The 288,358-nt window shown below is 46.7% G+C and overlaps 1 protein-coding gene across 1 annotated transcript; it reads right to left on the bottom strand.

The window, feature by feature from the left end:
- Nucleotides 1-111,384: 111,384 nt before the first annotated feature.
- TSPAN1 (tetraspanin 1) lies at nucleotides 111,385-263,184 on the bottom strand. The gene is made up of 8 exons (XM_086952339.1): nucleotides 263,039-263,184; nucleotides 209,946-210,010; nucleotides 178,008-178,214; nucleotides 177,015-177,089; nucleotides 149,088-149,186; nucleotides 123,216-123,359; nucleotides 121,243-121,326; nucleotides 111,385-114,444 (listed from the first exon to the last, which is right to left on the bottom strand). The coding sequence occupies exons 2-8, from the start codon at nucleotides 210,000-210,002 to the stop codon at nucleotides 114,388-114,390; spliced, it is 723 nt and encodes a 240-aa protein (XP_086808465.1). The 5' UTR covers nucleotides 210,003-210,010; nucleotides 263,039-263,184; the 3' UTR covers nucleotides 111,385-114,387.
- Nucleotides 263,185-288,358: the final 25,174 nt, after the last annotated feature.

Genomic DNA, 288,358 nt, shown 5'->3' with positions numbered 1-288,358 from the left:
TGCACTACACCAATGAGTGGGCATATCTGCATGAGTGGATGTGTCCTTGTGATATCTAAGTACCCCCTTGGATACCACGAGTACACAAGAAAGCCATGACAGGTACATGGGCTGGAAACTTGTGATTACAAGTTCCCCAGCTACATGATGGCTTCACTGTACCTCAAGGTGTTTGGAACCACACAATTTGTCTTGATGAGCCCACACTTATGCCAGTGGCAGATTTATTAAACAATGCCCCCAGAGGGCACCTTAGAGGTGCCACCTGAAAACCTACCAGCTACTAGTGTGTTGACTGACTGGTCTCGACCATCCAGCCACTGTAGAGAGGTTTCTGACCTCCTAAGGTGAGAGCCTTCATTCTCAGAGGCCAGGAACAAAGCCTCATCTGGACTGAGTTGTTCACACATCCTCTACTCAAGATTTGCATTAATTAATTGCGGGTTTCTAACGAGCTTGAATCGACTCCCGAAGGAGTATCTCTGCGCAATAGACCGCTGGGGAACCCGTTCTGGCTTTCCCTGTGAGATGGTCCCTACTGGGTATCTCCAAGGTGAAACCAGGCATCCCCGGCGTATGTGGGGGGCCGTTGTCGAGATGAGGCAAGCTAATGCCCAGAGTTGCAGAGTGTGATCACTGGTTAGAGTAGGCACTGAGGTGAGAATTATCGAGTCCGCTGACCCTGATCCATTCCAGGGCGAGAAGCTTCAAAGCCCTTGTCCCTTTTGTTATGCGACCCAGGCCTCTCCAGATAGTGGAGATGCCAATCCCCCTGTCCTACTCCCAACTTTGGTGGCAAGACAGGCGGTAACATTAGTAAGATTAGGTGTGCCAACATTCAGCTATCACCACCCAAAGGGCAGGCCAATTGATGTGGACTCCACTTTTTTCAGGTTCCTTTATCTTGTTTTGGAAGGAATTAGCATTCTAGGGTCAGGGGCATGCCCACTTCCCACAGGAAGTGGTCATATAGAGGGTGTAGACACCCTAAAGGTAGGCAGCCCATTGACTACTACTTGTCACTCCCCTTAATGCCCATAAATCAAGTATTTAGGTGGCACCCCTAAACCCAAGAACTAAAATTTTAAGGATCAAGTGAAGAAGGGTAAAGAAGAGTTACTGCCTGGCGAGAATTACAGTAGAACTGTGGACTTTTGGCATGAAACCCTGCCCATTCTTAGACCTCGCTCAACAGTCGCAACAGAGTGACTCGTCCTCCGAGCTGGAGAACTACCAAAACCTTGGATAGCCTGATAGCACTTTGAAAATCGCCTACAGTCTCCCTTGGAGTAGAGGAGCTACTCCCCTGCAGTCCGCTGACACTGACAAGCACAGTCCGGTCCACTTCCTTGCAGCTCCCTGGCACTCTGACCAATGCTGCAGACAACAAGGAGAAGGCGCTCATGCTCTGGAAGGACAGATATGTCTCCCCACTAAGTGTGAATACACCAGGACCAACCAGCGCCGTGTAGCATCAACCCCCAGGGTAACGGTCCAGACACTCAGCAACAAACACTAAGGGGCATATTTCTCAAGAATGTGTGATAACCATTGCAAAAGTAACAATGCAACTGTGCGTATCGCAGCCTATTGCGCGAAAATAACACCCTCTTAACGTCCAATTCCCAACCCGGCGGCACCATGCGCTAGGAGCATGATAACGCACCAAAAAACTGCGCAAAAGTCAACACGACTAACAAAAAATGCAAAACACAAACGCCCAAAAAGCTTTGATGCCCCAAAGAGCGATAACAAAATCAACGATAACCAGTGACAGCCCTGCAATACCTACGCATCAAGGCGGTAAAACACACTATAAAAGCGAAAACAAAAAACACATCAAAACCAATTCAAACTGCGTAGCACCATGGATGCACCCGAACCGAGTTCAGAGGAGAAGCCGAACCCCACAAGCCCCACGGAGGACCAACATGGAAACCCATGTTCGGGGAAGGGCAAGGAGAAGAGGAAGAGGAAAACGGGGTTCAGTCTGCAGGAAGACCGGATCATCGTCACGGAGGTGATAGGACACTACCAACAACTGTTCGTCACCTCCACTGCTGCACTGGCAACAAAAAAGGAAATATGACCGACCATTGTCACCAATGTCAATGCAGTCAGAGTGGCGTGGAGGTCAATGGAGGAAGTCATGATGTGAAAAGCCAGACCAAACAGAAACTCGCCGCCAACAGGAAGGCAGCAATGACGACTGGAGGGGGGAGTCCTGCACCACAGGAGGAGCTGCATGAGCTGGAAGAAATGGTGGCCGCAGTCACCAGTGTGGAGACGGTGGCAGGAGTCGGGGGCCTGGACACAGCACCCGGAGAAGTGTGGCTCAATGGTTAGAGTGGCAGACCCTGATGCAGAGGTCTGACCCGGGACCAGGGTTCAATTCCTGCCCTCGGCGGGTCATGGGCTCAATTTCCTCGGACCTGATAATTCTCGCCTCGGTGCCTATTCTAATCATGGGTCCCACTTTGCAACTCTGGGCAATAGCTTGCCTAATCTTCACAATGGCCCCAACAGAGCTGGGTTGCCTGGCTTCACCTTGGGGGTGCCCAGGAGAGGGCATCTCACAGGGAAAAACCAGGAAGGGTTCCACAGCGATATGCGTTACAGCACCAGGACACCCCAGTTGTGGTATTAGTGCGCTTTACAAGTACAAATTACGAGCACGATACGACCTGACCCAACAGCAACAGGGTGAGTGACGACCAGGGTCTGGGGGGACGAGGGGAGATGGGCACAATGGCACACATGCACAATCATGTGTAGTACACCCCACATGCACAATGACATTGGAACGATGTCCATGATACCCTTGGCACACTGCAGCACACATATAAACACCAAGTAGGCCCCTGTCCACCATGTGCACATATGGGCCTCCTCCAAATAACCGACGACACTGCCTATCACATGCACATGTGATAAAACCAGAAAAGCACCGGCTGCGTGAGACACACTGACTAAGCAAGTGACACTGCATGACTGATAGCATGGCAGCAGCCCAAACAAATGACATTGTGCACGAATCAAAATGGAGGTGGCCCAGTATAGATCACATCCCTAAAGGAGCAGGTCACACTCTGACACATCCACGTGCACCTACAACCCATGACGTCCAATACACGCAGCAGACAAACAATGCACAAGTCCACAAAATCTGTGCAAGAGCCCAAATGACCCAAGTCGCAAACATCCCAGACCCCGAAAAGCACACAATTCAAAGGCACACAACCTCAAAGGGACTAGGGTCCAAGAAATCAGAGCTGAAGGCTCAACTCCCCCACAAAGCAGCACACACACATGGCAACCACAGAACATCACCAATGACGGCAATGTGGGACAAAGTGCAACACCTACACCACAGGACAGAGGACACAACAGGTTCTGCTTGTGCATAGTAACTGGCCACTCACATCTGGCATTGCCTGATACTGTGTGATGACAATGTACGGGTACTACACACATCCGTCATGTACTCGTAAATCCCACTGTCTGCCATAAAATAGCCAGCTGCACCAAAAATGTCACAATGTGCATTTTTATGCAGTCTGCATGTAAACATCTGCAAAGTGGCAACATACATGGGAACCTCTGTTAACATGCATCTCCCCATAACCTTGCAGGGGGACAAATAACACTTACTAGAGAGCAGACCACAATTTCCATCAGTGATGATGAAAATCTGGTCAGACACCCTCCAATGGCCTCTGCGCCCCATCTCCAGGAGCAGGGCAGCCCAGCTGCCTCAAGGTGACCCCACAACCCTGCACAGACCACACAGCAGGAAACACACACCACCATGGCTATCTCCCAGGAACCCCACGAACAACACATGAAATTTCAACGCTGTGTGTTGGGTTGCCAGGTGGAGTTGGCTGCGGGTGGGTTTCAAGCTCATGGCAGCCAAACTCGATGCCATACGTGGGTGCCTGAGTCCCATTAGGGACCACTTACATTCCCTAACGGCCACACACTGTCCACACCCTGCTCAATGACAATCCTTGGCTGACATCGCTGGGGCCATATCTCGGATAAAAGAGCTGTCTAGTACGACAGGTACCAGTGATTACAGCTCAGAGTTGGCACAGATGCGCAGGACAATTGAGACCATGGAGCAGATGCAGGTTGGAAGTATGGCTACCACGGCTGCACACCAGCCAGATGTAGCTGGGATGTTCCATGCTTTGCAGTTGATCATCCTGCCTGATGAGACTTTTGCATGCAGCACTGCGCTGGGCTCTCTAACTATCGCGCTATTATTTTAACTTACCTCTTGGATATTTAAGTTTACTTGAGTTGTTTTTCCCCTGCTTTTAATTAGGAAGCATTTCCGCCCCCTTACCTGCACTCTAATCGGTATTCACCGCTGTTTGGCGGGTCCGGTTCTGGGTGGTGGGGAACTTTCAGCGCCATCTTGGAGTGGTGCGGACTCGCAGGGGACGCCAGTTGCGAGCGCTCTAGCGCTCCGGACGACCAGAGGGACGCCTACTTAAGGTGACCAATCCTGTGGAAACCTTGAGACTTTTGCATGCAGCACTGCGCTGGGCGCTCTAACTATCGCGCTGTTATTTTAACTTACCTCTTGGATATTTAAGTTTACTTGAGTTGTTTTTCCCCTGCTTTTAATTAGGAAGCATTTCCGCCCCCTTACCTGCACTCTAATCGGTATTCACCGCTGTTTGGCGGGTCCGGTTCTGGGTGGTGGGGAACTTTCAGCGCCATCTTGGAGTGGTGCGGACTCGCAGGGGACGCCAGTTGCGAGCGCTCTAGCGCTCCGGACGACCAGAGGGACGCCTACTTAAGGTGACCAATCCTGTGGAAACCTTGAGACTTTTGCATGCAGCACTGCGCTGGGCGCTCTAACTATCGCGCTGTTATTTTAACTTACCTCTTGGATATTTAAGTTTTACTTGAATTGTTTTTCCCCTGCTTTTAATTAGGAAGCATTTCCGGCCCCTTACCTGCACTCTAATCGGTATTCACCGCTGTTTGGCGGGTCCGGTTCTGGGTGGTGGGGAACTTTCAGCGCCATCTTGGAGTGGTGCGGACTCGCAGGGGACGCCAGTTGCGAGCGCTCTAGCGCTCCGGACGACCAGAGGGACGCCTACTTAAGGTGACCAATCCTGTGGAAACCTTGAGACTTTTGCATGCAGCACTGCGCTGGGCGCTCTAACTATCGCGCTGTTATTTTAACTTACCTCTTGGATATTTAAGTTGTACTTGAGTTGTTTTTCCCCTGCTTTTAATTAGGAAGCATTTCCGGCCCCTTACCTGCACTCTAATCGGTATTCACCGCTGTTTGGCAGGTCCGGTTCTGGGTGGTGGGGAACTTTCAGCGCCATCTTGGAGTGGTGCGGACTCGCAGGGGACGCCAGTTGCGAGGGCTCTAGCGCTCCGGACGACCAGAGGGACGCCTACTTAAGGCGACCAATCCTGTGGAAACCTTGAGACTTTTGCATGCAGCACTGCGCTGGGCGCTCTAACTATCGCGCTGTTATTTTAACTTACCTCTTGGATATTTAAGTTTTACTTGAGTTGTTTTTCCCCTGCTTTTAATTGGGAAGCATTTCCGGCCCCTTACCTGCACTCTAATCGGTATTCACCACTGTTTGGCGGGTCCGGTTCTGGGTGGTGGGGAACTTTCGGCGCCATCTTGGAGTGGTGCGGACTCGCAGGGGACGCCAGTTGCGAGCGCTCTAGCGCTCTGGACGACCAGAGGGACGCCTACTTAAGGCGACCAATCCTGTGGAAACCTTGATTAGACTTTTGCATGCAGCACTGCGCTGGGCGCTCTAACTATTGCGCTGTTATTTTAACTTACCTCTTGGATATTTAAGTTTTACTTGAGTTGTTTTTCCCCTGCTTTTAATTGGGAAGCATTTCCGGCCCCTTACCTGCACTCTAATCGGTATTCACCGCTGTTTGGCGGGTCCGGTTCTGGGTGGTGGGGAACTTTCGGCGCCATCTTGGAGTGGTGCGGACTCGCAAGGGACGCCAGTTGCGAGCGCTCCAGCGCTCCGGACGACCAGAGGGACGCCTACTTAAAGCTCCCTTGCCCGCGCAGCGGTAACGCGCAGCGGGCGTGCCCTCACTGTGCCTGAGTCGTGCCAGCGTCCTGCCCGTCTGCGCCCGTCAGCGCTAAGGAAGCGCGGGTCGCGGCAGGACTTCTGGACTGGACATCATGACTCTGCCTCTTATTAGTTACCAAAGGGCTGATCTGCTGGCCATTCGTGATCGAGTTATACATTGTGAGCTCCCGCCCGTGGACCCGTTATGTGGCTCTTATCAATGTAGTTGTGGTGCCTGGACATTAGATACCCCTTCCCTTATCCGATCGCTGCAGCGTTCAGCTCCATATAAAAGTAATATTTACAACAAGGGGTGGTGAGGGACAGAGTCTCTGAATTAAGCAGAAAGCTCTCACCCAGTCAAGATATCAGGGCTAGATCCAACACCGTTTTTTAGCTCACTGCACCATCCCAGTTTCAGAACCTGGCTGTATGCAAATTAGTCTGTTCCTGTCCCAGAGCATGATGGGAACAGGGCAAACCAAACTACAAAAGCCAATTCTTACACTGGGAAGGAAACAAGCTCCCGGGGACCGGTTTCTGGCATTACAGCCGTCTTCGGCCCGGTTTGCTTGAATCCTGATGGTGCAATGAGCAAGGGTCTCACATCTGAGAATACCCTTCCACGCTTAGGGTGGACAAAAATATTTACAACAAGGGGTGGTGAGGGACAGAGTCTCTAAATTAAGCAGAAAGCTCTCACCCAGTCAAGAGATCAGGGCTAGATCCAACACCGTTTTTTAGCTCACTGCACCATCCCAGTTTCAGAACCTGGCTGTATGCAAATTAGTCTGTTCCTGTCCCAGAGCATGATGGGAACAGGGCAAACCAAACTACAAAAGCCAATTCTTACACTGGGAAGGAAACAAGCTCCCGGGGACCGGTTTCTGGCATTACAGCCGTCTTCGGCCCGGTTTGCTTGAATCCTGATGGTGCAATGAGCAAGGGTCTCACATCTGAGAATACCCTTCCACGCTTAGGGTGGACAAAAATATTTACAACAAGGGGTGGTGAGGGACAGAGTCTCTGAATTAAGCAGAAAGCTCTCACCCAGTCAAGAGATCAGGGCTAGATCCAACACCGTTTTTTAGCTCACTGCACCATCCCAGTTTCAGAACCTGGCTGTATGCAAATTAGTCTGTTCCTGTCCCAGAGCATGATGGGAACAGGGCAAACCAAACTACAAAAGCCAATTCTTACACTGGGAAGGAAACAAGCTCCCGGGGACCGGTTTCTGGCATTACAGCCGTCTTCGGCCCGGTTTGCTTGAATCCTGATGGTGCAATGAGCAAGGGTCTCACATCTGAGAATACCCTTCCACGCTTAGGGTGGACAAAAATATTTACAACAAGGGGTGGTGAGGGACAGAGTCTCTGAATTAAGCAGAAAGCTCTCACCCAGTCAAGAGATCAGGGCTAGATCCAACACCGTTTTTTAGCTCACTGCACCATCCCAGTTTCAGAACCTGGCTGTATGCAAATTAGTCTGTTCCTGTCCCAGAGCATGATGGGAACAGGGCAAACCAAACTACAAAAGCCAATTCTTACACTGGGAAGGAAACAAGCTCCCGGGGACCGGTTTCTGGCATTACAGCCGTCTTCGGCCCGGTTTGCTTGAATCCTGATGGTGCAATGAGCAAGGGTCTCACATCTGAGAATACCCTTCCACGCTTAGGGTGGACAAAAATATTTACAACAAGGGGTGGTGAGGGAGAGAGTCTCTGAATTAAGCAGAAAGCTCTCACCCAGTCAAGAGATCAGGGCTAGATCCAACACCGTTTTTTAGCTCACTGCACCATCCCAGTTTCAGAACCTGGCTGTATGCAAATTAGTCTGTTCCTGTCCCAGAGCATGATGGGAACAGGGCAAACCAAACTACAAAAGCCAATTCTTACACTGGGAAGGAAACAAGCTCCCGGGGACCGGTTTCTGGCATTACAGCCGTCTTCGGCCCGGTTTGCTTGAATCCTGATGGTGCAATGAGCAAGGGTCTCACATCTGAGAATACCCTTCCACGCTTAGGGTGGACAAAAATATTTACAACAAGGGGTGGTGAGGGACAGAGTCTCTGAATTAAGCAGAAAGCTCTCACCCAGTCAAGAGATCAGGGCTAGATCCAACACCGTTTTTTAGCTCACTGCACCATCCCAGTTTCAGAACCTGGCTGTATGCAAATTAGTCTGTTCCTGTCCCAGAGCATGATGGGAACAGGGCAAACCAAACTACAAAAGCCAATTCTTACACTGGGAAGGAAACAAGCTCCCGGGGACCGGTTTCTGGCATTACAGCCGTCTTCGGCCCGGTTTGCTTGAATCCTGATGGTGCAATGAGCAAGGGTCTCACATCTGAGAATACCCTTCCACGCTTAGGGTGGACAAAAATATTTACAACAAGGGGTGGTGAGGGACAGAGTCTCTGAATTAAGCAGAAAGCTCTCACCCAGTCAAGAGATCAGGGCTAGATCCAACACCGTTTTTTAGCTCACTGCACCATCCCAGTTTCAGAACCTGGCTGTATGCAAATTAGTCTGTTCCTGTCCCAGAGCATGATGGGAACAGGGCAAACCAAACTACAAAAGCCAATTCTTACAAACGGTGATGGATCAAGCCCTGATCTTTGGACTGGGTAAGAGTGGTCTGTTTAACTCAGACACTCTGTTCATCACCACCCCCTTTTTGTAAATCGTTTTTGGCCACTATAGGTGTGGCAGGGTATACTCAGACATGAGTCCCTTTCTCACTGCTCCATCAGGATTCAAGCAAGCCGGGCCGAAGAAGGCTGAAATGCCAGAAACCGGTCCCCGGTAGCTTGTCTCCTTTCTGGTGAAGAATTGGCTTGGTAGTTTAGTCTGCCCTGTTCCCATGATGCACTGGGCCAGGGACAGACTGATTTGCATATAGCCAGGTTCTGAGCTGGGATGGGGCAGTGAGATAAATAACGGTGATGGATCAAGCCCTGATCTTTGGACTGGGTAAGAGTGGTCTGTTTAACTCAGACACGCTGTTCATCACCACCCCCTTTTTGTAAATCGTTTTTGGCCACTATAGGTGTGGCAGGGTATACTCAGACATGAGTCCCTTTCTCACTGCTCCATCAGGATTCAAGCAAGCCGGGCCGAAGAAGGCTGAAATGCCAGAAACCGGTCCCCGGTAGCTTGTCTCCTTTCTGGTGAAGAATTGGCTTGGTAGTTTAGTCTGCCCTGTTCCCATGATGCACTGGGCCAGGGACAGACTGATTTGCATATAGCCAGGTTCTGAGCTGGGATGGGGCAGTGAGATAAATAACGGTGATGGATCAAGCCCTGATCTTTGGACTGGGTAAGAGTGGTCTGTTTAACTCAGACACTCTGTTCATCACCACCCCCTTTTTGTAAACCATATAAAAGTAAGGCAGGACTGCGGGATCTGAATATCTGGAGTTTAAATATCAGATCTTTGGTAAAGCACTATCAGGAGGTATATGATCTTCTCATTGACAACTCCCCTGATGTGCTTTTCCTGACCGAAACCTGGCTGCAGGACTCTGATTCCTCTACAATTAATTTGGCCTTCCCCCCAGAATATTCCATCTTTACCCTAAACCGGGTGACCGGGGGGGGGCATTGCCATGGCCACTAAGCGGTGCTATCCGTGTGAGTGGAAGGCCGTTAAACTTCCAGGGTTTGAAAGTGCTCTATTTAAAATTTCGGTTAGCCACCATTTTACCCTTTCCGGCCTGCTAATTTACCGCCCTCCGGGTTGTGACTCTGCTTTCAGGGCTGCTCTCCCTGATCTCATTAGCTCAGAGGCATTAGGATGTGCTAATTTCAATGTCATCGGAGACCTCCATCTGCATCTTGATTGTAGGTCTTTGCCCTCTATTAGGAGCTTTCTGGCCGATCTTGCCTTACAGCTATCCCAGCTGATCACCACCCCCACACATAGAGATGGTCACATTCTTGACCCTTTTTTTACGAACTTAGAGGGAGTTAGAGCTCTTGTTTCCACCCAGTTGGTCTGGACAGACCATATGCTGGTGAAAATGTTATGCCCTATGTCTGAATCCCCTTTTATACCTCAGGATAGACTCGTTCTTAAACGACATTGGAACAAACTAAGACTGGAGGACTTTTATCATCTGCTTGAGGAGGCTCCTCTAGCTCCTTTTACTGAGGTCGATCGTGGATATGACTCCTTCTGTGAGTGGATCTCTGGGGCCCTCGATTCTTTGATCCCCGTGGGTTGGTCCAAGTGCCGTCGGAAGGAGCCTAGCCCATGGTATGATAGTGCCTTAGAGTCCCTCAAAAGAGCCTGTAGACAGGCCGAGAGATCATGGAGGAAATCGTTCGCTCCTGAATTGAAGGCTTGCTATCTTGCTAAGATTAAAATCTACCATAGGGCGGTATGTAAAACACGAGCAGCCTTTTATGCCTATGAGTTTCAGAATAACTCGAACCCTTCGAAACACATTTTTAAGGTGCTAAAGGATCTGATGGCTAAGAGGGCATCTGCGGCCAATATATGTTCGGACTCCCACTGTGAGGGACTGGCCTCCTTTTTTCGCGAGAAAGTGCAAGCCATTTATCAAACTTTTCCAATGGGCCCTCCAACCCCGGAGCGGGTCAGCCGCACTTTGGGAGACAGTGAGTGTCTTACCATCCTGTCTCCCTTATCTATGGAGGCCTTTGACTCTTTTAGCCTTAAAATCAAGTCAGGATCCCCGGCAGACCCGCTGAAACCGGCCCAACTTAAGAATCTGGCGCCGCTCTGCCGCACTCCGGTGCTTTCCTTGATTAACCTGTCTCTTTCCTCTGGGGTAGTTCCCGTCAGATGAAAGCGGGCTGTAGTCACACCGATTTTGAAGAAGGCGACCCTTGACCCCCTTAAACCTGAAAACGACCGCCCATTCTCCTTACTTCCTTGGGCCACGAAAGTGGCGGAGGCCCATGTGAACGCCATTCTTGCAGACCATCTATCTTGGGCTAACATTCTTGACCCTACACAGAATGGGTTCCGTGCGGGCCACAGCACGGAGACGGCCCTTCTTTCTATGGTTGAACATCTGCGTTCTGTGCTTGATGCGGGTCGGACTGCGGCGCTACTGTTACTAGATCTCAGTGCCGCGTTCGACACGGTCTCGCACAGGATTTTGCTTCAGCGACTTGAGGAAGTGGGTGTCTCGGGCTCCGCCTTATGCTGGTTTCGATCGTTTCTTGTGATAGGTCAATCCAGGTGGCGATCCCGCCCGGTAAATCGAAATCTCATCCGCTAGATCTGGGGGTCCCACAGGGGTCATCGTTGAGTCCCACTCTTTTCAATCTTTACGTGAGACCGCAGGCTGCGGTCGTCAAGCAGTGGGGCCTGACGATGGTCTCATATGCTGACGACACGCAGCTGGCGGTCACACTGAGTGGGGACTCAGACATGGAGGCTCCCAGATTCTGTGACGGTTTACGGGCAGTGGCTAACTGGATGAATTCCAACTGTCTCCAGTTAAACACCAAGAAGACTGAGATTATGGTAGTTGGTAAGCAGGTGGCATTGTGGGGTGACAAGTGGTGGCCTTCTGAATTGGGTGTGACTCCTTCCCCAGCATCAGAGATAAAAAAATCTGGGGGTATGGCTTGACCCGTCCCTCAGTTTTGTCTGTCATACCAAGAAGGTGGCGGCTTCTTGCTATTGCATTATCAGAGGACTTAGACCGATCCTCAAATTCTTTGATGCATCCACTAGACAACTGGTGGTTCAAGCATCAGTGTTGTCTAGGTTGGACTACGCCAGCTCTCTACTGGCTGGGATCAATCAATCAGAACACTCTCGGTTGCAGTGAGTCCAAAATTCTGCAGCCCGAGTGGTGATAGGCCTGCCAAGGCGCTGCTCGGTGTCTAAATCTTTGCGCTCCCTACATTGGCTCCCTGCGCACCAGAGGATTAAATTCAAGGTCCTTTGCCTTGTGTTTAAAATTCTCAAGGGTTTGTCTCCCCAAATCTTGGAGAATTTGCTGACACCATACGCTCCTCCGCGTACCCTTAGATCCCTGGGTCAGAATTTAGCAGTGGTCCCGCGTTTTAGACTGAGAAGAGCTGGTGGCCACTCTTTTCGAGTTCTGGCAGCAAGCTGGTGGAACTCTCTCCCCATGAATATCCGGGTCATCGATGAGCTTCTCCAGTTCAGACGGGCCATCAAGACCTTTTTATTTGTTTAGCTCTTTTGCTGTGGTCTATTCTTCTGAGTTTCTTTAGTGTTGTGTTGTGCTTGCCTTGTCAAAGCGCCAGGACGCCCCTTTGCTGGGGCAGCTGTGCGCGATATAAGTAAAAATAACATAACATAACATAACATAACATAACATTGCTGCCACTGAGCCGGGCCCAGATGACTGCAGCGGGAGCTGCGACACACACCTCTCCGTCCCCTGATGTGTCAGTGGCATACAGTGATGCAGCCCTATCACCATCGCACCCTGATCTGTCAGTGGCACACAGTAATGCAGCCCTATCACCATCACACCCTGATCTGTCAGTGGCACACAGTGATCCAACCCTATCACCATCACACCCTGATCTGTCAGTAGACACAGTGATGCAGCCATTACCCCGCTACACACACCGGACACACCTGACACTGAGGAAGTGCCAGAGGACTAAGATGTGGATGGTAATTACTATATGAGGAAGGAGGCAGTAGCATCAATCACCGCCATTTGACTGTCCCTGCCTGGTTCTGCCCTATGCATCATGCCCTGGGACAACACCTTCCACTGACCCCCCAGAACACTCTGCGACATATACCTGGACCTCAACATGGACTGTCATATCTTCACTGGTTGACAATAACACAGCAATCCTGCAGCGTACTGGACTCTCCCACTCCCAAATCACTTACCAATCCCCATCGGACTCTGCTTGGCCCACCACTGGGCTCCCATGTAATGTGGCTTTGGCATGGCCATGTACAGTTCCAGCTCTGAAATGCACCAGAATGTGAATAAAATATTCGAAATCACACAGATGTGTCATGACTATGTTCACTCAAGTGTGAAAGTATGTATGTATGTATGTATGGACAATGATTCCACAAGTAGGTACACCCTTGTAAATGACATCAATGCGCATGTTGAACCCTGAGCCACATGGCAAATTGGATGTCTGTTGAGGTCAGTACCAGCTGTGGCCTCGTTCCACATTAACGACAATCTCGCTACCCCTCAACGTAGGCACACATCCATGTATTGAATAGGGCTATGTGTAGGAATGACCAAATCGGTAGCAGGCCTGAAGTGGTGTCCTATATCACATGTAACACCAGAAGTTCACTTCACATTCCTACTCACACACATCTGTGTGGACACATTCTTTTGTGATTCATAGCATTGCTCCACATGGTCAGAGGTTAGACAGCATACTCACATTGCTGGAGACAAGTAAGTGCACAGGCCTGCCAGCAACAATCCCAAACACAGTGTTTTGCACACAGGGGTGGAGCTGTCAAAAGGGACCCACCCCATTGTACAGTCATCACTCAGTCCCTCCCTGTGTCGGGACAATGCTCATTGTGGCACATGATTCGTACATCTAATCAACACTCATCACAGTTGGACAGTAGTGAAGTTGCAGAGACTTTATTGGCATGTGCGTGTCAGTATGGACAAGGCAAGGGCCATAACATGCAGGGACATGCTTGAGACACTTACACACAGCATGGGAATATGTTGAGGTGCAAAAATGTACACAAATCATTATGGATGGCAGCGGTCTCAGCCCACCTTGCCTTGCTGGACGAGTCATGTGACGTTTGACGTCTGCCCTTTGCCCCTTGTGAGGGGACACGACTCACAGTGGTCTGCATAGTGCTGTGCCACTGGACAGTGCCGACTTTCTGCTCTGATCAGGTGGAAGGGTCTGACAAGGTCACATGTTGTGCTACATTGCCATGTGTGTACTTCTCCCAGCAGTATGTCCGATTTGGGAACTTTGCCAAACAACGCTGTGCTGCTCTGACCATGGAAGTGCCTCACCTTGCACAGGTGTATTTACACACGCCTAATTCCACGCACATGCAGTCAGAATCCAGACAAAGTCAGACATGTTGACTGTTGTGGTAGGATATGTGAGCATTCCCCACGATGCAACAATGTGTTGGGAACTGTGCTGTAGGTAATAATCCGATGTGGCTTCAGGAACGTAGTTACTCGTTCATGAATGCCAGTGCAGCTTCAGGGGCAATATGTTCCAACAGTACATTGTTGTCGGGTTCATCCACCAGGGTGACACAATCCATTAACTGGTCTGGGCAGATGTGCTCAGTCCATGCCATTTCCCCAATCCGCAGCATAGCCCAATAGGGTAGCGCCTCGATGTGGTCACTGCACACGAGGAGTTGCGCAATTTCCCTTGCACAACTACCAGCACATACGCCAAAGATCAGTGCATCCCATGCACAGCTATCCCGGTGACACTCCTGTTCGTGGGCCAACAGGGGGCGCACTGTCAGGTCATAATCCAGTTCAGCTACCGTTGCCTTGGATAGACAGACCTCCATAGGCCACTCGAATGTGCATGATCGACAGTGGAACCAGGCCTGGACGCAGGTGATGAAGGCAAGATGGAAACTCAGACGGTAACTGATTCTCAGCACTGCCATTGGCACAGATTTCAACAGATGCAGCATTTGTGCACAGTACAGTTTCACGTGACAGGGGTTGTGCATGTGCCCGGGAATGCCTGGCATTGCGTTTGTTGGTCTTGTCGCACCGGCACTCCTCAGACCGGCGGCAGTTCTGTGGACGATATGCCACAGCTCAGGGCAATGAGTCGTATGTGTGCGCAACGGTTGGAAGTATGGGTAGTTTTTGACCAATGTGCCAAGGGCATCCTTTGCAGGTGTAGGTCATGCAGGGACAAGTGTGTGTGGGGTGTGGTCCCGTTGGTTTTTCATTAGCGCTCTTCGTAGTGTGGGAGTCGTCGGAGGCTTGTTTGGTATCTCACGCAGGATGTGCCAGCTGCATTCAGGACCAAGGTCGGAGAGTCGGTTGGCCTTCCGCCTTGTGTGTATGAACAAAGGAGCTTTCATTCCTAATTTTAGTCTGACTTTTGTTGGCATTTCGGAGATGTGATGTGGCCTTCGCACTGACTTTGATGCTAGGCCTGTGATTTCGGGTGCACCAATTTCGGGACACACGCAGCTGTTGGCATGTTTGCATGAGCCAAGGGCACGATTGGCATTGCACTCCTTGTTCAGTCTCTCTCTCTCTCTCTCTCTCTCTCTCTCCCTGTCTTTGATGATTGCCTGACACACCTTCTTATCTTGGATAGTGTCTTGCAGGCTGTGACTCACGGATTGTCCAAGGGATGCCCCGCCATGGCTCTTCACAATAGTTGTTTGGAGATGAATTAGTATGTGACATTTTGTTTGGTCTTTCAATGGTGCATGAATGACTCAGGATTTCTGTACTCACATGGTTGTTGATTGCTGCAGTTGTGCAACATCAGGCGGGTGCTTTTTTCCATTTCTTCGGGCCGTTGATGTGCAGTGTCTTGGTCCATTAATGTTGGTGGTGTTTGCCCGGGGTAGGGTCCGGGGCGGTGGTCCTGGGGGTGGTGGCGGTGGGTGTTGTGGCCCTGTTCTGGCTCCCAGCTGCATGATCAGTGGCTCCATGGCATCTATTGCCCTTCAGGTGTGGCTCTGGCCTTGGCGCCCTTTTCTGGTGCAGGCTGTGGCCCGACTATACACCGGGTCAGAGCAGGTGTTAGTTTCCTCCTTCTAACGCACCCTATTGCATGTTTTGTGGTCTTATTGCCTATCTGGCTGCCCGTTGAGAATGTTGCGGAGTGGTGTTGTCACGGTTTTTGGCACGGGAACGCCTACTCTGCATCTCATTAAGGATAGTTGCCGGAGTTATCTGTGGCAATGTTTTTTGCGGCTGCTATCGCAGGTAAACTGGTGATATGGGTTGTTAGCACCAGCTTGTGAATGGGGTGATACACTTATTGCAACTTTGGCTGTGATAGAGTGCAATTAACTCGGAGATAGCTCCTTGAGAATATGCCCCTAACAGTGATAGTTAAGACCGGGTTCCCACTGCACCAGGACCAAGCAGCCGTCGAGGGGCATCAGCATCACTGAGACCCATTCTGTGAGTGACACACCTGCCTTCATTTTACCCCGCCAGCTGTTTGTCCTTGACCACCAGAAGCATCTTTGCGCACCCAGTCTCGCCGATCTAACCACTCTGCACCCAATCGATCTAACCACTCTGAACCCAAGCCACATTGCCCAGGTCCTGAAGAGCCACTGTGCCCCCTTTCTCCAAGACCCCTTGCAACTTAAGCCCCTTTTGGGAGCTCTTGGACTTGCCTCAAAGTCACCCTGTGCAGCCCATTTCCAGGTGGCCCCCTTCACCATATCGTGTCAGCTACAACCTCACCAGCACACAGTGAAATCAGGACTGCTCCCGAAGAACTGCTGGCAATACTTTGGACCTTGGCCCACCACAACTCCTAAACCTGAAGGTGAACCCCCTGAAACTGACTGTACCGAGCTTTATGCTTCTCTGACTTTTCCTTTCATATGATTGCATTGTGCATAAAGGCGCACAATTTAAAAACCTTTACTTACCTGTACAAATTGCTATTGAAAGCAGTATTTTATCTTTGAGGGAAGTTCTTGGTTTTGAAACACGTATGAAAAGAAGTGTTATTTTTCAAATTTAGTGTTGGATTTATTCTTCGAGTGTGCGTCTCATTTACTGCCTCTGTTAGTACAATACATTCTTAGCACTATGCTCTGATAAGCATTACTGCTTGCCCACACGATCACAAAAGAGAGCTTTAGTATTATCTACTTTAGCCTCTGTAAGCCATCTGGGGATCCAGTGGACACTCTACACAGTATTCCTCTTTTTAGTGCACCATATAGAGAGCCAGCTTCCTGAAACAGCCACTTGCATGCCAGTCTTTTGTGTTGTTTCCCTACTCACACACTATAATTTTGCTCAACAAGGCATAATGGTGTAATTTCTGGAATTTCACTTAACAAGTATACCGCGATATTTCTGAAATTATGCTGTTGTAATTAGAATTTCACTCAGGCCTAAATAAAGGGGGTCATTGCACGGCAATATCACTGATCTGCTGATAAAAAAGGGATAAGCTGTGCTGGCCAGGTAGAGGGGCCCTCAACACAGGACAACTTAGTGCAGTCACCGACGCTGTGCTGGCCAGGTAGAGGGGCCCTCAACACAGGACAACTTAGTGCACTCACCGACACAGAAATGTTGAGTTTTAAATATCATGATACAAAATGATTGTGACCATTATATGAACTATGCTATGCATTAAATGATGGACGGAATGCTGAGTAAATCATACATTCACCCCCAGTCGATCTGGGTTAAATCCATTGTTCTTTTGGTCACCATGCCACCCCAGTTTAGACCCAGCCATATGCAAATCAGTCTTCACCCTGTGCCTCATGGGAAAAGACCAGACCGAACTGCCAAGCCAAGTTCTCCCAGGACCAGGAAAAAGCATCCTGGGACCGGTTTTCGGGTATTACCCTTCATCAACCAGGCTAGCTTGAATCCAGTGGCACAGTGAGGAAGGGACCCACATCTGGGCAAATGCATCCCACTTATGGCGAAAAGTGCTACGCAAACAAATGAGGGATGGAATGCTGAATAAATCATACACTCACCCCCAGTCAAGAGATCTGGGTTAGATCCATTGTTCTTGTGCTCACCATGCCACCCCAGTTTAGACCCACCATATGCAAATCAGTCTTGACCCTGTGTCCTGACTGAACTGCCAAGCCTGTTCCTCCCTGGACTGGAAATAAGTATCCTGGGACCGGTTTCTGGGTATTACCCTTCAACAGCCAGGCTAGCTTGAATCCATTGGCACAGTGAGCAAGGGACCCAGCTCTGGGCATACTGATCCCTCTTAGGACGAAAAGTGCTACGCAAACAAATGAGGGACGGAATGCTGAATAAATCATACATTCACCCCCAGTCAAGAGATCTGGGTTAAATCCATGGTTCTTTTGGTCGCCAGTCCACCCCAGTTTAGACCCAGCCATATGCAAATCAGTCTGGACCCTGTGCCTCATGGGAACAGACCAGACCGAAATGCCAAGCCAGGTTCTCCCTGGACCAGAAACAAGCATCCTGGGACCGGTTTCCGGGTATTACCCTTCATCAGCCAGGCTTGCATGAATCCAGTGGCACAGTGAGCAAGGGACCTACATCTGGGCATACACATCCCACTTATAGCGAAAAGTGCTACACAAACAAATGAGGGATGGAATGCTGAATAAATCATACATTCACCCCCAGTCAAGAGATCTGGGTTAAATCCATCATTCTTTTGCTCACCATGCCACCCCAGTTTAGACCCAGCTATATGCAAATATGTCTTGATTCTGTGCCTCGTGGGAACAGTCCAGACCGAACTGCCAAGCCAGGTCCTCCCTGGACTGGAAACAAGCAACCTGGGACCGGTTTCTGACCAGGCTTGCTTGAATCCAGTGACACAGTGAGCAAGGGACCTACGTCTGGGCATACGCATCCCCCTTCAGGCAAAAATTCTAGGCAAACAAATGATGGGCGGAATGCTCAATAAATCATACACTCACCCCCAGTCAAGATATCTGGGTTAAATCCATCGTTCTTTTGCTCACCATGCCACCCCAGTTTAGACCCAGCCATATGCAAATCAGTCTTGACCCTGTGTCCAGACCGAACTGCCAAGCCAGTTCCTCCCTGGACTGGAAATCAGCCAGGCTAGCTTGAATCCAGTGGCACAGTGAGCAAGGGACCCAGGTCTGGGCATACTGATCCCTCTTAGGACGAAAAGTGCTACGCAAACAAATGAGGGACGGAATGCTGAATAAATCATACATTCACCCCCAGTCAAGAGATCTGGGTTAAATCCATGGTTCTTTTGGTCGCCAGTCCACCCCAGTTTAGACCCAGCCATATGCAAATCAGTCTTGACCCTGTGCCTCATGGGAACAGACCAGACCGAACTGCCAAGCCAGGTTCTCCCTGGACCAGAAACAAGCATCCTGGGACTGGTTTCTGGGTATTACCCTTCATCAGCCAGGCTAAAGCCTGGCTGATGATAGATATTATTGGCCAGGTACTGGCAGCTTGTAGCAGCTCTTGCGCAGCGTGGTGAGCGCGTTCTGCTTTTAACATCCTGTTTCGTATTTTTGTTCGTTTTTATTTTCTTCTACCCTGATTTTAAATCGCAGCATTTTTGGGGCTTCCTCTTACCTGCACCATAATAGGTAGAACACCGCCGCTTGAGCGGGTCCGGTTCCGGGGTGGTTGAGGGTTTCTCTTGCTTCCCTAGCGGGCGCCATCTTGGGAAGGGCTTTGGCGCTCTTCCAGCGCCATCTTGAGTGTACTGGAGGGTCGCTTTGCTCCCCACCTGGAGGGACTACTTAAACCAGTCCTCCGAGCGCAGCGGGATCGCGCAGCGGGTCGGCCTCCGTTTTGCCGGAGTCTTGCCAGAGTCCTTCCCGTCTGCGCCCGTCAGCGTCTCGGCAGCGGACGGGGCTGGACGGCTGGATGTCTTCTTTTTATCAGAACTTCTGTGCTGTTTTGTAGATATGATTAGTTATACCTCGGCAGATTTACTTGCTTTACGCCCCCCCCATGGCCAATGTCATCCTATCTTCCCTGGCGGTCGGGCCTTAAGGAAAGGTTGCTCAACTTGCGGTTGGCGTCTTTCGATGTCTACTAGAACCGCGCTGGACAATATCCCGGCTCCTTTTCAATGTTTTCTTCTCAATACCAGATTTCTGAGTTGTCATTCTCTTGATATCTGGAATCTATTACAGAATTCCAATATATCATGTTTATTTCTTACAGAGACCTGGCTGAGTGATTGCTCCACGCCTGATTTAGCCAACGCCATCCCTCCGGAATACAACATCTTCAGGAGGGATAGAATATCGGGCAGAGGAGGAGGAGTAGCACTCGTAAATAAAAACATTCCTTGCTCAACTTTTCCGGTACAGAATATTCAGGGATGTGAAGCCCTTGGCTTCACCCATCATCTCTCTCCCCTCCAGGCCTGTACCGGGATTCTTCTGTATAGAACCCCGGGACCTGCAGGGCTGTTCTTTGATGAACTACAAGTAGCTCTCTCAGTCCCCTGTCTTAGATCTGAGCACTGTATTCTTCTTGGGGATCTTAATGTCCACATGGATAATATACTTGACCCCGATGCAATGAAACTTAGTGACATCTCAGCCCCATTGGGATTGTCTCTGTTCTTGCAAGAACCGACACACAATAAAGGCCATACTCTGGATCAGGTTTTTTCAACGCAATCTATTACTATAACTTCCATACAACCAGTACTGTGGTCTGATCATTTCTTGATTTCCTTTTCCGTGCCTGCCACCGCTCTTACTCGGGTGAGAGAATCAATGGAGACCACGCGGACTTCGCGCCCTTTCCATCTACTTTCGGTGGATATGTTATCTGAGGCCCTTACCACCTTTCCATGTCCTCTTTTGGGCAATCTGGAAGAGAACCTTATTCTCTTCCACAAATGGCTGACAACTAGACTTGAGACCTTAATCCCCGAAAAAAAGCTTAAATCAGGTGAACGTAGAGCGTCGGCCCCATGGTTCTCTCCCCAGTTAAAGATGCAACGGCAGGGATGTAAAAGGGCCGAGAGAGTTTGGAGACGGGCCTATGATCCAACTGAAAAATTGAAATATCGAGCGATAACTAAAGCCTACCATCAGTCGATCTGGAATGAAAAAAAGGCTTATTTCGAGCGCCGAATTGATGAGGCTGATAATGGTTGCAAAGAAATGTTTAAAGTTGTCCGGGATCTTACTTCTCCAGCCATCTGCACTCCATCTCATACTCACTCAGAAGTATGGATAAAACAGCTTGCAACTTTCTTTGTTAGTAAAATCACAACCATTCAAGCCTCTCTCTCCCACTCCAGCTCACAGTTGGTTTCGAATCCTTCATCCCCCCCTTCATTTATGGAGGGTCAAGGCCCTTTTCTCTCAGAGTTTCCCCATCTATGTCTTCATGGAGAAGTGTGGCTCAGGGGTTAGAGGCGGCAGACCCGGAAGCTGAGATCGGTCCTGGACCAGGGTTCAATTCCCCGCCTCGGCGGGTCTTGGGCTAAAAATTCCACGAACTCGATAATTCTCGCTCCGGTGCCTTCTCGACTCACGGGTTCACACTCTGCGACTCTGGGCAATAGCTTGCTTAATCTCCACAACGGCCCCTCGCGGCGGGATGCCTGACTTTCACCTTGTGGATACCTGCTGGGGCTATCACACAGGGGAATATCAGGACGGGTTCCCTAAGCAAGCGCCGGGACACCCACTGCGGGTAGCTGTGCGCTATATAAGCTCAACTACATTTACATTTACTTCTCTCGAGCTTCTGTCAAGTTTGAAATCAGGCTCTCCACTTGATCCGTGCCCGGCTAAACATCTGGGGAAGGTGGCACCTGCCTTGAATGCCCTGCTGAACCTCCTTCTGAACTCCTCCTTGTTAACTGGTGAGGTTCCGCAGGCATGGAAGCATGCTTTGATCTTGCCATTGATCAAGAAGCCTACCTTGGACCCCCTTATCCATGCCAACTATAGGCCTATTTCCCTTCTCCCTGCTCTGGCGAAAGTGGCCGAGAGATTTGCACACCGGACGATTTCCAATTTCATCGAAGGAAACGATCTGTTGCACGCCACGCAATCTGGGTTCCGTGCAAATTATAGCACGGAGTCGGCTCTTCTCGAGGTAACGGATGCCATCAGGGAAGTACTCGATTCTGGGGGAAGAGCCATGTTGGTAATGCTTGATTTGTCGGCGGCTTTCGACACCATTCCTCACGATCGCCTCCTTGCAAGACTCTGGGAGAGCGGCCTTCGGGGAACGGTGTGGAATTGGCTTAAATCATTTCTGGCCGACCGCCAGCAAACGATCTGGGCGCCCCCTTTCTCCGCTGATATGGCTCCGCTAGAGGTGGGGGTTCCGCAAGGTTCCATTCTCAGCCCCATGCTGTTTAACATCTTTATGGCCCCTCTGGCGGTAGTCGCGGAGTCCTTTGGCGCCCAGATCGTATCCTACGCGGATGACACTCAGCTCCTATTCACTTGTGATAGGGGCGGGTCATTCGACGGCTTACTGATTAGGGATTGCCTTGGTGCGGTCTTTGAGTGGTTCAGGTGTAATGGCTTAAAGTGCAATTCCGATAAGTCGGAACTGCTCTTTTTTGGATGCGCCTGTGAACCAGATTGGAAAGCTTGGTGGCCACAAGATATGTTTCCCCCTGACAATGTGTCTCTCAAGGCTAAAAACTTGGGAGTGATTGTGGACAGTGAACTGTCCTTTGGGCCACATATCTCGTGCCTTTCAGGTAAATGCTTCGGCATTTTACGGATGCTGAGGAAGTTTCTTCCTTTAGTGTCTTTCCAGCATAGGAAGATAATTGTTCAGGCCTTGATTGGATCTCGACTGGACTATGCAAATGTTCTCTTTTTGGGTCTACCAAAATATCTTTTGACCCGTTTGCAAGTAGTCCAGAACTCGGCAGCCCGTGCTATCTACGGGCTCCCGAGAAGAGCAGGTGCCACTGTCTTACTGAACACCTTACACTGGTTACCGATCGCAAAGAGAATTCTTTTCAAGAGCCTGACTTTTGCCTTCAAAGCTTTACAAGGCACTGGCCCCAAGTACATAAGGAAACGTCTCTCCCGATATGTACCTAGCAGGTCTTTGAGATCATCTTGTTTATCCAAGATGACAGTCCCGGCTATCAGGCGTGCAAGGATGGGAGGTCGATCATTCCGCTATCTAGCCCCGAAGGCTTGGAATGAACTACCACTTTCCCTTAAACAGGCTCCCAGTCTCCTTGCTTTTAGAAAAGATCTTAAAACGTGGCTTTTTACCAAATAACTTATTTCCCTCTCTTCTGTCTGCATTTTAGTTGTTATGTTGTTGTCTTACTTGCTGATATTCTTCGCCAAAGCGCCGGGTTGCTCCTCGGAGTAGCCAAGCGCTATAGAAGAAATAAATTAACATAACATAACATATAGCGAAAAGTGCAACGCAAACAAATGAGGGATGGAATGATGAATAAATCATACATTCACCCCCAGTCAAGAGATCTGGGTTAAATCCATCATTCTTTTGCTCACCATGCCACCCCAGTTTAGACCCAGCTATATGCAAATATGTCTTGACCCTGTGCCTCGTGGGAACAGTCCAGACCGAACTGCCAAGCCAGGTCCTCCCTGGACTGGAAACAAGCATCCTGGGACCGGTTTCTGGCCAGGCTTGCTTGAATCCAGTGACACAGTAAGCAAGGGACCTACTTCTGGGAATGCGCATCCCCCTTAAGGAAAAAATTCTAGGCAAACAAATGATGGACGGAATGCTGAATAAATCATAGCCTCACCCCCAGTCAAGAGATCTGGGTTAAATCCACCGTTCTTTTGCTCACCATGCCACCCCAGTTTAGTCCCAGCCATATGCAAATCAGTCTTGACCCTGTGCCTCATGGGAACCATCCAGATCGAACTGCCATTAGATGCAAGGTAACTTTCCTACACGCAATGCTCTGAAAACTGCACTGCACTGGTTGTAGTAAAACAGGAGATCAATAGAACGCGGAAACTTGTACCCGGTCCAGGGAGAAAAAGGGAATAGTCCACAACTTATTGGTCCCCCCGCGTAAAGCGGTAATTAGGGCTGAATGACGAGGTCCTCACTGCCAATAATTTCTTTCTGCGAACTACAAAGACGCCGGAAATGGACCATTTCCTGTGTCTTTGAAGTTTGCCTTTATACCTTTATATACCTTTTATACCTTTATATATTGATTTTAAGACTGAGCCCCAAAGTCCGATTTTATCCTGAATTATTTACCTGGATTATCTATATGATTATAAACTGAAGAAAGTAACTCCTCAAAGAAGTTCTACATATAAATTTGTTTGCCCTCTGACGAAGGAACTTTGGACAGTTGTCTTTTCCGAAACGCGCGTCGGCGCTTTTTGCTTTGCTTGCTTGTGATTATTATTGTATTGTTTTTCTCCCTTTGTTGTATTGTCTTCTCCAATTGTATTGTATATATTTTATTGCATTGTATATGGGTGTTTGAATGACTGTGAGGATGTGTGGGTGTCTCAGGACGCGTGGGGTTGTATTGTGTATTTACATTGACAGTGTATTTTGGAATATTGTGATGATACTTCTATTGTGTACATATAAAAAGAAATAAAATAAGAAATATGTTTTTCAAATAAACTCTGTGGTGTGTTGGGCAATGTTGATATAAATGGATTTATGGATGTATCACCTTTAGACTAATTGTGTTCTAGGAGAGGTTTTGTGTTTTTGTTTATACTCGACTTGCACATGCCAGTGATTCAGCTACCACAGCATACAGCAGACACATGCTAGGTATTCCTGCTCACAGCAATGAGTTCAGTGATCTGGTCATCAACACAGATAGGGGCTGTGGGATCCGTGTGCAATAGTGTAATCCAATCCAAGAACTCCCTGCCCACTCCAGGTCTGTCCAGAACTGTAAACATGAGGTTCCATTCTACTGAGTCAAAGCCTTTCCAGCCTCAAGAACAACTGCCTCAGCACATGCACCAGGATCAATTTGGGAAACTGATCCAGGACGTATTGAATGGCTGTAATTTTACCCTGACTGAAGGCCACCTCGTCAGATAGAATAAGTCCGGGCATGAGAAGGCGATTAACTAAGATTTTGGCAAAGATTTTTGCATCTGTTTCCAATAACGAAAGGGGTCGGTATGAGGAGCATAAGTCTGGTGGCTTTCCTGGCCATCTGGCTTTAAGGGAGCTATTATTTCTCACGAGTATTGGGAGAAAGGTGCCCATTCTCATGTCTATTCACTACCACTGTCTTGAAGAAAGTCCTGATGTGAGGGACCAGTTCCTCTTCAAACTCTTTATAAAAAGTGGTCATCAGGCCATCATTACCCAGGACATGTCCATTCACCATGCCTCTTATAGCAGCTTTGTTATGTTATGTTATGTTATTGTGTGTTTTATATAGTGCTCAGCTACTCCGAAGAGTGTCCCGGCGCTACAAACCCTAGGCGGTACCAGGCAGGTGGGTGATAACCGACACTACTGACCAAAAAGCCAGGACTTAAGCTCTTTCCTAAAGGCTAACAGGTTGACGTTCTTCCTCAGAGAGACCGGCAAGGCATTCCACAATTGTGGCGCCAGGCGTCTGAAAGAACGACCTCCAACACGGGCTCGCCTAATAGCAGGAACCGCGGCCAAGGCCCGCGAATCTGACCTAAGCGCTCTAAATGGCTGGTAGAACACCAACCATTTCCTGATATATTCAGCGCCAATGCCGTGAAGAGCTTCGAAAGCCAGCGTGAGCACCTTGAAAACAATGCGTTTCCGAATAGGAAGCCAATGAAGGGATTTCAAAAGAACCCTTGCACTGGTTCTCCGATGGAAGCCAAAGATAGCTCGTGCGGCAGAATTCTGAACAATTCGCAGACGTGATAAAAGATATTCCGGAAGTCCGAGATAGAGCACGTTAGCGTAGTCGAGACAAGAGCCTAAGCATTTTAAGGAGGCCGAAGCATTTACCGACTAGGCCGAGGATCTGGGGCTTCAAGGTGAGGCTGTTGTCTATCTTCACTCCCAGATTCTTGGCCATAGAGGATGCGGCGGAAGGAGGAAACATGGCCTCGGGTGACCACGACTGCCACCTAGGATCGGGAGGACAGCCGAAAAAGAGCACTTCGGAATTGTCTGAGTTGCACTTAAGGCTGTCAAGCTGGAACCAATCAAACACTGCCCCAAGGCAACTTCTGATGCTCTCTCCTTTTAAGTCTGAATGTTTCTCACAGGAGAAGAGGAGCTGGGTGTCATCAGCGTACGAAACAATCTGGGCACCATACGACTCCGCCAGTGCCGCCAAAGGGGCCATGAAGATGTTAAAAAGAGTAGGGCTCAAAAATTGAGCCCTGAGGGACTCCTACCTCCAATGACGGCACCGCGGCAGAGAACGGGGTGGCCCAGACTGTTTGACGGCGGTCCGCAAGAAAGGACTCGAAACAGCTGAGCACCGCCCCCCGCAGACCAATCTCGGTGAGTCTTGAAAGGAGACCGCTGTGGGGGACGGTGTCAAAGGCCGCCGATAAGTCCAGCATCACCAGCATCGCCCTACCACCCGAATCTAGAACCTCCTTGATTGCCTCAGTTACTTCCAACAGCGCTGTCTCCATGCTCATATTTGTACGGAAGCCAGACTGAGTGCAATGCAGGATATTGTTGGTTTCAAGAAAAGTGGAGAGGGAAGAGTGGACATGCTTCTCCACAATCTTGGCGAAAGCTGGAAGGAGAGAGCTGGGCCTGTAATTGGCATGTACCAAAGGATCCAGATTTGGCTTTTTCAAGAGTGGCAGGATAAGGGCCTGCTTCCATGCCGGGGGCACAACTCCCGTGCTGAGCGATAGATTAAGCACAGGATTAATCGCGTGCGCTGTTTTGGCAAGAAACTTTCCCGGACAGGGATCCAGTGGAGAGCCTGATTTTAATTTGATGAGAAGGTCCAAAGAAGCCGAGAGAGATAGACAAGGGAAACTTGAGAGAGTGGGGCCCACCACACTCAGGGACGAAGAAGAGGGGACAATAGTACAAGAGGCTGCCCCAGCACTGAAGGATGGAAAAGAGTCCTGAATGGACTTAATTTTGTTGGCTTTGGTTCCTTTCAGAGTTCATGGAGGCGTTCAGTAACCTTAGATAGCTCTTGTTTAACTAGTGAGGTATAAAGTCCAATGTACAATTATTTAAATTGTACAGTTATAAAGAATGAGTCATAAGGTGGTGTGCCTGAGGAAGATTGCATTGAAGTAATTATGTTGTTGGACTAGTTCGGTTTCAATAATTGTGCTAGTGTTCTTCCCGGTCATGCTCCTTCTCCATAAATTGCTGTAACTGCATTATTGCCCATGTGTTGAACTTTATGATCTGCAATTTCCAGGAAGTCACAATTTATGTATTTATTTACTGTACTTGTCTTGTATGCAGTATGTGAGGACTATTTGTTTTTTCATGTGTTTTTTCAAGGGAAACTATTTCCTGTTCTACTTTTGTCAGGCTAGTGCGTAGACACCACAACACTCAACCATGTTTAGCTAGACTGACGCCCCTAATATACACTTTAACCCCTTTGATGCTCATGACGGAACGGTTCCGTCATGAGCATCAGTCGCGCTGTGCTCATGACGGAACCGTTCCGTCATGACCACACCCGCGAATGGAATGTTCAGCACCGGGGGAGAATCGGCGCCGCAGGAAAGGTGTTAAAGGCCTCCTAAATAATAAGCCAGCATTTGTAAAGGCGCTCGGGGCCGTCGGTGAGATTAAGTGAGTCACAGGATGCTGAGCTGATATGCTTCTGGCGCTTGGGATCAAACCGTGAGCCCCCCCTCCCCGCACTCCGGAGTCAGCCGTCCTGGCCGCTGCGCCACACCTCTCCCTCCGTTTCATGGCTCTCAATAGTGCCCCTGGCTAAGATTAAACACAATCCCTGGACATCAGGATATGGTCAATGCAAGTGTGCATATCTCGTCCTGAAGAGTAATATTTAAGGGTTGGATTTCTGTGTCTATAAATATCTAAAAACCCATCCCTGCCAATAGTGCTGTTTAATCGTCAGACAGCTTCCGAACGTGTTCTAGGGGGATCTGTGAACATGTCCAATTCTAAACTGAGAATGCAATTTTGATTTCAGAATGCATATTAGTATATAACATTGAAAACGGATGATAACCTGTTGTAAATTGTCAAAGAACTGAGGACTATCATAGTTATGTCTGTATGTGCTGGCAAGGGTTATTCCACTGCCTTCAACATCTCTGAAAGCCACCACATATCTGCCTTCAGGGTCTACAATATTATCTATGATCATTGTACCACATCCTTTTCTGACCCAGAGTAAAACCTCACTGGCATGTGACCTAAATGTGGACTTGTGACATGAACCTCTTAGTCTACAAGTGATCAAACCGCAGACTGTTTGATGAGGTGCGTTTCCTGTATGAATGCAACATTGAATGAATGTAGGCTGAAACCTTATGAACCTTCCTAGGATAATTAGATGTCTAATATTCCAGGCTATTAATTTAAGAAGGGGTTACTGACCTTGTGGAATAATCATATACGTCACATTAGATAATGAAAAGAAGATCCAGATAGTTTGTACTGTGAAGAGTTCTGCCTTTGTATGCATGCAACAAAATAATGACTTATCGTCTTTTTCTCCCAATTCCTCCCACCCCCTTCCTTACCATAATTCACCATGAATAACATCTGTTTGACATGGTCCTTCTTAGGGGGATTTCCCTGAAACTTTTAGCCTTTTGTCCTCCTGGTTTTGCCAACCTTCTTTTTATGACCTCAGGGCTCTGGGAACTTTCCCTCTGTACAGCAGCGGGAAAGTCCGCGTGTCCTTCATACACATGCCAGGATAGGGTGAGTACCCAATTGGTTTAGGTGTCATACCTGCAAGTGCCCTGTAAAAAGGTACACCACATACCCAGCCCGGGTACTGCGGTGGCTAGTAGTGGGATGCCGCACTCATTGTGCCACCCACCGGATTAGCCTGGCAAATATGTCTCATGCTCAGATTGGCTTTCATCACTCAGTAGCCAACCCTGAGCAGGACTTTCATTGCCACCAGAGTGGCCCATGGGTAAATCCTGAGGGGTAGACCTCGGGTTTGGTGTGTTTGCTACCTGGATAGGGAGGAGCCCCCATGTGGGTTTTCCACATCTGGGGTGTCGGCTGTCCCCATGGGACACCTCTCGGGTGTGGCTGATTCTCTTATTATGGCCTGAGGGCTCCGGGCACTCTCCCACTGTAAATGCAGTATGAGAGAATATTTGTGACCTTCCTACTCACGTTAGGAAGTGGTGCTTCCCTGCGGGTTCTAAATATAGGTCAGGTCTGCCATTGTAGGCCTGTGTGTGCGCCCTAGCACCTATGGTGGTTGTAAACCGGTGTCCAGCTTGCCATTGCAGATTGGTGTGTACACTTGCACCTATGAGGGTTAAAACCTGTCACCCACCTGCCCTTGCAGGCTGACTTGCACCTATGGTGCTTAAACATGGGTCCTGCCTACCATTGCGGGATGGTGTACGCACTTGCACATAGGATGCTTTAAAACATGTGATCAGCCTGCCATTGCAGGCTGGTGTGTGCACTTACACCATGGGTGTTTCTAAACATGTGTCGGGCCTGCCATTGCAAGTCTGATTGTGAGTAATTGCGCTTCAACTCAGGCTGGCCTTTTTATCACTAGCCATCCTGACAGAAGCTTTCACTTCCACTAGAGTGCCCCGATGGTACGTCTGAAACGGTGAGCGAGTGGTAGGTGAAAGGCAGTTCAGGTACACAGGTGTGTTCCCAGCCCAGGTATTATGGAATAGCCATGTGTGTTTCCACTACCTATGAGGTTTGCTCTTCCCAAAAGCTAACACGGGGAAGGGTTGAAAGTACTTCAAGCTGCAATAGTGGATTGCAGTGGAGCAGCTTCATAATGTTTCCTATCATTGGAATTGCAGTGACATCCCCTTGCCAGTGGCAAATATGGTTTTGTCATGATTAGCATAGAAATTCCATTAGACAGTGGGCATTTCTCTGCTCTAAAACTCTTTGTGTGCCTTTGTGATTGGCTCCAGTCCCCACTGGAGGCTTGGGGAGTACATCTGGACATTCCCCAGTGACAACTATAAAACATTGGACATGCAACTGGAACAACACTGCCACTTGTGGGCCATGCTGGAGAGTTTTTGACACTTGGCCTCTGGGGTCAGATCATGGCCCCACTAAAGATTAATATATGCATTCCACTGCCTAATGGCAGACAGCACTGAAATTTAGAGGATACATCTTTGGTTCAAAGGGTGACCCTTTGAACCACCTCTAACTTCAAAGGCATACTACAGTATAACTACTGGTGCCATACTTACTCAGAGCAGACATACACTTATTGGGACGTGAGGCCAGAGAACCTGCAACTGTGTGGTGCACACTGCCAGAGGAATCTATTGTGCACAAGGAGGATTACTGACATTGAATGGGACCACGTACCCTTCCTGAATAGTGGCTGGCCTGGGCTGACTACCTTTTCGTATTTACTAAATCGTGTGAAGTCACTTTATATGGCTTTGTGTTGTTTGGTAAGTACAAATTTAAGCAATGCAGTGCATAGTGCTGGGTTCCATAATAATAATAATAATAATCCACATTTGTAAAGCGCGAACCATCACCCGTTAGGGTCTCTAGGCGCTGGGGGCCGTCAGGAAGATTAAGCAAGCTATTGCCCAGAGTCACATTGTGCTGGGCTAATCTGCCGCCGGCCCCGGGGATCAAACCGTAATCTCCAGATTCCGGAGTCAGTTGTACTGGCCGCGGCGCCACACCTCTCCCAATTGGTGGAACAACTATCGGCTTATTGGCCTATTAGATGTGGAGGCCAAATATTTTGCGGGAACCATTTTGGAGGAGTTAACGTCATGGGCATCCGAAAACTCCATTATCCCGATCAACCAAACAGGATTCTGCAGAGGCCAAAGTTCAAGTTCAAGTTCAAGTTTGGCATTTGTATAGCGCCCTATATACCCAGAGGGTCTCAAGGCGCTTGGGGAAGGGGAAGTTCATTTGTCGAATATCCTAGTTCTTTTCTGAAGGTGAGGTGGTTCTGGGTAAGGCGGAGATGGGTGGGGAGAGAGTTCCAAGTTTTGGCCGCTAAGTAGGAGAAGGATCTTCCAGCCATGGTGGATTTATGGATGCGTGGGATTGCGGCGAGGGCTTGTGTGGATGATCGTAGTTGGCGGGGGGGGGTGTAAAAGGACAGGCGTGTGTTGAGGCAGTCGGGTCCTAGGTCGTAGAGAGCTTTGTGTGCGTGGGTAAGGAGGCGGAACGTTATTCTCTTGTTGACGGGAAGCCAGTGGAGGTATTTTAGGTGCTAGGAGATGTGAGCTCGGCGGGGGTGGTCCAGTATAAGTCTGGCTGAGGTGTTTTGGATGCGTTGGAGTTTTTTCTGGAGTTTGGCGGTGGTTCCGGCGTAGAGTGTGTTTCCATAGTCCAGTCGGCTGGTCACCAGTGCGTGGGTGACCGTTTTTCTTGTTTCAGTGGGGATCCAGCGGAAGATTTTTTTAAGCATGCGTAGGATGTTGAAGCAAGATGAGGTGACGGCGTTGACTTGTCTGGTCATTGAGAGGGAGGAGTCTAGGATGAAGCCTAGGTTGCGTGCGTGGTCAGCAGGTGTGGGTGCATTTCCCAGGGCCGGTGGCCACCAAGAATCGTCCCAGGCGGAGGGGGATGAGCCTAAGATGAGGACTTCAGTTTTGTCCGAGTTTAGTTTTAGGCGGCTGTCTTTCATCCATTCGGCTACTTCTTTCATTCCTTCGTGTAAGTTGGTTTTGGCGGAGCTGCGATCGTTGGTGAGGGAGAGGATGAGCTGTGTGTCATCTGCGTAGGAGATGATGTTGAGGTTGTGTTTGCGTGCGATGGATGCGAGGGGACTCATGTATACGTTGAAGAGGGTGGGGCTGAGTGAGGATCCTTGTGGTACACCACAGATGACTTCGGTGGCCTCTGATCTGAAAGGGGGAAGGCGGACTCTCTGAGTTCTTCCGGCGAGGAACGAGATTATCCAGTCTAGTGCTTTACCTTGTATCCCGACGTTGCTAAGGCGTTTGATAAGGGTGGTATGGCAGACTGTGTCGAATGCTGCGGAGAGGTCAAGTAGGATGAGTGCGGTTGTTTCTCCATTGTCCAGTAGTGTTCGAATGTCGTCCGTTGCTGCGATGAGGGCGGTCTCCGTGCTGTGTTTGGCTCGGAAGCCGGATTGTGAAAGGTCGAGGGATTTATTGGATTCGAGGAAGGCGGCGAGCTGATTATTGATGGCTTTCTCGATGACTTTGGCAGGGAAAGGAAGGAGTGAGATGGGTCGGTAATTCTTGAGTTCGGTGGGGTCTGCTGTGGGTTTCTTCAGGAGGGCGCTGAGTTCGGCGTGTTTCCAGCTTTCTGGGAAGGTGGCAGCGTTTAGGGAGCAGTTGATGACATCTCGGAGATGGGGTGCGATAACGAGTCTGCTTTGTTGAAAATGTGGTGGGGACATGGGTCGGTTGGTGATCCCGAGTGGATGGAGTTCATCAGACGGATGGTTTCTTAAGTGGTGATTGGGTTCCAGGCGCAGAGGTTGTTAGAGGGGTGTTTAAGTTCAGGTGAGGGTGGTGGGGCTTGGATTCCGGTCTCATTTGCGAAGCTGTTATGTATGTCTGCGATTTTGTTGTGGAAGAATGAGGCTAAGGAGTCGCAGAGGTCTTGGGAGGGGGTGATGTCGTTCGTGCCGGCGGGGGGGTTGGTGAATTCTTTGACAATGTTGAATAGTTCCTTGCTGTTTTGGGCGTTGTTGTCGAGTCGGTCTTTGAGTGCTGATTTCTTGGTGGAACGGATCAGTTGGTGGTGTTTGCGGATGGCGTTCTTGAAGGCTGCTTGGTTGTCTGAGGTTCGGTCTTTTTTCCAGGCTTTCTCGAGGGTGCGGCAGGTCTTCTTTGAGTTTTTGAGGTCCTCATTAAACCAAGGGGCTTTATTGTTGATTTGTTTGGATTGCTGTTTTTTCAAGGGTGCTAATTCATACGCGCTACGGGTGATCCATTGGGTGAGGTTGGTTGCTGCAAGGTTTGGGTCAGATGATTTTGCAGGGAGGTTTTGTTGCAGTGATGTGAAGAGTTGGTCGGTTGTAATTTTGTTCCAGTTTCTGCACGGAATTGGTTGAGGGAGGTTGTGGGTTGTAGTCTTTTTGTAGCTGAAGTGTACGCAGCTGTGGTCCGTCCATTGGTGGGCTGTGGTGTGGTCGAAGGAGATATGCTTGCTGGAGGTGAAGATTGGGTCGAGCGGGTGCCCTGCGTTGTGAGTGGGGGTGTTGACAAGTTGTTTGAGTCCGAGATTGGCGAGGTTGTCCAGGAGGGTGGTGGTGTTGCTGTCATTGTTCTTTTCTAGGTGGAAGTTGATGTCTCCTAGCAGGATGTAGTCCTCGGAGGGGAGGGCGTGAGGGGTGATGAATTCAGTGATGTCTTCGCAGAATTGTGCGCGGGGTCCTGGTGGTCTGTAGATGAGGGTTCCTCTGATGGTGGACTTCGGGTCGGTGTGGATTTGGAAGTGGAGGTGTTCGGCGGTAGCGAGGTTGTCGTCGGAGCTGGTAGAGATGCGGATGGTGTTCTTGTGGACGATGGCGATGCCTCCTCCTGTTTGTTTGGTGGTGCGATCTTTTCGGATGATCTTGTAGCCGTCCGGAATGGCAATGGCGATGTCGGGTGCTGAGGAAGTGTTCATCCAGGTTTCTGTGAGAAAGGCGATGTCCGGCGCTGTGGTGTCAAGTAGGTTCCATAGTTCGATGGCGTTACTGTGGACCGAGCGAGTGTTGAGCAGGATGCACTTTAGATGGTTGAGGTCGGAGCGCGGTTTGGAATCTGAGGGTGTGGTGGGTTTCTTAATGCAGTTGTACTTGCAGGAGAGGCAGGCGAATGGTCCATGGGTGCGTCTAGGGTCGGCTTGGTAGCAGTTTGGTGAACGGCCGGGATTAAGGGCTGAGAGGGTAGCTGCATTGTATGTGATGCGGGAGGGGTGGGGTTTGCGGGGACCAGGGGGTCTGGCGCTGGGCGCAGTCCAGGCACGGACGGGCATAGACGGGCTTACCTTTGGCGCACTTTCGGCGTGTCCGCTGCGCGTGGACGCTGCGCGTTGGTTCATCTGCTTCAAATGGAGAGTGGGGGGGCGGAGCGTGGGAGGGTCAGCTGGGAGTCGGGATCTAGGTGCAGGGAGGGTCTGGGACGGGCCAAGGGGTCAATGCAAAATGGCTGCAGGGTAAACAAATGCACGAAGGTAAAATATCCAAAGCGCTACACACCTCGAGGAGCACCACAATGAAAGCGCTAGCGGTGATTAATGTGTGCCAAGTAGCGTTATCGAGCGCTGCACCCAGAGCTATTTATTTCCAAAGTCAGTTGTCCAACAACGCGAGCGCTGCACAATGCTAATGAAATGATCCAAGCGCTGCACAATGCTAATGAAATGAAACAAGCGCGTGGGTCACGAGCGCTGCACAAAGCTAATGAAATGATCCAAGCGCTGCACAATGCTAATGAAATGAAACAAGCGCGTGGGTCACGAGCGCTGCACAAAGCTAATTAAATGATCCAAGCGCTGCACAATGCTAATGAAATGAAACAAGCGCGTGGGTCACGAGCGCTGCACGAAGCAGTACAGCAAGTTGATTAGCAGTAGCAGTAAATTGTACAATACCAACAGGAGAGGGAGGTGAGGGGAGCGGCCGTTTCTGCGTGGAGCAGGACGGTCACAACCAACACCATGGCATTGTCCTTGTTGATAGAAGCAGCAAAAGAGACTAAGTCACCTCTACATCTCTCATTTATTGACTACACTGCTGCATTTGATCATGTGGACCGCAACAAACTCTGGCAGAAACTGGACAACTGGGGAATACTGAAACACCTCGTGGATGTGCTAATACTACTCCACTCAAACACCTGGATTAAAATCAAACTTGGAGCAGGCGCACATCTTTCGAAGCCCATTAGGACAACAGAAGGGTTTAAGCAGGGGTGTGTATTAGCACCTACCTTATTCAACCTTTTTCTAGCCGATCTACCTGGGGAACTTGACAAATGCTCTAACCATGCACCCAAACTAGGGACAATCATCCTCTCCAACCTGCTATATGCGGACGACTTGGTGCTGATAAGTCGGACGCCAACGTGCCTACAGCACCTCCTGAATGTAGCTCATACCTTTTTAGTAAAGAAAGCTCTCCAAATAAACTTCAACAAATCAAAGGTCATGGCTGCGAATTATAGGGAAAAAAGGAGACTTTGATGGCACCTGAACAGAGAAAAACTGGAGTTGGCAACCACTTACAAGTACCTGGGAGTAATTCTGGATTAAAAAAATACATCTAAGGCACAACTTGACTCCTTACGAGGGAAGGCTACTATGACCTACTTGGCCATAAAATCATTAAAGGCCAAACTTCCTGATCTCACACTTAAACCTCTTCTGCAAATCTTACGTGCAAAGTTACAGCTGACCCTTACATATGGGAGTGAATCCCTCCACGGGAAGGATGCCGCATTATTGGACATAGTTATAGCCAATTCATACAGGGCTATTTTTAACCTCCCAAAATACGTCTCTCCTGCCCAGATCCAGCTAGAATTCGGCATCCTTAAGCAAACAATAGAAAGGCGGTGTGCATATGTAGCGAGCTGGCATATGATTCGCACTGCAGAGACTGGCTCTTTAAGTGTTAACGTATGGGAAGAGCTACTTCGGCATCATAAATTCTCGCCCACAGAGATTACTTACTTGAATCACTCCAAGTTTTAGGCTTGTCCGACATCTGGGAAACCTCAATAGACCTCTTGTCCTTCAAAAAAGTTGCAAAAAATCAGAACCCATGAGACGCGTTTCGTCTTACTGGAAGCCTTTATCAATCTCAATATATATATATATATATATATATATATATATATATATATATATATATATATATATATATATCACATCACACTTCCTTCGGTTAGAAAGGATATGGGCGCACTCCTACGCATTTCGATGCTCCTGGCATCTTGCTCACAACCGTGAGCAAGATGCCAGGAGCATCGAAACGCGTAGATCGGAATGCTTTCACTTGCCTTACCAATTTGAAATAAACAGAATTGTGGAAAACGAAAAGGAGTGCGCCCATATCCTTTCTAACCGAAGGAAGTGTGATGAGATTGAACGGCGTGGTTCCGCCGTAGGTGAAACGCACCCACTAGGAGCGCTCCAAATCGGGAAGAGTTGAACCAGCGTGTGGAGATATATATATATATATATATTCCAGCCAAACGAGTCGCTGTAGAACCTTACCACTTGACAAAGGCGGGCCTCGGATGGGATAGCGAATCCCAATATCATCCAACCAAAAAAACCCTCTCCAGTCAGGAAAAAGAAATCCGGGCCACTTGAAAGTGCAAAAGCGTGTTTATTCAAGGCTTTCTCGACGCGTTTCGCAGTAGATCTGCTTTTTCACGAGACCGAAACCAACCAGGAAGTGCAAGTTATATACAGTCACATGGTACAGTCACATGGTATTCAAATCATACGCATGGAAGACAGACTACCTGTAAGTACACGGGCTGTGTCCTATGTAAACAAACACTCGTTGTGCATTGGAATGGACATAAATAATAATAATCAAATGGTAACGGTGCACAAAATAAGAGTTACATTGAGTTCTCATAAAGCCCCCAAGGACCTTCTATATTGCAAGGATACAAGGCAACCTGATGGCAAAAGGGGTTAATGGCAAAAGGATTAATTCATACTGTATGAATTAATCCTTTTGCCATTAACCCCTTTTGCCATTGTATGAATTAATCCTTTTGCCATTAACCTTGAATAAACACGCTTTTGCACTTTCAAGTGGCCCGGCTTTCTTTTTCCTGACTGGAGAGGGTTTTTTTGGTTGGATATATATATATATATATATATATATATATATATATATATATATATATATATATATATATATATATATATATATATATATATATATATATATATATATATATATATATATATATATATATATATATTATTTTTTTAACAAAATTACATTTATTTATATTTTTAACTACTTTGAATATTTGCTTTCACTTACCAGTATTTCATATGGGGTTTTAATTCAATTCCCTACCTCAATAATTTTACATGGGAGGGTATTGCAGTACCAGTGGTTGGCCATGTGTGATGCTGGACTTACTACTTTTGTTGTTGCATATGTACACTCAGATTTAGTGAATTAGCAAAAAGTAGTAAACGTACTTAAAAGTGTAAATTACTCAAAAGTGTAAATTGCCTTTGTGAATTAGGCCATAAATGAGGGCTTTGGCAGGCAGTTGCTCAGATAGATTGTAAAAGCAGCACTAGCAGCTTTCAGATGAGTCTTTACAAGTGCTACACTGGAGCAAAATTATGTACTTGCATGGGCTGATGACCTAAATTTCATTTTCCAGTCCCATTTCCAACTGATTCTACAATTGCTCAGACTTAAGTACTGCACCTGCAGGCGCCACTCAGGTGGAGTCAGCACAGGTGCAGCTGCCACAGATACTTGTGCTATCCGGCTGATGCAGTCCCCACTAGGGGCCATATGTATCATAGTTCCGTTTTGCGATTTCTAAATAGCGATTTTTAAGGAATCGCTGTTTAGAAATCGCAAAACGGTATGTATGAAAAAAATCGCAATTTTTTTGCGATTCCTTAATCTTCCTTATTTGCGAATTCGCAACTAAGGAATATTTTCCCATTCATTCCTATGGGCCAGGAGGCCCATAGGAATGAATGTGAAATGCATTTCATTTTGCGATTCGCATTTTGCTAATCGCAAAATGAGATTGATTTCAAGGGTGCAGGGGTGTCTCAAGGACAACCTGCTGCACCCCTGAAATCAGCATGCATGTGCATATGGCGCACATACATGCCCTGTGGGCATGTATGTGCGTCATATGCTACATTAAAAAATGCCAATCAGTGTATTTTGAAAAGAAATCGCAATTTACCAAAGTTGGTGGTAAATTGCTATTTCTTAAGCTAAATTCGCTACAGTAAAATGCTTCATACATAGCATTTAAGGAATCGCAACATTGCGATTCCTTAAATGCTATAGCAAAATAAGGAATCGCAAATATTTGCGATTCCTTAAGATGTGATTTTTTATACATTTCAATTAATGCTAAACAGCCTTTTGCGATTCGCAAAGGCCGAAATTCGGCAAATTCCGGCCTTTGCGAATCAAAAAAGGCTTGATACATATGGCCCTAGATTCCTTGGCCCAGTGCAGTAGCACGCACCTGCGCCCCACACTTTTAGTAGAGATGTCATTAATTCCAATATAATAGCATCAAAGCAATTATTGAGAAACTATTGCACTTTTTCATTTAAAGATATGGACCACTTGGCAGGAAGCAGTTGGGATCCATCATATGTTAGTGAGTCTAGGAGAGAAAGTGAACCACATTTCGCACTGCCATAAATAGAATTATAAATCTTCTCTTATGCATATTTAAGGCCTGTCAGATGGGTACTCCATTACAAATGTAACAAATATCTCTTCTGCATGGTTGCAAGTCCATTAGGATATAGTACATAATAAAATGTTGATTTTAGGCACGTATGGAGAGACGACGCCAGTCAGCTATGTTTAGGAAGACCACCTATAGAACCCAATTAAGCCGGCACTTTTATTGAAACATACATCTTGTCTGGTTGCCCGCACGTGATTCCTAAATTCTTTATTGTGTTTTTTTAGCACGTGAGCAGTGCAGCCACCAGTGCTGTCCAGTACAGACAGATTGGGTTGAAGATCCTTCCGGCCCTGGCAACACTGCCAGACTGAGAGAGGCTCTAGCCACATGTGGAACACTCTGGTTCAGCTGTGCCCTCCACATAGCCAGTAAAATGGTCCTAGTGACTAGTGGTTTGGGTAGAGCCTGTAACATCGTTATGCTGTTCGAGGAATACGGTTATGTTACACTATTGCCCTAATGGCGCACTCACCAGTCTTGTACGTTAGAATCATGATTTAGTTGGTCACACTACCGAGGACTTGTTCCTGTTTTATCGTACTCCACCCGCTTAGCACCCACCTACCCACTACCGGTCCCTTAGACCTTGCTGAAGGTCGATGGGAGACTCCCAATCTCATTTACTTCTAAAAAAAACAATTCCTCCTAGACCCTACTAACAACATAGGACTAACTCAATGACCCCCACACACTGTGCCATACACTCACCACGCCCTTCAATCTGTACACCCAATGTCTAATCCAAAGACGAGGCAATGTCAAAGACTCTGTACCTACAGAGCTGAGACACCATCCTCTGACTGGACCTGCTGGTTTGCATCACAACTAGATTCATGCCCACAGACCCAGTAAAATGGTGGCCGAGGTTATAATGGGATGTGTTGGATTTGAAAAGTCCCTTGCATGCTAGCGGACAGGCACACCTGCCCTAAGTGCCCTAAGTGCCTAGCTCCAACAATATCCGGATTCCTGGTGCTGATTTTATAGTCCTGTTCGAACATGGATTAAGCGTGCTGTAAACCATAACCTAGGCCTGTCTCACAGATTGCGGTCTTGCGTAGACCAGAAATGGTGCCCCAAAGCGTTACCCTCATGTGGTGAAAAACTACTATCTTTCTCTAGGAGTTGCACAAGAGTGGTGGTGAGAGCATACTGTTTTTTAAGTACTAGTGACAATAGAGTGAGGTTTCGCCTGCACAGCGCTTGCAAAATCTCTTGCAACTAAAAAAAAGCATTGCCAAAGCCTCTAGGTTTTGCCTATGTGCAGTCATTTGGCTTTGGCAATGTGTTTTTTAAATGTTCACAGCAGTTGAGCTGCTGTGCAACATTGCTAAAAGAGAAAAAAAACTCTATGATGCAGTCAAAGCTGGCCTCATCATAGCGTATTTCTTGTTTTTACTTAAAGCCGTGTTGCACAGCAGGTCTACCTACTGTGCAACATGTAAAAAAACGTTAACAAAGCCAATAGATTTTGCATAGGCGATACCTATTGACTTTGCCAATACTTGTTTATTTTATTTATTTTCTTGTAATGTATTTAATTTTTAGATCATCAGCTGCCCAGACAGTGTACTTGGTCACTCACTTGCCACTCATTTCATCTGTAGTGCACCACATCCAGCTCTGCCACTGCTTCCATACTGAGTGGCTATCTTGGAAGTAAAAATTGTCAATACTGTACCATTGTTTTACCATTTCAAGATGGCTGCTGTATCAAGACACAACTTCGCCATCTTAGAGCTGTACAAGAATAATATTGTAAGCACAAAAGAATTACAAGATTGCCCCGAAATATATTGTTTACAAAGTGGTTATGTTGGAATGGTATTACACATAGTGTGTCATTGTTGTACCATTGCAGGAATGCCTACAGTGTCCACCTTGCATCGCTACATGGTGGCAATGTTGAATTTAAAATCAATGATACACTGGGCCGATACCATTTCAAGGAGGCCGCCCACCGATTTGTCTAATTGATTACCCCACTTGAAAGGCAGAATTTTTTTCTACCTGTATTCTCTTATCTTCTTGTGTTTGTATTCCTGTGGATAACTGAATGTGTGAATGCATTAATGAGTCAGAGGGTGGTTGAACGGGTGCATGCATTTAAGGTTGAGTGGCAGAGTGCACAGATGTTGAGGTACTGAGGGGCAGATTCACAAGCCCATTGCGCCACCCCTACGTCACTTTTCCCATGTTACAAATGAAGCAAAAGTGGCTCAAGACGCTTGTAAATAATCCCTTGAGTGCCTAAACTAATGAGCGACTGGAGAGGAAATTATAATTGAGACCTATTGGTACCGCCAATGCTGGCAGTCTCAGTTGGTGGGTCTATTCTCTCAGTAAACACAGCTTTGCTTATAAGAGCGGTACTGCCCACACCAGCTGACAGGTTCTGATGTGCAAAAGCACGTCTCCTGGTTTCAGCTTCCATTGTTTTTGTAGCATTGTTTATAGCAACTGGTTTGACGCTTGCCTTACCACACATAGACAATTTGGCTGCGTGGCCAAAACTCTCGCATCCTCTAGGGTTAACAAGCCGTACTCGCCCATAACAGCGTTTCCCATCCCTGCTAGCAAATAATCAAACACTAGATTACAGTTAATGACCCAGATAGAGAACAGAGTAGTGTGGTACACTCATAAAGCCCAGACACCAGCATCTTGTTTCAACAGGGGCAAGTCCCCGGTTCATATTACTAGCTTTCTATTCACAGTCTGTTCTCAGGGTCATGGTGCTATTGTTGTAGACAGTATTCTTTCTCACTGTTTTACACAGTGTGAAAGCTGAACACAAAGGAATCTGGTTGTTACTGGAAATACACAGCATTGAAAAACTCTTTCAGAGTCACAGTAGAAGTCAGGAACCCGCATGGCGGGGGCAGGTTCCCCTCTCTCTTTTATAATATCCAGTTCCATGAGGCCTAACACTTTCAGAGTCACAAGGGACCGTGCAAGTGACACACTGCAGTGGAGCTGACAACTTTCACAGCACTGGCAGGGCACCAGGGAGGGAATGCGAAGATGGAGGGAGGCTGATTGGAAACATGCAGGCTCAGGGTGGACACTGGTATAAAACTAAAACAGAACAGAACTTTTTCTTCAAAGGGAACATTATTAGAAGGTACAAGCTCCAGAGGCAAAGTGCTTAGGGAAAAGTGGGGAGCCTCGCTGAAAACCAGATTTCACTCACAGGGGCGTAGCCTGGTCAGTAAGATGGAGGGGAGTGTGGGGTAGCGAGAGTAAAAGTATCCAACAGGTGCAAAAAAGGGACTTGAAGAGTAGAGTAAAGAGAGTGGAATGAGGTTTGATAGGGTACTAGGTGAGAAAAAGACACAATATTTTGTGAAATATCAAAAGTTTTTGAAGACTTTCAAATCAGAGAGAGGGAGAAAGTGTGTTTGCATTTTTGTCTGAGTGTATGTAAAAATCTGGCAGCCATCTCACGAAACCCAACTGAAATCACCTCTACCCAACTATTTACAACAAAATACATTTAAGGGGAGTGGTACACCTCAAACACCCCCATGAAGCTACACTCCTGCTCATTCACAAAAGAGGAGAGGGAATGTGGTGTTAAGGCCACAGCTGTCTACTTTGGCGCTAGGGAAACAGGTTCAGATCTTGCCGTCGGCTCAATATCCAGTGATTCTGAGCAGATCACTTAGTGGGTAATCACGATGGCGGTCCGACAGCGGATCGGTAAAGGGACCGCGCGACAAGTAGTCGGTGGTCCCAACCTTCAGATTAGGATGCGACCGCCGTCTAGTTTGTTGGATACATCCCTTTTTCTATAGAAGCTTGTGCTGCTGCCCAGAAATGAGCCGCAGCACAAGCCGCAATAGAACAAGCATTTACAATGCAACGGTTTCGCCTTCGGAAAAGTTTGAGCTATTGGCATTGAAAATGACAAACTTTTTATTTATGTGTTGGTTTTGAAAACAGATAAATAAATGGCATTGTCATTTACAATGCCAATAGCTTACGCTATCGCAAATGCAAGACGTATTGCATTTGCACACACACATCCACACAAGAGCCCCACACACACTCAAGAGCCCCCCACACACACCACACAAGAGCCCCCCACACACACACGCAAGAGCCCCCACACACACGCAAGAGCCCCCCACACACACGCAAGAGCCCCCCACACTCGCAAGAGCCCCCCACACGCGCAAGAGCCCCCCCAATCTGTATATAGTTAAACCATTTGAGCATATATAAATGTCTTCTGATAACAAAAGGGCCAGGCCTCCAATCGCAACCTAACAGAACTAATTGTCCATTTAGCCCGAGGAGCTTGTGGCTACTTTTCCGATACAAGTCGCACTCGAACGTTCCTCTAATACCATTATACGCCTAGAACTCTCACCCCTCCCCCGCCCGACTTCGCGCACCTCAACTTCTGTTTTATATTAGAGAGCCAGCCTAAGGTTAGCAAAAAAACCGAAAAGTAGACGCCAAATAAACTATCCCTCACACGGGAAGGTTCGCGAGGCAGCCATGGGTGTTTGACCACTACAGGCGTCAGCTGCTGCTGAGCACAAATAGGAGGAGCCAGCATGCCGGTCTCTCAAGCAGCAACAGAAAGGGCATTTTTGGGGGAGGGGTGGGTTTCATTGGTGACGAAAGGGAAGACCTCCAAGGAGTGGGCAGGAGACTGACGCGATATACAGCAAATAGTGCATGCGCACGTAGCGGCGACTATTAAAAACACACAAGAAATTATAAACATCTTTGTGCTTCAGCAGGAAATGCTCCCCTCTCCCAAGCAGAAGTTTTGTCCTAACAACAGAGTTGAATTGAAAAGGCCCTGTCCGCCCGGATCATAAATCTAAAGTTTCTGGCCCCAAGGTCTCACTTTACGATGCCAAAAGCACAACGGGAGAGAGGGCGCTCTGGGTGGAGTGGGAGGGGTTAAGTGTGCGTTAGTAAGACAAGCATTTACAAGTACATGTAGGAAAATAAAAAAACTTACCTCCGGGAGTCAACTCGTAGTAGGGAGCGGGTCAGGTCTGCGTCCTCACAGGGAGAGCCATCCGGCTGGTGTGAGGAAGGATGCCGAAGAAAGAAAAAATAAATAAACCCGCCCACCGCCGCGATGACGATCAGAAAAGGGTGGAGAGGGAAGAAATCGCGGGAACGCCCATGAATCTGGTCCGGTCATGACAGACAGATCTCTGTTCCAATGGCTAGCCTCCATTTATGGAGCTAGCCAATGGAACAGACACTCTCAGACATGATGCACAGCAGCCGCACTGCTATAGAACATGGCTAAAAGACATTGACTAAGCCAATAGTGCTTACATAGGTGAGGTCTAGTCCTTTGCCAATGCTTGTTTTGTTTATTTCTTTGCCAGTGTGCCATCTGAAGATTTGTCATAACTTGTCTCTTTTTCTGTCTGTGGCAATCTTTTACAGGCTACTCCCATCAGTCAGAAAGTTTGCTCCTTCGTGGTGTAGGTTTTCCTGTCTGTTCATCTTTCTCTCAGGCCCCATCTTTCATGATTATGTGACTCTGGGTATATCACAATATATTTTCTCTGGTTGTAGTATAGTGTCTCTAACGGTCGTCTACGAACCCTCCCATCTGTCAGGCAGTGTGAGAGTGACCGTGCGCGTACTAGTTCTTATAATCTATTTTATCGCGTCCCTTCATCTGTCAGGGAGAAATAAACCTTTTTTTTCCCCGTCCCTTTTTCGCAGACGCGCCTCAATCAGCCTGCCCCATGATCTGCAGATATGCTTCCACCTCTCCTGTTCAGTACACGCCGGAAGACTGCGTTCACTCGCAGCTGGCTTGGCTCACATGCCATCAGCATTTCCTTTACACTGTCAATGTGGCCCACACGGTAGGCGGCTCCTTGGTTCTGCTGGATTCCGCTTGAAGCTCATACTTTGCAGACACCTCCCGCTCAGAGCCAGATGAAAGCGCCTGGGTTCTTGTGAAGACTGCAGGGGTGCTGGGTGCCTCTTTATGTATCTGCGTATTCTGTTGGGCTGCCAAGCGCTTTAGGAAGTCCTTGGAGAGCCGGTCAGTGAGTGAAGAAGCCAGCTATTTACTGTGAGAGCCAATAAGCCCCTGGGGAAGGAGCCCGCAAGTGACCAGCGGTGCCAACACTGACTTGATGGTCTGAGGGTAACTCTACTTGGTGCTTGGGAGAGGAACCCACACCTGCTCTGAATGTTCCATGAGTGAACTCTTTGCAGGAGACAGGGGTGCATAGGTGAGCTCCACGTGTGATCTTGTACTGCAGGTGACTAGGGAGTTAGCGTGTGGCAAAGGGAGCTTGCAGGAGGCTTAAGGATTTCTCAGGTGACTGACGGAGCTGGCAGGCGAATGAGATTACTTGCAGGCGAACCAAGTAGCTCGCATGTGACCTGAGGAGTTTGCATGTGATGTCAGAAACTCGCAGGTGATAGGGAAAGCTCAGTGGTGGCTGGGGTGCTTGAAGGTGCCCGGCATAGTTCTGGAATTAACTTTGAGCTTGTCAGAGAGTGCAGGGATCACCTGTGAACTGGGGTACTCACAAGTGACTAATCGAGGTCTCAGGTGACCGGGAATAGCACAGAGCAGTGCGGAGAATCTCAGGGGACAGTAGTTTGATAGTGACTGCACAAGGCCGCCCCCCCCCGCTGTGCAGAGCCGGCACACGTGCGTCATTTGGTTCCTCATGAGTCATGACCGGCGTGTCATGCAACGCTGCCGATTACGATCTGCTGTGAAAGCGCGCCAGTGTGAAAAAACACATTAAATTAAATGAAAGCAGCTGATTTGAGTGCACCGTGCCCGCACACCATAGGCGTGCATATCTCCAGTCCAGGTGCATACGCTGCCGGTTACGATCTGCTGTGAAGCCGCGAGCTGTACACAAGTTGAATTGAAAAGGCCCTGTCCGCCCGGATCATGAATCTAAACTTTCTGGCCCCAAGGTCTCACTTTACGATGCCAAAAGCGCGACGGGAGAGAGGGCGCTCTGGGTGGAGCGGGAGGGGTTAAGTGTGCGCTAGTAAGACAAGCATTTACAAATATGTGTAGGAAAATAAAAAAACTTACCTCCGGGAGCCGGCTCGTAGTAGGGAGCGGGTCAGGACTGCGTCCTCACAGGGAGAGCCGTCCGGCTGGTGTGAGGAAGGATGCCGAAGAAAGAAAAAATAAATAAACACGCCCACCGCCGCGATGACGATCAGAAAAGGGTGGAGAGGGAAGAAATCGCGGGAACGCCCACGAATCTGGTCCGGCCATGACGGACAGATCTCTGTTCCAATGGCTAGCCTACATTTATGGAGCTAGCCAATGGAACAGACACTCTCAGACATGCTGCACAGCAGCCGCACTGCTATAGAACATGGCTAAAAGACATTGACTAAGCCAATAGTGCTTACATAGGTGAGGTCTAGTCCTTTGCCAATGCTTGTTTTGTTTATTTCTTTGCCAGTGTGCCATCTGAAGATTTGTCATAACTTGTCTCTTTTTCTGTCTGTGGCAATCTTTTACAGGCTACTCCCATCAGTCAGAAAGTTTGCTCCTTCGTGGTGTAGGTTTTCCTGTCTGTTCATCTTTCTCTCAGGCCCCATCTTTCATGATTGTGTGACTCTGGGTATATCACAATATATTTTCTCTGGTTGTACTATAGTGTCTCTGACGGTCGTCTACGAACCCTCCCATCTGTCAGGCAGTGTGAGAGTGACCGTGCGCGTACTAGTTCTTATAATCTATTTTTATCACGTCCCTTCATCTCTCAGGCAGAAATAAACCTTTTTTTCCCCCGTCCCTTTTTCGCAGACGCGCCTCAATCAGCCTGCCCCATGATCTGCAGACATGCTTCCACCTCTCCTGTTCAGTACACGCGGGAAGACTGCGCTCACTCGCAGCTGGCTTGGCTCACATGCCATCAGCATTTCCTTTACACTGTCAATATGGCCCACACGGTAGGCGGCTCCTTGGTTCTGCTGGATTCCGCTTGAAGCTCGTACTTTGCAGACACCTCCTGCTCAGAGCCAGACGAAAGCGCGTGGGTTCTTGTGAAGACTGCAGGGGTGCTGGGTGTCTCTTTATGTATCTGCGTATTCTGTTGGGCTGCCAAGCGCTTTAGGAAGTCCTTGGAGAGCTGGTCAGTGAGTGAAGAAGCCAGCTATTTACTGTGAGAGCCAATAAGCACCTGGGGAAGGAGCCCGCAAGTGACCAGCGGTGCCAACACTGACTTGATGGTTATCTGAGGGTAACTCTACTTGGTGCTTGGGAGAGGAACCCACACCTGCTCTGAATGTTCCATGAGTGAAATCTTTGCAGGAGACAGGGGTGCATAGGTGAGCTCCACGTGTGATCTTGTACTGCAGGTGACTAGGGACTTAGCGTGTGGCAAAGGGAGCATGCAGGAGGCTTAAGGATTTCTCAGGTGACTGACGGAGCTGGCAGGCGAATGAGATTACTTGCAGGCGAACCACATAGCTCGCATGTGATCTGAGGAGTTTGCATGTGATGTCAGAAACTCGCAGGTGATAGGGAAAGCTCAGCGGTGGCTGGGGTGCTTGAAGGTGCCCGGCATAGTTCTGACATTAGCTTTGAGCTTGTCAGAGAGTGCAGGGATCACCTGTGAACTGGGGTACTCACAAGTGACTAATCGAGGTCTCAGGTGACCGGGAATAGCACAGAGCAGTGCGGAGGATCTCAGGGGACAGTAGTTTGATAGTGACTGCACAAGGCCACCCCCCCCCCCGCTGTGCAGAGCCGGCACACGTGCGTCATTTGGTTACTCATGAGTCATGACCTGCGTGTCATGCAACGCTGCCGATTACGATCTGCTGTGAAAGCGCGCCAGTGTGAAAAAACACATTAAACTAAATGAAAGCAGCTGATTTGAGTGCGCCGTGCCCGCACACCATAGGCGTGCACATCTCCTGTCCAGGTGCATACGCTGCCGGTTACGATCTGCTGTGAAGCCGCAAGCTGTACACGAGTTGAATTGAAAAGGCCCTGTCCGCCCGGATCATAAATCTAAACTTTCTGGTCCCAAGGTCTCACTTTACGATGCCAAAAGCGCGACGGGAGAGAGTGTGCTCTGGGTGGAGCGGGAGGGGTTAAGTGTGCGCTAGTAAGACAAGCATTTACAAGTATGTGTAGGAAAATAAAAAAACTTACCTCCGGGAGTCGGCTCGTAGTAGGGAGCGGGTCAGGTCTGCGTCCTCACAGGGAGAGCCGTCCGGCTGGTGTGAGGAAGGATGCCGAAGAAAGAAAAAATAAATAAACACGCCCACCGCCGCGATGACGATCAGAAAAGGGTGGAGAGGGAAGAAATCGCGGGAACGCCCACGAATCTGGTCCGGCCATGACGGACATATCTCTTCCAATGGCTAGCCTCCATTTATGGAGCTAGCCAATGGATTAGAGGGCGGATTCCCAAGCCACATAGTATTCTCATTAGTTTTTCGCCTGCGCAAAAAGCTGCGCAGTGCGCAGCTTTCACTTAGGCGAAACCTAAAAAGGGATGTGCCAGGCATTGTAATCGGACCCCAAATCTCTACAGGCCCAAATAAAATGACCTTCTGTTATGTAAAGCACTCTATACCTTATGGTCGATTTTGTGCTGTAAAAAACTGCAAAAATAAGGATATTGGACTTTTGAATTCAGCGTGACCAAGTGCTAATAACATATTTGAAAGATTTTTGAGGATTCCGACAAGGAGGGAGGATAGAGTTAACAATAGAAAATGCTATGTGGATTAGGAGGGCACAGATCAGACATCACACAAACTCCCCACAGATCTGGCAGTTAAACCCTTTTTAGGCAGGCCAGGTTACAGGGTTGAATGTGGTTTGCAGCTCAGCACTAGAGGGTTTCTGAGGTATAGTCATCAGGATCCCTCCACGGATGGGAAGCCAGAATATCCTTTGCCCTAATGTAGAGAACCTCTATGTTGCATCCTTATTGACGATCCAAGCATCCAATATACACACTCTGGGCAAGTGAAGGACTCAGGGTACAGGGGACTGAACACAACTGAGCATGATGGCTGGTGTATACTTAAATCAATACATGTACTGCTCCTAATCACCAGTCTCCTTATTTACTGGGGAGGGGGTAGAAGTCACTCCCCACTCTGGTTGTGATACACCACCTCCCCATTTTCATCCAGCATAGCCTTGTCCACCATAAGAAGAGCAATCAGAAACAAAATGGAGCAACTCCAGGGAATTCTGGAAAAAAACGTTAATCCCACAGAGAGGACACAGAAGGCCAGTCAGGAAAGTCAGGAAAGTCAAATAGGGACAGGGTGGCAAAGTTGTTTGTGTTGTGCAGGACTCCCTGTGTGACAGACAACAAGCAGACATACAGGGTGGACCACCCCTTCTCTATGCAATGGCCGGGAGAAAAGTTCTAAGGGGCATATCAGCAACATGAAGCGATAAACATCGCTAAGCGTGCTTAGCACGTTACAACTTAACGCCGGCTATTGCTGGATTCTATCACAGAGATAGCGTGCTATCAGCAACGCCTATCTCCAATGCGATAGGAAATCCAGCAATAGCAGCGAAAGTGTGCACTTATCGCTGGAAATCCAGCGATAACATGACGCCAATAATCAAAACCTTGTTGGTAGTGAAGTGCAGACTCATCCCTACAATCCACCTCCCATTGGAAGTAATGGGTAAGTCACTTCTGTAGTAGGCGTAAACAAAGCTGCGATAAGCTCGTTAGCGATATTATTATCGTTCCCGCGCGTGTTTGCGCCCTGCTTGCTGATAGGAGTAGCTTGTGTAAGCAATATTCCTAACGTTATTTTACTGCGGAACGCCTACTATGCATCTCATTAGCGTTGAGATGCTGGGTGTTGAGGAAACAGGCGCTGAGGCAAGGATTCACGTAATAACGTGACCTTGCTGATTATGCGATAAAAATATTGCTGCTTTTCGCCCGAAAACGGATGCTAAAGCAGCGATAATTTTATGATATGCCCCTTGGTAGTTATAGGTATTTAGGAGAGTTTCTAACAACTCTTTAGTTACTCTGGACCAGAATTAAAGGTGACCAAGTACCCTGCTTGCAAAAAAGGCGGTCCGGCCACCTCAATTAGAGACAGGCAGACCTTTAGTATTCTGTTTACGAAGCCCTGTTGGCTACATCCACAGAATACTTCTGCTTGAAGGACATTACACCATCAGTCCCATTCAACCTGGCGGTGAGGGACAGAAAAAAACAATAATGCCCCCCCCCCCCCACACCCCTAGAGAAAACTCCTAGGGTGTGGGGATTATTAGTTTTTGTGTTTCAAAAACAAACTCCCACTGGCGGGAAGTTTTGTTTTCGAAAATAAAAGTCAAAAGTTTGGTGTACCGCTGCCAAAACTGAGGGTACGTACACTAGACCTTTATTACATTGAAAAGAACCTCTGTGATGGCGGCTCCTTTCAATGAACAGCAATCATCTGAAGGCCAGAAGTCATTGAGGGAGAGGTGTGGCGCAGGGGCTCGAGCGGCTGGCTCCGGAGCGCTGGCCTAATTGTCCTATCGCCAGCTGAGCTCAGCATCATGTGACTCTGGGCAATAGCTCATTTAATCTCCCAGATGGCCCCAGCACCTTGAAACCTTAAGGGGTGATCTGTTTGTGCTTTATAAGTAAGGATTATTATTATTATTATTATATTATTATCTCAAGATTTGGCGGGTGGAGTACCCATGGGATGGCAAAAGTAATGCCCTCCGCCATTCTGACGGGCACTACTCCATCTGCCAAATGTAAATTCACCTTCTCTGTGTTTTATTATTTAAATTGAGTCTCCATTGATATTATGACTAGAGGTCTGCATGTACTATTTAATAAAAAGGGGAAAAAAATTACCAAAACAGCCTAATAGCTCATCACACACTCAGTGCGCAGTCTGGCTATTATATGTTACCCTAATACGGTAAAACAGAGTCTGCACAAATTATTCCGCCTTTCAATAGTATTATAAATAGTGACCGGTCACACAGTTGTATTTTTTGGGAAATAGCTGTGATGAGGAATATATCCTTCTTCAGAATATGATGAGGCAACACTCCATGGTCCATTAATCTTTGACCTTGGTATTGGCCTACATTTGAGGGGGATTCTATCATATAGTAATCCGAGTTCCTTTATTGCATTGGACTTTGCTAGCCTGTGGAACTATTTCTATTGGGTGCGCGGTATTTTAGATGTCAGTGCTTGCCTTGCACAGTAACCCTTGCTGCACTTTTTAATCGTAATATTGTGCTGGATGCCCATCACTGGCCCTGCAATCACAGATGTGGTAGGTGTTGCTTGCACTGTGGCTCAATCTTTAAGATGGACTTTAGACTAATAGTGTTACTGTTAGAAAAACATTTTCTCAGTACAATTTTTAAAGGACTGACATCTAAAAGGTTGAGGGCCAGATGATGTAGGTAATCGCAGATTACCGATTCTTAAATTCCGAATCATACCGATTCGGTATTTAAGAACTGGCAATCGGGATGTAGGTAATTTTACCGATTTAATTACCGAATCAGTATGATTCGGTAATTACCGAATCGGTTTTTACCGATTCGGTAATTGCCATTCATTCCTATGGTCCTGGAGGCCCATAGGAATGAATGTCAATTACCGAATCGGTAAATACCGATTCGGTAATTCGGGGAAACATTGAAGGGTGGCAGGGTGTCACTTTGACACCCTGTTGCACCCCTCAATTGTGCAAGGGTGCACATGTTGCAGACTTGTTACTTGACCTCAGTGCCGCGTTTGACACGGTCTCTCACACGATATTGCTGCAACGGTTGGGAGATGCAGGTGTCTCTGGCATAGCACTCGAATGGTTTCGGTCTTTCTTGGCAGATCGCTCATTTAGGGTTGCCACTCTACCCTTCGAGTCTAAACCCTACCCTCTAGAACTGGGAGTGCCCCAGGAATCGGCATTGAGTCCCACATTATTTAATCTGTATGTGTAGCCGCTGGCTGTGGTTGCCAAGCTTTGGGGTATGACTGTAGTCTCCTATGCTGACGACACGCAGCTGGCGGTTGCTCTCAGTGGGAATTCCGACCTTGATGCCGCCAGGTTTCAAAATGGTCTCCTGGCAGTGGCTGACTGGTTGACAGCCAACTGTCTTCAGCTCAATGCCAAGAAAACGGAGGTCCTGATCATGGGCAAGCAGAGCAACCTCTGGGGCGATAACTGGTGGCCTTTGGAGTTGGGTGTCACTCCTATTCCTGTCTCTGAGGTTAAAAACGTAGTTGTCTGGTTGGACCCTGTCCTCAGTTTCTGTGGTCACACTAAAAAGGTGGCAGCTGTCTGTTTCGGGATCTTGCGAGGATTGAGGCCCGTTTTAAAATTCTTTGACGCCCCTACTAGGCAGCTGATCATTCAGGCAACCATCTTATCCCGACTTGATTATGCCAGTTCACTCCTGCTAGGGCCAATCAGGCGGAAATTGCCCGGCTACAGCGTGTACAGAATGCTGCGGCTAGGGCCTTGGTAGGCCTATCGAGGTTCTGCTCTGCAAAAGGAACTATTCGTGCACTTCATTGGTTACCGGTGGCGCAAAGGATTGACTTTAAGACCTTATGTCTCTCCTTTAAGATTCTCAAACTGTCTTCCCCTCAGATTCTGGAGAATCTTCTTACCCCTTATGTTCCTTCTCGATCTTTGAGGTCTTTCGGCCAAAATCTGGCTGTTGTCCCACGGTTTAAGCTCTGCAGAGCTGGTGGGCGTTCCTTTCGTGTTTTGGCTGCTAACCTCTGGAATTCACTTCCATCCCATATTCGTGCTCTTGATGACTTGCTTGATTTTAGGAGGGCTATTAATACTTTCCTGTTCCCTCCTGCATCGTAGTACTTTGTCCTTTTAGGTTTCTCTGATGTTTCTTTAGTGTTGTGTTTCTTCTGCCTATCCTAAGCGCCGGGACGCCCCTTTGCTGGGTTAGCTGTGCGCTATAGAAGTCTTCGGTAACATAACATAACATACATGCCCTTAGGGCATGTATGTCTGCAACATTGCACTGTTTAAAAAGCAAAAGAAATGCTTTTTAAAGGGTTTTCATTATTTACCACCAACTTCTAGTTGGTGGTAAATAACGAATTCTTAAACCCCCGTAGCACTGATTACAGTGCTACCTACATGTCAAAATACAGATTCAGTAATTTTATCGATTCGGTATTTTACCGATTCGGTAAAATTACAGAATCTGTATTTTAACATGCCCCTACATTCCAAACTCCAAATACCGGTCGGTAACGGCCGAAATCAGCCGTTACCGACCGGTATTTGCCTTCCTACATCTGGCCCTGAGTGTCTAAGGGCTTTTTTTCAAAACATTTACTGACAAATTCAGCATTACCATAATACAATTTTGCATCAAATCAGAGCATCCTACGAATTAGGGGCCTCATTTATGTGAAATGACGCATCACTGCGTGACAGCAGCGATGTGTCACTTCTCAGTGCGCATTCCTTGCGACATGATTGATGCGTCATATTTAATGTATGATGCATCATGGCGCAAGGAGTTACAGATACGTCAGTATTTCTGACGTATCTGTATGGCGCAAAAGTGACGCATTGCTAGAGTGTGTCACAAAAGTGACGCAACTCCAGCAATGCGTCCTTTCACATGTGGCAAGTCCCATGTGAAAGGGCCTGCGTCAGTCTTACGCCTGCTGTGAGGCAGGCGCAAGATTTTGACGCAACGGTGTCCTAAAAGGGGCGCAGTGAAATCTCATAGATTTTACTGCGTCACTTCTACGACCCTTTCTTGCGTCAATACGCCCCCCTTGCATACATTATACCTGGTGCAGGTATAATGTGGCGCAGGGGTTTACAAAGTGAAGCATCTACCTAGATGCGTCACTTTGTAAATATGGCGCAACAAGGTGCATTTTTTACGCCACTGGTGCGTCACAAAAAGTGACGCACCGGGGGCATAAAAGTGACGCACAGCCTCATAAATGAGGCCCTAGCTCATTTGCGGAGTACATTATCTTGTACAACACGGCAATAGCACCATTGAAAAATACATATCTGTAGGATGTGGTGACAGCACTGTAGGAGAAGGAGCAGGAGCAGGCCTGGCCGGGAAGAGGTGGGGACAGGGAAGGAAGCGGCTAAAAGCATCCTGACTTTGATCCTGGCCCTTCTTGAGGACCTGGTGCTGGGCACACACACTGCTTCTTTGATTAAGACCGGAATGTCACAGATCCTGGTTAAGAATACAGGGGAAGGCTGCACACACGACAGAATATCCAATAAAAAGGAAGTCTTTCCCCAAACAGATGACACATAATAATAATAATCTACATTTGTAAAGCGCGGGTGATGTCGCTAGGCGCTGGGGGCCGTCGGAAAGATTAAGCAAGCTATTGCCCAAAATCACATGGTGCTGGGCTAATCTGCCGCCGGAGTCGGGGATCGAACCATGATCCCCACATGTTATGTTGTGTTACGAGTTTGTTGAAGCGCGACAGCTGCCCCAGCAACGGGGCGTCCCGGCGCTGAGAAACCATAGCATAACCTACTGAGGGGGGTGGGGGGGAGGGATCATGGTTTAAGGAAGTGGGAACAAGTGAGTTTTTATTGCCTTACGGAAAGCTGGTAGACTGTCAAGGCAGCGGTTGTTCGGGGGAAGGGAATTCCAGAGTTGTGCTCCTATGGCTCTAAAGGAGCGACCCCCGACAGATGTTGACCTAGGGAGCGCAAGTTGCGCTGGGGGGTGTAGGGTGTTAGGAGCGGGCGGAGGAGTTCGGGGCCCTCGGTTTTGAGAATTTTAAAGGCAGTGGTGAGTGCCTTAAATTGGATTCGCCCTGGCCGCAGCGCCACACCTCTCCACATATATACAACTATAAAAACCTACTGCAGCAACAGGGACACGTGTGCTAACTGAGAAAGCTGCTTATAGTAAATGAATAACCCTTTTGCACCAACAAAGGGATGTAACAGGGGAATGCTTGCATCAGCCATGACAGCACCCGAGAAATTGGAGCCTGCCCCAGCCTATCATATAGAGCGGTATTGAACAGTCCTAATAAATAAGTCAAAAAGAACAAGAAACAGAAGAGGATCAAAAAGCCTAAAAGCACTTTTAGTGCAGTTTATTCACTGAGACAAATATTTAAAGAACAAGTCGACACTGGCCTATGGTTGGATACTCCGGGCACATGCTATAGAGACTTTCTAACAACACCAGCTCCTGTGCATTTTGTTGGCACAATAGAAACATCTCCCATAGTCTCCTGCAAAAAGTAAGCAATTATAACTTGGGCAATTATTAACAATAACAAGTAGAAACAAAAACAGTTTTCTCTGCTTGAGCATGAAGTCAAGGAATACCAGAACCCTGAGAGCACCGGTGCACATCAAGCTCCTGTGAATGATTGCCCGTGGCACTGAAGTGTGCAGAGACCCTCGCCGGCTCCTTCGCCCACGCTAACGAAGATGTCCCTGAGGCCTACAGAGATGGCCTGGAATATCTCCTTGCGATCACCGAGAGGGAACTTAATCATGAAACAATTTTAATAGAGTTATTTTCTGATGTATCTGTTAATTTACCACTACACAGACCATGCTTACTTGATTTATGCATTGCCATCTTAGTGTTTGAGTAAAACCAATGGTCTTTGTGAGTCCTCTGAGCCGTGATGATGAATATGGCTCGCCAGGTGTGCAGAATTTACAACTATTAATGCATTAGGAGTGGTTATGGATACTGTCGATGGCTTTTGAATGCTGGACATAGATACAGTCGCCTATAGTCCAGCTGTTAGTGTTGAATGTGGTGTTCCTCGTGTCCATTTCTGATCTGCCCTCGCCTCATGGCGTATCCTACATAATCACAAAAAATAGACTATAAAATAAGGTAATGTTCTTCTGGTCGTGCCCCAAATCCGTTCGGCGTAATGTCCTCAAAATAGAAAAACGTTTTGATCTCGAGGACATAACGCTGAACGGACTTGGGGCTGGGGCACACAAACTCTGGCTTATGAAAATTTATCAGCACGACCAGAAGAACATTACCTTATTAACAAAAATGTGGATCTTTCTATATAGTGACCCACAGCATGAACATAAACAAAGGATTATTATCTAAATAATTATTGAAGACTGTGAATCATATGTACTATGTGCGTTTGAAATGCTAAAAGAAGTGTGCTGAACTTTCAAGAATACTAAGAATAAGGGTACTGAACCATCAACATTTGTTTATGTTTGGCGTACTCTCCACTGAAAGTTGAAAGGGATTGAGCTTCTGGTTCTGTGCACCACTCGAATTGTTGTAAACCTTTACCACTGTGGTGGCAGGTGCGGTAGCATACTGCCTCAACCTCTTCTGTATCTATTTGCTGTAAACATCTAAAAGTTACTTGACCTTGAATTTGCCACGGAGGATCCCCTCTTCCATTAACTCCGGTACATCTAAAATAATTAAGGAGACATATTGACTGTACAAAATGCAAGATATGTGTAATACTTTTAAGAAAGATTCCTTGATATATAGATTTCATTTACATACAGACCAGGTTGACTTTGAGTCTTGCCTAAATAAGATTTATCCTGAAGTAAGACACGTGCTGTATATCAAGTTTCGTCCTGGTACACTACCCTTAAAGACTTAGGGCCCAATTCACAGAATGAATTTAAGACTCAATCCTAAACTTACTACTATTTTGGTATTCACAGAATGAACTTACTACTTTTGGCATTCACAGAATGAACTTACTACTTTTGGTATTCACAGAATGAACTTACTACTTTCGGTATTCACAGAATTAACTTACTACTTTTGGTATTCACAGAAGTTAGGATTTTGTCTTAAGTTTGTCTTAAGACAAACTTAAGACAGACTTAAGACAAACTTAAGACAAAATCCTAACTTAAGTCTGTTTTAAGTCTGTCTTAAGTTTGTCTTAAGTCTGTCTTAAGTTTGTCTTAAGACAAACTTAAGACAAAATCCTAACTTCTGTGAATACCAAAAGTAGTAAGTTCATTCTGTGAATACCAAAAGTAGTAAGTGCATTCTGTGAATACCAAAATAGTAGTAAGTTTAGGATTGAGTCTTAAGTTTATTTTGTGAATCGGGCCCTTAGGGCCTGGTTTAGACCATGGAGCCACTGGTCCTGCTGCCACTTTTTTGGCGGGCTGGCCGCTCGCCTACCTGGCGGTCTGCCTGCTCAATTTAGATGTTGGTTGGCAATGGGGCAAAAGACTGCCGCGGTCCCACCTACTTCATCACAACTTAACCCCCCACACCTATGGCTGAGTGGGTGGCAGGAGGCGGCAGTGGGAGTCCAGCTAGGATTTCCAGCCCTCCTGATTTGGAAGTGGGCTTTTTCGAATGTGAAGAAAAGGGGTGAACACCCATCTTTTTTTGTTGTGCAGGCTGCAATTTCACCCTCTACTCCTGCTGCACCTTGAACATGACCTACCAGCACCCTGTTTTGACAGACCCGAAGGTAGGTGTTTGTGGAGCGTGCAGGTATAGATTGCATGGTGTGTGTATGTTGATGGGGTGCAATGCAGAATGTACAAAATATGCCTACTACACATAACCTACATGAACATGTGTGTTACGTATATAGAAAAAAATACTTATCTCTCTCCCCACCAGCACAGTCAGCCCTTAGGTACTCCACCGACAGAACACCCCCAGCCCAACAGGAACATCCAAATCTGCTTGGTGGGACCCCGCTGTCGAGATTGTGACATCAGGTGGTTTGCCAGCACAGAAGACCACTGAGGTAGCAGTCTTCTGTGTATCACATATACATCTAATTATTGCGGGCGGACGACCATCAGCTTGGCAGAGTACTCAGTCCTGCTGCCGCTGCAAAAAGGCAGCCAAGATCTAAATCAGGCTCTTATACATTTAAATGGAAAAATAATAAAGTTTGTGATGATCGATGTGACTGTATCGTGGGGGTTAGTGAAACCGTAATGTACCTATTTTTCCCCAAGGTAACAACTATTCCTATGAAGTGGGTCGCTCCCTTATCTGATCCTTGTAATGTATTTGTGCATGAATGCTTTATTGTATGATTAATTAAAATCTTTTTTTTATTTTATTTCTTTATTTATTTTTTTGCCATTTAATGCAAGCAGGGTAAGCTCATATCATATGTAACAGAGAAAAGAAAATTCATTACAAAAATAAATCATTGAGAGAGATATACTTCCAAAAACCAGAATAAGAAAACTACAACATTCATTTATCCAAAAACCAAACAATGCCTAAAGAAAAGAACAAGCCAGAGGAAAAAAAATAAAAACCATTACCGCCCTTTAAAACTACGAATTCAAGAACACCGGAGGGCAATCATTAGCAGAGACAAACGCTATCCAGTGAGCTCACACTATGATGATAAACACCCAGGGGACACCTCTTTTTGGTTTCATGGCATTGACCATGTACCACAGGATAAAAGAGGAGGTGACCGTGAACTAGCTGTTAGACAGAGGGAGGCCAAGTGGATTTGCCGCTTGCGAGCAACGCAAAAGGGGCACAATACTGATAAAGAACTTCATTATTTTCTTGGATAAGATAATAATGCTACTGCCCCTGTCATTTTCCCTATTTGCCATTTAAATTGGTAATAAGAATTAAAAACATAAATAGTGGTGAATAAGCGTTTGCTATCTGTATATACCTCTCGGAGTAATTGTGATTCTAAGGATAAATGGAGGGTATAGCCGAAATGGTATTTCATTTTGTATTGCAAATGATTTGGACAGATTTGTCTCAAAATGTAGATGTCCTCTGAGTGTCAAAACTGACTATCTTACAAGTGTCTATACTGCGCTAAATTGCTGATTTCAAAGTGTATGTACTGCACTAAATCGTTGATTTTGTTATGCAATATGGTTTTGTGATTGCATAGGACATATATTCACCATATGGACATCTACTCTACTTGGAGACACTGTCTATCTACCCATATTTCAGTCCGCCCTTTAAAACTACGAATTCAAGAACACCCGAGGGCAATCATTAGCAGAGACAAACGCTATCCAGTGAGCTCACACTATGATGATAAACACCCAGGGGACACCTCTTTTTGGTTTCATGGCATTGACCATGTCATATGGTTACTGCGTTTCTATATATTGTGTTAAGTTAGCATGAGTTTATTAAATGTTTAAACAACATATTTTCCTTCGGCTTCAGTTTGCACACGACACCTAATTGTTATTGTAGCTTTCAACCTAGACGAAAGATGTGATTTATTTGAGAATAATATGTTATTGCTCTGATATCAGTCGTGCTTGGTACAACTGTCTGCACACTGAGAACTGCACCCTCTAAGAATAACCTAACACAAGGTTGCTGAAAGCCTGATCCTCGCACTACATTAGACATAACACAAATAATGTTGCTGCCAACATTGGGCTCTACGCGGGTTTAAGATAGAGTTACAGGGAATGAATCAACACACTTGATGCTTCGCATGCAGAGAGCTGGTAGCTGTTGATGTGATCTACTCCTACTGAGAATTAGAGGTATGGGCCCGCCCTGCTAGAACCCAAACGAGACCTTCTTAGATATAATATAATATGCTAATTAGGGTGCGCGAAATATAGGTGATACAGAATTCTATAGATTTTTGCATCATAACATGCTATCACCTTTTGCTTATTATGGATTAGTGATTATGCTGCTAACTCTGCTCTTTATAATATGTATGTTGGTATTATACAAGATACTGCGTTTGAGAACTTTGCATTGAAAAATAAACATTTCAAACTTGCACGTGTGTTCTTTGCCTCCCAGTTTCGGTTTGTAATGATTATATAACAAAAGAGTGTTCATGTGTTCCACGATACCTGAGGTACCCTAAGTTCATGCTCTGGATTGTCTAAGTCATTGGTAAGTAATTACTACCGATGAGACACTGTAGCTAGCTTGGTAAGGGGATTTCTGAAACAAAGGTGAGTTTTGGGTCACCCTAACTCACCCAGGTTCTAGATCTTTGTGCACAGTTCTGTGGGAGAACGGAAACCCTGCTACATGGCGCCCAACGTTGTTGGCCTTATATCATGACACTCGAGTAGTATATCATTCAAACCTTAACGCCTTCATTCCCGTTTCCGGAAAACGGCAGTGTCGGACAAACCTACCTATTTTTGAAATAGGTCTTTTTTCAAGCTTGAATCTATCTAAAAACGGTTTCATTGAATTACTACCCAGTTGTGCTACAAAGTAATATTTGTTTTTTCACTTTCCTGTGCTGACATGGCACAAGCCGTGGACATCCCGCAGCATAGTCGCATTGCGGTGCATGACCATTTGCGGGCTTATAATGTCCCTATGGAAGGCTTGGCTGTTGTTCTAGTGGTGAGTGCGGAACATGCTTACCCGTACGAACTATTTTATTCGTGGGTGACATTTCCTCACCCTAATCGCGCCACTTGCAACGTGGCTGATCTGCGGCAACTTCATGAAGTCGCAGTGGCAGTGATTAGAGCGCTTGTTCATTACACTAGCCGTAATGTTCAAGACGTAGCCCCTAGGGGTGCACAGCTTCGTGCAGAACAGGCTGGTTTGAAGATCAATCCTGTCATGGTGAATTCCGTGAAGGGCAAAAAGCCGCAGGACAAGGATGATTTTCCGTTCTGGCTTGCAGAGAAATTCGGCCAGCTGGAAGCTGTGTTTCCTAATACGAATCCCGGTGATAAGCACCGGATTCTTACACTAAGTTTACCGAAAGATTTGGCACCTGAGCTTGTTGACTGTGAGACCTGGGGTAAGACTTTTGCAGCGGTCTATTCGAGGTGCTACGGCACCCCGTCTGTGACCAATCTGGGTGCGGTCCTTAAACGTGTTCAGGATGAACACGGACCGGAGTCGGCGGTCGAATTGGGTATGCGCCTGTGTGGCTCCTTTGATGTAGTTTGCGATCTGATCCTTGCAAATGTCAAGGGAGATGCAGTGAACTTTCAGGTTGCTAACGCTTTAGCGTTAATTCCCGAGGCCGAGAGACCCCGTCAGTTGGCAAGGATCATTGTGGCTGCTTATAAAACGGTTGGCCGCAATGCGAAGGGGCTTAAAGCTTTTCCTGATAAAGAGAAAAAGCAGCCCCAGAGTCAAACATCGGAAACTAGTGGTCAACAAAAGTCCAAGAAACAAAATTGGCCTAAAAAGCTGAATCAGGGTAAGCAACAACAACAACAAACACAGGTTTCTGCTCCTGCGTCTCCGTTGCCTGCGCAGTCGGACCGTGTTTATGATTTGCGCGACCGCGCGATGATTAAATCGCCTGAGAGGTTTCAGGCTTCTGAACAACGCTCTCCTCGTTCCTTTCAGGACTCATCGGCTCCGTCAACCGGTGGTGGAGGGGGCGGCAGGGGCCGGGGTGGCCAGCAAGGACGAGGTCAGCCCCGCCCGCGTAACAGTGGAGATCAGCAGGAAGGCTCTACGCCCAAGAGACCACAGTTTGCCACGAAGAAAGTCGCCGCCCTGACAGCGCATCGTTATGCCCCAGATAGTGAGAACGCGGCTTCGTAATCTGACGTGGGCTCTGACCTTGCTGGACAGCGCGGCGGAGATTACCATAGTGAGAGAGGCCCTCCGTCCACTGATGAAGGTGACAGCGACTGAAACTTATGTTGTGATTTAGACTGCTGATACGCATGTTGCTCCCCCTGAACGTCTTTTTGAAATTGTCCTGTTAATTGAAGGTGACATGCAGCGAACTGTAAAAGGGGTATTTTGGGAAAATCTTTCGTCTACGTATGACATTTTGCTTTCGGAGGCTGACTGGCCCCCACCTTTTGTTCTCGCAGCTCCGCGAGGGGAGGAGGTAATCCTGCCCAGTTTCGCGCACACTGTACCGAGAGTAGAAGCACTGCATTTTGCAGAAGAGTGGGCTCTGGCGCTTGAGCCGGCTGTGTACCGCAATCAGTGTGGCTGGGATAAATTGTCACCAAGCCACGAGATTCCTTTGCGGTCTCAGCCTCAGCCTCAACCTCAATATCCCATACGGCGTGAAGCCAAAGCTTCAGTCGCGGCTATCCTTGAACAATTGGAATATCAAGGTGTAATTGAAACGTGTGTGTCACCGATGAATAACCCCCTTTTTACTGTAAACAAGCCGGATGGCTCATATCGTTTGTTTTTGGATTATAGGCATTTAAACTTGCATTGCCGTAACTGCGCAGTACAGAATACTCATGGCTCTGCTTTAGTGAATAGTCTTGAGCGTAAACGGTTCAAAACCACGCTCGACATTTCCAATGGTTTTTATGCACATAGATTAGACGGTCTAAGTTCCCAATGGACCAGTTTTACATGCGGCGGTGTGCAAAAAATGTTTCGGCGTCTCCCAATGGGCTATAAGAACAGTCCTGGAGTATTTTCCGCCCGCATTGTCTCTCTTCTGGAGGGCATCGACCCGGTTGCTTGTTCGTATGTGGATGACATTTATCTCACAGACGACGATCTTTGGGAGCATCTGTGTCGAGTAAATAGCATAATTTGTAACTTTGCTGACATTGGTTACAAGTTTAACTTTGCAAAGTCGAACATTGCAGAGTACACAGTGTTGTTTCTCGGTTACAAGCTTAACAACGAGGGAAAGGGGTTAGCCCCTCACTTCCTGGAGAAATGCGCACAATTGCGCTCTCCGACAACACTGAAAAAATTACAATCTTTGCTGGGTTTTTTGAATTTCGGGAGAACTTACATTCCGGAATATGCCCAGCGTATCAAGCCTTTGTATGCTTTGATACAACCATCTTTCTCCAAATCATGCTGGCTGCCTGAGCATTCAGCCATTCTACGATCTTTGCAGGCTGATTTGCTCGCTTCGGAATACTTACAGACTCGTGATAACCAGACCAACCTGGTGATAAGAATTATCCCTGGGGCGGTGGGTTTCACTTACCTGACTTTTAATGAAGGAGAAACGGTACCAATTGCTTACAAGTCACACTTGTACACTTCGGCTGAATTGCGTTTTTCCACTGTGGAGAAGGTTTTAACTGCAGTACAGATGGCAATTCTTAAGGAACGTGCCCTGTCACAAGGAAAACGCATGTTGGTTGTTACCCCGTGTCCTGCCTTAGAGGCGGTTACGAAAGCCAGTGTACCTAATTCCAAAGCTTTGCACCCTCGGTGGATTCAATGGGCTGCATCCTTGACGTCACAAGATGTCACGTTTATTTTTGACGCCACTTTACGGTCGCAGGAGTATTTACAGTATGAATTTGTTCATCCTGCTCCTTTAGCAATGCGGCCGTTGGAGGATTTCCATTGCATCATTTACACTGATGGTTCGGCGCAGGTTGCGCATGGCTCTAAACATGCCTACGTTTCCGCTTGCGCCATTGTGGTCGGTGCCATGGTGAACGAGGAGTTCAAGTCCAGTGTAGGGCACACGCAGACGCTTGGGGACTGTACCGCACAATTAGCTGAGCTTCGTGCGCTGATGCTTGCATTGGAGTACGCAGATCCTAGTGTGACGACTTTGATCGTAAGTGACTCTTACTACTGTGTCCAGTCTTACAATGAAAACTTGTTCTTTTGGATTCAGAATGAGTTTCGTGATTCCAAAGGTAGCACAATAAAACATAAAATGATCTGGGTCCGTGTGGCGGAACTTAAAGAGAAGTTGCCACTCGTGTTTGTGATTCATACTCTCCGTCATCAGCGCGTAGGGGTCCACGCTGTTGGCAATTCGCTTGTTGATGAAGCAGCGAAGTCAGCAGTATCAAAATACTTAGTTGCAGCAGTCACGAGGTCCAAAAGCAAAATAGATGATGACATCTTGGCAGCTGTTGCTGCAACAGAGAAGGGAAGTAAATATCCTGCTGGGTTCCCTTCTAAATACACATACCACTTAAGTCCCGATAAGGTTCCTTATGTGAAAATCCCTGATGTTGGCGAACGTTTAGTTCCCAACTCGGATCGCAGGGCTGCTAGGATTGCAGCGGCTCATGAAGGTGTGGCGTCTGCGCATGCGGGCGTCTCAGCCACTGTAACTCAGCTACAACAAAGGTTCTGGTGGCGGGGACTGTACAAACAGATGCGCGATTATGTCCTTCAATGTGACATTTGCCAGCAGATTAAGCCTTCAACTGCTGCGCGTCCGCCTCAGACACAGTTGTACATCTCGAATAAACCGCTTGGATGCGTTTATTTGGATCACTGCGGTCCATTTTCTTCTGATACTGCATACAAGTACATCTTAGTAGCAGTTGATTCATGCACACGCTTTGTGTGGGTATGGCCACATCGGAGCGCTGATTCACGAACTGTCATTAAGGATTTGCGAGTCTTTGTGGGAATTTTTGCCTGTGGTACCTTCCATTCGGATCAGGGTCCGGCTTTCGCCTCTAAGGCGTATAAGGATGCTATGGTTTCGTTGGGGGTCCAAGTCAAGTTTTCGAGTCCCTACAGGCCCGAGGGCAATAGTGTAGTTGAACGAATGAACCGCGACTTAAAGCAATCTTTGACAGCTCGAGTTATAGGCACTGGCAGAAACTGGTTAGCCCACCTCATAGGCGTGCAGCGTGCGCTTAATAATCTCCCTAGAAGGTCTCTGGGTGGGCGGACCCCGTAGGAAATGCTCTTTGGTATCAAGATGTATGTCCTTGACCTCGATGGGCTAGACTGCAAGGCCCAGGCCACGGCCTTTGACGTAGATGAACATTGCAATGTTTTACAGAATCTACAAAAGACCAGAGACAGTCTTGCAAAGGAACATTTGCCCTCCACATCGGATGATGCGCTGCAGATCCCGGTAGTTGGCTGGCTACCCCAAGTTGGAGAACTGGTTCGAGAGAAGATCGATAACAAGAAAGAGTTTGGTCCCTCATATCGTGCACCGGTTCGAGTTCTTGGAGTGAAGGGCACAAGAACAGTCATTTTACCACCACTTCCAGGTCGTAAGGAAAACAGATTTATTTCTATTGACAATGTCAAGACACACAGGGTGGCCGATTCTTCATAGCATGACACCGGCTGTATCCTGTCCTTCCATGGTGAGGCACTCTGTGCTGGCTATTACATCTGGTGCAGAACAGGAGGTGTCCCTCGAGATGCCTGCCATATCCAGTCCTTTATTAAATACTATTCCTGTTACTAACATTGATGAGCTGACCTACACCTATCCTGCTGATTTGTCAATGCCTGATTTACAGACTCGTTTGGCCGACCAGTCCAGATTCTCTTTTGACTCTGTTTCGGAACCTTCAAAGAAACCCTCAACTATTGCAAGATATGCCACTTTGTTTAAAAAACATTTTTTTATTCCCCCTTGGACATACATTTGGTTGATCCTATTTTCATTTTATCTTTTTATGTCAATTGGTTTTGTGTTTTATTTTTTCCGCCTGATCGATGGTCACTACGTTAAAGAAAGAACAGGAATTCGGTACCTTAATGGAACATTGGCCCCTCTTTCCTCTTCACATTCAGCGCACAGACTGAAACGAAACTTAAATACAGTTAACATTACTGCTTGGCCTGTCCTTGATGGGATTGTGTGGGATGCGGTTAGGTTTCAGATACATGGGCCCACTGAAGTGATTAATGTTCCAAATGTGCTTAGAGTAAACATGGGAGATGTGATTAAACAAAATATACGTTCTGATGATTGGGATATTCAGGCCGTAGAAGCATTATTCTCTGATTTAAAATACTATGCTGCCTTCGATGCTGAGGATCTGTATTTAGATTCTATTAATTATGGTGATTTGTTTTGTTTTCAACATTATGGTAATCATTTTTTGCATAAGACAAATTCAAGGAGGGTTGCTGTAAATTATACACAATGGGAACATTGCCCTGCTCCATTAGGTGGCAGCTCCAATACGTTTCTGAAAAAATACACTTATTTCACAGACTTTAATCAATCGAATCCTGAGTCATTTTATTTCAAAATTACACAAAAGTCCATGTCCAAAGTTAGACTTACCAATACAAAATTGCTGTATTCGAAGTCCTTTCTAGACAGGTTGGCTGTAGATGGCTACGAGTTTTGGAATGGAACAATTGACCTTAAATCGGTTTGGGGTACCAAAGATTGGCAGGTACAAGGCACTGAGGCTTTGCACCATGCATGTCTCATCCCGAATCACATGTTGTTTTTAAATTCATCCATTTTCCAAACAACATGCTTTGGATTGGCTACTTCTAAAAAATTAAATACACCGACCATCCCAGATTTAGAGGAATATTCAGGTTGGGGTAATTTTACTGAATTGTCCATTCATGAGTTGCAAGCTCTATTGCACAATTCATCCTTTAACGTTTCCAGTTTGGATTCCAAGGGTTGGCTGATGTGGCATAGGAGTGCTGATTCTTGCCAACGTCGTTTTCTGGGTTTGGCTGAAGGGTTCACAGAAGTCAGACCTGATCCCCGTTTTGAAGAAGATTATACTGTCACAACTTATTCTGTGGGGAAGCTGTGTCAGAATTGGTTGCAACATTCCACATTAGCTGCAGTTAAACTACATCTGTCTCAATTAACTGATAATGTGGATTTGAACGATTTTATAAAAGGCCCAGCTAAAGGTAGATCTAAACGGTGGCTTTATGCGATTTACAATGAAATTTGGAAAGTTTCTCAAATTGAGGCTGCTAAGCGCCTGAGAGCTATTGATCAAGCAAATTTAGAAAAAGTGCTTGCAGTTGTCGATAACAGTATTAACACGCTTTCTTCCCGAATTTACACGTTGAACAATATTGTGTCTTCTGTTGTTGACATTGTACATGATGAAGTGTCCGTGTTATATCATGGTCAAAATGAATTGCGTTCTGTAATGCAGTTTGCTTGGACACTACAGACTCTGAAGTCTGGTCGAGTGCCTTGGAATTATATGAACGTCTCATCACTATTTGCCCCATTTGATTTGACTGAAAAACAGTGCATGCTTTCAATGAGAGATGCATCATTTTCTATGTTACACATTGAAAAATTAGAATCCTTGCCCTTTTCTGTGGCTGAGGTGACTGCTGCTACATGGCTTATCCATGGTATTATTACCTTACCTTTTGCTCTGTATAAATTTACAAATTGTATGAAATATATAGCTATAGGGCGATATGAACCATTAGGCAGTGCTTTCCTCCATGAGACATGGTCTTTACCATACACATACAGATGCCTAAAGGAGGGGAATGAAGTGAATCTGAATGGTGAAGAATGTACACAGTCGCCTGACCGCTCACTAATATGCAGACACATCCAGTTGCATGGTTCTTGTAATCAGGACAAGCCTAATTTGGCCTGTGTTTTGAAGGGGACACCGGTTCCTGCAATAGTTCCCACATTCACTTTATTATCCAACTGTAGTTATTTACTTTTAAATAACGAAATGTGTTGTGGGTTAATGGTCGGTATCGCATATGTGGTTACTGTATCAGAACGGGTGGTTTGTTGCAAGAATGTGTTATATCCGCCCACGCATGGGAATTCAGATGTTTCAATTTGGTCACGAATACCAACCTTAAGAACGGAGTTCAATGGTTTGAGCCGTATAAGAGCCCTATTGTCTCAGAAGCAAGTGGCCCTGAGCTCTGCCCGCGAAACTTATGTCCTTCCCATAGCTAACACACGCACAGAGGTGCAGGCACTTTTAAATACTGATTTGCCGTTTCATTTCTCCGAGCTGGTTCATCAAATTTTCAATGCCTCCTCCACAACCGGCCTAGCACATTTTTTTAAATTGGTTAGCAGTGGTCTCGTGACTACATTTGAAAAAGTATTTGGTATTATCCCTGCGTTTTTTCATTCTATATTCGCAAGCCTGTTTGGCGGATTTCCTGTTTTGCTGGCTTTGGCTGCAGGCGTTCTGGTGATATTTTGCTTTCTAAAACATGGATGCCCATCCTGCGCAAGGAAACGCTCAGCCCCTACTGATGCAGTTTCGCAACCGGATGCTTGATTACTATGGCTCCTTGCCGCTTGCGACTTTAAGCACGGCTTTTGGATTATCGCTCCGATTTTCCTATTTCACATGTGTCCAGCCTGTGTTTCATTGCCTGAGCTGTGATTTCGACTGGGCCATTGATTTGTGTTTCTGCTTACCGACTTCTCCTGACGTCGATTTTGATCAGCTAATGAGCCCCGTAGTTGCTCACGAGTTGGTTTGTTCTGGCGAAAGAGTTATGGCCATGGCAGCGATGCATGGACTAATGGGTCAGTGGGACATATCCGCAGCAGCGCATGACTTTCTGGCACATAGCATTCTCGAGAACCCACTGAGTTGTCCTCTGATGTTGCTAGAGGATTCAGTGCTGGAGGAGCACGTATGTTCTTTCCCATTGCTTAATTGGATGGCTGAACTGTTTTCGGATGATGACAGTGATTTCATGTTGGAAGCTGTCGCTACCTATTTACATATTCATTCAACCCATGAGTGACTTTGAAGACTTTCATTATTATGGCACGTGACTTTTTAGTAATTCTGAATGGTGCCTTTTTTATTACGAACATTCGACTTTCATTTGTTCTAGGCCTGTGGACTTGTAGTTGGCCTTAGGTTCGTATTTTTATATTTTGTGTGGCCACTATAGGCATTCATACATTTTTTCATTATTAAATACATATACCATTTACATACATTTAGCTTGGCTCAATACTGTTGAACTCTGCTTTCATATTTTGCCTCTCATATAGTATTGGCTTATATTTTCTTCCTTTTTTAACCGTCCTCGGATCATTGGGGGGGGGTGTCATATGGTTACTGCGTTTCTATATATTGTGTTAAGTTAGCATGAGTTTATTAAATGTTTAAACAACATATTTTCCTTCGGCTTCAGTTTGCACACGACACCTAATTGTTATTGTAGCTTTCAACCTAGACGAAAGATGTGATTTATTTGAGAATCATATGTTATTGCTCTGATATCAGTTGTGCTTGGTACAACTGTCTGCACACTGAGAACTGCACCCTCTAAGAATAACCTAACACAAGGTTGCTGAAAGCCTGATCCTCGCACTACATTAGACATAACACAAATAATGTTGCTGCCAACATTGGGCTCTACGCGGGTTTAAGATAGAGTTACAGGGAATGAATCAACACACTTGATGCTTCGCATGCAGAGAGCTGGTAGCTGTTGATGTGATCTACTCCTACTGAGAATTAGAGGTATGGGCCCGCCCTGCTAGAACCCAAACGAGACCTTCTTAGATATAATATAATATGCTAATTAGGGTGCGCGAAATATAGGTGATACAGAATTCTATAGATTTTTGCATCATAACATGCTATCACCTTTTGCTTATTATGGATTAGTGATTATGCTGCTAACTCTGCTCTTTATAATATGTATGTTGGTATTATACAAGATACTGCGTTTGAGAACTTTGCATTGAAAAATAAACATTTCAAACTTGCACGTGTGTTCTTTGCCTCCCAGTTTCGGTTTGTAATGATTATATAACGAAAGAGTGTTCATGTGTTCCACGATACCTGAGGTACCCTAAGTTCATGTTCTGGATTGTCTAAGTCATTGGTAAGTAATTACTACCGATGAGACACTGTAGCTAGCTTGGTAAGGGGATTTCTGAAACAAAGGTGAGTTTTGGGTCACCCTAACTCACCCAGGTTCTAGATCTCTGTGCACAGTTCTGTGGGAGAACGGAAACCCTGCTACAACCATGTACCACAGGATAAAAGAGGAGGTGACCGTGAACTAGCTGTTAGACAGAGGGAGGCCAAGTGGATTTGCCGCTTGCGAGCAACGCAAAAGGGGCACAATACTGATAAAGTACTTCATTATTTTCTTGGATAAGATAATAATGCTACTGCCCCTGTCATTTTCTTTATTTGCCATTTAAATTGTTAATAAGAATTAAAAACATAAATAGCGTTTGCTATCTGTATATACCTCTCCGAGTAATTGTGATTCTAAGGATAAATGGAGGGTATAGCCGAAATGGTATTTCATTTTGTATTGCAAATGATTTGGACAGATTTGTCTCAAAATGTAGATGTCCTCTGAGTGTCAAAACTGACTATCTTACAAGTGTCTATACTGCGCTAAATTGCTGATTTCAAAGTGTATGTACTGCACTAAATCGTTGATTTTGTTATGCAATATGGTTTTGTGATTGGATAGGACATATATTCACCATATGGACATCTACTCTACTTGGAGACACTGTCTATCTACCCATATTTCTATCTTACTTTCCCACCAACACTTGCTTCTATACTGGTATTTTGTTTATCAAGTCACATTTTCCGACAATATCAGTGCAACTTGTGACGTACAGATACTGGGTTCTTTTCTTTATTCACGACTGCTTTGAGTCTATTATGGGTAAAAAAAAATAAACTCTATCTACAATGCACTCTCCAAACCCCCTGGGCAAGGATTTCACCCTTTTAAGATGGCCGCCATGGCATCTCGAGAGCCCCTATATATTGGACTCATTTGCCCGAGACCTAGCTGGAGTAATACACCATGAGCAACACCTTTTGAGCACCATACCATACATTTTATTATTTTGGTTGCACTACCTGTTTAAATGGCCTCATGGAAATGCCGTTATGTAAATACATAGACACGGCCGATTTTTTCTGGTACTAAGGCCAATCACTAATATCCCGTTACACAGACGGAAAAATCAACTAATAATTGCCGAAACACATTGGTACTGACTTGCTGGATTCTAAGTTTTAACGTATCTGTGCTGTACTGCATTAACTCAGTACGCTCCAACATGGCCGCCATTGTCGACACGGGCTCACATTGAGCTGGTCCCGACTCTGTTTCACTTTTGAGGGAACCACGTGATCGCTTCCCGGGACCGGCTTATTTTCTTTTAAATATGGCGAAGTACCGGCAAACTCTTGCTTCCACTAATCCATGGGGAGGAGCAGGGGACTGCCGTGAGCATATTATAGGTATGTGAACCGCCGTGGACCAGAACCCACCCCTTCCCCTAAAACACTGTGATTTTTAATGATACTGGACTTTCTTATCGCTAGGTCTCGCACCCAACGAACTTTCTTGTGATCCGTCTGGACGCCACTCGCCATCCAGCACATACCGCCCCTCGACCGCGACGCTAATTTATTAAGGTACTACAGACTCACAAGTCTGGTTTGGTTGTTTAGCCTTGCGGGGGATTTAGAATACAGTTAATTGATATGCTTGCCCCTAACAAGGGGGGGATTCTATGCCTGGTGAAATTAATGTTCACCTTACTAATGGGAGGAGGGAAACAGCACGCATATTGTGTCCTAGTGATCTAAGTTTCTTCTTTTCCCCTTTTATTTGACATTGTATTTTCAATTACCAATGAATTTCTTCGATACATGTACAAATACCTAGAGCTATCATTCAATGTCTACTATAATATAGGAGGGCCCGTTATATATATACACAACATCTGTGAAACACGTATTTCTTTCTAATATGCCTTGCTCTGTTCAAATGAGTCAGATGCCATATGACTCTAAATATCATGAGCTAGTACTCAGGATCTACTGTGATATAAGAAGGTTTGCTATATTTAGAACACCTCTGCAATTATGTATGTCCTGTTAAATATGCCTTGCTGTACCCAAATGAGTGAAACACAACATGGTACATGCATATGTTGCACTAACATGGGGCCAGGACATAAGTCTACTGCTTTTTTGGATGCAGGACATATTTTGACATCTGTGCATGTTTCTTATACAGGGGGCCAGGATACATACTCGGTGACTTTCTTTATCCTACATTTTGACAAACGTGGGACATCACAGAAAATACTCTACCTGGAATTTAACGTCAACTTGACCCAGGTACCTATTGACTTATGACCTTTTTTGTCTTGTCATCAACAAACGTCTTGCGAGGGAACAATTCACCCTCATTAGTGACATCTTTTCAGTTCCACTGGGTTCAGCTAGGATTCTGGAGTTATCCCAAATTATCTTGCACTATAGTGATGCACAGCGAATCACAGTGCGACATGGAGTTGAAACGTACCCTACACAATTTGTAGCATAATTATTTTGCCTAATATCGGCTTTAGAAACATGCACTTACTATGGTGAAAGTGTGGCCAATAATATCATATTATTATGAATTAATTTCAGGAATAACAAGAATTGTACTGCGACTATCTACATCTGAGTACCAGTTTCATTAGTGCAACCTTGTTAAGGATTGTCGAACTCGAGTGACCGTTCACTGCATGGTGAGCTCAAAAATATCTCTTTGTAAATATATCGTGATGCCTATGTGGGATTTTTATGATTATAGTCTATCCCCCATGCCTTTCGAGGCGTCCTTAGTGACGGTATTGTTACTCTGCCACTCCACTTTCACATCTTGATCACGGTCAATCTGACCATACCTTCTGTGACACCTATCCCTTTGATCTTCAATTACACAATAACTTTTCGGGTGCCTTTTTTTCCCCAACTGGCACGGGTCGGTGATTGTAGTTTATACCAGATTGCATGGTGGAAATTTGCATTGTGGTAGCAATGTACCGGTGAGGGTGTACTTGTCTCCACAATGAACTGGCAAGCATGCCATTTGATAGGTAATCTTAATGTAACTAGGTCTATTGGTATAGCCTTTTATATGGTCTTAATTAGAATTTTGTATACTATTTAGATTAATATCTTTTTAAAATGTTTAGTTAAACACAAGGCAAACAAAATGCTTATGCATGTTAAAATCTTTTTGCAGCCCTGACGAAATTCCCAAAGGCACGAAAGGGAATGAAACGCGTTGGCTGTGCCTGTGTATTTTAAGGAAAATAAAGAATACATTAAAGAAAGAACAGAAGACTCACTTAATCAATGAACTTTTTGCGTTGCTGACTTTATCGAGTGCACCTCTCTATTCTTTTGTAAAACTTTTCATCTGATAACGGACGCTAAAGCGGCGATAATTTTATCGCCGGCCTTTGCTGATATGCCCCTTAGTTGGGTTTCAATTAATACCAACGTGGACAATACTTTAATAAGAAAGCAATTGAGACATTCCCCCAGCGTCCCTCCCTCGCTTATATTCATTATGGTATGAGATTAAGCAAGCAATAAAAACAGCCACAAAACTGAAGATTATGCAAATAGCCCCCTATCCAAGTGTTTATTTGACAGAAAATAACAGTAAAATATATCATAGCACCCCCTCTATTGCTTCACAGAAGTCAACAGCTTAGAACCAAACACATCCTTCAGAGAGCTCATATGGCCAATATGGTCGTGATTAACAAAAGTCAATGGCAAAACTCAAATCGACGCTCTGCATATTTCAATTATAAAAGTCCCTGCAACTCAAACACAGATATCGACATGCTTCGAGTTGATCTGCTTTGAATCCCCACAGGAGGAACCAGCCCTGTTGCCTTACACGACAATGATATCCAATTGGTCAGAGAAGCTGTGGAGGGTTTACCTCCTCTTTTAACAGGTACAGCATTGACAACAACAGATTCAGACTGTCTAATAGAAGCTACCCCATGCAAATAAACTAAGAGAGCCCTCCTAACATTTTAACAGTGAAGCCTTCTCTCTTGAAACGAAGACAGATTCAGAAAGAACATGGCGAGATTAACTCCTGATCCCTATTAAAAGTAGAGTTGATTTTTGAAGTAAAAGAAGGCAGCAAACTCAAAACCAGTGTTTCCTGAAAGATCTTATAAGAAGAGGATTTCTGTGACAAACCTCCCAATTCTCTGAACCTTCTTGTCGATAAAATGGGCATCAAAAAGAAGGTTTTAGAAATCAGCAGCTTGAGATCCACCTGCTTTGGAGGTTTAAAAGGAGAGTTAGACATTACTATCAGCACTAACCCCAAACCCCACGGTGGAAAATGCTTTTGAGAAAGATATTGGCTTAGCTTTTAAAGAGACTAGAATCTCGTTGTCCCCAAGGTAGCCCCAAGAACTTTTAAATGCATAGGTTGTAGCCCAGTGGACCTTTAAGGTAGCTAATTTTAACCCTATTGAAGCCCCTTCTCTGAGAAACTGCAAACAGTGACCTAGACCTGCCAGTGTAGGATCTTAGGGCCCGATGTAGGTAAATCTACATTTACCACTTCATAAATACCGAATCATACCGAATCGGTATTTATGAAGTGGTAAATTAGAGGGGGGGAGATGTAGGTATTTCAGATTCGGTAAATACCGAATCTGTAAGATTCGGTATTTACCGATTCTGTAAATACCGATTCGGTATCCCCCATTGCTTCCTATGGGCCTTGAAGCCCATAGGAATCAATGGGCATTACCGATTCGGTAATTACCGATTCGGTAATTACCGATTTGTGCAAGGGTGCAGGGGGTGTCACTTTGACACCCTCCAGCACCCCAAAAAAAGGCATGTGAGCCATGTGGCACACAGACATGCCCTAAGGGCATGTCTGTCTGTCACATGGCATAGGTGTGCATGCACACATGTGCATGCACACCTGGATTCAGTATTTTAACACCCAATTGGATTGGGTGTTAAAATATCGAATCTGAAGGGCCTGCTGGACTGAAAGTAGTCCCACCTACATCCCAAATTTAAAAAATCGGTAAAATTACCGATTCGGTATTTTTGCGATTCGGTAATTTTACCGAATCGGTAAAATACCGAATCGGACAAAAAAGGTCCCCTACATCTCAGTAGGCCAAATACCGGTCGGAAACGGCCGAAGTCGGCCGTTTCCGACCGGTATTTGGTACCTACATCGGGCCCTAAATCCCTTGTACTGCACTACCTGCTAAGGGATCTCCAATGCCTTCATAGGGTCTGAGGGCAGACCCTTTGCAAGAAGCCTGCAAAGTCACAGCCAGATCGTTAGAAAGACCCACTCTCTTTACCCGCATCCTTTCAGCCTCCAAACCATCATATTTGGTTTCCTCAGGTCGATTTGGATCAACACTGGAAAGGGGAGAGGGATTGATTGGGATGCTCAATTTCTCAGACATCTCTGCAGAGTAAACTAAGTGGAGCATGGCCATGCCGGAGCTATCATAATGACTGGAGCGCCCTCTTTCTTCAAATTCACTAGAAAGGCTCGGATCAGGGGGAAAGATATAGAGGAGACCTGAGAGAGCATCCACAGCCCATGTCTCCTCCTCTGCCCTTCTGGAACAAAATCACTGAACTTTTCCACTGGTCTCCAAATCAAACAGATCCAGATTCCCATTCACCCATGTGTCCACCAGCTGACTAAAAATGTATGGGTGAGAACATAAATGTACAGAGGCTGGAATCCCTTGATTGAAGGCACCTGCTTGAACATTATCAGTCCCCAGAGTTTGCATGGCTGACAGAGAGAATGGATACTTGAATCCATCAGAATATCTTGTCCAATATCCTATCCAATGTCGGAGACTCCCCCCATGTCTTGTCCAGGACATATTTGTTCTGAATTAAGGGACAAACTGATTAAGGGTATCCTAATTGCCTTCGGCTCGCTCTAGTTGCAAGATCTCTGACTGAGCCAGAGACCTGGAGCCTTTGATCTGTCGAGGACCAAACCATGCCCGCCAAACCTGACAGGCTTGCATCCATAGCGATTATCGAGGGTGAAGGAGGAGAAAGAGGCATACCCTTGCACTGATAGCTGCTGACCAACCACTATACAAGTCCTGGCTTCATCCTGCCATTCAAACCATCTGTTGAGATCCAGATTAGAAGAGCTCATGTGGTGTAAAATGAACCTCATGAGAGGTTGCAAGTGGAACCTTGCTGAGGGCACTATAAGTACTACAGCTGCCAAATGTCCCTTCATCCACAGTGCCATTAAGGTGCTGTTAATCATGTCAATTGTTGTTTGAGAAAGAATCTTTTGAATACTCCTTTCTGATTATAAAACACTATCCGAGGTGGTTTAAAATCTTGCCTCAATAAAATAGATGTCTTATGAAGTGGATAAGTTAGGCTTCCCCCCAATTCACCAGATAGCCATGTTCCTGCAAAGATCTGGCGACAAAATACTGATGCGGTATTTCCAAATAGTGAATCGGAATGGTATGGTTCAATGTTTTGCCACCGAATTTCGGTTTCAAATTAGTGCACTTTACCACCAAATGAATATTGGTGGTAACCCATACGCAAATGACAAGGAGTCCGTTGGGACGCCTTCCACTTTGAGATTTTAAAGAAAATATTTTTTAAGAGTATACAGTGGCCGCACGAACCACTGTCTGCTCTTAAAATACGAAACTTAAACGTTTCATTTTCTTTTTTGAAACACATCCCTTTTTCCTTTAAGGAAAACGGGCTGCATTTAAAAAATGTTTACAAAAAGTATTACTTTATTAAAAGCAACCGCAGAAATGGTTGCCTACTGAGCCCAGAAAGCCACCATCGCTGTGATGAAGCGATACCAAAGGGGATGATGGACGGAACGTTGGAACAAATTAAACACTCACCCCAGTCAATTGATCTGGGTTTAATCCATCATCATTCTTTAGCTCACTCCACCACCCCAGTTCAGACAGGGCCATATGTAAATCAGTCTGACCCTGTGCCTCATGGGAACAGCCCAGCCGGAACTGCCAAGCCATGTTTTCCCTGGACCGGAAACAAGCATCCTGGGACCGGTTTCTGGCTAATCAGCCGTCATAAGCCAGGCTAGCTTGAATCTAGTGGCAAGGTGAGCAAGGGACCCACGTCTGGGCATACCCTGCCAACTTACGGCCAACAAAGCGATACCAAAGGGGATGATGGACGGAGCATTGGAACAAATCAAACACTCACCTCTGTCAACTGATCTGGGTTTAATCCATCATCATTCTTTAGCCCACTCTACCACCCCAGTTCAGACATGGCCATATGCAAATCAGTCTGACCCTGTGCCTCATGGAAACAGTCCAGCCCGAACTGCCAATAGGGCAGGGTCAAGACTGATTTGCATCTGGCTGGGTCCAAACTGGAATGGCATGGTGAGCAAAAAAACGATGTAAATGTTGACATTGTTCTGCATTCTGTCCATCAACAGTTCTTTTTGCATTTGTCACCTCGAATGGGACGGGTATGCTCAGACGTGAGTCCTGTGCTCTCCATGCCAAGCTCCAAGCTATCCTGGCAGAAGAGGGGCAAAACCCCGAAACCGGTCCTAGGATGCTTGTTTCCAGTCCAGGGAGGACCTGGCCTGGCAGTTCGGGATGGACTGTTCCTATTGGGCGCAGGGTCAAGACTGATTTGCATATGGCTGGGTCCACACTGGAATGGCATGGTGGGCAAAAAAGCGATGGATTTAGGCCCAGATCTCTGTACTGGGGTGAATGTATGACACTGTTCTGCATTCTGTCCATCAACAGTTCTTTTTGCAATCATCCCTGTGATGGCTGCGATTCCTTGAGGGTCTCAAATTGCAGCCTTCCTCATTAATATTCTTGAGGTTGGCCAATTTGAGACCCACTAGAAATTACTATTTTGAAAATAAAACTGTCATACATTAGAAAGAACGATTTCCAAATTGCAATTGAGCAAAAACCGCAATGTGGATATCTGAATTCTTAATGTTGATAATCTGGACCCAAGTCCCTAATACTGACGTGAAAAGACATTGCAAGAGAGGGAGTCCAAAGATATTGAGGGAACAAATCTGCATTATTCCCCTCAGCCTGAAAAGGGGGAAACCCCAATTTTTTTCTCACATGTGCCATGATCTCGGTCATTTCTTCTCTTTTAATATATTTCCCAGAAAACGTTGATGGGACCTTTGCCTCCGAGAGGCCTGGCAAAGACTTTGGCGAAAGAGATCTTGGTCTTTTGGTCTTGGACTTGCTCTCCTGAGAATTGCTCGACAAAGCTTTGAAACTACCTCCTCAATCGTTCGCTGGACCTCGTCAGGAGTCACAAGAGGAGAATCCACAGGCTGAGGAGAGTGAGATCTTGGTCTCCTCGCAGGTATCCGGGCCTCATCCTCCAATGATGGAGTTAGGAGATGCTTCCTCTTAGCGCATCTTTTACCCTCCATTGTGATACATTAGAAAAAGAACACCAAAAGCGAACATATATAGCAAGTAGAGAATTTGAAGGTTAGGAATGAATACCCTCTGTCTGTTGCACAAACACCAATATGGGACACACATTAACCAAACCAATTTGCCCCCAAATAAGCCTTGTAACGTATATAAATATATGCACAATGGCCCCACTTGAAGCGGACACTTGTTCGAAGAGAGCAGCCCGCTGATCTCTACAGGCCAAGCCAGATTCAGAGCTGGTGTTCAGTTTGAACTGGAAACGCAGCCCCATTAAGATGTCTTTCTGTAGCCTGCCCAAATGTCGTGCTGACCTCCATAGCACAAGCCAGCATGGCACCATCAGGTATGGTTATAAGCGAGACAACAAGAAATAGGGAGATTGTTGGGAGGGAACCAGGTTTTATGCTAACATTTGGGGGTGTGGTGTCTACGAAGGCAATGTTGCCTCATACAGTTATGAATTTAGGTGATGGAGGGAAGGACCCTGGAGTAATGTAGACTCTCCTAGATTAAGTGAAGGAAAGCCTGGTGATATTAAAGGCTCGGATGCAAATATCATGCTCTCTCTGTATACAATTCAGAACTTGCATAAGAAGCGACCGCCCATTGTTTTATTCCTCTCTTATTGGACTGGAATTGTCACTTTGTTTTACTATGTGACCTCCTCTTTCTTCAGTGCATTAATCTGCTTAAAGTTCCACTGGAAGAAAGTTCCTAAATTGCACTTATCTTTTTTATTTAAAATGTACCAGTTTTTTTTCCTGAAATATGCTTTTCTTAAGAGAATTTAATGATGGAACCCAGCAAGACCAAGGGCTAGCTGATATTAATTGGACTATTTATAAACTTTGCTTTATTCTGATTGGATGTCCCATTGTTCCTGTATTGGAAGTGTTTTGCAAGGATATTTAATTTTCTTTCAGCTGTGTTAACTTAAAAAGCACACTATCAAATAACAGAAAAGGAATGCTGCCCGCCTCGTGTTTACTAAAATTGCCAGAGGCAACACATACAAAGTAGAGCTGCCCAGTTTCATACAATCAACAGTCTTGGCATGGTTCCTGGGCTTGTTAGCTCAGTGTTGAAACTGTAAGTCTTCTGATTTGGCTGCAAATCCCTTTTCCTTCTCTGCGGTTTTCTGATTGTTGTGCAAGGACCCACATACAGAAGATATTTTCCTCTTCAATTGGTTCATTGACTTCAGTTAATGTGATTACCTTTGTGAAGTCATGTTCATAGGCATTTGTTTAGAAGGATCAGGGTGAGTGGATTGGTTATGGCCAGCTTTCAGCAAACAATCTGTGGTTCAAAACAAACCTGGCAACCACTGTACCATAATTAACTTGTACTTTCAGCTACTGAACTGTTTATGCATTCTGTGTGAACGAGATAACGGTATTATGCACCTGGGGTTGTCTAACTAGAGGTAAATATCTCTGTGCAATATAATGGATGATGTCACCAGTGATGTCATTGAGAAAGTGGATTTATCTCGATCTGTCCCTTAACACCATTACGTGTATTGTGAAAACGCCCGCACTCACGTGTACCTTAACATATACTGCTACAATTTATTACTAAATTGCTTTGTCAATGTTATACCAAGCTATAGCACACTAACATACTGGTATGCTTGCTCAGCTGCAAATATTTCTGATGCACCTTAACCATGTTCTTTCATTCTGTACAAATGCACATTTTCTGCACTCTGTAGGAAGCGTAGCCACCTTCTGAGGATTGGTACAACAAAGTGAGAATTTTAGAAAATTGTGGAGTCAGCAGCTGCCTGTGCCACCAATATTAGTTTGCCACAGTCTTCTCACAAGGTGGTCTTGGCACAAGCTCATTGTTGAACACCAGTTAATTTCACTCCCAGTCACATGTTCCCATTTCTATTCGCTTGTATTGTAAATATGGCATTATTGACAAACTTATGAATGTATTTTAGCATTACATGCTCCAAAAGATTTTGGGCGGGAGCTCTGGTCTGTTGATGTGGCAATTGCCTTGCATTATTTTTGCTTGCATATCGGCTATTATGTATTAAACATACTTTAGTCTTTATAGTCTATCCCGAGTGCTGTGCTATTCAATTGGATCAGCAATTATGTTATCTCTTATATTATCAGTGAGGTCACATAGAAGCATTGCACGACAGAGCCACTCAATTCCGAACCATAACTAACACATTTCAGTGGGCTTTGAGTTTCATTCGTATCCATAACTTCACTTTAATTGTATTATTTTCAGTGAATTTCTGATTTATTTTTTTAACTAGATTAAAGTGTTATGACAAAAAACAATTTTTAAAAACTTCACTTTAACCTTCTTTTTGGTGGCTTTTTTGGGTTGCACACTGGGGATCCATGCACCCAAATATGGGGTCTGCAAACCCCACAGCATTTTTTAAAAATGTTGACTAAAGGAGGGGTTGTTTCCCCCGCTGTCCGACCTGAGTGCCAGGATCAGATAAAGCTACCCTTTTCCCATTATGCCTCTTTTCATTCTTCATTCGTGGACAGAGCCCTGTAATGGCTGGTGCAGCATTTTTCTCAAGTTTCAGCCAGCCAATCTGAAAGCTTTCGGTCCACGGATCCGAAAGAGATAATGGGAGAAAAAGCTCCCTCATCCAATCAGATTTGAATACTTTATTAATTTGGTTGAGTGCAGGGGTTGCAAACCTGGATTTGTGCATCTACATCATCTAAGTAGATCTATCTTTTAACCCATGAATGCTCAAAGAAAACACATTTGTAAACACTATTTTTTTTTTGTAAATATTGAAAACATTTACACCAAGCTTCATTAAATAAGGTTGTATTTTCCGGCAAAGTTTGGGATAATTCTGTTCAGTCTATATTTCTGTATCAGAGAGAAAAGATTCCTACGAGAATTAAAATGGGAAACACCATTTTTGTGACCATCCCATTAAATATTCCCCCATTGATAGATTTGCATGAAACTAAAAACATCAAGAGTAAGCTAAACATGGTTGGTATCTGCCAAGTATTTCTCAGATCTGTAAAACTGCATCAAAGTTATCAACTAATAAATTGTTTTTTGAGCTCCCATTTAACTTTATTTCCATTTACTTCTGGGTCAGCAGACTTTGGGTTTGTGGACCTAGCATGAATGACGAGAGAAGAATATCCCTTGTCCGATCAAATTTATATTTTTTTTAACTTAGGTCCACAGGAGGTCGTTGAACCTGGATTTGTGCATCTCCACAGATTAAAGGCCCAGATATATCTATCTGTGTGGAACTTTCAAGCCCAGTAAAAACACATTTTTAGATGCTCATTTCTTTAACACTGAAAACCAATTTAACCCAAACCAATAAAAGGCGTTTCCTTGAGTAAATGTCTACTGTCATGTTTGGTGTTATTCTGTTCCGTCACCTTTTCTGTATCAGACTACAAGGAATTCTATGCAAATTAAAAAGGCAAATGTCACATTTTGACCTCCCCCATCCCCCTTGAAGGATCTGTGTGAAATTTGCCATGTAAAATGGCAAGTCAAAATTGAACACACTTTTTGTTGGAAAGTTTCATGCAGGCTGAAAAGAAAGAAAAACATTTTTAATGGAAACTCTGACTTAACCATAACTACACAGGTGCTTAAGTTGCCTATGTATGTAAGTGTCTGTTACATGTGTTTTTATTGCACAAAATACAGTGGTATAAACCCCATACTTCCCAGGAATCCATGAAATACCGGGGCTGTCACAATTCCCTATAAAATACTGGAATCAATTGCACAATACCAACCTCCAGACATGTTGCATAGCTCGGACATTGTTACGTCCATTAAGAATATTACGACGTTTATCTACATTTTGCAACAATTAACCAATATTAAGCCTAGACAGCATAATTCACAGTAACTTCTAGGTATTGCCTCTCAGAAAATGTTTGTCTCACATTCCTTCCCATTTGTATTGGTAGATGTTGTAGTCCCGGACATTTTTAGTGGTGAAAATTAACTTTCACAAGTCATCTGTTGACTTTTTCTCAATCAATCAGGGGTTTATATAGCACGCTACTCACCCGTGAGGGTCTCAAGGTGCTGGGCGAGGGGGGGTGGGACGGACGGCTCTGGATCAGTCGAAGAGCTAGGCCAGGACTTTACTCAGCTCTGAAATGGTTATATATTAAAAGATGCACCAACAAAACACCCTCGTTTGGTTCTTCCAAAAGTTAGTACACACGATATGTAACTGCTACCTTGTCCTGCGCATAGCTTTAACTATGTATCACCATGAGTGGTTAGATGCTTGCAAGATCTCATAGGGCACATCCAAACCATGGAACTCTGCCAGTGCGGGACTGGTCCAATAGGCAATCCTGTACGGCCAGACGGACCGGCTTTAAAGGACTAGTGTGCGGAATGGTTCTGTTGGAAGTGTATGACATATCTTGACACAACAAAAACACAGCCCACACACAGGTCCTTTCAAGCTGGTCCATCTGGCAGTGCAAGAGAGCCCAACAAGCCAGGCTAACACTGAACTCTACGCACAAAAGCAAGTGATCAACTCTGCAAAATGCAAACTCTAAACCTTATGTATGGAAAATAGTGGAGAGACGTATCTTTGGAACTCGCCCTATTAGCTATGCTAATTAGAAAGAAGCAGTTAATTAAGGTAGAATGTTTTCTTAAACTGGTTTGTGGTTTTGGGGAAATGGCATTCTCTACACCAAGCCATCAAGAGCGGTTAATAAAAAGTAACAAAAACCTTGATCAGCACACTGAGTATGGTCAATAGCTTACAAATGGTTGGGATATTAGGGATACTTTTTAAATGTGGGTTTTGACAGCACATCTTTCTAAATGACCCTTTGCTAACAATCTACATAGCATGGGATTTGGCTCTGACCTTTTCATCCATTGGCTTTCTTCAATCAGCCTTTTTCAGCCACTGGCTTGAGACTGCCAATTAAGTCTTGACGCCGCCCGGTGGAGTAGGCGACTCCCACCTCAAGCTACTGGCTATTTGGGTATAAACTTCCCCTCCACTTTATTGCTGCCCTTTTACTGTATGAGGAACTAATTTCAGTAATCAGAACAAATGACCTTAGGTGATGTAAGAGAATTAACAGTTGTAAGAAAATTGGTACAAGGAAGAAATTACCTAGAGACATCTAGAAACCCTTTCCATTTACAAATTGCAAACTCCACTTTAAAGTACACACACACAACGCATTTAACCACAGTAACTGTTGAAAGGGTCACTGGGATAATTTGATTTATCTTAAGAGTAATGTGGGACAGAACCACGAAAACACAGAACAGCAAAGAACATTTTTCACATTGACTACAAAAAAGTTTGGATACCATGAAATGACTCTCTGGAAGATGCCTTTCCTACAATGCACTGCACACAGCTGTGCTGGATATAGGATCCACTGCATTGCAATATTTTTACCGTCGGGTTTGCACAACTTACCTTCCGCAATTCCCTTCCTGACCTTTTAAGTGACCAGACTGTATTGCCAGTAGCTAGTGGGCATGACAAGCAGCCACCTAAACAAGAGGACACAACAAAATGCCCATCATGGATTCAGGAAAGAGGCAAAGCAGTGGAGCAGTAAATCAACGTAGCACAACATGTGAGTCTTCTGAACAAGCGGTGCCTCGAAGAGAATGCGAAAAACGTGCTGTGCGTCTATTCACATGATGCTCTGCGCTTCTTTACTCCTGCCCAGCGTAAACCCGAAGCCAGCAGAGGTTTTACCTGCTGTCTATTGTAAAGGCCTGCTGTAGGCCAACTCTGTGCCTCTTCAGACTATCTCTGAAGAAGAAAGTACCAGTTTCAGAGTAAAAGGATGCGCGCCTCTATTCTCTGCCTAACCATGGGTAGTTGAACCCACCATCCTGTGAAGGTTCAACACACTTGTACTTGACAGGCATCTCTATATTAACTACTTCAGTTCTTTTTGAAAGAGTAGGCAACTTTACCTGCACTATTGTAGCCTAGAGATATAGGCGAGCCATCCTACTGCTCTGCAGACTCAGAGGGCCTGATTACGAGTTATCCGTAATATTCTGACCCGTGCCTAAACTCTTATTTACGGTACAAAAGGGGGTGATGATGGACGGAGCATCTGAATCAATCAAACACTCTCACCCAGTCAAAAGATCTGGGTTTAATCCATCACCTTCTTTAGCCCACTCTGCCACCCCAGTTCAGACATGGCTATATGCAAATCAGTCTGACCCTGTGCCTCATGGGAACAGTCCAGCCCGAACTGCCAAGCCATGTCTTCCCTGGACCGGAAACAAGCTTCCGAGGACCGGTTTCTGGCATTCCAGCCGTCTTCAGCCCGGCTTGCTTGAAACCAGTGGCAAAGTGAGCAAGGGACTCACGTCTGAGCATACCCTGCCACACTTATGGCGGCCAAAAGCGGTACAAAAGGGGGTGGTTATGGACGGAGCATCTGAATCAATCAAACACTCACACCCAGTCAAAAGATCTGGGTTTAATCCATCACCGTTCTTTAGCCCACTCTGCCACCCCAGTTCAGACATGGCTATATGCAAATCAGTCTGACCCTGTGCCTCATGGGAACAGTCCAGCCCTTATTTACACACGAGTTAGAATTACGAATTTGATGGTATTTAACATATTCGATAAGCATCAGATGTGTTATATAACTCAACCTTCATTAATTTTCGGTAGGACAAACCTGCCGAAATTTAACAGCAAAAACATCCAGCATTTACCGTATCATGCCACTATTGTCGTGCTAACACCTATTACGAGTTAATGGGGAATAACATGCAGATTTTGGTGTTCATTTATCACATCCAATAAAAATTGTACCCGGTTGTATCGTTATTCATCAGGGGTCGATAAATAATGCACTAGCTTGAAATTGGTACCCGAGCATGTTAAGAGGTTAAAGCCTCAGCAGAAAAATTACCAAAACCTCTGGAGTGGGTCAGTCACTGGAAATACTGCCTTTCAGCAGCTGCTAGTTACTCGCCGTAAAATTGCACGACTCATGTATGTTTGTCGATAAAGTCAGGTGCCAATGAAGTTAAGGCTCAATACACAAAGGTCACTCATATGTAATTTAGGTCTCATTATGTCACCTGACTAGAAGTAAAAAAGCAATACGTTCTCAGCATCAACTGCCACAGGGTGTGATTTCCTGTCACGTGATTACAAAGCCAAGCATAACTTTTGGTGGTATATGATCAGAGGGCAGGCAGCACAAAGCAACTTTTTTATTAGGTCGAGTCTGGGCAGTGTGTGAGCTGCTCTGCGAAACATGCTTTGAGTATAGACTTGAAGCTCCGCCCACTCTCGGCCTATATTTTTTATTGGCTTGTGTAATTGTACTCTGTAAATGCTGGCTTCCGATTGGTTAATAAGCTTGTTAATCCCTCCTTAGCATCACCTTGTCTTCATATGTAACCTCCCACGAGGACTGGCCCTTTTATTTCTGTTGTTACACAGTATGTCTTAATTAGTCTGTAGGCACAAGTTTCTTTAATACATTTCTCCTACTGCAGACAAAACATGCTTTCCTGCAACATTCAGCACACAATGCACTCTTTCACTTTCCAAGCAGCAAGGGACAATGGCTGCTGCTTCTTTGAAATGAAATAGGTTTAACATTTACAAGAGTTTGAGCTATTGGCATTGTACATGATAAAGCCTTTTATTTATGTGTTAATTATCGAAACAGATAAATAAAAGGCGTTGTCATTTACAATGCCAATAGCTTATACTCTCACAAATGCAAGACCTTTTGCGCTGAAAACGATTGTTTCGCCTTCTTAGAAGAGGGCAACACGTTCAACAACAATAAGGAAGAGGATGAAGAGGCTTTTACGCCAAAAAGCATTGGCAACCTATAGTGACGCAAATAAACATTGGAAAAACTGGCCCATAGTCGGAGTGCAGTTCCATCTTTTTGGTTTTACATATGCTGCCACACTACTACTTTACGACTACAAAATGCAGTTTGGGAATCGGAAATTAAATGTATGATACTCCACTCAATTGGGCATTATGGAACTATGAAGGTGTGCAAATCATGCAGAACACATTGATTATGCTGGCCACATTTACACACTACAACACTGATGTGATGTTTTAAACTAGTACAAGTAGAACTGATTATTAGAAGAAACGTCATATAGACTTTTGAATACTTAAATGAATAACTACACTCCAAGATGGCTCAGAGTATACATCCACTTGTATGGCACTAGTCTGATATCTATGTTTAGTATAATCACAAGTATCCGCAGTAAACAAGTACTAGTCAAGTCAAGTCAAAACCTAGTTTATTCGGCAACTGAAAGCCATAAAAGCTAACATATTAAAAAGGCAACCATTTCATCAACATAGATTAACATTTTAAAAACCTTGGTCACTTAATAAGTATTAAGATAAAAACATCCATTGTGTCAATAATAAATACATGTTTCAAGTTTTTAAAATAACACAGAAATGCATTTTATAAAGTGCAGAGTACTAAAGACCAAGTATAAGGGCAAAATATCAAAAAATGCATATGCAGACATAGTGTAGGCAGTAAGGCCCAGCTGGCTATTATAAAACAACTTTTTCCTATGCCTTGTGACTCCTGTTAAAAAACTCACAACCCCAAGACAGACCATGGGACATTTGCAGACATTTGCAGATACAATAGGCAGGGGCGGTGGGTGACATTTGAAAGTGGTGGGGCGCAAAGTGATTTGCATACAGCACCGTAGCGAGCGAGCGCAGCGAGCGAGCCCGAACCCCAAAAGGGGGGTTTGGGGGGATAACCCCCCCCAAGAAAATTTTGAAAAAAAAGAAGAAAAATCGTGCATTTTCAAGCAAATTTGAGAAAGCAGGAAGGTTAATAAAGCAATTGTGAAAGTGCAGTTATTACATTAATAGATGGCATAACATAGGTACCTGCTTATTCAGTATAACCACAGAGCTTCATACATTCCGTCCTATTACGCTCAGGTGCTGAATTCAGACTATAAGACTTTCATGGAAATCTCAGCTCTAAGAGTAGAATAAGTTGCACAGCAGTTGGGAAACAGCCTTCACAAAGCATTGGGAACCACAGCCCACACAGCTCTCACAGCCCACACAGCTCTCACAGCCCACACAGCTCTCACAGCCCACACAGCTCTCTCAGCCCACACAGCTCTCTCAGCCCACACAGCTCTCTCAGCCCACACAGCTCTCTCAGCCCACACAGCTCTCACAGCCCACACTGCTCTCACAGCCCACACTGCTCTCACAGCCCACACTGCTCTCTCAGTCCACACAGCTCTCACAGCCCTCACAGCCCACACTGCCCACACTGCTCTCACAGCCCACACTGCTCTCACAGCCCACACTGCTCTCACAGCCCACACTGCTCTCACAGCCCACACAGCTCTCACAGCTCTCACAGCCCACACATCCCACATAGCCCACACAGCCCACACAGCCCACACAGCCCACACAGCCCACACAGCTCTCAGCCCACACAGCCCACACAGCTCTCAGCCCACATAGCTCACAGCCCACACAGCTCTCAGCCCACACAGCCCACACAGCCCTCACAGCCCACACTGCTCTCTCAGCCCACACAGCCCACACAGCTCTCACAGCCCACACAGCTCTCACAGCCCACACAGCTCTCACAGCCCACACAGCTCTCACAGCCCACACAGCTCTCTCAGCCCACACAGCTCTCTCAGCCCACACAGCTCTCTCAGCCCACACAGCTCTCACAGCCCACACTGCTCTCACAGCCCACACTGCTCTCACAGCCCACACTGCTCTCTCAGTCCACACAGCTCTCACAGCCCTCACAGCCCACACTGCCCACACTGCTCTCACAGCCCACACTGCTCTCACAGCCCACACTGCTCTCACAGCCCACACAGCTCTCACAGCTCTCACAGCCCACACATCCCACATAGCCCACACAGCCCACACAGCCCACACAGCCCACACAGCTCTCAGCCCACACAGCCCACACAGCTCTCAGCCCACATAGCTCACAGCCCACACAGCTCTCAGCCCACACAGCCCACACAGCCCTCACAGCCCACACTGCTCTCTCAGCCCACACAGCCCACACAGCTCTCACAGCCCACACAGCTCTCACAGCCCACACAGCTCTCACAGCCCACACAGCTCTCACAGCCCACACAGCTCTCACAGCCCACACAGCTCTCACAGCCCACATTGCTCTCACAGCCCACACTGCTCTCACAGCCCACACTGCTCTCACAGCCCACACTGCTCTCACAGCCCACACTGCTCTCACAGCCCACACTGCTCTCACAGCTCTCACAGCCCACACAGCCCACATAGCCCACATAGCCCACACAGCCCACACAGCTCTCACAGCCCACACAGCTCTCAGCCCACACAGCCCACACAGCTCTCAGCCCACATAGCTCACAGCCCACACAGCTCTCAGCCCACACAGCCCACACAGCCCACACAGCTCTCAGCCCGCACAGCCCACACAGCTCTCAGCCCGCACAGCCCACACAGCTCTCAGCCCACACAGCTCTCACAGCCCACACAGCTCTCACAGCTCACACTGCTCTCACAGCTCACACTGCTCTCACAGCTCACACTGCTCTCACAGCTCACACTGCTCGCACAGCCCACACTGCTGTCACAGCCCACACTGCTGTCACAGCCCACAGCTCTCTCAGCCCACACAGCTCTCTCAGCCCACACAGCTCTCTCAGCCCACACAGCTCTCTCAGCCCACACAGCTCTCTCAGCCCACACAGCTCTCTCAGCCCACACAGCTCTCTCAGCCCACACAGCTCTCTCAGCCCACAGAGCTCTCTCAGCCCACACAGCTCTCGGCCCACACAGCTCTCAGCCCACACAGCCCACACAGCTCTCAGCCCAAACAGCTCTCACAGCCCACACAGCTCTCACAGCCCACTGCTCTCACATCCCACATTGCTCTCACAGCCCACACTGCTCTCACAGCCCACACACACAGCTCTCACAGCCCACACTGCTCTCACAGCCCACACAGCTCTCACAGCCCACACAGCTCTCACAGCTCTCACAGCCCACACAGCTCTCAGAGCCCACACAGCCCTCACAGCCCACACAGCCCTCACAGCTCTCACAGCTCTCTCAGCCCACACAGCCCTCACAGCTGTCTCGATTTTGAATAGAAGTGATTACAGATTACACAGAAAATCACGATGGGGTGCGTTTAAGAGGCGTCTTTTCTCTCATGCCTTTTATGACACCTAACTAAATTAAGGTATTTTAACTGCATTATATCTGATTTGTCACACTCAATGTGTGTATTTTAATACAGAAAGGTATTCATGTATCTATAGTTTTAAATAGCGCGCAACCAGCATATCGACGTGGTTATAAAACAGTTGCAAAATAGAAATTATGCATAGATAAAATACTATATAAATATATCAAAATGACATTGACTCCACATTATCAGGCTCGAACACGTTGAATCATTAATTGCCCATGATATACTTTTATGTTTCGTGGCGGAATTTGGCGAAAGCAATGACAATTTTTTCAAAAAACGAGAAACATGACAAAAGTATCGCTAACGCCCCACAAGCTCAATCAACTACACACCTGAAAAACACAGAAACTAAATAATGGGTTCATCTACATAGCGCATTCCAAAAATTCTAAATACTTCTGCGTGCAACAATTACATTGGCCTAAAACATTAATTAAAATGCACGGACCTAGCAAAATTCCCACGTAGTACCTAGCCGTACTATTAATGTAACATTCACTGCTTGAACTTCACAAACCTTACAATGAATTACATAAAAGTGACATCGTATCCGTTTGACAGATTCTGCCGGGATTTACCGAGTGAATCTGACCCGGAAGGAAACCCGTCCCCGCCGCCGTTGAAAGTCACTGAGCAGAGCGGCTTTTTTTTTTACAAAACACACAAACAACACAGTAAAATAAAGTTAAGTAGGCAGAAAGTGAGTACTTCCCGGAGTGTCTGCACTTACCCTGGGATGTAGTGCGGGTCTGGGGTCATCAGCGTGGGGCTGATCTTGGGGGCAAACTCGGTGGCCATGCTGCTGGATGTGGAACACACATCCACCCCCCCCCACCCAAACACACATCAACCCCCCCACCCAAACACACATCCACCCCTCCACCCCATCCAAACATATATCCACCCCCCCAAACACATATCCACCCCCCCACATACATCCACCCCCCCTCCCAAACACACATCCACCCCCACCCCCCACATTGCATTTTATTTTCCTTAGGCATGACAGAGTCAATATATTTCGACACTGGAGTACCTCCTTCACACACTTTCCAGTTATAGTTGACACATATCTGTAAATCAGCAGCGACTAAGAGAAGCAGCCCTTGGTGTCAGCTGGAGATTTCAAAGCTGACTTGTCCAATGCTATTCTGAACTAACCCTTACTAACTTGCACCCCAAGGGCAGTGTCAGTGGGCTGAAAATACCGCTTTCATTTGATCTTAAAATGATTTAGGAGTTTGACTTCTAAGGAGTGAAAGCCAGAATTGTGTAGAATATTAGAGCATGCCTGCGCCTTACACAAAAGTGTCTTTAAGACCGGGTTCTCGCCTTGCACGCCTGTTAAACCACAGTTCCTCGAGGATGCGGCCACAGCTCCAGTGTGCCCCCTGATGTCGAGGCATGCCCTGGACCAACAGATGGCCATATCAAACACGGCAGATGAGGACATCCGACTGCCTGAGCGAACCTGTGAGGCTAGTACAGGCTGTGAAGACAGCTCAGACTTTTTAACAGCGTTTCAAAAACCCATCGGCTCCAGACATTAATCACACCTCCGGGTTGTGAAGCGCCAGCGTTGAGGCTGCGCTGAAACTCACCAACCCTAAACAGCAGCCACCACTTAAAGGCGCCTATTTGCAGCGTTTAACACGAGTGACCCTGCTAGCCTTAGAAATATCTTCAGTACAGACAGTGTAAAAATATGTTGTTTTTTAGGCCGTGTTTATCGAGCACTCATCCCCCAATTACCAATGCCTTTTTCTGAGGCAATTTTGAAGGAACAGCACTCTCGCTCTCCTTGTCTATTCAAAGGATGCACATTGAGCCATTCGGCCAAATAAGGCTTTACTCCTGAGATGTAAGATCATGGCCCTTTTTCCTTTCTTCCTGCACCTCAACTGCCTCGAAATATAACTTCACTCTTTCCAACAAGTTTCTTTACTTGGGCACTTGCACAGAGGGAGCTCCCTTTGCGTCCAGGGCTTGCTTAGTGGGGCTACGCCCTTACGCCCCAATGGACGCACCGCTGCTGCCTTGCGCTCTCCAGAACGACCCTACCCATCTCTTTGACAGCAGAGTTTATCAAGGAGATGGGCCTGTAGCAGCTGGGTGATCTCTCGAGCCCTTCTTACATACAAGGAAAATGATTGACCACGAATCTGGAGGGCCCATTCTAATAGCCAGGTTAACCGTGCAGGTTAAGATTGCCCACAGTTCTGGTGTACCCTAAACAGGCATAAAGGAAACCCATCGAGATCAGGAGAGTTGTGTGAAGTCATTTGATGTATGGCTGATTGAACCTTATCAACAGTAAAGGTTAGATTACATTGATAGGTGGATGGCAAGGTGGACTCACATTGACCCTCAATGAGCAAGAGGTTATAAATGCTCTAGAAATGGTCTATCCATTTCCCACGTAGAATATGTGATGGTATGATCCCTTTATCATTAAGTAATGGTCTATTAGGCACCTCACAATATGTACAGCTGTCAGCCCTAGAAGAAGCCTCGATCAGCTCTTCCCAAGCTTCCTCCATGAGTGCACTATTTCTCATATTTAGCACCTTCTTGAATGTAATTCATCTGCTAGCTATTAGGCTACAATCTTTAGGTGCTGCATTAGGGGTATTTAGTAACAAATTGTAGACTCGAGCAATCCTTATTAAACCACTGTGGATTATTGCTCTTTATTGGTTTAGGAGGGAGTGAGAATATTGACTCAATTGCCTTCCTGATTTCTAAATATGCATTTAGCCAAGTCAATATCTGGGCAAGAACCGTCCAATTCGAGAGCCATTCTTTTTAACCTGGGATGTGTGCACATTTTTTCAGTGGTGTTTGCAGTGGTAATGCGTTCTATTTTTTTGTACTGCATTATTACCATATGATGTTGTGTTATACTTTTGTGTCGAAGTTGTCCTTTCATTTTTTAAGCTGAGATTGGGTTTTAGTTTTTAATTTGTTTGGTGATTTTTCCAGTGTAGGACTTGAGTTCTACATCTTGAGTTTTGATGGTCCTTGCTGGACCGCCTATCGCTGCGTTCTCCACCAGCCCCCCACATACCACTGAACAGACTGAGTGGGTTAGGCTGTGAGGGATCGAGCACGGCTGTTTCCTGCGTTATTCTTTCCTTTCCTTTCGACATTGAGGTCAAGGCCACATGAATTAGCAATTGAAACCTCTTTGTATAGTGGAGTTTTTTTGCAGTTAATATTAAGCCATTTAGGTTGTGAAGTTCACATTGTTAACTGTTTGAGGATAAGTCCCGTGATCGAGCTGGAAACGAGACAGTCACTCATAGCGCAGTCCTTCTCTATGAGGGACAGCCTGCTTCGTCGTATAACTAACCACCTCCGCAGCGGCTGTGATCCTGGTCAGGCTTGCGTCCTCTTTGATTCCTAGGCTGACAGTCCCTAGGGTTCAGTCAGGGTGCAGCAGAGCACAAGAGAGCACACCAGGGCAAGCCAGTGGAGGGGAGGGCGCAGGATGAATGCAGTAACACCGGTGTTGGCGTGTAGTGCTGTGTGTGAGGGAGCTCACCCAACTGCAAGCCGCACCTGGACCAGGTTGGGCCGTTTCTGTGGATTCAGAGCTCAGCTGGAACAGCGGCTCCTGAAGCTTCTCTACCCCTCTGGCAACCATCTGTCCATGTCAGCCCCAGGTCCTTAACTTGCCCAGGTTCTGGTCTGGCTGCTGCTCCCAGCAACTAGTTTTTAAATACAACATGTAGGTGGCCAAGTGGTCAGGGGGCTGAAAACTGAGCCGAGCTGAAGTGTCAGGAGTAATGTCAATTGTGCACGCACGCCAACCACCCCTTGCTATCAGAAGCTGATGGACACTGACTGATGAGTGCTTATGGTGAGTTCAGGGGGATGGCCAGCCAGGCAAGCAGCAGACAGCCAGGCCGGATGCTGTGCACACAAGCGCAAGGGCATCCTACCTCCACGGTGGACCGCCTCCAATCATTCCTGAGGCACCTCGTCGCTTTGGCTCTAGGTTAGGGTTAGGATTGAAGATTTAGGGGCAGATTTACAAGCCTCTTGCGCCACTTTTGCGTCACTTTTACCATGTTAAAAGTGTCGCAAAAGTGTCGCAAGGGGTTTGAAAATCTGCCCCTTAGAGTCCTCTTGGGCCGTCTGCGGCACCACTGTTCCACACCGCCCAGCACTGATGCTACTTCAAAGCCACCTATAGCAGTTCTGAGCGCTCTAAACACACTAATGCTCTCCATGGCCCTCCTTGGCCCTGGCTCCTGCTCTGCGGCAGCTGCTGCAAGCTTCTCACCCAACTCTCTCAGATTCCGCTTCCTGTGTCAGAGTTCAGCATGTCATCCACATGGATTTTCCATTTTTTTAATTATTCTTTGATGCCAGGGTTTTTCTCTTGTTTTTAATTGCTCAATTCTACATCAGCCTTGACTTCTACTCGATATACAGGAAGAGTAGAAGGATGAAGATCACAAGATAAGTATTTTGTTCAATAATGAAAACTGATGTGGCACCTGAGTTGTGTGCAAGTCGTGAATTAACGTTTACTTAAAATACATCGATAAGTTTGACTAGAAATAGTAAACTGGGTCTACTAAAACTTTGGCTTTGGCTGGTTGTTGTAGCACTGAAAGGTATGACTGATGGGTGCACACAACATGTCACGAAACAAGATAAATGGAGTTTCTCGTTTCCACATCCTGGTTTGAACACATAGCTGAAGCTCTCTGTGTTCTCATTTTTGCTTAGGCAGCAAACCCATCGCTGGCAGAATGGCTCTGTGAGTTAAATGCTTGTCACTGAGATATGCTACGGTCCGCATGTAACTGGTTTTAAATCCAAGCAAGCTGACTCTCTTTCATCATTCTGAGATAAACAAACTACATACTGTTAAACTGGGTAATGGTAGCACGGAGTCATATTCCCTTTTATTTATGGCAGAGGCCGCCTAACGTCCATCTCTGTGGTGTGCTGTCACGCCACCCTGTCGCTGCCTTGTTTACGCTGCTGCACTCATTCAAGCTAATTTATTCCGGTAGCAGGACAGCGCCATGATTTGCACGATCGCCGCCGAGACGTGCAGTGGTCTGCATGTCACAAGTTTCAGTACCGTCATAGACGGCCCAGTCTTTCTACACTCAGAGGTGGCTAAATCGTGTACCTTTACATTGACTAATAGTAGCGCCTGTCTTTTACAATGCTTAGAAATGGCAGGAATGCGATATAAAGTGCTACATAAAAACCAAGATATTAATGCACGAATCATATCTACAAATCATTGCACTGACTCCGTCTACCATGGTATGCATTACTATTCTCAATCTCTGCTACACACAGAACGCAAAGGGCTACTTGCAAAGGAAGCTGAGTGTAAATATCGCTTTATACCACATTCTTCCAGACGGTGTCACCCTGGGGATACTTCAAGAGTACTTGTAATAAAGGCAGGAACGGGAAGCGTAATAGGAAAAAAAACAGTCACGCTTGTTGCCTCAGCCTTTATATATGACATTTAAATACAAGCACCGCGCGCCAGCCACTGCTTATTAATTATTATTAACTTACCAGCTCGAGTGACGGTCCGTCTGACAACGCCGAACTTAGTGTATGACTCTAGTGCGCAACTACTGGAAACGTCACCGCGCACGTCCTTGACGGAGGGGGGGCACAAAGACTACTCGCCCTGGCGCCATTTGAAAGGACAGGGCCCAGCAGACACACCCCCTGGTCCCTCTCAGTCAACTTGACTAAGTTGACGCTAAGGCGCATGCGCAGGCAAGTTTCCGCCCGTAATTAAATTGCGCAGCAGAGTCAGTCGACTTGTAACCTAACCCAGCCCCACCCCCTGCGCATTCCCTATTCCATCGGGGCTGTCCCGGTCGGAACCCCCGAAGCGCTGCATTTTATTTAAGTGCTCCGTGCTCTCTCTGTTGCAGCCGCAGGTGCGTCCACCAGGCTTAGTGGGGCTACGCCCCTACGCCCCAATGGACGCACCGCGGCTGACAATAGGGCAGGCCTAACCGGAGTAAAATGGTAACCTCTGAGCAGCGGGTGTATGAACCTTTTACGAAGAGAGTGATAAAAATCATAAAAGAAAATAAAGTGCAAGGTATCTTGCTCTGAATAGTTGTCACAGAGGCAGGGTTTTAGGGTACGAGGTTTTGCAAAACCTTGGGGAACAGCCAAAAACCAAGGGACCAAAAGCAGTCGAAATCTAGTCAATAAAAAGCGGTGAAAGGCATTGTTAACAATAAGTAGATATGGTTGGACTTGCTTGCTCAGGGAGAGAGTAACATACCTTCTCACAGTAGGTTTTGCCAACTCGATTTCTTCCTTCAGCCCTTGGCGTTTAACCAAGAACTGTAGTTTAATGAGTCTAACTGTGGGTTTACCCAAGGGTTTGGGGCTTAGGAACAAGTCAGGGCAGCCGAGCCATTTTGTCAAATCCATACATATTTTAGCCAGGGGATGTGCTTTGCTCCCTCCAATGCTACACAATCAGTAATTATAAGCTGGTTTAAGTTAGTGGTGGGACAAGCCCATATTCTCAGCCAGCGCAGAAAAGGGGCTACCGATATCCGGTCTGAAATGTACCCCACACCTACTTCTTTGTGTAATATAAAAGCCAGGATAGTGGGTGTGACAGCCAGAAGCTTACACAAGAACTTGTTCTCTGTCCCCTGAATCTCCTTTCCAACCTTATAGCACCAGACATGGCATCCATAGGTTGCCATGGGGATGCACTTTTCATTATAAATCTTCAGCAGGGCAGGAAAGGGTTTTGACCATAGTCTTTTGGCAAAGTTCAAGGTGGTTAGGGTGTTCATTTTTTGGGTTGTTTTGGCACACAAAGATCCATGCTCATCAAATAGTACTCCTAAATAAGGCAAGGTCGGGACTTCGGTTAATTCAACCCCCTTCCAGTAAAATTTGGCAAGCAAAACCGCATCGCCTGCGTAAAGGAGTGCAGGTATCATCTTGGCACCAAACCTGGGGATGTCGATACAATTTGAGATTAAAAACTCCCCTAGCTTATTAATATACAGCGTGAACAACAGGGGGGCCAAGATGCAACCCTGCTGGACCCCTCTCTTCATATCCCAGGTATCCGTCAAACTACCATCCCTATTGCATCTTACTGCAGCCAAGGTGTTCGTGGGCAGTACATAAAAAAGCCACCAGCTCCGCGTCCAGGCCCATATTTCTTAAAGTCAGCCATAAGAACAATACTTACCTGTAATCTGTGGTTGTCCAGTATTGGTGTCTTTAATAGATTCACATGCCTGAATCATTCCCGACGTCGGAGTGGGAGTCCCACGGTACATAAAAAGCAATAATATGCCTATAATAAACAAAAAGCCTTGGTAATACACAGCCAGGAAATAAAGTAGCCCCAAGCTACAAGAGAAAGAACTTCCACACTCATGACTATCACAGTCATTTTGTATAGCCCAAACTGCAGCCAATCAGGTGACAGCACCCACCAGAATGTTCTCCCCAGATTTTCTCGCACAGGAGTGAAGCTAAACATCATAGCCTAAAGAGCCTCTGAGGGGAGGTGGGCGGTTGCATGTGAATCTATGAAAGACACCAATACTAGAGAACCATAGATTACAGGTAAGTAACTATTGTTCTTCTCCAGTATTAGGGGTGTCTTTCATAGATTCACATGCCTGGATCAGAGTAGAAAGCAGTACATAACATAATGCTTGTTAGACGCTCCTTGTATCGCAGTATACTTATAATAAAAAGCATAAGGAATATCATAAACATACACAAATGCATTAGTGGTAGCATATGCATACTAAATTAGAATACATACCAGCATGTAAATAAGCGTCTAAAAAGAGCAAGTGGAGGAGGGAGAACAGAGGCTCACCTTATTTAAACAGATTGCGGAGAACAGCTCGTCCAACTGATGTATCTGCATCACTTGAAGCGTCCAAACAGTAATGTTTGGTAAAAGTGCGTCTGCTGGACCAGGATGCCGCTCTGCAGATCTGATGAAGAGGCACACCAGCAAAGAGCGTGGTAAATGAGGAGATTGCTCTCGTAGAACACACCCTCAGGATTGTCTCTAAAGGCCTTCCCGCCTGCTGATGACATAGGCTAATCGTTGCAGACATCCAACGTGCTATGGTCTGCTTGGATACAGAATAGCCTTGAGGTAGTCTTCTATACGCTATAAAAAGCTGATCTGATTTCCGAATTGTCGCAGTTCGTTGAAGGTAGAAACTGAGACACCTCCTGACATTCAGGGAATGCAAGGCTCTTTCAGCCACTGTTTGAGGATTTGGAAAGAACGTCTTCAAAATTATCGGTTCATTGAGGTGAAAATCCGTAGGTACTTTTCATAAAGTTGGGATTGGTACGAAGCACCACCGAAACTGTAGAAAAGGTGATTTCACCGTAAAAGCTTGAATGTCGCTGACCCTCCTAGCTGAAGTCATAGCTAAAAGGAGCTCCACCTCATGAATAGGTTCAAAGGGGTGACGCATGAGTTGAGCGAGCACCACATTCAAATGCCAAGATGGAGGCAGACGTCAGACAGGAGGAAACATTCGAAATAGTCCCTTAAAAAATTGCTGGATAACTCTAGTAGAGTAGAGAGAGTTAGCCAAGCTGCTAATCTCAAGGAGGTTGGGTCTGGGTGACAGACTTGACCCTCCTGGATGGCAAGAAGGTTCGGTATTGGTGGAAACTGAATGGGATCGCACTGAAAAAAGGAGAGGTTCGGTGAACCAGTATTGGCGCGGCCATCTGGGAGTAATGAGAATGAGACGACAAGGCTGCTTCTTCATCTTGCGGATGAATCTGGGAACCAACGGAATCGGAGGAAAGGCGTATGCATATATCTGTGACCAGTTTATCGAAAGTGCATTCCCACACGAGTCCTGGTGGGGAAGCCAGCTTGCGAAGTGTGGGCATTTGCGGTTCTGACTTGTTGCAAACAGGTCCAGATCGGGCCGGTCCCATTCCCGAAAGACCTGGTCCAACGTTGGCTGATGGATTTCCCATTCGCGATTGGAAATTGCAGATCTGCTGAGGGAATCTGCTAGAACATTGGAGATCCCCGGAACATGGACAGGCGAGATGCTGATCTCCTGACTCAATGCCCAGTCCCAGATCTCCTGGGCTTGTTGAGAGAGCAGGGCTGACTTTGTACCACCCTGTTTGTTTAAGTATTGCATACTTGTTGTATTGTCTGTCCGAATTAGTACCGGGGCCCCTTGGATGACTGTTCAAAAGGATTTCTTGGCCAAGAAAATGGCTCGCAGCTCCAGGAGATTGATGTGCCACTTCTTTTGTTCCACATTCCACTTTCCGTTGACAGTCATTCCCTGAAGGTGTGCTCCCCATCCCTCGAGAGAAGCGTCTGTGTTGATGGTGAAGTTTGGCGCTTCCACTAGGAATGCACATCCCTCTTGTAAATTCTTTATCTGAGTCCACCAGAGAAAGGATTCTCACATCCGAGGAGTTATGTGAATGATGTTGTTGAATGACCCCGAAACCTGTAACCATTGGAGGTTGAGTTCTTCTTGCAAAGGTCTCATTCTGAGACGACAGTTGAGTATCAGATGGAGGCACGAAGAAATCATCCCTAGGAAAGATTTGAACATCCGAACTGAAACGTACTCTTTTTCTTGCAACAGGCGAGCTAACTTGCAGATATATTGTTGTCTTTCTTTTGAGACGAAAGCCTGAGTGAGTTGGGTGTCCAGTGTGGCTCCCAAGAAGGACTTTCTTTGTGATGGAATGAGATGGGATTTCTCGAAGTTGATGGAAAGACCCAGCGACTGGAATAGTGATAGGCATCTTTGAACGTGAGAGCTCGCTTTTGCAAGAGAACTCGCCTTGATAAGGCACTCGTCCAAGTATGGGAAGATGTGAATGTCTGAGGAGGATCGGCACATGAAAATAAGTGTCTTGAAGGTCGAGGGTGGCCATGTGATCCCCCATTGAGCGAAGCGGGAGGATTTCTTGAAGCGTTAACATCCTGAAGGACAACTTTTTCCAAGTATTTGTTGAGGGCACGTAGGTCGAAGATAGGCCGCCATTTTCCCAAATTTTTCCGAATGAGGAAAAACCTTGAGTAAAAACCTGTTCCTTTTTGAAAATTAGGGACCTTTTCGATCGTTCCCTTCTGTATCATCAAATTTATCCGGGTGAACAACTCCTTGATATGAGCTGGATGTGGGCCTTTGGGAGGAGAATTTGGAGGGATCTTGAGGAATTCTAAATTGTGGCCCCCGGCCACTATATCCAGGACCCAATTGTCTATAGAAATTGTGGACCAGTTTGAGTAGAAACGGGATAATTTTCCTTCAACTTTTGACTGGGGGGAGGGGAGAGATGGTGGCAGGTTGAGGGTTGTTAGACCTGGCATCTTTGGCGTGGTTTCCCCTATCGTTTTGCCTCTGCTTCCTGTATTTTTTACGCTTTGCTGGATTTCGTTTTTGCTGGTATAGAAGCTTTGGGCACTTTGACACTGCTGATCAGTGTCAAAGTGCAAGTGCTCCCTGTGTAAATTATGATTGTAATTGGTTATCCGTGATTGGCATATTTATCTCACCAAGAAGTCCCTAGTAAAGTGCACTAAGAGTGCCAGGGATGGTGATACAATTGCTACTAGTGGGCCTGCAGTACTCATTGTGCCACCCACATGAGTAGCCCTAAAATGGTGTCTCAGGCCTGCCACCGCAGGGCCTGTGTGCAGTCTGTGAACTGCCATGTCCTCCTGGTCAGTGTCCCCACTGACCGGGCCTACACCCTTCCCTTTCTGTACAAATTGGACACTGATATGGAAGACCCAATGTACCCCCTTGGGCAGGGTGCAGTGTATGTTAAAGGTAGAGCATGTACTCGTGCAGGTGGCATGCTCTGGTAGTGAATTACAGCCATTTTCGTTTTTCACTATTGTAAGGCTACCTTGCCCATAGGCTATCATGGGGAACACTGGCTACAGTGGCTACGAGCATATCTTCCCATAGGAGCAAGGTAGGACATAAAAGTCTGGTATCCCTGAACTCAGAATTTAATAACACATTTTTTTAGGAAAGGTTGTTTTTAAATCCTGTGTTTCAGAACACCACTTTTACAAAGTTTCTGTTCTCTTGTCTGACCTTCCTGTGTGTCTTGGCCTGTTCGTGAATTGACTGTCTGGTTTGAGAGTGACCGGGGCTGGGGAGCCCCCAGGAAGTTGGCTGAGTCAGCCCTAGGCTGAATGACTGCATCGGCATCTTGAGTGGTGGGAGGGGATAGCACTTGGGCCTGAATAGGGCTGTGTCTGCCTTCCACAGAGCTGGCTCCATCTCCAGCTGGGCGGCTGACCACCTTGCCCCTCTCTCTGAAAGGAAAGGAGAAAGACAGAAAAATAAAGTGCTCAAGGAACACCCAGAGCTGGTTCAGACCGGGCTCAGAGCCCTCCTGCACAAAGGAATCAAAGACTTTTAGGGGTATAAGTATAGGACCTCAGACTACAGAAAATGAGATCATCCTGGAATCAAGAAGGAACCTCTGCCGAGGAGAAAGCTGAAACTGAAGAAGGAAGACTGTCCTGCTGTTGCTCTGCTGAACTGACCTGCTGTTGCTTTGCTGCCAAGGAGAGGGGAAGGACTTTGCTTTGTACTGTGTCTTCTTGCTTTTGGAATCTCCAAGAGCCTGAAGAAGAGCTGGCTCTCTGTTAAGAAGTCCCAGGAACAAAAGAACTTCACCCCCAGCTTTCCTGAACTCAGCTGAGAGAGTTCTGTCCTTCCTGGAGTGCTTGGCCCACGTGTGGTACCTCAGGAAGTTGTACCTGTGTTGGGAAGCTGGAAACCAAGATTTAAAGAACTTTCTGCAAAGTTTATCGCATCACTTGCTTGCGGACTGCATCACGTCGCTGCGAAAGTCGTTGCAGAGCCATTGCATTGAGGGGCCGCAAGAGTAGAAGATCGAGGCTGAGCAGCGCTTCGTTGACGCACCGAAGATCGGTGCATCGTACCTTTTGTGAGCCGCTTCCACGGAAACCTGTGCACCGGAATCCACTCAAGGTATTACATCCCTTCCCGTACAGACAGGAGTCACCGCAACACGCCCGCTACATCGAGCGGGGTTATCGCATCGCCTCCCCAGGGTCTCAGGAGTGACGCATTGCTTGCTTTTCATCGCTACAGCTTTTCTCTTGGAACTTTGTCACATTTAAAGGTACTGTTGGCTGAAACGTGGCGCACCTGTGAACAATTCTAACACAACCTTAAGAACTCATTTGAAACCATATTCTTGAACTGTGTATGTTGGATTTATGTTGTTTTGGTCTGTGTAGTTTAGATTAAAGATACATTTATTTTTCTAAACTGAAGTGGAGTCAGTTTGGGGTGTTTTCACTGTGTTACTGTGAGAGTTGGTACAAATACTTTACACATTGCCTTTGATAAGCCTTGCCTGCTCGTGCCAAGCTACCCAGGGGATGAGCAGAGGTTATCTAAAGAGTGTTTCCTTCTTACCCTGACGAGAAGCAAGGGTCCCTATTTGGACAGTGGCACCTACCTCTGCCAACTAGAGACCCCCAGTTCTAACAAGGGTCTTCTGAGGGAAGGCCCTGCAGATCTTATAATTTCTCACCTCATGATCAAGATACAGGCAGTAGATGCACTTTTTGTGGGGATCTTCTTTAAAAAGCCAGAGCTTTCCACAAGATTCATAAGGCCTGAAGAGAGATTATTTAGTAGATGACATCCTAAGGATAGTAATCCAGTCAGAAAAGAGAAGTCCTGAGCAGAGCTCAAGGAGACTCCTTTTACACGACGTGCAGTAGAAAATCTGAGAGCCTGAGCCTCTGGGGAGAACATTCTGGTGGGTGCTGTCGCCTGATTGGCTGCAGTTTGGGCTATACAAAGTCACGAGTGTGGAAGTTTTTTCTCTTGTAGCTTGGGGCTACTTTACTTCCTGGTTGTGTATTACCAAGGTTTTTTGTTTATTACAGGCATATTATTGCTGTTCTATGTACCGTGGGACTCCCACTCCGACGACGGGTAATGATTCAGGCATGTGAATCTATGAAAGACACCCCTAACACTGGAGAACTTGGACCTGTTTACACAATCAAAAGGTTTGATTCAGATCCATAAAAGCCATGTGTAAAGTCCAGCACTTAGCAAGAGTATATTTCCAGATCACTACGTGTAAATTAAGACATTGATCCAAGGTTCCTTTTCCCTTCCTGAAACTGTACTGTAAATCAGAAAAAACATTGGAATGATCTAGCCATGCCGGTACACGTTCCAGAATCACTTTGCCCATAATCTTAGCAGCAGAATCTAAAAGCGAAATCGTTCTTTAACATGCCGGATCATCCCTTGCTCTTTTTTTGAAAATAGAGATAATGACTGCCATTTCCCATGAAGCTGGGAAACCACATCAGCACGCTGCATTAAAAACATGAGTTAAAATCATAGCCCAAACCTCGGGATCAGACTTGTAAAGATCTGCCGAAACCCCGTTGGGATGGGAGCCTTACCTCTTGATGTAGAGGTGATTGCCTTATGAATCTCATCTATACTGAAGTGGAGGGGAACACTGGGTAACCAGCCGTCTGTATGAGCCCCAGATTCTCTTGTGTTAGTGCTGCTAAAAATATGTCCTAAGTGCTGTACCCACTGGTCAGCCGGGATTATGCACTCTACTTTGGAATTTGGCATATCAGAAAATAAGGCCAGTTAACCATCAACCAAAATTTTGAGCCATCTGCCATAACATTTGCTTGGGCTAAAGCCTCCCAGGCTTGCTCTCGTATCTTCTTCCTCCTCTCCCGTACAGCAAGTTTATATACCTTTCTCCTGCTCCTGACCAGCACCTCATCCCTTGGGTTAAGCTTAACCCCTTCGATGCTCATGACGGAACGGTTCCCTAATGAGCGTCGGTTGACCTGTGCTCATGACGGAACCGTTCTGTCATGAGCCCGTTGGCTCATTGAAACGTTCAGCACAGCGCAGGAATCTGCGCCGCGCCAATGTGGTTAAGGGCCTGCAAAGGTTCCCTATGGGTTGCAGGGCAGGTCCCATCAAACCATCTCTTTGCCTTGTTGCCACTTACTCTGCTGGCGGCAGTTAGGTTGGATGATATCTGCTTGATGATTTTTTCAAAGGCCTGTAAGGTGACTCTACCATGCGTGGTGGGGTCCATACATGCTTAACTTCTGTGGCACAAACAACATATAGATTGTCTAGAAGCCTGCAAGCTTGATCTTTATTGCCAATGCTTATATGTGTAACGCAGGTGTTCATCTGCCCTGTTAAGATGGCAGCGAGGGATAACACGAGTGTGAGGGATTTATGTTCACCAAGGCCAGACCAGGAACCAATTAAGTGCTCTATAGGCACGGCTAGTGGTGCCGACAGCAATATGTAGTCAATGATACTGGGCCTTCCATTGCCTACATAGATGGGGACCGGAGCCAGTGTGTTGGTTTGCTGTAGGCAGTGCAGATTATAGAAGTGTGTCTGATGGTGTGTGGGGATGTACATAAACATTCGAGAAACCTGCAACCTGTGTGAGTGTAATTTCATCACTGTGACAAGCTGGTTGTTTGTTACTTATGAAGTTCAGGCACCTTATGCCTGGTGTTGCACTGTCCCCAGGATGCCTAAAGGAGGCTCGACTGTGAGAATATGTGCCATGAATATATATTATGGTAAATGTATAGAAAAGGTCCCCGTGAGGAGAACGTGTAAACACACAATAACACAATTACAAATTTAAATAAAAATAAAGAATTGATTCTGATGAAAATGTTGTCATTTATTCAACAACACTACTTTATGATTTAGTGAAGCATTATTACAATCACTTTGAGGAGAGTAGGAAATTAGAAAATGAAATAGCCCCAATAAGGGAGGGGAGGGAAGGAGGAAGTGGTGCTCAAGGGCTGTGAAAAAGGTTAGGGAAAGTACACAGACTTAAACAGGATATAAATAAATACAAAAATCAGAGGAATTGGGAATTATTCCAAAAACCAAAACAGCCTATGTGAATTAAGGCAATTATTGAAAACACAATACAGCTAAGGACATTCTACGGTCACATATGCAGTTCAATATGATCCAGGGGATGTGCCGGACGTCCAAAAATGAAGAGGCGTCGACGTTTCGACCCCTATTTATAGGCTAACTTAAGTCCTTTTCCGGGGTCTTCATCAGGACCGTTACAGTGGGGGAAGGGACGAAGTGGGGCCGTCCTGTTTGGAATGGAGGAGAAACAGTGCAGTGGACCATCCAAATGGTGTACTGCTTCCGAAGGGGAAGAGACTGTCTCCCAAAAGACTGTCAACTTTAGTTAAATCAAACACACTCCATCAGGATATACATCAGCGGGAATAATTGCTGCCAAGACTGGTGGGCGGCGTGCTGGTTTGTTGTAGATCTAGCTGTCAAATCTTTAGTTAAATCAAACACACTCCATCAGGATATACAACAGCGGAAATAATTGCTGCCAAGACTGGTGGGCGGCGTGCTGGTTTGTTGTAGATCTAGCTGTCAATTCTTGTATAGGTCCACGCAGCATTTAGGTGGACAGGAGACCACGGGTACACGCGGCGGCCGCCATGATAAATCGGCCGACTGGGTGCCGTCACGGTTGATTCTTAATGCAAGGGGAACGAGGCACAAGCCTTCAGTCCGATGGCAATCCACAGAACTCCGTCAGCCGCTACGCGGAGTTTAGGGGCGGAGCCTATAACCTAACATTGTTGATGGATATCCACAATATATATCCATCAACAATGTTAGGTTATAGGCTCCGCCCCTAAACTCCGCGTAGTTCTGTGGATTGCCATCGGACTGAAGGCTTGTGCCTCGTTCCCCTTGCATTAAGAATCCACCGTGACGGCACCCAGTCGGCCGATTTATCATGGCGACCGCCGCGTGTACCCGTGGTCTCCTGTCCACCTAAATGCTGCGTGGACCTATACAAGAATTGACAGCTAGATCTACAACAAACCAGCACGCCGCCCACCAGTCTTGGCAGCAATTATTCCCGCTGATGTATATCCTGATGGAGTGTGTTTGATTTAACTAAAGTTGACAGTCTTTTGGGAGACAGTCTCTTCCCCTTCGGAAGCAGTACACCATTTGGATGGTCCACTGCACTGTTTCTCCTCCATTCCAAACAGGACGGCCCCACTTCGTCCCTTCCCCCACTGTAACGGTCCTGATGAAGACCCCGGAAAAGGACTTAAGTTAGCCTATAAATAGGGGTCGAAACGTCGACGCCTCTTCATTTTTGGACGTCCGGCACATCCCCTGGATCATATTGAACTGCATATGTGACCGTAGAATGTCCTTAGCTGTATTGTGTTTTCAATAATTGCCTTAATTCACATAGGCTGTTTTGGTTTTTAGAATAATTCCCAATTCCTCTGATTTTTGTATTTATTTACATCCTGTTTAAGTCTGTGTACTTTCCCTAACCTTTTTCACAGCCCTTGAGCACCACTTCCTCCTTCCCTCCCCTCCCTTATTGGGGCTATTTCATTTTCTAATTTCCTACTCTCCTCAAAGTGATTGTAATAATGCTTCACTAAATCATAAAGTAGTGTTGTTGAATAAATGACAACATTTTCATCAGAATCAATTCTTTATTTTTATTTAAATTTGTAATTGTGTTATTGTGTGTTTACACGTTCTCACGGGGACCCTTTCTATACATTTACCACACAACGCCCAGGTCCCCGTGACTGCATGGGTTCAACCCCCTTCTGTAATGAATATATATTAGTGATGAAGATTATATGTAATATAGACTTCTAGCCCACCATAGAGGCTATACCTGCTATTGAAAGCTTGGTCCTCATATTCGTTATAGGACAGAGCCAGATGGGAGGGCCCACAAGAAGGGAGTGGTGTTTACTGGCAAGTATAGCCTGCCAAGGCAGGGGTTTTAGGCGAAAAATAACATTCTGCCCCATGGGAGAGGAATATCCTAATAAAACAAGCATTGACAATTCATCGGTTTCGCCTAAGGAATGAATGAAGAGCTGTTTTCATCAATCATCGTCCGGAAGAAAGAGCTCCTTGACAGAGGACAGTGGGAGTGGTGCAGTGGGCTGCTGATGCGACAGCTGCTGGTCCCAGTTTGAGTCTCAGCAGCGCCGTGCAACATCTTGTGACTCTATACAAATCACTTCATCTCTCCGGGTGATCAATTGATATGTAATTATGCTGCAAGAGAAAAAGCCAAAACTTTATAAAAATATAGTTCCACCAAAGCAGATGTTAACAGTATTTCAGCAGCGGGAAACTGATAAGAGAAGCAGACAAGAAATACGCATTGGTAAATGCAGGAAAATATGCTACAACCAATAGAAATGGAGGGAAGAGAAGTGACATGCACAGGAAGCAATGAGAAGCAAGGAACAAGAGGAGGCGGGATGTCGATGTAAAGTCCCTTTTAAGTTTATATTAAAAACAATAGATTTCTCAAGTACAGTGAAAGCGTTATACAGACGAAACCTAAAAACAGCCTACAGGGAGATGCACAGTGTTTTACAGCCTAACACCTCCAAAGCGGAGAACCTTTCACAGCTCTTGCTGTGTGTCTGATAGCTGTTTGTGCATGCACATAGCAGGAGCTGTGAAAGGAGGCTGAAGTCAGCCAGTGATTCTTAGTTCCTTCAGTGCTGTTCTTTGTGCAGCAGTGCTGAGGAAGACACAGGAGCTGAGGAAAAAAACCTTCCTTCCACAGCTTCAGTGACACTGAGCGATGGGGGTGGAAAGCTTGTTGTGCGCCCTTGTCCACAGCCTATGCTTCTTTCATTCCCCTGCATAATCCACATAGCCTGTGAGAGGGAGAGTCAGAGGATGTAGATTAGGACATTAGAAAGTTGACAGCAGCACGCCTATACAACTGCTGCTCCACTCTTCAATGGGGCTCTCAAAATTACAATAATCTAATTATTGATTATTTTATTATGTTGAAATTTAAAACCTGAATGTAAAAATAAATTAAACTTTTAAACAATTTAATAAGAAATTAAACATTACATTAAATGTATACTTTTTAAAAAACACCTACAAAATATTAATGAAAAATAAAAATGTTAACGAGGGTATTTTTACACATTGTTTAAAATATAAAATAAATCAATTTTAAATTAGTGAATTATTTAATACACATCCACTTTGATGTGTTAATGTGCATTAACGTTTTATTTTATTAGTTCTAGGTTACAAATAAATATTCTAAAATATTTTACATTTGTATTATAGATACAATCATTGAAATATTTTTTATAAGAATAATAAACTCACTAATTCTGTGGTAGGAGTCTCCTTGATTGGAGGGGGTTGAGAGATGCATTTAAAACTACATCTAAGTGTAAATCTCCAATTAAAAAGGGTGAATAGCAAAAAAACAAAAAAAAAGACAGGGTTACATCCAGTCATAGGAATTCAATATACACAAGTAAATGTACCTTTGTGAATAGGGCCCAATTTCTTAATGTATTCTCTTCTGTGGAAGATTTTAAACAGTCACGGTAATGGTCAGTTTGTCCCGGCAGCTGCACTCTTACGACTGAAATGTTTATTTATTTTTTTTGTTTTGCCACCAGCCCATGTGTGACTTTTTTTTAGCTCTTAAGCTTCTTTAAGAAGAGAAACTTTAGTAATAGGTCTTTGAAAGCATTGACCGTGGACCACGAACTGCAGAGCTCACTAGGTTGCACCATTTTCTGTGACCCACCATTGGAAGTCCACGAGTTATGGCACATAGACCTAGCAGGCTAAAGGAAGTAAAAATTTAAGAAGGAGGGGGTGTACCCTAAGGGCGTGGCCCTACTGAGGGGCCCTGAGCTGAAATCATAGCAGGGGTGTCTCGGCCTCGGTCATTTATTGCTCTTTTTATTTTACAAAAAATAGATTATAACGATTAGGCTAAAAATAGCAATTACACGAGCAATAGAGGGGACCTCGGACAGCTGCAAGGTGTCTCCTTTACTGTCTGAAGGGCGGTAGGGGTCGGTCTGTATTAATTGGGGCTTGTAACCATTCACACTGAATAATGTAGAAGAAGGCAACATTCCACATAATCACGAGAAAAAAAAACACACCGAGAAGCAGCCAATTAACCTACCATCACAGTCAAAAAAGTAAAAACAAATTACTAGACAAACTACATTAAAAACTTGGACAGTTAACCAGGCACTCTATTGAAAATAATTAACCGTATGAGAACCCCCATGTTGTTCGCTCGAATATGGCTCTTAACCTTGTAATGACAGCCCCGTCCCCCTTTTTTCAGGCAAAATTGGTAACTTTAAGACTCATAACTGCCAAGTACTGAGCTGTCAAATGAGGCATCCTTATCAGATCATACCGGCTACTTATGGTTTTTTTTATATGCTCAAGACTGAGCGAGCAAGTTTATAAGATCTGTTTTTCCAACACAAACTTTCAAAGTCAATATTGAAGACTGACACAGGCTACTTAAAAGATCACATCTCAACGGGTGCTGCCCCTCTTAATCTCTCACTTATGCGGGGGGCTTTGCTCCTGAAGCCTGGCCACATTAGCACAGAAATCGAACATGGCTACCAATAATCCCAGCAGCTTCTGCCCTATCACCACCTTGCCTGATATGGTAAAACATCCCCCAAACCCTGCTGTGATTTGCCAGTAGGCAAACATCCTGCTTCTTAGTAGCCTTCCTCCTATGCATACTTGGCTCAGGACATGGCATGGGACTCCAGTGGGCTTCTGCAACAAGGTTTTAAAAATATGGTAGGTAGTCATGCTGGACTATTGGTTAAACTTGATCTTGTGGAAGCATGGCAGTGGGCAAATTGTAATCAGGCATCCAATTAAACTATAACATTTCCAAAACAGCAATGCCAATGAAGTTAGAAACAGTTGGGGTGACAGCATGAGATGGTTGAAGGCAGTTTTAACCAAGTGCTACAGTCAAAATGATGATAAAAGCAGAACTATAATAATAGGCTAAAGACATGAACAATCTACAGATTTATGCATGACGAATAGGCCCATTGGGACGGCAGATGATAGAACCTCAGCCAGCCAGACGGTAATCCATTGGCCAAATGTATTATTGCCAGCAAAGCAGTAATCTTTATACATTGAATGGAACCGTCATTGAGTTGTTCCTTTCAAAGTGATAAAAGTTTAGTGGGCGGCTGCCATCACTTTTGAGGGCCGTCCACCAATCTTTTTGAATATAAAAAAAGAATTTTAAACAAGCTCCCAGAGCTTGGGGTTGGTTACTGAAAAACAAAAAGCTAATGACCCCCAACACTCCAAGAGATTTCTTCTAGGGTGTCGGGGTTCTTATTGTTTTGTTCCTGGCTATCACTACCAGATTTGCCTGGCAATGTTGGATCCAAACTTCCCTGTTCCCAAAAAACATTATACCTCCACCTTGAACAGGGCGGTTGGTATAATTTCCTTCTTAAGGCAGCCACTATTCCGTAAGGCTGTCAGAGGAAGTGTTCCATCAACAAAGCCAATGGGTGCTACGATGAAGAAATACTGAAGGTCCTCCCATCTCTACATGAGGCAGGCAGTCTGTGGATTGTGCAGGCAGAGTACTTCTTCACTCCTTACCTCCCATTCTGGTCCTTAATGTTTTTAAATTGTCAGCAGAGGAGCATCTCAAATACCAAATCCACCAACGTGCAAAAGAGAGATCATGAAACGATGATTCACAGTTGATCCAGGCAGCAGAGGTCTGTGTATCAATTGTACTCAGTGCTTGAAATGGAAAAATAGAAGTGCAGGTACTCTGTATCAGAGTACCTGCTTGTTTCTGAGAAGTGCCGGTACTCTCCAATTATAAGTATTACATTTCTCTTGAAGTGTTGGTACTCTCCCTCCCAGAACTAAAAAGTGCCTGTACTCAATACCAGACAATTTAAAGCACTAATTGTATTTGAACTGAATAAGTGTACAATATTGGTCTCAGTGGTGTAGCCGTGTCTCCCACAGCATAAAGTATGACAGTTGCTGTAGTCAAAAGATATTATGAGCAGATCAAAATATGTAGGTCCTAAAATATTGATAAAAAAATGGCAGTAAGACCAGATAACCAGATATTGCCACGATGAGGTCTTGAAACAGGGAGTGGTATATTTCAGACGTTTCAGAATTAGCTTAGGAAGCACAAAGGACACACAGACTTATATTGCCCTGAAGAAGTCCCCAAGGGGATGAAACATGTGTTGACTCACAGCTTATTTGACAATGTCTGCAGGAACAACTGTAAATATTATCAAAGGATATGTATAATTGCACAGTAGTTCCAGGACAGATTGGTGGTACCTACAGAGTCACCATTGCTGCCCAGTGGTGGATTTTGCGATGGTACAAAAACATTGGGGTAAAGATCATAGCTTCTGACCTGTACTGGGTAATAAGATGCTTACATACAATAAAATTCCTTAGCAAGATGGCTCACAAATTTTACAATGAAAACATTACGCAATGAGAGAGCTGATGATTTAGGTGTCCCCCCTAACCAAGGGGGAGGACCAAGCAGATGCCTTGAACACAAAGAGCATAAACAAAAAGCACATTTTGTTGAACTTAAGTGGTGGTCCCATCCTCTTAGGACCACCCCAAGCACAGTTATTGGCAAAACAACAATCCCAACCAAAGGCCCTGCAAAGCATTATGGGACGAGATTAGCAGTGGGCAGTGAATAATATAGTATCCAATATCAAAATAATTCTACAAAGAGCTGCAGTTCACCTAGTCGTTACTAGATATCCCTCACTAGTCAAATGCAAAGCATTGAAATTATTTTTACATCAAGCTGCAGTTCCACTAGTCGTTACTAGATGTCCCTCACAAGTCAAATGCAAAACCATTGAAACCCTTTCATCAAGCATTTGCATTTGACTCATGAGGGACATCTAGTAACCACCAGTTGCACTGCAGCTCTTTGTAGAATTATTCTAATATTGCATACATAATAATATTCACTGCCCACTGCTAATCTCATTATTATTATTACATTTCTTATATAGCGCCAGAATCGACCCCCGAAGGGGTAACTCCGTGCTTGCCTTGGAAACCCGTCCTGGTTTTTCCCTGTGAGATAGCCCCTACAGGGCATCCCCAAGGTGAAAACCAGGCATCCCGCCGCGGGGGGCTGTTGTGGAGATTAAGCAAGCTAATGCCCAGAGTTGCAGAGTGTGAACCCATGATTAGGACAGGCACCGAAGCGAGAATTATCGAGTCCGTGGACATATGAGCTCAACACCCTGCCGCGTCGGGTATCGAACCCTGGTCTCGGGTCTGACCTCTGCTTCAGGGTCTGCCCGCTCTAACCAGTGAGCCACACTTCTCCACCCATAATGCTTTGCAGGGCCTTTGGTTGGGAATGTTTTTTTGCCAATACCTGTGTTTGGGGTGGTCTTAAGAGGATGGGACCACCACCAAATCGTTCAATAAGATGTGCTTTTTTGTTTTCAAGGCATCTGTTTGGTACTCCCCCTGGGTTAGGGAGGATACCAAAATCATCAACTCTCTCACTGCTTGCTAATTTTTCAGTTTCACTTTTGTGAAAGTACTATATACACTTTAGCATATAAAGATAGAGATACTTATTTTATCATAACGGTCACTGTGCAGGATGCCATTTGCAATTATTTTGCAATTTTTACAGTGTCATCAGCTGCTGTTGTGTAGTGCTGCTACGACCACCACGATGGTGAATGCCATATGTTTTCACTTGTGGAGGCAAATTAAGAAAAAACTGAACTGTGTGAGAAAGACACACCTAACAAGGTTGAGTTTGTGCTACACAGTGTTGATTTAAGTCACTGGCGAACACAGGCACCAACTAAAGTGCTCTCATCAGAAAGGTATAATTACATTATGATGGAACTCAATGTTCTCTTTCCTAGTACATAGCCATTTATTTCTATTAAATATCAGATTGCCTTCAATTGCTACTTTTCAAATTTACATGTTTTGCTTGCCTTTTTAAACAAGAAAAACTAAGTCAAAACATGACGGTCAAACATATAGTTTTTAATATTCTAAATTACAAAAAAGTGGTCTTTTTTTCTACAATAGAAAATAATTTACGGTAAAGTAAGATAAAGTTACTATTTCACAAGCAGATGTAAAAACAATGTACAGGACTACCTGATTTACAATCATGTTTCAAATCATTCAGGAGGAACAAAACATCCTGGTATTATATGAACTTAGAACAGTACAATGTCCTTTAGAGGATTTGAGCCCTTCATGTAATCCCCAGAGATAGGGGTGTGGCAGGACAAAAACTCCTTCATTCAAGGCTTCCAAGAAATTAAAAACTGGAACAACAGCACATAATAGTCTGAAATAACAAAGGATTTGTGAGAAGTAAAAAGGGAGTGAAAAATAGGGTATCTGCTTTGCCAACATCTCTAGATCGTAGACCAGAACAATTGTCTGAGACACACTCTTGCTTTTGCTCACTTCATCGCTCTGTTAAGAAGGTAGGGATAAAACAAGCAGAATGTTACTAGATTCTACATTTTGGACGTCATAGTGTCTTTCTTACAGACTGTAGAGTAAGGTTTGAATTCGGTCTCCAAGTATGGCGGCATTGGAAAGAGATTCCTTCATAAAATGCATTGCTGATAGAATGGGCATCCTTGGACAAGATCCTAGATCCATACGAACCACCTTGAGCAGCAACAATGCCACACCACAGATCAAAACTCCACCGAGAACTTACCAAGCTTAGAGTATACTACCACCTTTCTCTTTTCGGTTTACTTCAATTTCCTACTTCCTCCCACTTTCACACCCTCCACCCAAATCACTGGGGATAGTGGATAGGGGGGCAGCCAAGCGCAGATGTTGCGAACCTGTACCACCTGTAAAATAGCCAAGCTGGGCTGCTACCATGTACCGACATAACTCTAATGACTATATGTTATATGTTTTTATTTTCTTTTTTTTTTAATGTTGTATGTATAAAAGAAAAAAACTCCAATAAAAAGGTGTTAAAAAAAAAAGAATGGTGCAGATTTGGAAATTGGTTCATGAAATAATATGATGAATTGCCAGAGTGAATCATCACTAGACGAGGCCTTTCAACTGATTAACCCTGGAATTTAAAATGAAACGCAAGATCTGAAGACTGGAAGGTCTGCAATAGTCCAGACAGTCCAGAAGTGAGGTGGTGATGCTTGTCACAAAATTTACTGCTGACCGCTTTCAAGGAATGCCTCCCATCATAAGTACAATCAGAATCAATAGAACGAATACAGGGAATATGCAAGATGTATTCACTCTGCTTAAAGTGAGAGATGTGAACATTACCCTCTATAGTTATCGCTAATATTCTGGGTTCCAGCTGAAGGCTGATGCATTGTCTGTTAGGGTGATTGGCACAATATAAGGCAAACAGTATATGGCCATGTAGATTTGTTGTAAAAGGGCAGGCATTTATAATTAGGCACTTGCAACAAATTCCTTCCTATATCAAAGTGTAAATGTGAATTCTGTATGTTAAATCACCAGAAGCTGGATCATCATAACAGGACAGGAAAATAACTAATCTTTGGAAAGTACATTAATTAGGGAGTCAGGACAAGTTGATGGTCAGGCCTGCTGATTGTGCCACTTCATTACATTTTCCACCTAAAGGCTAGACTAGCAGCTCCTTTTGTGAGGCACAGTCTTCGTTTGGCAAAATTGGTGGATTTCAGATTTGGGCATCATAGCAACAAGACAAAATCCACACACTCATTACTGCAGACTAGTCTCATTCAATGAAAAGCTAAATTTATCATTGAGATGGTGTTTGAGACTCAGAAAATTGTCATTTGTATTTTTTTCACAGATAAAGGGTATGTGTAGTTCTAAGGGGCAGACAACCCTCTTCTTCACAAACACAACTTATAAACTCAAGAAGATAATGGAAACGGTACTTGGTCCAATGGGGCTTCAGAATATTCAAAAGGAAATTTCCACTGTAACTGCAAGTACTTTGGATTGAATTAGACATCCACTGCCAGCAGTGGATGATGTTGGGGGTCACCCACCTGCAGAATCTTTCAAAACCAGGTGGGCTCCTTGCCTGGAAATGGTGAAAGTTGAGACCACAGTAAGACTTGACTATCTGGAAAGTAAATCGTGAGAGGTGTGCACAAAGAACGAGGAAAACAATCTAGGTGCTGCATTCTTTTAGCAATGAAGGCTTGCAAGGACGCAGGGTAGAGGAGCAGTCTATTAAACCAGAGGACGCACACGTCTCCAGAGTTGAAGTGCAAGACATACAGATGGAATGGAGTGCGGGATTCTGGTTACACCATGGACTTACGAGCGCATCTGTGGCTTGTCGATGTACAGCCGTTGCTAATAAACTACAGAACCTGCTCCTTATGTGCCCAAATTTAAATGCCACACTCAGCACATAGAGGTAAAGAGTTACAAGGAGAAGCTGGCCAGAGATGAGTCAACAAGTTACAAGGAGAAGCTGGCCAGAGATGAGTCAACAAAGCCAGTTCAAGTTACTGCAAGCCTCCATTTAGGGAAGGTGAACAAAACATGTTAGAGCTTTATGTACAGCATAAAGGCATCAAACTCAAAGACAGGAAGGTATGAAACTGGACACACATACAATATTTGCACATTTGGTAAACAAGCACAGATTGGCAACGGGCCTGACAAGAACACAGCCTGCAGCAAGTCTTTCTTGGATGGGGAAAGACTTTAGACCACAATTTTTTCTCAATATGCCGTAAGTCTTTAGTACCGTAGCAGCAACTGGGAAGCAGTGGGCACGAAGATGGAGGAAAATGAAGTATAGCGGAGTGACAATTATTTGTAAAGTGCTATGTAGTCCCCCAGGTTGGTCTCTCATGAAGTCAAATTCTCGAGTTTCTTGGTCTTGGCAACAGGTCTGCGTCAGGAAATCAGTTCATTACAAAAGCCAGATCATCAAATCCTCCCCAACCCTCCATAGACGTTCCAGTCCGGTCAGTAGTGTCTTTCCAGGTCTCCTTCGTGAATCTATGCCTTATTATCGATATGGCAATACAGGTACATGGCCACCACCATTGCTGCGATCTGTCAAAAAGCAGAGACAAAGGTTACTATGCATTAATACATCCACGTTATCACCCAAATCCTGAGGTAGAAAATTGGGTCAATGTATCATCACTGAAATATATCAGAAAATAACTGAGCCAATAGGTCATTAATCACTGATACGGCAATCGAGAAGTAAGCATATTATTGGTGGACGATATATAGCAGAAGAAATCTCAGACATGTGATCAATCATTCAAATGTAGCAGAATAAAATCACGACAATAAGCCACCAATCCCGGAAATATCACAGAAAACTGAGCCAATAGGTCACCTATTACGGAAATACAACAGTTAAAAACTAAGTCAATAAGCATAAATGACTGAAATACAGGAGAACAAAACGTGGCCACTCACTGAAATATTGTAGAAGAAAACCAAGTCAATATACCATCAATCACTAAAATATAGCAGAAGAAATATCTGCCAATGAGTCAATCCATGAAATATTAAAGAAGAAAACCAAACCAGCAGGTTATCAAGAACTGAAATAGCACAGAAAAAAACAATAATCTGACTAAACAGCAGAAAACAGAGGCAGCAGGTCATCAATCACTGAAATGTAGCAGAAGGAAACCGCCTATCTACAGCTTCTTTAAATAAGATCATTGCATCACTGCTATCCGACAGACTGTGTTACTTCAAATGCGGATGCATTAAACTAGCTTTGCCTTTTTATTTACATTTAGTCCAATAAATGTTACTGAAACCTGGCACAATATGGATGTTACGCTGCACTAGAGCATTTAACTTTTGCGCACTTTGCATAGTAGAAAGAGTATCCAAAACAAAGGATCACTGGGCAGTCAGTGTCATACCCTCATGCTGCCATTTTAAAACCGGGGTAAGCCAGGAATTGACAATTACAAGTGCCATGAATGTCACTAGTTTGTTTTGGGTCACCAGGGGCCGTATTAGCCGCGGTGGCGCAACAGGCGTTTGCGCCCACTTTTCATGCCCCGGGGAACTTTTCTATTATAGAAGGGGACGCAGACGCTGGTGCATCCACTTCTATAATACTTATAGCGCTGGCGCACTCAAAGCGCCAGCGCTATCAACAGAGGGCATTCTCTCATTTGCAAAGGGGAGTGCCCTATGCAAATGAGGGAATTCCTTTGACTCTGCGGCTCGCCATATTACAGATGCGGGCTCAGAGTCAAAGAGACTCTCAGAAGGCGCACCGACAGTGCGCCATTTAAAAGGTGGCGCACTGTCAGTGCGCCTCCTGACAGCAGCCCTCTGCAGGGTGTAAAGGAGGTCCCGTGGACTGCACCCGCCTGCCCTGTGAAAAACAGAGCGGCTGCTCTGTGTTTTCACATGAATGCGCTGCCACCATTGCAGTGCGAGTTTGCGGCTGCCCCGAGGGCAGAGCATTCACCATAATGGGGAGAATTGGCATTGTTTGCAGCTGGCGCACCTTTTCAAAGGTGAGTCAGGCGCAAACAATGCAAATACGTAATACGGCCCCAGATGTCTTATTTTATGTGCATTTTGTCACTATGTCTTTGTGCTCAGTGCATAGGCTCTTGAAGGCCTCGTGGTTCTTGACTGGGAGTTTTTGTAAGTCCTTAAGTAGAAGCTTCATTAGTCATCACAGACAAAGCCTAACATATCCAGCATGGCAGCCTTACTGTGAACCAGTCAAAGCCACCTTTAGCAGGAAAGGGTCTGCACAGTCCAGCAGAATAAGTAGGATCACTGCATTCCATAATTAGTGCACTTTAATATACTCCGCACAATTTGAATTTTAATTTCAGAGAAAATCCACTTCTGTGTGCCCATGCAAAGCATTAGACAAATATGTTATTACATATTTTGTTATTTAGCAATTTTGAGCTGCTGGTAAAATAAAGCACACATTCTGAGTGAATTCAGCAGTAAATGACATGAGTGATTTAATGAAATTAAATGTATTATTAGGTCATACATTATGTGAAAGATGAGCTGAGAGGCTTTATAAATATCCCATTTTATGAAATAACCTCGAGGATGTGAGACTATACCCATTAAAGGAGTGTCTTTTGCCCATGAAATCTCCTCAAATTCGGATCAACATTTTGGAGCAGAACCGCTTTAAAAATACACACGGTTTCCTGGTGGACAGGTAAGTTTGTTAAAGACTCATAGTCTGAAGCAGAAGGTCTTTAAAACCTAGCTGCTCTGATCCTTGAAGGAAAGTCTACATTCCCCAATTACCAGAGATATTGGCCATATATGACTGAAATCAAGAGGATTATGGTGTTGTCAGAAGGAGGATATGAAAACCAGGGTATTCGTCATCCCCACCACTGATTTTGTTCTATATATTGAAAGCTAGTAAGCCTGCAACTATGCATGCTGATCAGCAAGACACTTATAGAGATAGGTAGAAGGCTTTCCCCTACACATTTGATCCCATTCTTGATGGCCTTGCCCCACTAAAACTAAAAAGATCCCAAATCAAAGATAAACCCTTGGTTCAATGGGTCCCTCAACAGCGAGAGGAGATCCCTCCGGCAGTCGTAAAGAACCTGGAGACAGCGCCCCTCAGCCGCACATCTAAAACTCCTCCGCCAGGCCAGAAATGCCTACAACAGAAACATCCTCAACTCAAAAAAAAAAAAAAAAAAAAAAAAAAAAAAAAGAATTCTTAAGATCCGAACTGGGGAACGCCAAGAACAGACCCCGCAAACTTTTCAAACTGGTCAAACACCAATCAAACAAACTGGCCAAAACATCGAAAGAAACCTTCAAGTCATTTGTTTCATCGGAGGAATTCTCCTCTTTTTTCTCTGACAAAATCACAGCCTTAAGAAACAAACTTACATCTGCTGCTTATTCGCAACCCCTTTCAGATCTGCCTCCTCCCTCCATGCCACCTCCACAGGCTTCACCCACAAACCAAGCACACTGGACAGACTTCAAAATCTATGACGAACACTCAGTTTCGAAAATCCTTTCCACCTTATACCGGAACAACCACTTTAATGACCCACTGCCTAGCTGCCGCCGCCATTATATAATTCCTAGCTGGACTGCAATAATTAACGCCTCCCTTCTTCAGGGATCCATACCCAACTCTCTGAAAGCCAGCCAAGTCCTCCCCATTCTAAAAAAAACATGGCTGGATCCTGCCTCCCCCGACAACTTTAGACCTATTTCTAACATCCCACTCTTAGCTAAAGTTCTGGAGAAGTGTGTGCAACAGCAGCTGAGCCAGCGCATCAACAATTTCCACTTACCAGATGACTTCCAAACCTGGTTTCAGGCCTGGGCACAGCACGGAAACCACCATTCTCCACATCGTGGATGATGCCCTCCAAGCCCTTGACCAAGGCAAAACCTGTCTCCTTATCCTCCTAGATCTTTCCTTGGCCTTTGACATGGTCAACCATGAGAAACTACTCAAACGCCTTAAATTCAGGATGGGAATGGATGGCTCTGTTCCTCAATGGTTTAGGTAGTTCCTCCACCACCGATCACAGAGATTCCTAATTAACGGTAACCTGTCTGCTCCCTCCCCAGTCACGGTTGGAGTACCCCAAGGATCTACCCTGTCTCTCACCCTCTTCAACCTTTACCTAGAACCGCTTGCCGAAGTACTACACACCGCAAATATTTCTTACCACATGTATGCTGACGACATCCAGATCTACATCAAGATCTCCTCTCTTGAGGAGATTCTTTCCATGAATGAAGCCGTGAAATTGACTGTCCAATGGCTCTCCTCCAATCAACTCAACCTCAATGCAAGGAAGACAGAATTTCTTCTAATTTCCCCACCCATAACCAACCCTGAGACTCGGGTATGGATTAAGGCCATCACAGCCTTAAACTGCCCTCCGACCATCGTGGACTCGGCCAAATCCCTTTGAATAACCCTGGACTGCAACTTGAAGATGCGGGACCACATCAACTAGATGGCCAAATCAGCCAGATTCCACCTGAGCTATCTAAGGAAACTGAAACCCTTCCTGGATACTCCCGACCTAAAAATGGCAGTCCAGGCACTAGTCATCTCTAGACTGGAATATGGCTGCTCCACCCTCTCGGGTTTACCCAAGATCTCCCTGGCACCTTTAAAAGCCTGCCTCAACACGGCCGCCAGGCTATTAACAGTTTCAAGGAAGTTTGACCACATATGAAAGCTCTGAACTGGCTTCCTCTACAGGCCAGAATCCAACTCAAAATGGCATGCATCACGCTCAAGGCATTATACTCAAACTCCCCTGCACATCTTGCCCAGAAACTCATGATATCCGGAGGAACCAGAAACTTGCGGTCCACCAGAGACCTCTTGCTCCAATCTGCACATTTTAGGAAAAAAGAAAACTTACAATCTGGCTTTCTCTGGGGCCGCACCAAGAATATGGAACTCACTCCCGCCCGCCATCAGAAGAATCCCTACACTGGCTCAATTAAAAAAGGATGCTAAAACCTTCCTGGTGGGAAAATCCCTCGCCTAAATTGTTGCCTTCTATTTCACCCAGAGACCTAGCTCTATTTCCTCTCTAATGCATCCCCTGGAGCACACTGACACCATCTTAACTGGAGCACACTGACACTATCTTCCCTGCACCTCCGGGCATCCCCCATGGACCTTGGGACCTTTGTTTCTAGCAAAATGTAAATGTAAATTGTACTTTGTCCCTTTTATATCTTTGTATCCAGCGCCTCCCCCCTCCAAGTCTTTTGTATACTACTGCGGATTCCTGTAAAGTGCTCTAATAGCCTATCAGGTCAAGTTTGCGCTCTATAAAACTAATAAAAAAAATAAATAAAATGTCCTCCTCCTGCTCAGGCGCCCCCACTCAAACCGGTTATTCAACACTGATATGAAAGGTAACCTCAATGAGTGGGGTCATGATGATGTTGAACAATGAGGGGATCTGCAGAAAGAAGAGAACTGCGTTATTCCACACCCGTGGCAGTGCCAGTGGATTAGGAATCCACCAGATGCTCGCCATAAGTACGATCACCTTTAGAAACAGGTTATTCACAGCAGCATCACTAAAGGATTGTCAATATAACCTTGGACACACTTTTCCTGCAGCAAGCTGCTGTGGTCAGGTCAACTTAGAAGAGGGGGCTTTGTTTTAAGATGCTACCATCCACTGCCATGTGCTGGATATGATGAAACCGACACTTCAGTAAACTGTCATTGTACATTTTCATGCTGGTTTTCTGGTTGCGTATGTGTACAACAGCAGTCTGCAGAACCGGTTTCACTGTGCGTTTCCTTTGATCAAAGCAAACAAACCCAGAGGGCAAAACTAAGAGGCGATTACAATGTCGTTAGGAAGGGCTCCAGATGGGATTCGGCATTGTCGAATCTGATTCGGCACCCTTGTTTCCTACTGAATCGGTCACCTTTACGGACGACCGAGAGCAATGAAAGGAGGCTTTATGGGTTCTGACTAGGATTCTGGTAGCCAGAGTCATTCGCAGCCGAATCGTACAGCCCAATGGAGAGTTTCTGTATGAGCGAGTATGATGATCGATTCGGACAGCCATTCCGAATCGGTTTGACCGAGACAAAATGGTTTTTCAAACGACTTTGGGGGCCAATTGGGGTCCCTCCTTTGCCCGCAGGCGTCAGAATGTGGCCCGTGGGTGTACCAAAGGGACCCTCTTCCCAACCATGCATAATGTTAGGTGCCCCTCCAGGGTGCAAGGTTTTCCCCACCCACCCCTTTTTCCAATGGAAGCCTGTGTTCTCGTTCTGGGCACAGGCTCCCATTGAAGTCAATGTGAGTCCGACCGAACCGAGTCTGTAAGCATCAGGACACTTTGTAATAGGTCGGTAGGACTCCCTAAATACAAATAGTTCGGAAAGCATTCCTAACCTGATTCAGTGGGAATGATTTCCTAACGACATCTTAATTGGCCCCTAAATGTGTGCAACCACCAACTTGTATCTACTAACTCCAGGAGCACAGCCTTGAAGGAAGGTCATCAGTGTGCCAGAACTGTACATCTGAACTATAGCCATCAGTAAAAGCTCAGTGTCACAGGAGCTCAAATCTACAGACAGCTTATTGAAGAGGAGTGTCTTCTCTTCAGAGATGAAGGTGCCATGAGATGAGGCTTTTGCGACTGTCCAGGTAAATGCCCTCTTCCTAGAGATAGCCCAGGAAAAATAGTCTGGAATGTATTAAGAAGTGTGAAGATATGCAGCAAAATCCCTATGCCACACTGTGAATATGCGCGGTAGTACTGGGCATGAAGCACTAATGCTCCTGTGCTCATGAAATATGACTAGGGTCAACCCTACAGTTTCCACCAACACCAAAGTGGAGAGCCTGAAAAGGCACTTCATTTCCAACATGTATGTCGCTAATCTGGACTCTGTGAAAAAATCTCAAAGGAAAAAGCTATTGGGGATACAATGGCAAATATGTTGCTTAACACAACTCACAAACAACCAAAGGAACCTTCATAAAATGTACACCGCCCATCCTAGAAGCATGACAACTTTGTCCCCAACAAACAATTAGCACACAAGGTAATCTTCCATAGAAGAGAAGACTACAACACAGCACCAACCAAATATACTGGAGCTCTGACCACCTGGTTCACAGCCTGAAAAGGGCAGGGCAAGAGAAGACACATTTCCCCAACTCAGCCCAGACCAGAGGCTTAAATCTTCTGTGCCACACTTTAGCACTACTAACACCCTTCAACCCTCAGACAGCATATCGATAAAAGTAAATAAATAAACTAAAGCTCACTCGCACAGCCAATCTCGTTTGCATAAAACATAGCTGGACGAGCAACACACCCAGAAAGACTACATACCTCTAATGCAGCAATTCCTGCAGCTACTCCACCAACGACAGCAGCGTTCTTCTTGATAGTGCTCAATAATTCCTCAAAGCATCCCTGAACAAATGGAAAGGATTGGTTAAGAAAACACAGCATAAAGTATAACATCAGCCAATGAGTTTATAGATAAAGATCCCTGCTGGTTCCAGTGGATCAGTAAACTACAACGGTGTATACAAGAAGGTGCAAGGCAAGGCGCTCATCCGGGCCCTGATTCATGAAAGAGGTAGTAAATAGGTACCTGAGACTTAATTCAGTGTGCAACTGCAGGTTTCCTCTTACCAGAAGTATGAATAGAAAACTGCTCACGGTCAGGTATTCAGGAGTACTTCTGGGACAAGTCCATGGAGGGGTTGACATTCCTTGTGGTGGTGGGGAGGGGGTGGAATAGTATTTTACTCTATTGAGGAAGCCGTTCCCCTTCACATCCACTAAGTGTGGAGGGGTGAACCTTCTTTTTTGCACACTGAAAGGGACGTTTCTCTGCCCTTGTAAATAGATGTATGTGTGAAGGAATCCCTGTGAATTCCTGGCAGGCATTTAAAAAATATGTAAATGTGTCTGTAAACTTACTCTTTTGATTAAATTACTTTTGTGAACAGGGCCAATAGTGTCTTAGTGGTTCTGTTTAGGGGTGAGTGCTAAATTCCACACCGCTGGTCGAGTAGACCGAGTTTTGGCCACGCTGTTCCAGCCAAATTCCGCCAACTGCCGTGTGGTGGAGTTATTTTTTCACTTGCGGCTCATCAATGAGCAAGATTTGGTGAGCCCTAGCATGATTTGTGGTCGTTAAGATGGCACATGGGGAGACCTCCCTAATGCGGGTACTCCAGGAGAAAATCTACTCCAGCGGCAGCAGAATCAACTCAAGAAGCAGTGCCCTCTGCGTGCTGATGTTCATGTTGATTTTTCAGCAGGACACAGGCTCCTGGTGCTACAATTTAGTGGGAGCAGCGCAATGTACCTAATTCAGCCCATCCGCGGAATCTTGGGGAGTTTTCATGTTATTCTGCAGAGTGAGTTCCGCCCACCCCTAGTTCTAATCTGCAACCAAAGTGAACAAATCTAAAAAGTACAGTTTTACTGCAGGCCCATTGCTACACATTAGTGTGCTTGTGGATCTCAGATTTTTCAGCTCTTACTGTGATCAAGTAAGGGTCCTCGGGGCCCCCAGGAAGTGGTGCACAACGACCATTAATGTGACTGCAATGTACTTATTTATGCCAGGTGGGCTTGGAATTGTGGGTGCTAGGGATTCCTAGGTGCACTAAAAAAAGAACTGTTGGGAGATGACAAACCAGGAATCAATTTAAAGGGTAAAAAAGGCTATGTAGAAGAGATACCAATGGTGTAGCACAACAGTATCCCCTCACCCACTCGAAAAATATGTTGAGGGGCTAAGAGATTCCCACCAACAACGGCACAGTTAACTCAAAGTGTGGAACATCCTGTCCCCCACCCACTCAGCATAGTCTAGTAGTAACAAAAGATAGACCTGGCTTGCTGCTAGCATCCGTGGCCATGGGTTATAATGACTGGGATTTTGACATGCTGCCAGTTTCTGGCAAAGGGTTAGAGCGGTGTTGCCCCTCCCCTCGCACCACAATGGTGCAGCCCTTTTACAGATTAAGTCAACGGCAATGTTGCTGGAGAAGGTCATAGTGGAGAAAGGCAAAGCATAATGGAATCTATTCTTTAAAACAAAACAACATTGTAAACCTAACAAATGAGCGGGGGCAGACTTTTGAGCGGTCTGTGTCACAACACCGTATTATTACACCAAAAATGCAGACAACCTGTGAAACATTCAGCATAGTTGGCGTGCAAACATGAAAACCGCAATGCTGGTCGCCGGAGTGGAGAGAATGCAACAACCACAACAGGAAAATCACACAATCATTCGCAGCAAGGATTCCGAGGGGTAAAATAAATATTTAAACACTTACTTTCATCTTTGAAGCTGCTGCCAGTTCAAATGTACAAGCCGTCGCGGTGGAGTTGCAGCACTGGGGCGGGTAGGAGTTGGAATAATGTTGCAGGTAATAAGAGGCATTAAAGTCAGTGTAGTTGCTAAATCCACAACATTTCAGCTGAAAAAGATTGCAAAGTAATTATCAATATTGGTGAGATTTTGCAAGACCACTACCTTCTTGTACAGCCACAATACTTAAGAAGTGCACATAAAATCACAAGGACTAGTGGGCGGGAGGGGAAAAAGGATCCATCAATGCGTAGAACAAAATAATCTAAGGGCACACACCTCTGACAAGCATTACCTTAGAAGTGAACTGAAATCACTTTACTAAATGGTTATATCTGAGGGCACTATATCACCTCCCACAATTTAGCGGGTACACGTACCAGAGAAAGGCATGGGTGAGCTCTTGCTGGTGAAAAGAAGGAATGTCCATCAGAACAGTGACTGAAGGCAAAGGTAACATCCATGCTCATCCACCAGCAGCAAGCGGTAGTTAAATTTAAGGAAATGCCTCTTTTTGTAAATCACCCTAAAGTCTTTGGACTGATGCTGCTGGTTTTTTGGCTCTGACAGTGAAATGTGACCTGCTAACTAGACCTCAGTGCCTGCACCCTTACTCTGAAACAGGTAAGTCAAATTGGCTCATATTCAATTTGCTAAGCTAACTTACCTGCAGGTCCTATTAAGTCAGACTTGATTCTTAGGACAAAATTAATGAAACAAGTTGCAGTGTGCAACTTTTGCAAAGTAGTCACTTTGTTGCCCATACCGGTTGGAGATGGGGTCCTGTTGCAGACCGGTTTGCTTCCCTTCTGAGGAGTCGTGCTCACTACTCATACTAAAGGATACATAGGGACCAGCTCTAGAAGGAGGTGTCCCCTCCCTTCTGCAGGAAGCCACCCGCGTGTTGGCCTAAAAGGAGCACTTCAAAGGAGAAGTCGACGTTGATGAGCAAATGGGTAAAACTTGGGAGAGGTGGTGCTCCATTGTTCAGGCAGACACACTGGCACTAGGGACAGAAGAGGGAAAACCAGTTGCCAAACCGGTTTTCCAGGAACGTGTAGCCCTCTTGGTAGCCACACCTCTGTGTTGGGCTAGAGAGCTTCACACGCAGAAAGAGGGGTCCTGCCATCATGGAAGTGGGCACAATTTTCCATCCTGAGATACCCAAATGCCACACTTTGCAGACAGTGGTCATCAGATGGGAGGGAACCAGGTAGCAACCTAACTTGAGTGGATGAACCTCTCAACCTCTGCGCACTGTTGCTACTAGTGCTTCACACTAGATATTTCAACCTAATGATTTTTATTTCACCACTTTCAAATATGAATTACTCATAGAACCAAATTCACCTTCTTCTTTGAAAGTATGATATTTAATTATCAGTTCATTTTCAATAAACTCAAACATATGTTCACAAAACAAAACATTTCATAATTTCAATATATCAACATAATCATTCTTGACAGCGCGTGGTCGGTGTAGCCCGATGCATTTCGAGTCCTTGTTGGACTCTTCCTCAGGGGCCTGCAAATATGAATGTCTCATATCAACAATTACATTATAATATTCTCTTAATTCTCATCAGATTCAAGTTAATAAAAACCTCCGAATGCTCAAACCAACAAACGATCATGCACATTTCATGTACTGACAATAATGGTTGCATCATGCACTTTTGAACCTTGTAAATATAGAGACCACCACCATTTCACCTCAAAAGTGAATGTCTTCAAATGTATTAAAAATTCAATGTACTCACAACCAAAACGCAAGGTCGTAATCCCTGTAAGCAGAAAAAAAACTCTAACTATAAATGCACGCTAAAATCATCTGCCAATGTCCTGAAACCAAAGACCAAAGAGCCGCCTCGTATGGCTTCCTCTTACCTCGAGTATTTTAAATAGGAAACCGTCACGTTTCCGTATCACTTGAAAAATGCCACCTACAACAAAAGAATAACAATCCTTAGCTCCATGCTCGAATTGTCAAATGTAGCCTTCGCTTTCCCCCACAAACACCCGTTCTCACCTCTACACTTAGCACCAGCTCCTAACTCCACTGCCTGCCGGTTTCGATCCCTGCTCCGGGCTCGCCTGGTTTGAAACCACATAGTGTTTCAGAAACAGTGAAAACGGACTACTATCGAACTATCGGGCGCGCCATTTTGGCGCAGTCTAACTAAACGAAGCTGTAAGCACTCGAGAATGTAAACTCAACAGACAAGAAACCAAACGGGATAAATAAATACCACCCTGATTGACCATGAGCTTCCTCTAGCTACCAATAGTACTCAACATGGAACATATTATGAAATCATAAAGTGCTCAAAAAAAATTATAAATAAATAAAAAACATAGAAAACGGGAACCAGGTAGCCCATTGGCTAACAACAGCATCCTGTCCTGGGGGTATTTTCTGAACATAAGTAGTGCACCCCGAACTCCAATATCGACTGGACTGGAAAATGGACTGAGGACTGACTGCCCTGCTGCACTGTGTAACTGGCAAAGGGAGGCTGCACTGTGATGGACTACTCCTTCTGCACCTGGTGGCTAGTATAGAAGAGGCACTGCACCTGCCGTGTCCTGTTCAAGAAGTAATTTCGAGAGCCCAGCCAAAGTCAAGTCACTCCAAGTGCCAGCTGACTGGTTTCCTGTTTGCAGCACAGGGACACAACAGCTGAAGAAAACAAGTTACTTACCTGTAACTTTGGTTCCCCAGTATTGGTAACTTTCAAAGATTCCCATGCTTTGTATCATTCCCCGTCATCGGAATGGGAGCCTCTGTAACTAGAAAATACCTTAGTAGTAAGCACAAAGAGAAAAAATAGGCCTAGGCCTCATCTCATTTTGTAGCTTATCTACCTCTTTTTGTAAAAGAGACCAAATTCTTGCAGTAGCCAATCAGAGCAGCCTCACCCCATAGAACCTTCCTGAGAGAGCCTCAGAGCCTCAGATTTTCATAGCCTTTGTGAACAGCAACATCATTGGATAATAAGGCTGAGCTTTCCCAGGGGAGGAGGGTGGGCGCATGGGAATCTATGAAAGTTACCAATACTGGGGAACCAAAGTTACAGGTAAGTAACTTTTTTTCTTGCCCCAGTATTGGAACTTTCATAGATTCCCATGCTTTGTATCAGAATAGCTAGCAGTAAAGAGAAAAGCATATTTTGTAATATGTGTACCTATAAATATCATACATAACCCTGATAAGAAAACCAGATACACATTAGCATCACAAAGCAAAATAATAACAAGTAATACAAAATATGCAAACAGGAAGGCGGGATAGTAAGGAAAGCTCACCGACTTATTGGAAAAGGTTCCTCAAAACCACCTGACCCACTGCCGCATCCACTTTCACAGAAAAATCCAAGCAGTAGTGGCGAGTGAAGGTGTGGACACTGCTCCATGTCGCCGCTCTACATATGTCCTTGATCGGGACACCTGAGGATAGAGCCACCGATGAAGCCATTGATCTCGTTGAATGAGCACGAACTGCTCGCTGAAGTGGGTTCCCCGCTTCTTGATGGCAAAAGTGTATTGCACTGGATATCCAGCGGGAAATGCAGGGTTTAGAAATTGGACACCCCTTTCGTGGATCACTGAATGAAACAAAAAGCTGGGAAGATTTTCTTAACAGTCTTGTGCGCTCCAAGTAGAACTTGAGACATCTGTGAATGTCCAAAGAGTGCAAAGCCCTCTCTGCTGGCGTGGAGGGCCGCGAAAAGAAGGATTTTAAGACCACCGGCTCATTCAGATGAAATTCCGAGGGTACCTTCGGAATAAATTTTGGATTTGTTCGTAGGATGAGAACATCATTTTTGAATTGTAGAAAACGTTCCTCAATTGTGAAAGCCTGGAGCTCACTAACTCTCCTAGCCAATGTCAAGGCCAAGAGAAGAGCCAGTTTCCAGGAGACAAATTTCAGGTCAGCCCTATGAATAGGTTCAAATGGGGCCCTCATTAGATGTGACAGGACCAAATTAAGATGCCAGGCTGGTGGTGGAGGCTGGACTGGTGAAAAAACCCTGAACAAACCCTTCAGGAATTGTTTAATGATCCTTGCAGACCAAAGGGAAGGACCTGAAGATGATCTTCTAAATCTAGAAATGGCCGCTAGATGTACTTTTACAGAAGAAGGAGCCAGTCCAGATTTCGCAAGAGAAAGAATATAAGGCAAGAGTTGGTGCGGTGCAGAAGTATATGGATGTAGACCTTCTCTCCGACACCAAAGGCAGAATCTCTTCCACTTAGCTCGATAGGTTTTATTCGTACTAGGCGCTCGGGCCTGGGCCAAAATGTCTTTACATTCTCCTGAAAGATTTAAACCCTGGAACTCTCTGAACTCAGGAGCCACGCTGTCAATTGTAGTGACTTCAGGTCTGGATGCAGAACCTGTCCGTGAGCCATTGTTAACAGTGATGGAACAGGACACAGGAGAATCGGTTGATCTTGGGAGAGGAGAAGTTCTGTGTACCAAAACTGCCTGGGCCATGCTGGTGCAATCAGAATCATTCTGCACGGTTCCACCTTGAGCTTGCGGATCAGTCTCGGGATCAGTGGAATGGGAGGAAAGGCGTAAACAAAGGCGCCGTACCAGTTAATCAAAAGCGCATTCCCCAAGGATCCCCGATGGTGAACCCTGCTTGCGTAGGACTGGCATTTGGCGTTCTGGGGAGTTGCAAACAGATCAATGGTTGGGGTCCCCCAACGTGCAAACAGATCGTTCAGAATGGTCTGATCCAGTTCCCATTCGTGACTGACAGTCCTTTGGAGACTCAAAGCGCCCGCTGTGGCATTGAGTGTGCCCGCCAGATGTTCTGCTGAAAGGGTGATATTGTGTTGGATCACCCAATTCCAAAGCCTCTGTGCTTCCTTCGAAAGGGTGCAAGATCTCATTCCGCCCTGCGTGTTTATGTAGTGCATGGCTGTGGTGTTGTCCGTACGAACCAGCACCGAACGGTTGCGGATCCTTGGAAGGAAAGCCTGCAAGGCTAGACGAATGGCCATAAGTTCCAGTAGATTGATGTGGAACTCGACTTGGACTGAGCTCCAGTGACCACTGACTTAGTTTTTGGAGGACCGCTCCCCATCCCTCCATGGAAGCATCTGTTGTCAATACCATGGGAGATGGTGGAAGTTGGAATGGCAAACCCACTGAAAGATTGTCTTTTAGCAGCCACCAGCTGCCTGCCTTCCGAATTTCCGGAGTGATTACAATCCTGTCGTCGAAGGAGCCCGACACCTGACGCCATTGTTTGTCCAACTGTTCCTGCAATGGACGCATTCGCAGCCTGCAGTGTCGTACCAATGGTATGCAGGATGATATCGATCCGAGAAGCGATTTGTATTTGCGAACTGACAGAAACTTCCGTGTCTGTAGAAGGCGAGCTGAGAGAATCAGCTTGGTTTGGCGCTCTTCTGATGGAAAAGCCAGGCAGCACTCCGTGTCTAGGGTCGCACCCAAAAACTTCGCTGTTTGAGGGGCGCAAAATCGATTTTTCTCTGTTGAGCCGAAGGCCCAGCTGCTCGAACAGCTGTCTGCAGCTCGTGACTGCCCTGGACGCCTCTTGGAACGAAGAAGCCTTTAGCAGCCAATCGTCCAGATATGGGAAGACTTCGAAAGACTGCTTTCTGAGAAAGGCTGCCATAGGAGCCAGTACCTTTGTAAAGATCCGCAGAGCGGACCAGAGACCAAAAGGCAGTACTTTGAATTGAAAATGGCTCTTGCCTACTGTAAATCGAAGATATTGCCTGTGAGCTGCATGGATGGGTACATGGAATTAAGCATCTTCCAAATCTAGGGTCGCCATGTAGTCCCCTGGATTGAGAAGGCGGAGGATGTCCTGAAGAGTGACCATCCTGAAGGACAACTTGATGAGATAAGTGTTGAGCTGTCGTAGATCTAAGATCGGACGCCACTTGTCCTTCGTTTTCCGAACCAGGAAGAACCTGGAATAGAACCCTTTCTCCTTCTGGGAGAGAGGTATAGGTTCTATTGCCTCCTTGGTGAAGAGTTGGTGGGCCTCGAGATGAAGGAGTTTCAGATGTTTGGGTGTAAAGGCATCTGGAGCTCTCGTTGGAGGAAGATCTTGGAACTCCAACGTGTGTCCTTTCTTGATGATGTTTAGGACCCACTGGTCTGTTGTTATGACCATCCAGTTGTTGAGGCAATGGGCAACCCTGCCCCCCACTGGTGTTAACGAGGGTACAGCAACAGTAGAAAGAGCCACCTGGCTGCTATTGTCTCTTGGTATTATCTCTCCTCTGCTGCCCTTGTCATCCCCTCGGCGGCTGGCGAGAGAAAGAACCCCTCTGTGAATACTGGGGTTTGTATGTTTGGCCAGGTTGGGAATTGGAAGAGTAGCGGTGCTGATTGCCGCCTCTATAGGAGGAGAATCCTCTTCCTCTTGCTCCTTTAAAGGGCACTTTGCGGTATTGTAAAGTTCCTAAGGTCTTGGCCGTATCCGTATCTTTCTTTATGCCCTGTAGGGCGTCATCCACGTGTTTGCCAAATAACATCTCCCCATCGTAAGGCAGATCCAGAATCTTATTTTGTACCTCCTGTCTAAACCACGTGGCTCGCAACCAACCTTGGCGTCTCAGAACCGCCGAGCCCGCTAGCGCTCGGAAGGCCGTAGTTGCTATATCCATAGCGCAGCCCATTACCTCAGAAGAGGCTCGCTCTCCTTCCAATAAGATCTTTTTTACCTCGTCCTTAGATGCATCCTGAAGTTCTTCCACAAACGGGGAGAGGTCACACCACATCTGGCGATCGTATCTTGCCAGAATCGCCAAAGCATTAGCCGACCTAACGAGGAGGCTGGCCATTGTGGAGAATCTTTTTCCAACATTGTCCAAACGCCTGCCCTCTTTATCCGGTGGCATCGTTAGCGGAGTGGATGGGTTCTTAGATTTGCTCTGTGCGGCCTGGGAAATAACGGAGTCCGGCTTTGGTTGACCTAGTAGACATGCCGGGTTACTCTCTGGCGCATTATATTTTTTCTCCAGTCTGGGGAGCACCGGGAGGACCGTTGACGGATTCTGCATAGCTTTTAGGCCTTCTGACCAAACATGTTCAATGATGGGGATTGAACGTACGGATTTCCGGAATGGTTCTTTGAAATCATACAAAAACATTCGAACTGAACTGTAGTAACTGGAAGACCAAATCTCTTGGAAGCTCGTTCCATCAAGTTGTGAAAACCTCCGATATCTGCTGGAGGAGAGATTGCGGTATCAGGCCCTGTGACGTCTGGATCTCGAAGGTCATCCTGATTCCAGTCTACATTCTGGTCCTGGTCAGGGTCCACTTGTTGATCTACATCAGATGATTCAGAAAAAGGGGGTGGTGAGTCCCTTGCTCATTGCACCATCAGGATTCAAGCAAGCCGGGCTGAAGACGGCTGAAATGCCAGAAACCGGTCCCCGGAAGCTTGTTTCCTTCCCAGTATAAGAATTGGCTTGGTAGTTTGGTCTGCCCTGTTCCCATGATGCACTGGGCCAGGGTCAGACTAATTTGCATATAGCCAAGTTCTGAGCTGGGATGGTGCAGTGAGCTAAAAAACAGTGATGGATCAATCCCTGATCTTTGGACTGGGTAAGAGTGGTCTGCTTAATTCAGACACTCTGTTCATCACCACCCCCCTTTTCTGAATCATTTTTGTCCACCATAAGCGTGGAAGGGTATACTCAGATGTGAGTCCCTTGCTCATTGCACCATCAGGATTCAAGCAAGCCGGGCTGAAGACGGCTGAAATGCCAGAAACCGGTCCCCGGAAGCTTGTTTCCTTCCCAGTATAAGAATTGGCTTGGTAGTTTGGTCTGCCCTGTTCCCATGATGCACTGGGCCAGGGTCAGACTAATTTGCATATAGCCAAGTTTTGAGCTGGGATGGTGCAGTGAGCTAAAAAACGGTGATGGATCAAGCCCTGATCTTTGGACTGGGTAAGAGTGGTCTGCTTAATTCAGACACTCTGTTCATCACCACCCCCTTTTCTACATCAGATGAGGCATTATCATCATCATCTGTATCATCCCGAATGGGCACCACCTCTTGTGGATGTTCTACGGGCTCTGGGTCACGCCCTCTTGAAGGCAAAGAGTGTTCTGCCACTGGTTGAGCTAACTGAGGCGGAGGTGTAGGCGGGCGTACCTGTTGAACCTCCTGAGGAGTAGGAAATCGCCTCCGATAGTCCTGCAACATTAATTGTAGATCAGAGATGAGAGTGGATGGCATCGCCACCATCTCCTGCTGAGACTGACGTGGAGGTTTCTGCAAAGGAACCTGCATGCTTGGCCTCTCCTGTTGGACATAATAATCTTGAGGAACATAGTGTTGTTGCTCCATTTCACCTTCCTCAGAACTGACGTCTTGTAATTTCACCTGTAAGTCAGAAGGGCTATAAGCTGGCCCGAAATCGCTATATGCCTCTTCTTCAGAGTCCTCATCCAGCAATAGGGTAGGAGGAAACTTTTGAACTTGCCGTGGAGATGTCATTTCCGGCGTTATTTGTCTTTTTCTGTGTGAAAAAACAAGTTTTCCAGTCGTCGACGGAATCGTCGTCGACGGTTGATTCTTCAGAGACTGCTTCGTCAACGGAGGCGCTGATGAAGAAACTGCGCTCGTCGTCGAGGATTGAGTCGTCGACGGGGAGATGGTCATCGTCGACGATGGCTGGATCGTCGACGGAACCGTCGACGAACTCGTCGTCCGTAGCAAGGTCACAGGCGTCGTCGACGTTGTCCTCGTCGTCGCGACTTTAGTCGCCATCGACGTGGAGAAAGTCATTTTCGTCGACAATGAACAGGCATCAGGCGTCAAACATCGTCGGCGGCGCAGATGCAGTGGTCGTAGCGATCGTCGACGAGCCCGTCGACGAGGCCAATTTTAAAGACAAGTCCTTCTTGACAGAACTCGTCGACGTACCTGTGGTTTTCACCATCGACGAACGCTGTTTCTTGTCTGAGACAATCTCCTGAATCGCAGTAGAAGGCTTTTTCACCCCTCTGGGTGTGGCTCACTGGTTAGAGGCGGCAGACCCGAGTGCAGAGAACGGCCCGGGACCAGGGTTCGATTCCCGACGCGGCAGGGTCTTGGACCAGGATCAGCGGACTGATAATTCTCGCATCGGCGCCTACTCCGACCAGGGAGCACACTCGGCAACTCTGGGCATTAGCTTGCCTCATCTCCACAACGGCCCCACACAAACGCCGGGGATGCCTGGTTTCACCTTGGAGACCCCCAGGAGGGACTATCTCACAGGGAAAGCCAGGACGGGTTCCCCAGCGGTCTATAGCGCTACGAGGCCTCCGGGTAGCAGTGCGCTTTACAAGACACAACAACAATTTACAATCCTTGTCAGAGGGTGGTGAAGTCACAGGGACGGTCTTTTTAGCCTTTTTTGAAGGCTGCGACTCCTCAAGCTGTCCCTGCCTCTCCTTTTCACCGTGGTGAGGAGATTTTTGGGAAGCAGGCCTATCAGACCTATCAGAGGTCCCAGGCAAGGCCTTGACATGGGGCTTATCAGATGTAGTAGGGGGAGACCTACCCCACTTCTTCGATTTTCTTGAGGACACCATCGAAGAGGAGCCCTCACTGTCAGAAGATATAACTTCCTTGCGTTCCTTCATTTTTTGTAGCCAAGTTAGGAGACGTCCCTCAAGGTCTTGGTGGAGAAGGTTCTGCAAATCTTGCAGTCCGTGGCCTTATGATCCGGATATAAGCAGTATATGCAGTCTTGATGTTTGTCCTCAACAAACAACCTCTTTTTTGAGCAAGTAGCACAGGCTCTAAAAAGTGCTTTCTTCTCTTTGTCAGACATGACGAAAAAATAGGCAAATGTTGAAGAAAAATACTCAGAAGTGAAGAAAATTGAGCAGAGCTCAATGGAGACTCCCTTGCACAACGTGCGGTAGAAAATCTGAGGCTCTCTCAGAAAGGTTCTATGGGGTGAGGCTGCTCTGATTGGCTACTGCAAGAATCTGGTCTCCTTTACAAAAAGAGGTAGATAAGCTACAAAATGAGATGAGGCCTAGGCCTATTTTTTCACTTTGTGCTTACTACTAAGGTATTTTCTAGTTACTGAGGCTCCCATTCCGACGACGGGGAATGATACAAAGCATGGGAATCTATGAAAGTTCCAATACTGGGGCAAGTAGCCTGCTAGGGAAATTGGTAGACCAAAGTATTCAACCAGCTGTCAAACATGCCACACAGCACCAGGGAGCAGGACCCTACACAGAAAGTTGCACCTGAGTTCTGAGACCGGTAGTGCTGCTGGAGTACAGCTGGGACCCCCAGGAAACGAGTTATTGACCCAGGAAGGATTGACTGGTGACTGCTACTGTTGCAACTGGTCATCTGCCAGGACCTACAGGACCGTCAATGGACCTGTGACAAGGATCACCTCACCTCCTTCGTGGACCGAGGAGTAGTCGCAGCAAGACCCCGTTAACTGCATCACATCCGGCAGCATCTTCAGCCTGTTTTATTCCTTGCATGAGGTTCACTTCTAAAGAAAAGCCCTGCAAGGGATAAAAGTACCTGGAAGAAAACAAGTTACTTACCTGTAACTTTGGTTCCCCAGTATTGGTAACTTTCATAGATTCCCATGCTTTGTATAATTCCCCGTCGTCGGAATGGGAGCCTCGGTAGTATCACAACCATAGAAACAAAAGAGAAAAATAGGCCTATGCCTCATCTCATTTTGTATCCTATCACCCTCTTTGTGTAAAAGAGACCAAACTTTTGTCAGGACCAATCAGAGCAGCCTCACCCCATAGAACCTTCCTGAGAGTGCTCAGAGCCTCAGATTTTCATAGCCGTTTTGTAAACCGCCACTATCTCCGTACTATCTCCGTAAAAAGACGGAGCTTTCCCAGGGGAGGAGGGTGGGCGCATAGGAATCTATGAAAGTTACCAATACTGGGGAACAAAAGTTACAGGTAAGTAACTTGTTTTCTTGCCCCAGTATTGGAACTTTCATAGATTCCCATGCTTTGTATCAGAGTAGCTAGCAGTAAAACACCAAGACACATTTTGTAGATAAATGGCATCACATAACCATATAGCAATACTTATAGCATAGCAAAACAAGAAACAAAATGTGCTCACCAGGAAGGAGGGATTGTAGGGAAAGCTCACCTCTCAATGAAAAAGATTCCGCAGGACTGCTTTACCAACAGCCGCGTCGTTACGTCCTGCAGACTCCAGGCAGTAGTGTTTCGTGAAGGTATGAGTACTGCTCCACGTTGCTGCCCTGCTCATGTCCTTGATGGCGACTCCAGAGAAAAGAGCCACAGACGATGCCACTGACCTTGTGGAATGTGCCCGGACTTTTCTGTCCAGTGGCTTGCCCGCCTCCTGATGGCAGAAATGAATCGCACTGGAGATCCAGCGGGAAATACCACTCTTTGCCAAAGGAAACCCCTTCCGTGGTGCGCTGTAGGACACAAACAATTGGAATGATTTTTGAAAGGGTCGTGTGCGTTCTAAGTAGAATTTCAAGCATCTTTGAACGTCCAAAGAATGTAATGTGCGTTCCACAGGCGTAGAAGGGCGCGGAAAGAAAGACTTTAAAATCAAAGGCTCATTCAAGTGGAACTCAGACAGCACCTTCGGAATAAATTTCGGATTGGTGCGAAGGATAAGCACATCTTTTTTGAATTGAAGGAATGGATGCACTATGGAGAGAGCTTGAAGCTCACTAACTCTTCTAGCTGATGTTCGCGCCAAGAGGAGGGCAAGTTTCTAAGACAGGAATTTCAAGTCCGTCTTGTGAACCGGCTCAAACTGAGCTTTCATGAGTTGAGCCAGGACAAGGCTGAGCTGCCAAACAGGCGGAGGAGGACGAACTGGAGGAAACATCCGAAACAAGCCTTTTAAGAATTGTTTAACAATCCTAGAGGACCATAAGGACGGGCCTGAAGAACTGCGCCAAAACCTCGATATGGCTGCAAGATGTACCATCACAGATGAATGCGCCAACCCAGATTTAGCCAATGATCGTATATATGGCAAAAGTTGGTGAGGCAGAGATTTGTAAGGATCGAGACCTTGGCTTTGACACCACAGGCAGAACCTCTTCCATTTCGCCTTGTAAGTTTTATTAGTGCTTGGTGCTCGAGCTTGGGACAAAACTTCTCTACACTCCTTGGAGAGATTCAGATGACGGAACTCTCTGTGTTCAGGAGCCACGCTGTCAAGTGCAGCGATTTCGGATCCGGATGGAACACCTGCCCCTGATTCCTTGATAATAGGGACGGAATCGGTCGCAAGCGGATAGGATGATCCTGGGAGAGTAAAAGGAGTTCTGTGTACCAGAATTGCCGGGGCCACGCCGGTGCAATGAGAATCATCTTGCATGGTTCCGCCTTCATCTTCCTGAGTACTCGTGGAATGAGGGGAATTGGCGGAAAAGCGTAAAAGAATGCGCCGTACCAGGCAATCGAAAGGGCGTTCCCCAGAGATCTCTGATGGTGAACTTTGCTTGCGTAAAACCGGCATTTGGCGTTCACCGGGGATGCAAAGAGGTCGATGGTCGGTGTCCCCCAGACCGAGAACACACTCTCCAGAACGGACTGGTTCAATTCCCATTCGTGATTCACCTCTGCCTGGCGACTCGGGGCATCCGCAGTGACATTGAGAGAACCTGCCAGGTGTTCGGCCTGCAAAGTCATCCTGTGAAGAATCGCATAATCCCAGATTCTCTGAGCTTCTTTGGACAGTTTGCGATTTTGCTCCTCCTTGCTGGTTGATGTAGTGCATGGCCGTCGTATTGTCCGTCCGGACCAGCACTGTTTGATTCTGAACTCTGGGAAGGAAAGCCTGCAAAGCCAACCGAATGGCCGTCAGCTCCCAAAAATTTATATGACACTGGCGCTGCTCTACACTCCAGTGTCCGCTGACTTGAAGCTCTCGGAGCACTGCTCCCCAGCCTTCCAAAGAGGCATCTGTAGTCATGATCAGGGGGGATGGAGCAATCCTGAATGTCAGACCTTCTGCGATATTGTCTTTTACTAGCTACCACTCGCATGCCTTTCTCATCTGTGGCGTCACCAACACCTTGTCGTTGAATGATCCCTCTGCTTGCCACCATAGTTTGTCTAGTTCTTCCTGCAGAGGACGCATTCACAGCCTGCAATGCGGTATTAATGGTATGCAGGATGACATCGACCCGAGCAGGGACTTGTATTGTCGGACTGTAAGGCATTTCTTTTTGAGCACCTGGCGAGCCGAGACGATCAACTTTTGTTGACGTTCCTCCGAAGGACGAGCTGTGCATTGCTTTGTGTCTAAAATGACCCCAAGGAATCTTGTGGATCTGGAGGGTTGCAGAACGGACTTGTGTTTGTTTAGCTGAAGGCCCAGGTGACTGAACAACTGGATGCAAGTTGAAACGGCTTGAGAAGTTTCCTTGAAAGATGGAGCCTTGACGAGCCAGTCGTCCAAGTAAGGGAAAACTTCCAGGCATTGTTTTCGTAGAAAAGCTTCTACTGGTGCTAACACTTTGGTGAATACCCGTGGTGCAGACCGAAGGCCAAACGGAAGCACCTTGAACTGGAAATGGCTCTTGCCTACTGTGAAGCGTAGATATTGTCTGTGAGCTGAGTGTATCGGTATGTGGAAATACGCATCTTCTAAATCCAGAGACGCCAAATAGTCGCCTGGGTTCAAAAGAGGAAGAATATCTTGGAGAGTGACCATTCTGAAAGATAGTTTGATGAGATAAGTGTTGAGATCTCGTAGGTCTAGTATGGGGCGCCAAGTCTCTGCAGTCTTCCGAACCAGGAAGAACCTGGAATAAAAACCTCTGCCCCTCTGAGAGAGAGGTACTGGTTCTATTGCCCCTTGATAAACAATTGGTGGGCTACGAGATGGAGCAGTCCCAGATGTTTTGTGCGGTTGGCGCCAGGAGCTCTTGTTGGAGGAAGATCTTGGAATTCCAACGTATGGCCACTCTGAACAATATTCAGGACCCACTGGTCCGATGTTATGCTCTTCCAGCTGTTCAGACAATAGGATATCCTGCCCCCCACTGATGTGACTGGGAGGGGAGGAACAGTAGTAAGAGCCAGGAGGCCGCTATTGCCTCTTGGCAATGTCGCGTCCCTGGCGGTTCCGACGCCCTAGCTGAGTTTGGCGAGAGAAAGACGCAGATTGTCCCTGGCGTTGATTCGAATATTGAGTCTTATAAGACTGCGACGACTGCGAGGAATATCTCTGCTGGGTGTTGCCTCTATAAGAAGAGAAACCTCTGCCTCGTGCACCTCTAAATGGAACCTTTCGATAGTTCAGTGATCCCAATGACTTCGCCGTGTCCGTATCCTTTTTATATACTATACTTTGCAGGGCATCATCAACATGCTTACCAAAAAGCATCTCCCCATCAAATGGGAGGTCCAGGATTTTATTTTGGACCTCCTGACGAAACCAGGTGGCTCTCAACCAGCCCTGACGGCGTAGCACTGCTGACCCTGCTAAAGCACGAAAAGCCGTTGAAGCTATATCCATAGCACAATCGATTACTTCGGAGGATGATTTTTCTCCCTCCATCAGGACTCTCCTGGCCTCCTCCCTCGCGGAGTCTGGCAGTTGTTCCATAAATGGCTCCATGTCACACCACATTTGGCGATCATATCTGCCTAGAATTGCTAGAGCATTTGCTGCTCGAACAAGCAAGCTGGCCATGAAAGAAAACCTCTTTCCCACGTTATCCAGGCGCCTACCGTCCTTGTTCGGAGGCGTAGTCAAAGGCGTTGATGGGTTTTTGGATTTGCTTTGAGCGGCCTGTGAGATAACAGAATCAGGCTTCGGCTGCCCAAGAAGACAAGCTGGACTGCCCTCCGGAGCCTTATATTTCTTTTCCAGCCTGGGAAGAACCGGGATAACAGTGGCTGGATTCTGCATGATTTTGATCCCTTCCTCCCACACATGTTCAATTATGGGAATGGATTTGACAGATTTTCTGTATTGTTCTTTGAAGTCATACAGGAAACATTCAGACTGCTCCCTTGTAATTGGCAGTCCAAACCTCTTTGACGCTCTTTCCATGAGGTTATGGAACCCTCCTATATCGACTGGAGGTGAAACAGAAGTATCACAACCAGTGGCGTCCGGATCCTGTAGTCCACTGTCACCGGGATCCAAGTCTGGGTCCTGCAATGGATCAGTCAAGGGATCCACCTGTACTTCATCAGAAGAGGTATCCTGTAGAACGGTATTGGCGGGCTCGGGATCCGATGTCTGGGAGAGGACCGCTGGTATGACCACTGGTGGCGTGAGGCACCACCTGCGAAGGAGGTAGTACGACAACTGGTTGCGCTTGCGGCAACACCCGAGGTGGAGGTTGTGCAGGCTGTAGTGAAGGGTCTGAAGGAAACCTGGTTCTGTAGTCTTGCAGCATCATCTGTAGATCAGAGACTAGGGAGGCCGGCATGGCCACCATGTCCTGTCCCAGACCTGGTGGACGTCGGTCCTGAGGAACATAGTGATGCACCTGTTGGTCATATGCATTCTCATAATATTCCTCCATGTCAGTCTCTTGCAATTTCACATTTAAATTTGAGGGACTGTAGGCATCCCCATAATGGCCTTCATCTTCCTCCTCCTCATCCAACTCGTCATCCAGAAGCATTGTCGGTGGAAGCTTTGAAACCCGTCTTGGAGACGTCATTTCAGGCGTAATTTTCAGCTTCTGTATTGAAAATTGCAGTTTTTGACCCGTCGACGGCCTCGTCGACGGAGCCATCCGGTGCGGCAGTCGGCGGGCTCGTCGATGGATTCGTCGACGGCACACCGGACCTAGTCGACGAAGTCTTGACCGTCGTCGACGGTATTATCGCCGACGGTTTCGAACTCGTCGTCATCACCATCAATGTCGTCGAAGTCGTTGTTGTCGTCGACAACGAGGCCATCGACAGAACCTTCCCTGAGACCATCATCGTCGACGAGGAAGAAGTTATAGTCGACGAACCAGGTACCTTAAACGACGACGGAGTCGTCGACGTCGCTACCGACGACGACGATCCCGTCGACGGAGCCAAAGAAACAGCGGAAACTTTAATAGAAGCAATCGTCGTCGACGCCCCTGATGTTTTTGCCGTCGACGGACGCTGTTTTCTCTCAGACACGGTCCCTGGATTGACTGTAGAGTATTTTTCACCAGTCTTTTCCTTTTTGGACGGAGGAGAAGTGATAGAAACCTCTTTTTTGTCCTTCGTGGCTGTCACCAATCCAGCAGCCTGTACCAGCCTCTCCTTTTCATTTCCGTGAGGAGATTTAATGGGACTAGCCCTCTCAGACCTGTCAGAGATCTTATGAGGGGTCTTGATAGGGGGCTCGGCCGAAGAAGAAGAAGGAGGAGACCTACCCCTCTTCTTGGATCTGCGAGAGGAAGCCAGAGATGTTGAATCCTCTTCAACTGATGAGAGCACCTCCTTCCGAGTCTTCATCTTTTGAAGCCAGGTCAATAGCCGGCCCTCTCTGTCCCGAAGTGTTTTTGTAGAGAAGGTTCTACAAATCTTGCAGTCAGTGGCCTTGTGGTCCGGGTATAAGCAATAGATACAGCTTTCATGCTTATCTTCTACAAAAAGTTGCTTTTTCCCACAAGACGCACAGGCCCTGAATAAGGCCTTCTTCTCCTTGTCAGACATGTTTAGATTGTAGATGAAAAGTTGAAGAAATAACTAGTAAGAATGAGAAAACTGAGCAGAGCTCAGTGGAGACTCCCTAGCACAACGTGCGGTAGAAAAATCTGAGGCTCTGAGCTCTCTCAGGAAGGTTCTATGGGGTGAGGCTGCTCTGATTGGTCCTGACAAAAGTTTGGTCTCTTTTACACAAAGAGGGTGATAGGATACAAAATGAGATGAGGCCTAGGCCTATTTTTCTTTTTTGTTTCTATGGTTGTGATACTACCGAGGCTCCCATTCCGACGACGGGGAATGATACAAAGCATGGGAATCTATGAAAGTTCCAATACTGGGACAACTGCTGAGGTAACTATTTCAGTGGACCTTGCTGGTCCCACTGACTCGCTCCCTCCTTGCCCTGGTCACCCAAAAGGACTCAAAAGTGACCGCATTGCAGCTAGTCCAAACTTTTTAGTGAAAACGTTTTCAAGTGTCAACTTTGGCGAATTTGCCAATGCTGGTTTGCAGTTGAATGAAGCACTTTGATTTACTTTACCTTGTAAATTCTATCTCTCCTGAACCCTTCAGTGGATCTTGTTGTAGAGTCTACAAATAGTCTATTTTTATAAACTGGTGTCGGATTTTATTTTTTGTCTCGTCGAGTTCAATTGTTTTGGTGCTGTTCAGATGCTTTACACTTGTTCCTTGGTGTAAGCATTGCTGATGAGAGCCACAGCTACACGAGGTTGCGCTGAAGGTTTAACAAATTAAACCTAAGGGCCCTAAAGGTGCTGGCCAGTGTGTTACACGGTGAGGTCGCACAACCACACCATTTAATACTCTCCATTTCTGCACACTAACGAAGGCCCACGCCTTCGGAGTGCATACCCGGTACGACAGATATAGACTGGGGACAGTCGAGGGCTGACTGACCAAGAGAAGACTGGTTCAAGTGACTGTAATGACAAACTCAGGCATGTACACTTGCACACACCGTAGGGAAGTCGATAAACGAGTCATTCACATCTCTAGAGGGCTGGAATACAAGATGCAGGAGAGATGAGGCTTGAAATGTGGAGAAACAGGCTCAAGGAAATATGTAACTAGGATGACAGTGAACGTTAGCAGCTGTGCTAGAGAAACAAACATTGAACTAATTTAAAACCGAGCTGCTACAGGAGATACACACAGAAGAGTATTGATTGGGTAACAGCGAAGGTAATAGATTGCAAGGTCTGCAAGAAGCTGGCAAAAGGACGTCTGGGTAGATGACCCAGGCAACCTTGGTAAGTTATTACATTCTAGGTTACCCTGAAGGAATTTCCCATTAACAATTGTAACTCAGGCAGCACTGAAATCTTTCTCGCGATCTTTTTTTATTTATTATTATTTTTTAACAAAGGAGAGGTTAAAACACGTTTGCTGCTCATATTCTTATACATATTTGAATCACAACACATACACGCACCCACCCACCACCTTCACCTGCTTCCGTTTTACACCCCCACGGTCTCCGATCTCGCCCTTGAAGCAGGCCAGTTATTCCCAAGAACTCTATAAAGGATCAAGCAAATGCCTGAAAGTGATAAAGTTCTACAGGCAAACTGCGGGTCCTTATATCAAAATGGAAGTGGGTGGAAAACATAAATTACTGTTTCAAATGGGGTTACCTGACTTGTATACGTAAGTGGAAGTTCCAGTTTCTTTTAAATAAACCCCTTATGGCCAGCTGGTACGCCATTTTGAAGTATTTCAGTTTTTGGGTAGACACAAAGTAAAGAACAAGAATGTAAACACTGGGGGAGGAGCTTCGCGGGCAACCAAGATGGCCGCGTAAGCTCGGAGCTCCGAAGACCCTCCGATCCTCCGTATCGATCCTGTTAACTATCCTGTCCCACGATGGTGGGAATCAGTTGTGGTGCTGATGCTGAGGCGGCGCCCGTTCTCCGCTTGAAGATCCGAGCTTCCTGAACCGAGTTACACCGTTGTGCAGCTTGATGACGACAACGCCATAACGGCCTGGCGTTGTTGGGGTGACGGCGGCGCTCCTGTGCGGTGGCACTTCGAGAAGGGACGAGCTGCTTCGCTAAGGGCTGGTGACTGTATTGCTCCGATTCGAGGCTTGAAGTTCCCTGGGGACGGTGGAGGTGATTACCGACCTCGATCGTCTGGAGGTGACAGTGGTCGTCTCGGGTCGCACGATTCCCGTCGCCCAACATGGCGGGCAGAGGAGACCCGGACAAAGGGAAGCCTCCAAGAGTCAGCAGGAAACCTTCCCTCTCGCAGCCCACCATTCCTGAACGCTTTTCCCTCTCCAAAGGTTCGCCTGGCGCATCGGGCCATACCAAAGACTCGCATCAGGATAGATCCCCTGAAGATGCTGAATCCACCCTCCGGGACGTGATGGGAGCCACTGCGGGCGTGAAGGCCGAAATGCACAAACAGCATGAAGTGATGTCCCACAAGGTTGACACCCTCACGATCGAACTCCACCTCACCAGAGCCGACCTCGGGAAAACGAATGACAGGGTCAAGTCACTCGACATTAAGACGTCGAGTCTGACTACTGACGTGTCTGATGTACAGACGGAGGTTCGGGACTTGAAGGCCGCTAATTCGATGCTTGCCCGCCGGCTTGATGATTTTGAGGGACGGACACGGCGCCAGAACGTCCGCATTACAGGTGTACCGGAGGGTGCGGAGGAGGACGCAGCTGATTTGTTTGTGGAGGACCTGGTGGTGAAGCACTTAGCTCCCGGGGGCCTGAGTAAGTTCTTCTCGGTGGAGAGAGCTCATAGACTGCCTGGTGGCCAACCGAAATCGGGTGCGTCCCCGCGCCCCATCATCGCCAGACTTTTTAATTACAGAGACCGGGATGCGATCCTACAGGCATCGAGAAGTGGCGGTCCGCTGAAATTCCAGAATACTGATGTGAATTTCTTCCCCGACTTCACTCAGGCTGTACAGAAGCGCCGACAGAGTTTCATGGGCGTCAAACGGAGACTGAGAGAGATGGGGCTGAGATACTCCATGCTCTATCCAGCGAAGCTCCGAATAGAGCATGGCGCTCGAACGCTGTTTTTTGACTTGCCAGATGCAGCTGGGGACTGGCTGGACACTTTGCCTCAGCGTTGGACTGCCCCTGAGGACTTATCGGAAGAGGCGTCAGGCGGTCATGGTTCCCAGGAATAACCGGTGTCACGTTGGACTTCTTTCGGTGGAGGGCTCTGCGGATGCCATCACTCACTGACTTTTGTTTTCTTTTTCTAATTCTCCTGTTTCTTAACTTTGGAGGGTGACGGGGGGTGATAGGATGTCTCCTTTCTCCTCTGGGGGCTTTTTGTAGGTTAGTTATACGGGGCGACAGGCACACTGCTAGTTGGTGTGGCTGTTAGTCTAATGCAGGGGTGCAGGGTGGTTGGTTTGTGTGTTCTTCTTTTGCTTTTCCTCTCTCTCCTTTCTCATGGCGAGGCTTTTATTGTTTCTACTATACCGCTGCGGGGGCTGCATTCCGGGGGGGGGGGTGGTTGGGACGGGGCATCTTTGACGATGGGGGGTAAGACTTTAAATGTGCTAAGTTGGAACGTGAATGGGCTGGGGGATCGTATTAAACGTGGTGTTGTGTTGCAAATGTTTAAACGTTGTGTGCCCGATGTTATCCTTCTGCAGGAGACTCATCTCGTTGGCAATACTTGCCAGGCTCTAAACAGAAAGGGGTTCAAAATGGTGGCCCATTCCGGGTTCTCTTCGGGATCCCGGGGGGTTGGGATCATGGTGCGCATGTCTCTTCCCCTGGAGGTGGAGTCCAAAGTGATTGACGATAGGGGCCGCTATGTTGCTGTGGTGAGCAGATGGGAGGGGCACACCCTGGTATTGGTTTCTATTTATATCCCCCCGGACCTGCAGACGGCTACCTTTCAAGATCTCGGAGGCGCCATTTTGGGCCTCCCGGAGGGCTTGCTAATATTGGGTGGGGATTCTAACTCCGTGGTTTCGGGCACCCTTGATCGTTTTCCGTCCAGAGATCTGCGCAGTGCACAATCATGGCTCCCGGACTTCATGAATACTATGGGCTTTATCGATTGCTGGCGGCTTTAACGTCCTGTCCAGCGGCAGTACACTTTTCATTCGGGCGCACACGGTAGCCTCTCCAGAATTGATTACATTCTGACTCCGGCGGCTCAGGCATCGACCGTTTCTGGGGCTCGCCTTATGGCCAGTGGAATATCGGATCACTCCCCAGTTTGGGTATCCTTTGACTTTGGTATTGCGGCGGCGACTAGGGTGGCGCCGGTCAATCCTTGGTATTTCCGCAACACCAGGACTCGGGACCTCCTTGCTAAAGCCATTGACCTGTATTTTACTGAAAATACAGGTACAGTGACGTCGGCCCTTTCCCTTTGGAAGGCTTTTAAGACTGTCCTGAGAGGGGAGGCTTTGTCCTTGATAGCCGAGGTGCGCAGACGAAGGGATGAGGACATGGTACGGTTGGAGTCGGATATTGCAAGATTGGACTCCCAGTTGGCGCTGGGACCGACACCCGAACTGCTGCATGCTCTCTCCCTGAAGCAGTCGGAATATAAGGCCACTGCTACTGACGCTGCCAAGGCGATGGGCAGGGAACAGCAAGGGAGGATATACGACGCCGGTGACAAGGCGGGAAAGCTCCTTGCCTGGTTAGATAAGAAAGAGTTGGCTTCCCGTGTAGTACCTGAGATTTTGGGCGATGACGGAGTGGTCGTAACTGACCCCAATGCTATCGCCTCGGCATTTGCCGATTACTTTGAGACGGTTTATACCTCAGTCTCCGCCCTGACTGAATCAGACTCGGCCTCCTTTTTGGAGAGGGTCGAGCTCCCTTGCCTGTCGGACACTGAGCGTGACGACATGGACCGGGGCATTACGGCGGACGAGGTGGCGCTAGCAATACGGTCCCTGCGATCCGGGAAGGCTCCCGGTCCCAATGGTCTCCCGGTGGAGCTTTATAAGATCAAGGCGGATACCATCGCAGTGCCCCTGAGGAGTATGTTTTTGGAAGCCCGGGAAGCTGGCGAACTCCCACCAGACCAGCGCATGGCCACCATTGTGGTGATACATAAGGAAGGGAAGCCTAGAGATCTTTGTAGATCATATAGCCCCATCTCCCTGCTTAATGCCGAACCTAAAATCCTGGCTAAGTTGCTGGCCAATCGGCTCGTGGGGGTGATTGCAGACTTGGTCCATCCAGACCAGTCGGGCTTCATACCTCACCGCAATACGGCCCTTAATCTTAGGAGGCTTCATGCTGTCATGGCGCGGGCGCACATGCTCTCCGAGCCAACAGTCCTGGTTTCACTGGACGCGACGATGGCGTTTGATTCTCTTGAATGGAACTACCTCTGGGCTGTGCTGTCCAAGTTTGGGTTTGGTCCTGACTTCATCAGTTGGGTCCGGCTTCTCTACTCCTCTCCGTTGGCCAATATAACGGTCACCGGTCGCATGTCTGCTTCCTTTGCCTTGCGCAGGGGTACTAGACAGGGCTGTCCATTGTCACCGCTCCTCTTTGCCCTTGCGCTTGAGCCGCTTGCTGCCTGGATTCGCACTCATCCTGATGTTAGTGGAATCAAGTGGTCACCGGGATTTGAGGACCGTGTCTCGCTGTACGCGGACGACATTCTGCTCTACCTTACCTCCCCTTGTCGATCTTTGATTGTGGTGTTTGATGCACTGGGTACCTTTGGTAGATACTCGGGCCTGGTCATTAATTGGTCCAAGTCCTACTTATATGTGCTTCGCGGAGACACTCCTCGTCTCCCCAGAGGCTGTGCGATACAGATCTCGCAGCAGGGCTTCAAATACCTGGGTATCTATATTTCAACGGATGCCCGGGCACGCTACGCTAACAACTTGCTACCTCCACTCGTGCGCCTCTGGCGTGGTGTGGAGGGTTGGAAAAGATTTCCGCTATCCCTGCTGGGCCGAGCGGCGTTGTTCAAAATGATGTCCCTGCCGAGATTCTTATACGCGCTTCAAAACACGCAGGACCCAGTCCCTTCCAAATATTTCCGGGAGATCGAAGGTTTGCAGCGAACTCTTTTGTGGGAAGGTAGACCGCGTATTGCTGTAGTTAAGTTGACCATTCCGTGGTACGACGGCGGTATCGCCTTGCCCGATATCCGCCGGTACTACTGGGCCTCCTAATTGGCGGCTCTTAATCATGGCTTTTACGGACCGGCGATAAGTCCAGGGTACGCCATGGATCGCTGGCTCATGAATGATGGGATGTACTACCGAGCACTGTACTCTAGATCTCTGGACCGGAAATTGACTGGCCCCACCAGGACTGCAGTGCATCTGTGGAGGGCTGTTACGAAGGCACTGGGGTGGAGGGATAGGCTCACCATGGCAACTCCGCTTTACGATTCTGACTTGCTTGGTAGGTTATGGCACTCCAAAGGGTTTGATCGGTGGGATCTCATTGGCATTTCCAAGGTGGCTGATGTGATGGCCAGGGGGGAAATTAAATCGTTTGATGCGCTGCAGACTGAGTTCCAACTGGGCGCCACGGAACACTTCAGATATGCGCAGTTGAGGCACGCCCTTACATCCACCCTGCCTGTTGGTGAAAAAGTTCCCGAGTCATCCCCGCTGGAGGACAGGGTGCTGGACGGCCATATGCCGGACGGCCATATGCCGGACAGCGCCATCTCCCTGACTTACAAAAAACTAATTAATGTTCGGACAGACCTGTTGATGAAAGTGCGAGATCAGTGGATGAATGATGGGATTGAGATGGATGATGAGGACTGGCAGTGTGCGGTATCCTCCCCCAAGGAGGTAGCAATTTCGGCCAGGCTGCGCTTGGTTCAGCTGAAGGTGCTACACAGGGTCTACATCACTGGCCCCAGGCTGATTCATATGGGCCTTTCTCGGGATGGCCTTTGCAGGAGAGGATGTGGTGCTCTAGCCACCTTTATGCATACCATTTGGGAGTGCCAGGTCATTGCCTCATTTTGGGAACGAGTGCATGCGGTCATGCGTGATGTGACTGGTGTTGATTTGCCTGCGGAAGCTAGACGTTGCTTGTTGAATGTGTGGGGTCCGACTGATTATAACAATGCTCAAACCCGCTGGGTCACACTGGGGAACATGGTGGCCAAGAGGGATATTGCTCAGAAATGGGGTGCTCCGACCCCCCCCACTGTGAGTCTTTGGAAAACCAACATGGACTGGTGCATGCTTCGTGAGAAAACTGTAAACTGTCTACTTAGCCCGAGGTAAGCCCAAGATGTGGGGGCTGGTCTGGGGGGCATGGAATGCGTATAGAGGCGATATTTGTGTACCCCCTGAGGTAGTCTGGCCGGAGGTTCGTCTCTCACCTTAGTTATTCCCTCCGCCCAAGTTTTCACGTGGGATACTCCTGTTTCTTTCTCCCCCCCACAATTGTGTGCTTTACCGTTTTTTCATTCTCTTTTGCCTTGCCATCTTTCTCTGTTTTCCTCCCCTTCCTCTCTTCCTTTCTTCCCCTTGTTCCTTTCCGATTTCTACCTTGTTCTTAGGTTCACGTTAATAATATAAAATTAAACCTGACTGCTCCTTTTACTGTTTTTGTGCACACCTTTCGTTGCTTTCATAATGCTGCCTAGCCTCCGGGATGTACGGCTGAATAGCGGTGTACTTTGAATCACCAATAAAGGTTTTCCAAAAAAAAAAAAGAGAATGTAAAGACTCACATGTCCATGATCAAGGAATTTGAAGTGGAAAAACCTGGATTAAAACTCCAGGAACACAGTCCAAAGGCCCTAATTTGAAACTGAGCATACCACAGTTGGGCCCTTTTCTTCTGTTTTTCCGTGTTAACTCAGATTCATTTCTTTAACCTGATCTTCCTTTCAGGAAACATGCCACGATTTCATGTTCTCCTTTCCTTCATTTAAAAACACAATAAAAGGACTGATGCATGACTCCTATACCCAAGTAAACATCTTTAACTATAAAACACTCACATACTTAAAAGATTCTTGGTGCGATCTGACTTAAAAAATATTAACCTGAGGAAAAGGCTGGGTGGAAATGTAGCCCCTGAGACTGAAGAGCGAAGTCCTCAGAAACCTACCGACTGCTAGTTGACCATTTCGTATCTGAAGGTGCAGAACAACAGTGCAGCTCCTTCAGGGCGTAAAGCCGCAGTAGGTTGTGCTACAGTATAGGTAATGAGGGATAAGGAGGGAAGCCACTTCAGAGGCCTCCTCAGAAAGATATTATCCCAGCATGCTTGCAAAGTCACATGAAGCCCTAACTTTTCGTTCTTTGCCCCCAAATGCCCCATTCAACAGGCAGATTTACTTTTTAACACAGCTATAAAGACTGACATTTGTTTGTCAAATAGAGAAACGAACAAAAAGTGCTGCCCCTTTAAAGCTTCATACTAGAGGCTGTAGAGAAAAACAGCTGTAGCGGTTGCCAAAGAAGAAGACTTCCCAAGGTCTGGTCATCCAGTTGGCAATGTCAAGGAAACTTCATGCTCTGTTCTAGGAACACAATACTTCTCATCCTTTCTCGAGGCGATGTTACCACGAATGAGAGCACCACACCAAATTTTCCAAACTACAATATCTCGCTACTTGCTGAGAACTCCCGGCCACTCTTCTACAAGACCTTTTCAAAGTACCCTTTTGCATGTGCAGCTGCAGACTCCAAAGCTACAGCCCCTTCTCCACCTGGTGCTATCAGACTGGCTTAAAGGTGCTTACTCCTGCCACACTTCAGGAAAGAATCCACAGGATATCACCATTCATTAAAAAAAGTCCATTGCTAACCCTGGAAGCTTGAACAGGCCAGAATTACTGAGGAGGTGGGATTTCCATAAGCTGAAATTTCAGTACATTCGTAGGTGAAAGCCACCTCCCCGCCACTACCAGATAATTAGTTAGAAATGGCAGCACACATAAAGCGAACCTGCGAGCCGCAGCAATTGCCAAATCAAATGGGGGAACTTGTGAGGAAGAGTGCTCATCACTACACTGGGCACCTGGTGTGGCCATGGGTATGGCCAGCCAACATGTCCAAATGATGGCCATTCCAAATGTCTTCCTATTCCTGGGCTATAAACAGATGGCACAGATTTCAGTACAAATGTCTAAAGTGAACCATCCTAATAAAAAACAGATCCAAAAACAAAGGTTTTCTGAGCATCCCACCAGTCATATCCCAGATGCCTTACCTCAGTCATGGTCGAGTTCCAGACTTGAGTGGTGGACGGTTCTCTGCCATAGTCCCTCTGCAACACTTGCCTTAACAAAGGCTCCATAATGTTTTGAGCCTGCAGATAGATATAAATGTTTAAAATCAAGGCCAATCTATGTGCATTAATCAGCTTTACGTTTACCCAGTAAAAGCCATATCACACTAAAGAACACATGAAAGTGTACTGTTTTTCCCACATATATGATGTGAATTGATCGCTTTCTACACAATACTCGCACCTACGTAGGTTCCCAGTTTCCATTTAACAAGTATTGGCAAAGTCAATAGGTTTTGCTTTTGTATGGTTTATTCAAAGCCATGCAAGTACTACAGGCTTATAGCACACACAAATAAGCATTTTCACAAATTACTACATACTTCCTTGCTCACAAACCGAAAATACAAGAATCAGTGCACAGTCATCCATGAGCCCATGGAACTCAATGCAGATGGTGATGGCACCTGGTCCAGGGCAGGGAAGCACTGGGAGACAACCAGTTAAGGGGTAAAGGTATTGTGTTCTGTTACTTACAATCTGCGTCCACCCTCCACAGCACGCATCACCCCATTTCAGCCACTGGTTCTCCTGCAGTGCAAAGGGCAGTATTTTTCGATCAAAGATGTGCCCTTCCGGGTCAGGGTTGGTGGGGCCTTACTTGCAATGTTGCTTTCATACACTTCTTTGTGGGGTTTACTTTAGTCATCCTCAAGCGTTTAAACATTTTTTAAGTTACATCAATTTAAATTCAATAGTAACATTTCACTGTACCAATAAGAAACATACTTTTATGTGATATGCATCACAATTTATAATGGATTATAAGGGTCTTCCAATACCCCTGCCTGCTATAAAACACCTGGACAGGTGTATTCAAATTATATAATTAAAATATTTATTGCAATCATACCGTTGCTGCGTTTTGAAGGTGCCATGTTTTCTTTGTTTTTTCTTTTTTGTGGGATATAATTGCAGTACGAAATAAAAAGGAAAAAATCGCACCAATTTGACAAGGCCAGACTCATTGGCTTTGCAAGTATATATATTCTTGGCTTCCACCCACTTGCAGTATAAGTTTCATTCCAAAAAAAGCACACTACAAGTATAAAGCACACTACAAGTATAAAAAAAAAGGAAAACAATATACATTTTAAATATAAACCAAAAAAAAGGAGTGTATAATTTTAATAGAACAGTGCTGCAGGTTCCCAACAGGCAGCTGAACTTAAATCAGGCATAAAAGCCTTTTTTGTTTTCAAGTGTTTTGCAGGTTGCGAGGAGAGGAGGGGGAAATTAGCGGCCGGAAGCTAACGGCCGCGGTGGAGCTCCCTCGATGTGTGGCGTCTGACCCGCCGCGATAGCGGCCAGAGGCTTGCAAAGTTTCGTTTTTTTCCCCTTATAATGTCTAATGACTATTGGGAATAGTTAAAATCCTTACGCCTGGTGCTTGTTTTACTTTTGATTAAACCTTTCTGGAGGGTCTTGGAAGGCGCTGTTTTGATGGTGCGCGACGCTGTGGGCGGAGCGGTTCTGGTGCCTCCATAGTTCCGCATTGTCGGCGCGGCAAGAGAGTGGAGGCGGAGGACTTTTGGTCTCCAGCTCCGGCTGTCCTCCTTCGTTGGGTCCGTTCTCTATTACGTCGAGGGCAGCGGCGGTGTGCCAGCATTCGGTCTGGAGAACAACGTGGAGAGAGCTAAGGCGCGGAATTGGAGGCTCATCTGTGGGACGATAATCTTGGAGTCTTTCGTCACGGAGAACAAGGTGAGGTCTTGAAGCCCCCTGTGCGGATCAGGTTGGGCTCGGCTGCGGCTCTGTTTCCTCCCTCCTTGGTGGTCTGTGGGGGGGATGTAGTGGTCCATAACCGGGGCAAAGTTGCAGAGGGCGGAGTCTCTTTGAAGTTACATGCCGACATAGTCGAGACTGCATACTCGCGTCAAGGATCAAATTGCATGGAGAAGCGAGTGTGCAGTGCCCCTAGCAGTGATTTGAATTGCGTCAACGCAATATTATCATCTGAGCCTGCTGCCTACCGATACACCTTGCGTAATAGGGTCCCTAACACTATCCCAGTCCTGGCTAGACCCCAGGTAATTTCACCCCCCATCATAGAAGTGAAGGCTGCTACCAGACGGGAAAGGTACCCACATTGCTGAAGGAACACCTCCCTGCAAGGGAAGAGGCAGAAAAAAAACAAGGGGGGGGGGGACATCTACTAAATAAAAAAATACGCCATCATTGAAATCCTATTACAAGGTTCTCTCTAACACTACCTCAGACTGGGGCAAGATAAAAATACCAATATGGCTGCCACTTCTACTGCTTCCACTTCTGCCGCCTTGGCCGGCCCTGTTGCAGGAGAAAAAAGTCATCAGCCTCCTTCTAGTGACTTTGTTAAAACAGGGGAGGGGTGTGCACTGCAAGATCAGCAGACAATAGTGCACCCGTCAGTGGAATTATCAAATAGTTTTTCAGCACTAGATATTCAGAGCCTTGACCAGGGAAATGAACTTGGCACTGTACCAGAGAAGGGGAAAGAGGTTCTCTTATCCACTGTATCGGAGTCTCAATTGACTGGACCTTTCGCCACCCTCTTGTCCCTGACCGCGCCCGGGACACTGGCCGATATTCTGTTAAATCTGAGGGACAATATCAGCAGGAGGTTTACTATTTCAGAGGCCAATCAAGTCGCTATCCAGGCCTCTTGTGATCTACTGGCGCAGAAAGTGGAAGAGGTCTCAGAGAACAGACGCTCGAGGCAGAGATCCCCAAGATTAAAGAGGCTCTATGTTCTTCTTCCGTCACGATGGACAAGTTGGCCCAGCAAAACCGAGAACTGAAGGACGACATCGAGCGCCTTGAAAACCATTCCAGGAAAAATAATATGAAAATGTTATATGTCCCTGAAGACCTGGAAGGGGGTGATATTAAGAACTTTGTGGTCTCTCTCTTGAAGGTAACCATCTTAAAAGATTCTCCAGACGTGGTTTTGGATTTGATCGCCGAGATCCAAAGGGTCCACCGTGACCCATATAAGAGAAATCCTGGAAAAGAGCGCCCCAGGAAAATCTTGGTGACTTTTCTCACTTACACTATCAAGGAGAGAATCTTGTCTCTAGCCCTGAAAGCTGGTCATCTTAAGTGTACTCCTTCTCTAGCCCATTCTCATTCTCCATTCGCTCTGACGTTTCTCGTATTACTGCCACAAAGCAGTGGAAAATGGGCAAAAGGATGGCAATCCTCAATTAATTAGGGGCCCAAGACCCAGTTAAGATTCCCTGCATCCCTTCGGATGATGTGGAATAACCACATGTACAATGTGCGCCAAATAGCGGAAGTCGACACCTTAATAGATCAGATCAGAAATGGAAGTGGAGGTGGAAGTGGAGGTGTTAGCAAGGCATAATTACTAAGTGTGTGCATGGTATTTAAATGAACTCAATAAATTAAGGTTATAATAAGGAAATAATAATAAAAAAACAATAGCGGGAAAATGTATAGCATAGTGAAACGCCGTTGCCGCTCGGGTGGGGTCAGCCTACTGTTTCTATTAATTGTGTAATTATTTTTTTTAGTCACACATAGGGGGGTTCCTGACCAAGGGCATATGCTCAGAAGAGAAGGGAGGGTTCCCCAGGTTGTGGGGGGCTGATGGGGTCACTAGGGTGGGGGGGGGGGGGGGGGAGAGAGGGGGAGCACTGGTGGGTTTGCAGTGGGAGAAAATATAAAAAATGTCCTCTTTCTATATTTTTTTGGGAGGAGGAAGTTGTTCTTAGGATGTCCAGCTAAGGGGACGGAGGTAGGAAGAACCTGTTAAGAATGACGTCTATAAGGATAAGGTTTATTTCGTGGAATGTCACTGGGCTCCGATGTGCCCGAAGACAAAGGCTGATCATGAAATTTTTAAAACAATCTTCAGCCCAGGTCTGCCTCTTACAAGAGACTCACTTAAGTTATTTTGATTGCAAAACTGTTTTTGGAAAATATAGATGGGTTGAACATTTTTGTTGCTCCGAGCAGACTGTATACAATAAGGGGGTAGTGGTTTTAATTAGATCTGGTGCTGGTGGTACTATCAAGTCCTCGTCAACCGATCAATCTGGTAGATGTATTTTGGTACAGGTGGCCATAGGGGGGATTGAACTTGCCATGGTGTCTTACTACTGACCCAATATTGATGAGCCTGCCTGCCTTCTCAGAGTACAGACCAAATTAGTAGATGTCACCACCTCGGTAATAATTGGTGGGGACTTTAATGTTCTTCTTAATCCTATCCAAGACAGGTCAAATAACAGCCGCACGTGGCCGCACCCGTTAGGCAATGATTAACATGATTCACAAGCTTGGACTGGTAGATGCCTGGAGGGCCAAAAAGGACGTAGAACCAGGTTTCACGTTTTTTTGTAAAAAACACGGCCACTCCTCTAGAATAGATTATATTCTTACGGATGGTCTGGAGAATCTAATGGATATTTCCACTCTTCCAAGTATCTTATCTGATCACGGTCCTATAACCTTTTCATATTTAGGGAATAAGTCTAACCCCACCCCCAGGTGGACACTAAAAAAGGCAATGTTATCCAATCAAGAAATAATCAGTGTTATCAAAACATCAACCATTGAGTATTTTCCAGAAAACATAGGTTCAACATCACTAGATTATGTCTGGGACGCATTCAATGCCCATATTCGTGGCTTGTTACGCAGCTTCATATGCTCTAAGGACAAGGAAGAGGCGTTAGAATTCCAAAAAGTGGAAAGTGAGATATTCAGGTTGGAAAGAGTCAGGTTGAGTTGTCAACCCGACGACTTGACACAAGTCCTTAGGGACTTGAGCGCCTGCGACTAGATTATAGGAGAAAGCCAGACCAAAAAGTAAGAGTTCAATGGGCAGCCCATAATATGGAAAACTATGAATATGGGGAAAAAGCAGGAGCCACTTTGGCTTGGAAGGTAAAGGCGGACCGAGTAAAGAATAACATCAATAAACTGATCATAGACGAGACTGGTGCGACCGCTTTTAATCAGGAGGATATGCAGAGGCGCCTTCTTTATTTGTTTTCTAAGCTGTACGAAGAGGAGATAACTTCAAGCACCGATTCAATCCAAGAATCGCTAAAAAATAAAGCCCTATCAACATTGACAGGAGATGATCGGGACATGCTTGATGGCCCCATTTAAGAAGAGGAAATCAAGCTCCATATAAAAAAGATTAAGAACAACAAAGCCGCAGGGATGGATGCTCTCCCGGGTGAAGTTTATAAGACCCTCGAAGATGTGATAGTCCCTAGACTATGTGAACTCTTTAATTCTATTTACAGGTAGGGTCCCCCGGTCATGGAAAGAAGCAGCAATAGTGCTTATCTTGAAGCCTGGAAAAGATCAGCTGAAAGCAGATTCCTATAGACCAATCTCACTGCTAAATGCGGATTATAAGTTCTTTACCAGCATTTTGCCAGGGAGGTTAGTCAAGATAGTTCCGCAGTTGATCAATGTTGATCAAAAGGGCGTCATTCCGGGAGGGTTTATCCAGGAACAAACTTTACAGCTAATTGGTTGCATCAACCTGGCATTGGCACGGTAGGAACCCTTGGCAGTGGCTGCATATGATGCAGCCAAGGCGTTAGATCGTGTCAACTGGGCCTACCTTTGGGAGTCTTTAAAAATGATGGGTTTTGATTTAACATTCATACAAACCCTCATCAGATGTTACGAGGGCGCCTCTGCAGTTATCCTCTTGAATGGATCATTGACATCAAGTTTTAGTATATAAAAGGGAACACGACAGGGGTGTCCTATTTCGCCCTTGATGTTCGATATTTATATCGAACCTCTTGCCCAAGCTCTGAGACTTGACGTACAAATTACTCCTTTCCAAGTCTCAGATTATAGCTGCAAGTTGGCCTTATACGCAAACAGCCTGCTGGTTTATACCAACATTCCTGCAGAAGTGCTCACTAGTGTAGAAACTACCCTGAAGGAATTTGGTCTGTACTCTGGGTATTTAGTCAACTCCTCCAAGACTGAGGTAATGTGCTGGAGCATTGATAGTTGGTCTGGAAGATGCTGCAGGGAGTTTAGGTATTTGGGAATCACTATAGCACAGGATCTAGCTGATATTCCCCTGATCAATTTGAGGAAAATGTCTAAGGAAATTAACCATCTTTTTTCCAGGTGTGGCAGAATCACCACTTACCATCTATGGCCGGGTAAATCTCGTCAAAATGGTTCTCTTACCTAAATTGACGTAATTATTTAGTACTATTCCCCTCGACTTCCCTGGCAAACTCCTGGGTAAAATTCAAAGCAATATAGGTAGCTTCATCTGGGCTCATAAAAACTCTAGGTTATCCTGGAAGAAGCTAAAACGTACACTATTAAAGGGTGGCCTAGCCCTTCCAGACGTGTTCTGATATTCTCTTGCCTTCCAGTTCAAAAATATTTGTTGTTTACTTTCTTGCCCTGTCAAAACTTACTGGGGGGAGGATCCTGAGAGTCATGAGTGTCATGGCCAACTTGAAGGGAGGGGGTATTGGATTCCTTTATAAGTTCGGGGCGCCTAGGTATTTTAAGAAGGTTCGCCTAAAAGTATTAAAATCTGCACTTAATGTGTGGCATAATGTTAAGGCGAGATGGGGGATAGGATACTATTCAGACTGTGCCCCAATCCGGGATTCCCCGGGTCTCCTTGCCTGAAGGCAGGAATTTCGATCTGGTCCGATTTAATATCTTCGGACGGTGTCCACCCGTGGGAGGTTTTAAGAGCTGAAATTGGTGACTCTTTCTCTAGATTTTAATATTTGCAATTATGCTCCCGTTTTTTTTGCAGAGAAGGAGCACACAGGCGGAAACTGGGAGATCGAGTATAGACTTCAGAATGTAAATTCAAGAAAAAAGGAGGTTGGATTTTGGTATAGGAGTCTACTAGATGTTGAGGACGCAGTGTTTCCCCCCTCCCATTTAGTATGGAATTCGTCTGTTTTGGGAGATACATCTGTTAATCTATAAGCTCTTGTCTCTCCAAACCTTATATAAGTTCGTCAAACCGGCTTCTTTAAAAAAGAACCACTTTTATGTTATTAATAGGTTGTACTATACGCCTAAGAAAATAGCAAAATTTGCTCCATGCCCACCTCCCAAGTGTTCTAGATGTGGTTTGGTTGAGGCGGACGATATACATATATTCTTTGAATGTGCCCATTAAAGGGACTTTAGGCATAATGTGGAGCGCGTCCTGGAAGGCATTTTTAAACTCAAGTTGAATCTCAACCTTGCCCATGTCATCTTTGATCTGGATGATGACCTTATGTCAGCTTTCTACTGTGCAAATGGGCTTATTTCTTTGCCTGATCCTAATTGCCCGCAGGGAGCTCTGTAAACTGTGGAAAGACTCTAGATCTCCGCTTTATGAGAACTAGTTGGGAGCGGCATTCGGCATGGCGCGATTGGACCAGGGCCTGGTATATGATAGTGATAACATCTGGCCACCACTGATATCTTGGGGTACGGAAATGAGGCTGGTCTAAGGTCTCAACGGTCCAATGATTACACCAAGCTTGCACAAAAGAAGCTGGTCTGGTCGGCCTAAAGCGAAAGCAAGAACATAGGCCCAGGGCGCCCAGGACGGAAGGGGTTTTTATTGTGAAATTTGCAGATGCTAATGGTGAAATGAGGACAAAAAATAAATAAAAATCAAGTGCTTTGCAGGAAAACGAAATCTTGTTGATGAAAAACGAAAATGTACTACTGGCTTTCAATTACTGTAACCTTAAGACACAAAGTTTTAATTACATTCTGGTGCAGGACATCAGCCAAAATTAATTTTAACATAGTATAGTTAATGTTTTTCCTTATTTCTTTGAATTCATCCATATAAGTATTGACCCACCAGCATTGGCACTGAAGTGCCCTTGTTTTTAGGCAGATGTGGAAATGAAATGAGGTGAAATGCTGTCTCACACGGTGCAAGAGAGTCCAAAACTGGCGTGAGCTTACCCACTGCCACTGTCTACTACAGGGAGCAGAAGCAAACAAAATGTGAATGACAGATGAAGATACCAATCGATGGAGAGGCTAGCACAAAGCCAGTCTACATATTGTTATATGGTTTGTGAATTATTTTTATTACACACGGCTGGTGTAACAGCTAAAGCTATGTAGGCAACAGCTAAAGCTATGTAGGCTACACCTAAAAATAGTTAGATGGGATGAGATACTTATGTAATCCCTGCTCCCCAACATCTGTGCTATTGTGTAGTTCGTTTACATTTTGCAAATAAAGGCAGAGCACCATTCTGTCTTGTATTGATTTTCAGAACATGAGGCCGAACGTATGTCAATTCTGTAGTTTATTCATCCGCAAGTACCAATGCAAAGGCCGCCTGCGGGGAGAACCATCGAATATAATATGAAGCCTGATTCGCGAGATGCCTCAATCGGGGATCCTTCATTTTCTTGGCTGCCCTTTCCAACCTTACTCCTTTTAATGCTCATTAAACAAGAAGGTGTAAAGTGTCTGAGGGAGAAACGGTGTTTCAAAACTCTTCAAAGACAGAGTGAAGTAGAGAGTTTAAATCTAGCGTTTGGCATTTATAATGAGGAGCAACCCGTAGGATGGTAGAATTGAATCAACCCAGCCTTGTTTTCCGTTTCCAGACATCACATGATTTTAAAGATGTTTTGTTATGTTTTTATTGCTTTCTGTCTTTAGAACCTGTTTTGTAGGAAATTTTTACTTCCTCGTCCTTTTGTTATAGTTCATTGGCTTTTGTGCTATTGTCTGAGGATGGGTGACGCTCGAAGGTCACAGATTATATTTCTGTTGTACAGAGTTTGATGTCTCTACTAACACATGATCATTGTTCAGATTTAGTTTTGCAGTCGCGTCTTTGAATGTCTCGGAAGTTGGTTAGCAGGTCATTCTTCCCAAACAGTTCATTTTGTTACTTTAAATTGTGGTTAAAAGGAACCACGTGAAACTACCAGAGAAGTGGCTGAAGCCTCTGTCGCAGTGTTGTTCAAAGTTGTCGCAATTACCATATCGAGGTTTCTTAGTAAATGCTCTCATGTCGAATGCTAACATGACGCCGGCTCTCTTGGCCCCTCTTCTTAAAATGATTACCAAAAGTAAAAGGACCAGTGTGGATTTTTTAGTGACAGAATGGAAATAAGGTATATTTCTGAATGACTGAGGCATTTCTATAACAGTCCACCGGACTGGGTTTCTTGGCATTGGGTCTCCTAAACCATATGTAACCTGATCAATTTCAGAAGAGCACAGATCCACATTAGAGGACCCACAAAAGGTGCACAAGACTCCACAGGTACCGATGCAGTCCACTGGATCCTGTGTGGCAAAAAGCAGCTAGAACCCTGCAAAGATCCAACAGATTGGATGACAAACGGCGTGTGTGGATGTGTTTCGGTATTTGGAGAGCGCAGGTTCTAACCGTAGACTTGTCATTCTGTTGCCACAGTTTAACTAACAGAAAGCTAAATACAAGAATAAGCGAGTTGATGTAAAATGGCACAGGTCCCTCTGGTTCTCATCGTGTCATGAAGGAACCAGGGTAGATATTAGAAGTTTGGATCAGACTTCTAGGATTATGGATCATATCCCGTAGGAACTCCATTCTATATGGTTTAGGCTGCGAGAGGGGCCTCTGAGAGAGAGTGTGCACATACTCGTATTCTGGCCCACTATATAGAAGGTAAACAGCATGTGGCAGCTTTAGAACATATGTTAAACCTATGTCCTCGCAGTTAAACAAGCTATTCAGCGAGCTTCCTCCCTAGATACACCCTTAAATTGTGGCAGCGTGCTGTGCTTGTATTGATAGGACTGAGGAAATAGAAATTTTATGTGGCCAATGTGTCCCCTGCATGTACCCACGTTCACCCATGCACTTTCCCTCTCATGCCTGTAATAATAATGCCTCTGCATTTCCGTCCAGTATTAGAATGTCAGTTACCAAGCCTTCCGTGAAAGAAACGTTAATTCTGCACTGAGGCCTATGTTGCCAATGCATTTGCATGGTGCACGTTTAAAAGTCGAGATGAACCCGTTTTGTGGCTCAGCCGAGCCAGGACCCGAATTCAGGCTCCATGCCTCCAGACACTCTGAAAGCTGCAGTTTAGCTATGTATCCCTATCCTCTCGCATACTTCCTGCTCAGCCAAGAGGTGCCCAGCCCGGCCTGCCAAGACAGTATTTTGCTTACAGTTATCTGCTCCACAGAAACACATTCCTGCTTAGTGAAGAAGGTAAACATAATCCGCCTGCAGAAGATAGGGCCTAGCCTTTCTGTCTCTGTTTAAGTGATTTACAGAGCTCACATCCATAGAAGGCCCATGGCCCCCACGCAATGCACGAAGAAATATATGCACACACTGGCTCCCAGTGATGAGCAACCTTTGCTCGAGCGACCTTTACTTCAGACCATACATCCTCCAAACTCAAGATATTAGATAATACCAGACGTGCAGGTCGTCCTGACACTCAAGGCTTCTCTACTAGAACGAAAGTCAGCCCCCCCCAGTTACACGTCAATTCCACGTCATGACCAAGTGGCGCACACAAGTAGGGTAAAGGTTCCAGCTGACCACGCAGACCCCCTCCGTGTTTCCACCCACCTATGACACACCTATGACTCCTCAAGTGAACGCCCACGTGCACGCCTTCTTACACGCCCATGTGCTCTTATCTCTCTTTCGCTTGCTCCGCCTTCTCTATGCAATGTAATGTATGTTTAACGTATAAATAATGTACTCTGTGAATAAAGTTCAGATGACGATCCTTCCTGAACCTTAGTGGTGATGGAACCCGATTCTCCCTTAACTCGAGTTACTGAAATAAAGCCCTTTTGAATCGGACACCACGGACTCTGCCTCTCATTATATGCATGACCTTTTGTTTAAGTATAGAAATTCCGACAGGGTAATAATTTTATTTACCACATAATCTGGCGCCCGAATAGGGACTAGTCCCCTTCCCCACGCGCCAGCGATGTAGGTCCAGCCCCTGCCCCCTTCTACAGCCGTGACGGACTTCAAAGTGTACACGACAGCGGGTCTTCCTGCCTACTCCCTCAGGCCCACGGAGGAGACAGACTGCGATCAGGCATCCACACGAGGCGGTGAGGATTGCGGATCATCCCAACCAGAGCCCAAGCCGTGAGAGAGCAAGGTCCGAGGTATCCCGAGGCCCACCTGTTCCGAGGCGCATGCGCAGCAGCAGTAGCAGCACCGCAGTCACGCAGTATAGAGTTTCCGAGGCCTTCAAGTTCTGCTTCCCGGTGAGTACCGTTATTGGGAACGCATAAAGACGGGTTCATTTATTTGAGCTCGGTAAAGACGTGTCTGGTCACACAGGCACGGTAAAGACGTGTCCATTTCGGTGGGCACGGTAAAGACGCGTCTCTTTATGAGACCGGTATGGTTGTACTGTATTTCAGTGCATAAAGTTAATGATTTTCAAGTTCATGTTTTCCCCATGTATCAGTCAACTGTATCTGTTTTAATGTTTTAGTGTTGTAGTGTGAATGGTTGTTTCAGTCAGTCTATTTTAGTGTATTGTGTTTTCATTACGTTAGTTCAAACATGCCACTGTTTTCGAAATTACGTCAGATAGGGACCAGGAAAGGGATACTAGAAGAGGCAGTTCCCGTTCCGCCTAGAGACACACCTGGTCATTTTATGTACCAGAAACATGGGCTAGATGCCATATTGTTTTTAGACTTGTGGGTAGATTACACAAAGGATCTAGAGGAGAAGTATAGATGGCCTGCCTCAGGAACATGGGATGCTGAATGCATTATGAAAGTAGAGGAAGCGCTATGGAAAAGGAAAGTAAGACCGTCCCAGAAAGATGCCATTGAGTTATGGCGTAAAGAAGCGCATAGGAGAGCAGAAAAAGAATTCCACCAAGCAGAGAGAAGTAAACAAGCAGCGGAAAAAGCCAGAGAAAAAGAATTGCGGGAGGAGGGGGAACGGGTCAAAGCAGAACAGGCCGATAGAGAAAGAAATGCCCTCGTTGCAGGTATTTATCCCGTCCTCACAGAAGAACTAGCTAAAGTGACCCCTTCAGATAAATCCCGTAGACCGCATACGCCACCACCAGTACCCTTTAGAGTACGTAGACAGAAGCCGACAGCCTCTGAGGCTTTTATTTCCTCCTATCTAGAAGAGCCCGCACCGGACTATGTAAATGCAGAATTCCCTCCGCCCCCATCACAGGATCAGCTTCTACAGCTCCAGCTTCCGCAGGCTTCTCTTCCGCAGGTTTCTGCTCCGCAGCCGTGGTCGTGAAAGACGACGTAGGTCAAGGGGCAGTGGGAGGGGGGCCACCGCCGACGCCACGAACACCGCCAATGACACGAACACCGATAGGGCTAGGGCTAACACGAACGCCACAAATGACATCAACACCATTTAAGTATGTAGGTGTAACGATCCCACGTTGTATACATGATCCAGTGCCAGGAGAGGGTGCAATGCTCGTGTTTTCACTAAGATTAAGACATGCCGTCGACTATTTTATCACATTACTAGGCATGAAAGAACACCTAGATAAAATATACGAGTTCATTAGAACTGGTAAGGGACCCGAGAGTATAGAAGATGCCATGGAACAAAGAAAGGTGGATGTTAAGAACATGATTTTACGTTTTTTGATTAACTGTCTGATCAGGGAACAAGATCAACCAAACAGGGAGGTAAAGAAAGTTTTGACGGATTGGAGTGACAACATATCTGCCGGTCGGCATGACAAACAGGGACAGACAGAATGTATGTACAAGAAAATACGAAAGGCGATTATAGAAATACACAAGGAAGATTCTGATGGGCAGTATGAGTCATCAACGGAAGAGGTTGAGCCAGACACGGAGGAAAAGGATCAAATAAATTACGTAGGCAAAGCGCAACAGTTTGACAGGCCTAAGTGTCTCGACTACCGCAAACAGGGACATTCTATAAAAGAAAGATATTCCTTTGAGAATCTATTCCAAGCTACTGAAAAAGCACTGAAACGACGGGTAGAGTGCGAGAGACCCCACACCCCACATGAACAGGAATTAGTCCGGTCAGCCGTCCAATGGGTGTCTAATTCTAACATATATAACAGTGATGTAGTGGCCCAGACCTTTTTGAGCCTTCCGCCGAACGAACAGCGTTTGGCTGGTATTTACATGGTTCAACATCTGATAACGTTGTATGAGAGTCAATATTCTGATCCCGGTCCCTTATATAAATTACTGGACGATATACTTCTAGAAAGGTGGACAGACCTAGGTACTGAATTAATTAATGTCATTCTGGACCAACGACATAAGTACTTGACTTCTCTGACCACATACATGATTCCCGCCCCACACCACGACAGAAAGAACTTACACATAGACAGACAGAACCCCCTACGAGAGGTACATCCCGTTAAAAATACAGCGGGCGAACTTCAACGAGTATATGTTTACACACCCTTGACGAAACTAGAAATACTGGAAATGAAAAAGATGTTGCCCTGCCATGACAAAGACCCGGGGGGGTTTCACCGTGAATTAAAAGACATTACATAGGGGATTACACGTACGCTGACATTATAAAATTATTGAAAGTACTGTTGCCTGCTGGTATTTACGAAAAGCTTAAAGAAAAAGACTGGGAGGTGGGAGAGAAAAAGTTAAGTTGGACAGAATTGGAAGCAGAGGATAAAGACCAGCACCCTGGTGTTGGTCTTGGGGACAAAGCTAAAGCACTACCTGAACTCCTGATACAGGTTTTGCCGAGATTATTGATTACTAAAAAGGAAGATTGGGATGCTATTTCAGCCTGTAAACAGAAACTAGACGAGGACACAAGTGATTTTTATTCCAGATTCGAGAAATGTTTTTCTATTAATAGTGGCCTTAAGCCAAGTAGCGAATCATATCCACATCTTTTTGTGAGCAAATTAGTAGAGAATTCCTTGCCCCCGATCAAGATTAGAGTACTGAAGGTTGAAAGTACCTGGCAAACAAATAGCCCTTCCCAAATGTTGCAAATGTTACAATATCATCAGAACAGAATTAGAGAGGAACAGGATCATGAAAAGAGGCGTATGAAAGATACAAAAATGAAAGTGCTGGTTGCACAATCGGTACCAGCAAATTCGAACAAAAAGGGCACAACACCTGTTAAAGGAAACTGTAATTATTGCAAGCAACCAGGTCACTATGTAAATGAATTTGCTGTCCTGAAACATAATATAGCTACAGGCAAGACAAAGGAACAACTGCATTCTCCTAGACAGAATAGCATCCCACAGAACACGCAACAGACAGTAGCGAATTTTCCACCCCCACCACCAGCTGCCACACAACAAGCCACACAACAAATGTATCAGTACACACAGTCGGATTATCCAGAATACCAACAGTTCTCATGAAACAGCCTAGAGAGGGAAGTTGGCTTGCCCCTTATTGAGGTTCCTGTAGACCAAGAGGGTCCCTATGTACATAGTCGTGTATTGGGAAAAGACAGAAAATTTCTGATTGACACAGGGGCGAGCAGAACTACCATCAGCCATGACGAGGTTCCAGGGGCACCCCTCTCAGGCTCACAGAATGTTTCCCTGGGATTTTCAGGAAAGCCTATTGTTAACGAAGTGTCGAAACCAGTTTCCCTAGGGGTCGGTCCATTGTCACGTACCACAGACTTACTACTTACTAAGTCATGTCCCGAAAATTTGCTTGGTATAAAGACATTGAAAGAACTAGGAGCAGTTATATGTTGTTCTCCGGAAGGAGTACGATTGTTCTTACGTGATTTTAAGGGACATTATGTGTTGAAAGATTTTGACCACAGACTCCAGAATGTACCACAGCACTTCTGGGCAAAGGGTCCGACTGACGTAGGTTACATGCACATTACACCACACCGTGTCACTCTCAAAACAGGAGTAGTACTGCCACGTATCCGACAATACAAGTTACCACCTGATGCCGTAGTAGCCTTACTGAAAATTGTTGACGAACTCATTGCACAAGGAGTGGTAGTAGAGACTGATTCGAATGTATGTAATTCACCTGTCATCCCTATTCTTAAACGAACAGACCCCAATGCACCACCAGTCTACAGACTAGTGGTTGACCTTCGAGAACTGAACAAATGTATAGTCCCTCAATACCCAGTGGTCCCAGACATTTCTTCATTACTGACTGCAATTGATTCTGAGGCAACGTTCTTTACTGTAATTGACCTGAAGAACGCCTTTTTCAGTGTCCCAATTCATCCAGAGAGCCAATATCTCTTCGGATTCAGTTTAAATGGACGCAGCTTTAAATTTACGAGAGCTCCTCAAGGTTTCACAGAGAGTCCTAGCATTTACAGCCAAGCATTAAAGAGACAACTGGACAGTATTCACATGCCTGCCAACACTGCACTGCTCCAGTATGTAGACGATATCCTGATCACAGCACGATCAGAACCAGACTGTGAACATGCATCACTGACAGTTTTACACTTCTTGGCAGAAAAGGGGCACAAAGTGTCCCCTTCGAAGTTACAATTCTGTGCACAGCAAGTGGTGTACCTTGGACACTTGCTGTCCAAGAGGGGTAGACAGCTGACACAAGAACGTATTCAGTTAATTGCTAACCTTTCACAGCCCAAGACACAAAAGGAAGTACGGGCCTTCATTGGCCTCACTTCATACTGCAGACAATGGATTCCCCAATATGCCTATCTAGCCAAACCACTCATACAGTTGACAACACAGGAGGCAGCGTCTTCGACTGTCCTCCCTTGGACACAAGAACATACCCTTGCATTTGAAGAATTGAAAAGAGCCTTATGTCAAGCACCAGTTTTAGCGACTCCTTGTTACAGCAAACCTTTCACGCTTTTTGTCACTGAACGAGACGGAACAGCATTATCTGTCCTCACACAAGATCAAGCAGGAAAACACAAGCCTTGTGCTTATTTTTCTAGTACATTGGATCCAGTGGCCCAGGCTCTGCCTGCATGCCTGAAATCAGTTGCAGCAACAGCCCTAGCTATAAGACAGAGTGATTCCATAGTGTTAGGACACCCCCTGACAGTACAGGTTCCACATGCAGTGGAAGTTCTCTTGAACAGGACACAGACACAGCACCTGACTGTAGCGAGACTGACAGGATATGAACTGACGTTATGTCAGCCACATATAGAGATCAGACGATGCAATATTCTCAACCCTGCTACACTCTTGCCCTCAAGCATAGTAGACACTGCACCACATGACTGTGTGGAAGTAATTAATACAGTGACGAAACCAAGACAAGACCTGACAGACATTGCACTGCCAGACCCTGACCTGACACTTTATGTAGATGGCTCATGCATGAGAACAAGCACAGGAGAGTTAGTGGCCGCATATGCCGTGACCACTGATACTGAAGTCATAGAGACACAAAGAATAGACACGCTGTCAGCACAAGCAGCAGAGCTCATCGCTCTGACACAAGCCTGCATAAGAGCCAAGAACTTGAAAGTGAACATATATACAGATTCACAGTATGCCTTCGGGGTTGTTCATGACTTCGGAGTGTTATGGAGGGAGAGAGGTTTCCTGACCTCATGGGGCCAAAATTCAGCATGGTCCCCTTATTCAGGCTCTGTTAGAAGCAATACATTTGCCTACGGCCATAGCCATCCTGAAATGCAAAGCACACACGAAAGTTACAGACACCATTTCCCAGGGTAACGACCTGGCAGACCGAACAGCTAAACTTACAGCCCAGACACCAACAGACACGACAAAGACGACAGAAGTATCATCACTGACAAGGAGCATGACAGCCAGGGATCCCTCACAAGATGTACTCGACATACAGACACATGCCACTCCAGACGAAATAAAGAAATGGACTGAACTAGGAGGGGTCCAGACTGATTAGGGTTGGATGACTAAAGGCAAAGCTACATGGTTTCTCCCAGACTATGGTACAAGTCATCATAAACACCGCACATAGTCCAGCACACTTAGGAGAAAAGGCAATGCTAGACAGCTTACAGAATATCTGGTTTAACAAGCACCTGCGTGCAGCAGCAAAACAGAAAGTACGTACCTGTATGATTTGTTGCCAGTTCAATCCAGGCAAAGGCATTCCGGTGGAACAAGGTGGATTTCATCCCCCTGACCATCCGTTTGAAGTCCTCCAGATGGATTATATCCAGATGGACAGATGTAGAGGTTACAAGTATGTCCTAGTAGTTGTATGTGCACTATCTAGATGGACAGAAGCGTACCCAGTCCCAGATTATACTGCTGTGACCACCGCCAGGCAACTGGTACGAGAGTTTTTCCCACGGTACGGATTGCTCCGTGTCGTGTATTCAGATAATGGTCAGCCATTCTCCTCTGAATTAATGAAACAAGTGTCCCTTCTGTTAGGATACCAATGGAAATTTCATTGTGTGCGACACCCAGAAGCAGCTGGACTCGTCGAGCGACATAACCAGACACTTAAGACGAAATTAGCGAAAGTCTGTGCAGAAAAAGGCGTGGATTGGATAGTAGCCTTGCCGATTGCCCTCTTTTACATGCGTATGGTAGCTCATTCCAGAACAGGCCTATCCCCTTACGAAGTGGTTTTTGGTAGACCACCGAATATGTGGGGTACGCCTATGCCTAAGAAAATTACTGATGTTAACAGTAATATGCTGACAGATTACCTGGCTTCCTTGATGTCTGCACTACTCTCTTGTCGTTCACAGGTTGCCGCCGCCTTCCCCGACAACACCCAAGTCAAAGAGCATACCATCGTCCCAGGTGATCTGGTCCAGGTTCGGAACTTTGATCGTTCAAGCCCCCTTGAGCCGCGCTGGAGAACACCGAAGTTAGTTCTGCTTACCACGAGGACTGCTGTCAAGGTCGAGGGACGCAAAGGCTGGATTCACGCCCAGCATTGTAAAAAATTCTTCGGAGATTCCAGAACTTTGATCAAGCCTAAAGACTGTCCCGACAATACTGACTCAAAGCCCCCTTTGCTAGAAAAGACTCCGCAACAGGAGTATAGGCCTAAGTTACGGTCTAGTAAGTCAGACAGCGTTTAATTGTTTAAGTCCACTAGGTGGTGAATCGGTTAGACAGGTTCCTGACATGTATAAGATCGTAGACCAGAATAGTAGAAAGAGAGAAATGAAAGAAAAGTACTGCAAGATATTACGCAGTAGATGTATAGTAACTCTGATTTTTATGTTTCTTCTGAGCATCACTATAATATGTATCAGCTTGGCACTACATGTTTTCTTTCCTCCTATTGCCTCACGTATACACCCTTCCTTCAATGACACTGTAGAGCACACATTCAGTGATCTGCCACCCCATGAACTGTCATATCGACTAGCCCTGCGCAACAATACTTTTATTCGAATGTTACACCATTCTCATCAGACCAGCAATGTAACAAATTGCTGGGTATGTGGCCGACTCCCACCTTATCAGAAAACGAAGGGAGTTCTACCCCTTTTTCCTTTTCCGTTCTCACACAATGGTTCATGCGGAGCATGGTTTGCTTTAATGTCATCATTAGACAGAAAGTCTGCAGTTTCTCTGGGTGTCTGGATATGGGGAAACTTGAATACCGTTATGAGCGAGGCATGTTTTCCAGACGAAGATGGTTTTCCCCAAAGGAAAGGGACCGATCTAGAAAATGAAGTGTACGAACAAGGAAATGCTTCCCTTAACTTTATGATTCTGAATGTCCAGTCCGAGAAAAATGCAGGTCCACCGTTCATATCAGTCCTACCAGTAAAAGGTGAATTGTGCGTTAGAAAGAAAGGATCAGTGCATTTAGGACACAGTGATTGTAATACTGTAGTCGAGTTCAATGATAAAGGAAAGTCTACTTTCAAAGCTTCCCGCCATTCATATTTCATTTGCGGTCAGACAGCCTATGTACGTCTGCCCTTAGACTGGGGTGGGACATGTTATATAGCGTTCCTGCTGCCACCCGTTTTTCTAGCCCCATCCCATTATCATCGAGATTCACGACTAGTACATGTTAGACACAGGAGGGAGACCGATTCCCCAGTTGTTGATCTGACTGAGACAGCTTGGGAGCAATATACAGATTTCATTAAAGGATACTTCTGGTTCATAGGTCCCGTCCAAAACAGTAAACTCATACGCAGGTTTACAAGAACTTTAGAAGCAGTAGTGAATGAGACTACTTTTGCCCTGGCGAACTTGACCGAGGAGCAGTCTGCCATGAGACTTGTTGTTCTTCAGAATCGCCTTGTTCTTGACGTCCTCCTGGCAGATAGGGGCGGGGCTTGTAGAGTGATCGGCTCCAGTTGTTGCGTGTTTATTCCTAATAACGCGCCTTCCGTGTATGCAGCAATAACAAGACTCCACAAGATAGCTCATGAGATGCATCAAGACCCATGGACCTGGTCCGGTTGGCTCTGGAGTGTAATATCAGGATGGGGTTGGACAGTGTTGTCGTTCCTAGGAATGATTCTGCTTATTATATTCGGTTGCTGTCTCTGTCTGCAATGTGGCCCGGCGATTTGCGGCCTGTGTGCCACTGCCTGTATTCCCCATCCACGTATACAAAAGAAAAAAGACGAACAAATGATGCTGTATGATCAGATATACGGTATCATGAATATAGATGTGTCCTGAAGGGCACAGTAGGGGACAAGGAGGGAATGAGGAAATAGAAATTTTATGTGGCCAATGTGTCCCCTGCATGTACCCACGTTCACCCATGCACCCATGCACTTTCCCTCTCATGCCTGTAATAATAATGCCTCTGCATTTCCGTCCAATATTAGAATGTCAGTTACCAAGCCTTCCGTGAAAGAAACGTTAATTCTGCACTGAGGCCTATGTTGCCAATGCATTTGCATGGTGCACGTTTAAAAGTCGAGATGAACCCGTTTTGTGGCTCAGCCGAGCCAGGACCCGAATTCAGGCTCCATGCCTCCAGACACTCTGAAAGCTGCAGTTTAGCTATGTATCCCTGACCTCTTCCATACTTCCTGCTCAGCCAAGAGGTGCCCAGCCCGGCCTGCCAAGACAGTATTTTGCTTACAGTTATCTGCTCTACTCCACAGAAACACATTCCTGCTTAGTGAAGAAGGTAAACATAATCCGCCTGCAGAAGATAGGGCCTAGCCTTTCTGTCTCCGTTTAAGTGATTTACCGAGCTCACATCCATAGAAGGCCCATGGCCCCCACGCAATGCACGAAGAAATATATGCACACACTGGCTCCCAGTGATGAGCAACCTTTGCTCGAGCGACCTTTACTTCAGACCATACATCCTCCAAACTCAAGATATTAGATAATACCAGACGTGCAGGTCGTCCTGACACTCAAGGCTTCTCTACTAGAACGAAAGTCAGCTCCCCCAGCTCCCCCCAGTTACACGTCAATTCCACGTCATGACCAAGTGGCGCACACAAGTAGGGTAAAGGTTCCAGCTGACCACGCAGACGCCGTGACTCGCTCCTCTCCCTAGAGCTGAGTGGTCGCTCCCCAGTGTCCCTCTGAGATCGCTGGTATCGTTTTTGGCGCTTTGCTTTACTTGATTGCAACTGTATTTGTGCCTGTGCCTGCTGATCGCCACTGAGCTAACTTGCACTTTAATTATTTACTCAAGCCTGTCTGCGCACTGTGCCGCTTTGCTCCCACAACTGCATCATTATTTGTGCCTGCTGCCTGCCTGATCGCCGCTGAGCTTACCTGCATTTTACTTAAGTATTTAAAGTGTATTTCCACTCGGTTTGCGCGTTTGCTGTGCTCCCCCTCCGCCTCCATTTTGTTTGTTGTTGTGCTCGTCTTTGGCCCGCCCCGCCTCCCAGCTGAGACGCCCTCGCCCCTCCCCCTCCACCATCCATATATGACAGGTGTTTTCGCGCGCAGCGTTTACGCGCAGCGACCGCGCCCAATCCGCGCCGAAGGTGCGCCAAAGGTAAGCCCGTCTACGCCCGTCCGCGCCTGGACCGCGCCCAGCGCCAGACCCCCTGCTCCTCGCGCTGCCCAGCCCTCCCGCATCACCTACGATGCCGCCACCCTCCTAGCCCTCAACCCTGGTCGCGCCCCCACCTGCGTCCAAGCGGCTCCTGGACACACCCATGGACCTTTCTCCTGCTACTCCTGCAAATTCATCGGCACCGACAACATCTCCGCTACGACCACACCACTGATTCCCGACCCCAACCACCTACAATGCATCCTTCTCAACACCCGCTAGGTCCACAGACACGCCATTGACCTATGGAATCTATTAGACACCATCTCTCCAGACGTCGCCTTCCTAACGGAAACATGGATGAACGCTTCTTCCGCCCTAGACATAACCATTGCCATCCCTGAAGACTATAAGATCACTCGCAAAGACCGTACCGGCCATACAGGAGGAGGAATCGCTATTGTCCATAAGAAAACAATCCGCATCTCAACCAGCTCTGACGCCAACCTCGCCAACTCCGAACACCTTCACTTCCAGATCCACATCGACCCCAAGACCACACTCAGAGGCACCCTCCTCTACAGACCACCAGGACCCCGCGCAAAATTCAGTGAAGACATCACGGACTTCATCACTCCACACGCGCTCCCCTCCAAAGAATACATCCTTCTGGGAGACCTCAACTTTCACCTTGAAAAGATCAACGACCGCAACACCACCACCCTCTTGGACAACCTCGCCAACCTCGGACTTAAACAACTGGTCACTTCCCCCACCCACATCGCAGGTCACACTCTCGACCCCATCTTCACCTCCAGCAATCATATCTCCTTCAGCCACACTACGGATCTCCTCTGGACTGACCACAGCTGCGTTCACTTCACCTACAACAAGCCAAAACCCATCAACCACCTCCAAACAACTCTGCAAAGAAACTGGAACAAAATCACCACCGACCAGATCTCCTCATCGCTCCTTCTAAACACCCCAGCCCACTCCTCTAACCCAAACCAAGCCGCCGCCAACTTCACCCTATGGTTATCCAACACCGCCGACACCTTAGCACCACTGAAAAAACGTCAAAGCAAACATGGCAACAAGAAGGCCTCATGGTTCAACGATGATCTCAAGAAGTCCAAGAAACTCTGCCGCTCCCTTGAAAAGGCCTGGAAAAAAGACCCAACCACCAGCACCAAGGACGCCTTCAAAAACGCCACCCGCACTCACCACCAACTTATCCGAAAGGCCAAGAAAACAGCATTCAAAGATCGTCTTGACAACAACGCCCACAACAGCAAGGAACTTTTCAACATCGTCAAGGAATTTTCCAATCCCTCGGCCAACTCCAACGACATCACCCCCTCTCAAGCCCTCTGTGACTCCCTAGCCTCATTCTTCCACAACAAGATTGCAGACATCCACAACAGCTTCGACAACCAACCCGGAGACCAACCCACCCAACCATATGTTGAACATCCTCCCCCCTCGAACACCCTTAACGACTGGAACCCAATCTCCACTGAGGACACCATCCGCCTGATGAACTCCATCCACTCAGGATCCCCCACAGACCCATGTCCTCACCACATCTTCAACAAAGCAGATTCCGTCATAGCACCGCACCTCCGAGACGTCATCAACTGCTCCTTCAACTCCGCCACCTTCCCGGAAAACTGGAAACACGCTGAACTCACCGCCCTTGTGAAAAAACCCACAGCGGACCCCACCGAACTCAAAAATTACCGCCCCATTTCGCTCCTTCCATTCCCGGCCAAAGTAATCGAGAAAGCTGTCAACAACCAGCTCGCCGCTTTCCTCGAAGACAACAAATCCCTCGACTCCTCACAATCTGGCTTCCGAGCAAAACACAGCACTGAAACCGCCCTCATTGCAGCAACAGACGACATTCGAACTCTACTGGACAATGGAGACACAGTCGCCCTCATCCTCCTCGACCTCTCTGCAGCATTCGACACAGTCTGCCACAGCACCCTTTTACAACGCCTCAGTAACATCGGAATACAAGGAAAAGCACTTGAATGGATCACCTCGTTCCTCACCGGAAGAACACAGAGTCCGCCTTCCACCATTCAAGTCCGAGGCCACTGAAGTCATCTGCGGCGTACCACAAGGATCCTCACTCAGCCCCACCCTCTTCAACGTATACATGAGCCCCCTCGCGGCCATCGCCCGCCAACACAACCTCAACATCATCTCTTACGCAGATGACACCCAACTAATCCTTTCTCTCACCAAGGACCCCAGCACCGCCAAAACTAACCTACACGAAGGAATGAAAGAAGTTGCTGAATGGATGAAACACAGCCGTCTGAAACTGAACTCAGATAAAACAGAAGTCCTCATTCTAGGTACATCCCCCTCTGCATGGGACGACTCTTGGTGGCCGGAAGCCCTTGGAAAAGCACCCATCCCGACAGACCACGCTCGGAACCTAGGCGTTATCCTGGATTCTTCACTTTCAATGAACAGACAAGTCAGCGCCGTCTCCTCATCCTGCTTCAACATTCTTCGCATGCTCAAAAAAACATTCCGCTGGATCCCCACCGAAACCAGGAAAACAGTCACCCATGCTCTGGTCACGAGCCGACTGGACTACGGAAACACCCTCTACGCAGGTACTACCGCTAAACTCCAGAAGAAACTCCAACGAATCCAAAACGCCTCAGCCAGGATCATATTAGACATCCCGCGCAACGAACACATCTCTGGTCACCTGAAAGACCTCCACTGGCTACCCGTCAATAAGAGAATCACTTTCCGACTGCTAACCCACGCACACAAATCACTCTACGACATCGGACCAGAATGCCTCAACTCACGACTGTCCTTCTACACCCCCTCCCGCCAACTACGTTCTCCCAGCCAAGCCCTCGCCACTGTTCCTCGCATCAACAAGACCACCATGGGAGGCAGATCCTTCTCATACCTGGCTGCGAAAACATGGAACTCACTCCCCACTTACCTTCGCCTTACCCAGAACCACCTAGCTTTCAGAAAGCAACTTAAAACGTGGATATTTGACAAGTAATCCTCCTCCCCCCCTAAGCGCCTTGAGACCCTCTGGGTATGTAGTGCGCTATATAAATTCTCTGACTTGACTTGACTTGACCCACCTATGACACACCTATGACTCCTCAAGTGAACGCCCACGTGCACGCCTTCTTACACGCCCATGTGCTCTTATCTCTTTCGCTTGCTCCGCCTGGAGCGCTCCGCCTTCTCTATGCAATGTAATGTATGTTTAACGTATAAATAATGTACTCTGTGAATAAAGTTCAGATGACGATCCTTCCTGAACCTTAGTGGTGATGGAACCCGATTCTCCCTTAACTCGAGTTACTGAAATAAAGCCCTTTTGAATCGGACTCCACGGACTCTGCCTCTCATTATATGCATGACCTTTTGTTTAAGTATAGAAATTCCGACAGGGTAATAATTTTATTTACAACAGGACCCTGGAAATGAAACTTTGTTTTCTTTACCAAAAGTCCATCATAGCACCTGTAATGATCTCCTTTGGTTATTTTATGATGTATCTTGAAATTTAAAAGCTGCACTCAACTTAGTGCCTTTGACTATCTAAATGAACTGGTCTCTCTTGTTAATGAAATAAATGATTCTCCGTATTTGATTTGTTTTCGTTTTCTCAAATCATAGTGTCAATTGACTCTATTCTTTCCTATTCTGTTTCATGTAATGTCTGCCATAGTATGCAAAAAGTACACGCGAGATACTTTGACCTCTATTGCGGTTTTGCCAAGAGTATGGAGTCTATAGAAGCATAATGGCTCGAATAGCCTTCTGGTTCTTTGGCTTTGAATCATATGTCATTTCAACGAGCACTGTTAGAAATCTGTCCTCAGGTGTTTTGGAATTAGAGACACAAATACCCTTCTTGGCTTCCAAAATGCCAGATATTAGTATCTTTCCCTTCTGACAATTTTTAGGTGTAGCCTAGATACAGCTTTAGCTGTCACACCAGCCTTGTGTAATAAAAACTATTCACAAACCACACTAGACTGGCTTTGTGCTAGACTCCACAAGGAGATGATGTACGGAGCGCTGAAACTTTTCAGACACTCACCCCAAGTCACCATCTAGGTTGAATCCATCATGGTTCCTTAGCTCACTTCGCCACCCCAGTTCAGACCTTGCTATATGCAACTCAGTCTTGACCATGTGCCTCATAGGAACAGTCCAGCCCAAACTGCCAAGCCAGGTGTTCCCTGGACCGGAAACAAGCATGCCGGGACCAGTTTCGTGGTAACACTCCTCATCAGCCAGGCTGGCTTGAATTCAGTGGCAAACTGAGCAAGGGATCGACGTCTGGGCATACCATGCCAACTCAGGGCGAATACAGCAAACAGAAGGAGATGATGGACGGAGTGCTGAAACTTTTCAGACACTCACCCCCAGTCACAGATCTGGGTTGAATCCATAATCGTTCTTTAGCTCACTTTGTCACCCCAGTTCAAAGGAGAGACTCAAATACCCTTCTTGGTATCCAAAATGTCAGGTATGCATTAGTTTCTGCAAATCTGAAGGAGTTCACAAAGTGATCTGACAACATATACATTGATCCACAGTAGAAGAATCCTCAGTGAGGCTAGCTTTAGATTTAATTTATATTGTTCTCGTTGAATACCATTCGTCCACCTCATTGGCCAGCGCTTGTTTAGGGATGAAGCTCCAAGCTTCGTCAAGGACTGGATGGTACTCATGGGTCACTTTTGAGATACATACTTGTTTCTGTTTCACACTGGATCCAGTGTGAAGCTGGTTAGGAATGATGGCGGCAATGGTCCTGCGTCCTTTACAGGGTATTTTTTGTGGTTGGTCATATCCTATGTTTGTAATGGGTTCTAAATGGAGCTTCACTGCCGGGTACCTTGCTAGCAAACTGCGATCTCCTTCCACTTTGCAGAGAATAGTGCTAGAAATCTGGAGAAGGGGTTACTTTCTTTTTACCAGGGAAGCTGCACACCTGACGCCACCACAATCCTAGAACCCACCATGTTGAAAAAAAGATGTCAAACAAGAAGATAAAAATACTAAGGACCCACAGTGACCACCACAGCTGTCTCTGAACCCCAACAATATACCCGACCAATATTTTATTATTTTTTGCAGTTTCGTAGAGCACAAAGAGAGAGAAACAATCAGAGTTAAGAATACTCCTACGGGTCACAGAACTAATCCGGTCACTGAGAGTGATTATTTTACATCCAGGACACTACACTTCGCAATGTCCCTAGGATACGTATGCCATGCGGGGACATGCACAGCAAGTCAAAGGCTCACATAGGCTTCCAGTTTCCTAGATGATCTCTTGAATAATCTTTTATTTTTATAACTCTGTTTATTAAGAAGAAATATATAAAAAAAATATAACAATACTGGTGCAGTCTCAAAACAACATACAATTTCTGAGGACAACAGGAAAACCAAATGAAACAAAATAATACATTGGGTCAAAGGAAAATCCAATTATATCATTAACTTGCGAAAGCCAGCTAATGGTGTTACGTTGTCAACAGCATCTAACACACTAAATGCGGTGCAGATAAAACCTCTACTCTCATTCAAGGGGCCCCATACCTTGGTCCATTTACCTGGGCAACTCTTGCTTTCATACACCGCCCTCTCCACTTGCATGCACCAGTCCATGTCCGATGTCCAATCAACGTATCTGAGTGCAATCCCACTCATCCAGGTTCTAGCAAAAATGCGTTTGACAATCATACATCCCAGCGTGACCTGGTCAGGTCTGTAGCTTCCCAAACATTTAATAAACAAAGACGAGGGGATACATCAATTGTTTTATGACATATTTGGTACATGGCTGAAACCACTCTTCCCCCAGTATCTCTGAAGGTTGGGGCAATCTCATCATTGGTGTAAGAAAGTTCCTGGCCATCTGCAGCCCCGGGCACAATCCATAGAGGATACAAGACCCATCTTAACTGGTGTTTAACTGGTATAGTATGCCCTATGAATTACTTTAAGTTGTATCAACTTAAAAGGAGAACGGATCGCACCTCCCTAGGGGATGCCAAGGCCTCCCTCCACTCTTCGACGTCAAGCTCTCCCACCCCATCATTACATTTTACCCGCAATTTACCCATAGCGTCAGGCGTGTTGTTGAGAATCTCACGGTACGTTAGGGAAATCGCACGTTCTGGGAGATAATCATCCAATAATATATCCTTTAGCGGTGAGGAAACCGGCAAGTCAGAGCCTCTAGGCAAATCCTTTTGTAATACACTACGTACCTGAAGGTACCGGAAAGTTTTCCCTGCCTGAAGATGGTATTGTTGTTGTAACTCAAATGGGGCAACCCCCCCAGCCCAGAGGTTACCCACCGTCGAAAGGCCGAATAAATCCCATTTGTTAAACCCTGGGAACCACAAGAACATACCTACTTGAAAAGACTCAAGCAGCGGGGTGGCCTTAGTAATCTTACCTTCCCATTCCAACCCCGCAGTTGCCGAGTACCATAAAGAAACCATAGTAGAGGTTGGGGTGTATTTACGTGCATATTGTTTCCCGTCGTACAGAGCCCTGAGGTAATTACCTGAAGACATATTGTATCTATCCATTGTGTATTTCGTATCCGCGAGGGGCCGATGCATCCAGTGATTGAGTACCACCAGTTGCGAGGACCAATAATATTTAATGGTTCGCAAGGCTATACCCACATCATGCCAGCTTTTAGTGAGATTAACGAGGGAGATTCTGGGTATACCGTTATTCCATAGTAAGGAGCGGACCTTGGAATCAATAGAGAGAAAATACTGGGAAGACGCCAAGAAAGGCGCATTCTGCAAAACATAAAGAAAGCAGGGAAGTGCCATAATTTTATAAAGAGCAGCCTTTTTGAATAATCTTAGCTATCAATACCATCATAAGCGATCAAGGCAACAGTTGTTGAACACAGTCCAAGTCCTTACCATAGAAGAGTAGACAAACGCAACAACTGCACCAGCAACTTCAGCGATGAAGATCAGGAGGATGAGCGTGAAGAACTGAGAGAGGCAAAACACTGAATTAATACGGGCATTTATGGGACAGAATGGAGATACTATCTTCATTTTGCCAACAGTAATACTGATTCATTAGCATTTTTAGACCATCTGCGACAACCAGAGGGCTTAGAGTGCATGCATTAGCCTCTGTAGGACATTATTCAAAGGTTGGTAAGTGTGAAGCATGGACCGTAAGGATGAGACAAGAGAAGTCATTGGCAACAGCGCTTTTGTCAACATGCTGTCAGGCTTTAACTACTTTTATTTTTTTTGAATCATCATGTACTTTTGTTTTCAGATCCAGGTTAGAAGTGTATGGTAGACAATTAATAGTGGTTAAAGCCATGAGGAGAGGACATTAACAGTTGATAATATCCTGAACAGAAGAAACATCACTTAGGTGTGTTCTGCACAGAGTGTGTTCTCGGTTAGCGCAGTTAATCTACAGAATGATGTGACAGAAGGTATTTAAAATACACCTTTTACCAACAGACCGCTGTCCATTAGAGGGCCTTTCTACAATCCTGGAGGAAAGAACGCATAGGTCATGAGGCACTCTTCCATTTGAACAGTTCAAACTTCTACACAAATGAAGCTCATGGGGATGGGGCTTAATTCCCCAAACTTCTAATGTTATGACGGTCTCTAAGACACAAACGCTTCTCCAGAGGAAAACCTCAGATAATTGGCTTGGAAGGGGTTGGTGAACTGTCAGGAGGATCTTATTTCCTCCTCTATATTAGTGAATTGCAGGCCATTGGAGTGATGCATTATGGGATGGACAATGTATGTAAATGAGGATTTTTTAGGTTTGTTTGGGTTTTTCTGCAGCATTACTAGTCAGTATTTGGCTGTGGTGTCAACGAAATACATCAGATGTTCTCAAAGCCTCACAACAAACAGCAGAACAGAGTTTACCGTAATGAGGAGGCACTTGCTCTCCTTCTGGGCTCCGCAGCATCCCAGGAAGCCGAGCAGAACCAGGACGGCACCAATGGCGATGAGGAAGTAGCCCACGTTTACAAACTGGTTCAAGTCACTGGCATAAGCGCCAAATATATTGAGGAAGGATTTGGAGTCCACTGTGACCCAGATGCCAACTCCAAGCAGGGCTCCTCCACCCAGCTAGACAAATAAAAAAGGAAGACCTGTTAGGGCGAGGATTAGATTCTGCACATTTTATTTCCGCAGCATTCAGATCTTGGGCGTGGTGGAACAAAACCCTTTGCAGGGTCAGCACATTTCAGACTTGGCAATATCAATGTAGAAAGACCATAACTTTAAAAGAACACATCTCTTCAGAATGCAGAAATTAGAGTTGAAAATCATATGCTCGCCCAGCCGTCCTAGAGACATGACATCTACTTTATCAAGGATATCTTGGAGAAGTGAAACTTTACTGCAAACAGAGCTGCCCTGAAACCATGGTCCTCTGCCCAGCCTCGGCAGTATCAATACATAGGACATTTGCTATTTTGTAACGTTTGGGATGACATCTTCAGAAACACAGATACTTATGCAAATAAACTCGGTAGACAGACGTCACGAGGATCCCTGTATTTCATGAACACAGAACGGAGGTAACCATAGGAGAGGGCGGGAGTACAAGAAAGAGGTGATAAACATGAGGCCGGTGTTGTAGGAGTGGGGAAACAGTGCGATCCAAGAGGACTGAAGAAGGGAGACAGTTAAATGTTAGTAACAAAAGATCAAAGGCCCAGCACAGTACGATTAACCCCCTGCTTACAAGGAACCAATGGGGCATCAGCTACTGTGGGGACAACAACAAAAAGGAGATGGATGGAGCGCTTGAATTTATCTCCATCTATGTGCAAAGCAGCTCGCCCTGCTCTCCAAGGGACAGAGATGCCTGAAGGTCTGGGCCAGCAAAGGAGGAAGATGAGGGGGGGGGGGGGGGGAGGGAGGGGGGTTGGCGAGGGGGGTGGCATAGGCAACCTTACTCCATGTCATCACGGATCCACCTTTCTCCTACAAATTATTAATTTCAGGAGTTTCAATCTAGTTGACTGCAAGCACAACACTGCAACAGTCAAAATGCACCAGGCTATCACACAAAAACTGGAGCCAGCTTCTGCTGTGACCTGGAGGAAGGGGTCACCTTTAGTCTCCTCGAGACAAGAGCAGAAGAAAAGCTCCATCGGTCTTAGCCTTGCTGGTCCTCCTCAGTCTGGGCCAGATTCAGTCATTTGGCATGTGTTGAAATACAACAGAAAGTAGCTCAGAGTAATTACCACTGGTTGAAATTATTAACTCTACCATTTCTGTTTTGATAAGTAAGACTCACTTGCTACAGAGAGAACACATCCGTAACTCTGCTGCAGAGCCGTTAAATAAGAAATCTGCTAATTATCACTCACTCACAGCGCCCCAGCGTATTAAAGTTCTAAAGGGAGTACCGTGGTCACTCATTGCCGCCGAGGCCCCTACAGGGTCACTTTTTAAGGGGAGTTTAGTCTCACAACCCAAGGGAGTAGCCAGAAAATTAAAGTATCCCTCACTTTGAAATAAAAGCTCTGATGACACAAAGCAAGCGAAGCAAGTGAGCCAACCCCTGCCTAGAACAGCTCCATCGGTCTCTTCCATTCAAGCATCTATCTATTCATCCATGCAACCTTCCATCCACCCTCTTATGTCACCTTTCCATCTTAAATGAATTCATATTTTTATCCATCATTCAATCTTTTTCCATTCCATATCAATTATCCATTATGTCATCCATCCATCCATCCCTTTACTCTGTCATACTTTCACCTGCCCATCCACTGATCCATTCAGTCACTCAATCTATCCATCTACTCTGCCATCCTTTCACCTGTCCGTCCACCTATCCATTCACTCCTGCATCCGTCCATTAGCCCATTCACTCATTCTTTCACCTATCCATCCACTCTGCCACCCTGTCAATTGTCTGTCCACCTATGCATTCACTTATCCTTTCACCCATTCATATATATATATGTCCATCCTTTTACTTCGCCCTCCTTTCACCTGTCTGTCCATCAATCCATTTACTCATTCTTTCACCCATTTATCGATCCAGCCATCCCTTTACTCTGCCATCCTTCCACCTGTCTATACATTCACTAATTTTCCCCCATTCATCCATCCGCCAAAAAATTCATCCTCTCACTCACCCATCCATCCACCAACTCATCTTTCCCTCCTTCCATTCAGTATTCCTTCCTTCTTTTTCTTTATCCATCTTTCGTTCTTCCTGGCTCATGCTGGCTCTTATACTGATGATTTAGTCCTTCATAGTGTTAATTATGAGTTTTTTGCTGCAGACAGAAGAGGTTCATAAAGAGCCAGACCCCCGCTGTAGCTGCCAAAGAGGGGGTTTCACGACGGCCCAACCCCTGAATTTGCAGTTCCTTAGTGGAGTTCTGTGGTCACTTGTTAAACCAGTGCCCACCATATTCAAGTTCTTAAGGAAGAACTATTGTCACACAATGATCCTGATCACCCAGCATATTGCGTTCCTTTGAGGAGTACTGTGGTCACTCATTGCCCCAGAGCCCCTGCATATTCAGGTCCTAAAAGAAGTAAAGTGGTCACTCATTGCCCCCAGAGCTCCTGCATATTCAGCTACTTATATAGGGATTTTGGTCACTCATTGCCCCCAGAGCCCCTGCATATTCAGCTACATATATAAGTATTGTGGTCACTCATTGCCCCCAGAGCTCCTGCATATTCAGCTACTTATATAAGGATTGTGGTCACTCATTGCCGCAACACATCCATGTTCTTAGAGAAGGACTGGGGTCCCTCTTTTTAGCAGCACATGCGCATATGCAGCTCTTAAGGGGGGTGCTCTGCATCATTCTTTGCCCCGGCGCGCCCGTATATTCAAATTCTAAGAGAAGTATACTGTGGTGACTCATTGCCCCAGCACCCCTGCAAGTTCATGTCCTAACCTCTTAAGTGCTTCGAACGTTCAGCGGCCGACGGCACCACTACCTCAGGAGTGCTGCCGTCGGCCGTTGAACGTTCGAACCTCATAGCTGCAATGGAACGTCCAGCATTGGAGCTGGACGTTCCATAGCCGTTATGAGGCTAAGGGAGTAGTGAGGTCACTAATTACCCTATGGCGCACTGCATTGTCAGGTCCTAAGGGAAGTACTTGGGCCACTTATTGCCTCAGTGCCTACTCTTTTCCTTTTTAAAGTACCTTAAACACTCATTGCCCCAGCACCTCTGCAAGTTCAGGTCCTGAGGAAGTAATCGGGTCACTCATTGCCCTCTAGGGCCCATTCAGGTCCTTGGAGAAGTACTGTGGTTACTCACTGCCACAACACCCCTATATGTTCAGGTCATAAGGGAATACTCGGGTCACTCACTGCACTAGGGCCTATTCAGATCCTTAGTTAAGTACTGTGGTTACTCACTATCTCACCACCCATACATATGAAGTTCCGACGTGAGTACTCAGATCACTCATTCTCCCAGGGCCTATTCAGGTCCTTAGTTAAGTACTGTAGTTAATCACTGCCCCAGCTCCCCTGTATGTTCAGGTCCTTGTTGAAGTACTATAGTCACTCGGTGACCCGGTGTTCCTGCATATTGAAGTCGTTACTGAAGTACTGGGTCACGCATGGCCCTAGCAAGCCCACATATTCAGGTTTTAAGGAGAGTAATCTGGTCACTCACTGCACTAGGGCCTATTCAATCAATCAACTAAGCTTTATTTCGATATTTGATATCATAAAAGCACATTTACAAGTTAAAACACAATTCATAATAAATACATTAAAAAGAGAATTTCATCTAAAAAACTTTTTTTTACAATGGATAGATAAAAAATGTATTAAACTTTAGCAGCTTTGTGGATGTTTAAAAACAATTAATTCTACAGATTCTTCATAAAGCCTTTAGTCTAATCAACCATGCCCAGCTTAAAAATGTAGCCACCCCACAGGCTAGGGTTGTACTAGCATCAGCCTTAAGTATTTTAAGTGCAACAGAGTAGTCCCTAGTTTCAAGCTGCAGGCACACAGGTTTAAGCCATTTCAATCTAGGTTTTGTATAGGCTGGGCATACGAAGAAAAGGTAAGGGATATTTTCAACGACACCTGCACAATTTGGACAATCCACAGGCGTTTGGTGCGGGGGCTTCCATTTGCTGGTACGCTCGCGAGGAGGAAGGGTGCCCATCCTAAACTGGATAAAGAGAGTCCTATCTCTCGGCTTTGTAATAAAGTTCTGATAGGGCTCCAGGCGAGGTATATGCTTGTGTTGACGAGCTACATCAGTCAGCCTGCCTTGGTTTGGGTGCCTCTTCTCTTGATTGTCAACCCATGCCCAAAAGGCTCTCTTGGTTTCTACCTTTGATAACACTGCCCCAGACTCCCAAGCAGTTAAAAGGCCAGTTGGCAGAAGAAGCTTCCTTATATTAGCTAACCATCCGATCTTATGGGATCCTTGGAGATTCATTACCTCTCTTAGGCCCTCGGCATACCTGGAAAGCTCTGGAGTGCGCCATAACCGGGCCCAATATAAGAGAGGACGCAGAGTAACTAGGTCCTTAATTGCACGGCCACCCAAATCACTCAAAGTGGCTTGGTTGGGGTGCCCCTCTGGAGTGAGACAAGCTCCCTAAAGAACTTGTTTTCTGTAGTAACTAGCACGTCTACACATCCAAAGCCCCAGAGTTCTGCTCCATATGAGGCACAGCCTACAGCTTTTGCAGCATAGATTTCCAGAGCAGGAGCAATGGGCTTAGAGGTGGACGTGCGATGTTCCCTCCCTATTCAGGTCCTTAGTTAAGTACTGTGGGTGCTCACTGCCCCAGCTCCCCTGTGTGTTCAGGTCCTAAGGGAGTACTCGCATCACTCAGTGCACTAGGGCCTATTCAGATCCTTAGTTAAGTACTGTAGGTACTCACTGCCCCAGCTCCCCTGCGTGTTCAGGTCCTAAGGGAGTACTCGGGTCACTCACTGCACTAGGGGCTATCAAGTCCTTAATTTAGTACTGTGGGTACTCACTGCCCCAGCTCCCCTGTGTGTTCAGGTCCTAAGGGAGTACTCGGGTCACTCACTGCACTAGGGGCTATCAAGTCCTTAATTTAGTACTGTGGGTACTCACTGCCCCAGCTCCCCTGTGTGTTCAGGTCCTAAGGGAGTACTCGGGTCACTCACTGCACTAGGGGCTATCAAGTCCTTAATTTAGTACTGTGGGTACTCACTGCCCCAGCTCCCCTGTGTGTTCAGGTCCTAAGGGAGTACTCAGGTCACTCACTGCACTAGGGGCTATTCAGGTCCTTAATTAAGTACTGTGGGTACTCACTGCCCCAGCTCCGCTGCGTGTTCAGGTCCTAAGGGAGTACTCGGGTCACTCACTGCACTAGGGCCTATTCAAGTCTTTAATTTAGTACTGTGGGAACTCACTGCCCCAGCTCCCCTGCGTGTTCAGGTCCTAAGGGAGTACTCGGGTCACTCACTGCACTAGGGGCTATTCAGGTCCGTAGTTAAGTACTGTGGGTACTCACTGCCCCAGCTCCCCTGTGTGTTCAGGTCCTAAGGGAGTACTCGGGTCACTCACTGCACTAGGGGCTATTCAGGTCCTTAGTTAAGTACTGTGGGTACTCACTGCCCCAGCTCCCTGCGTGTTCAGGTCCTATGGGAGTACTCGGGTCACTCACTGCACTAGGGACTATTCAAGTCTTTAATTTAGTACTGTGGGTACTCATTGCCCCAGCTCCCCTGTGTGTTCAGGTCCTAAGGGAGTACTCGGGTCCCTCACTGCACTAGGGCCTATTCGGGTCCTTAGTTAAGTACTGTGGGTACTCACTGCCCCAGCTCCCCTGTGTGTTCAGGTCCTAAGGGAGTACTCAGGTCACTCACTGCAATAGGGGCTATTCAGGTCCTTAATTAGGTACTGTGGTTAATCACTGCCCCAGCTCCCCTGCGTGTTCAGGTCCTAAGGGAGTACTCGGGTCACTCACTGCACTAGGGGCTATTCAGGTCCTTAATTAGGTACTGTGGTTAATCACTGCCCCAGCTCCCTGTGTGTTCAGGTCCTAAGGGAGTACTCAGGTCACTCACTGCACTAGGGCCTATTCAGGTCCTTAATTAAGTACTGTGGTTAATCACAGCCCCAGCTCCCCTGTGTGTTCAGGTCCTAAGGGAGTACTCGGGTCACTCACTGCACTAGGGCCTATTCAGGTCCTTAGTTAAGTACTGTCAAGTCAAGTCAAGTCATAGAATTTATATAGCGCACTACATACCCAGAGGGTTTCAAGGCGCTTAGGAAGGGGAGGAGGATTATTTGTCAAATATCCACGTTTTAAGTTGCTTTCTGAATGCTAGGTGGTTCTGGGTAAGGCGAAGGTAAGCGGGGAGTGAGTTCCATGTTTTAGCAGCCAGGTAAGAAAAGGATCTGCCTCCCATGGTGGTCTTGTTGATGCGAGGTACAGTGGCGAGGGCTTGGCTGGAGGATCGTAGTTGGCGGGAGGGGGTGTAGAAGGACAGTCGTGAGTTGAGGCAATCTGGTCCGATGTCGTAGAGTGATTTGTGTGCGTGGGTAAGCAGTCGGAAAGTGATCCTCTTATTGACGGGTAGCCAGTGGAGGTCTTTAAGGTGACCAGAGATGTGTTCGTTGCGTGGGATGTCTGATATGAGCCTGGCTGAGGCGTTTTGGATTCGTTGGAGTTTCTTCTGGAGTTTTGCGGTAGTACCTGCGTAGAGGGTGTTTCCGTAGTCCAGTCGGCTCGTGACCAGAGCGTGGGTGACTGTTTTCCTTGTATCGGAGGGGATCCAGCGAAATGTTTTTTTGAGCATGCGAAGAATGTTGAAGCAGGAAGAGGATACGGCGTTGACTTGTCTGTTCATTGAGAGTGAAGAATCCAGGATGACGCCTAGGTTCCGTGCGTGGTCTGTCGGGGTGGGTGCTTTTCCGAGGGCTTCCGGCCACCATGAGTCGTCCCATGCAGAGGGGGATGTACCTAAGATGAGGACTTCTGTTTTGTCTGAGTTCAGTTTCAAACGGCTTTGTTTCATCCATTCGGCAACTTCTTTCATTCCTTCGTGTAGGTTAGTTTTGGCGGTGCTGGGGTCATTGGTGAGAGAAAGGATCAGTTGAGTGTCATCCGCGTAAGAGATGATGTTGAGGTTGTGTTGGCGTGCGATGGCCGCGAGGGGGCTCATGTATACGTTGAAGAGGGTGGGACTGAGTGAGGATCCTTGTGGTACGCCGCAGATGACTCCAGAGGCCTCGGACTTGAATGGTGGAAGGCGGACTCTCTGGGTTCTTCCGGTGAGGAACGAGGTGATCCATTCAAGTGCTTTTCCTTGGATTCCGATGTTATTGAGGCGTTGTAAAAGGGTGCTGTGGCAGACTGTGTCGAAAGCTGCAGAGAGGTCAAGGAGGATGAGGGCGACTGTGTCTCCTTTGTCCAGTAGAGTTTGAATGTCGTCTGTTGCTGCGATGAGGGCGGTCTCAGTGCTGTGTTTTGCTCGGAAGCCAGATTGTGAGGGGTCGAGGGATTTGTTGGCTTCGAGGAAGGCGGCGAGCTGGTTGTTGACAGCTTTCTCGATGACTTTGGCCGGGAATGGAAGAAGTGAGATGGGGCGGTAATTTTTGAGTTCGGTTGGGTCCGCTGTTGGTTTTTTCAGAAGGGCGGTGAGTTCAGCGTGTTTCTAGTCTTCCGGGAAGGTGGCGGAGTCGAAGGAGCAGTTGATGACGTCTTGGAGGTGCGGTGCTATGACGGAGTCTGCTTTGTTGAAGATGTGGTGAGGACATGGGTCTGTGGGGGATCCTGAGTGGATGGAATTCATCAGGCGGATGGTGTCCTCAGTGGAGATTGGGTTCCAGTCGTTAAGGGTGTTCACGGGAGGAAGATGATCAGCAAATGGTAGGGTGGGTTGGTTTCCGGATTGGTTGTCAAAGCTGTTGTGGATGTCTGCAATCTTGTTGTGGAAAAATGAGGCTAGGGAGTCGCAGAGGGTTTGAGAGGGGGTGATGTCTTTGGAGTTGGCCGAGGGATTGGAAAATTCCTTGACGATGTTGAAAAGTTCCTTGCTGTTGTGGGCGTTGTTGTCAAGTCGATCCTTGAATGCTGTTTTCTTGGCTTTTCGGATCAGTTGGTGGTGAGTGCGGGTGGCGCTTTTGAAGGCGTCCTTGGTGCTGGTGGTTGGGTCTTTTTTCCAGGCCTTTTCAAGGGAGCGGCAGAGTTTCTTGGACTTCTTGAGATCATCGTTGAACCATGAGGCCTTCTTGCTGCCAGGTTTGCTTTGACGTTTTTTCAGTGGTGCTAAGGTGTCGGCGGTGTTGGATAACCATAGGGTGAGGTTGGCGGCGGCTTCGTTAGCGTTAGAAGAGAGGGCTGGGGTGTTTAGAAGGAGCGATGAGGAGATCTGGTCGGTGGTAATTTTGTTCCAGTTTCTTTGCAGAGTTGGTTGGGGGTGGTTGATGGGTTTCGGCTTGTTGTAGGTGAAGTGAACGCAGCTGTGGTCAGTCCAGAGGAGATCCGTAGTGTGGCTGAAGGAGATATGATTGCTGGAGGTGAAGATGGGGTCGAGTGTGTGACCTGCGATGTGGGTGGGGGAAGTGACTAGTTGTTTAAGTCCGAGGTTGGCGAGGTTGTCCACGAGGGTGGCGGTGTTGCGGTCGTTGATCTTTTCAAGGTGAAAGTTGAGGTCTCCCAGAAGGATGTAGTCTTTGGAGGGGAGCGCGTGAGGAGTGATGAAGTCCGTGATGTCTTCACTGAATTTTGCGCGGGGTCCTGGTGGTCTGTAGAGGAGGGTGCCTCTGAGTGTGGTCTTGGGGTCGATGTGGATCTGGAAGTGAAGGTGTTCGGAGTTGGCGAGGTTGGCGTCAGAGCTGGTTGAGATGCGCATTGATTTCTTATGGACGATAGCGATTCCTCCTCCTGTGTGGCTGGTACGGTCTTTGCGAGTGATCTTATAGTCTTCAGGGATGGCAATGGTGATGTCTGGTGCGGAGGAAGCATTCATCCATGTTTCCGTAAGGAAGGCGATGTCCGGAGAAATGGTGTCTAGTAGATTCCATAGGTCAATGGCGTGCCTGTGGACTGATCGGGTGTTGAGAAGGATGCATTGTAGGTGATTGGGGTCGGGAGTCTGTGGTGTGGTCGTAGCGGAGATGTTGTCGGTGCCGCTGAATTTGCAGGAGTAGCAAGAGAAAGGGCCATGGGTGTGTCCAGGTGCGGCTTGGACGCAGTTGGGGGCGCGACCGGGGTTAAGGGCTAGGAGGGTGGCGGCATCGTAGGTAATGCGGGGGGGCTGGGAGGGACGGGGGCCAGGGGGTCTGGCGCTGGGCGCGGTCCAGGCGCGGACGGGCGTAGACGGGCTTACCTTTGGCGCGGATTGGGCGCGATCGCTGCGCGTAAACGCTGCGCGCGGGAACTACTGTCATATGTGAAGAGTGGAGGGGGAGGGGCGAGGGCGTCTCAGCTGGGAGGCGGGGCGGGCTTCTGACGACGACAAACAACAAACAAAATGGAGGCGGAAGGGGGAGCACAGCAAACACGCAAAGCAGAGTCAAATAAACCCTAAATGCAGAATTACAATGCAGGTAAGCGTAGCGACGATCAGGCAGGTAGTAGGCACAAACAATAATGCAAGTGTGAGTCAAAGCGGCACAGCGCGCAAACAGTCTCGATTCAGCAAAATAAAACAATTCAAAGTGCAAGTGAGCTTAGCGGCGATCAGGCAGGCAGCAGGCACAAATAGGTAGCAGTTCTGTGAAGCAAAGCGCTGTAACAATACCAGGTATCACAGGGGACACTGGGGAGCGACCACTCAGCTCGAGGGAGGGGAGCGAGTACTCACAGCCCCAGCCCCCCTGTGTGTTCAGGTCCTAAGGGAGTACTCGGGTCACTCACTGCACTAGGGCCTATTCAGGTCCTTAATTAAGTACTGTGGTTAATCACTGCCCCAGCTCCCCTGTGTGTTCAGGTCCTAAGGGAGTACTCGGGTCACTCACTGCACTAGGGGCTATTCAGGTCCTTAATTAAGTACTGTGGGTACTCACAGCCCCAGCTCCCCTGTGTGTTCAGGTCCTAAGGGAGTACTCGGGTCACTCACTGCACTAGGGCCTATTCAGGTCCTTAATTAAGTACTGTGGTTAATCACTGCCCCAGCTCCCCTGTGTGTTCAGGTCCTAAGGGAGTACTCGGGTCACTCACTGCACTAGGGCCTATTCAGGTCCTTAATTAAGTACTGTGGTTAATCACTGCCCCAGCTCCCCTGTGTGTTCAGGTCCTAAGGGAGTACTCGGGTCACTCACTGCACTAGGGCCTATTCAGGTCCTTAATTAAGTACTGTGGTTAATCACTGCCCCAGCTCCCCTGTGTGTTCAGGTCCTAAGGGAGTACTCGGGTCACTCACTGCACTAGGGGCTATTCAGGTCCTTAGTTAAGTACTGTGGTTAATCACTGCCCCAGCTCCCCTGTGTGTTCAGGTCCTAAGGGAGTACTCGGGTCACTCACTGCACTAGGGCCTATTCAGGTCCTTAGTTAAGTACTGTGGGTACTCACAGCCCCAGCTCCCCTGTGTGTTCAGGTCCTAAGGGAGTACTCGGGTCACTCACTGCACTAGGGCCTATTCAGGTCCTTAGTTAAGTACTGTGGGTACTCACAGCCCCAGCTCCCCTGTGTGTTCAGGTCCTAAGGGAGTACTCGGGTCACTCACTGCACTAGGGCCTATTCAGGTCCTTAGTTAAGTACTGTGGGTACTCACTGCCCCAGCTCCCCTGTGTGTTCAGGTCCTAATGGAGTACTCGGGTCACTCACTGCACTAGGGGCTATCAAGTCCTTAATTAAGTACTGTGGTTCACTCATTACCGCCTATTTAGGTCTTCAGTGAATAACTGTGGTCACACATTACCCCAGTGCTTCCTACATATCCAGGCCCATAGGGGACTATTGTGGCGGTTCATTCCGCCAGCGCACCCTACATAGTCAGGTCTTAAGTGAAGTACTGGGGCACCTTGTACATAATTAGGTTCTAAATGAAATATTGGGGTCACTCACTGCCTCCGCGCACGCTGCATATGAGGCCTTCTATCAGGGATCGCCCTCCCACATCCCCACCATTCGCAAACGATTGAAAAAATAATATTCTATAATAACGCACGTTCCAAATATTTGGAATGAAAGCGTTTTCAAGACAAGATCCAACACTTAAAAGTTCTGTCACAAAAACTACAAAACAATTGAAGGATGTCTGTGGGGTGTTCAGTGTGACAAGACAACCCTTCCTGTATGAGAGCATGTAATGCTATTGTGGAAAAGACGCTAGTACAGAGAGTGCGCCGTGTGCGAGTGAGTGAGAGGTCCAGGCCTTCAAGCCCCTCTGAGCAATGAGGGCCCCAGTACGTCACTTAGGACTACTCAGTGTGAAATGCTGCATTGAGTGGCCACAATACTCTATGAAGGAACAAAATAAAATTATCTTCCAAGGTTTTGATTGGTCACATGTTTCTCCCGTCTGTGCCTGTTGGTTTCCTACAATTGTGGGTCCCTGACGTCAGCGACGCAGACGAATAGTGTGGTTTGGTTGCCCGGAACAGCGGCACGGACTGCTCCTTTAAGTAAGGTGTGGTAGAGGATGCAAACAGGACGACAAAACCAACAGGTGCGGCCTTCCGGCGGCTACACACATCAGCGCCCAAACACATGCACGCACGCACACACACGAGACAAACAGACGAGCCGAGCTCGTGATCCTCAGAGGTCGGTTGTAAGGAGAAATGTTTTATCAACACAGGTGGCAGGGGAGCGGGATAAACCAGTACATACACATGGGGGATGAATGGCTTCACTCAGTGCTTGCTGGTTTAATATAACTCGGTATTAATTAAGTCAAATAATATAATCAGGGCTGGTTACCGACCCAGGAGTTTGGAAAACAAAAGAACACCAAACACTTCTCCATTAAAAGCCTGGGCTGGCCAGCTCGTCATGCGGCCATTAACTAGAAAGTGTAAAGTCCACACATTGTGTGGGCAGCTGCATCAACTGGGAGTCTCTGGAGGTGGCTTCGTGTGTTTGCAGCTGCACCCCAGGTGTCCCCTTACTCATAGCAGAGGGCGGATGCTGCCCATCAGCATGAGCTGGGGGGTGTTGGCAGCTGAGATTATAGTGGGAAAGGGGTCTATGTACTTTCCCTGGATGCAATCATAACAAGGTTCGTTGTCAGTGCATGGTATGCAGGACTTGCACGTGCACGCTGTGTGCACGGAGAGTGTGCACATTGAACAGTGACTTCTGCAAGGTTGTACTTCATGCTACACAGGAGGATGGTGGTTTCCAGACCAGGCAAAGGCCATTCTAGCCTCCCAGTTTATGACATTGCCCCGTGCGCACTAACCCAGTAGAAGCTCTACCGCGTTAAATACACCCAGTTTGCTTCTATTTGCCATCGAAGATGTCTGAGGATCCTCCGATCAGCTGTTTTGAGAGGGGGGGGGGGGGGGGGGGGAGGCCTGATCCCCTATCTTGCGGCCTCTGTTTTGTGATCTTGGATGAGCCATCTCTAAATCACAGAGACCCAATGAAAGTAATTTGCATTGTTTCACCCTTCAATAAACATTGTGTTATATAGAGCACACAGTTACTAAGTGCACTTTCTAGGGTTTGCTGTGAGCATATGGCCTAAAACAGGCTACTGATGGCGTGAGATCAAAGTCGGTCGGGCCACTGAAAACAGACATGATCTATAGAGTCCATATAATACATAATTGTTGGATTGAACTCATAAACTCAGACATAGAATTCCATGGGGAATTAGTTATAAGTGCAAATGTCTACTGCCCAGTCTCACCCCAAACCACAGTCGCTGTATTGTTGTGCTTAGGCCATGGCACCCACCGCTAACTAATCTCAGAAGCCACAGGGAGGCGTATAAAGAGCGGTTACCTTAAATGAAAGTAGGCTGCAGTAAGAACACACACACACTCAATCAGTTTCACTCAATGACTCACCTTCTCACTCATTTTCTAGCTTACTCAGTAACACTCCCTTTCAATTGTACTCATTCTTCTTATCACTTATTGTCCTCACTCCTTCACTGGGGGGACACACACACACACACACACACACACACACAGCATTTTGTACTCATCTTGTTGCCTGTGAATGTCCCGGACACCTGCTGCTTCTTTCAGCTTCGTACACTAGAAATTAAAACTTCACATCAGCGCAGTTACAGATTCGAGCTTTTAACTTCTTCTTGACCCCAGCCTCTCCCAACTCCCTGATGAGTTGGGAGAGCGCGGGGTGACAGGCTGATTGACATGCAGCCTCAGGCACCGCAGGGCCTAAGCCTGCAACATCCGTGGCTAACTTAAGCTGTGATGTGTCAAGGCGTCACAGCTTCTGAGGCATTGACCAATACCAGGGACACGAGGCAAGGAGTGCCAGGGGCCCAAGGCGAAGATTGCCAGACGGCCGAGGCCAAGAATGCCAGGGGCCCAGACTGCCAGGGGCCCCGAGGCCCAGACTGCCGGGGGGCCCAGAGGCCCAGACTGCCGGGGGGGCCAGAGGCCCAGACTGCCGGGGGGGGCCAGAGGCCCAGGCCACTGGTCTACCACGAGTCGCTGCCCAAAGTACCCAAGGAACAATACTGACCTCAAGTGACATACTGATTGGGAGCCAGGAAAGTCCACACATGTACCTCCAACTCTCAGTGTCCCTGTCTGGACTGCTTTCCTGCCAGGTTGTACATTGATGGGAATGCAGATCGGACAGGCCAAGCATCACTATAACAAGCGCGCCTGCCATGCACTGCTGATGACGTCAGATATCACATCACTCATGACATCGTCAGTGACATCACTCATGACATCACTGATGACACCAGCCAGTGAATGTGTGTCTTTCTTTAAAATTAATATGTTTAATATTTGTAAAGGTTGATGGAAGAATAAATGGTTAAATAAGTGTGTAAATGGATGTTTTTAAAAAAAAAAAATGATTGGTTAACTGCCTTAAGTGTATTTTATTGAATACATATATTAGCGAGTAACTTTTAAATATTGAAATATATGTATCAGTGTTTCACTTTGTGTAAAAGTAGCTGCATGGGTTGGTGACTGACTCACTGTTTGTATGTGTTTTAAAGACAGCATATGTGCAGGACTGTATGGGTGGATGAGTGTGTATATGTGTGTGTTAGTGAATGAATGACTGTCCCACTATTGTGTTTTTTAGTAACAACATATATTTTAATCTAGTGTATGTGAGTTTTGATGTATATAAGGGAGTATATGTCAGAGTAAGAGATTGTAAGAGTTCCTGTTTAAATAAGTATATGTTTATATAAGTGATTGTTTAAGAGAGTAAGTATGTGTAAGTTTCCTTAGAAGTAAAGAGGTAGTGTGTGTATAGTTTTATATGCAAATAAATGGATGTTCAATAATTTATTTGCATGTGTGAGTATGTGTGTGAGTAACTTTTGGATGACTGTCGGTGTATAACAGGATGTATAGATGTATCACTACATATGATGAGTGAGTATATGTATGAGTGACTATATAGAACGGTTTGTAAATGAGTGGATGTGTATATAGATGGTGGAATTACTGAATTGGTTGTTGTAACTGGTATGGGTATCTCCATTTTTTTGAAAATGGAAGTTTCTATTTTTGAATATGTGTTTCAAGGGTTACATTACACTAAAAGGAGGTCGGTCACAAGGATGGTGTCATAAGTGATGTCATGAGAGGTCACTGACGTCATGAGTGATGTAATATGAGACGTCATCAGCATTGCATTGCAGGCGCGCTTGTTATAGCGAGTCCAACTAACTATAACGTTGGAATTTCTATAGTTTTATGTCAGTAAAATTTCCAGCTAACTATAACTGGTGTGAAACCTATGGTTTTTTCAGTGAATTTCATAGGTTTTTTTAAATGCCAATTCCTAACTATATATAGGGCCTCAAACTTATGAAATGTAATATTTTTTATTATGAATCCTATATTGTATATTTATATGATAAATTTTTTTTTTTTTGCCCTGGTGCGCTCCCGGTGCGCGCCCCGGTGTGCGCACTGGAAAGCGCATTTTTTTTCGAAGCGCCCCGGGTTGCGCACCGGTGAGCGTCCTGTTAGCGCTATTGCCGCGAACGAAAACATCATGACGTATCGCGTAGCCGCGTGATACGCACGGCGTAAACGCACCCGGAAATACTTGAGCGAATACGATCGCGCAACGTAATCATCGGACGCGCTTACGCGACGCGCCCCGTGGCGCGCCCCGGGCGCGTCGCGTAAGCGCGTCGAGTCATGTGACCCTAAAATAACACTTTTTATTGGTGCAGAACAGTTTTGGTTTCTAAATGATGAAAGCCCGGGTCATGCGACCTGAAAATAACACTTTTCATTGGTTCAGGACAGTTTTTTTTTCCAAATGATGAAAGATCCCACCTTTTTTCCTTATTCTAACTTTGTCCTTTGACTTTGTCCTGTTTGGAAATCTATCAGAAATATTTTGTACTTTAAAATGGCTACAGTAGCAGCAGCAGCTGGAGCAGCTGGAGCATCTGCACCATCACCACCACCACCACCACCACCAAGAGGACCACCACAACATTACATTGGTGGTCAAGAAGAGGAGGAGGAGGGGAGAAGGTGGCTGCCAGAAGACAATACCCCATACAAGCCAAGGCAGCACATTGTATGGGAGTTTTTTTCTATCCCGGAGGGCAAGAAGAAAGTCAATGCGCCCAAGGTGACTTGCTAATCTGTGGCATGGAACTTTCAAGGGGGAACCCTAACAAAAAATATTCTTTTGGTAATAATACCATGATTAGACACATGCAGCGCAAGCATCCAAACAACTATGCTGCCGCAGAGGTGGGAGAACTAGCCAGTAACCCTCCCTAATCTTCAACCACCACCTCCAAAAGAAAGCCACCCACTCCATCGGGACCAGAGACAAGGGAGACGATCCCTTGCATACAACCACGGTTTGGGGAATTCAGAATTACATGCATTTTTTGTGGTAAGACCATCTCCTATGGTGAACAGAGCATAAAGCTCATCCTCCTTGCTGGTGACAACCACAATTGCCCCAAAAAACCCTAATTTTTTCCTGATTTTTTTTTGCTCCAGTTGAGCCATTTTCAATTCCCTGTTTTTTGTTTCTCCCCATAAAAATAACAAAAAAAAATATAAAATAGTTTATAAAAGCCAAAAAAGAACAAAATGTTCAAAAAACATTAAAAAAATATAAAACAACAAAAAGAAGAAAAAAAGTTCTTTTTAGAACTACCTCCAATTTTTAAAAAAAGGCTACATTTTAAAAAAACTATCATTCTTTTTTTCCATGGAACGCTTCCCGGTACGCTCCGCGGTGCGCGTACCGGGCGCTCCCCCCGCTCAAATAAAAAAAACAAATTTTTTTTTTTGCCCCGCGGGGCTCTTTTATAGCCCCCACATCAAACCTAGGGGGTCAGGGGGGGGTCTACTCTGCCCCCTTATGGTCATTTCCCCCTTTGTTTTTACCACCTCTTGTGTCTCGATCCTACCGAGACACAAGATGGCGGCCGCTCCGGACTGTTTGGAATGTTGACAGACACCCGAGAGCCAATCAGCTTTCCGCGCGCGAACTCGCGTAGCGGCTGGTTAGCGCCCCGGTGCACGTACCGGAGCGCGGCCATAGATATATATATTTTTTTTAACCTAAATTACTCAAAATCCACTGAAGCACATATCTTGAGACATAGCAAAGGCACATCGGGCTACCAGTCCCTACAATTTTGCCAAGTTTGGTGGAAATCCATTCAGCCGTTCGGGTTAAAAGTGAGGTTGACCGCACTATGGAAATGAACATGGGAGAACTTGTTTTGGGACCCCCCTTTTATCTCGGCCCCAGCTTGACAAATCCCCCCCAAACTTTCAGGGAAGGACCGGGGCGCCGCGAGGCAAATTTGAGGAAATTTTCAGGCAGATTCCTCAACCGGCGCCAAAGTTATTCACAATAGGATAATTTTCAATACAAAATCTCAACATTCTAACTATAACTACCTACTGGCGACCGCCAGTAGGTAATTAATATATATATATATGTAATTTGTGCGGTGTCCTAAAATGTATTACATTTTTTTAGGGGGCGGGGTTTATATAGCGCAAACTCGACCTAAAGGTATCAGAGCATTTTACATGAGCACCGTTGCGTTACAGACTGATTTATATATATATATATATATATATATATATATATATATATATATATACACACACACACACACACACACACACGCACGCACATTAATCCAAAACAGGCTCCAGCACGCTTGAGTAAACAAATAAGCAAGTTTATTTTCGGCTCTGGTAATGCGTTTCGACCATCTTATAGTCGAGTCAGACTTTCTATAGGAAAGGCATTTTAGGTTGCTTAATAACTTTGGTGCTGCTCGAAGAATCAGCACAAAACTTTCCAAAAAGAGTTCATCCACTTTAGCTCCTACATGAAAAGTTTTACACAGAGTCAAAAAACAATACTTAATACATTTGGCAGAAACTCTGAACTTTACTCAGAAAGCATGTTTTGTATTACTTGGTGTAAATCAGTTTAGTAGTTAGTGAAAATAGCATTTAAAAAGTATATCGGGTGAGAAAGGTTTTTGGACGGAAAATCGTTTCCAAAATATTGTCTGGAAAATATTTTGTGCCCAAAAAATCGGGAGCAAAAATATTGTGAGGGTAAGTTTCTATGGTTAAGCAAAGTTTTACCATACTTAACTCTACACATATGCACCGTGACAATATGGATCTTCAAGGTACCTAGATGTGGAATAAAAAATAGTAAATCTAAACTTACCTATTTTCACTTACCTTCGATACTCTAGTCCTTGATATTTTTGACACTATATTAGCTTGTCAGTTAGTTCACCAGTGTTCTACGGCAGCTTCACTAGTGTTCTAATGAACGGCTAGAGCGCTAACATTCTATATTTATGACAAAAGTATGGCACACTTGGCATCCAACTTAAAACTTTTCTTACAGAGGATACTGCAGTAAATGAATAAAATAAGGGTTTCTTTGTCATAAAAATTGTGGTTAGTGCTCTAGAAACCTAAAATGAGAAAGTTAGACTGACTTTTGCCATAAATACAGAATGTTAGAACTGCAGTTGTTCATTAGAAGACCGTGGAAAGCTGCAATAGAACACTGGGGAATTAACTGCCAGGCTTCTGTTGCTGTGGGAAGTATGTTTTACTCTGAGAATATCAGAATGTATTCCCACACGACTGATGGAAATAGTGTGAATTTACAAAAATATGCTTCCATTTTAGGTTTTGGCACACACTTCATAACCTCTTTGAGAAAATCACGAGAAAAAAAAGTTCTCAAACATAGTTTATCAAATTCCAGAGTATGTTCAGCATTTTTCACAGGGTAAAATAACCAGAGAACTCACCAGAATTCCATTCCTAAAATGAGTAGAACTACAACAATTGATTTATATTGTAACTATTGTTTGTTATCACACTTTATAAGTGTTCCTTTATGTGATCCCAAAAACCTGGCATTCACTACAATGCATTTCAATAGAGACCATGTCCCAGAGTCCTGTAATGGCTGCCATATAAGTATATTGTGGTTATCTATTCAGGCAGAGGAGTGCAAACCATGCCAGAAGGAAATGGACTGCTGTAAACGGGTTATAGGGGATGTAGCTTGTTTGCGGACAGTCAATACACTGTGATTATGGGTCTATTCATATGGTGTTTTTATAGAGTGAACCTAGCCAAAAGGCTTTGAATACAGTATCACCAATAAAGCATCAAACCATCCGGAGCCGCTGGAGCAAAGGTACAATAAAACACATAGCTCAAGGCTTCTGGTGAAAACTATTGGAAACAATCCTAAGGTGAAAAACCTTCTTGGGTGGATGATAATCTGTCACGTTCTCTGAAGTACTTACAGGGGGGCAGGGGAATTACACATGTTGGTTCAGTATCTCTCACACCATTATTGGGTCTTTGAAGACCCAAGTAAGGCAGGTCATACTCTAGTACTGCTACCACCACCTCTCCTGCCTTGTGCAGACCCCAAATAATAGGGATTTCACTGCATAGAGCCATCACCAGCCCAGCATCGTCTCTTCACTCTTTAATTAAAGGAGAGTGTGGAGGGAAGGGACAGCTCATGGGTCTATATTTGTAATTGTGACTCTTCTTATGCATAGATGTGTCATTATCTATTTAATATTTTTAAGCCGCTGATATAGTGGCACATCAAATATATGAATATTATTCGGCCTCTGTGACACAATGACCAGAGCACATCAAAGTCCATCCTAAACCAATAGTCAATCCAAATGTCATTAAAACTACATTTGGAACTTTACATAGATGCCATGTGGGTCTTACAATGTTCTCCAGACACGTAGATCACACCGATGCTTTCATCATAGGGCTATTCAACGTTAAGGGTGCAGACACACATTATACAATTTAATGTGTTGGTGATGAGTACTCTGAAGGATTGTCCGTGATGAAATGAACAAAAAGCTTCAAATTCTTAAAACCCATGTAGGCCAGAACACCTCTTCCCCACAATCTCCTTGACAAACCATCACAATTAACATCTTTCCGTTTCCAAGCCCCTACCAGTTCTCACAATGTGCCCCTACCCCTGGCTTCAGTAAGTGACACATCTAGAATTACCAATTCTTTGGCATTACCTATAACCACTGACCCCTTATCGGCTTTCCACTCTGCCTCCTAGTTATAGTAGTGCCATTAATTCATTATAATTATATTCTTTCTGGAACCACTATACAACATTTGTATTAGAAACCTCCAAGGATAATTCCCTTGAAACGAAGCTTCTTCAATGGGACAAGGTAGTGGGCTACAGCTGGACATCTCAGAGAAAGGCGGAGGCCGGTATCGCCCCCAGCTGTTATGGCGGGGCATCAGCCCCCTCCCCCTGGCCTACAATCCATGGTGGAGCGCGCCCCGCCGTGTCATCGTGACGCGGTGAACACGCCTCACCACTGATTAGTGAAAAGGCTCCCAGGTGGCCCGGAAGCGATTGGATCGCTTCCGGGTCAAGGGGGAGCTGGGGGTCAGGCCAGTTAGAACTGGTCTGGCCTCACTGGGGGTTAAAAAGGCCGGGGAGCACGGGAGGAGTTCTCTGGTTCCCGCACTCCCAGGCCTGACCTACCTCAGCCTTTTAGGAGGCTGTCATCTTTTTATTTTCTTTGTTTTCCAGGTGCGGAGAGTGCAGAGAATTGCGTGGAGATTTCGTTTTTGGTCTTTCTGCAGGTTGGTTCAGCGGTCTATTGAGCGTGCGGCAAGAGAAGAGTGACGGCGCCCGGAGGCGGAATCCTTGGCTCCGGTACGCTGCGAGGGAGTTTTTGTGTCCCACCGTGCAGCGTGAGTGGAGCAGTGCACCCCTGGGGCCACCGGTAACAGGCGCAACAAAAAGGTATGGAAAGGAGCGCTTGTACGGCAGCGCCGCTGTGGTGCTCCCTTGGGGGTAGACTGGTTTGGATTTAAGCGCCTCGAGCAGCGTCCTGCCGAGGTAAGCGCTACCTCTCACATGCTCAGATTGTGGCTGCACGGGTTCAGTTCCAGGTTGGCTGAGCTAGCGAGAGACGAGACAGCCTTTAACCACTGGTAATCGAGAGCAGTAGTCGTGTCGGTGTCTTTGGTTTACCGGCGTAGTGCGGTTTGTGGCGCATGTGGGCTCATATACCGGACATAGAAGTTGTACTAAAAGCAGGCCTTCCGTAGCGCTAGACACCTGCTGGAGCTGGCTCGGGGGATTGATTTAATTTTGCGAATCTGGGAGTAGGAGGGCACACGGTCTGGGGGATTTTTTGGGGGCACATCAGGGCAACATCCCAATAGGATAATAGTTTGTGTATACAAAGGAAGGTCACCTCCAAATCCTGTATTTCTGGGCAAAATCACTTAATCTCCCTGTGCCTTGAATGCTTGTGTAATGTTACTGATGCTCATGTAAAGTGCTTTGATACCCTTGGGTCGGGTTTGCGCCATATAAATATGCATACTTTCTAGCTTTAAAATTGCAGTGGTGTTAAGCGGGATTACTTAGCAAGGTATAGGTGTTTGGTGCCCAGGAATTGATTCGGTGAATACCACAACTGAAGGATTTGGATAATGTTATATTGCTTGTGTGTCCACAACATATGCTAATCTTGTTTTATACATCGTATGAGTACATAAGGGGTGCTCTGCATACTATGACAACAAGGAGAGAGGCAGTGGACAACGCTTGAAGGGGACACAGGCAGGCCTGCACTTCACTGCTTTTGAGGGCCGCCGGGCTAGAGTTCGCTCGCTCAACACCCAGGCTAGCTGGTGTGGCGCGGTCCCAGTTGCGTGGTGCTTACGGCCAGTCTGTGTACCCCCAACTTGCGCAGGTAAGGGCCTGGATAGGTCCCCTTGTAGGTGGTAAATAACATTGTGCTTGCGGTAGTATTGCGGATCAGGGTGCGAGTTACCTGGTAATTGTTGGCTTACAAAAGATGAGCAGTAAACGTAGCGCAAAGGAATGATGCGTAGTATGGCGACAATGAATAGGAGATGGGGAAAGGTAGAACAAATAGGGAAGAGCGTTGTGGAGCTCAGGCAGAGGTTGGATGAACAGACTGGGCCAGCAGGCAGGCCAAGCAAACGATAGTGTCCCCACAACCCAGGGGGGAATTGGGCCCACTCCCCAAGCAGGCAAGAGCTACGAAGGGGAAGGCTCAAGATCCAAAGCAAACTTTGGGGGAGGATCCTTCAGGGGAGGGTCCCTCAGGGAGCCTAGTGCCACCAGTGATCCCTATACCTATTCATCAGACTCTGGCAAGTATACCTGTGATCCCAGCGCCTGCCACGCCGGTGCCGACACCAATTTCAGTGCCTTCAACCACAATCCCGCTGGTCCTAGGTCTAATCCCGGTGGTGCCCACACCTAGCCCCATACCATCCCCGGGGGTTTCTGTCCCAAACACAGTGGTCCCCATCCCGGGGTTAGCGCCAGCGCCAGTAATCAGGTTCCACCGGAGCTGGCAGCGCAGATAGCGGCAGTTCTCCCTTGATTAGGAAAGGGGGGAATGTTACCGTCTTCAGTGGGCGCAAAGGAAGTAGGAGAGGACCCATTAGCAGAGGTGCAGAAGATGGTGGCGAAGATTGTAGCTGCCCCAAGCGCGGTGACAGGCCCAGGGCCAAGTACTCCTATTGAACCTCAATCAGCGCAGCAGGAGAGTGGAGCTGATAAAGACAAGATGGCAGTGCCAGCGGGAGCTGGGGAAATAGGTAAGGAGGTGCCACTACCATTGCTTGGAACGGGTGTATTACCCTCTAGGAGGGAGCATTTAGCAAGGCTCCTAACACAGGAGGGGAAAGAATTGATATGGTTAGGTGCTTATGTCAATTTGTTTTCTCTGCTAGTAGACAATAGGGAAATGGAGTATGCCAGGAAGCAGAAGGATTGAATGCTTCCTAGCGAATGGCCGGTTAAAATGTCCAGATTCAGGGTGGAAGAGACCCTGAACAATTGGATTGGGGCATTTTCGGTATTTATGGCCATATTAGCTGAACGTTCACCTAATTTGCAAGCAGAAATGGCGTGTTATCAGAGCAGGGTCACTATGACTCATGATAAATATGGGGGTGAAGGGTGGAAAGACTGACATGAATTTCAGGAAGGCCAAGGAATTTGACCCTTCACTCAACTGGGATCGGGTGGACTCAATCTCATGGTTTGATCAGTTTGGCCCAGGGCAGCCAGGCAAGGCAGTCCAAAATTGGAACAAGGGTCACACTCCCCAAGCACCTCAGCCCTTTCGGCCACCACAAGCGGGGGGCACGACCACGGGTTCAGGGAACAGGGGTGGGCAAAAAGGAGTGTGCTGGGATTTTAATAGACTGACATGCACCAGGGCCCAAGGCACGTGTAAATTCAGACACAGATGTTCCATTTGTAATCACCCCTCTCATTCAGAAAAAGAATGCCTTAAGAAAGGGAACTCATTTTCAGGAAATAGAGGGAGGAAGAAACAGGAATAAAGAGAAGGAAAGAACGGTAACACATTCCCCCATTGACGTTCTGGCGAGGACTCCTTGGTGAAATAGGTACTCAGACCATGCCACTGCTAGGATGTTACAGGAAGGTTTTTTGTATGGCTTCAGGATTCTGGCAGGGGACTACGCAGGGACTCCAGAATGTAAAAACCAACTGTCAGTCAGGAACAATCCAGGGGTGGCAGCAGTAAAAATTGCAAAAGAACTGCGCCTGGGTAGAATAGCAGGTCCCTTTGATCACATCCCTGTGCCCAATTTTGTTTGCTCACCCTTGGGAGTGGTCCCAAAGAAGGAGAAAGGGGAATTCAGGTTAATTCATAAACTGTCAGCCCCTAGAGGCAATTCATTAAATGACGCCATTAATGAAGACCTATTTAGCGTGAAATATACCCCTTTTGATCAAGCAGTGGATATGCTAAGAGTACTGGGACCAGGGGCTTTGATGGCCAAGTCAGATGTTGAATCCGCATTCCGGTTGCTGCCTGTCCACCCTCTAGATCACCATCTTTTGGGTTTTTCATTTCAGGGCAAATTCTATATGGATATGTGCATGCCCATGGGTTGTTCTGCGTCCTGTGTTTACTTTGAGAAATTTAGTTCATTTATGGAATGGGCTCTGAGACAGGCGACAGGATACTAGTAGGTCATGCATTATCTGGATGACTTTCTCTTTCTGGGGTCGGCAGGTTCCCGGGAATGCGCTTGGGCATTGCAGGAATTTTGTGTGCTCATGCTGACTTTTGGGGTCCCTCTGGCACCAGGGAAGACGGTTGGTCCAGCAACCACAATAGAATTCTTAGGCATTGAGTTGGACTCGGTACAGGGATGTTTTAGGTTACCTGAAGAAAAAATACAGAAATTTAGGGCAGCACTCCAGCAATGTTTGGAAAAGGATAAAGTAACCTTACACCAGTTACAACAGATTGTTGGCCAGTGAATTTTGCACTAAGGGTAATGCCTATGGCACGTCCATTCTCCCGTTCGATCTCACAGGCCATGACGGGACTAAAGGAAAAACACCACCACACCAGACGGTTGTCTGAGGTTCGCCAGGACATGCAGATTTGGAGAGCATTTCTGGAGGGTTTCAATGCCAGGGTAGTGTGGCCCGGTCCACCCACTATGTCAGCGGAGTTAGGTTTATGAACTGACGCCGCAGGCATTGTGGGATTTGGTGCCAAACGCGGGAGCGCATGGGTGGCTCAGCATTGGCCGAATCAGTAGAGTGAGAGTGGTCTGACAGCCAATATAAGGTTCCTGGAACTCTTTCCCATGTGGGTGGCTCTGACCGTTTGGCCTCATCAGCTGCGTAACCAATCTGTGATTTTCTGGTCAGACAATATGACAGTGGTAGAATGTATCAATCAACAAGCTGCTCGGAGTAAAATGATCCTCCGCTTGTTGAAAGAGCTAGTGCTGTTGTGCATGAAACCGAACATACAGTTTAAGGCTAAACATGTCCCGGGTGTGCTAAATAATGCAGCTGACGCACTCTCTCACTTCAAGATGCAGGTTTTCAGGGAACACTTACCATCTGCAGAGGTGACACCAACACACTTCCCGCAAGCACTCTGGCAGATTGGTGCCCCCAACTACAGAACCTCGTGGCAGCTAGTCTAGCGCCCAGGACCAGGAAAGCTTACGAAGGGGAGTTCTGTTCGTACTGCACTTTTTTAGGACAGGATTGGGCGGATAGCTGGCATAAGTCAGGGGCATTCCTCCAGTATCTAGATGCTTTGAATAAAGAGGGGCTCTCTGCGGCGACAGCTAGGCGTCATGTAGCAGCAGTTTCTTTCTTTACACAGATCAAGGACACCAGGGAACCCACGAATAGTTTCATTGTGAGGAAGGCTCTAAAAGGATTACGGCGCCTTCAGGGGACCGCCCCAGACACAGGGCAACCAATAGGTTTAGAGCGGCTGGCATCACTGTTAACTGCCCTGGGTGGCATTTGCAGCTCACCAGGAGAGCCATTATTATTAAGAGCTGCCTTTACACTAGCTTTCTATGGGGCATTTAGAGTAGGGGAACTAGTGGCGCGCAACAAACAGGATGTGCTAGGTGGGCTTCAGCTGGAGCACACAAAGATGCAGGGCAGCACACTGCTAAAACTGACCAAGAAGCCCATGGTGGAGGGTTCGTGCTTAATCGGGCGCAGGGCAACCCATGCTGCCTAGTGATGCACCTAGAGGCCTTCCTCCAACAGAGGAATAGGACAGCAGGGGGGACACTACTAATGCATGCTGACGGTACCCCGCTCACCAAGTTCCAATTTAAAAGGGTATTGGCCATGGCTATCGGCAGGACTGGTTTGGATCCAAAAGACTTTGGAACACATTCATTCCGGATAGGGGCTGCAACGGAGGCAACAGCTAGAGGTATGCACAAAACACAGTTGATGGACAGAATGCAGAACAATGTCTTACATTCACCCCAGTACAAAGATCTGGGCCTACATCCATCGAGGTTTGCACAGCAACAGTGTAAAAAAAATTGGAAGATGGTCTTCTTATGGTTACAAGCGCTATGTGCGGCTGCACATGTTGTGAGAGTGTCAAGACAACTGTAGACTGATGCTTGTCCTCTTTGTTTCCTTATATTTCAGTTTCTCGAACCTGTCACGCAGGAGGGAAACTGCCGTCAGCACATCAACAGCAAGATTCTTCGCAATGGCGGCCACATCCACAGGACAAAGGAGCACAAGTTGTATGGGTTATTGGTCATTCGTATCTACGGCGCATGAAATCTGTTTTTCTTGCAGGTAACTACAGACAGAGGGCTGAGCAGGATGGTTTCAAGTTATCTTTCCATGGTAAAGGGGGTCTCTGCCTCAGTCAGTTTAGGGGATTTGTTACAGATCTGTTGAACAGACACAGTCCGTCGCCCACAGTCGTGATCTTGCATTTGGGCGGGAACAATCTGGTAAATTTCATGAGAAGGCTCTTGATGGAGGAGATAATATCTGAGGTAGGCTGGTTAGCTAAGACATGCCAGGGCTGCACCATAGTTTGGTCCCAGATGATACCCAGATTCAAATGGAGGGGAGGAGATTCTGTAAAAGCGTTGAATCACTCAGTAAAGAGGATCAACTATAAAATTGAGAAATTGTTTAGGTCACCTAAGCTGCAAAACATAGCGCATGGGTGTATCAGGGGAAACCGTGCTTCTTAAAAGACGGGGTCCATCTGACTAGAGGAGGCAATGAGATCTTATTGGAGAACATTATGGCTTGGTTAGGGGGTGTTAAGGCAGGGCATGACCTTTCAGTGTAGGAGGATAGGTGGGGGGGCCAGATAGTCTGGCAACTACCCTGGCCTGTGGCGGTTAGGTCATGATTGGTGAGCAGTCAATTTAAGGTCCTTAAGGGGCGGTGCTATTCTTGAATGGTGTCACCCAGGGGGATGGACAAGTGGTCTCTCCTAGAACTCCAAGGGCGGTACATCCGGTTGGCTGGATGGATGCGGGGGAGGGGGGAGTAACGCTTTCTTTAGGCTGGTTAGCCACCCCGCACGGGCACCATGACGTCACTAAACGGCGCCGAGTGCAAGGGCCCCCCCAAGTATGTTAAGGTTAGCCATCTAATATCTGTGTAAATGAATTGTAATCTAATGTCAAGTACGTTTTTCTGCGTAATATAATTGTGTAAATATTGTTTGTTTCAATTTTATTTGATTTGTATGTTTTTAATAAATACAGCCGGGGGGTTGACCCCCCGCTTCCAAAGAAATCCCCTTCTTATGTCCAATTTTAATAAATGTTGGTTTACACAAGGCGGGGGAGGGGGATGTTTGGTAGTACCTGGCCATACTGACTCTACACATAGTCTAGCAGTCTCTCAGAGGCACAGGCACAATGGCAAATCATCACAGTCTGTAACATGTAAGCCCGCCTCCGCGAGCTCTTAGTGTCTCAGTAGAGACTCTTGCACTTGGCAGAGGTCCAACCTGCGACGGTTCAGTTTAATGGCCATTACACTAGATTCGATAAAGGTGTAATAGGATAAGATGTTTATTTTTATGTGTGGTGCCACCAGCGCCCAATGTGATCAAAACGGGATCAGAAATTGTTTTTAGGGAGACACCAGAACCTCTCAAAGGGGGGATCAAACACAAATAAACTGCCTGATGTTCCTTCTGGCTGGCAGAAACAGGATATACGAGTGGTAGACCTAATGGAAGTCTTGGCAGCGGAAAGATCTTATGACCTCAGATAACAATAGCTGCTTGTGCACATGTTTATTTGTTGTACGTGAAAGATTAGATCTTATAGTTACTGAAGCTTAAAGCAAGGGTTGTGCAAGTTAGTTAAAGGAAGAGCGTGTGCACAGGCATAAAGATGCAACCAATATCTACCAGTTTGCGCATATGGTACTAAAAAAAATCCCTATTCTAGAAGAGGTGCCAGTCGAGTGCTTTCAGCAAAGAGGGAAAATATTTTTGACACTTAGGATCGGATTCACAAAGGTAAACTTATGTGTAAGTTAACTCTAGCTGTACTACCTTTACTACTTTTTGGTATTTACAAACTACAAGCGTACTAGTCATTTTACCAGCAGTAAAATTACACTCTTGCTTTGTGAAATGTGCCCCAGATCTCTTTTCACAAGGCTAAAGCGCCACAAGAGTGGTAAATTACTACAATACATTACCAGTTGGCCTTCCTCAATACTCATTCCTACAGCTGGACAGAGTTATAAACTCTGCTACAAGAAAGCTAACAAGCTTCCCAGGAAACCCACAAACCCTACTAATAGCACCAAACTGGCGGGTTATCTGCAAACATCAGGGATTCCTACAAGCGGCTTGTTACTGGATTCAAAGCTTTAAATGAGTTATCTCCCTACTACCTATCATGAATGCGGACTAGATCTGAACCCGCAAGTAACTGTCGCTCAACTAACTAAAACATCCCTTTCTCCTCTAAAACTCCCTGACCTGCCTCACAAGTCGCTCATTCCAGTTACTCTGGATTGTACTCTCAGCTGAATTACACAACATCTCCTCTCTCACCACCTTCAAAATAGCCTTAAAGTCTCATCTCTGAAATCTGCAAATTAATTAATGATGAAAACAAAACCCTTCGCTTCACCTATGCCCTGACACGCCTCCCTAAAATCAATATACCGATATCCACATATTGAACCATTTGCCTGCTATGTTTAGTATTTGTGTACCTAGACTGGTGAACATCAAAAGTCAAAATTCAGCTTACCTAAAAAAAAAAAAATTCTGCCTATCTCCCAAAGTATTTACATGTAGTTCTGATGTTATGTACAGATTTGTTTTATTTAAATAATCATGTTTATAGCACAATAAATATGAATACACAAAGTTCAACAGCCATGCAAATTGGGCTCCAGTACTAGAACTTAATATTTTCCTGTAGACTAGATAAGGTCATGTTTTGTAATTGAGATCATTAAACAGGCCGATCAAACACCTACAGATTTGCATTGCTAGCCACCCCTTGACAAACACTGCCAGTGACCTATTCCTACTTCTTTTAGGAGTTCTTGCTGGCTATTAGAGAATAATGACTAGATCCGTACCCTCAAGTAAATGTCGCTCGACTAACCAACCATGGTCCCATGACCCTACTACGTATGTGCACATTGCTTATCTCTTCCGAAGATCTGTGCTAATGCTCATGTATGTTTGTGTGTGGTTGACGGTGCTTCACATACTTCATGATCTGTGGTAGTGCCCATGCAGTGATAAACTTTCCAGACCAGTGCTTCCTAAACTTTAGAACCCTGACCCAATTTTTGCAACAACAAACTTTTGCTCCCCCCCCCTTAAGGGACATGAAGCGGGATGATTTTTTTTTAATGTAAATATTTTTTAATACTGCTTTTTAGGTCGAGGACCGTAGGCTGCACTTGCGCAGTCTTGGTCAGAGATTTAATGTTACTTAGTATGGGGGCATCAACCCGCCCCTCTTCTCCATTGGCTGGCCTCGTAAATGCTGGCCTGCCATTGGAGGAGAGGGGCGTCACTCCCTTTAAGCCCCGTCTTTTTCCGATTCGGGGGCGTTTTTTTCTCTTCTTCCTCTCCCTGATGTCGGGAGAGAGCTCGCCCCTCATTACTCTGCCTGCACGCTCAAGCCAGCTCTGATTGGTGGTCCTTATTAACCAATCAGAGGGCCGACTGGCGCGTGCAGGCAGCGTGAGCAGCCTCTGCTCCCAGACCCTTGGCTCGGCTCGTCGCTCGTCCACGTCTACTTTTGATGAGGAGGCTTGACTGCAGCAGGGCAAAGCAGAAACCCATACGGTAAGAAGCGCCTGTTGTGCAGTTGTGACTCTCGGACATGCTGCACGAGGCACTGATTGCATGTTTCCCGCACATCTTCGTGTCTTTCAGCCTTTTAAAACATCCGCCGCTCGCTGGACATCAAACGGTACAATCGTCTAGCAAACCTTCATTGCCTCATGCTGGCTACAGTTGTAAACACTTTTCCCGTTCCAAATTTACCATCTCTTATTTTCAAGCCTTCAATAGCTTTCATGTTAAATTGGACGGAAGCCCCTCACCCACTTTTCTAACTGTCAGATCAAGTCCATGTTCGAAATAAAAATGCACCATGTGTCATGCCCCCTCGTTGCTCGTGCTTGCTCCCCTGCCCCCCCCCTCGTTGCTTGTGCTTGCTGTCCTGCCCCCACCTCGTTGCTTGTGCTTGCTGTCCTGCCCCCTCGTTGCTTGTGCTTGCTGTCCTGCCCTGCAATTGGCATTGTAAATGGCACTGGCATTTATTTATGTTTTAAAAAAAAAACTAATAAAAATAATGTCATGAGCAATGCCAATAGCTCTAACTTTAAAAATGCCGAGACCATTGCATTGTAAATGCTAGTTTACATTTAATAATGAAAACCATTATCAAAAATCAGATTACTTACATTTAAAATGGCTTTCGCTAACTACTTAAAATTAGCTTGCAACCAACAGCGGCTGGCAGAGAATGAGGGTGGAGGGGGTGGGAGGCAGCGGACAAAATAAAAAAACACCACTTATGTTGTTTGCCAGCCATATCTCTCTTTCGCTTCTCCAGAACCAGGAAGCATCGAGGCTGCTTGTAGCTCCCCTAAGCCAATCACAACACTGCTATCTATGCAGCGTTGTGGGACTGTGGGCCTGGGCATGCTCCCCACCAGGCTCTGTAATGCAGCCTGGTGGGGAACATGCAAAGTGGTGATGACTCTTTGGCCGGGCCAGGACGGCCAGCCAAGCAGTCGTGCTCACATGGAGTGTTCAAACCACTCCCCCCCCCCCTGTACCTCCAGCCCCACCACAACCTAACCCAGCCCCGAACCTGCCAAAAATAAAATGATAACTACGTTATTATCATTTTATTTTTCCTGCTCAATGAGCAGTGGGGAAACGCTCCTCTCCTTAGATGAGGAGCTGCCCCTGATTGCAACCCACCATTAGGTCGTGACCCAACAGTTCAGGAAATGCTAAAGCCCATATGAGGTGAATCCTGTTTATTGCTTCCGAAGACCTGTGCTAGTGCCTAGTGTGTGATGCACACTTCCTTGCACTTCTGAGGATCTGTGCTAGAGCCTGTGTGTAGTAAAAACTGATTATTCCTTCAGAGGATCTGTGCTGGTGCCTGTACATGTACATACTTCTAAGACCTGTTGAGGATATGTACTAAAGATTAGTTGAATTAAAGTTGAATGAGGATTATGGCTTTGAAGGATCCGTGCTGGTACTTGTGCACGTTTGTATGTGTGGGGCACACTCCCCTCACACACTTGAGGACCTGGATTAGACCAGATGTGTGTGGTGATCAATGCTTATACCTCTTGGGGTTCCACACTAATGCCTATTTGTGAGGTCAATGAATGCCGTGCACGCCTTTTACCTGTACTAGTGACCGCATCCGGACACATCACCCATCCTCATACAAGCAGGTGACTGGATGTTTTTTTTTTTAATACCTAAATATTGGAGAACATGCATGAGTGTGCATAGAACAATTTTTTTTTTTAAAACACAGATAAATCGTTGTGTGCACACACTTTTCCCCCTTCATTAGAGAATGTTAATGTCACGGCGATTCAATAAAAGTAATGCATATATGGACACATACTGAAACTTTTTTTCAGGGAGAGGTTGGCGTGTATGTGTTGAGAAGCCCAAACTCTCAATGTAGACTGTACACCAGTAACCGCCGGTGTGGCTGCACCTCCACTCAGTCATACTCACCTGCTCAGACCACAACCTGAATGAACCCAAAGACTGCCACATTAATACTTCAAGGGGACATGTCCACATTCACTATTTGTGGTCTGGGAGATATTGAAGAACAGGTCATGCCTCTTGTGGAATCGGACATGAACAAGTAAAATCAAGCTAACCAAACACAATGCAAGAGAAACTGACGTGAGATGTACACTGTTGGTGTTCCAGTGACATTACCCTATTGACTTGGCAGATAAAAAGAGTAGGATAGAGTAACATACTCTGGTACCTATACACGGTTATATACACTATAAGATAATTCAATTTTACAAAGAGTATTTTAAAGTATGCCAACTTAGACTATCTCGAAACAGCAACATCAAGGCCTGGGCAGTGGTCTTTGAAGGAGCCCGCTAAAGTATCTGCCCCGGTGACCAACTTTTTGTTCATGTTATTAGGACACAGGCTATCCTGCTAGATTCTCAACAGGATCCTACAACAGCCAATCGCAAGTGTGCCAATGTGACAGGAGTGCTGGTGCAGGTAATCGCGGCAGAGTAAACAGACTGAACACAGAGTACACAAGAAGGAACAAGCATTCCCCTCCCTCCCTGCCATAAAGAAAAAAGTGTGCAATACTCACAAAAATGATGAGGTTGAATAAGATCATCAAGACCTTGATAAATGTAAAGCAACTCATTTTGGCACCTGGAATGGAAAATACAAACAACAACATTTGAATTTTACACCATCATCATCTCTATTTTGCAAACACCACTTCCCTGGAAAACAAAAACACTAGGCAACATTATTCATCAAGGAAGCATGATTGGCAGGTCAAGGGTAGTGCAAGCACATATGGAAGAGCCAACCAGCAAATCATATATCATAAACCAGCAAACTACTAGCAAACGGCGAGGGAAGACATTGTTCAACAGGCTATATACCCGCGGCCAGCTGACTAACGTATAGTAATGTTAAATGTACCTAAGAAAATCTTGGAAACGTTCTGCACAAAGTGAAATCTGTTGTGATCACAACACCAGGCAGAAGAGGTTTGCAACAGACTGCAATCTTTATAAACTTGTATTAAAAGAGAAGTTATAAGTAGGCTATTCTGTCCTTAGCCACTCTAATTTACAGTAAAATACTTCCCCAGGAAGAAATAGTAGTAGACAAAAGTCCGGTATAGACATTTAACCCATATGCAAACAGTTTCATTTGGCTATGTAAGAGGTTCCATGAGAAAATGTGGACATTTCAAATATGGCATTAACAACGTTTCTAAATTTCCTTCCATCACTGTCTTTCATTGTGCTCTGTATTCTTGGGATTCTGAAGTAGCAGTGGGCTGCCGTGCATGCACAGGTGTGTGTGGAAGTAGTGGCTTACGGGGTTGGGGAGAACCATGTACAGTGTACTACATCTGTCACACACACCTTAGAGTAGAGTTATTCAAACTGTGGGGCGCGCCCCACCGCAAGGGGGGGGGGGGGTTACACTGAATCAGTGTGTACCCGCGCTGAGGTAACAGCTAAGAGAAAAGCAGCATCCACAGTAACCTAGTAACAGAACAAATTAAACCACAGGAAAAAGATAGGTCTTCAGCCCTTTCCGAAAGATGAATTCAGAGCACTCCAGCTGGAGACTCTGAGGAAGAGTATTCCACATCTAGACCGCCAAGTACCGAAAAGAGCGGCCACCCATCCTGGATCTTGTGTTTTTGGGGATATGCACCTTTCCTTTCCCACTTGATCTAAGCAGTCTGGTCGGTACATAGGGAGTAGAAGGTCATGCAAATACAACGCCCCTTCTTCTGTAGAATCCGATGGCTCACACACATGGACTTAAACTTCACTCTCTTCCTGATGGGAAGCCAGTGCAGGGAGGCCAGCGCTCTTTTTGCTGAGGCTCTATTTGGTAGCATACGTTCTAGTCTAACCGCTGCGTTCTTAATACACTGCAACCTCTGTATGCATTTGGCTGTTGCACCCAAATACAAGAGATTGCAGTAATCCAGGCGAGAAGTCACCAAGGCATGCACCATGACCTTCCTAGATTCCATGGGAAGGGTGTCAAGGGTCTTCCATAACCCCCGGAAGATACCAAAACAGGCGCCTGCCACCCGCCTGGTATGGTAATCAAAAGACAACTTATTGTCCACCCATACCCCAATATTCTTCGCCTGTTCGCACGGTGTAGGGGTAGAGCCCAGAGTCTGGGGCCACCATGCCGATTACCATATTGATGGAGCCTTCACTATCACTAGTTTCTCAGTTTTGCCGAGGTGCTGGTGATAGGGAAGTGGACAGCACCAGAGATAGCAGGAAGTGCCACGAAATTTGCATGCACAAAGCTCCTGCATACTACTACCTTTTGGTAGTGTGGCGCTTCTTCACTCCTGCTGTTTGCCCATGCGTGCTGTTTTTTCTTTTTAGGTAGCTGTCCTTTGTGTGCTGCCTCACTGTGAAGTATTTCGCCACGGAGCATTTTAAAATCACCAACAGGTAAGTCAGATCTGAAGAGAAAGCGAACAGACAGTCCTTCCCAGGGCATCTGCTTGCCTGAAAGTAGTATGTTCACTTTCGGTTTCACAGTATAGTTAATACTCGCTGTATCCTATTTTTGACTGTCTCACTTAATGTCTGCCCCTTTCTTTAGTTCTATTGTTTATTTATTTATTTGGGAGTTTTATTACCCCTTGCTAGTAAAAGTTCAGTTACTTCACTGGGCAGATAAGATTTATGCCTGGAACCCTCAGGCATAAAACACCCTAATTAAAGCCCCCTACAACATCCATTGCACGATAGGCACTGGCTTTGCATCTTCAGGTTTAGCACCCTACTCTAACCTCAGCATCCTAGTCCCTCACCTAAATATGGTGCAGGCTTGTCCTTTTCAGAGAGGCACCTCCAAATAAAGCCCCTTTCTCCAATCTTGACACACCTGGGAGCTCCTATAGACATGAGAAAGACTTGGCATCTTGCCCCAGAGCACCCTTCTACATGTGGCATACACCTGACATTTTTAGGCACGGCAGCTGGGACATTAACCTCCTAGGTCACATCCCAGACACTGGGTATCCTTTGGCCTAGTGTTATATTTTTAAACTTGTACCCTTCAGAAGCAAATCACTAGCATTATGATAAAAATGCAGGGTTTAGAGCACTAAAGTAGGAAGTTCCTTTTCATCGGCTGTGAAGGAGAAAGCCTTCAGCCTGAAAGTCTATCCCAGAGATGAGCTCGTCACAATCACTACCCCAGAGGAGCGACCTGCTTCACCCGATCCCAGAAACCCTGGCCACTACCATTGTCCCAAAAAAGACACCTGCCCCACTCCCAGGTCCTCGGAACAGGGACATGTTAAGGATTTTGGGGGCCCTGGGCCAAACGAATTGGGGTGGGGTCTCAAAAAGACAAGATAAAAGGCCTCATAAAACTCAGCCAAAAAGTGACTGTGGGTACTTGCTGTTCCCGGATCTGCGCTTGCTGGCGCAGAAAAAGAAAGGACTGACGCCAGCGCGTCTAAGTAGCTCCGACATCATCCCGGCGCCAAAGACGCATGCGGAGCCGCAAGAGGACGCCTACCGACGCGCAGGGGTTCTGCTGATGAAAAAACTTCCTGGATCCAGTCTGATGCCTGGGGTAATTCTTAGGTAAGGAACCTATCACTACGTGTTTCAGATAGGGCAAACATGAATCTCGCATAGAGAAGGTAGATAGCAATTTGCATACCCACCCGCTACTGCGGCACCCCAGGTGATTATGGACAGAAGCAAAGGAGGACAGGAGGTTAGTGAAGCACTGACTGGACTAGCTGTGGTGTGGGGATGTAGCTCCAATCGTTTTGTGGGAGGCTTGAGTGGAAAAACACTTGTGCCATTCCAAGTGGTGTTCACCACTCCTTACCCCAGGGTATCTTTGCATAAGGTGGCCCACAATGGCCATGTAAGGCATCATAGCACCCCTCAATGAAGTATTGCGATTATTCAAAACATACATGGTGGCTCGGCCAGTAAAAGAATTCACTGACGACAACTGGTCTACTGTCAGGGCACAAGTTTGAATCCCAGTAAAGCCCACTCAGTCTTTTCTTACTGTACTGCTTAGAATGAAAACACTGGAAAACTGCTACAGTTAAGAAGTGCTATGGGGACTGAGCCATAAAGGGTCTTTTTTTGGAACACTGAAGATATTCTACGCATTACAAGAGGTCTTGGCATTTGGCGGCCCTCTTGAATATATTACTGGCATTCTAACTAATAAATGGAGCCAATATTAAATGGCTTTCCTGTGTATACTATGTTTGCCCTGGCATAAGATGGCTTTCCTCAGCATATTTTGAACATTCTATTCCTATAACATAAGTAGCTCTCAGTACAGAAAAGGTTTTAAAAGAAAAATATTTTGTATTAATGAACGGTCACATATCACAGTGCAATTATCATATCACATAAGGTCCGTATTCCCTGTATCCAGAACACACAGGGAAGACAATCTTGTTAGCAGTTAACACCGGTCAGCACCGGTAATAAACAATATATATGCGAGTGCTACAAATTCTCAATTTTCAATGACCATCACTGCTACTTTAATTGCAGGGTGCAAAAAGTCTCCAGTACACTTTGTTCTGAATTAGGTGGCTATTCTATTCATCTGCTTGCTCAGATCTGTATGAACGGGTCCCAAAAGTCTTTAAGGCGAGATGCTTCAGGTAGCGCCTCTATATAAACCTCTAACTGCTCTCTACAATAAGTCATGTCCATAATGCAAATTTTAAATTGTGGTGCCTGCTTACTTCCCCACATCATGGCAACTTGTCTTTTAGCCAATAGTAGAGCCACAGCTAGAAATGTATGCCTCCGGACCGGTTTCACTTTGTATAGCCCCAATAAGCAAACCTGTGGTGTATTGGGTGTTTGTTCTACCAGCATTATTCCCAAGGTATTTGTAACTTGCTGCTAGTATGCTTGAATTTCAGGGCATGCCCAGGCGACATGTATAAAGTCTCCTTGTGTAGCGCTGCAACGTGTGCATTTTTCATCCACACGGATAACATATTTATGTAGTTGTGTTGGTGTACAATATACTTGCTGCAGAAGTTTAAAATCAATGATCCTAAGATTACATTTGGGCAGAAGTACCTGTGTAAGTGCGCAACAGTATCCCCAATCTTCTTTAGATAGCGTCTGTCTAGTGTGTTTCCCCATCTTTGCAAAGCCCGCTCTTCTTCTCGAAATTGCTCCTGTTGGGCTGAGTTGTATAATTTAGTTCTGAGACGTTGACATGTTGGTGATGTGAATAATATTTATAGAGCATTATGTGTTGGCGACTCATTAGGGAAGGTAGGATAGCTATCTCTTAGTGCTGCACGCAGTTTGAGATAAGCAAATAGCATCAGTGGTGTGCGATGTGCTGCTGACATAGCGTCTGTTTGTGATATAAATTGACCATTGGGGAATATATCGCCGATTGTATGCATGCCCATATCCCTCAGGAGTAGTTGCATGTTATTCTCTTGCGTTACCGTTATTTGAGGGAGTTGTAGCTGCAAGGCCAGAGCATATACTGGGAATTTATTGGCTCGTTTTGTCAGTGTGTACCATGCGGCTATTGTGTTGCGTACCGGGTTAGTTGCGACACGTGGAGTGTATAGCTTCAGCTATGACAAGAGAACAGCCAGGGGAGTAGGATGAGTACTATCACTCTCCATCGCAACATGAGGCAGATATGCATGCGAGTGTATCCAATAGTGCGCATGCTGTGCTCGAGTGCAATATTAATAGAGCTGTAAGCCCGGAGCCCAAAGCACAGTTGTGTATATGGCCTGGTTAGTCCCTTCCACCCCACCCTGGGCTGCTTGCCAGGCCATGTAAGTGTAGTCATGCATGCACGTAGCCTTATGAAAAACTGATGTGAGAGTACAACCGGTATGTTTGTGAATAGATGAAGAAAGCAGGGTAAAATCACCATTTTCTGTATAGCTATTGAAAGAGGCAGCCTAATACATCTGGCCACCAGACCTAATTTTGTGAGGGCAATGCCATAGTTATTACTAATTCAGAGTCTCGATTTAACGATTCCCCTAAGTATTTAACCGGTTCTATTCACCACTGTAGAGGGTATTCTAATGGGGGTTGTGCTGTAGCAGGTATCAGGGGAATCACCAAGAATTTGGTCCAGATAATGCTCAGCCCCGCATAGTGTTCAAACCGTGTACATACGTATGAGTGGGCGTGAATTCAAAGCCCACTCATTCTCTTCCGAATGGCGCACTTATAAAACTATATCATCTGTATAAAGTGATATGCTTACTGGCTGTTATTGGAACTGTGATGCTGTAGTTGCGTGCTTTGCCGGATTTTGCATGCTGGTGGTTCAAGTGCCAGGGTAAATAATAGTGGTGAAAGTGGGCACCCTTGTCATGTTCCTCTATAAATGCGTATAAGAGCGGCTGTGATGCCATTAATCCCGACTCTAGCACATGGGTCTGTATAAAACAACAAGATCAAGGTTTGCAAAACAGAAAACATAAATAGCCATTCTACTGAATTAAATGCTTTAGCTGCGTCCAGTAGGGCGGCAGCTGTGGGTATGTCTGGTTGTACTTAGTGGAACAACGCAAAAATGGTTCGCAGGTTCTGTTTCGTTGAGTGTGTTGAGATAGACCCAGATTGATCCGAATGGACTTATTGCTGCATTAAGGGTTGTAATCATAGAGATATTATTTTTGCTAATATTTTGGCATCTAAATTATTACGGGACCGTGGACGGTAAGAGTCACACTGAGTCTAGTCTTTGTCCGGTTTGAGTAGGGTAATTAGTATCACCTCCCTTAATGATGGTGGTAGAGCCCCTCCTCATATGCTTCCGAGTACATTGCTGTTAGAGCAAGTCACTATATTCTTTCTAAAATTTTCCCGGGAGTCCATCTGTTCCTGGGGCTTTATTATTTGGGAGAACCCGAATGGCTTCTTTTAGCTCATCTTCGGTTATAGAGTGGCTGAAATATTCCTGATGTTCATCAGAGAGCCAGGCTAAAGCTGTGTCATTTAGAAACTCATTGATATCCTCCTCAAAGGTGGACAATTGTGTGGAGTACATTCTCATGTAATAGTGCGAGAAACGGTTTGTGATAGTGGGTGTGTCTTAATGGATGTGCCCTGCGCATCTGCGATTTGTGTGATGTGTGAGGGAGAGCATGATGTTTGGATTCTACCCGCTAGCATACGGCCTGGACTACCACCCTCTCCATATCGGCGTGTTGTGTGTCTGCATGAGATATATTTTACGTCCCTATCAACAAATTCGTGGTAAGTGTTCAACTTGTTTCTAATTTCAGCAAGTATTGCAGGGTTCAGAGTTTGTGCATATTAATTTTCTAAAGCGTTGACACCTGTCTCTACTTTGAGGGCTCGATAAATCAAAAAAATGGTACTAGTCCTGCAGGACTAGTACCTTAAAAAATGTCCTCGACCTAACTGCAACCTACTTGACATCCGTCTCTGAAAGGGGAGCAAATGTGACGAAATAACAAGATTTAACCCCTCCCCTGCTGATGACGGAACCGCTCCGTCATCAGCTACAGTTGAGCTGTGCTGATGACGGAGCGGTTCCGTCATGGCCCGGCCGCCGCGCCTGCGCGGTGCTGATTTCGCGCCTGCGCGGCAGGTTTAATGAGCGGGGCAGGTCATGACGGAACCGCTCCGTCACCAGCATAGCTCAACTGTAGCTGGTGACGGAGCGGTTCTGTCACCAGCATGCGGCGGCCGCCCCGCCCCTTTAGCGCTGCGGCGGAATAGCCGCCGCAGCGAAAGGGTTAAAGGCATCTTTATTGCTAATTAACTTTGTGAGCAAAAAAAATGCTTTTAAATCTTGTTATCTTGTCACATTTGCTCCGTTTTGACAGACAGAGGACAAAAGTTGGTTTGCTTTCCTACTCGCCAGAAAGGGCGAGTAGGACCTAAAAACAGCTCGACCTTGTTAAATTTAGCTCGACTATGCGAGCGGTCGAGTGGAATTTTCGAACCCGGTTTGTGTAATTGTTGTTTTGTATATTTTAGTATCCCTGCATGTTTGCCTATGCAAAACCTCCGGATTGTCACCTTGAAGGCCTCCCAGAGTACCCAGGCACTGTCAACTGTTCCTGCATTATGCGCGAAGTACTCTGTTATGGCCTGTCTCGGCTCCATTTTAAACACCTGATGTAACATTGCAGATGTCTGTAGGCGCCACGTAAACTGTCTTGGAGTGTGGGTGGGGAGAACCAGCACCAGACGAACAGGTGCATGATTTGATAGTGTTCTGGACATGTGATCCACGGACTTCGTCCAGGTGTTAATTGCTGCTATCCATTAATCTACTCTAGACCATGTGTTATACGTTGTGAAGATGCAGGTTCCCTTTTTGCGTCCGTTAATCAACAACACCATAGGTACACCATCCCCCATACCTTCTCTGAGCATCTTGGCTGTTTGTTTGCCATATTTGTCACGTGGATCTATCCACAACTGGGTCTAAGCAGGTGTTAAAGTCTCCACCCCCAAAGTATTTCTGCTGGCTCCAGTGTCTGTAATTTGGCCCAAACTAGTGCAAAGAAGTCTGGATCATCAGTCTTCGGGCCATATGTATTAACTAGGGTTAATATAGTGCCTCTAAAGTGCCCTTGGACTATAATGTAGCGTCCTTGACTATCTGTGAGGGTGTGTAGCAATGTGAATGGGATGCAGATTCTGACTAGTATTATTACCCCTCTAGCATTCGTGGAATCGGAGGAAGCTATCCGGGTGGATGCCCAACTCCCACTCCTAATTCCGAAGATTTAATGAGATGAGTTTCCTGGAGACAGGCCACCTTTACCCCATGTCGGTCAAGGTAGGCTATTACTTTTTGAGTCTTCTGAGGATTGTTTAGGCCTTGCACAGTCCATGTCAAGAGCGTCAAGGGTCTAACCATATGCGTCATGATGTCAGCCACTTGTAATGGTGACGGCGTGTGCATCCTCTTGTTAAGATGACCTGGTTGTGCCAGTTATTATGTTGCCTGTGTACGTGTGACTGATCGTAATATTTCCCTTTTTCTCCCCTATCTCCCCTGACACACTCCGTTGCCCCAATTGCAGCGGAGACAGTCCCTGAAAACTGGTTCCCCTTCCCCATCACCCCCAACTTGCCCCATTGAACTACATGAACTTGGTGTGGTGTACACATTAGGGCAGGAACGGCAAGCTGGTGACCCAGAAGTTGGGATTCCGGATTCCGGGGGGGGGGAAGAGGGCGCATATTTTTAATGTGTGCTTGTGTCTACATAGTAGCAAACATAACTAGATAACATCAATAACATTGTGACTTTCCCATTTTCTCTCTGATCTCTTGCACGCACCTGAAGTCCTTATCTTAATAATCATGTACATATATCTATCTTCTATAATATCACTCATCTATGGTTTCAAGTTCACTTATCTGATATCACCATAATTTAGCATGGCGCCGGAGTTTCAGATCAGGCCATTATTCTGTGTCCTCAAGCCCTGATGGCTGTTCATGATCTTCTGCTCTCCCTCTTGGTCATTTCCTCTGTGTGCCCCTTTGTCCTTGCCACTGCAGATATTGTTGCAGAGCTGAGGAGTCATTAAAAATGTTGTTTTTACCGTCATCTGTGATCCTGAGGCGGGCTGGATATAGCATTGCGTATGGTATTTTTTAGGTCTTGGAGCATTTTTTTCACCATCATGTATTTATTTCTTGCCTCCTGGACCTGGACTGTAAAATCTAGGTATATTGAAACTTCTGCACCTTTGTGTCGCAAAGTCTGCAGTTCACTGGCGCGGCACGTAACCTTCCAATGATGGGCCGTGGTCTTGCTCCCGATGGCGGAGGGGGTGGGGGAGGGTGAGGGGAGGCCTTTGCCAAGGACCTATGCACCTGTTCTATTACAAACATTTCCGAGAAGGTGTCTCTGCCCATTGGGTCCACAAGATGTTTTTCTATATATCTTTCCATGTTGCCAGTGTTTGTCATCTCTGCAATCCCCATTATTCTAAGGTTATTCCGGTAGGATCGTGCCTCTAGATCCTCTGTCTTAGCCTGTTGAGTGTTAAGAGCTTTCTCCAATTTCCCAGGTTTTGCACTGACCTGCTGCTCGGAATCTTCCATTTCTGACACTCTGCATTCTACTATAGCTATGCGTTCTGCATGTTTATCCAGGCACTCTGACGTGGTCTACTCGGTGTGTTAACAAGTCTATCTTGCCATCTATGTTGGTCAGGGTGGTTTGCATGGCCGTTAAAATCTGCTTTAGTTCGCCACTCATCTGCGTGTCTTGGGAGGGTGTGGCAGTGCTCACAGCTTCCTGGTCCTCAGAGCGCTGTCCCAGCGTTTTTACGTTGGTTGAATTGCAGCTTGGACTGCACTTTATCAGTTTCCCCCATGGTAATATAGGGCAGCGGGAGGTGTCAGAGGATCGGGTTTTGAAGTGTAGGGGTATCTTTATTAACGGTACAGAGGCGATGGGGTTCCGAGCCACACATTCCGTTCTGTTTTCCTTCTTCGCAGTGACTTCTAAGTGGTGTTGTAGCCCCAGTACAATGTCTTTTAAACACCCGGTCAGCCCACTTGCAGCTCTTACTCCTCGTTTTGCCTTCCCAATGTGCCTTCTCCCGGCAAGTCAGGTCAAAAGCCAGTATCCTTGCAAGGGGGCGGGGGTGAGTCCTCCATTCACTGGAGTGCAAGCAGGCGGAGGCCACGCCCGCCCCCTCAACTCTCCAAGGCAGCGTCTCTTATGTGCCCCCGCAGCCCTTATGTAATGTAATGGCACATTTGTAGAGGGCAAACGGTCACTCCGGGGATCATCATGTCGCTAGACGGAACTTAGGGATGGAAAACCAAAGCCTGGTTGACTTTTACCAGTATGAAAAGGGAATCAGATCAAAGTTTTGCAAAGAGTATGCGATGCACTGAAAATCCAGGTTTTTAGGACCTTCCTGAACTGGGACTCGGATGTGATCTGGCGAAGCTGTGGAGGAAGTTTGTTCCATGCCTTTGAACCTATCACAGTGAGTGATTTTCCTCCCTTTGATGCCAATCTGAAAGCTGGTATTTTAACAGATTGGCATTTGCTGATCTTAGACTTCGGGAAGGAATGTAAAGCTTGAAACGTGTGCGAAGATATTGAGGGCCCAAAGAGTGGATGGCCCTAAAAGTGATGATGAGAGCCTTGAACAGGACGCACTTATGGATTGGCAGCCACCGATGCAGATGACCTCCTGGGCCACTTCAGTACTAGTCGTGCTGGAGCATGCTCGACCATTTGTAGCCTATGTAGGACTGACTTATTAGTCCTTACGTGGAGGCTATTGCAATAATATAGCGTAGATGTAATAAGGGCTACGGCCACTGTTTACCTTGCTGAAAAGGGAATCGGATGGAAGAATTCCTTTAGACTTTTTATAATGTGAAAGCAGGTTCCAGCAACTGCCAAAGATTGCTGTTTAAATGACTTAGTGTTGTCAAATTGTATTCCCAAATTACTGACCACATTAACTGTGTTTGGAGGACGGGTCGTGTTTGCTGGCCACCAGAGTTTGGGCGAGAAAATGTTTTCTTGGCCTAAAGGTAGAATTTCTGTTTTTTCGGAATTACACTTCAGGTGGTTTGTATTCATCCAGCTGAAAGTAACAGTAAGGCATTTGAGGAGATTTTCTTCTGCCTGTGTGGTCTTATTCTCCAGTACCAGGATAAGCTGCGTATCGTCCGCATATGAGATGGTATCTATATTAAAGGACAATATCATCTTGATCAGTGGGGCCATATAAAGCATTAAAGAGGGTCGGACTAAGACTCGAACCCTGGGGTACCCCTGAGAGAAGTGCCTTTTCTTGTGACTAGTATTGGCCTAGTGTGATCACTTGCTTGCGTTCCTGCAGGAAGTTCTTTTTCCACGCCGGAATAATACCAGAGATACCAAAGGATACAAGGCGGTCTAAAAGGACGGCATGTGAGACTGTATCGAAAGCAGCTGATAGGTCTAACAATACCAGTACTGCTATTTTTCCCTCATCCATGGCTGCTTTTAAGGTTTAAGCTGTATACAATAATGCTGATTCTGTGGAGTGTTGGGCTCCGAAGCCAGATTGATTGGAGTGAAGCAGATTTACTTTCTCCAAATACGTTGTAAGTTGATTAGACACATTTTTCTGTCATCTTACACAGACTTGGTAGGAGAGAGATGGGGCGCAGATTGGAAAGAGTAGGAGGATCCGCAAGTTATTTCTTTTGGAAAGCCCTTACAGCTATAAGTTTCCAGCCTGTCGGAACCTTGGCTGTAGAAAGAGAGAAATGTATTATATTATTTATATTGGGGTTCATAATATCAATGAGAGCGTGTAAGAATATTGGGGGACAGGGATCAAAAAGGAGGCGTGTAAGAATATTGGGGGACAGGGATCAAAAGGAGAGGCAGATGTATTAGTCTGAATGTCTCTTCACAGCGATCTAGCTCACCAGGGTCGGGTTCTTGGGCTGTGGCCCGCACCAATTCTGTGCTCCAGGGTGTCTCCCTGGCATAGGGAAAGCGCCCCCGCTTCAGCAATCTGGGTGCCTCTGGGGGACATGGTGTCTACTTCTCTGCCGCCGATTGTGTGTTCACGCTGACCTCCACTATCACGGTCGGCAATTAGTATTCTACTCTCCTGATTTTTTCCTTACTAGAAAGAAACGGGAGTAAAACCCCCTGCCACGTTGACCTTGCGGTACCAATTCTATGGCTCCTTTCCTGATCATAAGCTGCACCTGGGCCAATAGTTCCTTGAAATGGGGAGAAGGTGGACCCGAAGGTGGACGAGTGGGGGGAAATTTCGTGAATTCCAGGGTATGTCCTTTTAAAACAACATCCAAGACCCATTGGTCGTTGGTAATGTGCGACCAATTGCAGAAGAACTTCGAGATTCGACCTCCAAGATTCACAGTCGTCTCACTGTTTTTTGTTGGCGTTCGCACCACCTCTGTAATTGGACTTACGCTGATAAGGTCTGGAGGTGGATGAACGACCTTGGGACTGATAGGAGCCCCTTTGTCTGTTATCATTGTAATTGTATGCTCGATATTGGCCTGTTCCACGAAAAGTAGAGGTTCCTCCTCCTCTACCGCGTGCCCCACGAAATGGTCTTTTCCGATATTGTAGAGTAGTCAAGGACTTTGCTGTATCTGTGTCCTTCTTTATAAGTTCCAAAGCATCATCAACATGCTTACCGAATAAAGATTCACTGTCGTAAGGTAAATCTAAAACTCTGGACTGGACCTCTGGACGGAAGGTGGTTGATTTTAGCCAGCCTTGACGGCGCAAGACTGCAGCACCCGCTAGTTGCCGGAAACCAGTGGAGGATATATCGACGGCACAGTCTATTATTTCTGCTGAAATCTTTTCTCCTTCGAGGATGATGGCCTGCGCTTCATCCCGGATGGAGTCAGGCATTTGAGTAATCAGACCAGCGATCTCAGACCACATTTGACGGTCGTAGCGACCTAGAATGGCTAAGGCGTTGGATGCTCTCACAGTTGTCGCTGCCATAGTGGTACATTTTTTGCCAATTGAGTCTAACTTACGGCCATCTTGATCAGGCGGAGATGTCAGAGGTATGGCCGGATTTCGAGATCTTTTTTGTGCCGCCTGAGTAATAACAGAATCTGCCTTAGGTTGCGAAACCAAACAGGCCGGAGAAGTAGGTGGCGCTTTATATTTTTTGTCCAATCTGGGCAGAACGGCTGGTATGGAATTAGGACGTTCCATCAACTTTAGACCTTCTTCCCATATGTGGTCTATGATAGGAATGGTATGCGTTTGCCGTTGAGGTAAGTCCTTAAAATCATACAAAAAGCATTCCGTTTGTTGCGCCTCGATTGTTATGTGGAACCTTTTCGCAGCACGAACCATAAGGTTATGGAAACTCGCGATATCCACTGGCGGCGAAGCTCTTGGTGATTCCGGTGGAGTAGAGGGTGTCAGTGCCCTATAATTGTCCCAATCCTGCATGTCATCATCAGTGTCGTTATCCCCAGTGTTATGAGGAGTTTGATTCTCATTATCAGTATCAGGGCAAGCACCCGAAGGAGACGTAGGCGCGACAGGCGCCGGAGCTTGAGGCCGAGGTGCTGGAGACTGAGGTAGAGGTGCTGGAGACGGAGGTCGAGGAGCTGGAGACTGAGGTCGAGGAGCTGGAGACTGAGGTCGAGGAGCTGGAGACTGAGACTGGTGCACTTGAGGTGCCGGAGAAGGAGGCAACGACGGTGGAAACCTACGATTGTAGTCGTCCAGCATATGTTGCATGTTTTGCACCAATGACAGAGGAATTTGCGTAACCTGTTCGTAAGTAGTTGGTTGTGCTCTATCGATTGGAAAAAGTACATTCCCATATGCGACGTTATTATCCACATCCTCATCCTCGTCACTGTACTCTTGACACTTAATGTGTAATTCAGAAGGACTGGATGCTGGTTCATAAGTTTGATCCATTTCATAATCATTTCCGGATTCCTCTTCTCCAGATTGAAACAATTTTTCCGGAGGCTGAGATCCACTCCTTACTGGACTTAACTGAATGAGTGGTACAGTCTTGAGAGACGAGGCAGTAACCACTTTGAAGGTGGTAGTAGTCTGTAGGGGTTGGTGCGTCGTCAACGAGCCTGTCGACGAGATTTCCAAAGTCTTAGCACCCCCCGGTTGTTCTTGCGTCGTCGCCGCAGAAACCGGCGTATGAATTAGCAGCTTACTCTTGGTCAACGAAGATTTTTTGGTAGTCGACGAGGTTGCATTCTTCGCCGTCGACGATGAGAAAGTAGCGGTCGACGGACCAGTCGTCGACGGGGTGGTCACCGTCGACGAAGATGTTATCGTCGACGAGGCAGTCGTCGACGAGGGAGATCCGGTCGTCGGAGCAGGCGTCGACGACGATGGCTTGTTCTTCGTCGACGGAGGAATCGTCGACGGGAGGCGCGTCGACAATGATTTCTTCGTCGACGAGATCTTAATAATAGACGAGATGGGTCTCACCTCTTGGCTGCTCGTCATGAGATGGTCGTCGTCGTTGCAGAGCTGGTTGACAGGGAAGAAGTGGTCGTCGACGTTGAAACTGCCAAAACTGACTTTGTAGTCGCTGAAGACGTCGACGGATGCGTCGACAAGCCCGTCGACGCGCCAGTGCCCGTTTTTGAAGAGGAGGGCATAGTCTTGGGTCTAGACGCCAGAGAGCCAGGTCCCGTAGGCGCGCCCTGAAGCAAGTCTTGTGGGGAGACATCCTTGAAAGAACCCAACATTTTACTCTTTTTAAGAAAAGGAGAGGAACTTCAGTCTCAGACCCACGCTTCTGAGAGGATTTTGAAAATCCAGATGACATACTCTCAGCATCAGAAACCACATTCTCAGATGTTTTCAACTTCTGTAGCCACAGAAGGAGACGGGCCTCTCTATCCCTCAATGTTTTAGGGGGAAAAGTGCGACAGAACTTGCAGGTAGAGGCAATATGGTCCGGGTAAAGACAGTAAATACACTTACTGTGAGGGTCCTCATGAAAAAGGCGCAATTTACCACAGGATGGACAAGCCTTGAACAATGTTTTCTTAGTAGAAGACATTTCTGAAGAAAAAACAGCTAGAAACTGGAAAAAACTGAGCAGAGCTCAGGGAGACTCCCTTCACACGACGTGCGGTAGAAAATCTGAGGACTTGGGCTTCTGAGGAGAAGGTTCTAGAGGAGGCTACAGCCTGATTGGCTGGAATGTGGACCAACACATAATGACTCTAATATGTTACTAAAGTGAATTCTCCCTTGGGCTTTTCAATGGGCCTATTCTGTTCTATGGTACTTTTTACATTTCTATTGCATTATATGTATGTATATTTTATTTATGATATTTCTCATGTATACATGCATATATATTACTGCTATTTATGTACCGTGGGACTCCCACTTCGACGACGGGGAATATTCAAGCATGTGAATCTATGAAAGACACCCCTAATACTGGAGAACTAGCTCACCAGGGTCGGGTTCTTGGGCTGTGGCCCGCACCAATTCTGTTCTCCAGGATGTCTCCCTGGCATAGGGAAAGCGCCCCCGCTTCAGCAATCTGGGTGCCTCTGGGGGACATGGTGTCTACTTCTCTGCCGCCGATTGTGTGTTCACGCTGACCTCACTATCACGGTCGGCAATTAGTATTCTGGCATGGGCATGGTGACACAGAGCCCTCCTGTGGCTTCAATTTTCAGTGGCAGCAGAGAGTTCGGTTCTGCGGGTCAGGCGCTGGTCCGTCCCCAGCCCAATTGCCACTCACTCCTCTGTGCTGTATCGTCCGGACACTTCAGGGATGGCAGCCCGCAGTTCGCATGCCTCTTCGGCAGCCCACCATGGTCTCCACATCGGGATCAGCTCTCCCCAAGAATCACCCGCCATCGATACTCTGCGAAAGACCCCGCCTCCACCATCCGCAAGGCCTCACCTCTTCGTCACCGCCAAAGGCAGCTCAAACAGCACACAGAGTCCCATTTTCCAGGCTCACAGCACCTCCCCGGTCACACCGTCTTGCAGTTACACTACACAGGCAAGTGGCATGGTTATTTGAGCAATGTGATACAGGATATTGCAGGATATTGTGATGCGGCCGAAGGAGCTTGAGCAGTGAGCGGCCATCTTCAGGTTAGGCACGCTCCGCCCCCAGTAAAGAAAAGGTTGAAGACCGAATGATTTGCATCCTTGCACACAAATAGAATAAATTTACATGCAAATCACATTCTGTCCAACTGGAGCATCAGCACATGCAAGTTCATGAAAATTACATGCTGGTGTTTGTTAATGAAAGTTGTGGATCTAGTAAATGATAAGCTGGTCAAGAGAAGTGGACTAAAAAGGTGCTTAAAAATGACAACGTTTTATTTTGAGGAACATAATTAATTCTGATACGGAAAGACAATTCATGTTGAATTGCTGACTCCTAATGCCTCTATTATTTCCTTAGTACAAAAGGGCACTTCCTGTTATTTCATGGTTCATGAATCATCTACATGGTTACAGCTATTATAGCATTAGCCTCACCACTGTAGTCAGTGAGGAGAACCTGTAAGGTTGTTGTAACCCACATACAATATCAATCATCAATTTCGAAACTTCAGTCTTTTAACTGTGTTCTTAACTCTATGCTACATAGGATGAAAGAAACGGCAAAATGGTACATATAGATGGGTTGGTTTAATATGTGTGTTTACTCATTCATCTTGTGCAGGCTACAAAATAGGCGATAATTTTACTTCTGCATATGATCATAACACACAAATTTACCACAAGCATGAAAGATCGTTGAGGCATAGAGGGCTGGAAAGGTGACCCAGCACTTTGAGAAACCCTTTCGCTGGATTACATTTTCTCATGTCATATTGGAACAAGTATTGACCAGAGCAAACTGTTTTACGTTTAATAAGAAGTTGCAGAGCTACTGGATTTGCCAATCATTTTTGCTTTGCAATCGTTCAAAGTTTAAAAAATAAAATTACAAGATGGTTGTTGGCACCTCAGTACATGCGGGCGGCCCTCTTGGTATGGTGGTACATGTGTGTCATCAATGTTTGCTCACGCACTGGTGGCCAGCTCATTTTTTTTTAATATTCTTCATTATTAATGCACCATCCCAAGATGGCAAACTGACATTTCAAATGGTAAATTAATAAATCAAATATGCATGGGATGTTGCGCAATTAAAAAAAAAAGCTATCAGCCCAGTAGCAGTGTGCAGCTTTTATCGACCTCGCAAAAGCAATTAAAAATAAGCATTGAAAAAGCCAATGGGTCTGTTATCGAACAACAGGTTATTGGGTTTACCAATGCACTTATTAGATTTTTATAAAACATTTTTATATAGATACTGTGTATGCACGCATAGTGGTGCTCATCTTTCAATGTTTTTGTAACAAAGTTTTTTTTTTTTTAAACCTGAAAGGTGGAAGCCCATGCATTCATACTGTAAGCTGCAGTCGGGGAGGAGTGTCTGGGGAGCTGCAGGGCTTTTACAATTATATAAATATACTGGCCAATGAAGGGAACTTTTTGGTGGCAGTGCACTAGGTTCACAAGTACCATTTTGTCACTCAACCAGAAGGAAACCAAGAGAGGTGTCCCATGCCTCCATAGGATATATTACAATAGCCTGTGGTGGGAGAAGCAAAATATGAATATGACAGAAACAGGCCAATGGATGAAGAGGGTGGCAGAAAGCCCAAACAAGTATATACATACTACATCTCACCTTTTATTAAAATGAAAAGTTATTGGCCAATTACAGACCTAAAAACCCATGAAAGAAATGAAGCAAGCAGACATGAGGAGAAGGTGGAGGGGGAAAAAGAGCAGGGGTTAGAAAAAGCAAGTAAACCGATGCACCGCCACAAAGTGATACATGTAAAATACAAAATGAATTCTTCCATGTCGTAAGTGGAAGGGTATACTCACCCAAATAGAAACTACAATAAAGAAAAACTACTCCAGGGGTGGGACAAACCTCAATAGGGAGGAAAACTTTTGAATAAGGTGCAGGGAGCTGACCAGTCTATGCCTAAATCAGACGCAACTGTTTTTTGGGCGCAATATGCCACGGCAACTAAATTGCAATGCTTTGTATTAAGGCAGCCAATATTGGACTTATGGAATCCACAGAAAAGATGTGGAGCTGCCTGATAATTCACACTCCTAAATCCTGTCTCACAGAAAACCGGATGTTCAATTTCCTGAGCACGACTTATCAATAAGTTACCGGAGTAATAAGGAGGATGTAAATTGCGTGGAAATAGGCATCAATAAGTTTTACGTTCGGTGTCTGCTCTGCAGTGGGGGATTTGTAGGGGTCTGGATGCAAAGGGGCAAACAATCTCCCTTCCACTGTCCTAATGTGGGTTGTCTGGGTCTACTAAGGAACGATGTTTGGAGGAAGGAACAGAAACAGTGCCTACAGGAGAGTCTGTGCGGGGTTTAATGGTCACCACCTTGGTGTCCTACGTGTGTGGACACAATACTCTTGCTTCCGAAAGAAGGACCATGAGTACTAAATCTGTCAAGGTAAGCGACAAACTGGCAAATTATCCTTCTGAGGAAGAATCCAACAGAGGGTGATACGTAGGAAAACTGAAATAGAGAAAGCATGTCTGACACAAGCAGGATTTATTGTCTCCACCTACTGGGAAGCAAATGTTAGTGCAATGGGGTGATGAACCCTGTAAAAGCGTACAAAGTGATTACAAGTAATGGAGTCCATCCCCAATCACACATCTTGTTTTTCATTGTTGGGTCATTTTAGTGATCGCTGTTGGGATCACAGTGGATATGTATAGCATCCATTAGATGAGAGATAACTCGGGGTGGGTGGGAGTGTTTGTGTTAGGGTCTTTCAGAATTCTGACCTTTCAGGAATGGTCACCTGATCAGAGACTTAGTGAAAGGGAAATAGTTTTTAAACTCTAAAGCAATGCCTGAATGTCTCTGGAAAACCACTTAGGAACAGATGAGGGGCCAATTCCACTAAGCAAGAGTACAGTTTTTGTTAGATATCCCAGGGCGTTCTCTGTCACAGGGTGAGAGAGAGACCATGCCAGCACTGGTCTTGTATACCCTCACTTTAATTAGGGGTAAATCAGCAGGACAGAATGTGGCAGGGGCTTTATTGTAAACTCCCTCATTTTTCCAGAAATTTACAGTGTATCCAATAGACTAACTCAAAATGTGGTGATCCTCTTTTGTCGTCAGAGAATTTCCCTGCAGTCACTGACTCCAGCAGCCAATCAAAAGCAAGGCCCCAGTCATCCTTCTTGGTCAATGCAAGCTCCATGTGATGCCCAGCAGTTTCTAGGTTCTCAAACTAAGGGTTTTCCTACAGCTTTCCCCATCCTTCAGCTGATGCTAAAACTAAGAGGGTCTCCGACGGATAAACTTCTGATTTCATTTGAGGCCGCCAGTGACGGGGATGGTGGAATTAGGAGCCACAATCCCTACCCCACAAGAAGCCTATCTGTTACTCACGGAGAGAAAGGGTCAATAAACCAGAGATAAAATAGATCACTCCCTTACATGAGGGCCCTATATGCCACAGCACGGTTAGTGCTATTGGCTGTAAATCCAGTTCTAAGTGTATCCTCGTCCTGATGGCATGAGACAGACAACTTTGAAAGAACTAAAAAAATGTGGCCTCTGAGGATTGACACCTTTGGCTTTTACTGTATTACTGCATGGTTAGAGGAAGAACAATTTGGATTCTGTCCTGGCCATGGAACTGAGACTGCTCTGATCGGCGCTACAGATGAAATACGGGGCATAACAGACAATCTGTTGTACTGGTCCTCCTAGATTTGTCAGCTGTGTTTGACACGGTGGACCACCACACTCTTCTGTCCAGACTCACGGCAGTAGGTGTGAGCGGCCCAATGCTAAACTGGCTAAAATCCTATCTGTTCCGCCACTGTCAGGCGGTATCACTCACCCAATTTCCAAATTTAGAATCACAACAAATGGTGGGTCCCCCTGGGCTCTTCCCTTAGCCCTATTTCATTCAATGTCTATATCAAACCCCTTATTTCTCTTATTAAGTCCCACAAGATCAAGCTGATTGATTATGAAGATGATACTCAGCTAATCCTGTCACTTAACAAAGATCAGGAGGACACTCCGTGTAACTTTCAGGCATGCATCCTTGACATTTTTGACTGGAGTGCAAATTCACTCAAGATGAATGGAAGCAAAACTGAGCTCCTCTGTTGTTCGTCCAATAAAATCCCGGCATCTCTATCCCCCAACTTCTGGCCTATACCCACGGAATTGCCATTGGCACCCCAGAGGCGATCGAAACTTAGGTGTAATTATAGATAAAGGTCTATCTATGGAAAAACAAGTAAACGGACATACCGGGACTTGCTTCGCACTGATCTGGGCCCTTAGGAAGTTTTATCCTCTGCTCGACCTGCCAGCCAGAACACTGATCTCTAGAGGTGAAATACTAAGTAGGCTGGACCACTGCAATGCCCTTTTACTAGGAGCTCCCAGCTATTTATTAAAGAAGCTAGAACGCATCCAGATAATTACAGCAAAGTTAACATTGAACAGACCTCGATACTCTTCTGCCACAAGAGCTCTGAAAGTTCCCCACTGGCTGCCCATCAAACAGAGTATTAATTTTAAATCTCTCTGTATTGTACATAAGGTAATACATAAAAAAGGACCAAAACCCCTACAAGCCAAACTAATAAAATATACTCCCGGCAGAAACCTCCGATCGGCCACAGGCAACTATGTCCAAGAACTCAGATTTAGAAATGTCAGACAAGGAGGAAATACTTTTACAGTGAATGCAGCTCGGTTATGGAACAAATTACCAGCTCCATTAGATCTCACTCCGACTTTTTAAAATTCAGAAAATCACTGAAAACCTGTCTGTTTCCTCATTAATAACCGGTTTTAGCTTTAGATCTCCATCAGTATTTTTTTTTCTTACATAGTGGTAATAACTAGTGCCAGGATACCATGTTTGGACATAACTAGTGCCAGGATACCATGTTTGGACACAGTGTGCTTTACAAGTTCTACATACAATACAATACAATACGGTCCTTAAGGCAATAGATGCCATTAACATTCTGGAGCACTGAATCTGATCTGTAACTAGTGGTTAACTGACACATCGATGTAAAAAATTTCGAGTAAAAAATAAACAAAAATATTGACTCCTATATTTACACAGGAAAGTAGAAAAAAATATTGAATTGAAAATATTGATGTAAAAAATATCGATTTAAATATATATAAAAGATATATTAAATATTATTAATTTTAACAAAATAAATTAAATATAATACATTTTTACAGATTACAAATAAACTTAATAAAAAAATAAACATAATAATTTATACATTTATATTTACTTTAAAACAAATAAAGTATCTTTAATTTATTTTAAGACTTTAAAATTATATAAAAATAATATATATATATATATATATATATATATATATATATAAAATTTTAAATATAAAAAAATCATTCTAGAATAAATTAAAACATTAAACTATAAATAAATATTTAAACTTGTCCAATACAATCAATGAAATAGTAGAAAAAGTGTTGGATAGAAAAATAATTACATTTACTATTCCAACTCCTGTGAGTGCAACAGTAGGGAAAGTGTTGGATAGCGGAGGGGTAAAAATTACTATTTCCACTCCAGTGAGTGCAACAGTATGGAAAGTGCTGGATAGCAGAGGGGTAAAAATTACTATTCCAACTCCAGTAAGAGCAACAGTAGGGAAAATGTTGGATAGCAGAGGGGCAACATTTACTAATATCATTCCAGTGAGAGCAACAGAAGGGAAAATGTTGGATAGTGGAGGGGTAAAAATTAGTATTCCCACTCCACAAAACGCAACAGTAGGATAAGTGTTGGATAGCAGAGGGGTAAAAAAATGTATTCCCACTCCAGTGAGTGCAACAGTAGGGAAAATGTTGGATAGCAGAGAGGTCAAAATTACAATTTCAAATTCAGTGAGTGCAACAGTAGGGGAAGTGCAGGATAGCGGAGGGGTAAAAATTACTATTCCAACTCCAGTGAGTGCAGCAGTAGGGAAAGTGTTGGATAGCGGCAGGGTAAAAATTACTATTCCCACTCCATTGAATGCAACAGTACAGAAAGTGTTGGATAACAGAGAAAAAAAAGTTACTATTCAGACAAACACTTAAAAAAAAAAAATATATATATATATATATATATATATATACATATATATATATATATATTTTACAGAATCTGCTCAGGAAACGCTGACGGCGGCCCCTCGGGAAGTGGCACCAATGCCGGCCGAGCACGCCGGTACTATGAAAGTTTCCGAAAATTCCAAAATCACAGTGCTCTCAGTCCGCCAAATAACACCAAACCACAGAAGTCTCCAAGGGTGTTTATTTAGACTAACGACATGTTTCGGCTGCGGACAGCCTTGATCACGTTAGTTTGGAAAAGGCAATTTCCTGTTAATATCGTCAAAATGCATGGACAAAGAAACAGGACTTCTAAGTTGTCAACATCAATGTGTAGTTACATGAAAATCATATGTATATATACAAAATGCAACAGCACAAACTGAGTACATGAATTACCCACAGTCATTTTTGTAAAGAAAGGAAATAAATAAATACATTAATTTCAATTTTACACAACATGTTTGTTATTATGTAAATATCACGGTTGGTTGCTGCCCGTGAAAACCCTTCTCCTGTTAATAGCACAGAAGAGGTATCCTGATATACGTCTGTATGCCCCACTGTATACAAATTACGAAAACACGGTAACCACCGCCATGCTTGTAGTCCGGAGTCGACTAGCGGACTACCTGTTGCTATGGCAACCCAGCTCAAACCATTCACGAGCTTCGAGTCCGAGTCTAACAGCCCAAAGCCGGAAAGCTAATACGGAAAGCACAATTGAATGCGCTAGGAGGTGGAAGCGAATATCAAAGCATGTGCAAAAAGAGCCAAATCACTTAATGTGAACGCAATGTGAGTGTGCTGCAAAACGCGGGCAAAATGCCATCGCATATCGGGTGCCTGCTTGTCATTTACTAGCGGGCAACAAGTGCAGTGCAAAGAAACAGAGTGTGCACTCAGACTAACGTGCCTGTATATGGGACGTTAAATTGCAACTGGAAAACAGTACAAGTGTAAGCCGACTTGCAGCAGAAATGAGCTACAAAACAAAACAAAACAAACCGAATTAGAGTGCGCACAAATGCGTGAAACACTCACAACTGTAATGGTTAAATGCGTGGGAGAGGTTTGCAGATGTCGGACAGCACGTAACAGAGTGTTTTACACAAATTGCGTACACATCATATGTCTATGTTGGTTAAATACAGCGCACATCTATCTGTGTCAAATACATAGGGGCTAGGGTGAAAAACATCACTGATGTTGCTACAGGTGAAATACCACACAACACAAGAAAAAGTCCCAAGTCCAATGTACCAAGTCCATGGAATTCAAGTTGCCCCCATCTAGGGGCCTACCTTAAGGATACTGCCTAGATGTTGAGTGAAGAAATAAAGTGCTCCCAAAAGTGAATGTCCACATTACTTTTTGCTGGACGATTGAAAAAGAGTTAATTCCTGAAGTTCATAGGTAGACACAAATCTGTGAAAAGAAAACATGAAATACCAAAATTCAGTGCTCTACTATTCAAGATCTCACTAAAACATCTTAAATAAATAAACAGTGCAAGCTGTTCGATGGAGAAAGTAAATACGTTGCAGAATTTACAGAGAGGGATTGACATAATATAAGCTGTTATACTTTAAGGTGAACTGCTAGCTCTTCATCCTGGTTAAGGCCCCCCGGTATTTTAGTCTGAAATAGAATAATGTATTTGGACTCCTTCTGTCTCAATTTGAGGGTTCTGTCTCCCCCCCGGGGACTTCTCTCAATTTGTTCCAATATGTGGAAGCTCATTTGAGCTGGATTGGAAAAGTGTGTCTCAGCAAAGTGTCTTGCCACAGGGTATTTTTCGTTTTTATTGACAATAGCCCGATAATGTTCAAGCACGCGATGTTTAGCTTGTTTCGTGCTGCTGCCGATATACCAGAGCCCGCACGGGCAGATGATGACATATATTACAAAATCTGTACTGCAAGTTAAGAATTGAGTCAGCATTCTGGTGATACCATTGTAAGTGACTGATTTTTTGTGGATACTGTGCCTACAGGCCTTACAGTGGCCACAAGGAAAAAAGCCAAGTAATCCCAGATTTTGGGTTTTGGGATAAACAGTTATGTCGCTTTTCACCAACATATCACGTAGAGACCTGCCCTTTCTATACGTGATACGGGGTACATTGGACAGATCCTTGCCAATTACATTATCAGCAGTTAGGATATTCCAATTTTGAGACACTATCTTGCGAATTTGTTTAGATTCAGTGCTGTAAGTGAGAATAAGGCGTGTCTGATCCTCCTCACTAGTGTTATCAATTTCTTTGTCTTTTTCTAGTAATATATCTGCTCTGGGGATGCCATCAGCACGTGTTTTGGCTTTTTTTATAACCCATGTAGGGTAACCCCTGTCTCTAAATCTTGCTTTCATTTCATGGCTGGTCTGTTCATATCCCTGGTCAGTGCTACAGTTTCTTTTGGCCCTGAGTAGTTCACCAAAGGGGATACTCCATTTTAGAGTTTCAGGGTGACTACTCAGGGCATGCAACACACTGTTACCTGCAGTAGATTTTCTGAAAAGACAAGTCTGTAATTTGCCATTAACTGCCTCTACTTTAACATCCAGATACTCTGCGGTACTACTACTGATATTGCTAGTAAGTACAATGTTAAGATCATTATCATTGAGTTTATTAATAAACTCATTAGCCATTTCAAAGGACCCACTCCAAATGACAAAGAGATCGTCGATATATCTCCACCAGGTATCCACAAATGGCCAAAAGGGAATTAGGTTGGGGTCTGAGTTGATGCTTTGCTCCCAGTTGCCCAAAAAGAGGTTCGCAAAACTGGGAGCAAAGCATGAACCCATCGCCGTCCCAGTGGTTTGTCTGTATAGGACACCATCAAAGACAAAAAAGTTGTTATTTAAGCAGTACGACATCATATCCACTAACATTTTACTATGTTCTCTAAAACGTAGTGGGCGCTTGGACAGAAAACTGGCACAGGCATGTAGACCTTGTTCATGGTCAATAATCGTGTATATATAAAGAATTACAAAAAAATATTAAAAATTAATTACATTTTTTGATATAAAATAAAATAAATACATTTACAAAAACATTATTCTTTTAAACTCGAAAATATTTACAAACAAAATTTTTTTATTAAAACAAATGCATTTATTTTATTTCCTACCCTATAACACCACACCGATAACAAAACACGTCAACATTTTTAAATACATGTATTTACATAATTAACATAATTAATAATGAATTAAAAATTATTAATAAAAAAATAATATTAAACATTGACTACACACACTTTAACACTATATTAACCACAACACACACCTAAATCAAACTATAAAATACACAATTAAAACTTTTTAAAATTAAAAACTATTATTAACTAATAATTAAATAATTAACATTTATTTAGTACCCACCCGTTACCCCTTCAAAAGTTAAAACACACGGAAAAAAACACAATAAAAAATAGCAAATAATTAACAATAACTAAATATTAATTAAACACAAATTACTTCCCTTTCTTTACTCCTATAAACACCACAACGCACACCTAAAATTAATTAAACAATTACCATAACTAATTACCAATTAATTTATTAAAATTTACCAATTATTTCAATTAAATATAAATTACTTCTCACCCTTCCCCCTATAAACACCACAACACATACCTAAAATTACACAACAAAATGAATTACAAATTCACAACCAGTTATCAATTCATAATTTGAAAATAAATTACTTCCTACCCTTTACACCTATAAACACCACAGTACACACCTAAAATTAATGACAAAATTCCCAAAATGAATAACCAATTAATTAGTCAATTTTTTTAACAACCAATCATTAATTCATAAAATAAAAACAAAGTACTTTTCACTCTTTACACCTATAAACACCACAACACACCTAAAATTAATTACACAATTACCTATTAATAAAAATGAACAACCAATTATTTATTTATAATAAATTACTTCACAGATTTAACACTATAACATCAATTAAACAAATATTAATAAATAAAAAATAATCAATACATTCAAAATAATTAACTTCCCACCCTATTCCCCTATAAACCCACAACCTGCTACGGAACTAAAAAGTCAAAATTCAAATTATAAATTTTGTAATCCTTTTAATGTAATAAAATTACTCTCCAACCTATTCCACTATAAACCCACAATCCTCTACAGAACTAAAAGTGCAAAATAAAAATAATAAAAACTACTACAAATGTAACATAATAAAAGTACAAACAATCCTTATACAAATAAGCATACATCACATACGTATAAAATGTAAAATACTAAAGTATATAACGATAAAAAACAATATTTTTAACTATATATTTGCAAACGTTATTAAAATCTATATTACTTACCTTAAAGCGATATTCTTGACCATGATATTCTTGCTGTCGATATTTCTGACCGACAATATTAACAACTCAATATTTGTGCAACTTGATATTTCGTGCACTATATTTTGTCTCTGCACCGTACCTAGGGGTCAATTAGGATGGGACTAGACCGCCCGCCACAGGTGCGGAGGTCCAGTGCCTCGAATTAGGATGCACCCACCACAGTGGCGGGTGCATCCCGCATTTTTAACATTGCGGCGGGCGGTGCTGAAAGCACCGCCCGCCGCAATGCTAAAAATGCATGTTGTGCGTTTCAAAGCACAATATGACAGGCACCACGCGATGCCTGCCATGTTGTATTTTGAAACGCAAGGGGTTACCATAGGTACCCCCCATGTGCCCCCCCCCTTCACCATGGGGGCCCGCAACGGGCCCCCAAAGCAAAGACCGTATGCCGTGGCATTGCCCACAGCACATCCTAATATGGCTGGCGGTGTCTGATAGAAAGGGGTGTGGCCTATCTGAGTAGGGGCGTGGTCTAAATAAAGATAATTGGCATTGTGTGCTTAAGTAAATCATTAAGTCGCATCCAGTCACAGAATCACCCAAAGTAGCATTTTCCCATATATCACAACTGTAAAACACCTTCTTATTACACTACAATGGATTAGTTGGGGCAACTAATGAGTAACTAGAGATGGGGTCAGCAGAATGTACTTAGGTCTCAGAGAGGTATAGCTTGGTTCCTATGACAATTGAACGTGGCACCCACAACTGGGCGTAGCCGCTGCATTTAGGGAGTAAGCCACAACAACCAACAAGGTGATGGGAATAATTCTAACATGAATTGCTGTCAAGTTTCGGACTCATGAATCCACTGAAAGCCTGTGCCATCCCTCAATCTCTGCACTAATGCACAGGATGGAAAGTGTCAACAGGTGCACAGGATGGAAAGTGCCAACAGGCCCAGAAATCAGGTGAGAACGAGAATCCCTCTGTCTTTAGAGAACCATGGAATGGCAGCAGAAGATCAATGGCGAACTGGAGCCCACCTCCTTTGCACAGCTCTGTTTCAAGAGACAGCATCCCCTGTCTTGGTGTTACAAGGAGAGGAAAGCTGACTTGCTGTAGGACTGAGGGCATGTGCTGTACAGATAATACTGCGGTACAAAAGGGGGTGGTGATGGACGGAGCATCTGAATCAATCAAACAGTCACACCCAGTCAAAAGATCTGGGTTTAATCCATCACCGTTCTTTAGCCCACTCTGCCACCCCAGTTCAGACATGGCTATATGCAAATCAGTCTGACCCTGTGCCTCATGGGAACAGTCCAGCCCGAACTGCCAAGCCATGTCTTCCCTGGACCGGAAACAAGCTTCCGAGGACCGGTTTCTGGCATTCCAGCCGTCCATAACCACCCCCTTTTGTACCGTACAGATAATCCTGGGCATATAACAATGAATAGATTCCTTAATGAAACAAGCTGTACTGGTTTCAGCAGTGAGTGTTACAACAGTGACCCGGGGTGCCAGGAATCTGACTGAAGGACTTGGTGCACTGCTACAAACACACTTGTAAGACCCACCAAACAAAGAAGGCAAGAAGCAGCACTACAAAGGGACATGGCAGGAGAGGTGCTAACGGTGACCCAAGAAATAGAGAGGGTGACAATGAGCAACTGCGAGGGCTGCCAACCAGATGTGAACTGAATTATAAACTGGAAAGCGAAGGCAGCTATTGGGCTAAAGTCCAGAAGTCTTGAATATGAATCCCCCCCAGTGGTGTAACATAGGCCCCCCAGCAGCCCCCACGATGCGGGGCTCCCCAAGCTCCTGAGTGTGGTCAGAGGGGGCCCCCTCCAGGTACTTTGCAGGGGGGCCCCATCAAGTTTCGTTACACCACTGATACGTAAGTAGCAACAGGGCGACCTGTAAAGAGAAGGCATGCCCACCGGTAGCGCGTGTGATCATAATCTCCCTCCCCCCCTGTGCAAACTCCGGTTACTGGTTACCTTAGGATGTGAAGGGGGCTCTGCGGTCCGCGCTGATCTCCGGAGAAGCCGCTTTCGCCAGTGGGATGCGCCTCGGCCTCAGGTAGCTCCTTTCCTCGATGACGAACGTGAGGGAACCCAAGTTGCTAGGGGACGCCTCGCGCCTCTCCAGGCGCAACGTAGCTCCGCCTGACGAACCTCCACGTTGCTGGGGGAAATCCTTGTTGCTGTGACCAATCCTAGCGCGGCTTGGAAATGACGATCCCGGGCCGGTGGTGGTGAATACTGGCAGGGTGTTTTCAAGGCTCCTTCTCAGAGCGGCGAACCCGGTCTCGGACACACAACACAGCTCGAGGGGCGGCGCACACAGCACTCGGGGGCAAAGCAGGCGCTACAAAGTTACTCAGCGGTGCCTTAATCCGCAAACACAGAGCGCGAGGGACTCGATCCTGGGGCAGATCACGTTTGAGGCAGAGCAGGCCTCATGACCTTACGCCCCAGCTTAGCGGGTTAAGGAACCAATGGCCATCATGTTATATTCATTATAACAGGACATCGAGGTAATATTCTGCTCCCACTCGCCATAAATTCACGGGCACACTCACCTGCTCAAGCCCTGAGACTCATTTTATCCCTTCTCATTTAGGCACCAACCTCCACCCCATAGTCTCTCCCAGCATCATAGGAGACTCGTGAGGATCGTCTGCAGAGGTGCGCAACTCGCCTGTATTATATTTTTTATATCATGAGGCATATAGAAACCTCTGTCACGCCCGCCCACACAATGCATGAAATTGACACGTATAAGATTTATTGTCTTGACCACAGCCCTCAATGTCCGGACTCGCTCATTAGGCACCCCTACCGGCATGTCCCGAAATTGCTATAAATTCCACATGAATCTTCACCACGGCACGACTGGCCCGATGCAACAACGGTAGTCACAACCACATTAGCGCCTAAATACACACGGTGCCATAAACCGAACCGACTCAGGCCAAACTGCTCTCACCATTCTGTACAGCATGAGATTGGCACATTGGAATATAGGTTGTCTGAAATCAACGTCACAATGGCATGAGATCAATGTATGGTTTGTGCATTTTACCTGTAAAGAACAACTTTAATTAGTGCCATATTTAAACATATTCTTTTTTCCCTCTTCTCTCCCATTCTTGTTCAATGTCACTTTTATCAGAAAAAGCACATACAGGCAAAACATTGTTTATGCCTGATGATGATCCCAGTTCACTAGGAGCCGGGGATCGAAACGTCGTCGACACTTTGTCAAATTCTGTAACCTTACCATCGTGTTGAAATTGTTACATGAATTTGTTGTCTGAACTTGCCATGCAAATATGCCACTGATGCAAGGGACAATTGGCTCCCATGTTCTTTTTGCCTGATATTCTTTACCCTCTTTTCCTTGCTTTCTTGCCTATTTTCTTTCAATCCTTTTGGAGTGTACTTTTGGATAGGTACAGGCTTGTACCCTATCAACGTTCGCATTAGACCTCTCTGATGGTCTTTTAAACTTGTTTATATTTTGAAATAAAACTTCAGGCCCGGCTGGGTACTGAAAACAAAATATAGTACTGATTGGAGTCTATATTTGCATCTGTCCTCTTGATAACTTAATCCTACGGACCTCTGTTTTTCGTAATAAACCAGCTGTGTCACACAGCATCCCCCATGTTATCCTATGGGTAAGATAGCCTTTCAATAGTGAAAAACAAAATTGGCAGTATTTCACTATAAAGACATGTTTCCAACACTAGTAACACCAAACAAAAACCGGGACGTCTGTTCACCCTTGCTTGAATAAAGCCTCTTAGAGCCCCCTTTCGAGGCCCCCCAAAAAACTGGGGGGGGGGAGGGGGCTCAGCCCCCCACAACCCTCCCCCCCCACTTAAAGCCCTGTCTACGCCTTTAGACAGAAGATTTGAAAAACATTTTGAGAAAAATAAACACTTGAAAATAGTTTAAATCGAATCCATTGTTCGGTAGAGTGCAATAGTTCTTTAATAATCCACAAAGCCATTACCAAAGCAAGTACAGTTACTAACCATCCACTATGAATAGGCACTACATAGCAAGTCCATCCTTAACTAGCTGGAACATAAAAAAGAGACTACACAAATCACCACTTTCAGCGTCCAGAAAAACACTTCATTTTTTTTTTTTTTTTTTTTTAAATATATTTTTATTGCAGGAATCAGTAGATCATTACAGTAGCGACCAGCATTGTATCAGAAGCAATATTAACAGTATAAAGCCCTCTGGCCCCCCACCGCACAGTTCGAACACAACTAACGGCCCACTACCCTCGGGTCGGGCGACGAAATGCAATGGGGGTCAGTTGGATGTTGGAGCTGCTCCGGATAATGCACTGTCCGTCATCTGCTTTTCCAAACAAGTCTAAAACCCCCCAAAATAAATCCCTCCCTCCAAAATGTCTACTAACTAAGAACCCCCCCCCCCCCCCCCCCCCCCACCACCAGCGCCAGGGAGATAACAACCAAGGATTCTGCTGTTGGACCCACGGGGAAGACAATAGGACTGTCAATGCTAACGTTCATCGGGACTCGGCGTGAGTCGCTTCTTCGCTTTCAGAGTCGCTGGGGGCACAATAATCCCTAAGGGCCTGCACTAACATTTCCCATTCCAACGCTGCCTCCTGCGCCTTCTCATTGCCCTGTCTCCAAGCCAGCTGATATCTCAACGCGCTCTCTCCCGCTGCCCACTTCAAAAGCTCACTGTGCCATCTGCCGCCTGCCGGACCAGCCCGTGCCTTCCAGTTCCTGGTCACCTCTCGCTTAGCAAGGAGGAGCCCTAGGTCGATAAATTTACTAGAGATTTTATTTCTGGGGGTATGGGGAAACCAGTGCAGGAGCCCCACCGCTGCATCCATCGACAAGAGTCTCCCTGTCACCTCTTCCAGGGTCGTCGCTACCTCCTGCCAGTAGGACGTCAGTCCTGGACAGGCCCACAACATGTGTAGGAGATCCGCCTCCTGAGCCGGGCATCTGGGGCATTCCGCCGAAGCCGTGGCAAAATAACGCCTGATTTTCATCGGGGTCAGGTACGCTCTATGGAGAACATAATAGTGGACCAGTTGGAAACGGGCGTTACGTGTGCCCTTCCAGGCTCGCCTCACCAACTGGGACCAGGTCGTCTCCGGTATCTCCCTACCAATGTCCTCCTCCCAGCGAGCCTTCAAAGTGGTGAGAGGAGCCAATCCCTCGGTAATCAACCTGCCGTAAAGGCAAGTGACCGCCTTCACCGTGCCCGCCGACATCATTACGTACTGGCACACCTGCGATAAATGGGGTTCCTCCTGCCCGGTCTTCCAGTATGCCTGGATCGCTCGAGCAATGGCCGAGTGCAGCAGAAAGTCACCCCGGGAGATCCCGAAGCGGTCAATGAGATCTTGAAAGGACAAGAGCGCCCCGTCCTCATATAGATCACCAACGAGCTGTAAACCGGAATCCTCCCAGGCCGCCAAACGTGACCAATCCCCTCCGTGGGGGAGGGCCGTCAGCATCCCCAACGGTATTTCAGGAGCGTATGGCGTTCGCAGGTGGCCTCGGGCGTGAGCCCGATTCCAACACAGGCGGACAGTCCGCTCCTCCATCGACAAGTCCCGCAGGACTAAACGTTGTCGCAGCGCTATAAAGGAGAGAACATGCCTGGCCATTCCCGTCCCCCTTCTGTCTTCCGGGCCCCGGAACTCCCTGGCAATCTCCTGGGTGAAGGTTTGGAGCTGCGCCGCCAGATAATATTTCTCAAAGTCCGGCACAGCGAGCCCCCCCTCGTCCTTCGGCCTCATCAAGGTGTTAAGGGCCACCCGCCTTCGGCCCGTACCCCAGAGGAATCCGACCACCATGGAGCGTAACCGTCGAAACGTGGCTGGTGGGACCCAGATCGGTAAAGTCCGGAAGTAATATAATAACCGGGGAAGTGCCACCATTTTGAGCAGAGCGATACGTCCCGCCACCGAGAGCGGCAGCGTGGCCCAGAAGTCCATGCAACCTCGCAGTGCCCGAATGCAGCGGGCAATGTTCCCATCTAGGAGGTTGGGTTGGTCGTGGTAAACGAATACCCCAAGGTACTTAAAGCAGTCGGGCTCCCACCTAATCTCTCTATTTAGCGCAGGGGCGGGGGTGCCCCTGCGCATCGGAAAGAGACATGTCTTAGACCAATTTACTCGGAGGCCCGAAACCACTCCGAACTCCGTGAGCGCCAACTCCGCTCCACGTAAAGCGTCGATCGGGTCCTCCAGGAAGAGCAACAGGTCGTCCGCATATAGCGAGACATAATGTGGGCCCGCCGACGTCCACAAGCCCGTATAGTGACCACCCAAGCGAAGGTGCAGCGCCAGTGGCTCCACCGCCAGCGCAAAGAGGAGTGGGGACAACGAGCATCCTTGCCGCGTACCTCGTTCCACCGGGTATCGCGATGAAATCAATGGGCCCGCTCGGACCCTGGCCGAAGCAGAGGCATAGAGAACCGCGGTCCATCTAACAAATCCCTCCCCGAGGCCGAATCTCCGTAACACCGTACTGAGATAGTCCCACTCCAGGCTATCGAAAGCCTTCTCCAGGTCCACCGATAAGACCACCGGGGACGGGGCATCCACAAGTGGTTCCCCTAGCAACCGGAACAACCTACGAATATTCATAGTCGTGTTCCGCCGTGGGATGAAACCGGCCTGGTCTTCATGCACCAGGGAGCTCATGTGTCCCAGCAGCCTCGAGGCCAAGATGCTGCTCAGTATTTTGTAGTCTACTGTCAGCATCGATAGGGGACGGTATGATCCCGGGTCGGACGAGTCTCGGCCCGGCTTGAGGAGAGGAACCACCAACGCCTCACACATCGAGCTCGGGAGTCGCCCCAGCCTCTTCGCCTCCCTGTAGACCACCAGTAGTCGCGGGGCTAGGAGGTCAGCGTACGCTGCGTAAAACTCCACTGGTAGGCCATCTAGGCCCGGGGTCTTGTTTCTCGCCATCCGTTTAATGGCCCCGCGGATCTCCCCCAATTCGATGTCGGACCCCAAGGCTTTCGCCACTTCCTGCTCCACGGCGCGGAGCTCCAGTGGGCGAAGATAATTGTCAAGCCGGTCTGGGTCACGTGCGGAGCGACTGCGGTACAAACATTCATAATAGTGCCGGAAGCAACTAAGAATCTCCGGTTGGGTGCATACTACAGTTCCGTCTGCCCCACGCATATTAGTCGTCGTTAGGGACTGGCGCGTAGGGTTAGCCAGCCACGCCAACAACGCACTCGACCTGTCTCCTTCAGCGACAGACCGGACCGTATAGGCCTTATAATCAAAACAGCGGAGCCGTTCGACCTCTGCTGCCACCCGTTCCCTCGCCTCCGCCGTTCGTGTTTGCAATTCCGGGTGTCCGGGACGGCGAACCTCAAGCTCGCGGAGTTCCCGGTCCGCTGTGTCCAAGTCAGCCAGAATGACGCGCCTCATGCCCACCTTCTTAGAGATACAGTAACCCCTCACCACTACCTTAAAAGCGTCCCATTCCAACGCCCTAGTACTCGCGGAGCCGCCGTTGGACGCAAAATAATCCGATATTCTCTCTCCCAGGTCTGCTTTGAAGACACTGTCCTCGAGGATCTCGGGCCGTAATTTCCAGGTGGGCACCGCCGGCGCCCCAGGAAACCAGCGAAGATCCAGTAGGAGGGGGTTATGGTCCGAGATGGTCCTAGATAAGTACTCCGATCGGACCGCTGCCGAAACCAGTTCGGGCGATCCAAGAAAGCCATCGAGTCTGACATGCAACTCATGGAGTCTCGAGAAATATGAATAATCCCTAGATGCGGAGTGATGCGCCCTCCAAATGTCCGTCAACCCCCAGCGGGTCTGCCAATCTTGTCGACCCTTAGCCGTGCGACGGACTGGGGAATCGGGAAGCGGTGGATGCGAGCGGTCCATGTCCACATCAACTACAGAGTTAAAGTCTCCCCCAAGCAGGAGGGGCCCGGCAAAGAAGTCAGCCAACGAGCCCGATAACCTGGAAAGGAAGGCAGTCTGGTCCACATTAGGAGCGTACACACAGCAAACGTTCAGGTTCCTCCCCCCTAATGTGCCCGAGATGGCCACGAAACGCCCCTCTGGATCCAACACTGTTCTCGTGACTTGGAAGGGGACCCCTGCCCTGATCCAAATTAGCGCCCCCCTGGCATAAGCGGAGTACGACGTGGAAAAGACCTGCCCCCGCCATCTACGCTGCAGCGCCGCCCCTTCCGCCTTGTTCAGATGAGTTTCCTGTAGCAGCGCCATTTGCACTCCCCTACGCACTAAGTAAGCGTGGACCTTATGGCGTCTGGACATAGTGTGAAGCCCCCTTACATTCCAAGTTACACATTTCAAGTTAGCAACATCAGCCATTGTCCCAGATTGTTCTCGCACAGTTCCCCCATCCGGGTCTCCACAAAGAAAAGACATCCTTCCTCCCAGCACTGGTGGCGGCCATTTTCCCCAACCAAAACCAAACAACCCAAAAACCCGTCAAACCCCCAACCACCCACCCCAGAACAGGACCCAAACTGCACCATCTAGATCCCATCCAAACCTCGTCTGTCAACAACCCAAGAATCCCCACTAATCCTACGGTCGCCACCGTAGGAAGGCCTTATGGGCCAGGTGCGGGCTGGGCGGAGGCAGTGGGCCCTCGTCGCCCGGGCCACCAGGACTATAACAAGCCCCAACCTGTACCGAAATCTTCCGGGGCAAAAGCAGAGGCCCCCCAACCCACTCTTCCCCATTGTTAGCAATAAAGGACGGCAACCGCCTCCCCCCTGCCGGGCCCCCACCCAAAACAAATCAGTATACCCCGTTACCCCTGTCCATCCAATAGGTCCTCCACCGATTTCGGTGTGATCACCGGTGTATGGGCGCTATCGGCCACTGAGTCCTCCGAGTCCGATGGTGCTCCCTCATCACCCAGGTTGTCTTCCTCCTCGATGGATTCATTCCGTGCTCCCGACAACTCCGACAATACTTCCAGCACTCCCCTCCGCTCCGATGATGTCTCCGCAGTTGAGGGCCCTCCTGTGCGGCCGCGGCGATTCCTGACCCTCTTGGATCGCCGTCTTTGTTCCGGCTCATCTGCCTGTTGGGACGAGGAGCCAAAGCCATCTTTCCCTGACCTGTAGAGCTCAAGCCAGTTACAGACATCCTCCGGAGTGTCTAAGAACTGGGTTTTGTCGTCGACAATGATGCGGAGCCTTGCAGGGTACAGGAGTGAATACTGAATGCCCTCGCTCCTGAGCTCGCGCTTAACCGCCAGGAAGGAGAACCGCTTGCGCTGAGTCTCGTAGGTGTAATCCGGAAAGATGTTCACCTGACTGTTCGCTACTTTAAACGGGCCATTGTGCCTGGCGGCATTGAGGATTAAGTCCCTGTCCCGAAAATGCAGCAGCCGCGCCACTACCGGTCTCGGGGTGCGTCCCTGCTGTGGGGGTCGTGCTGGGACTCTGTGGGCCCGTTCTAGTGTGTAGAAGGCGGACAGCCCTTCCGGGACCACCGTGTCTCGGAGCCAGGTCTCCAAGTACCCCACCATGTCATCATCCTCGATCTTTACCGGCAGGCCCACCACTCGGATGTTGTTCCTCCTGTTGCGGCCTTCCGCGTCCTCCGCCCTCCGTTCCAGGGTCGCAATTCGGGATAGGGCGTCCTTCATCGTCGCAGCCAAGGTGCGCTGCGCCGGCTCCAAGGTTTCCACCTTGCTCTCCACCTCCTTGACCCGGTCTGAAAGTTTGCCATGATCTGCCCTGAGGAGGCCCAGACTCGTCGCCACTTGAGCAATGTCCTGCTGGAGGGCCGATCTCGTGGTCGCTATTGCCTCCAGGACACGGTCGAACTGTTGCTGCATCTGCGCGCCATCAGAACTTTTCGGGTCTCTCTGCTACTCCTTGTCCTGGGCTTCAGTGTCCGAGGCGGTCTGGTTGGATCCCTTGGCCCCTCTAGGTTTCCCCATGCTCCCAGGGGCACTCCGTGAAAGTCCCGGACTAGGCGGCTCCGCGTGCAGGAATCGATCACGACCTTCCCGGGTGCTTGTCCTCAATTCGAGTATGGGCGACCTCCTTCTCCAGAGCCCGTGGAGATTCCGCCGCTTCGGCTCACGCCACCGCCACGGCGTCCGGGGGCACCGATGAGGGGGCGGAGACAGCCGTCGCCGAGTCGGGCAGACCCGCTTCTCCACTACAGCCCCGGGGTGAGGGCCACCAACTCCCTCGGATGATTTGCGGCGCCAGAGTGTCGCGCCTCCCATGTAGGTGGACTGGTCAGGAAGCCGTAGCTAGTTGCGGAGTCGCGAGGCGAGCCACCGCTCGGCTCGCAGGGCGTCCGCTCTCGGTGCCCTCCACTGCGTGGGCACCCACCCGGCCGTCCAACCGAGTACAAATCTGTTGCAAAAAAGGTCTAAGCCAATAAATGTCTCACGCCCAGAAGAGCCGGGGATGGTGAAGCCAGGCGCCAGTCGCTGCCCACGGCACTTCTCCGAGTCAACAGGTCCCCACCGGGGGACAAAGGAGACCGGGCGCCATGTTGGGTCGCATTCCGCAACTCCGCAAACTTCGGTCTAAGTCCGGAGCAATTCTTGTCCGATCTCCGTCAGGGGCCTTGGCAGGTTACCGTCGGCATATTCAACAGAATGCAGGGTCTGGGGTGTCCCGCAGCCTCCAATTTTCAGGATAATCCCGGGCTCAGTCCCGGAGCCGAGCTCTCAGGCGACCATCGCCATCGGCGCCCAAGCCACGCCCCCAGAAAAACACTTCATTATATTAAATTGTATTTTATACAGAACGTCATAATTACAGCACTCCTGCCATTTCTAAGCCCTTGAAATAAAATGTTACTAGATCAAATTTTTGTGGTATTTATTTTATGCCTATTTGAGCTGGCTTAGCTTGGATTTCAAGTCACACGAGTTGTTAGAATCTGGTTTTAACTTATCTTCATTGCTTTAATTCCTGACTTCGTGCACTTTTGTTTAAGTTACAATATTTACGTAGTACCATGGTCGTATCTAAAATTCTTTAAGTGTGTGAGTTTTTGGCGTTTGCAGCGTTTATCCACTGCAACGGTAACTTCAATGGGAAACGGTTTTATATGTAACTAACATAGATCAATGGTTGTCTTCTGTAGCGCCCACTGTTTGACAATTTGCATATTCGTAGCACTGTGAGAAACTATTTGTATTCCTCAATTCAGCAATTGCATCAGGTTTAGAAGCAGGGGGTGAGATGTGCCCTCGGGGCTTCAGACCACTGGCCTGCTGGGTGCCAGGGCTTTCAGTAGAAGGCACAATACAGGATGTATACATCCTGTGCATTGCAATGTTAAACCCGAGGCTAGTTTTATCAAAACCCTTGGCTGTTACTTTTCACACGGTGTGCATCGTATAAATTGCCTCACGGTAGTCAAAAGATAAATCCAGCAGCGAGATACATGCTCTACTTTCACACCGCATTTTATTAACTTTTTCTTGAGAACGCAAAATCTTACTTTAAGACCGTACATATGGAATCTGTACACGTGGGATCCGTACACTTGGGAATAGAAAATCTTACTGCACGACCGTAAATATGGAATCTGTACACGTGAAATCATGCGGGATCCGTACACTTGGGAATAGAAATTCTTACTGCAAGACCATACATGTGGAATCCGTACACGTGAAATCATGTGAGATCCGTACACTTGGGAATAGAAATTCTTACTGCAAGACCATACACGTGGAATGCGTACACGTGAAATCGTGTTGAGATACGTACATGTAGGATCCGTAAACTTGGGGATGGAAAATCTTATTGCAGGACTGTAAACGTGGAATCCCTACAAATCACTCTTTATACCATGACAGCCGTTCGACGCCTCGTCAGGGGTAGTACGCGTTATATACATGCAATTACAATACTTTCCTTAAAATACGATACAATGGCAGCTTGCACCCTTGTAGTGTGATTGTTGCAGAACACCATGTAGCAGGAACATGAGCACCCTTTCATCAATGCCTAGGCCACGCCTACTGCCTACATCGCACCCAGCGTCTGATTGGTAACGGCCCCGGGGCATTAGCCCGAGGAGCCGGGGCCGAGTTCCAGCTGAGGGAGACTGGGGGTCGATTTGGGCGCCACCCCCACCCCTCCCCTTTATGTAAAATTACGCTAAAAGAAGTGATTTGAGGGAAGGCATTATGCAAATGTGGGCAGATTTTTTATGCGTGCCCGAGCCGATTTTTAATCCCAATCCAACCCTGGACACCTCACACAGCCTACGTTTTCGCAGGTCAGCATGTAAACAATTCCGATGGAAAACATTACACCAGAAGAAGCGGATGCAAAGCTGTGCGGCTGGAGCTGGCGTCGATGAACTAAGGGGCTTCTCTGGACACGTCCCGCCCACTTTCATTTTTCATCATCGGATGCAAAACACGTGTCGCAATGAGCAACACGACAAAACGTTTTCTCTCCACAAAATAGCAGCAAATAAACAAGACAAGGAGAATAACCCAAGTGGGGAAACAGGAGCAAACAACAATGAGTAATAAGAAACCCAACGCCTTTGTGTCAAAATCCTACAAAGCAAGGGACCTACTTAAGGCATCGGTTTGGGGAAGGCTACAGTATCCGCAAGTGGGACAAACCATCACAGGCCAAAACAGCAATAAGACAACACGCGTCGGATGTGTACACACTCAATGTGGCCAAGAGAACTAGAAATGGGCAGGATTAGGCTCTTGAATTTTTGGGCGAAAAGGACTTTATACTCAACTTTATGTACAAGTCTATTTTGGAGCAATTTAATTAACCAGGTTTAAAACAGTGGGCTAATTCTTAAACTGCATAATTAAGAAACAATAGTTTTTATTTAGCACAAACAAACAGAATTGTGTACACACTGCATTGTCCAGGGTTATATAACCCATGTTTATGGGAAGCAAAGAAGCCTGTGTTTTGGATCTTAAATAACAAGCTGTACTGTATGTATTGTACGCATTTCTATGGTGCTTTCCATCCCCGATGGGCGTTGAAGTGTTTAATCAGTGAGTCGCAAGCTGTTCCAGGAGCCGTGGGATTAGTGAATCGTGTTTAGTCTTGGACTCTTAATATGATCCGGATCCGCAACCTGCATTAGTGGAGGTGTTTGTAGCCGACTGGACCAGTTTAGAACGGACAAGTAGATGGGAGAGAGGATGATTTAAGATTTGCATGAGGAGGAAAGGACTAGTTTAAAACAAGTGGAGGATTAGGATGCAGTAAGGAAATGTTATTTGATAGGAGTAGTATGTGAATAGAAGTAGGGATGTATCTGAGAGGTGGTTACCTGCAAAAACACGTGGAAGAGTAGACAGTGGCAGGACAGACATTGGGTTGGAGAAGGTCAGGGTTCATTTTCACACCAGGACATAAGGGTCGCTGGTCGTTCCATGTCAGAGGGGGGTGATATGCGCGAAATTTCATGGCTAGACTGTTAGGCAGTCGACAGTGTTGAGTTTAATTTCTTCATTAGATAGTGAGACCCATAACTTCACAACTTTGGGGCTCATTATGATGGGGGTGGACATCAGTCCACCCGCCACCATAACACTGATGGGACCGACCGCCAGAAGTGCGGCGGTCCACCGGCCCAATTAGGATGTGCACGCCATACTGGCGGGCGCATCCTGCCCTTTTACCATTGCCGACGGTGCTGCTGGCTGCAGCACCGCCGGCAATGGTAAAAGGGCATGCAAAGCATTTCCCAGCACCATAAGGCAGGCACCACGTGGAGCCTGCCACTTGGTGCAGGGAACTGGAGGGGGTACCATGGGTACCCCCGAAGTGCAACCTCCCCACCCACCAGGGGGCCCGCACTGGGCCACCCAAAGCCAATCCTCGCCCGCCTTTCCTAGGCGGCATCACCGCCATGGAAAGGCCTTGAAAAACCCACATCATATTATGGCTGGCGGTGCCTGCTAGGCACTGCCACCATTTTACTTCCCAGCTCTGTCCGGCCGGCAATCGTAACAATAGCCGAAAAGGGGCGAATAGACTTCCCCTCTGCCGCAATACCCACCCCCATCGTAATCTGGCGGTGGGAAATATATGTCGGATGGTGGAAGGACAACCACCGCAGGGCCGGCGGTTGCCACCGCCGGCCTAGCGGTGGTGGTCTTTTCGCCATCATAATCACCCCCTTTGTGATTTGCATCTTTGAAATGAGTGATTCCAAGTAATGAAGTATGCCAGATTGCTTACTCCTGGGTTTTCATAAATAAATTTCACAGGGTGGGGCATTGTTGCATTATGTACAGGCCCTTACAGGTGTGTTCATATTTGAGCCCAGTGTATGGTTATCTTGTTATCAATCAAACTTGAAGTGTTTCTTACAAGTTCAGGTAGCTTTGCATCAACGTAATTGTGCTTATTTTATTTCCCTCAGGCAAAAACATGCTGGTTCCTATGGACTTCAGCAAATGTTCAGCATCATACACACAAGCCTCTGCTGCTGGCACATTAACCACCTATGCGGCCACATTTTTGTTGCATGCTTATACTCTTTAAAAAGCCAGCTTGATTTTACTTTTAGAACTGTTAAGATGTCAAGTGACATTACTAGAACGTGCAGATGGCTCGTGCCACATCAGACATTCACTTTATATATATATCAAATGCAAACTAAGGGGCCTATTACGATTGCGGATTTCCCGCATCCTCCGGGCTGGCGGAAGCCACCGCCGGCCCGGAGGATGCGGGAAAACCGCTGCGGATGCTTGAAAGACCCACCGCCAAATTAGGATGGCTGGTGGGTCTTGGAATCTGTCCGCCGCGGTCGCCTTCCGACCGCGGCGGAAAAGCATTAACATGGCTGGCGGTGTCTATCAGACACCACCAGACATTATGATGGAGTAGAAAGTATGCTTTTCCACTGCGGCTTCTCTGCCGTGGAAAAGCATACGGACCTTCACTTCGGGGGCCCGTTGTGGGCCCCCTGGGTGAAGGGGGGTGCACATGGGGGGTACCTATGGTACCCCCCTGCATTTGCGTGAACAAAGCGGCAGGCACCGCGCGGTGCCTGCCGCTTTGTGCACGCAAATGCCGTGCATGCATTTATAACATTGCGGCGGGTGAAGCTTGAAGCTGCACCCGCCGCAATGTTAAAAATAGAGGATGTGACCGCCACCCTGGCAGTCACATCCTGATCTGCACGGAGGGACCGCCGCTGCCCCTGCGGACAGTCTCTCCTACTTTATGGTGGCAGACAGACTCAGGCCCGTCCGCCATCATAATCGGCCCCATAGTGACGTGCCACACGAGATTTGATGGCCATGAACCAAAAAGGCTGAGATTTTAAATCTCTTGCATATATTTTTAATTTACTGCTCATAAATCTAGATCGTTCTCAGTATCGTGATTCGGTGCCCTCTACTCCGCGACAATCACCGCAAGGCATTGTTTTCTCAAAGTGATCACGATGACGCAGACGCACGGACACTGGGGCCTTAATGGTCACTCGTGGCCGCACTACTGGGAGTCTGCAACTTTAGGGCAACCCCTATTTAAGCAAACCCTCAAATACCCCTCTGCTTCCAATTTTTTACCTGGTACTGGACTAGACTCTCTAGGAACATATGATTAGATTTCAAAGCCTATGAGGTCAAGGAAAGACAGTAGGGCTTTATAAAGTACTTCAGGATTCTCATAAATCCCCTAAATGTGTCAATTTACGCCAGGCAGAGCAGAATTAGGTTAATGAAGTTAGATAGCTTGTCTGCTAGACACATCACTTATTAGGAGACCAACAAATAGTCCATGGTGATCTCCAATTCGGTGAGGTAGCGACGATTTAAAGATCAAATCTTGAAGTTGCCATAGTCCTTTAGAAGAATAGAGCAGTTTGTTTGTTTATATATTCCATTTAGATCACCCCCACCAAAGATTTTGAAATGGTAGTGATATTTCAGTTACCATGTGCATATCTAAAAAATGTTTTTAAAATGCTTGCCATTTCTATTTTATTTCAGTCAACATCTCTGGATTCGGTTTTGGGATTCACAATGTTTTGCCCACGCAGGACAAGGGTCGTTGCCTGTGTGCCAATCTACCCTAAGGCATACATAGTATATACAGGACAGATTTTGTTCTAAAAGTATACTGGGATACTGCTTGAGGTTGCTAAAGCAAAAGGACAGTAACATATTTTAGGTCAAAATAATCTCTCAATTTAAATTAGCCATAACAAACAAAATAACAGTTTGGACTAAGAGTTACGATGGAACATGGTTTTCCTTTATCAGTATTCGATTACATTGAAGCAGTATATTCAAATAGTAGGTGACACCGAATCTACTTCGCCTACACAGGCTAGTTACCTCCTTAAAGAGATTACTTATTGGGAGCGTAGTCTTCTGTCTCGTCTTAGAGCAGGATCTATAAAGTTTTTATTGTGTTTTCCCATGGGCTACCATCCTAATATCGAGAATCTGGTTTGCCCATGTCAGAACCCAGGTAAAACAAACACTAATGCATTTTTTGTTCTTCTGCTCTTACTATAAAAGATATTGTAAATTCCTCCTGATACCGTTTTTTAGAGCTAAATGCATAAAGGATTTTAAAGTGGCATATAAGACAGTGCTCCACCTTGGAGATGATGAACTAATATACTGTGTGCACTTTTTTAAAAATGGCCACCCGATCCCGTTCCTCTATGAATTAATATTCATTCAATTAGACCAACGTGATTATTACGCACTTGGAAGAGGCCTATTTGCACTTTGCACATCCACATTTTAACTTATGCTGCTATCTGTAAATTTATAAATCAAAATAATTCGAGAACTAATGCTTATTTGGCCAAAATGCTTTATCGGTATACAAAGATGTTATCTAGTTTCTACTTGCATCTGCCATTTTTAATGATCAACTGTTGACATTGTACCTTGCACTTTAACAAGATGGTCTACCAACCAGGATTTACGCTCCATGCACTTTATAAAACCGGCACCTTAAATAATGCTGCTAAATGTCTTAGCCAGCTCTCGCTCTAATTGATGCACGAAACATGTGTTCTGTGTATATATTGTGTTACTTTAAAGGGAAATTCTTGCATATGCACTTTATTTTTTGATAATGCCAAAGAAAAAGACATGAATTTGAGGATCCGGACAATAATGACACCTTGCACTTTTTGCAGTCACCCTTTTTAATAAGGAAAAATTCAGCATTGTCACCCCATTTTAATGTGATTTTTTTATCCTGCCCATGTATGTAATTATGTGTGTACTTTTATGGATAAATGTAATATCCGAATAAAGTTTATTGACCGACTACATTGGTAGCTACTTGCACTGCACGACCTAAAAAGGTCAAACTGAAGAGTCATGGTCCTGCTTGGCTTTTTTTACGCTGCGCAGCTGCGATGATCAAATGCCCTCTTAACCAAGGAAGAGACAACAAAAAAGGCCAATATAGTAATCATAAAAATTACCATGAACCAATCTGAGGGCATGCAAATTTCTCTTGCAAGACAGTTTTTTTTTAAAAATAGGTGGCACTTACAGATTTCCCATCAAGTACCAATCTAAAGCGTGTTTTATGTGTCATGTTCCAAATGATTTAAAGAAAAGGAGTCAAAAATGTGCACTAACTTTATGAGATCAGAGAAGGGAAACTGGGTTATTTTATGGAACGAAAATCAGTCATTTTGGAAAAACAAAAGAAAAAAGACGCAGACAGAATACAGAGGTAATATACAAACAAGTCAAATCATAAATATACAATTGAAATCTTCAATGTAGTCTCAGTACTCATACCAGCAATGGGCCCCATCAGAAACTATAGGTCACGTCAATTATAATTTTCTGGAGGGTACCAACGTTTTTCTCACAATTGCTTAATTAAATAATGAAATATTAAATATATATATACACACACACACACATATATATATTCATATACTATGGTTGCTTAAGGTAACACAAACTGACAGAGGAAAAACAAGTCCCTCCGAGATGGCGGTAAATTATCCATTTCACATACCAGGAAGAGAAGAATGTAGGCCAGTCTTGTAAACCATGCCCAGCCTCTCAGGCACTGGCTTGTTTAGCGCTGCAACTAAAAGGCGTTACTATACTCCGGTAGAATCGCACTCGATTCATTCACCTCCGAACGACGAAAGGCCGAACTGGCCCTGTCGACACTCAGTCTGCAGCATATATTTGTAACTACTTAGATTTTTACAACAATCATGATGGTCATACTTGCAAACTATGCTACATTTAAAACAGAGGTTACTTATTTTAGGAAAATTATTTATACAATATTAACACCATTGGAAAAAAAGTGGGAGAAAAAGTTTATCTTGGTTTCCAGCGTTATGCAAGAGTACTGCTTATAACTGGAGATACAGATGAGAACTGAATCTGTATTATGTTATGTTATGTGGCTTAGTATGACGTAACTAATCACGCATGAGGCTATCCAGGCGCTGAAGCAGCATGTAGGCATAGGTGTTCAGTGTCGGACCCTGCAGAGTTAGTCGAAGCGCAGGTCTTCAGCTTCTTGCAGAACTCAAAAAGTGAGGAGGAGGGTCTGATGTATTGGGGAGGTCGTCCAGGTCCTGGATGCAATGTAGTAGAATGCTCGGCCTCCCGTTCTGCTTTTGTGGGTTTGTGTGTGTGAATGATCGAGTGGGTGAGCATAGTTGTCTGGTGTGTTGGTTAAAGTGCAGGGGGTTGTTCAGTTATGCTGGTCTGATGTTGTGTTTGGAGTTTGAATGGGCTGTGTTTTTAGGTTTTGCCTCGCCAAAGATGCGCTCTGCGCATCTTTTCGGCGCAGGCGAAAACCTGATGAGAACTGTAGTGTGGCTTGGTTCGGCCCTCGTCCTTGATTGGCTGGCTCCGTAAACGGAGCCTTGCCATTGGACGAGGGGCCTGTCCGTCAATGCCGGACCAGACACGGGGGCATTCCCGACATTCTTTGGCTTTTGCCGACGTCACGGGACGCCGGGAACGCCCCCGTGTCTGGTCCGGCATTGCCGGCACTGTAGGGCAGGCCCGCTCCCCGCAGACTCCCCTCCCCCTGGTCTCTCCCTCTCGGCGCTTCTCGCTCTGCGCGCTCCTCTGCCCTGTAACCTCCCACCTCCCTGCTCTCTCACTCCCAGCTCGCCTCCATCCAGTCTCCCTCTACCCTCCCGTCCCCAGACCGCCTGCCTGAGCTAGAGACGGGCCGCCGCGCTGCCCGCGGCGACCCGGAAGTGACCGGCCGGCCGGCCAATCCTAGCGCGGCCGGCCGGAAGTGCCCGCCCCCCGCAGCCCGGGGGAAGAAGGAAGTATGGCGGCGCCCGCGGGGCTCCCGTGGCCTTTTCAGGGATGCTCCTCGAAATATCATTCATAAATGTCTCTTTATTTCTTGATTTTGTGCTGTCTCATTTGTATGTGGTCTTTTTATGGTGTACAGCTTACTGGGTGGTCTGTGTGTGTTCAGAGTCTGTGCTATCCTACATTTCACCGCCTCATCCTGTGCATTCACTTTCCAAACATCACCTCGAGCTTCCACTGATTCGCAGTGAGCTCGCTGTACCATCCTCCCTGATAGATTCTTCCTGTTGGATTGTTCCTCTCGCCTCATCCACGGTACGTCACCACCAGTCTCCATCTCTCTCATTCTCTGCATTGCTTTTGTTCATCTCTCCTTGCTGTTCACTAACCACCGCTCTGCATGTCTGTCATTGATTGCTTGCTCAAACATGGCGTTCACTCACCCATCACCCCCTTCTTTGCCTGCTACACTGTAAATCCATGCCTGCCTGTACTGCTCCCATGCTCCCCTCTTCTGTGCATGTCTGATATTGAGGCTTCCATGTCTCCCCTTCTCTGCATGGTATCTATCAAGTTGTCTCTGGTGGTCTAATTCCACATTGCTTCTCCCCATGATTGGCTTCGAGTTTCTGCTTGCTTCTGTTGTCCACTCACTGTCAATGTCCGAACCATGGTTTGATGTTCGGTATTGAGTCAACAGTGGCAACACACTTCACTGCTATTAAATGTTCGCCTATCTCAGCTGCTCATTGGCTCCCCGTACCTTCTGCTTGTCCGATATTGAGTATCCCATCGCTCATGTGCTCTGGCTCCATCTTTCCTCAGCTCATCTGACATGGGACATGCAGGTCTCCACTGTTCTGACTCACCTCCACTTTGCATGCCTGCGTCTAGTTCTTCGTCCTTCCGGCTCACTGTCCCTAGCTGCGCTGCCTGTGTCTAGTTCTTTGTCCTTCCGGCTCACTGTCCCTAGCTGTACTGCCTGCGTCTAGTTCTTTGTCCTTCCAGCTCACTTTCCCCAGCTGTCCTGCCTGCATCTAGTTTTTCATGCTTCTAGCTCACTGTCCCCAGATGTGCTGCCTGCGTCTAGTTCTTCGTCCTGCTAGCTCACTGTCCCTAGCCGTGCTACAGCTTGCCTCCCTGCATATTCCTGCTGTGCTGGATTATCTGTGATGTTGTTGCAGTTTTTTTAATCCTCACCGAGCTTCTGCGTTCCACATTAGCTGCTGTTACAAGCTCCCAGTGATGTCCCTGCTCCTTCCCCTACCTGCTTGTCCTCTCTGTAGTAATATTTCACTTGAGGAAATTGAGGTGTTGCCAATTGATCATCTTGGCTAATACTGACCATACTATGTGTCATTGGTCTAGAGCCCCCGGTGGTCATCGTTGGAAACACAGGGACTCCCGAGCACCACTGCCTGGAGGCCTTCGATGACCTAGTCCTGGCATGCAAGCTGTCCCGGCCCACTGCCTCTGTGCACTGGTATAAAGACGGGGAGAAGCTGGTGTCGGGAAAGAGAGTTCGGATCGAGAAACGGGGTGCCCACAGGCAGCTCACTATCCATGGGGCGTTGCCATCTGACTCAGGGACATACGTCTGCGATGCCATCCAGGACAAGATGGTGACAACGGTTCAGGTGGCAGGTGAGAGTTTAGGGGATTGCCCCAGAGTGCTGTGGCCCATCTCTGTGATTTGACTTTTTTTTGTCTTGGCCCCCAATTTTGCTATTGCTCCAGTGCCCTTCGCACTTGCATCTGCTCCCTTCCTTTTCCAATGCTGAGTTCTCTCTTTGGCCTTTTTTCATTCATTCCTGCCTCCCAGACTCTCTCAACTATCACCCTCTCCACCCATTCTCTGGCCTTATTTTCCATTTTCTTTGTTTTTCTCCCATGTTACTCTGTTTTCTTTTTGATCTATTGCTGTCTCTTCTTTGTTGATTAAACCTTCTGTTCCCTGTGTATGTACTCAATGTTTTATCTCTCACTTCCTCTGGATCCCTCTCACACAAGTGCCTGCCCTGGACTTTTCTTTTACAAATCTGCACTGTCTCTGGGTTCAGTTGGACCAGTGTATCCGGATCTGTCAACACTACACACAGCTCCAGGAATACATTACCTAGTTAAGGAAAGTGAGTCGTACAGTGCTGGTTGCACGGTGTTACGTGGCAGGAAATATTCAAATATTTCTTGTTAAGGCCTAAATATAGTGCTTCGGTTTATTCGGGCTTAATGCACTTGCCATCTAAGTGTGTTTGTTAATTACCAAATTCCTTTTTGGCACAGCGCGAGGCAGTCAGTGGGTGCTGGTACAGTGTGTCAGATTATAACACATGTAGTTACTTACTGTGCTAAGGTGACACAGGTCAGACCTCCGTTGCACCGTGAGGATGAATGCAAGTCAAGATCTACTGTTGCACTGACTTGCTATGCTATGAAAATGTTGCTTTTGCTTGTGCAGTCACGTTGCTCAAATGGGTGTAATTTCAGTTATTTGTTTCCCTCCTTCTTTGTTTGATTTTGCTCGTGAGAAAAGTGTCACTCATAGTCGGTTAAATGTCACTCATAATTACTCTAAAATTATGAAAAGGTCACACCTAGCAATCTGAAACCTTGGCAGCTATGCACTTCCTACATTTTAATGAACTTGTTTCAGGAAGTTTAGGCGTTAATCAGTTTTGTTTTTCACTTTTTGAATGATCACTGATTTGGCGTGCGTGGGTTATATTTGGCAATTCCGTTTGATGAAGTGGGATGGACGAACTATTTGAATGAGGTTAAGTCAAGTAGCTCCCTGTTGCGCCCTATGAATATTTGGCGCCCTTGGCCTGGGTCCAACTGGCCCATGCCCAAAGCTGGTCGTGGGCGTTACCTTCTAGTGCACATTAATTTCCAAATGGTTAAAACCTAAACGTCGGAGGTATGTAACGACAATAAAGCCCGGGTTAACGTCCAATATGCAATAAGAAGCCTGGCTAGATAGCACAGTTAACAGCCTTGCTAGTTTGCGAGTATTGACGTTAGGTAAACCTGCTCCTGACCACTGACACATCTGCCAACTGTACCATCTGCTTCATTTTCCTGCTACAGACACTTACATGAAATTAACATCAAAAATTAATCCTTGTAATTGATTGAATCAATCACAACGTCACATAATGAAGAAAGTAAATAACACACATTGACAAAACAAGTAGGCATCGCCTGTGAAACCAGTTGGAAATGGCAATGCTTTTCCCTGCCCACCCCAGCGCCCCAAAAGTCTGCTTGCTGTCTACGTTTGGATGGATGTTTTTACGGTTTAAGGAAATCTATTAAAAAACACCAACATGGGTGTGCATGCATCTGTGGAGTCCATTCTTAAATGGATTTCCTTAAAGCATAAACTAGTGTGCTTACGTCCACAGAGAATGTCTTGAAATACTTAAATATTTTAAAATGTTTACTTGTTGTTGCATGACAGTGCATTAACCAGCCACAATTCAATGTATTCCTTTCACAGCTGTTGTTGTGAACAAAGGCCTCATGGAGCGGGGTGGTGGGGGGGGATCATCATTTTGTAAAGGATGTTTTTTTTATTTGATTAAAGTGAGGATTTACACTTTACAAGAAGAGGTGTCGACTACTGCGCTACATGTATCAATCGACCTCAGCTATTCCTGCTCCCATACCCTCCCCCCTTGGCAATCACGAGGCCCCTCTCAATGGGAATAAAGAATTGGTGCACTCCTTCACACTGTGTATCTCTCTCCGTTTTAGAAGCTATCCCCCTGGCACCATTTACGCGCCGATGCCCCTACCTTGCCACCTCCCGCATTTTAGGAGACGTTGCCTCATCCCCATGCTCTCCTTTCCTCCCCTGGATTACTGACCCACCACGATCAATGACCCTTCGAGCTTCCCTACAGGGATCGCTTTCTTTTCCTCTCGGGAATATCTGTCGCTCCTGTCCACTTTGAATTCGTCCCTCATTTGCAAAATATAAGTGGCAAGATACACGCAAAGGACATGGGACATGTGGATTAATGAGTGATCACATGACCTGCCACAGAATGTGTTGCTGTAGAATATGCAATTCGCTGATTTCCATGCTTTAACAGCTGTTTTTTGCTTTGCATGTTTATGGCCCGGAGTTGTGCTGTCCTGGAGCTATGTTTTCTCACAGTCTGTGGGGGGGCTCGCAGTGTGTGGGGGGGGCTCTGTGTGGGTGTGTGTTGGGGGGGCTCTCTGTAGGTGTTTGTGGGTGTCATTTGCGAAAGATAAAGCTAGTGGCATTGCAAATGACAATGCCATTTATTTATGTTAAAAAAAACATAAATAAAAAGAATGTCAAGAGCATTGCCAATAGCTCAAACTTTAACAAAGGCAAAACCATTGCATTGTAAATGCTTGTTGTAGATGGGGAGCCAGCGGAGGTGTGGTGAGATGTGTGCACCATGTGAGGTCAAGAATGAGTCTCGCTGCGGTGTTCTGAATGGTCGTCTGGATGCGTGTAGGAGATGGTTAGAGATTCCAGCGTAGAGTGTTGCTGAAGTCTAATCTAATTGCCCGCTTATAATCTGAAATTATCAAAGCTGTCCAAAGCGTCGTTGTAGCCCACTGCTCAGTCTAAACATTGCTAGGTCTCACAAACTTAATGTTCACTTACTACTTCTTCCTATTCAGATAGGAGTGAGCCAGGTCGGTGAAGGCCATTTTAAGGTGCTTTGAACATGTGGACAGGTGACGGGTATAAACAGGCGATAACAAGAAGAGATGGTAGCCTGATAGCATAAGGGGTTGGCACTCATGTGGGTTGGCACTCATTTTGCTTTCAACTTCACAGTACATTCTGGTAGTTTCAGTCTGTATTCCATCAATTCGAACAGCTGATACCGATTCCTGAGAGCAAAACCTGAGCCCGAATAATTTGAGCCATCTGGTCTCTCTTCAGGAAAGGTTGCAAAAGCTAGATTTTATGAGAAAAGAACTCTGAAACGTCGAAGCCGTGGAAAAGCAAATTGGTCTTGCTTTTAGTAGGTGAATGCTGGCCAACTGGTTCCCTAAGGTTCGTGGTTTTCTATTTTCACCACTGTAAATACCAAAACGACTGCAGGATGTCACAGGGCATGCATGCACGTGTTGTATGTGAACACAGTGCTGTCTTGGAATGGTTGGCCTTCCAAGAAGGCTGCTGTGTGTGCAAGGTTAGTGATGCATAACAGCCGTTTTGGCTTTTGTTTTTACATTACTGGTAGCCATGTTGGAATGCTATAGTAGAAAAGAAAAAAAACGCACAAAGCATTAAGAAATGATGGGCGTTGCCTTGGTAGTGCTTTCCCTGTTAAGCCTTTAGAAGAAGGAAAGAAAAAAAAGGAGAACAGGATGCAGAACAGGCAGGGGAGCACTATTACGGAAAGAAACAACTGGGGGCGACCACTAGTGCAGAGACAGGAGGGAGTGCGAGGGACTTTCAAATTACAAACATATATAAAAAGAAAATAATAAAAAGCTAGGCATTATGTCAATGTTTGTGTCAACTACTTTTAAAAAGTAGTTAATAGCATGATGGAGAACCCTGTAAGTCAAAGCATCAAACCTACTCAACCACGGTAGAAAATGGACGAAAGTGGATGTTAAAAAGCCCCTTTCTTTATCAACATGTATGTATATATGTTGAGGTGTGTGGCGCCAGTGTGATAACATGCGTGGTCAGCTGCCATCACACAGAGCTGCCTGGAGGCAAGCTCTAATAAAAAGGAATTGGAGGTAAACATTTTTTATTAAAATAATTATATTTAAGTGGTTATCACATTTTAATGCACCAACAAGTGCAATATACATAGCTGTGTTACAAGGATAGGTGTAAACTTTCAAACGCAGCTGCTGGATTGCTTCATGCTGCCAGAGTGGAGCATGTGCTAAATCGCTCCATGCCCACAGGGCATGCCATGGGCCTTAAACCTACCTAAGTTTGATAGGTGTAGCCTTGGCTCATCTCAACATAACCGATTGAATGAAGACATAGTGGCCTGATGTTTAATACTCATTCACAAACAGGGATGTGGAATTCATACACGCCTGGTTAGCAAACAGGTGTGAATTTGCAATGTGACCCGTGTACTAATAGGTTGCATTGCAAGAGATCCATGTGCAGGAGGTCAAGAGTTACCTGCCTAGTGTGTATTAATTGGGCAGGTCTCAATTTACAAGAGACTGACTGATTTCAGGGATAGAGTCCTGCAAAGGACGGCAAACTGCAATCTCTGCATTTGCATTCTCAAACGGTAAACATTTATTTTAAACCTACTTCTGCCCATTATCGTGAAAGATGCGGATTTAACATTTTAAAAAATCAATTTGGGAAGATATTGGGGTAGCGAGCTGAGCGACTGCTTGCGCCGCCTGGGACCACCCTTCATGATGGCCAAAGGGGAAGCCGCTCCCTTTGTGAATGAGTTACCACTATACCACCCAACAGCCACAGCTGTGGCGCAAACCATACATAAATATATTTAGGACTCGTTGATAGGAGGAGGAAGGGCCTCCTGTTTACCGTTCACGAAGGGTTGCAAACGCTCCTATGAATCAGACACTTTTTTTTCCGACCAATGCACATTGTGTAAAGCCCTTTTGAGTTTTCACACCCTGTAATTTTGCTAATCGCAGGGTTTTGTACAACAGGCCCTCGAGGACGATGAATTGTAAGGGAAGTGGAGGACTAGAAACAGTGGCCGGTTGACATGGAAGCACGGAGCGCCCTCAAGAAGTTCAGTGGGTTCAGATTTCTGAGTCTGTGAAGACATTGAGTTACATGGCCTAGAGAAGAAAACCTACTCAAAAATCCCTAAAAGGAATCAATCGCTCTGTTGTGTCCAAAACGAACCACAACGGACTCTTCCATAAACGCCACAAGCAGAGTCAACCAAAAGCAAGTGCTTGGAAAACGCAGACCACAAACTAATACCATCTAAACGGACATTTCCCAAGCAGGACACAAACAGGGCACAGACCAAGTTTGTGAGCCAGCACACACATGCTTCACACGATTACCAAATCCGAAATACAAATAGAATCTCTGAAACGCTTGAACAAAGAGCCTCTAATGGACTACCCACACGGTGGAAGCAACATGCGACATTTCCAACCTGTCTTTCACAATTGACGTTTTATTTCAACAACAAAATAAAACATGTCAACAAATGTAGGCACAGATATTACAAACGATAAGAAATGTTTCGTTCCATGTTGAAGGTTTTTTTCTAGTACTCTTTTCCGTTATTTAAACGAATACTCTTATCTAAGCATTTTAAGGTCCACTAATAGCAAACTCACCTTAAAATCTGGGCAACTTCGAAGCGAATAGAAATCCCAGCTGGAAAGCGGCTCCGTTCGCAGGTCCTGCCAGCCCGATGTGATGCACCTGTGCCAGCCTCCCCCTACTTTAAACAGGTGATTGAGCCAAGCCCTGCAGGAAGTCTAACGGCTTTTCCCTCCACCAATCAGGATCGGCCTGAGTAAAAAGTGAAGTCACCTTGCCTGATTTCGGGAGCGTGTCTTGTGCGGGCCCAGTCTCAGGTTTCTGCTGCCCTCTAGAGGCCTAACAAAGTTCCGCTATTGAAGCCATTAAATCTCAGCTCCTCCACCATTGGCAAGCGCTGGCCGAGGTATATATGTAGGCGGGCCACTAGAATTATGCGACAGGGGAGGCTCAAATTATGCAGCAGGGTTGAATAAATTATGCAAGAAAAGGAAAATTATGAAGCATTATGCAGCACATTTTGAGATACTATAACTTCACTATTCTATCATGTTTATGCTTTTTTAACACTGTCTGGGCATTAGTTGTACCTCATTAGTAACACTTTCACCCCCAAATATAGCAATAAGTTACAAAAAGGTGACCAGTCAAACTTTGCAAAGGGCTTTCCACTGCGCTGCAATATGCGTTCCTGTATTTCTCCTAACTTTTGAACCGTTTGAACTAGAAATAATTTTTTGTTAAAATCTGCATATTATGTGGTTGATTATGGATCATGTGTCAAATGCGGCAAATCTACAATTATGCAACAATTGTAGGGGCCTCACAATCACATAATTCCAGTGGTCCTGGGTATGTGCAGAGCCCCTGGAATTATGGGACTGTGTAGCTGCAGCGATTTTAACATACCCAGATGTGCTGCATTTGTCAATCAATCAATCAGGGAATTTATAAGTGCACTACTCACCCGTGAGCGTCTCAGGGTGCGGGGGAGGGGCGGGAGGTGGTGACATTTGTCCCATAATCCATCATCTGCTGAAAAATCGGCAGATTTTGACACCAAAAATATTTTCTAACTCGGTTCGCAAGTTACGAAAAACTCAGATACATGTGTTGCAGCGCAGTGGAAGGCATTTGCAAAGTTTGACTGGTCCACTTTCTGTTGCTTATTGCTATAGTTGGGTGTTAAACGGGTGCACCCACTGAACAGACCGCGTTAACAAGTGTAAAAAGTACAAAATCGTGAAGTAATGCTATACAAAATGTGTCTTATTACGCTGCATAATTTGCCTTTTCTTGCCACGTAATTTACTTAACCCTGCCCCATAACTTGGACCTCCTCTGCCGCATAATTCAAGTGACCTTGCGTATGTGTGTGTGATGGATGGCAGTGTCGACAAAAATCCACACTCTAGGCTGATGATGATTGTAAAAATAGGCTAAATCGTGGTTCACTCTTCTAGCAGTAGTAAAGCCGGGATTATCACATTAGAGGAGAGCTCTAGGATTTACTCATGCTTTCCTTCTGTGGGTCACAAGTTCGAATCTTGACGACGCTCACTCAGACTTCCGTCTTTCGTCAGCAAACGTAGCGCCATGAAGAGGGGAATGGTAACATCTATTTATCACTATTGTTGAGTGAGGGGTGGGCCGTCACTCCGGAGGTGCTAAGGGGGTCCTGATACCCTTCTCCTCTCTGAACAACGGTGATAAAAAGCACAGTATATTCTGCACATCTGCATATGGTTTATGTCACGATGTCTCGTCTATTTGTTTTATGAAAATTATGTTTGCAAGTAATGTAAAAACACGATGATGACTCCTACTAGGAGAGAGCTTTCCATGTGCACTGTAACTGTTAGATGTCATCTATGTCATTAAAGCGTGTTTTTGTTGTCAGTTTTGCTATACTGTGGTAATAAACTGGAACTTTACTTTTACACTGTTGTAATAAATGGGCGAATGCGCATTTATCAAAACAGGTGCTCCAAATACCATTTATCAATGGGTCACATAGGTTTTCACGGCCATGGAATGAAAGCCAATATTATATTTATAGAAGCTTGCACCCATCTGCAAGGAGGCTGAAGGAGGGGAGTGGGGTGAGCAGTTATGACTCCCCAAAGGTAGGTGAGTTGAGAAGAATGCAGGGAATCCTGATTACTCCTGTATTATGTTATGTTATGTTATATTGAGCTTATAAAGCGCGCAGCTATTCAAAGTGTCCCGGCGCTAGCTCCTCAAAGAAAGAATGAACCTGTGTCAGATTAAAACAGCAAGGTCTTGAGTTTTTTTTTTTATCAAATGTATTTTTATTGAGTTCCACAGAGCAACACCATACAGCAGCAAAGAATAATGCGAGCAAAACTACAGTGCAGATGCTTCGAAAATAGGCGTGTCCCTGTAAAGTCCAGCTAGTAAATAAACTCATTGTCTGTGCAAGGTCGTATGGCAAGAAACAAACCCAACGCCAAGTGCAAGAACTCTTTTCTCCCCACCCCCCCAAAACCGTGCCCCTCCCCCACCCAGGCCCCTACCAACTCCCATCCCACAACAGTCCCCCTCCTCCCTCCTGCCTCGGTGTGTTCCTGATCAAGCCCGGTGGAGGCCGAGCGGGGGCCAGGCTAGACCTTGTGTTCCGCTTTGGCCGCCTCATTGCGGAATTCCTCCGCCAGCTTCAGGACCCTGAGATATTTCGGGCAGGTGAGCTCCGTGAATTCTTGGGATAGTAGGGAAATAAGTGGTTGCCATGTTTCCCGGAAAGTATCTGATGTCTGCGTGAGCGAGGCCTGGATCCTTTCCATCCCCATGATATACCATAACCTGTGTAGCCACCCTGTGTGTGTAGGTTTCCTCGGTGTGCCCCATAATGATAGGATGTGGTGAGTCGCCGCCCCCATTGCCAGTCCCATCTGCCTCCCCCGCAGTGATTTAAGAGGGAACATGAGCTTGTTGGGAAGCCCCAGGATCGCGTACGCCGGGAAGCGTGGGATATCAGTTTCAAAGTAAGTGTCCATGTCCTTAAGCACCGCCTCCCAGTACTCCTGAACTGCCGTACACTCCCATAGTATGTGTAGCATGGTCCCCGTGTGTCCGCACCCCCTCCAACAAGTGGGGTCTTTGCTTGGGTTCCCTTGGTGTAGGCGCTCTGGGGTCAGGTGCCAGTAGTAGGCGATTTTCACGGCCGCCTCCCTGCTGGCTGTGTTCCTCGCAGTGTGGTGGGCCCTATAAAATATATCCTGCCATTCTTTATCCGATAGGGTGCGCCCCAATTCCTTCTCCCAACGTTTCTGGCCTGCAGATCTCTCTGTAGGAGGTGATGGGGACAGTAAGAGATACAATTCGGTGATGGACCCGGAGTCTGACTTTTTAGTCATAAGCCATCTCTCATACGGGGTTAGTGGGCGGCTGGCCAGAGGAGCCACTTCAGGGTGTGTCAGCCAATGGCGGAGTTGAAAGTATTGGAAGCGGTGTGGCTTGTCGAGAGCATAGTCAGCCACCACCACGTCCCACGGCAGGAAGCCCTCCGTGTCGAACAAGTAGCCCGCAGAGCGGCACTCAGACGGCCGCCATTGGGGAAACGAGCCTGGCGGCACTCCCGGGGGAAAGGCCGGATTGTCTAGCAGAGGTGTCATAGGTGAGGGGAAAGTCGTGAGGCCCCCTGGGACAGCGGTGGCATCCCAGACCTGCATGAGGGTCCTGGTGATAGGGGATTTCTTCAGGTATGCCGGCCTGTCTGGGCGCACCAGGAAAGGGACCTTCCACAGTGACATGCCCGCCATGGCCCTATCCTGGAACAACCAGTGTTTTTCGGAGGTGGGCCTGGGCCACTCCAGCAAATACCCGAGTTGTGCCGCCTGGAAATAGCGCCGCAAGTCCGGAACCCACAGGCCCCCCTCAGCTGTCACCCGCGTAACCAGGTCACGCCTCAGCCTGGGCCGCTTGCCCGCCCACATGTAGTGGTTCAGGGTGTCCTGAAGTTTCTTGAGCATCCCCAGTGGGGGGGTGACCGGGAGAGTTTGAAAGAGGTAGAGGATCTTAGGTAAGAGAGTCATTTTAATGGCCGCCACGCGACCTAACCAAGAAAGTGGTTGTTGCTTCCACCTTGCGATATCCCCCTGAACCCGCGAGAGGAGTTTAGTGTAGTTAAGGTCGACCGTCTGGGCGGTCGCCGGTGTCAAATCTATCCCCAGGTATGGTAGTGCAGTGCTGACCTCTAACCCACCTATGCGAAGCGACTCCCTGTTAGTCAGCTTGGTGTTGCTGCTCAGTGGGAGGACCACCAATTTCTGTACATTCATTTTAAAACCCGACACTTCGGCAAACGCATCCATTTCGGACAGAAAGGCCGGTAAGACAAGAGCGGCGAGAGCGGGCAGCCCTGCCGCGTGCCACGTTGGATATCAAATGGCCGTGAACTGATCCCATTCACTTTGATTGTCGCCCGGGGTGTCGCGTAACATCCAGCTATCCAGGAGCGGAAGAGAGGACCCACTCCGAATTTCGCCAGCGTGTGGTCTAAAAATCGCCAATCCACCCTGTCAAACGCCTTCTCGGCGTCTACGGAGAGCAGTGCGGCATCGGAGGCGTTGAAGTGAGCTTTGTCGATGACATGCATTATACGTTTGGTATTATCTGCACACTGTCGGGTGGGGACAAAGCCTGCCTGGTCGGGTTCAATAATGCCTGGTAAGCACGGGCCCAGGCGCGAAGCCAGGATGCCCGTAAAGAGCTTCAGGTCGATATTGAGCAGCGATATCGGCCTGTATGCTGCACACCGCTTGGGATCTTTACCCGGCTTCGGCAGGACCACGACGTCCGCCTCTAGCAGGTCCGCCGGGATCGAACCCGGGCCCCCAAAGGAGTTAAATAGCCTCGTAAGAACCGGTGGCAGAAGGTCTTGTAGAAGCCTGCGGAGAAACCGTCGGGGCCTGGGGCCTTCAGGGGTTTAAGTCTGGCAATGGCCTATATAACCTCCTCTAGACGGATGGGATTGTCGAGAGCGCTAGCGTTCGTTTCATTAAGGGCAGTGACTTCCATGGTCTCGAGGTAGGCCTTCCCTGCCTCCTCCTCGATGGTCGGGTCCGCGGCGTAGAGTTGGGCATAGAAGGCCCAGAAAGCCTCGGCTATGTGATTATCGTCCCGGAGTTCTTCGCGGCCGTCCCCGTGTATAACGGGAACCCTAGAACGGACTGTTTTAGCTTTAAGTTTGCTAGCCAGAAGGCGACCAGTCTTGTCGCCACCCACATAATATGTATGGCGGAGGGCCGCGTATTCCGCCCTGTCCAGGTCTAGGCTTGCCAGCTGGGCCCTGGCCGCTTTCAGTTTGGGCCAGATACAGGGGGCGCCCGTACGGCAGTGAACCCTCTCTAGCTCCAATACCTGCTCCTCTAAGTCCTTCCTCCGTTCCTTGCGCTCCTTGTTGTCCGCCGCTGCAATCGCTATGATATTGCCCCTGACAACCGCCTTGAGTGCCCCCCACAGCGTCGAGTGGGCCACCTCCCCCGTATCGTTCGCCTCTAGATAATCAGTGATGGTCTGGGATAGCCGCTGTACTGCCCCTTTCCGAGACAGTAAGCTTTCTCTAAGCCGCCATCTACCCTTGTGTGGGGGTGTGCGTGGGACGGTTAACTGAAGGATCACCGCCTCGTGGTCCGACAGTGCCACCGGTGCATTGTCAATGTCTCTAAGCATAGGGACAAGGTCAGTGGAGCTCAGGAAGTGGTCTATTCTGGCGTAGGTGCGGTGCACTGCGGAATAAAAAGTGTATCCCGGGGCAGTGTGGTGTATTTCCTGCCAGGCATCAACTAACCCCCTGTCTGTCAGCCAGTGTTTCCCCGCCGCTGAGAGCGCCCCCCGAGTCCCCAAATCTCTTTCCAGATCTATCCATCTCATTGCCGCCAAGTTATGGAATTCCCTTCCTGCTCACATATGTGCTATTGATGGGCTTCTTTCCTTCAGGAAGGCCGTCAAAACCTTCCTCTTCCCCCTAGCTCCTTAGTGTTGTTGTGTTATGGATCTGTTCAACTACCTGTCCGTTTTTTAGTTCTGTCTAGCGCCGGGACGCCCCTTTGCTGGGGCATCTGTGCGCTCAATAAATCCTTTTAACATAACATAACATAACATTGTCCATGACTAGATTCAGGTCTCCCCCTATAAAGACATGCCTCAGGTCACCCGACAGCGCCTCCGACAGGGCCCCCTTAAGGAAGGCCTCCTGTCGAACGTTCAGGCGCGTAAATCGAGCCAAGCGTAAAGGAGAGAGTGCCTACGTGGACTGTGTGTGCTAAGAGTCTACCCTTGATTTCGGCCACCTTGCTCCCCACCCGCCCCTTGAAATGCCTAGCTACTAGTAGGGCCACTCCTGCTTTTTTCTCAGAGGTCGCCGAGAAAAATTGATGTGGGAAGGCCCTAGCTTTCATGCGGTGCCAGTCCTTCGCCAGCAAATGTGTTTCCTGCAGTAAGCAGAGTTCCGCCCCGGAGTGCTCTAGAAATGAAAGAACTGCCCTCCGTTTGATCGGGTTGTTGAGTCCCTTCACATTAAGGGACAAAACATGGATGCCGTCAGCGGCCATGGAAGTGTATGAATGTAGCCTGCTGGGGACCCGGCCCCGTACCACCCCCCCACATCCGTTCGTTGTCAACCCGTACTGAACACATCGAGTTCCCCACCCCGACCCAGAACACCCACCGACCCCCCCTGAGCCCCAACCAACAACCCCCAACAATGAAACATAGTCCGGGGCCTACCCGGCAACTGTCCAGGCCCCTGGTGAAGTCTCTGAAAGCGGGAAGACGTGGCAATGGCAGGCCCGGAGCCCCCCGTCCCGCCCCCCCCCCCACAGAACGTGCTGGTGTTAAGTCTACCTCTGTGCTCATGCCTCCTCAAGGACTAGCCGTAGTGTCCGTGACGACCTTCTAGATCGCTGCCGCATGTTCGTTCGCGACCTCCTCTGGGTCCGGCCTGAACCCCTTCTTAGGCGTGCGACGACTTCTCACAGTCTGCCAGCCGTCTGCCTGGGAACGGGGAGATCGTGACTGGGAGGGCTCAAAGTCCGCGGTGTCTCCCTGGCCATTCTCCTCCGTGGGAAGTCCCAGCACTGCGCAGGTGTCTCGCAGGGATCGCAGCTGGTGAAGTGTCCCATTCCACTTAAAGATCAGTCTAAAGGGGTGACCCCAGGAGTACGGGACACCCTTGTCCCGAAGGAAAGTGGTCGCCACCTTGAACGCCCGTCGCTTTTGTAAAGTGATCGTGGACAAATCTTGGAAGAGCTCGACGGTGTGCTCCCTGAATTGGAGAGGCTTTTTCAGGCGCGCCGCCTTCAAAATGCGTTCCTTGAGAGGGTAGTCCGGCAAGAAGGCCAAGATGTCTGGAGGGGGGGCCGGCGCCCTGCGTGCTAGGCCCACCCTGTGGGCCCGGTCGATTCAGATATCGAAGTCATCGTCTTCGCCCAGGACGTCGCGGAACAGGTCCCGCAGATATGCGGCGATGTCACCCCATTCCGCCTTGAGCGGTACGTTCCGCACCCTGATGTTATTTCTCCTGGACCGGTTTTCCAGGTCCTCAGCATGGGCCTGGAGCTGTGTCTGCTGGTCGTGAAGCCGGAGGATTTCTTGCTGCAGCTGTTCCACCTCCGCACTTCGGGCCTGGTCCGAGGTCTCAACAGCCCCGTTCACCGATATCGTCCACATCGCGGCGGAGCTCCTTATATTCCCCCGCCATGTCTTGCCGGAGGGTCTGGATGTCCGCCTTGAGAGAGGAGAACAGCTCCTCCATAAATGATTTGGTGGCCGGGGCGTCTCCTTCGTCTCGCTCCTTGACCTTAGGTGGGGGCACCGCCACCGGCTTATCTGGGCTCTTGTCTCCCTTGGAGGCCCCCTTCGCTAGCATGTCGGGGATAGTGCAGCCCCCTCTGCGGTTGTTAGAGGACATGTCGCGCCCTTATCCGCCACCGGGGCTCGTCGCCGTCTTCTGGGCCTCGCAGAAAATGGCCGCTCACCGGTCGACGAGCAGCCTCCTCAGCCTCGGGTCCCAAGTTGTGGCGAGCGCGGGGCCGGCTCACCGTTGCCCCCCGCCTTCGAAGCTGTGTGCGGAGACACCGGGGGCTCGATCGTCTGCCCCCCGAGTATCGGCGTCCCACGCCGGAGCCGCCCCGCTCTCCACCTCTTCGCCAAGCGAGGGGGAGGAAGGCCCAAGCCGGGGGCTCTCGTAGACCGTCAGGCCGCCACTGCACTCTCCCCCGCCAGGCGCCTCCCGGGGCCAACTCGGGGCCGCCGACGCGGATCACCGCAGCCGACGCTGCTCCTCCGATCGGACCCCGTCACCGTCCGGTGCCCGGCAGCGCTCCGGCGGGCCCTGTCAGGATCCGACCTGTGCCTACCCAATAATGAACCAGAAACTACAAGTCCCAGAAAGCCTAGCGTGCACAAGGCAATGGCCGAGGACATAAAACTCCGCGAGACTGGGAGTACGATGCACGTGATTTTGTCTTTGGAGTGTTGGATTGGAGATTCAGAGGAGGAAGTTCTTCTGTGACTATCTTCGGGAAATAGCGTTTGTTTTCCGTAACCCGCGGCTGCGGGGTTACCTTATACCTTGGATTTTGAGTTCGCGGAGGCGAGCTCCGCCAGTGGTGGTCGTCGCCTGGGAATCAGGATTTCCGTACTCGGAGAGACGCCGGATTTCACCCTCTCGAGTACGGCTCTGTGTTTGTTTGTTTTGGTAGCTTGTTTCCAACGCGAGAGACGCAGGATTTGCCCCCTCTCGTGTACGGGAGTTTGTGGGTACTCTTTTCGGTACTCGGGGAGACGCCGGATTTCACCCTCTCTAGTGCGGAAGAGGTAGCCCTAGTAATCGAGTTGTATCCGAAGTGAGAGACGCTGGATTTGCCCCCTCTCATTGTTCGAAAACCGTGGTGTAAACTATCTCAACCTTGAGGGCACCGTGTATTACAGAGCTTCGAACCCAGGATAAACTCCACAGAGGAAAGGAAGAGGTATTCCGGGAATGACTAGTAATTCCTTCTTCTGAACCACCGCCTGGTAAGAACAATCGTTTCTATCGTGTATTTGTCCCTGTTGACTAAAACTTTAGTTACTGGAAAAAGAAGGAACATTAGAAACGGTCCAGAGCAGTGCGGTTATATTTTTTCCGTTATTTTGTTATGTTATGAATACCCAGTGACTTATGCAACTAATAAGAGCTGAAGTCAATCCGATTCATAAATAAGGGACGGAGATTGCAGGGTATGTACGGGAACAGGTACAAGGGCCAATAGTCAGAGTCTTGGGAGGGAAGTAGATTAACTTCATGCCTGTTTCTTGTATTTCAGGGACAACTCCCCGCAGGTGAGAGAAGTGATCTCATGTGCTGTTACACGTAGAAGAGAGAGGTGTCTGAGACTCATCAGGTAGGAAGGAGATCAGAGGGGAATCTAGTTTAGTGGATGAAGGGTAGGACTCTCCACTTACAGCGTGTTTTTTTTGTGTCATTACAGATACCTCTTCTACAACCGTTTCCCGTCCCGGACCTTTTTCCCCTCGCCTGCTTACTATCGTGCTCGGTGGTATTTATTCCCAGAGCACGGAGAAAGCTGGAGGTGGACCCCATATAGCATCGCCCCGATCCTGAGGAGCCGTTGGGCCATGACAGAATCACGTGCCTACGAAATAGTCTCCTCCCGATCGGGAATTCAGGGTATGGCTACCTTGGAAGATGTATTGGCCGCCTTAGTACTGGTACAACAGGAGTTGGTTACTTCACGAGCGGAAACGGCCGCTCTGAAGGAACAGGTGGATAGACAGGCCAGGAATCCTTTCAATGCTTCGGCAGGTGTTCAGCAGGTACAGGTTACGGTCCCTCAGCCCATTCCATTGGCCAGCCCAGAGAGATACTCCAGTAGTCCTACTTCAGTACAGAATTTCTTGACGCAAATAACTTTACATTTCTCATGTCGCCCAGGGTCTTTTCCTACTAATCTGTCGAGAGTAGCATTCGCGATCTCATATTTGATGGGGGATGCAGCGGATTGGGCAGGCCCTCTGGTGAGGAATGACGATCCTCTATTGACTGATTGGAGTGCCTTTCGGAGAGAATTCGAAAGAGTATTCGATAGGAGGGCCACTACCTTAAGTGCAGACCGTGACATTCTTGAGTTGAAACAAGGTCGAAAAGATCTGGTCACCTACATGACTACCTTTAACCGTCTGATCGCCGAGACGGCGTGGCCGGAGGAAAAAAGAAAGGCATTATATTACCACGGTCTCTCCGATGAGCTGAAAGATGTATTGGCTCAGATCGATCCACAGCCAGTTACATGTACAGACCTCATCAATCTGACGCTGAGACTAGATCATCGCCTGTCGGATCGCACTGGAGAATGGAGACGAGGGTATCGTCCTCCTGGGGGTCCGGGAAGGGCCGAAGGGGGGCCTTCCACTGACAAGGGTGGAGGAGTGGAACCTATGGAAGTAGGTGCAATCCGGGCACCCTTGTCTAGAGCTGAAAGAGAAAGCCGTCGCACCTTGGGTCTCTGCATGTACTGCGGAAAAAAGGGACATTATGTGAAGGACTGTACGGTGAAACCTAAGAAAGGCAGACCTTTTCCGGTGGGAAAAAATTATGCTGTTCCAGTAGTGCTGGGGAACACGGAGAGAGAATCATTGTTATCCGAGGAGAAGCCCGAGGAACAGGGATGGCGGTTGCCGTCTCTTGCGGGGGTTTCTGCCACGGATACGGAAACTCACATAGTGTTGTCCATGATGTTGCAGGTGCGAGGACAACAACACCCGGTGCATAGTATGGTGGACTCCAGGGCTACAGGAAACTTCATCGACGAAGGGTTGGTTGAACGGCTGGGGCTGGTGAGAGTGGCCATTCAGAAACCAGAGAGGGTGCTGGCAGTGGACGGCACCCCGTTGAAGTCAGGTCCCATTAAGGAACATACCGAAGCGGTGGAGCTGCATCTCCCGGGGAATCCATTGGAGCATGTGGAGACTATAGTACTGAATATCATCGAAGCACCTCAATATGAGGTTATCCTGGGTATGCCCTGGTTAGGTCTGCATAACCCTACTATGGATTGGAGACAAAAAACCATCAGTTTTCAGTCGGATGAATGCCAGGCTTCATGCATGAAGAAAACCGTACAACATTTGATTGCCTTAGCACAGGTATTTCAGGTGGCCATGGCCGTGGAAAAAGATGTATGTTTGCCATCTGTCTATGAGGAGTATCGTGAGGTGTTTAGCGAAATCAAGGCTGCATCGTTGCCACCGCATCGAGAATACGATTTCCGAATCGATCTAGTGGATGGTGCAGTAATACCCTCGTGTAGAGTATATGCCCTTTCAGAGCCTGAGACTAAACACCTGCAAGAGTACTTGAGGGAATTCTGTGCCATGGGGTTCATTCGTCCCTCTCGGTCCCCTGCAGCTTTGCCCTTGTTTTTTACTGCAAAGGCAAAAGGTGAGCTGTGAACCTGCATCGACTACCGCCTATTGAATAGGCAGACGGTTAAGAACCGTTATCCGTTACCACTCATCCCCGTATTGTTGGACCAAGTACGGGAGGCCAACATTTACACCCGGTTGGACCTCCGGGGAGCATACCATCTGGTAAGGATCCGCAGTGGGGATGAGTGGAAAACGGCCTTCAAGACAAGGTACGGTTTATTCGAGTACTTGGTAATGCCGTTTGGGCTGTGTAACGCCCCAGCGGCGTTCCAGTACTTTTTAAACGACGTACTAAAAGATTATATAGACCAATTTGTCATCGTTTACATCGATGACATCCTGGTCTATTCCAAGTCTATTCCGCAACATGCAGGGCATGTCATCTTGGTCTTGAAGAGGCTTTTGGACAATTGCTTATATTGCAAACTTAGCAAGTGCGAGTTCGGAGTGACAGAGGTGGAATTTCTGGGTGTCATACTAAGTCCCCTGGGGTTCCGCATGGCGGATCGTAAGGTGGAGGCAGTTCAACAGTGGCCAGCCCCAAAAAGCGTAAAAGAGGTGCAATGCTTCCTAGGGTTTTCCAACTACTATAGGAGGTTCATAGCCCAGTTTTCATCAGTTGCATCCCCGATCACTCGCTTGCTCAGAAAAGGGGTACCTTTTGAGTGGACGGTTGAGGCAGACAAAGCTTTTAATAGGTTGAAAACTGCGTTTAGTACAGCCCCCATATTACAACATCATCAAATGGATGTACCATTTGTGGTAGAGGCGGACGCCTCGGATACTGCGGTAGGAGCGATCCTCTCTCAAAGGGACAAGGGTACGGGACAATTGCACCCGGTGGCCTTTTTGTCGAAAAAGCTGTCCTCCGCTGAAATCAATTATACAGTGGCGGAGAAGGAATTGTTCGCCATAAAGAAGGCCTTCATGGAGTGGAGGCATTATTTATGGAGAGAGCAACACACCATCACGGTGTATTCAGATCACCGGAACCTCGTCTATATGAAGACAGCTCGCCACTTATCACAAAGGTAGATGAGGTGGATGTTGTTTTTCGCTGGTTTTGACTTTGTGGTGACATTCCGCCCAGGAGTAGACCATAAGAAGGCCGACTCACTGTCGAGACAGTCAGAGAGAGAACCATCAACACAAGACATCCAACAGGCCATCATTCCCTCCGAGAAAGTGCTGTGTGCAAGTGCAGTCGACCAATTCATTGCAAAAACAACAAGTGATGGACCGAATGTGGATCAATGTCACACATTCCCCCCGTCAAAAGATCTGGGCCCAAATCCATCGTTTTTTTGCACTCCACACCACCCTGGGTTAGACAATGGCGATATGCAAATCAGCTCTGACCCTGTTGCCCCATGGGAACAGTCCAGTCCGAACTACAAAAGCCATGTCCTTCCCAGAACGGAATCAAGCATCCGAGGACCGGACCGGTTTCGAGGTAACACCTCTCATCAGCCCCGCTAGCTTGACTCCAAGTGGTGTGGAGTGCCTGGGACCCACGTCTGGGCATCCCCAGCGCACTTAGGGCGGCAATTGCAAAAACAACAAGTGATGGACCGAATGTGGATCAATGTCACACATTCCCCCAGTCAAAAGATCTGGGCCCAAATCCATTGTTTTTTTGCACTCCACACCACCCTGGGTTAGACAATGGCGATATGCAAATCAGCTCTGACCCTGTTGCCCCATGGGAACAGTTCAGTCCGAACTACAAAAGCCATGTCCTTCCCAGAACGGAATCAAGCATCCAAAGACCGGACCGGTTTCGAGGTAACACCTCTCATCAGCCCGGCTAGCTTGACTCCAAGTGGTGTGGAGTGCCTGGGACCCACGTCCGGGCATCCCCAGCGCACTTAGGGCGGCAATTGCAAAAACAAGTGATGGACCGAATGTGGATCAATGTCACACATTCCCCCAGTCAAAAGATCTGGGCCCAAATCCACCGTTTTTTTGCACTCCACACCACCCTGGGTTAGACAATGGCGATATGCAAATCAGCTCTGACCCTGTTGCCCCATGGGAACAGTCCAGTCCGAACTACAAAAGCCATGTCCTTCCCAGAACGGAATCAAGCATCCGAGGACCGGATTCGAGGTAACACCTCTCATCAGCCCGGCTAGCTTGACTCCAAGTGGTGTGGAGTGCCTGGGACCCACGTCTGGGCATCCCCAGCGCACTTAGGGCGGCAATTGCAAAAACAACAAGTGATGGACCGAATGTGGATCAATGTCACACATTCCCCCAGTCAAAAGATCTGGGCCCAAATCCATTGTTTTTTTGCACTCCACACCACCCTGGGTTAGACAATGGCGATATGCAAATCAGCTCTGACCCTGTTGCCCCATGGGAACAGTCTAGTCCGAACTACAAAAGCCATGTCCTTCCCAGAACGGAATCAAGCATCCGAGGACCGGACCGGTTTCGAGGTAACACCTCTCATCAGCCCGGCTAGCTTGACTCCAAGTGGTGTGGAGTGCCTGGGACCCACGTCTGGGCATCCCCAGCGCACTTAGGGCGGCAATTGCAAAAACAACAAGTGATGGACCGAATGTGGATCAATGTCACACATTCCCCCAGTCAAAAGATCTGGGCCCAAATCCATCGTTTTTTTGCACTCCACACCACCCTGAGTTAGACAATGGCGATATGCAAATCAGCTCTGACCCTGTTGCCCCATGGGAACAGTCCAGTCCGAACTACAAAAGCCATGTCCTTCCCAGAACGGAATCAAGCATCCGAGGACCGGATTCGAGGTAACACCTCTCATCAGCCCGGCTAGCTTGACTCCAAGTGGTGTGGAGTGCCTGGGACCCACGTCTGGGCATCCCCAGCGCACTTAGGGCGGCAATTGCAAAAACAACAAGTGATGGACCGAATGTGGATCAATGTCACACATTCCCCCAGTCAAAAGATCTGGGCCCAAATCCATCGTTTTTTTGCACTCCACACCACCCTGGGTTAGACAATGGCGATATGCAAATCAGCTCTGACCCTGTTGCCCCATGGGAACAGTCCAGTCCGAACTACAAAAGCCATGTCCTTCCCAGAACGGAATCAAGCATCCGAGGACCGGACCGGTTTCGAGGGAACACCTCTCATCAGCCCGGCTAGCTTGACTCCAAGTGGTGTGGAGTGCCTGGGACCCACGTCTGGGCATCCCCAGCGCACTTAGGGCGGCAATTGCAAAAACAACAAGTGATGGACCGAATGTGGATCAATGTCACACATTCCCCCAGTCAAAAGATCTGGGCCCAAATCCATTGTTTTTTTGCACTCCACACCACCCTGGGTTAGACAATGGCGATATGCAAATCAGCTCTGACCCTGTTGCCCCGTGGGAACAGTCCAGTCCGAACTACAAAAGCCATGTCCTTCCCAGAACAGAATCAAGCGTCTTTCAATCATACCCCTCAATACTGAGTCTGCTTTATTGCACAAAATTGCTGCATGAGAGGACAGATTCGAGGCAGTTGTGCCCACAAGAGGGTGGTTGTAATCACGATTTTGACGTAGAGGAGTTTCACCACATATAGGCAATGTACTTTGAATCTCTCACCGAATATTGTGTGTGATCACTTTTCTATCTTTCTTTGCACATTGGTTGCACGCACTGATATATACACAAATGAGAAGTTTTGTGTTTTAAGTAATTTGAGTGCAGTAGTTTAAATTTTTCGTGTATGTAGATGCAGCCAGAGAATGTGTACCATATAAATGTCGTTGTCTGGACAGTATTCCAAATCATCATGTATGTATGTACAAAAGAGACCGAGGTAAAATGTCAGTTGTGGATTTCTGCCAGACCTCTTTCTTCTGTTGGTGAACACAGTTTTCTTTCGCATGACCACTTTAGTCTCTTGGGTTTCCACATCATTTCAATTCAATCTTTTGATCCAGTCATTGTATGCACCTTGTGGGATGTTATCTTATCTTTCCCATTCTGGCTTTATTAGACAGTGTGTTGTGTTTTGTTTTAATTCCAGTCCTGAAGAGTTAGAGTGGAATGTACTCTGATGAAACACGTGTCGGCTGGTGTCTATGCAAATAAGCATTAAATCAACAAGAAAAGACGTGGCGAAATTTTTGTCTTTCTGTTCTGAGGATTCGCATATTATTTGTTGTAACTGTTTGTGTGCACAGGTCCTTGGTTTCTACTGCAGATATTTGGAGTTCAAAACATCAATTTAGGGGTTGTGAGGGTCACCACTTGCCTGTCAGCACCATATCACTTGATTATCTGCCGGTACATGATTAGCCAGTCATCCTGCAGAGCGCAATTATTCCCTTAACACTAAAGAACCCTTCCTTTGGATAACAAAATCTCAGCATTACTGCAAGTGGTATGATGGGGCTCTGGTACATCACATGTGTTCATTACAATGGGTGCCCCTGTCCTAGACATCCCCAGCCTATAGTCGCTCTCCCACACCTCCTGTTAGATCTGTCAAACCCCCTTCTCTCCGGCATAATTCAATTGTTGGAGACAGACAAATCTCATCCCAAAATGTACTCCACACCGTCCAATTTCGGTCCCACTTTTTAGGGCATCCTTTATTTTTGAAGTAGCCGTTTTATGCTATCATAGATCTGTCCACGTCAGCCTCCCATCTTCCCATTGTCTGTAGTTCCTTACCTTCCCATTTTTGTGCAATGTTTCATTTGGCAACGGCCAGCCCCAAGGATTGTTCAGTGTGAGTTAGATCGGTGGCTTCCCATATGTTTAGTAAACAGAGGTTTGGGGAGGCGGTGAGTTCTCTCCCCCCACCCTTGCCAGTCTGGACGTGACTCCCTTCCAGAAGGTCTGGATGGCTGGGCAGTCCCAAAGCGTGTGGAAGAAGGCCCCCTCTTGGGAACAGTGTCGGAGGCAAAGTGCGTCTGTTCTCCTCCCCATTTTGATGAGAGTTCCCGCGGCTAGATAGGCTCTATGCAGGATTATAAGTTGGATCAATTTTAGTCTCATGGGGATAGCTATTTCACGAGGGAAGGCCAGCACGTCCTGCTAGTCTTCGTCATCTAGATCCCCCACATTTGCTTCCTGTTGTTGCCTAAGTCATGTGGGTCGGGTCAGGTAGATTATTAATCAATTTCTGGTAGGTTAAGGATATGGCTCTCTTGGGCTTTGGGTAGAGCAGCAATCTGTCTTCTAGTGGGGATGCCTCTGGGAGAGTCCCCTCACCATGTATTGCGGCCTTCAGGGCATGACTGCTTTGCAGGTATCTTAAAGTTTCAGACTGCGCTAATTAAGATTTCTTCTGAAGGTCGGCAAAAGAGATTTGCCCGTTTTTATTCCACAGATCCCCCACTGATGAAATGCCAAGTAGATCCCACTTGTCAAACCCGGGGCAGGTGCCCAGTCTGCCAAGCCACTCTGTCTCCCAGAGTGTTATTACTTGTGTGATTTTCTTGTGCCACCCTCCTTTTGTGTTGACCATGTGCCAGGTCTATATAGTACGGCAGTAGGGCCTGTGAGATGGTGGTGCTTGGGGTTCGTATACAGAGCTTTGCGGTGTCCACCGTGCCCCATTAGCCATACAGCTGTCTAATGGCTTGGATCTGTCTGTGGGCAATGAAGCCATCGATTTATTATCGTCAATTGGGACGCCCAGTAGTAGAATTTAAGGTCAGGTAGGGAAATACCTCCATTGTACCATCCCCTGTTCAATTTATGCTTTGCGATACGTGGTGACCTACCGTCCCACAACAGAGTCCGCACTGCATTCTCAATGTTACTAAAGTAGAAGTCTGGAACTTTTTAGGGGGTATTTTGCAATGCGTACAAAAAGCGAGGCAATGCTAGCATTTTAAAAAGAGCTGCCCTTCCCAGGAGAGTCACGGGGAGGGTTCGCCAATGTTGAACATCGGCCGGCAGGCGGGTCAGGGGTCCTTGCAAAATAGCGTTGTAGAAGAGCGATGGGTCAGGGGTCACATAGATACCTGAATAACGTAATCCCTCAGTTGCCACGGAAACCTCGCAGCCGCTGGGGAGTTTCGCGATACTTTTAAGGGTGGAGCATGTTTTAGGGCTCAGGTCGGGGGCAAATTTCTCGGGGCTCAGGAAGGGATTCAGGGTACTTTTAAAGGGGTTTTTGTGCCTATACCGCCGTTTGCCCCCGCTGCCCCACCCCGTTCCCTGCTCCCTGCCGCTGCTCCCCCACGGCCCCACCCCGTTCCCTCCAGCATCACCGCACCGCTCCCCTCCCCACTCGCCACCCCGCTCCCGCCTCCCAGCTGCTCCTCCCTCGCTCCGCCCCCCCCTCTCCATTTATGGCAGAGTCCACGCGTACGCGCTGCGGGTGCGCCGATTGTGCGCGCCAAAGGCAAGCCCATCTGCGCCCGTCCGCGCCCAGCGCCAGGACCCCTGACATCGCCAGACCACACAACAGACCTACAACGCCGCCACCCTCAACGCACTCAACACCGGCCGATCGCCAGCATGCTATTGAGCCACCCCGAAACGCACCCACGGACCCTTCACCTGCCAAGCCTGCAAATTCACCTGCCTCCGGACCGGCACCGCACCCGCCAAGCCGAACACCAACAGCAACCACCTCAAGTGCATCCTGCTCAACACCCGCTCCGTCCACAGACACGCCATTGAACTCTGGAACCTGCTTGACACTACATCACCAGACGTCGCCTTCCTCACGGAAACCTGGATGAATGCCTCCTCAGCGCCAGACATCGCCATCGCCATCCCGGATGGATACAAGATCACTCGGAGGGACCGTGTCAACCAGACTGGAGGAGGCATCACCATCGTGCACAAGAACACCATCCGCATCACGACCAGCTCCGACGACACTTTCACCGCCGCCGAACACCTCCACTTCCAGATACACACCGACCCCAAGACCAGACTCAGAGGCACCCTCATCTACAGACCCCCAGGACCACACACACGTTTCAGCGAAGACATCACAGACTTCATCAGCCCGCACGCCCTCTCCTCCGTTGACTACATCCTCCTAGGGGACCTCAACTTCCACCTGGAGAACAACAAAGACAGCAACACCACCACCCTGCTGGACAACCTCGGCCTCAAACAACTGGTGAACACCCCCACCCACTACGCCGACCACACGCTCGACCCAGTCTTCTCCTCCAGCAAGCACATCTCCTTCAGCCACTCAACCGGACTTCACTGGACTGACTACAGCTGCGTCCACTTCAGCTTCAGAAGAACCACGACCCACCACCACCCGCAACTGGCTCCCCGCAGGAACTGGAACAAGATCACCGCCAACCAGCTCACCACCTACCTCAGCCAGAACCCACCTGCCAGCACAACGGACCCCACCGAAGCAGCCAACAACCTCACACAATGGATCACCAACTGCGCAGACGTCCTCGCACCACTGAAGACCCCTCCCAGCAGACACGGCAGCAAGAAAGCCTCATGGTTCACCGACGAACTCATGAACTCCAAGAAGAACTGCCGCACCCTCGAGAAAACCTGGCGCAACGACCAGACCACAGTCAACTGGACTGCCCTCAAGCACGCCACCCGCAAACACCACCAGCTGAACCACCAAGAAGACAGGATTCAAAGAACGACTGGACAGCAACGCCCACAACAGCAAGGAACTCTTCAGCATCGTCAAAGAGTTCTCCAACCCCAACGCCGGAAAAAACGACATCACTCCCTCGCAAGACCTCTGCGACTCACTCGCCTCATTCTTCCACCTAACATCGCCGAAATACACAACAGCTTCAGCGCTCCGACCACGCACCCTACCACCAAACCATCGCCCCCCCACCACCACCCTCAGAACCTGGACCCCGGTCAGCACCGAAGACACCATCTGCACGATAAACACCATCCACTCCGGATCCCCAATCGACCCCTGCCCCCACCACGTCTTCAACAAGGCCGACTCCATCATCGCACCCCAACTCAGACATCATCAACGCCTCCTTCAACACCGCCACCTTCCCGGAAAGCTGGAAGCACGCCGAGCTCAGCGCCCCTCTGAAGAAACCAACAGCGGACCCCACCGACCTCAAGAACTTCCGACCCATCTAGCTCCTCCCTTTTCCTGCCAAAGTCATCGAGAAGACCATCAACAGACAGCTTGCCGCCTTCCTCGAGACAAACGGATCCCTCGACCACTCGCAGTCCGGCTTCGGAGCCAACCACAGCACCGAGACCGCCCTCATCGCAGCCACAGATGACACCAGATCCCTGCTTGACAACGGGGCGTTCAACACTGTCTGCCACCGCACCCTAGTGCAGCGCCTCAGCAACACCTGTATCCAAGAGAAGGCGCTGGTGTGGATCATCTCGTTCGTTGCCGGAAGAACCCAGAGAGTCTGCCTCCCCCCGTTCAGATCCGAGGCCACCAAAGGCATCTGCGGCGTACCACAAGGATCTTCACTCATCCCCACCCTCTTCAACGTATACATGAGCCCCCTCGCAGCCATCGCACGCCAACACAACCTCAACATCATCTCCTACGCAGACGACACCCAGCTGATCCTCTCCCTCACCAACGACCCAGCCTCCGCCAGAAACAGCCTACACGAGGGGGTGAAAGACGTCACCGAATGGATGAAGAACAGCCGCCTGAAACTGAACTCGGACAAGACGGAAGTCCTCATCCAGGGACCATCTCCTTCCCCCTGGGACGACTCCTGGTGGCCCGCCGCCCTGGGCTCCACTCCCAAGCCAACGGACCACGCACGTAACCTGGGCTTCATCCTGGACTCCTCCCTCTCGATGACCAGACAAGTCAACACCGTATCGTCATCATGCTTCAACACCCTGCGCATGCTCAGAAAGATCTTCCGTTGGATCCCCACTGAAATCAGGAAGACGGTCACCCAGGCACTCGTCACCAGCCGACTGGACTACGGGAACGCCCTCCACGCCCGAACCACGGCCAAACTTCAGAAAAGACTCCAACGCATCCAGAACGCCTCCGCACGGCTTGTCCTGGACATCCCCCGACACAGCCACATCTCCGGCCACCTGAGACACCTGCACTGGCTCCCCGTCAGCAAGAGGATCACGTTCAGACTCCTCACCCACGCACACAAGGCTCTCCACGACCTGGGCCCCAAGTACCTCAACGACGGCCTGACCTTCTACACGCCCACCCGCCAGCTACGGTCGACCAGTCACGCCCTCGCCGCCGTTCCACGCATCCGCCGAGCCACCGCCGGTGGAAGATCCTTCTCCTACCTGGCAGCCAAGGCATGGAACTCCCTCCCCATCCACCTCCGGCTAACCCAGGACCATCTCTCCTTCAGGAAGCAACTCAAGACCTGGCTTTTCGAGCAGTGACGGCCCCCACACCCACAGCGCCGTGAGTAGTGCGCTATACAAATGTCATGATTGATTAAGGTGGTAAGCCAGTAGCAAATGGGAAGGGGTCCCCAGAGACCCCTTCCCCTTTGTTAAAGTATGCACAAATATGTTTCAAGGGCAGGCAGTGGTTCTACAGACCACTGCCTGCCCTTAAAATATAAAAAAACAAATGTTAATTTATTCTTTTCAACGCGTCCAATTTTCCTTTAAGGAAAACAGGCTGCATTTGGAATTTTAAAAAGTTGCTTTATTTCAAAACCAAGCACAGACATGGTGGTTTGCAGTACCCACCTGTGTTCTCGCTCATTGCTCATTCCCAAAGGGTCGCAAACTGTGACCTGCCTCATGAATATGATGCAGTAGGTCATTTGCGACCCCATTGGGAATAGCTAAATGTGTCTAAGGGGCATTGGTACTTTCCTTCCTTAGCTTTATCCAACAAACACCGAAGCTTCTCAAGATACACTCGAAAGTGTGTCTTCCATTCGGCATCATGGTTCAGCCCGCCACAGCCACCCAAGTTTGTTGTACTGCCTGACCCTTTTCTGTGGCCAACGTACCACTTCATCAGAGGCATTTCTCCTGCACTGGAGCGCTCTTTATATTGCATGTTGATTGGTTGAAAAACCCCTCATGGGTTCAACTCTGTATTTGTTTTCTTCATACAGCATGCCGGATGTGTGGTCACATCAAGCTTTCATTGGACACCTATAGTAGGTTTCAATGCGTACAGATTTCAGAGAGTCAGTTAGAATCCTTGGTAGGATCTGGATGTGATGGGAGCAGGCACAACCAATAGGTGTTCCGTGATGCCGAATGGCAGACGCACTGTCGAGTGCATCTTGAGAAGCTTCGGTGTTTGTTGGATTGGAAAAAAAAATAAAATTATATATATATATATATATATATATATATATATATATATATATATATATATATATATATATATATACACACATACATACATACATACATACATATATACATATTTATACACATATATATATATATATACATACATACATACATTCGAACCTGCTTCTCATCCACCTCCAATGGGTGGACACAAAAAACGGCACACCAGGAAAATCCAGCACAACTCCTTTTATTGTGCACTTATAAACCAAGGACGACGCGTTTCGTCGTTTGCCTTTATCAAGTAACCACCATTTTGTTTTTCAACATATTTAAGTCAGTCTTTCATGGCAGAAATCATAGAAATAGAAAACATATACTTTCAATATCATTGATCAAATAATATAAATCACAGTGCTCAATTAGTAAATTCGAACAAAGTTAATCAAATCTGATATATACATATTTACACATTTCAGATAGGTGCCATTATGTTTTCATTAGTAGTAAGCTGCTGCCGTTTAGGTGGCATATACGGTCGCTATGTCAGCCGGGCAATGTAGTTCTCCTATCGCGGGCGAGAGGCTTATAAGACCACTGTTTGACGGAATTTTGTTAGAGTAACGTGTCTCTGCCTGGCATAATAAGGCATAATAAGGCTCGTTGCCTGTCGCAATACAGGTGATGTCATCAGTGATGTCATTTGAGATGTCATCAGTGATGTCACTGACCATGTCATGAATGATCTAATATGTGACATCATCAGCAGTGCATTGCGGGTGCGCGAAATATAGTTAGTCCAACTAACTATATAGGAGCAATTTCAATGGTTTTGTATGAGTGAAATGTCCAGCAAACTATAACACCCCTAAAACCTTTGAGTGAATTTCAACGTTTTTTTATAGCTAATTCCTAACTATATAAGGCCTGAAACCTATGGGTTTTTCTGTGAATTTCAAAGTTTTTTTAAATGCTAATTCCTAACTATATAAGGCCTGAAACCTATGGTTTTTAAGTGAATTTGCAAGGTTTTTTAAATGCTAATTCCTAACTATATATGGCCTGAAACCTATGTTTTTTTCAAAAAGCTTCAAAAGTTTTGTAAAGGCAAATTCTATTAGCGAATAACGTTTTTATATGTGAATATCCTTCTGGTACCACCTGAGCAGCCATCTCATTTCTCAGTAGAACTGAGGCACAAGAGAGCACAAAACAAGAGTGGAAAACGCAAAAAGGGGGCAGGGTAGAGACTCCCTGACCCACTAGCCCTTCTCAGGTTGTCCCAGGACCCCCAAGGGCAAAATTATTATTATTTGTTTTTATAAAATCGCGGGGTACGCGCACGGTACGCGTACGTACGCGCGCCTATACGCGTACCCCGCGATTTTTCGATTCTTTTTTTTTTTTTTGCCCTTGGGGGGGTCCTTCTGAGACCCCCTGAGAAGGGCTAGTGGGTTGGGGGGGGTCTCTACCCTACCCCCTTTTCGTGTTTTCCACTCTTGTTTTGGGCTCTCTTGTGCTTCAGTTCTCCTGAGAAACAAGATGGTGGCCAACTCTTCCTGGTTTGGACAGTTTGGAATGTTGTCAGTCGACTGCCAGCCAATCAGGATCGCGCTCGTACGGTACGCGTACGGTGCGCGGACCCGTAAGCTCATATAGATATACATGTGTTTTTTAACCTAATTTTTATAAAAACCACTGGAGCAATTTTCACCAAACATAGCAAAGGCACATCTGCGAACCAGTCCCTACAATTTTGCAAAGTTTGGCGTTATTCCGTTCAGCGGTTCGGACTGTAGACTTGTCAGACCGTCCTATGGAACACGGGGAAAACACGTTTTGGGACCCCCCTTTTTTCTCAGCCCCCACTTCACGAATCCCCCCGAAACTTTCAGGGAAGGAGCGGAGCGGAGCTGGCAAAATTTTGGAAAATTACACGCAAATTCCTCAACCAGCGCCAAAGTTATTCCCAATAGAATGTTGCGGATTTCCTATGGTAGCCAATCCTAACTATATTTACCTACTGGCTATCGCCAGTAGGTAATATATATATACACATACATATATATATTGACAACCACTAGTTTTCTCTTCGGAAAAAAGTAGACGGCACTCCGAGCTTCAATACAGAAGGTGATTTATTGGCAGACCCCCCTGCCCCCAAGAAAACAGACGCGTTTCGCCGTAAAGGCTTCCTCAGTGTCAACAGTGCATCACAAAAAACGCCATTTTATCTCCACCTCTCTACCAACATTTTTATTTTTTTATTTTATTTATTTTAGCGATTTCTACAGCGCCTGGTGACCCAAGGGTATCCCCGCGCTATGTAACTTGAATCCTATTGAGAGGGGAGGTAGCCGAAGGGTGTTATTTGGGAAACAAATGGGTCTTTAGTTTTTTGCGGAATGTAAGGAAGTTGGATTCCAGTCTGAGGGCGCGAGGGAGTGCGTTCCAGCCCTTGGCCGCCTGAACGGAGAATTGACGGCCTCCTGTGCGGACTTTTTTGAATCTGGGGATGAGGACTAGATTCTCATTTTGAGATCGTAGCGATCTGGTTGCTATATAGGGTGTGATCATTTTGCTAAGGATCGCTGGACCAGAACCGTTGTAAAGCTTGTGTGTGGTACACATTGCTTTAAAGTGCACCCTTTGGCGCACAGGGAGCCAATGCAGGGTTTTAAGGGCTGGCTTGGCGGATGTTCTGGAGGGGGTGTTGGTGATCATGCGTGCTGCCGCATTCTGTGTCCGCTGGAGTTTCGTGATGGTAGTCTCGGGGGCTCCCAAATAGACCAGATTGCTGTAGTCTAAACGGGACAGCACTAGGCCCTGGATAAGGAGCTTTCTGGACATAGGAGGGAGTAGGGGCAGGATTTTACGAGTCGTACGCATGAGCCCAAAACATGTGCCCGAGGTTTTGGTTGCCTGGGTTTTCATCGTAAGCTGTGGCTCTAGCCACACCCCGAGTGTCTTGATTTCAGATTTGGGGGGGGGAATTTCACCGAACACATCGGGCCATATCGTGGGAGGGATAGTTTTCCATTGCTTACCGAGTAACATTACCTCTGTCTTCGCCCCATTCAATTTCAATGATGATTCGTTCATCCAGTTGTGGATATTTATGAGGCAGTTAGTCAGATTTTCAGGATGGTCAGTCAGCTGGGACAGGGAGACGACTAGTTGGGTGTCGTCGGCGTAACTCACCATTTTGATGTTAAATGGTGTTACCACGTCCTCGAGGGGGGCCATATAGACATTAAAAAGCGTCGGGCTTAGGGAAGAGCCCTGGGGGACGCCGCTAGTGAGTGGGAGGGTGGATGAGTGGTGGCTGTCATCCCATACTTGAAAAGTGCGTCCTGTAAGATAGGATTCGATCCATTTGATAGCTGTCCCGGTAAGTCCTGCATTTGCCAGTCTGCTCAGAAGGACACGGTGGTTGACCGTATCGAAGGCTGCACTTAGATCCAGGAGGATCACTGCCACTGATCCTCCTGAATCTAGTAAGCCCCTTGCCTCTTCAATCACCGCAAGGAGTGCGGTGTCCGTTCCGTGGCCTGGGCGAAATCCGGTTTGGGATTGTCTGAGCAGTTTATTCGTTTCGAGGAACTGGGATAGTTGGGTGTTTACCAATTTCTCGGTGACTTTACTAATGCCAGGGAGTAGGGATATTGGCCTATAGTTGGATAGGTCCGATGGATCCAGCTGGGGTTTTTTTAAGAGTGCTTTAACCACGGCACTCTTCCAGCTGTCGGGGACGGTTCCATGG

The sequence above is a fragment of the Lissotriton vulgaris genome, chromosome 1_1, assembly GCF_964263255.1.
Source record: "Lissotriton vulgaris chromosome 1_1, aLisVul1.2, whole genome shotgun sequence".
In the NCBI taxonomy this organism is placed as follows: domain Eukaryota; kingdom Metazoa; phylum Chordata; class Amphibia; order Caudata; family Salamandridae; genus Lissotriton; species Lissotriton vulgaris.
The sequence above is the reverse complement of the archived record's forward strand: the minus strand, read 5'-3'. Positions and strand labels throughout refer to the sequence as shown.

Coding starts and splice junctions, on each gene's coding strand:
- TSPAN1 (XM_086952339.1), bottom strand. CDS start 210,002: ATGAGTTGCTTTACATTTATCAAGGTCTTGATGATCTTATTCAACCTC. Junction 178,215..209,945: donor TATTCAACCTCATCATTTTT/GTGAGTATTGCA, acceptor TTATTTGTCTAG/CTGGGTGGAGGAGCCCTGCT. Junction 177,090..178,007: donor GCAAGTGCCTCCTCATTACG/GTAAACTCTGTT, acceptor TGCCTCTCTCAG/TTCTTCACGCTCATCCTCCT.